The sequence below is a fragment of the Cervus canadensis genome, chromosome 30 (genome assembly GCF_019320065.1).
Source record: "Cervus canadensis isolate Bull #8, Minnesota chromosome 30, ASM1932006v1, whole genome shotgun sequence".
NCBI classification, from domain to species: Eukaryota; Metazoa; Chordata; class Mammalia; order Artiodactyla; family Cervidae; genus Cervus; species Cervus canadensis.
The window spans coordinates 33,991,707-34,271,997 of record NC_057415.1 but is presented as its reverse complement, the minus strand read 5'-3'; the positions used below and the strand labels follow the sequence as shown (position 1 = coordinate 34,271,997).

Sequence of the window (280,291 nt, the reverse complement as noted above, 5' to 3'; positions counted from 1 at the left end):
ATACTTTCTATGGTGAAACAGATCACCAGCCCAGGTGGGATGCATGAGACAAGTGCTCGGGCCTGGTGCACTGGGAAGACCCAGAGGAATCGGGTGGAGAGGGAGGTGGGAGGGGGGATCGGGAGGGGGAATAAGTGTAAATCTATGGCTGATTCATATCAATGTATGACAAAACCCACTGAAATGTTGTGAAGTAATTAGCCTCCAACTAATAAAAAAATTAAAAAAAAAATTGTAAAAATATATGAAAATGAAAATTAAGAGTAAGTAGTAGGGAATTTTAAAAGAAAAAAAATTTTTAAGAAGAAAAGAAAAAAAATTTTTTTAATTAAAAAAATAGTAAAAATATATCTAGGAATTTCTCTGGAGCTGTTGTGGGCAGTGTGGATTCGGTTCAGTTTCAGATAGCTCCTTGTTCCAGCTTAGACTTCTCGATATCTATAGGCCCCTTCTGGTGTAGTCGGTGTTAACTACAGGGATTTTAATCTGTTGCAGCAGTCACTTCTGAGGCGGTTCCCTTTGTTTATTTGGCTTCTGTTTTCAGGTCTCTTCAGCATCTAATTTCCACCCTGACACAGGCGGGCGGAGGTGGTCTCTTTGTTAGGTTCACTTGTTCAGTCAGCCGTGGGGAGGGAGGGGCGCTGCAGACAAATGTCACCGGCCTGTGTGGGGAGCACGCGCAGTGTTCTGGCCACACTGGGTTTGCCCCTGCTCGCGGGCGTGTGTGCTTTCCCTGTCTACACTGCTCAGGCTCCCAGCTGCTCTATAGGGAGCAGGCCCTGCGTTGCGTGCGGTTCCAGTTTTCAGGTCCTCCACAAAAGCGCGGACTCGGTTGGGCCTGCGTTTTGTGCCTTCCCCGCCCGAGCAGCTCAGGCAGCCAGGAGCTTGACGGGCGCACTCTCCCCGGTGCGGTGCGCCTTCTCCCGCCGCGGTCCCAGCCTCAGTTTCCGCAAGCGCTAGTCGCGTTTGCCTTGTGTCTCTGGTGGGGAGCTGGTCTCTAGCCGCAACCCTCCCGGCGGATGTCGACCATCCAGAATCTCAGGAAGTCTGTGGTTAGAAACTGGGAGCCTGTTTGCAGTTTGGTAGGGGGTGCCATCTCTGGGCCCGAGTTTGCCCCTTCCCCCTCCCCACTGCCTCCAGCCTCCAGCGGGGATGGGCCGGTCAGCTGCCAGCTAGCTCTTCTCTGGAATTGCTCCCTCTTGCTTTTGTTCTCCTTTCAAAGGCAATGGGCTGCTTTTCTGGGCGCCTGATGTCCTCTGCTAGCGATCAGAAGTTGTTTTGTGCAGTTTGCTCAGCGTTCAGATGTTCTTTCCATGAATTTGTAGGGGAGAAAGTGGTCTCCCTGTCCTATTCCTCCGCCATCTTAGCTCCTCCCCTCCACACAGTGCTTCTTAATACATGCATAGGAACCACTTGCAGATCTTGTTAAACATTAGCAGGCTCTCATTTAGTGGGTCTGGGGAGGGGCTTGAGACCACTAAATCAGTGTCTGCTACTGTTAAACAAGCTCCCAGAGACGCCAGTGCTACGCCATCTTTGGTGACCAGAGACACAGGTAAAGTGAAACCATTCTTCCTTTCTTCAGTTATTTTGCTCAATTTGGATGCTGGAACCTCTCTGTTGTACTTCTGAACTCTCATAAAGGCATTTTTGTCCATCAGTGGTTGTTAAAATAGGTGTATCTGTGGGGTTATGTGGGCTGGCACTTCCTATTCTATCATCTTGCTAATAAACCCAAATCAGTTGTGTATCATTTCACCCAAAAGACACACAGAGAGAAAGACACTGAGGTGTTTTTTGTTGTGGTGGTGGTGTGTTCTTCAAAAAAGATTTCTTTCTTCAGCTGTGCCGGTTCTTAGCTGTGGCATATGAACTCTTAGTTGCAGCACGTGGGTCTAGTTCCCTGACTGGGGGATCCAACCTGGGCCCCCCGCATTGGGAGCATGGAGTCCCACCAGGGATGTCTCAAAACATTGAGTTTACAAAACTAGTTTTTATTTTTCTAGAATATCTACTGAAATCAGGGATCAAATGAAAATTATGGTGGAATTGTTACTGGTTTTGGTTCTTGGACTCTTATTCAATAGAAATTTATAAGACGCCCCCACAAGGAATTCTGGCAAGGCTTTCTGGGGACTCACGCTGTGGGAGGGAGTGAAAGCAAGCCGCAGGTGCCCTAGTTCACTCCTGGAGGGAGGGTGAACTGGTTCCTCACACAGGATTACAGCAGGGGTGGGGCCAGGGCTTGAGCAAGAGGGGTGGCTTAGATGGTTTGCTTACCCCCTCTGTGGCTCTATGTACCCTGCTTTTGCTCTTAGCACTTCAGAAGCAGCAGGCTTTTGTGGCCTTTTGTATCTTACTGTTTATAATCACCCTGACTGTGCATGCGTGCAGCTATGTTTTCAGTTTCATATAGTTTCTTTGTATTCTGTTACTGGAGGAGGCGTTTGTCCAGGTGCAAACACGCAGCAAAGGGTCCCAGGTCCCAGCCCAAATCAGAGTCAGCTGTCGGTGGGAACTGTATTGCTTCCTTGTCCATTTTGCTCGGGGATGGAGGCCAACCACGCAGCCAAGTTCCATCAAGGATTTTCCATCATGACATTTAAATCCTAAACTGCGTTTTCATTTGTTCAGTATCACCCTTCTGCCACCTCAGTGCGCGTGAACTTGTAACAAATTGCGTTGATTTAAGGAAGGGCAGTGGACTTCCCTGGCGGCTCAAACGATAAAGCGTCTGCCTACAATGCGGGAGACCCGGGTTCGATCCCTGGGTCAGGAAGATCTCCTGTAGAAGGAAATGGCAACCCACTCCAGCATTCTTGCCTGGAAAATCCCATGGACGGAGGAACCTGGTAGGCTACAGTCCATGGGGTCATAAAGAGTCTGACACGACTGAGCAACTTCACTTCACTTCACTTCAAGGAAGGGCAGTGAGTCTACTGCAAAGAGCAGCACATAATAATATTCCAAATGCTGGTAGCATGAGGCAGGATTGCACAGTAGATCATATCTGCCACTTCCTTCCAAGGGTTAAAATAAACATTTATGTTAGGAAAACTAATAGTTAGGAAACTTTGCTGCTATATCAAAGATACAATTAGGAAGCTCTATTCTTGGCATGCAGCTGGACAGGAGATATGGGTCCTACATTAGGTTCCTGTTTCTGTGGCAACAAATAACCACAAAATTAGTGGCTTCAAACAGCAAAAGTTTATTTTCTTACCGCTTTGGAGGTCTGAAGTCTGACATGGGGATCCATGGGCCAAAACCAAGTAAGCCTGGTGTCTATAAATTTATTCAGATCATCTTTCAAGTCTTGTCTTAGAGTTTCAGAGTTCCCTCCTTAGTGATTGTCTGGTGTATTCTTGGTCATTAATTCCTATATATTGATATTTCACAGTTTTTTAAATGTTTTGTTTTTTTCAACCATTAGTTATTGTCATGAGTTTTTGCTGGTATAGAGAGATGTTACTGATTTTTGTAAGTTGATCTCTCTAGCAACCTTGATGAAATTTTTCATTAGGTATAATAAAATTAGTCCTAACACTGTGGATTCTGTTGGTTTTACAGGTACTTATATATGATTATATTATCTGCATGCCAATGCATCTCTTCCAATCCTTACACCTCTCTCTCTTTTCTTACTCCTCATTCTTTATCCAGAATCCCCAGGAATATTTTAACCATTGATATCATTTTTTCTATCCAGAGTTTGGCAAACTATGGCCCATTGGCCAAATTCAGTTCAGTGCCCATTTGTATGTAACCCATGAGCCAAGACATTTGCAATTGATGTAATATTATAAACACTCATTTTTAAGCCCACTTAAGCAAAATGTTATTCAAAACAGAATTTCATTCTTCTTATTAATAGATACATGTTTTTTCAAAACTGTACTAATATATTTTTAATTATATCAGAAAATGTGGAAATATGTTTTCTCTATTACTATATTAGTATCTATAATACATAATATCTTCAATTTTGACTCTTGGCCTATAAAGTCTAAAGTATTTACTATCTGGCTATTTTAGGAAATGTCTGCTGACTCCCTTTTCTACATCATGGCCTTTCCCCTGACTATTATTTACTACAGTTATTTGCACTGCATTTTCTCCTGAATAAACAAGTTTGTCAAATGGAACCCCTCAGAAGGCTTTCAATAAAATAGGCTTGAAATTATCGGATTGTGGATTAAAGAGATATTTTAAGTGGTCCTGTTACCACAGTCCTTCAAATATTATGAACAACTTCAACCTGAACAGAGGAAATTTAGATAAATGTCAAATTAACTCCCAGAGTAAATATCAAACCAGGACATCCTGAGGTTATTTTGGAGTTTCAGGGACAGTGATGAAGACTATAAATCTCTATTCTTGGCTTAGAAGACTTTGTCACTTGATTCTCTTGTCCCAGGACAGAACGTGAATTGAAATGGTCTGCTCCTGGAGGCAAGCCAATCAGGATACTATCTGCTGTTTTTCAAAATTAGCATTTCAGAAGTATTGTTTTGTTGGTTTCAAAATGTGTCAGTTCAGTTCAGTTGCTCAGTCATGTCTGACTCTTTGTGACCCGTGGACTGCAGTATGCCAGGCCTCTCTGTCCATCATCAACTCCCGGAGTTTACTCAACTCATGTCCATTGAGTTGGTGATGCCATCCAACCATCTCATCCTCTGTCATCTTCTCCTCCTACCTTCAATCTTTCTCATCATCAGGGTCTTTTCCAATGAGTCAGTTCTTTGCATCAGGTGGCCAAAGTATTGGAGTTTCAGCTTCAACATCAGTCCTTCCAGTGAATATTCAGGACTGATTTGCTTATGGATGGACTGGTTGGATCTACTTGCAGTCCAAGGGTCTTCTCCAACACCACAGTTCAAAAGCATCAATTCTTCGGTACTCAGCTTTCTTTACAGTCCAACTCTCACGCCCATACATGACTACTGGAAAAGCCAAAGCCTTGACTAAACAGACCTCTGTGGACAAAGTAATGTCTCTGCTTTTTAATATGCTGTCTAGATTGGTTATAACTTTCCTTCCAAGGAGTAATGTCTTTTAATTTCATGGCTGCAATCACCATCTGCAGTGATTCTGGAGCCCCCCAAAATAAAGTCTGCCACTGTTTCCATTGTTTCCCCACCTATTTGCCATGAAGTGATGGGATTGGATGCCATGATCTTAGTTTTCTGAATGTTGAGCTTTAAGCCAACTTTTTCACTCTCCTCTTTCACTTTCATCAAGAGGCTCTTTACTTCTTTTTCACTTTCTGCCATAAGGGTGGTGTCATCTGCATATCCAAGGTTATTGATATTTCTCCCCGCAATCTTGATTCTGGCTTGTGCTTCCTCCAACCCAGCGTTTCTCATGATGTACTCTGCATAGAAGTTAAATAAAGCAGGGTGACAATATACACACTTTACATACTCCTTTTCCTGTTTGGAACCAGTCTGTTGTTTCATGTCCAGTTCTAACTTTAGCTTCCTGACCTGCATACAGATTTCTCAAGAGGCAGTTCAGGTGATTTGGTATTCCCATCTCTTTCAGAACTTTCCAGTTTGTTATGATCCACACAGCCAAAGGCTTTGGCATAGTCAATAAAGCAGAAATAGATGTTTTTCCTGGACTCTCTTGCTTTTTCAGTGATCCAGTGGATGTTGGCAATTTGATCTCTGGTTCCTCTGCCTTTTCTAAATCCAGTTTGAACATCTGGAAGTTCACTGTTCACATATTGTTGAAGCCTGGACTTGGAGAATTTTGAGCATTACTTTACTAGCGTGTGAGATGAGTGCAATTGTATGGTAGTGAGAGCATTCTTTGGCATTGCCTATATTTGGGACTAGAATGAAAACTGACCTTTTCCAGTCCTGTGGCCACTGCTGATTTTTTCAAATTTGCTGGCATATTGAGTGCAGCACTTTCACAGCATCATGTTTTAGGATTTGAAATAGCTCAAGTGGAATTCCATCACCCCCACTAGCTTTGTTTGTAGCGATGCTTCCTAAGGCCCACTTGACTTCACAATCCAGGATGTCTGGCTTTAGGGTAGTGAACACAACATCGTGATTATCTGGGTCATGAAGATATTTTCTGTACAGTTCTTCTGTGTATTCTTGCCACCTCTTCTTAATATCTTCTGCTTCTGTGAGGTCCATACCACTTCTGTCCTTTATTGTGCCCGTCTTTGCATGAAATGTTGCCTTGGTATCTCTAATTTTCTTGAAGAGATCTCTAGTCTTTCCCATTCTATTGTTCTCCTCTATTTCTTTGCACTGATCACTGTGGATTTATTTCTCCTTGCTAGTCTTTGGAACTCTTCATTCAAATGAGTATATCTTTCCTTTTCTCCTTTGCTCTTCACTTCTCTTCTTTTCACAGCTATTTGTAAGGCCTCTTCAGACAGCCATTTTGCTTTTTTGCATTTCTTTTTCTTGGGGATGGTCTTGATCCCTGTCTCCTGTATAATGTCACGAACCTCCATCCATAGATCATCAGGCACTCTGTCTATCAGATCTAGTCCCTTAAATCTATTTCACACTTCCACTGTATAATCGTAAGGGATTTGGTTTAGGTCATACCTGGTCTAGTGGTTTTCCCTACTTTCTCGATTTAAGTCTCAATTTGGTAGTAAGGAGTTCGTGATCTGAGCCACAGTCATCTCCCGGTCTTGTTTTTGCTGACTGTATACAGCTTCTCCATCTTTGGCTGCAAACAATATAATCAGTCTGATTTCAGTGTTGACCATCTGGTGATGTCCATGTGTACAGTCTTCTCTTGTGTGATATCAAAATGTGTGATAACTCTATTTTGGTAATAGTGGTCTCAGCAAGGCAACAGTGAGTGGAGGCATGAAGGGAGATCTTAATTCCTTGCCCAGGAACTGAACCTGGATAGCCTGGATGGGAACCAGGGATCCTAGCTCCCAGACCAGCAAGGGCTAGAGGCTAGAAGCTATTTCCCCCTGACCTTTGCCCTCAGCGAAAAATGCATTTATCACTGCAGCAGTGAGTGGAGGCGTGAAGCAAGATTTTAATTTCCTGCCCAGGAACTGTTCCCTGCCCAACAAATTGAATTTGTTTTAGATGAGACAGAAGCAAGGCACAGATGCACACCCGGAGACAAGGGGTGTGGGCATCGCCCTAGTGAGGAGGAGCGCAGTGAAGAGGTGGTTAAGTCATTTATATAGCTCAGTTCTTCCGTGTCTTTGTCTTCCTTCAGGCCAATTATCTGATTTCTTTTTCCACACCTGACCTGCACTAGAACCCTCCCCTGGGTACGCCTGCACCCCTCAACCAAGATGGATGTTGAAGTGAAGGCTTCTGGGAGGAGCAAGACTCGTTACGGCCTGGAGTCATTCCTTGACTTTGACCCACAGGGAGCCTTTCTGTCCCTGTGTAGTGTCTTCCTTGTCCTGAAAGAGGTGGGGGCAGAGATCCCTTAATCCTCTACTCAAACAGGGTTTTACCTCTATGTCCCTGCCGTGACTCTTACCTTGATTATTGCCATGAGTGTTCCCTTAAGGTGTTTACAAGAGACAAACATGGGCTATTTACCCTGTAACTGTTGTTGCTTCCTTTTTGGAGGGCAAAGAGGGGACTGACTGTCAATGTCCTAACTGCAGCCCTACCATCTCTTGTCTCAGGAAATGTGAATAGTGACCAGTCTCCAGCCTGAAGCCCACATCTTCATGCCCCATGAAATGTAAACAGGAGGCCAGTTCAAAATGTCTAACCTGGAGCCCACCTATCTCCTGCATAAATAATAGACAATTACTGGCATCACCGACTCAACGGACATGAGTTTGAGCAAACTCCGTGAGATGGTGAAGTTCACAGAAGCCTGGTGTGCTGCAGTCCATGGGGTCGCAAAGAGTTGGACATGACTCAGCAACTGAACAACAATTGGCTCACCACTTGATAAGAAAGAAACCGGAGTGCCAGTTTTTTCAGAAGAGCCTGGCCTGGGAAACAAGGTCTGGTTAGTAGTGCTCTCAGGGATTATCCAGCCGTCAGAATTCCCACAACCTAACACAACTACCTTCCTTTCCCCATGTTTGTATTAAACCTGAACTAGTTCCTCACACAGTTTTCCTCAGACACCCCCTGAGCAAGCCCATCTCTGAACCCTAGTCCTTGCTGCTTCCTTTGTGTGAAACACTCATCTCCCAGATACCTGCATGACCCACTGTCTCACGGCCCTCTGGCACCTGGGTGACAGCTCTAAACTCCAAGTCTAAGTAGCACTCTTTCCCCACCTTTCCTGGTGGGCCTTCCATATGTATTTGTTTATTGCCTATACCCACTCCCTCTAGAATGTGAACATGATGAAGTTGAGGCGTTTCTTTTATTCCCTGCGGTACCAACAGGTGAAACAGTGCTCACAGTGACACCAGCAGGCACACCAGGCTTGTTGTCTCCATGAGCGGCCTTCCTGACCTGCACCGGAAAGATTAGAGAGCCCATCTTCTTTCTCCCTTGTCTGGTGGTAATACTTTCATGAGTGTGTTTCAGATCAGACCAAAGAATGTGGGGTCTTTAGTATTTTTCCCATTGGTAAAATTGGAGAGATGGGAACTCTAAGGCGATTGGTTCAGAAAATCTCTTCACAAAACACTAGGCTCTGAATATATGGGGGCCTAGTTGTCACACACACACACACACACACACACACACACACACACAGGTTTAGCAGTCAGCCTTGAGAGAAGAGCAGAAAGTCCATGACCCTTCCTCCCCACCTCCTACAACCTGGCCACAGTGCTATTCCCATTCCATGTCTGTCCAGTCTGCTAGGGGTCTTAAAAAAAAGTTAAGATTCAAGAAGCTACTGACATAGTAGGTACAAGACTTGGCCAGATGGAGGGAGATGGATGTTTCTGGAATGTGATCCAGTCTTCTGAGCTGACTCTGGGTTAGCTGAAGGCACTAGGGTTACTTGCTCAGTTGTGTCTAACTCTTTGCAACTCCATGGACTGTAGCTCACCAGGCTCCTCTTTCCATGGGATTCTCCAGGCAAGAACACTGGAGTGGGTTGCCATTTCCTTCTCCAGGAGATCTTCCTGACCCAGGGATTGAACCCAGGTCTCTCGCATTGCAGGCAGATTCTTTACCATCTCAGCCACCAGGGAAGCCTTTGAAAGACTATTAGAAGGCACTAGAGGTCTCTGTGTATACTGGTTAAAATGGAAGAGCAGATTTGCAGGATTCAGAAGTAAAGCAGGGACTGTATGAGGGGAGCTCAGGTGATAGCCTGTGCCTGGGCTTTACTGTTTTCAGTTTCCTCAAGTTGGTTTGACTGATTTGATTCACACCTTTTTAAGATATTTCCTATGTGGACCATTTTTACAGTCTTTCTGGACTTTGTTGCAATATTGCTTCTATTTTTATGTTTGGTTTTTTGGCTGTGAGGCATGGTGCATCTTAGCTCCCTGACCACTGGACCAGCAGGTAAGGTCCTGACCCATAGATTCTTGTAGACAAATATGAGTCTTGATTCAACAAAAACAAAGAAATTCCTACATTTGTCATCATCTTATATGATACATATATTGCTATACCTCATCCCCAAACTGTCAGCTATGCCCACATCTCCCCATTGCTTTAAGGCCAGGAAAAGATTTGTAAAAAGCTTCCCCCTACCCCTGAGTTGTTGCTCTCAAATCTCTTCCACTGTACTTTTTCATCTCAGCTCTAAGGCAAGAAATATAGTAAGAATTCATTTATGTCTTCTCTATCTTTAAAAGTGGAATAACAACAATGCATGTTCAGTCAGTGGTTGGGGACCAGGTACTTAACTTGTTGCCACAAATGGAAGCACATAGTGTCTGCTTTTCTGGTATGAAAGCACCCCCTGAATCCTTCTAGAAGTGCCTGCATTCATGATCTGTCACTCAGTGGTGTCTGACTCTTTGCAATGTGTGGACTGTAACCCACCAGGCTCCTCTATCCATGGAAATTATCTGGGCAAGAATACTGGAGTGGGTTGCTATTTCCGCCTCCAAGGATCTACCCGACCCAGGGGTCGAACTCACATCTCCTGCGTTGGCAGGAGGATTCTTCACAACGGAGCCACCTAGGAAGCCCCATTAGATAAGCCGTCAAATTATCCATTCACCCATCAAATACTTGTTGACCCAAAGGGTTGCTCCTTGCCCTTCACTTGATCAGACTCTCAACTATGTCCCTAGTGTCACGTTTTGGGGAAATCTACATGCAGCTCCTTCAGTAGTAACTACCAGGCAGACACCCCTGAGGGTCTAAAGCATTGCTTACTCCTGTTCCATCTGTCCTCCGAGTCAGAAACATCAAGCCTCGATCTGGGTCGTGGAGTCAGTCAGCGTAGGAGCTCTGGGATCAGACAGTCTTGGGTTCCAATATGGGTTCTCCCACTTGCTCGCTGTGTGATCTTGGTAAGTTTACTTAACCTCTCTGAGTCTTAGTTTATACCTTTATAAACAGGATAATAATACTTATCATACTGATCTATTATGAAGATTCTATGAAATAATATTTATAAAGCACTTGTCTGATACTCATTGATATTTACTCTTAGACAGCAAAATATTATTTTTTAACTTCTGTCCCCAGTACAGATCGTTCTTCTACTGCTGCAAAATATATCCCCATTGTAACTACCTGCCTTAGTAAGTGGATTATGGCACAATTCCATGCTTGAACAAATATGTCTTTAACAGTCCTCCTTTATTTGATTGCCAGTTGTTTCTAACTTTGCTTAAGTCTAATCATCTTAAATATAAAAATAACAGATGCAAGTTGACTGTAATAAAGTAGTTTGGATTCAGGTGTCAGTGCCATGTTTGAACTGAGGGAATGTGATTAAATATTACCTCTGTTTCTAAAAGATTACCTCTAAATGTTTGAGGCATGGGCAGCTGACCCCTGTAATGACTGGTTCATGTGTGCTCATGGGCTCAGTTGTATTTGCCTCTTTGAGACCCCATGGACTGTGGCTCATGAGGCTCCTCTATCCATGGAATTTTCCAGGCAAGAATACTGGAGCGGGTTGCCGTTTCCTACTCCAGGGATCTTCCCAACCCAGGGATCGAACCTTCAATTCTTGGGCCTCCTGCATTGGCAGGCAGATTCTTTACTACTGCACCACCTGGGAAGCCCTAACAAAAATGAGGATCATATTCAGTTGATCCCATAAAGGGAGCAATTCAGAGGCTAGCTCTCCAGGTGGCAACAGAAGACAGGGTGTACATTGTTCTGTCTGAGACTCTCATTAGCCTCACTCATCTCCCTCCACAAAATCTTTGCTTCTTAGGGAGCCTCCTGTTCCCTCTCCACTGGGCCAGGAGAGGACTGTGGTCTGTTGAAGCTGGGTTCTGTAGATAAAACTCTGCTAATCTGAAGGGGAAACATTCTTCTGGTTCTGTTCCTGGAGTGAGGTGGTCGGTCAGTCTATGATTAGACAAAATCATGGTTTCTTTTTCTCATTTTTATTCCTCTTGTACATTACAATTGGATTCTCTATTTCCCTATATAATTTTTTCCCCTTTCCCCTTATATTTAGATTGTTTTCAGATTATCCTCACACTGGCTGGGACTCTCTTGAAGACACAGCCCTTATCTTGTTTATCTCTTCAGGCCCCCAAAGTGCCTAGTATAGTATAAGCCCAGTGTGTGGCGCAGGTGTTTGGTAATGGTAGTTAAGTTGAATCATTATTTTTTGTGTGTCTTCTGGTCAATTTCTGCTTTTAATTATTTTCCCTTTATTTATTAATTGCAGTATAGTTGAGAATCCCATGGACAGAGGAGCCTGGTAGGCTATAGTGCATAGGGTAGCAAAGAGTCTGACAAAATTGAAGTGACTTAGCATGCATGCACATAGTTGATTTACAATGTTGTGTTGCTTCAGATATATAGCAAAGTAATTCAGCTACATATGTATATATACATCTATTTTCAGATTCTGAATCATTATTTTTCAAAAATCCTTTAGTAGCGATGTCTACTAAAGCAGCTTGCTACACCACAAACAAAGTTGCTCAACATCAAATACCCTGTGTGTCTTGCATTCTATGACAGATGTATTCACCATTCATGGTGAACAAGTGCACTTTTGTAAAATGAATCCTTACACCGTGTGCTTACATCATCATCTGAGAGATGCTAGCATCAGTGGTTGTTACTCTTCTATTTTCTTTTTTTGGTCATCTTTCCCCATCTCTCTACCCCTTCTTCTCTTTCACAGTATAAAGGTTGACGACTCATTCAACTGTGATATTTATTGGTCATCTACAAGTTGTGAGAGTGTTTCATATCATTAATTTACAACTCCTACCACAAATATTTAAGCACAATCCAGGAATATTATGAAGAAAGCTGAGCACCAAAAAATTGATGCTTTTGAACTGTGGTGTTGGAGAAGACTCTTGAGAGTACCTTGGACTTCAAGGAGATCCAACCAGTCCATCCTAAAGGAGATCAGTCCTGGGTGTTCACTGGAAGGACTGATGCTGAAGCTGAAACTCCAATAATTTGGGCACCTCATGTGAAGAATTGACTCAGTGGAAAAGACCCTGATACTGTGAGGGATTGGGGGCAGGAGGAGAAGGGGATGACAGGGGATGAGATGGCTGAATGGCATCACTGACTCAATGGACATGAGTTTGAGTAAACTCCGGGAGTTGGTGATGGACAGGGAGGCCTGGAGTGCTGTGATTCATGGGGTCGCAAAGAGTCGGACATGACTGAGCGACTGAACTGAACTGATTGTAAAGCTAAGCATCACTCCTGATTGATTTAATATTAGTTCAGCTTTGGTTTTGACTGGATCTTCTTTCACCAAGCCGCCAGGTGAATTGCATCATACCTTTGGGATTTTTGAAGCCTTGACCTTACTCTCTCAGTTAATACAGGCTGTCCTGGCAGTGCTTGAGCTTTCCACCTAAAATGTGGTAGATCTGAAATGGAAGTAAATAACCAGAGTGGGGAACAGTCAACTCAGATCTTAGTATCAAAAGATAAGATCACCTACAACATAGGCTTCTGATCATAGATTTCAATCCTATGCCCTCTCTCCACTCCTGTGGGCCAGAAGCTAACAATGAAGTCACTGCCCCAAAGTAATATTCTCATTTACAAAAGGATTTTCTACAAGGTTATTTCTCAAAACTAGAATCCTTGGTCCTTTTTAAGCTTCCCAGGTGGCACCAGTGCTAAAGAATCCTCCTGCCAAAGCAGGAGACACAAGAGACACAGGTTCGATCCTTGAGCCAGGAGATTCCCCAGAGTAGGGAATGGCACCCCACTCCAGTATTATTTCCTGGAAATCCCATGGGAAGAGCAGCCTGTCAGGCTACATTCCATGGGGTTGCAAAGAGTCAGACACAACTGAGTGACTGAGCACATTCTAGTGCTTTTAAGAGAGGATTTAAGGTTCAGCCATTCCAGAGGTGATTCTAGGTATCAGGTCCTGTGGTAGGTACAAAGCAGAAGGAGAAAGACATCTCCCCCAGCAGCAGAAAGTTACAGTGTGGAGCTCTAAGGGTTGGGAGTAGTGGTGGAACGGGACTGTAATCCTGTGTGAAGCAGTGGTAGCTCACTCGCCCTTCGCACCACAGTCCAGGGAAAGTTGTGCAAACCTGGTTGCTTATAGGCTGCCCCCCATTCTCGGAAAGAATCAAATGGGGGGAATAAAGTCCAGAGCCTTTGCTACCATTTATCAAATTCAGTTTTTCCATCCCAGGGGCTTGGAAACCCACAACCCACCTATGATGACAAAATAGCAGTGACTGGATATCAGTTAAGCATGAGCTAGTAATGGTCACACAAGGACCTGGGATGAATTTTTTAAAAATATGGACCATTTTTATAAAAATCTGTAGCTGTATTTCTTCTGTTTTATGTTTTGACTTTTTGGCCACAAGGCATGTGGCATCTTAGCTCCCAGACCAGGAGAACAATGTCCCCTGCATTGGAAGGCAAAGTCTTAACCACTGGACCACCAGGGAAGTCCCTGGGAAAACTTTTAAAGCAAGCATAGATAGAATGCCACAATTCCTAGGTCCACTGCCTGTGCCTGCTCCTCTCGTGACACCAGTCACTCTCTCTTTTAGGGGCACAGAAGGGGACCATTGGGATTCCCTGGTGGTTCAGCGGTAAAGAATCCTCCTGCCAATGCAGGAGACTTGGGTTCAGTTCCCTGGTTGTAAAGATCACCTGGAGAAGGAAATGGCAAACCACTCCAGGATTCTTGCTTAGGGAATTCTGTGGACAGAGGAGCCAGGTGGGGGTACAGTCCGTGCGTCACCCAGAGTCAGACCCGCTGAGCAAGGCAGAATGTGCTGTAGCTTTTAACAAGCTCCAGTTGAGGGTCAAGGACCCTAACACAACATTGTCCTCTCACCTGCCAGGTTCTTCCCACATGCTCTGCACTTCTGCAGTCGTCCCTCCCTAGCTTGCAAGACCCACCCCAAGTCCTGCTGTCTCCAGGAATAAGTCTCTGACCCACCAGCCCAAGATGTGCTGGACATTCTGTTGAGGGTTCCACACAAAAAGTCTTACTGAATCCCTTCAGTGACCCACTGGCAGGTATAATTATCCCCTTTGATGAGGAATCTGAGGCTCAGAGGTCTTAAATCTGTTCTCATGGCTTCAAAATGGCAGAGATAGGAAGGAAGCTCAGGTCTCCATGACTCCAAAACCTGTGTTCTTAGGCATTTTCCGTTTTAAAAACTATGTGTTTATTTTTGGCTGTATTGGGTCTTACTTGTGGCATGTGGGCCCTGTAGTTCAGACACATGGACTCAGTAGTTGTCACTCATGAGCTTTGTTGCTCTGTGGCATATGGGATCTTAATTCCCCGAACAGGGATGGAACCACATCCCTCTATTGGATGGCAGATTAACCAGTGGACCACCAGGGAAGTCCACTTAGGCACTTTCTGCATGATATTGCCGCCTACCATCACCCCTTTGCTAATCAATGATGGTCTGGACTTGGTCACACTCACTGGAGTTATTTTCATGCTTGTAAGATTAAGTTCTTCTGGAGTATATGAAGCAATTCCCCACCTTCCTTGAAGGAAGGATGACATCTTGTACTTCTCTGTCTTATGGGACCTATGAATGGTGAGGTATAAATGGTGATTAAACACTTGCTCAGTCATTTTGTAGAAAGGAAAAAGTACAGGGGTTGAGTTCAGAGAATAAGGAAAAGGAATTTAAATGTACAGAATATCAGACACCATACTTTAAAGACGTTGTTAAGATTTTATTCAACCCTGTTTTAACCAACTCTGTGTTAATGCTTTGTGGTAGTTACCCTCACCTTTGGCAGAGACAGTTTCTTTGTTTCTGAGGCTATCAAAATGGAGTGACTCTCCAAATTCCACTGAGACACAGGGTCTCCAAACAGCCCACTTCCTGGTTAGACTCCCTTTCTGTCACATGTAGCTGGATTTTGGATTCTAAGCCAGATCCACAGTTAAATCTGGTTCCACAAGGCAGCCCTTTCAAGCCTCCACTATTTTTCTTGAGTTTTTGTTTTGAGAAATTTAAGGTCACTAAATAGATCTAAAAGAGATGATGTTGCCAACTTCAAAAGGTCAGGAACAGTCCTTGGCCTCACCTAAGTGAATGACAGCCCATTTCACATTGGGGGAGGAGCAGAGGTGGTGCCTTGAGGACAGTAAACTGGACCTGGAGTGGATATAAAAAAAGGGGCCCTGGGGAGCCAAGCCACCATCAGGAAGAGACTCACTCCCAGTGACAGTAGAGAAGACAGCGCTGTCTCCTGCCAAGATGAAGCTGCTGCTGCTGCTGTGTCTGGGGCTGACCCTAGTCTGTGCCCAGGAGGGAAACTCTGATGTTGTGAGAAGCAACTTTGATATTCCAAAGGTAAGGGCAGGGAAGCATAGTGACTTTGAATTTTGCAGCATAGTTTGGAAGATTCTGAAGCAGGGTGGCGATCTGTGAGGGCAGGAGTTCCTTGACATAGTAGAGGAAATGGGAGGTTTCAAACCTTGGTCTAAGGGCAGTGGTGCCATGTTAAAAGGTGACAACACTTGGGGAAGCTTCAACTTACAGGAGGAACAGTGAGCAGTGGCAAGTGTCCTTGATATGGCACCAGTTGACCCGAGTCTAATTTCATCTTCACATCACTATGTTGAGTCCTGGCCCAGAGGTCAGGGTACAAGGAGACAAGGGTTCATGTTGTATTCCTTTCCTCTTTTCTCACACAATCATTTTATTGATTTATTTTAGATTGCAGGGGAGTGGTATTCCATTCTCTTGGCCTCAGACCTCAGGGAAAAGATAGAAGAAAACGGTAGCATGAGAGTTTTTGTGGAACACATCGATGTCTTGGAAAATTCTTCATTGTCATTTAAATTTCATACAAAGTAAGTATGGGTTTTTTTTGCTTGGGAAAGGAAACATAGAAGTCTGAATATGGTCCTGGACCTTTACACACAAACACGCAGACACATACGTATGCATACGTTCTGCATCTGTACCTAAAATTGGGACCCATCATTGGGGTCCACCAAGGCTTGATGAACCTAAACCTGTGACTTTTCTAGATTTGGAGATAAGAACTGGGACAGGGATACAAGTAAATGGGAGTTCAGGTCAGTTCAGTCACTCAGTCGTTTCCGACTCTTTGCGACCCCATGGACTGCAGGATGCCAGGCTACCCTGTCCACACCAAATCCCAGAGCTTACTCAAACTCATGTCCATCAAGTCAGTGATGCCATCCAACCATCTCATCTTATGTCATCCCCTTCTCCTCCTGCCATCAATCTTTCTTGAAGATTGAGTTCTTGATCTGAACTCAAGGAGTTCATGATCTGAGACACAGTCAGTCCCGGTCTTGTTTTTGACGACTGTACTTCTCCATCTTTGGCTGCAAAGAATATATTCATCTCCATCTTTGGCTGCAAAGAATATATTCAGTCTGATTTCAGTATTGACCATCTGGTGATGTCCATGTGTAGAGTCTTCTCTTGTGTTGTTGTAAGAGGGTGTTTGCTATGACCAGTGTGTTGTCTTGACAAAACTCTGTAAGCCTTTGACCTGCTTCGTTTTGTACTCCAAGGCCAAACTTGCCTGTTACTCCAGGTATCTCTTGACTTCCTACTTTTGCATTCCAGTCCCCTATAATGAAAAGAACATCTTTTCTTGGGTGTTAGTTCTTGAAGGTCTTCTAGGTCTTCATAGAACCATTCAACTTCAGCTTCTTCATCATTACTGGTCAGGGCATAGACTTGGATTACTGTGGGAGTTGAGGAGGTAATGGGTAGAGGGGTGTCAGATCATTAGTAGTATGGAAAGACATCACAGGTTAAGAGCACCAGATTCAGAATCAATAGCCGATCCAGTTCTTGAATCTCCGAGTTACCAAGAAAATTCATCTGTTTCTTCTTCAGTCTTCTCTGGAGTAAAAGACAATGACATAATTCTCTCTGTGTATTTTTCTGAGGATCAAGTGAGATGATGTTTGTAAGTCACTATCTGAGAAGTTGGCACTGGGTCAAAACCCAGATAATTCTCTAGGCAAGTGGCTGTCATAATAGTAATAGTGGGAAGTGGTGATAGAGACATAGGGAAAGAAGTCGTGGACTCATTCTAAAGTACCAAATGAAATGAAATAATGTAAATAAAAGTGCTTTGGACACCATACCCAGAATGTTCAACAGCTAATCAGTGGAATGGGAAACTCAGGTAGAATGTGAGGGAGCCAATCCCATCAGGATCTCTTGGGCATCAGCTCATTCTGTTTTACAGGGTAAACGGAGTGTGTACTGAGCTTTCTTTGGTTTCTGACAGCACAGGAGAGGATGGCGTATACACTGTTAGCTGTGAGTATGTTTTTTTTAAAAAAATCTTTCTAAATTCTACTCCCAAGTGCAAGGAATTTGCTAAAGTCCAGGATCTTGATCAGTTCCTGATATGCATAATAATAATCTAATGTGGCCATCTAATAGCCAATATCCTAAATTTGGCAGAAATGTGTGTGTGTCAAAGCCAGTGCCTGGCATGCAATACCATCAGACAGAGAAAGCAGCTTGGTCATATGTACTTCCCGCAACAAAAGGAAGTTGGCAAAATAAAAAGCAAATTGGAAGGACAGCTTCTCATTCTTTGCCTACTTAAAAAAATAGATTTATTTATTTTTGCTACACCGAGTCTTTGCTGTTTTCAGGCTTTCTCTAGTTTCAGCAAGCAGGGGCGACTCTCTAGTCGCAACGCCCAGGCTTCTCATTGCGGTGGCTTATCTCTTGTTGTGGATCATGGGCTTCATGGCTTTAGCACTCTCAGGCTCAGCACTTGCACCTCATGGGCTTAGTAGTTGGGACTGTGGGCTCTAGAGTATACAGTCTTAGTTTCTGCGAGGTATGTGGAGTCTTCTTGGACCATGGATCAAATCTGTGTCCACTGCATTGGCAGATGGATTCTCAGCCGCTGGATCAGCAGGGTAGTTCCCTGCCCCACTTTCCGACGTCAAAAGATCATTGCCACAGTGTATCATTCAGGATATAGCACTGGGTATATAAGGCCAATGGGGCTTGTAGAGAACACAGAGGCACGTAGTTGGCAGAGATGGTTGAAGGAGGTAGGTAAGTCTCAGGTGTCAGGATAGAGGGGAAGTTACTTCTGTGACTGAATTTTTCTACCCCTAGTGGTCATTGCCTCAAGATGCCTAGAGAGATGCAGATGGAAGGCAGTAGACATCACTATTTCTTTCAGGATTTGTTTTGTGGGAGAGAACAGGTAAAAGGGTTTCACGTCTTTCCCACAGACCGAAGAACTTCTGAGCTGTGTTCTGTTTTCTCCACAGATGATGGAAAAAATATATTTCGCATACTTGAAGTGAACTATAGTCACCATATTATTTTTTATCTTGAGAACTTCAGCGACTCGTACAAACTGCTAGAGCTCTACGGTAGAGTATTTTCACGCTGGCGCTCATCTTGGGGTGGGGAGACCAGGGAAGGAAGGAAGCCTGGAGACAGAGTGGACCTCCCAATGGTACCCTGGGACCTCTCTCCTCATTAAAGACAGATGCTCCCCTTTGGTAAAATCTCTCAGGCTCAGTGATGGGAAGATGATGATTCTCTCATTGTGCCAGAAAGATATCCTAAAGGTGTCACATTCAAGAAAGACTTTTTTCCATCCCTGAGACTTGTGCCTAAGCACGCAATCAGTTCCATTCCCTTTCCCACTCGGCCGGAGACCCACCCCTCTCATGAGCCTCAGTCACCAGGAAACAGGACAAAGCTCTCCTTGTTACTCTTCCCACAGCCCGAGAACCAGATACGAGCCCAGAACTCAAGAACAAGTTTGTGGAAATTTGCCAGAAGTATGGAGTTGTTAAGGAAAACGTGATTGACCTGACCCAAGAGGGTAAGTTGAGCTATCTCTGGCTTTCTCTGCCTAAAGTCCCATGTTGCTGAGTAGGAATGTTACTGAAGGGAGAAATCCAAGAGGAGTTAATACCCCCATTCAGTCCCCTTTGTCCTAACCTGGAAAACCATCTGGTTTCGTTCTGGGAAATAAACTGGGGTTGGAGTTTGAATGTGCTCTTCTCTGCCTCTACAGATCGCTGCTTCCAGGCGCGAGGGAATGGAGTGGCCTAGGGCTGCAGTTTGGTGAGCTCTGCTGGAGACACGGCGGCCCAGGGTTCAGTACCTTCCAGAAGCATTAGGGGTTTACAGTAGAAGATTTAAAAAATCACAGTAAAGATAATTTGGTAGGAAGAGCTTGAAATTTGGAATTACAGGACCTGGGTTCAGGATCTACTCCTGCCATGAGCTTTTTAGCAAATGACACACCAATTAAAAGGGGAACAATGATGTCTACCTTACAGAATTAGTGTGGATATAATGCTGAAGAAAAGGGCTCAGTAATTGATAATGTGGGAAAAATCAGTATTCGACTTACAGTTTTAAACGGGAAAAGGATGTGAATATGAAACTCAAATACATTCTGTGTTTGTAGTCCATCTTCTAATCCTGAAAGCCCATGTCACCCTTCAATATATGGAAAAGATTTCTCCCTCCAATCTCTGCACATCCTTAACTTGTAATCTGGAAACAGAGCTGTCTGAGCTCCCAGTTGTCCTCCAACCTAGAAAATAGACTCTTGAGTTTCCTCCTCTGTTTCCTGTCTCAGACTTATTGTGTGGCTTCATTCAGATAATGTAAGTGAAAGTCTTAGCAACTATGGCTTACGTAAAGTCAGCATTTAATAAAAGATTGCTATGGCTTTTGTCAATTTGTCAAAGACACTTTAAAACTATCAGTGCTGAGGATGGCAGAAAGAAGCCTAGCATCCTTCATTGCTTCCACTCTTCTTTTCATAGGCTCAGTTGGGGCAGGTTAAGATGGGATCAAAAATAGAAAAAAACAGGAAAAGAATCACTAACACCCTCCCTTTCCCTATTCTGGCAAATAGCATGGGTTAGAATGCAGGTTGGTGACTATTTCTTCAATGTATTTTTGGAAATAGAAATTCTCTTTATCCTCAGTTCAATCTGAGAAGCACTTAATATGCTTTTGTGTTCTCATTCTCATTTGCTTATTTAGTGCCACCTGATTTGGGCTCCAGAATCTTCTCTTCCATGGTTCCCATCTTATGACAAGTGCTGGGACCTGACTTCCATCACTGTTGCATGTGAAGGCACCGTCTCTGCATCTTCAGGATATTCCCTAATTATCTAGGAACACTTAGCAGCTCACTGAGAATCAAAGTTTCCTCCAGATTTCCGATTCCCTTTGCCCCATTCAGGACAACAGTGCCATGAATAAAACCTTCCTCAACCTGTTCAGTAAATGATTTGCCTTGCAATCAATCATGTGGTTTTTCTTCGTTTGTGTAAGAGACATGGGGGTGGCAGGAAGAAAATGAGGCCTCGTGACCATACTCTTCCCCTAGCCTCTCAGAACCTTCCCTGAGTTTCAGGCTTTTCCCTCGTCTGCAGTCATTCTCTGTCCCAGCGAGTGCTACTTGTCTTCTGAGTTGCCCATTTCTTAGTGACCTGATAAACTGTAAGACTTGCCCTAGAAATTGCTGCATCCTAGAATTCTCTTTTTCAGTGGGGGTACTGAAAGAGAGTTGCTGCTGGGGCTGACACCAGCTCAACATGTTTTAGGATACGCCTTTACACCCCAGCTTCTCTAACTCATCCATCCTCTGAGATGGTCAGTGTCCTTTCTTTCTTTTTCTGGTATGGCAAATGCTTTTATTTTGCAGAAACACATCTATGATGTCTAAGTTGAAAATATTATTATAAGCTGTTATTAATTTCAAAGTCTTCATTTACAAAATTTTATTTTTAATTTTATTACTTTAAAAAAGTATAGTTGATTTACAATATTTCTGCTGTACAGACAAGTGATTCTGTTATATATATATATATACATCCTAGCATCCTTCATTGCTTCCACTCTTCTTTTCATAGGCTCAGTTGGGGCAGGCTAAGATGGGATTAACAATAGAAAAAAACAGGAAAAGAATCACTAACACCCTCCCTTTCCCTATTCTGTATATATATACACACACACACACACACATTCTTTTTCATATTTCTTTCCGTTATGGTTTATCACAGGATATTCAATATAGTTCCCTGTGTTAAACAGAACCTTATTATTTACACATTCTGTATATGGTAGCTTACATTTGCTAATCCCAAATCCCATTCTATCCCCCCCACCACCTATTCCCCCTTGGCAACCACAGGTCTGCTTTCTATGTTTATGATTCTGTTTTATTTAGAATGTGCAATATTTTAGATTGCACACATAAGTGGTATCATATGCCATTTATTTTTCTCTTGGTCAGAGTCTTTTCATACTCTTGGAAAACCTTCAACCACTGCTTTTATTTACTGTGAACATGTTAAGGGAGATTCCATGAAATGTGATCAATACTTATCTTCAGCATTCTATACCTAGTACGGTCAGGAGGCATCAAGGAGGCTAAATGTTATTACTGGTCTCTTCTTTGGGGAGCTTACAGGCTTTGGAGAAAGGGAAATTAAACTTCCCTTTCATTTGTAATCCTTTGCCAACATCAGCTGATAAGGAAAATGGTGTAAGAATTACACATGAGTGTTGTGGCAAAGCAAGACATTGAAAGCAGTTGTCATGTGAAAAAAAATGACTCATTAGGGACACACAAGGTTCACAAGGTTCTCTTTATATGAACAAGAGAAGACTTTCTAGGCATCTGACTCTCCCCGTATCTTCGTTTTTATTGTTCAGTTGCTCAATTGTGTCTGACTATTTGTTACCCCGTGGACTGCAGCATACCAGGCTTCCCTGTCCTTCACCTTCTCCCAGAGTTTGCTCAAACTCATGTCCATTAAATCAGTGATGCCATCCAACGATCTCATCCTCTGTCATTGCCTTCTCCTCCTGCCTTCAATCTTCCCCAGCTTCAGCGTTTTTTTCCCTAATAAAATGGCTCTTCACATTAGATGGCCAAAGTGTTGGAGCTTCAGATTCAGCATCAGTCCTTCCAATGAATATTCAGAGTTGATTTCCTTTAGTTTGATCTCCTCACACCACAAGGGACTCTCAGAAGTCTTCTCCAGCACCACAGTTCGAAAGCATCCGTTCTTTGATGCTCAGCCTTCTTTATGGTCCAGCTCTCACATCGATACATGACTACTGAAGAAAACCATAGCTTTGACTATATGGACCTTCGTTGGCAAAGTGATGTCTCTGCTTGTCAGTATGCTGTCTAGATGTGTCATAGCTTTTCTTCCAAAGGCAAATGTCTTTTAATTTTCTGGCAGCAGGTACCATCTACAATGATTTTGGAGCCCAAGAAAATAAAGTCTGTCACTCTTTCCATTGTTTCCCCATTTATTTACCATGAAGTGATGGGACCAGATGCCATGATCTTAGTTTTCTGAATGTTGGGTTTCAAGCCAGCTTTTTCACTCTCCTCTTTCACTTTCATCAAAAGACTCCTCTTTGCTTTCCTCCATAAGGGTGGTGTCACCTGTATATCTGAGATTATTGATATTTCTCTTGGCCATCTTGATTCCAGCTTTTGCTTCATCCAGCCTGGCATTTCTCATGAGTTACTCTGCATATACGTTAAATAAACAGGGTGGCAAGATCCAGCCTTGATGTACTCCTTTCCCAATTTTGAACCAGACCATTGTTCCATGTCTGGTTCTAACTGTTGCTTCTTGACCTGCATACAGGTTTTGCAGGAGGCAGGAAAGGTGGCCTGGTATTACCATCTCTCTAACAATTTTCGAGTTTGAGTGTAGTCAGTGAAGCAGAAGTAGATGTTTTTCTGTAATTCTCTTGCTTTTTCTATGATCCAGATGCTGGCAATTTGATCTCTGGTTCCTCTGCCTTTTCTAAATTCAGCTTGAGCATCTGGTTCTCGGTTCATGCACTATTGGAGCCTAGCTTGGAGAATTTAAAGTATTTCTTCGTTAGCATGTGAAATGAGTGAAATTGTGTGGTAGTTTGGACATTCTTGGGCATTGCTCTTCTTTGGGATTGGAATGAAAACACCTTTTCCAGTCCTGTGGCCACTGCTGTGTTTCCCAAATTTGCTGGCATACTGGGTGTAGCACTTTAACAGCATCATCTTTTAGAATTTGAACTAGCTCAGCTGGGATTCTACCACCTCCACTAGCTTCATTCGTAGTGATGCTTCCTAAGGGCCACTTGATTTCACACTCTAGGATGTCTGGCTCTAGGTGAGTGATCATACCATCATGGTTATCAGGGAAAGAGTTGGACATGACTTAACTAAACCAAACCACCTTTACGTAGGTACGGCTAACACACAGGATGTCCCCAAGGCTTTTGGCCTGAACAATTGAGAGAATGTAATTGCCCTTAACTCCAGTTAATTAGAGGAGCCTATTGAGTGGGGAAGGATGAAATGTTTCAGACATTTAATTCATTTATCTAGCTCGTGTGTGTGTGCTCAGTCACTTCAGTCGTGTCTGACTCTTTGTGACTCTATGCACTGTAGCCTGCCATGCTCCTCTGTCCATGCGATTCTCCAGGCAAGAATACTGGAATGGTTTGCGGTGCCCTCCTTCAGGGGATCTTCCTAATATAGGCTCTGAACCCACATCTGGGTCTCCTGAGTTGCAGGCAGATTCTTTACCCATTGAGCCACCTGGGAAACACTTATCAGCTCAGCTGCTATTTAATAAAAGAGACCCAATTATAATTTAGTATTTTACTGAAAGATGGGTCCGGGTATTCACCACTCAAAACCCAATGAGGCCAGGTTGGTGGAAAGGAAAGTTTGCTTTATTTCATATTCTGGCAACTGTGGGGGAAGAGGGAGGGTGGACATCTGTCCAAAAGCTGACTATCCCCCCTCGCCGCCCCCGCAAGTGACAATTAGTGGGACAAGAGCTCTTCTAGGATGAGGGAGAGGGCTGCATGCAGAGACAGCACCGTCAGCTCTGACAGTCATCTTCAGATTGGTCATCAGTGGTTTGACCACTGTCATGTTGATTGTTTTATTTTTATTTTTTGATTGTTTTAATACAGTTTGGTTTGTTTCCATTTCTTTGAGGCCAATTCTTGGAACTGTGGGAGCTTGTGTCACAGCTACAGTCTGGTCATCATGTTTTAACTTCTTCCACTTCGTGGGGGTTTCAGTATCTATGAGACAGGATATGGCTCTGAATTATATCTATAGCTTTTGAGAAGGAACTGAAGGTCTTTGACTATGCTTAATTGCCAAGATCCGCTGGATCATCGGAAAAGCAAGAGAGTTCCAGAAAAGCATCTATTTCTGCTTTACTGACTACGCCAAAGCCTTCGACTGTGTGGATCACAATAAACTGTGGAAAATTCTGAAGGAGATGGGAATACCAGACCACCTGACCTGCCTCTTGAGAAACCTGTATGCAGGTCAGGAAGCAACAGTTAGAACTGGACATGGAACAACAGACTGGTTCCAAATAGGGAAAGGAGTACCTCAAGGCTGTATGTTGTCACCCTGCTTATTTAACTTCTATGCAGAGTACATCATGAGAAACCCCTGGGCTGGAGCCAGCACAAGCTGGAATCAAGATTGCTGGGAGAAATATCAATAACCTCAGATATGCAGATGACACCACCCTTATGGCAGAGAGTGAAGAGGAACTAAAAAGCCTCTTGATGAAAGTGAAAGAGGAGAGTGAAAAAGTTGGCTTAAAGCTCAACATTCAGAAAACTAAGATCATGGCATCTGGTCCCATCACTTCATGGGAAATAGATAGGAAAGCAGTGGAAACAGTGACAGACTTTATTTTGGGGGGCTCCAAAATCACTGCAGATGGTGATTGCAGCCATGAAATTAAAAGACGCTTACTCCTTGGAAGGAAAGTTATGACCAACTTAGAAAGCGAATTAAAAAGCAGAGACATTACTTTGCCAACAAAGGTCCATCTGGTCAAGGCTATGGTTTTTCTAGTGGTCATGTATGGATGTGAGAGTTGGACTGTGAAGAAAGCTGAGCACTGAAGAATTCATGCTTTTGAACTGTGGTGTTGGAGAAGACTCTTGAGACTCCCTTGGACTGCAAGGAGATCCAACCAGTCCATCCTGAAGGAGATAAGTTGAGTGTTCATTGGAAGGACTGATGCTGAAGCTGAAACTCCAATACTTTGGCCACCTCATGTGAAGAGATGACTCATTGGAAAAGACCCTGATGCTGGGAGGGATTGGGGGCAGGAGGAGAAGGGGATGACAGAGGAGAAGATGGCTGGATGGCATCACCGATTCGATGGGCATGAGTTTGAGTAAACTCCGGGAGTTGGTGATGGACAGGGAGGCCTGGCGTGCTGTGATTCATGGGGTCGCAAAGAGTCGGACATGACTGAGCGACTGAACTGAACTGAACTGAATGTCTACACTATTATTATTTGGTCTCATTTGACTGTTTTCCTTTGTTTCTGCATGCTCTCATTTCTCTGATTAAACTTATTCTTTGACTAAAGCTTTCCAAAGACAAAAGGCAGGCAGAGGACATGGGGCGCTGGGCAGGGACCATAGGATCCTGCTTCGTTTCAGTATGAATTAGTAAATGAGAGTTAGTTTCATAACTTAGTGATAGATTTCATTATCAGCAACATAAATGTAAACATTCTTCAACACATTAAAAGGGAATGTACTAGATCTATATAAGCATTGTTAGATCTCAAAAGTAAATTGTAAGGTGAAAAAAGCCAGTTGCTCAATGATATGTGCAGTATGACACCATTTATATAAATTTAAATAACACAGAACAATACAATACATTATTTACGGATTCCTATAAGTATGATCACACAGTGTTTCTTATCACATGCATATGAATCACCTGCGGATCTTGTTAAACATTAGCAGGCTCTGATTTAGCCGGTCGGGGACTGAGTTTAAGATTGTGCCTTCTAACAAGCTCCCAGAGACGCTGCTCCGCCATCAAGGGAGACAGAAGACTCAGGTAAAGTGAAGCTTTCTTACTTTCTTCAGTTATCTTGCTCTATGTGGATGCTGGAACCTCTCTGTTGCACTTCTGAACTCTCATAAAGGTATTCTTGCCCATGAGTGGTTGTTAAAATAAGTGTATCTGTGGGGTTATGTGGGCTGGCACTTCCTATTCTACCATCTTGCTAATGAACCCAAATCAGTTGTGCATCATTTCACCCAAAAGACACACAGAGAGAAAGACATTGAGGTTGTTGTTGTTATTGTGTATTTTAAAAAAATATTTATTTAGCTGTACCAGTTTTTAGTCAAGGCATAAGAACTCTCAGTTGCAGTATGTGGATCTAGTTCCCCGACCAGGGATCCAACCTGGGCTCTCTGCTCCACTGGGAGCATGGAGTCTCATCCGAAAAGTCCCAAAACATTGAGACTATTTTTTATTTTTCAGAACTATTTTTATTTTATTTTATAACTATTTTATTTTTATTTATCAGAACTATTTTTTTTTTAATTTTTCTAGAATATCTACTGAAATCGGGGATCAAATGAAAATTATGGTGGAATTATTACCCGTGTGGATCCTTGCCCCACGAGGAATTCAGGCCAGGCTTCATTGGGATTTGTGCCACAGGAGGGCTTGAAAACAAGAAACAGGCGCCCTTTCTTCACTCCTAGAGGGAAGGTGAGCTGGTTCCTTACATGGGATAACAACAGGGGTGGGTCAGGGGCTTTGGAGCAGGAGTGCCTTAGGGGGTCTGCCTGTTCAGTCGGTGGGTCTGTGTACCCTGCTTGTTCTTAGCACTTCAGAAGCGGCAGGCATTTGTGGCCTTTTGTATCTTACTGTTCATAAGAACCCAAACTGCGCATGTCTGAAGCTATTTTTCAGTTCCATATAGTTTCTTTGTATTCTGTTACTGGAGGAGGCATCTGTCCAGGCTCAAGCACTGCAGCAAAGGGTCCCAGTTCCCAGACCATCTCGGAATCGGCTGTCAGTGGGAGCTACCCTGCTTCCTTGTCCATTTTTCCTCAGGGATGCAGGCCACGCTCACAGCCAAATCCATTCGAGGATTTTCCATCATGATATTTAAATCCTAAATTGTATTTTCATTTCTTCCTTGTCACCCTATTGTCACTTCACGTCCCATGAACATGTTCCTAGGTTCTGAAAACAAGTTGATTAAAGAAAGGGAAATAAGTCTACTGTAAAGAGCCCCACAGAATAACATTCTAATTACCGGCAAGTGTGAGCTAGGGTTGCACAGCAGATGATATGTGCCACACTTCCTTCCAAGAGTTAAACATTTATATGTTAGGAGACTCTGCTGCTGCGTCAAAGACACAGTTGCATGCATGGATGTGAAGTCACTTCAGTTGTGTCCAGCTCTTTATGACCCCATGGACTGTAGCCCACCAGGCTCCTCTGACCATGGGATTCTCCAGGCAAGAATACTGGAGTGAGTTGCCATTCCCTTCTCCAGCGGATCATCCCGACCCAGGGACTGAACCCACATCTTTTAAGTCTCCTATATTGGCAGATGGGTTCTTTACCACTAGCGCCACCTGGGCAGCAGTTAAGAAGCTCTATCCTTGGCATTCAGCTGGACAGGAGAAATGGGTCCTACATTAGTTTCCTGTTTCTGCTGCAAATAACCACAAATTTAGTGGCTTTAAACAGCACAAGTTTGTTTTACTATAGTTTTGGAGGTCAGAAATGTGACATAGGGCTCCCTGGGCCAAAACCAAGAGAGCCCGGTGTCTATAAATTTATTCAGATCATCTTTCTCGTTTTTTTTTTTTTTTTTTTCATTTTTTAAAGATTTGTTTATTTTTTAGCCTCGCCGAAATAGCTTAGTTGGGAGAGCGTTAGACTGAAGATTTGTTTATTTTTTAATTGAAGGATAATTGCTTTACAGAATTTTGTTGTTTTCTGTCATTTTGTGTCTTTTCTTAGAGGTTTAAATTTCCCTTTTTAGCAATCCTCTGGTGTATTCTTGTTTGTTAATTCCTGTATATTGATATTTCAGTTTTTATGTTTATCTGTATTGTTTTTTCTATATATTCTGGTGAAAATAGCTCTGGCCTAGGAGACAGAGAGGAGAAGGCAATGGCACCCCACTCCAGTACTCTTGCCTGGAGGGTCCCATTGACGGAGGAGCCTGGTAGGCTGCAGTCCATGGGGTTGCTGAGAGTCAGACACGACTGAGCAACTTCACTTTCATTTTTCACTTTCATGCATCGGAGAAGGAAATGGCAACCCACTCCAGTATTCTTGCCTGGAGAATCCCAGGGACGGGGGAGCCTGGTGGGCTGCCGTCTATGGGGTCGCACAGAGTCGGATACGACTGAAGTGACTTAGCAGTATTGTTTTTTCACCCTTTAGTTATTATCAGAGTTTTTGCTGGCATAGAGAGATGTTATTGATTTTTTTAAGTTGATCTTTCTAGCAACCTTGATGAAATTTTTCATTAGTTATAATAAAATTAGTCTTAATACCTTGTGGATTCAGTTGGTTTTACAGGTATCTATATATGATCATATTATCTGCAAGTAATGTCAATGTATCTCTTCCAACCTTTACACCTCTCTCTTTTCTTTCCTACTCATACTCTAGGCAGAACCTCCAGGAATACTTTAGCCATTGATACCATATTTTCTATACCAAGGGTTGGCAAACTATGGCACATAGGCCAAATTCAGCTAAGTGCTTGTTCGTGTATAACCCATGATCCAAGAACATTTGCAATTGATGTAATCTTAGAAACATTCACTTTAACCTCACTTAAGCAAAATTTTATTCCAAAACATAATTTCATTCTTTTTTTTAATAGATGTGTGTTTTTTCAAAACTGTACTCAATATTATATTTCAGATTGTATCAGAAAATGATGAAATGTGTTTTCTGTATTACTATGAAATGAAAGTTGTGAAAGTTACTGTGAGTGAAAGTTGTGTCCAACTCTTTGCAACGCCATGGACTATACAGTCCATGGAATTCTCCAGGCCAGAATACAGGAGTAGGTCAGTCATCAGTTCAGTCCTGTCTGACTCTTTGTGACCCCATGGACTGCAGCACGCTAGGCCTCCCTGTCCATCACCAACTCCAAGAGTTTACTCAAACTCATGTCCATTGAGACGGTGATGCCATCCAACCATCTCATCCTCTGTTGGCCCCTTCTCCTCCTGCCTTCAATCTTTCCCAGCATCAGGGTCTTTTTAAAGGAGTCAGTTCTTCGCATCAGGTGGCCAAAGTATTGGAGTTTCAACTTCAACATCAGTCCCTCCAATGAACAACCAGGACTGATCTCCTTAAGGATGGACTGGTTGGATCTCCTTGCAGTCCAAGGGATTCTCAAGGGTTTTCTCCAACACCACAGTTCAAAAGCATCAATTCTTCAGTGCTCAGCTTTCTTTACAGTCCAACTCTCACGTCCATACATGACTACTGGAAAAACCATAGCCTTGACTAGATGGACTTTTGTTGGCAAAGTAATGTCTCTGTAGTGGGTAGCCTATCCCTTCTCCAGTAGATCTTCCCGACCCAGGAATTGAACCAGAGTCTCCTGCATTGCAGGCAGCAGGAGACCAACTAAGCTATCAGGGAAGCCTCTCTATTACTATTGCTATATTAGTATCTATAATACATAATCACTTTTGACTCTTGGCCTATAAAATCTAAAGTATTTACTATCTGACTCTTTTAGGAAATGTCTTCTGACTCCCTTTTCTACATCATGGCCTTTCCCCAACTATTATTTACTATAGTTATTTGTACCACAATTTCTCCCAAATAAACAAGTTTCTTGAAAGGAACCCCTCAGAATGCTTTCAATAAAGTAGGCTTGAAATTATAGGACTGTGGATTAAGGAGATATTTTAAGTTGTTCTGTTACCACAACCCTTCAAATATTATGAACAACTTCAACCTGAATGGAGGAAATTTAGATAAATGCCAAATTAACTTCCAGAGTAAACATCAAACCAGGACACCCTGAGGTTACTTTGAAGTTTCAGGGACAATTATTGAAGACTATAAATCTCTATTCTTGGCTTAGAAGACTTTGTCACTTGATTCTCTTGTCCCAGGACAGAACTTGAGTAGAAACTGTCTGCTCCCAGAGGTGGGCCAATCAGGATACTAGATGCTGTCCTTAAAAATTAACACTTCAGAAGCATTGTTTCGTTGGTTTCAAAATGTGTGATAACTCTATTTTGGTAATAATGATCTCAGAGAGGCAGCAGGGAGTGGAGGCATAAAGGGAGATCTGAATTCCCTTGCCCAGGGATTGAACCTGGGTAGCTTGGATGGGAACCAGGGATCCTAGCCCCCAGACAAGCAAGGGCTAGAGGCTAGAAGCTATTTCCCCCTGGATCTTTGCCCTCAGTGAGAATGCATTTATCACAGAGGTAGAAACTATAAATGCAGGTACAAAGTTTATTGCGAGACATAGCAGAGCAACAAGTGGGACAGCACACAGAGAAACAGTTTGTTTAGATGAGCCAGAAGCAAGGCAGAGATGCACACCCGGAGAGAAGGGGTGTGGACATCGGCCTAGTGTGGAGAACAGTGAAGAGGTAGTTAAGTCATTTATAAAGGGCAGTTCTTCCATGTCTTTGTCTTCCTTCAGGCCAATTATCTGCTTTCTTTTTCCACACCTGACCTATGCTAGGACCCTTCCCTGAATATGCAAACACCCCTCAGCCAAGATGGATCTTGAAGTGAAGGCTTCTGGGTAAAGCAAGACTCATTATGGCCTGGCAACATTCTTTGACTTTTGACCCACGGGGAGACTTTCTGTGCGTGTGTAGTGTCTTCCTTGTTCTGAAAGAGGTGGGAGCTGAGATCCCTTAAAGGAAGGAAAGTGAAGTCGCTCAGTAGTGTCCGACATGGACTGTAGCCTACCGGGCTCCTCCGTCCATGAGATTTTCCAGGCAAGAGTACTGGAGTGGGTTGCCATTTCCTTCTCCAGGAGATCTTCCCAACCCAGGGATTGAACCTGGGTCTCCCACATTGTAGGCAAATGATTTACTTTGGTCTGAGCCACCAAGGAAGTCCGAGATCCCTTAATCCTTAACTCAAATAGGATTTTGCCTCTCTGTCCTTGATATGACTATTCCCTTAAGGTGTTTATAAGAGATAAACACTGGCTATTTACCCTGTTGCTGTAGTTAGTTCCATTTCGGAGGGTAAACAAGAGGCTGACTGGAAATGGCTTAACTGGAGCCCATCCATCTCTTGTCTCAGGAAATGTTAACACTTTCCTGCTAAAAAATATTCAGCCTGAAGCCCACATCTTCGTGCCCCATGATGTGGGGCAGTTGTAATTGGAGGCTGGTTGTAAATGTCTAACCTGAAGTCCATCTATCTCCTCACCAATAATAGACAATTACTGGCTAACAACTTGGTAAGAAGACAGAGAATGGAGGGCCAGTTTGTTGAGGAGAGCCTGGCCTGGGAAACAAGGTCTAGTTAGTAGCGCTCTCAGGGATTATCCAGCCGCCAGAATTCCCACAACCTAACACAGCTACCTTCCTTTCCCCATGTTTCTATTAAACCTGAACTAGTTCCTCACACAGCTTTCCTCAGACACCCCCTGAGCAAGCCCATCTCTGGATCCCAGTCCTTGCTGCTTCCTTTGTGTGAAATGCTCATCTCCCAGATACCTGCATGACCCACTGTCTCACGGCCTCCTGGCCCCTGCGTGACTCCTCCACACCCCAAGTCTAAATAGCACTCTTTTCCCCACCTTTCCTGATGGGCCTCTCATATTTATCTGTTTATTGCCTGTACCCACTGCCTCTAGAATGTAAACGTGTTGAAGTCAAGGAGTTTCGTTTATTCTCTGCGGTACCAACAGGTGAAAGAGTGCTCAGCATGACACAAGCAGGCACGCCATGTTTGTTTCCTCCATAAGTGGGGGAATAATAATAATCTCCATAATCTTTCCTGCACCAGAAAGACTGGGGAACCCATCTTCTTTCTCCCTTGTCTGTTGGTAATATTTGCATGAGTTTTAGCTCAGACCAAAGAATGTGGGGCCTTTAGCACATTCTAAAGATGGGGACTCTAAGGCAATTGGTTCAGAAAATCTCTTCACAAAACACTAGGCCCTGAATATATGGGGGTCTAGTTGTCTAGGCCCCACACACACACACAGGTTTAGCTGTCAGACTTAGAGAAGAGCAGAGAATCCATGACCCTTCCTCCCCACCTCTTACAACCTGGTCAGAGGGCTAGTCCCTCTCCATTTTTGTCCAGCCTTCTGGGGGTCTTGAAAAAAGATTCAAGAAGCTGCTGACATGGCTGGTACAAGACTTGGCCAGATGGAGGGAGAAGGATGTTTCTGGAATGTGACCCAATCTTCTGAGTTGACTCTGAGTGAGCTGAAGGCACTGCTGCTGCTGCTGCTAAGTCGCTTCAGTCATGTCTGACTCTGCGACCCCATAGACGGGAGCCCACCAGGCTCCCCGGTCCCTGGGATTCTCCAGACAAGAACACTGGAGTGGGTTGCCATTTCCTTCTACAGTGCTTGAAAGTGAAAAGTGAAAGTGAAGTCACTCAGTCGTGTCCGACTCTGTGCGACCGCATGGACTGCAGCCTGCCAGGCTCCTCCGTCCATGGGATTTTCCAGGCAAGAGTACTGAAGGCACTAGAGGTCTCTAAATATACAGGTAAAAATGGAAGAGCAGATTTGCAGGATTCAGAAGAAAAGGAGGGACTGTGTGAGGGGAGCTCAGGAGACACCTGTGCCTGGGCTTTACTGTTTTCTGTTTCCTCAAATCAGTTTGCCTAATTTGACTCACGCTTTTTTTTAAGATTTTTTTTTTTTTTTTGACTTGGACCATTTTTAAAGTCTTCATTGACTTCATTACAATATTGCTTCTGTTTTTATGTTTTGGTTTTTTGGCTCAGAGGCATCTTGGATCTTAGCTCCCTGACCACTGGACTGGCAGGTAAGTTCCTGACTCATAGATTCTTGTAAACATATATGAGTCTTAAGTCAAAAGAAACAAAGAAATTCCTACATTCATGGTCATCTTGTATAATACATATATTACTATAGTTCAGTTCAGTTCAGTCGCTCAGTCGTGTCTGACTCTTTGTGACCCCATAAACCGCAGCACACCAGGCCTCCCTGTCCATCACCAACCCCCGGAGTCCACCCAAACCCATGTCCATTGAGTCGGTGATGCCATCCAACCATCTCATCCTCTGTCATCCCCTTCTCCTCCTGCCCTCAATCTTTCCCAGCCTCAGAGTCTTTTCAAATGAGTCGCCTCTTCACAACAGGTGGCCAAAGTATTGAAGTTTCAGCTTCAGCATCAGTCCCTCCAATGAACACCTAGGACTGATCTCCTTGCAGTCCAAGGGACTCTCAAGAGGCTTCTCTAACACCATGGTTCAAAAGCATCAATTCTTCAGCATTCAGCCTTCTTTATAGTCCAACTCTCACATCCATACATGACCACTGGAAAAACCATAGCCTTGACTAGACAGACTTTGTTGGCAAAGTAATGTCTCTGCTTTTTAATGTGCTGTCTAGGTTGGTCATAACTTTCCTTCCAAGGACTAAGTGTCTTTTAATTTCATGGCTGCAATCACCATCTGCAGTGATTTCAGAGCCCAGAAAAATAAAGTTAGCCACTGTGTCCACTGTTTCCCCATCTAATTGCCATGAAGTGATGGGACCAGATGCCATGATCTTAGTTTTCTGAATGTTGAGCTTTAAGCCAACTTTTTCACTCTCCTCTTTCATTTTCATCAAGAGGCTTTTTAGTTCTTCTTCACTTTCTGCCATAAGGGTGGTGTCATCTGCATATCTGAGGTTATTGATATTTCTCCCAGCAATCTTGATTCCAGCTTGTGCTTCCTCCAGCCCAGCGTTTCTCATGATGTACTCTGCATATAAGTTAAATAAGCAGGGTGACAATATGCAGCCTTGACGTACTCCTTTTCCTATTTGGAACCAGTCTATTGTTCCATGTCCAGTTCTAACTGTTGCTTCCTGACCTGCATACAGATTTCTCAAGAGGCAGGTCAGGAGGTCTGGTATTCCCATCTCTTTCAGAATTTTCCACAGTTTGTTGGGATCCACACAGCCAAAGGCTTTGGCATAGTCAATGAAGCAGAAATAGATGTTTTTCCTGGACTCTCTTGCTTTTTCAGTGATCCAGTGGATGTTGGCAATTTGATCTCTGGTTCCTCTGCCTTTTCTAAAACCAGCTTGAACATCTGGAAGTTCACGGTTCACATATTGCTGAAGCGTGGCTTGGAGAATTTTAAGCATTACTTTACTGTTGGGGTCCTTTAATGGCCCGGAACCTGGTGGTCCAGAGTCAATGATAAAGTAAAATAGAAAGAGGCTGATATTTCCTGGTTTACTCAGAAAACCAATAAAGCCCTTGACACAGGACTTGCATCACTCGTGAAGGCATCAGGCACCCTCTCGAGGGGGTGAAGGCACAGAATGCCTTCTTGAGAGGGTCTTAGAAGCCCAGGAAGGAAAGTGAGCATGACGGGTCTCCACACTCCAGGGAATCAGCTGGAGAAAGAGAGAGAGAAAAGACACGGGGAGCTAAGCTGTGATGGAGCAGAGGTGCTTTAATGATTTTTCTGTGAGTATATATAGGCTGTGGTACAAGAAATTTCTTTCGACAATGATAGAGATCAGAAAACCAAACCTACAGCAACCGTTACCAAGGGATAATAATGGTCACGAGGTCAGGAGACAATCCATATCTCAAGAAAGGGGAGCGAAACTAAGCAGTTTTGTCATGAAGAGAATGTTTACTAAAGGAGACCCAAGCCTGTCTCACACAGTGACCTCAGTTCCTGGGAGTAGCATGTTGCTCTGCTGAAGAGGGACAAAGGCCTCATGAGAGACAGCATGTAGGAATCCTCCTGTTAAACACTCCCAGGCAACTTTACCAGGGTGTGAGATGAGTGCAATTGTGCAGTAGTTTGAGCATTCTTTGGCATTGCCTTTCTTTGGGATTGGAATGGAAACTGACCTTTGCTATACCTCTTCCCCAAACTGACAGCTATGCCCACATCTCCCCACTGCTTTAAGGCCAGGAAAAGATTTGTAAAAAGCTTCCCCTGGCCACTGTGTTGTTGCTCTCATTTCTCTTTCACTGCACTTTTTCATCTCAGCTGTAAGGCAAGGAATAGAATAAGAATCCGTTTATATCTTCTCTGTTTGTAAAAGGGGAATAATAATAATGCAGGCTCAGTCAGTGGTTGGTGACCAGGTACCTGTGGCCACAAATGGAAGTGCATAGTTTTTCCTATTTTTGGTATGGAAGCATCCCCTAATTCTTTATTAGAAGTGCTTGTGTTCAAGCTCAGTTGCTCAGTAATGTCTGACTCTTTGCATCCCCACGGACTGTAGCCTGCCAGGCTCCTCTGTCTATGGAATTCTCCAGGTAGGAGTACTGGAGTGGGTTGCCATTTCCTCCTCCCAGGATCTTCCTGACCCAGAAATGGAACCTGGCTCTCATGCACAGGCAGGCAGATTCTTTACCACTGTGCCACCTGGCAAGTCCAGTAATTACCAAATAATAGATTGTTGTGAAGATTATATTAGTAAATATTGCAAAGCATTTTGAACAGTGCCTCATACCCAGTAAGTACTATCTGAAGTGTTTGCTGTTATTATGCTTTTAATACATTTCTTGATTCATTTTGCTAATAATTATAATTTTTTATCTATCTCCATCATTGAAATTCATCCACAGTGTATTTTTATTGAACAATTCTTATCAGATTTTTATTTAAGATAATACTAACTTCATAAAATATATAAGGGAGTTTTCTACCTGAAAATGATTCAAATAGCTTTGGGAGGCTCTCTTCTTTAGAGACTATCATTTAAATTATAGACAATGTATCTGTAAAACAATTGGGCCATCATCTTTGGTCATTGCTTTCTTCTAATTTTCTATTCCTCTAGGGCTGTGATATTTGTGTTGTCCACCAAAAATTTACATTTCTCCTGAGCACATTGAAATTAGATGTGCCCTGCTTTAATCAGTGAAAGTGAATGGAAGTTCCATAGGTCCTGTGTATCAAGAATTTTTAAAGTTCCCTGGTTATTCTAAAGTATAGCAAAAGCTGAAAAAAAAAATGCTTATGTAAAGATGGAATGAGTTAGTTCCCCCACACATCTGTGAACTAGAATTCTAGAATGCAGGAGACCCAGGTTCGATCCCTGGGTCAGGAAGATCCCCTGGAAGGGGGAATGGCTACCCGCTCCAGTATTCTTGACTGGAGAATCCCAAGGACAGAGGAGCCTGGTGGGCTACAATCCATGGGGTTGCAAAGATTCTGGCATAACTGAGCGACTGACACTATCCAGTGCCCAAGTGGCCAGGGCTGAGTGAAGTACAAAGAGGTCACATGGGCCACTTTGGAAGGCCTCTTCCTGAAAGTCTGGGGCCTGGGGACTTCTGCTGGGGTTCCTAAGACTCTCTGCGAGCCAGAGAAACTAAGTCAATGCAGAGCATGTAGGGGAAGGCACCCCAAGAGGGCTGTGGGTTGATCGGGACGTATGAGGCTGGCACAGATGTTTTTAGAACCTGGGTGTCTAGAATTCCCCAGACCTCTCCACGCAGGAGTTGCAAAGCTTAGAATTAGAGCCTGCAGGAGCCCTGTGTTGGCAAAACCTGGAGCCAGCAAGTGGTTGGTTGATCTCTGCTGCTTGCTGATTAGAGGCAGCCCTCAATGTGTTTGGGAACTGGGAACTTCACCTACCAGGGCCCAGGACCCCTCCTAGGTATGTTCAGAATTTGGACCTCAGAATTAGGGCCTGGTGGGGAAGAAGCATCTGGCTGAAAGTGAGTGAATTTGGGGTCTTCGCTTACCCAGCAACTCCAGTACCTTTAGGATCTAAGGAAGCACCGTCCACCCACAATAGCCCAGGGCTCCTCCAGCCTGCTCTCTGAGGCAGTGAGTCAGTGCAATGTGGGGAAGTCACGCATTCTAACCTCCAAATATAGGCATTTCCCACTGACCATTAAAAATGAAAATCAGGTTTATGAAAATCAGAGATTCTGTGTGAAAATGCTAACCAGAAAATTATTTGCTATTTTTTAATGATAGCTTTCTTGAGGTATAATTGACAATCAACTGCACATCTTTAAATCTGATGTTTTTACATAGATGCCTCCATGAAACCATCACCACAGTCAGGATAGGGGATATCTTCGTGATCCCCCAAAATATCCTCTGTCGCTTGGTAATCCTTTCCCCCCACATTGCCACCCAAGCCCCAGGTAACCATGTTTCCATTTTCTGTCTCTAGAGTTTGCATCTTCTAGAGATTTATTTAAATGCAGCTGTCAGTATGTACTATTTTGTTGTTCTGCTTTCACTTGGCTTAATTATTCTGAGATTCATTCGTGTCGTGTTTATCAACATTCTTTTCTTTTTTGTTGCTGAATAGTGGTCCACTGATGGAGAAGGAAATGGCAACCCACCCCAGTATTCTTTCCTGGAAGATTCCATGGACAGAGTAACCTGGCAGGCTACAGTCCATTAGGTGGCAGAGAGGTGGACACGACTGAGCAACTAACACACACAGTGCTTCATTGCATGAACACACAACAATTTGTTCACCTATTCCTCTTGATGCTGATGGACATTTAGGTTGTTTCCTAGTTCTTGGCTGTTACAAATAACTACTATAAATATGCATTTACAAACACTGTTATGAACATATGTTTACATTTCTCTTGGTTTATACCAAGGAATGGAATGGCTAGGTCATATAGTAAGTGTATATTTAATTTTTGAAAGGAGCTGACAATTTTTTCTAGAGTGGTTGTGCCATTTTACATATTCATCAACAGTGTATGAGAGTTCCTATTCCTGCAGATCCTCACAAACACTTGGAATTTTAAGTAGAAAAAACTGTGATGTGTTACACAGAACCCAAAACTTCCCAATAGTTTCCAAAAATCTGAGTAAGACACATTCAGTTCAGTTCAGTCGCTCAGTTGTGTCTGACTCTTTGCAATGCCATGGACCGCAGCACAACAGGTCTCCCTATCCATCACCAACTCCCAGAGTTTACCCAAACTCATGTCCATCGAGTCAGTGATGCCATCCAACCATCTCATCCTCTGTCATCCCCTTCCCCTCCTGCCCTCAATCTTTCCCAGCATCTTTTCCAATGAGTCAGCTCTTCACATCAGGTGGCCAAAGTATTGGAGTTTCAGCTTCAGCATCAGTCCTTCCAATGAAGACTCAGGACTGATCTCCTTTAGGATGGACTGGTTGGATCTCCTTGCAGTCCACATTCAGTTCAGTTCAGTTCAGTTGCTCAGTCGTGTCCAACTCTTTGCGACCCCATGAATCGCAGCATGCCATACCTCCCTGTCCTTCACCAACTCCTGGAGTTTACTCAAACTCATGTCCATCGAGTCAGTGATGCCATCCAGCCATCTCATCCTCTGTCGTCCTCTTCTCCTCCTGCCCCCAATCCCTCCCAGCATCAGGGTCTTTTCCAATGAGTCAGCTCTTCTCATGAGGTGGCCAAAGTATTTGAGTTTCAGCTTCAGCATCAGTCCTTCCAATGAACACCCAGGACTGATCTCCTTTAGGATGGACTGGTTGGATCTCCTTGCAGTCCAAGGTACTCTCAAGAGCCTTCTCCAACACCACAGTTTAAAAGCATCAATTTTTCAGTGCTCACCTTTCTTCACAGTCCAACTCTCACATCCATACATGACCACTGGAAAAACCATAGCCTTGACTAGACAGACCTTTGTTCGCAAAGTAATGTCTCTGCTTTTTAATGTGCTGTCTAGGTTGGTCATAACTTTCCTTCCAAGGACTAAGTGTCTTTTAATTTCATGGCTGCAATCACCATCTGCAGTGATTTTGGAGCCCAAAAAAATAGTCTGTCACTGTTTCCACTGCTTTCCCATCTATTTCCCATGAAGTGATGGGATCAGATGCCATGATCTTAGTTTTCTGAATGTTGAGCTTTAAGCCAACTTTTTCACTCTCCTCTTTCACTTTCATCAAGAGGCTTTTTAGTTCTTCTTCACTTTCTGCCATAAGGGTGGTGTCAATCTGCATATCTGAGGTTATTGATATTTCTCCCAGCAATCTTGATTCCAGCTTGTGCTTCCTCCAGCCCAGCATTTCTCATGATGTACTCTGCATATAAGTTAAATAAGCAGGTGACAATATTGCAGCCTTGAGTACTCCTTTTCTTATTTTGGAACTAGTCTGTTGTTCCATGTCCAGTTCTAACTGTTGCTTCCTGACCTGCATACAGGTTTCTCAAGAGGCAGGTCAGGTGGTCTGGTATGCCCATCTCTTTCAGAATTTTCCACAGTTTATTGTGATCCACACAGTCACATTAAGTACTTATAATTGAATAAACAGTAAATTGTAATGTTGGGACACAAAAAGCTTAACGCATTATTTCATTACCAAAAACTAACAGGACTGCTTTGTGTTCACCTAAGCCTGGGATGCTTTTCTTAGACCATCAGAGATGCACACCACTTTTGGTGATAATTCTGAGGTTCTCTCAGTTGTATGTGAGTTCAGTCGCTCAGTAGTGTCTGACTCTTTGCAACCCCATGGACTGCAGCTTGCCAGGCCTCCCTGTCCATCACCAACTCCCGGAGTTTACTCAAACTCATGTCCATTGAGTCGGTGATGCCATCCAACCATCTTATCCTCTTTCGTCCCCTTTTCCTCCTCCCCTCTATCTTTCCCAGCCTCAGGGTCTTTTCCAACGAGTCAGTTCTTCGCATCAGGTGCCCAAAGTATCGGACTATAATCCAATTGTATGTGAATTATAATCCAAACTTTCCCCAGACTGTTAAAAATGTTGCACAATATTTTTTAATGTAAACTGAAAATTTCCCCCAAAGAGCTGCCAAAAGAACCCCCCATTGTACTGAGAGATACAAGTATTCCATGAAGATTTGGGTATGAAAAACTAAAAGACTGGGAAAATCTTCTATAACATATGCCTTTATTTCTGCTTTTCCCTTGGGGCACACAATAGGTGCTGTGCTTACTCTGTTCCTTTGACTGACTGGTCTTATCACGCTTTTCCTTTATCCCCTCTTCCTGTTCAAATCGAAATTATGCAACCTTTAGATTCAAACAATAAATTTGCTCTTTACACCCAACCACCCACACCCCTACCTTGGCGTTGGTTGTGATCATGTGACTTGCTTGGCCAGTAGCATGTTGGTAGAAGCAATGGCATGTCATTCCTTGGCAATTCTGAGAGCCAATATGCAATTTATCCATCTATCCCTTTGTCAGCACTCAATGACTACTTCTTCCACCTGGTCCCAGAGAATGATGATCCAGAGTCTAGAGTCCTCAGGCAATTTGTGATGGGCAGTTTGGTTTGAGAAAGAAATCATTATGGTGGTAAGCCACTGAAATTTGAAGGTCGTTACCACAATATAACATTACTATTATGCTAAATCTTGTTGTTCAGTTGCTCAGTCGTGTCTGACTCTTTGTAACCCCATAGATTGCAGCATGCCAGACTTCCCTTTCCTTCATGGTCTCCCAGAGTTTGCTCAAAGTCATGTCCATTGAGTCAGTGATGCCATCCAGCCATCTTGTCCTCTGTCGTCCCCTTCTCCTCCAGCCTTCAATCTTTCCCAGCATCAGGGACTTTTCTAATAAGTCAGCTCCTCAAATCAGGTGGTCAAAGTATTGGAGCTTCAGCTGCAGCACAGTCCTTCCAATGAATATTCAGGGTTGATTTCCTTTCGGATTAACTGGTTTGATCTTGCAGAATATATAAAGTCAATTTTGGACACCAGGTAAAATTCCTCTAGGTTTTCAAGTTTATTGCCACAGTTATACCTAATATTCTCATGTGTATTTCTCATCTCTTCTAATTAAGTTGTGAAGGACATTGCTTTTCTCATTATCAATCATATTTTTACTGAATATCTGAATTTCCCTTACATACTTCACTACTCCAGTTTTAGGTTTTATTTGTTCAATTGTTTTTCCTAGTTCATTAATTTAACTTTTATATGAAGGGAAGAGTCTATCATGGTAGTCAACATCATAAAATCAAATTCAGACTCTCTAGGCATGAATCAAAGCTTTATCAGAGTCTAGGTATGTGATCTTAAGCACACTTCTTATTCCCTGTGCTTGCTTCCTCATCAGTAAATTAAGATAATGAAATTACCTACCTCATTTGGTTTTTGTAAGGATTAAAACATGCAAAACAGTGCCTAGCAATTATGCAGGTTCAATGGTGTTACTATTTCTCTTTGTTTTGTTCTCCTCAAATTACTGAGATTAACATTTGGTTCATTTCCTTTCAATCTTGAAAATATTAAAGCATTTAAAGCTGACAGATGGTCTCAGATTTCAGCTTTAATTGTGTCACTTTGGGGAAATATTCCCTTTTCATTACAGATTAATTTCATAATTAAGTAAAAATACCTGAATCAAATAAATAAAAATTTCTCAATTCAAATTAAGAATCTGTCATTTTTATTTCTAATTTTATTGATTAGAAAAGAACCTTCAAATTTTTTAAATGGCCAAATATGTATACTGTTTTATATGTTCCACATAATGTGTGTTCTCTATACAGTAGTTCACTTAGAGCTATTATATTACTGCATATGTATTATTCATCTGTTTTTTGCCTACTAAATAGCTGTTAAAAATTACTAGACTATTTAACAATTCCACTAAAATTTTTCTTATCAAGTTTCCATTGTGTTTTGGGAAATTTTTGCTTCTACATTTGGCTAAATGTAGGCCAAGCTTGACTACCACATTTCCGACTTATACAGCAATTAATTATATAAAATCCCTGTTTGTCCTGCTACTGCTTTAATAGTCTCAACCTTCCATTTTGAAGAGATTAACTATTTCACATTTGCACACACTGAACTTGATTAAAGTGGACTTTTGGAGGGAGGAAAAAACCTATAATTTTGTTCATGTAACTCCAGTGTATCATATACTGTAGGGAGCCAGAGAACACCAAGAACATAATACACATTGAAATTTGTAGGCAAGCCATAGCTAGGAACTAGATACAGAGAAAAGAGTGCAAGCTTAGGGATAGAGTTCTATATCCAGGTGATTTTTTTTTTTTTTTTAATTTTTGGTTGTTCTGGGTCTTCATTGCTGTATGTTGGCTTTCTTTAGTTGTGGCAAATGAAGTTCCTCTCTAGTTACAGCATGCAGACTTCTCATTGCAATGATGTCTCTTGTTGTGGAGGGCAGATTCTAGACAGATGGGCTTCAGCAGTTGCAGCACGTGGACTCAGTAGTTGTAGAGCACAGGCTGGCATGTGGGATCTTCCCAGACTAGGGATCAAACCCATGCCCCCTGCATTGGCAGGCAGACTTCCATCCCATCCACTGTATAACCAGGGAAATCCCAGGTGATTCTTAGATATTATCTGCATTAACACATTAGCTTCATTTTCAACATACTTCAACCTTCCCAGGTCAGTCTCTAGATATACTTAACATTAGTTTTAAGCTTAATGTTCTAGAAATGTCCTTACTGCTTCAAGGCATGGTTCATTAATATATCTACTGTATATAAAGTGTTTGGAGAATGGTTAAGGAAATGGCACAGTTGGTTGCGTGGTTTGTGAGGCTGCTTACATTGAGGCAATTGATGCTGGGACTCCAAGTGGAACATGGTATACTGGCTGTATGATTGTCTGTGATTCCTCCTGAAACCTGCTAAAATTAAGTCTTCGGGAGAAAAAAAGGAGGAGGGTGGCGGAATCCCTCAAGGCAAAAAAAATATATATATATTAAAGAGGAAGAAACAGCAGTGGAGGAAGGACGTGGATTTGGGAGTTACCTAACCAGAGAAAGCATCTGCAGGGAGCGGAAAAGCCAAGAAGAGCACAGTCTCTCAGTGTAACACTCAGGAAAGGCTCCAGCCCAGGAGACAGGGAGGCAGAAGGAACATCTTGGGAGATGGACCAGAGATGCCCTTTGACACCACCTCTGCCGCCAGACGTCCAGACTGCTTCCGTGGTGGGGGTAGTGGAGGCAGTGACATGTGGCTAGTGTCTGGATATCCATTTTTTGGTTCGGTGGGTTGTCTGTGCTGTGCCGTTTTATTTAAAGGACTTGAGCAAATGCGGGGGAACCTGGAACTAATTCCCCCTTGAGATAACGCTTTTTAAAATTTATTTTATTGAAATACAATACAGTTGATTTACAATATTGTGTTAATTCCTACTGTATATCAAAGTAATTCAGTTATATATCTATATATACATTCTTTTCCTATTCTTTTCCACTATGGTTTATCACAAGATATTGAATATAGTTCCCTATGCTTTACAGTAGGACCTTTTTAATCTATTCTATATATACCAGTTTGCATCTGCTAATCCCAGACTCCCAATCCATCCCCCCCCCCCGGCTCCATCTCCCTTCCCCTTGGCAACAAGAAGTCTCTTTCTCTGTGTCTGTGAACATATTTCTGTTTCCTAGATAGGTTCATTTGTGTCATATTTTAGATTCCACATGTAAGTGATGAAGTATTTGTCTTTGTCCTTCTCTTTCTGACTTCCTTCACTTAGTATGATAATCTCTAGGTCTGTCCATGTTGCTGCAAATAGCGTTACTTCATTCTTTTTTATGGCTGAAGAGTAGTATTCCATTGTATATGTGTATCACATCTTTATCCATTCATCTGTCAATAGACATTTAGGTTGTTTTCATGTTTTGGCTTTTGTAAATAGTGCTGCTATGGACGTTGGGGTGCATGTATCTTTTCAAATTACAGTTTTCTCCAGATATGTGCCCAGGAGTGGGATTGCAGGATCATATAGCAACTCTATTTTTTGTTTTTTGAAGAAACTCCATACTGTTTTCCATAGTGGAAGCACCAGTTTACATTCCCACCAACTGTATAGGAGGATTCCCATTTCTCCATACTCTCTCCAGCATTATTTGGTATTGCAGACTTTTTTTTAATTTATTTTTTTATTCAAGGATAATTGTTTTACAGAATTTTGTTGTTTTCTGTCAAACATGAATCAGCCACAGGTATACAGATATCCCCTCCCTTTTGAACCTCCCTCCCATCTCCCTCCCCACCTCACCCCTCTAGGTTGACAGAGCCCCTGTTTGAGTTTCCTGAACCATACAGCAAATTCCCTTTGGCTATCTATTTTACACATAGCAATGTAATTTTCTTGTTACTCTTTCCATACATCTCACCCTCTCCTCCCCTTTTCCAATGTCTATAAGTCTAACTTCTATGCCTATTTCTCCATTCAGTTCAGTTCAGTCACTCAGTCATGTCCTACTCTTTGCAACACCATGGACTACAGCACGCAAGGCCTCCCTGTCCGTCACCAACTCCCAGAGTTTACTCAAACCCACGTCCATTGAGTTGGTGATGCCATCCAACCATCTCATCCTCTCTTGCCCCTTCTCCTTCTGCCTTCAATCTTTCCCAGCATCAGGTTCTTTTCTAATGAGTCAGTTCTTCATATCAGGTGGCCACAGTATTGGAGTTTCAGCTTCAACATCAGTCCTTCCAATGAACACCCAGGACTGATCTCCTTTAGGATGGACTGGTTGGATCTCCTTGCAGTCCAAGGGACTCTCAAGAGTCTTCTCCAACACCTCAGTTAAAAAGCATCAGTTCTTTGGCACTCAGCTTTCTTTATAGTCCAACTCTCACATCCATACATGACTGCTGGAAAACCATAGCTTAGACTAGACAGACCTTTGTTGGCAAAGTGATGTCTCTGCTTTTTAATAGGCTGTATAGGTTGGTCAAAACTTTTCTTCCAAGGAGCAAGTGTCTTTTAATTTCATGGCTGCAGTAACCATCTGCAGTGATTTTGGAGCCCCCCAAAATAAAGTCTGTCACTATTTCCACTGTTTCCCCATCTATTTGCCCTGAAGTGATGGGACCAGATGCCATGATCTTAGTTTTCTGAATGTTGGGTTTCAAGCCAGCTTTTTCACTCCCTCTTAAACTTTCATCAAGAGACTCCTCTTTGCATTCTGCCATAAGGGTGGTGTCATCTGCATATCTGAAATTATTGATATTTCCCCTGGCCTTCTTGATTCCAGCTTGTGCTTCATCCAGACTGGCATTTTTCATGATTTACTCTGCATATAAGTTAAATAAGCAGAGTGACAATATACAGCCTTGATGTACTCCTTTCTCTATTTGGAACCAGTCTGTTGTTCCATGTCCAGTTCTAACTGTTGCTTCCTGACCTGCATACAGATTTCTCAAGAGGCAGGTCAGGTGGTCTGGTATTCCCATTGCTTGAAGAATTTTCCACAGTTTGTTGTGATCCACACAGTCAAAGATTTTGGCATAGTCAATAAAAACATAAGTAGATGTTTTTCTGGAACTCTCTCACTTTTTCGATGATCTAACAGATGTTGGCAATTTGATCTCTGGTTCCTCTGCCTTTTCTAAATCCAGCTTGAGCATCTGGAAGTTCACAGTTCATGTACCGTTGAAGCCTGGTTTGGAGAAGTTGAGCATTACTTTGCTACATATGAGATGAGTGCAATTGTGTGGTAGTTAGAGCATTCTTTGACATTGCCTTTCTTTGGGATTGGAATGAAAACTGACCTTTTCCAGTCCTGGGCCAGTGCTGAGTTTTCCAAATTTGCTGGCATGTTGAGTGCAACACTTTCACAGCATCATCTTTTAGGATTTGAAATAGCTAAACTGGAATTCCACCACCTCCACTAGCTTTGTTTGTAGTGATGCTTCCTAAGACCCACTTGACATCTCATTCCAGGATGTCTGGCTCTAGGTGAGTGATCACACTGTTGTGATTATATGTATTGTGAAGATCTTTTTTGTATAGTTCTTCTGTGTATTCTTGCCACCTCTTCTTAATATCTTCTGCTTCTGTTAGGTCCATACCATTTCTGTCCTTTATTGTGCCCATCGTTGAATGAAATATTCTCTTGGTATCTCTAATGGTCTCTGCATTGCTGCTCTGTAAATAAATTCTTCAGTATCATTTTTCTAGATTCCATATATGTGCATTAGAATATTATATTTATCTTTCTCTTTCTGACTTACTTCACTCTGTATAATAGGTTCTAGGTTCATCCACTTCATCAGAACTGACTCAAATGTGTTCTTTTTTATGGCTGAGTAATATTCCATTGTGTATATGCACCACAACTTCTTTATCCATTCATCTTTCAATGGACATCTAGGTTGCTTCCATGTCCTAGTTATTGTAAATAGAGCTGCAATGAACAATGGGATACATGTGTCTTTTTCAATTTTAATTTCCTCAGGGTATATGCCCAGGGGTGGGATTGCTGGGTCATATGGTGGTTTTATTCCTAATTTTTTAAGGAATCTCCATACTGTCTTCCACAGTGGCTGTATCAATTTACATTCCCACCAACAGTTCAAGAGCATTCCCTTTTCTCCACACCCTCTCCAGCATTTATTGTTTGTAGACTTTTTGAGGATGGCCATTCTGACCAGTATGAGGTGATATCTCATTGTGGTTTTGATTTGCATTTCTCTAATAATGAGTGATGTTGAGCATCTTTTCATGTGTTTGTTAGCCATCTGTATGTCTTCTTTGTAGAAATGTCTGTTAGGTCTTTTTCCCACTTTTTGATTGGGTGGTTTGTTTTTCAAGCATTGAGTTGTATGAGCTGCTTGTATATTTTGGAAATTAATCTTTTGTCAGTTGTTTCATTTGCTATTATTTTCCAACCCCATTTTGAGGGTTGTCTTTTCACCTTGCTTGTAGTTTCCTTTGCTGTGCAAAAGCTTTTAAGTTTAATCAGGTCCCACTTGTTTCCTTTTGTTTTTATTTCCATTACTCTAGGAGGTAGGTCACAGAGGATCTTGCTTTGATTTATGTCGAATGTTCTGCTTATGTTTTTCTCTAAGAGTTTTATAGTTTCTGGTCTCACATTTAGGTCTTTAATCCATTTTGAGTTTATCTTTGTGTATGGTATTAGAAAGTGTTCTAATTTCATTCTTTTACATGTAGCTGTCCAGTTTTCCCAGCACAATTTATTGAAGAGGCTGTCTTTCCCCCATTGTATATTTTTGCCTCCTTTGTCAAAAATAAGGTACCCATAGGTGCATGGGTTTATTTTCTGGCTTTCTATCTGGTTCCATTGGTCAATATTTCTGTTTTTGTGCCAGTACCATACTCTCTTGATGACTATAGCTTTTTAGTATAATCTGAAGCCAGGAAGGTTGATTCCTCCAGCTCCATTCTTCTTTCTCAAGACTGCTTTGGCTTTTTGGGGTCTTTTGTGTTTCCATATGAATTGTGAAATATTTTGTTCTAGTTCTGTGAAAAATGCCATTGATAATTTGATAGAGATTGCATAGAATCTGTAGATTGCATTTGGTAGTATAGTCATTTTCACAATATTGACTCTTCCTACCCAGGAAGATTAATTGACCATAGATGTGTGGGTTTACTTCTGGGCTCTCTATTCTGTTCGATTGATCTATATGTCTCTTTTTGTGTCAATACCACACTTAAAAAAAAATTAATGTAGCTTTGTCACATTGTCTGAAATTCTGGGAGGGTCATGCCTCCTGCTTTGTTCTTTTTCCTCAGGATTGCTTTGGCAACTGTGGGTCTTTTGTGTTCCCCCATAAATTTCAGGGTTATTTATTCTAGTTCTGTGAAAAGTGAGGGGATGACTATGTTTAGTTGTATGAGCTGTCTGTATATTTTGGAAATTAAACCCTTGTCAGTCAAAATAGCTCTCTCTATTTTGAAATAGAGCCAACAGGGTTTTATGATGGTTGGGACATGTGGTGTGAGAGAAAGAATATGTTAGATTTTCAACTCAAGCAACAGGAAAAGTTGAGTTGACATTAGTTGAAAACAACCAGAGTTACAGGCTTAGGAGAGAAGATCTGTTCAGATTTAGATAGATTTGAGATGTCTATTGGACATTCAGTTGCAGTGATGAGCCATTATCTTTGCAATCCTGGTCAACAAACAAAATTTCCTCTACCCTAGAGAGGGGCATTATCTGTCCTCCCAAGCTGTTTGCCACATGAACATGTGTGAAAAGATAGTCCAGAATATAAGCTGTCACAAGATATATAGATATGCTATTGAAGACTACCTTCCCAACAATATCCACCCCTCATTTCTATATTGTCTGACTTCTGGCAAATTTTCCTATGAATGTATCATTGAGTCAGCCATATGATTAATTAAGCCACCAGGAGCTTAAGACCAGATCCATTTAATTTGTATTCTATGCAGAATTAGACCTGTTGGTCACCCTACAATACTGACCTCAGCTATGCCCCTCAGGGTTCCAGCTGAACAAAGTTCAACTATCAGTGTCTACCTTAGAAAGCCAAATGACTTTCTTCCCAAGGTTCTGTATTACCCCAAAGCATTACTCCAAATGGGGCAGGATGTGTTAGCAATTGCAGTGTCCTTGGAAAGTTTCCAGTTTGGGCCAGGGGATGGCTCTGAAGTAGGATCTATATCAGTTGGAAAGCACAGGTTGATAGTCAACTAGTATGCCCTTAGGATCCCAGTTATATCCATGTGGAGGGTATGCCTGAGGACAGTCAGTCCAGCCAGTTCCCATCACCAGCTGGGTTGTATCTGTTCACCTCACAGTAGTCAGAACCATCTGGCTGAGGATGGCAGAGTCAGCCTGTTTAAATTTCTTGCAACAGTTTAGGAGAGAAATATCCTGGGTTTCCTCCTGTAGGAAGGCTCCAGACAGGTTCACCTCCCAGGTGCTGCTTTTGTTACCAAGTAAATTGGGTGACTTGGGTTCCACTACTCGCCACTTACAAATCAATTACATACTCACAAATGGTAGGAAGAAAGGTGCCTTTAATCAGAATGCTGGCAATCTGGGGAGATGGTGGTCTCAACGTCCCCCCAAAACCATACCTGAAGATTCTGCTCAGCCATGAGGTTTTTAAAAGAGAAATAGAGAAGTAATCTCAGTTAATCACTGAGACAGAGGTCAGGGTCATAGCCACCTCCCCACTGTGTGCAGGCTTGTCAGCTCCTTGTGATCTTCATGGTGACACAGGGTGCCAAATTCACAGAGTGGAAGATGTCAACAGGGATCTATAGCATCTCTTTGCTGACAATTTTAATTGCCCATTTATTTATATGGGCAGAATAAGCTACAGATATTTTGATGCCCACAAAAATACCAATTATTATGAGCAATAACGTTAACCCCATTTCAATTCTTGGAATTGAGCAGTACTGAAATCTATGGCTAGCACAAGTTAGAGCACCTTATATCATGGCTACAGTTTAGACATCAGGTATTTAGTTTTTTCCCTCTGGGGGCAGTTATAGTATTTATAAAACAACTCAGGAATGTCCATCAGACCCTGAGTCTGAGATGCTACTGTGCTAACCATTATTTGCTTGGCTTTGTACTTGGTACGAGAAGCGGGGACTGTAGGGTTCTGCTTGTTTCCACTATTGTTGCTCTTCCTTCACCTCCACAAAATCTTGTATCTTACTGCAGTAGCTATGATTTTACTTTTCATCCAATCATCTCCTACTCAGATCCAGACCTCCCATCTGGAAGAGTCAGGTGAGAGACAAGGGCATTTTTGTAAAACTGAAGAATTAACATGGGGATCCTCTGGGCCTCCTTTGCAGTGTAGTCAGAGTAAGCTGAGAAGTAATGTGAAGTAGCGTCAGTGATGACACAGCCCCAACAGCCTCAGAGGGAATCGAAGGGCTGAGAGTTGATCTGCTAGCAGATGAAGGGGAAGCACCCCTCAGGATGTGTCCTTGCTCACCATGGGACAAGCAGATCAACTTTCGGCATCAAAAATAGATTTAGATCAGCAGCTTGACTTCAGTTGATCTCAGAACCATCCATCTCATCTCACCAAAAACTTAACTGTAGAGGGTCTCCAATTTTACCCTTCTTGCAGCTGACAAGTTAGTCTGCAGACCACTGTTTTTTGGATACCAGGCAAGAAGACATGAAAGCCCTGTGTCAAAGACAGAAAGACTTATTACATGACAGGCAGCATCAGCCCATGTTTACTTGGGTTCCCTTTGCCACTAAGTCCAAGGGGAGCAAAGTAGAGCAGGCTTACGTTGATGCTACACATGGAGCCACTCTGTCATAGCTAAGAAAATCTAGTGTTAGGAAACTCCACTTATTTAAAGGGTCAGCTAACAAAATGTCCAATTTTAACCACTTATCAAAATGTCTAGAGTACTCAGGAGTACTCAGGGAGAAACCCACTAAGTTTTAAGTGACTTAGAAATTAAGAGTTCTGGCAAGATGAGTAGTCCCTGCAACATAAAGACCATTGTTTACCAGTTCATACTGGGCTTACCTCCTACCTCTGTGTTTTCTCAGATACCAACCCTCAGGCTGGTCTGGCTAAAGTCTAGATCCCTACTTGCTCTCAAATAGCTTCATCGTGTGATTCTGTGGACTTTCTTCTTGTGTAGAGAATTCCATTTTCTGATGGCTTGGACTTCTGGCTTGCTCAGTGCTGTAGGTGGAGCGTGTGGAAGCAAGTGTCCATAGCAAGTAGAGATGACATTCCTTCCCCTTTCCTAGGAGGTGTTCTCCCTCCCCAGCTTCCAATGGGAAGAACCCAGGGACCTACCTTGTCAAGCCATGATTTTCCCCATCCCTTCCATGTGAAGGTTTCGTTTTAGTTGTCTTCATGGTCCTAGTCCCCTTAGGTAGTAATTTCCTCAAAATCCAGGTTTGAAGCCTTTGGAGTCTGGGGTTTGTCAGGAAAGCATTCTGGTTTGGTGAGAATGGAAGAAACAAGAACCCAGTATTTTGGTTCACAGAATTGAATTTGGGAATAAAGAAAGGGAATCTCTTTGGTTTCATCATGGTCCAGACTCAGGCCTGTGTTTCACTCATCGTGTTTGAAAAGTTCTAAGATTGAGGTAATGGCAGGAAACAGGAATTTGAAGACAACTGGAAGGGTTAAGGGAAAAAGTAGATTATCACTAGTATAAATTCCACAGTATAACTTAAGGTCTGGTGAGTCACTCCAAGATGATTTTCCCTGGGCAGAACGAAACTTGTATAAGGTATTGAATGACTGAAGTTCAATTTACATCCATGGAAGAACAGACCCACTATAAAGTGGCTTCAAGTCTCCGACCCCAGATTCCAAGCTCAGTATGTGTAAACCCCACCCCAGAAGTGAGCAGGTGAAACTTAACTGCCAGGCATTAGTGTACCGTCATACCTAATATCCTGACTAACTTTTCAAGATCTCCTTCATCAGTTGTCTTTTTTTTTGGCCACACCCCACAGCTTGAGAGATCTTAGTTCCCCAACCAATGATGGTACCTGGGTCCTTGGCAGTGAAAGCACAGAATTTTAACCAAAGGATCAGCAGGGAATTTCCCATTCTTTTTTTTTTTAATGTGAGCATCTTTTAAAAAAAGATGTATTTGGCTGCTCTGGGTCTTAGTTGCACCTTGCAGGATCTAGTTCCCTGACCAGGGATCAAACCTGGGCCCCCTGCATTGGGAGCACGGAATCCTAGCTACTGGACCACCAGGGAAGTCCCCCCATTGTATTTTTTTAATTAATTTTTTTTATTGAAGCATAATTGCTTTACAGAATTTTGATGTTTTCTGTCAAACCTTAACATGAATCAGCCATAGGTATACATATATCCTCTCCCTTTTGAACCGCTTCCCATCTGCCTCCCCATCCCACCCCTCTATCTTGGTATCAGTCAGTCAGTTCAGTCGCTCAGTCATGTCCGACTCTTTGTGACCCCATGGACTGCAGCATACCAGGCTTCCCTATCCATCATTAACTCCCAGAGCCTACTCAAACTCATGACCATCGTGTCGGTGATGCCATCCAACCATCTCATCCTCTGTCGTCCCCTTCTCCTCCTGCCTTCAATCTTTCCCAGCATCAGTGTCTTTTCCAATGAGTCAGTTCTTTGCATTAGGTGGCCAAAGTATTGGAGTTTCAGCTTCAGCATCAGTCCTTCCAATGAACACCCAGGACTGATCTCCTTTAGGATGGACTGGTTGGATCTCCTTGCAGTTCAAGGGACTCTCAAGAGTCTTCTCCAACATCACAGGTCAAAAGCATCAATTCTTTGGCGCTCAGCTTTTTTTATAGTCCAACTCTCACACCCATAGGTTGGTATAGAGCCCCTGTTTGAGTTTCCTGAGCCAAACAGCAAATTCCCACTGGCTATCTATTTTACATATGGTAATAAAGTCCTCCCCATCCCCATTGTGTTTTTAAAGCTGCTGGTCAACCAGACTTCTTGGTTCCCTCCAGCCATTTTTCTCTGGGTTGGAGGCAAAGCTGAGTTATACCTCGTCAAGTCTCCTCTCCTGGAGTCTTTCTGAACTTGATGGAATCAGAAGCACCCAGACTTGTGTATTAGCAATGCCTTGGTGGTCAGCTCTGTGTTTTATTTTATGTTCGAGGGTCCTACAAGTGGGAGAGGAAAAAGCTTGCTTTAACACAGTGAATTCTTAGTCATGTATGAGTTTTGCCCCCGAGAGGACATTCGGCAACATCTGAAGACATTTTCTGTTGACACAGCTGAGAGAGGGTGCTACAGGGATCTGGTGGGTAGAGGCCAAACATGCTGCCAAACTTCCTAAATGCATACGATACCCCCACAACAGAGTTATCCAGCCCCAAATGTCACTAGTGCAAAGAAGGAGAGACCCTGCAAGGGACACATATAACACTGTCCTCAGAGGAGTTCGGTGGGTGTTTAAAGCACAGCATGGCTGTGGAAACAGCCCTCATTCACACGCTCAGTACAGGTGCACCAGGTTTAGGTGGCATTACTTTAAGTTTGGAGGATAACTGTTTTCAGTAATTCTCTGAAGCTCCAATTTTTGCCTCCAACAGAAAACAGTCTTTCTGATTCAAGAGAGACCTTATTGATAGGGCCCACATGGGGTCTCATTGATAAGGTGGCTCGTTATGTCGACCTCGCAAACAAAGAATAAAATCACAGTGATCTGTGAGACTGACCAAATTGCCTGAATGGCATCCTGTTATCTCACTGGCGCCTATCTTCTCAAAGCTTCAAGACCACCAGATTCCAGGCCTCCAGCTACATGACCATCCCTTCAGAGAATTTGTCATTGGTGGGGTATGAGAAGAACTCCGTCAGAAAGGGAGAATGCTGGTTCTCCTTAAGGACCAGTCACCCTCTCTTTTCCCTCTAATAAATTTCCCTTTTCTTGCCTGACTGCCCGGCTTGCTCTCTTTTTCTCTGCACTCACCTTACACTTATCCCTTCCAGTTTGGGAGTCTCCCTTTTGGGTTAATACTCAGTGACTTCAGAATTTCTCCCTTGTTTTTTTTCCCACTCCCTGGCTAGATTCCTAGGTGGGGTTAGTGTTGCTCTGGCTTTGGGGAGGAGGCACTTGGGTGCCTATCATCAGTACCCACTTTCAGAAACATCCTGCCTGTTCCGGTCTTGGTTCATCTGCACCCATCCTTCTTGCTTTACTTGCTTGCATTTACTTACTTGAAGCATTGTCAGCCCACCTCCTCTCCCCCTTCACTGGTCTCTATTCAATCTCTCTTCCTCACAGCAGGATCATCCATGCGTGAGGAAGACTCTCCTACAACACTCAGGAGCCCTGAGACTCCGCAGGGTGTGCTGGGGGGTAGGGAGGTGGAACCACATCAGGCCCTTCTCCTGGCCTTCATGAGCCCTGCTCTGCTACAGGTGCCCTAGCTCGTGAGGCTCTTTCCTAGCCTAGGATCATGCACAGAAGCTACATACAAGTTCACCTTTAGAAGCTTGTCTGGTGCTTGTTTTTTTTTTGTTTGTTTGCCATAGTATGCAGCAGGCAGGATCTTAGTTCCCCCACAAAGAGGAACATAGTCCCCACCCTGCAGTGGAAGCATGAAGTCCTGACCACTGGACCACTGGGGAAGTCCCCTGGGGCTTCTACTGTGACGCCACTCCTCAGCAAGGGGAAGTGCCTCAGGAAGGAGAGACAGGCAGGGGTGGGATGAGCCGGGAGACTAGGATTGACATATATACACAGCTACATGTAAAATGATAACTAATGAGAACCTCCTGATAGCACAGGGAAGTCTGCTCAATGCTCTCTGCTGCCCTAAATGGGAAGGGAATCCAAACAAGAGGGGCTAAATGGATGTGCATAGCTGATTCACTTTTGCTGTAGATAGAAACTAGCACAACATTGTAAAGCAACTATAATCCAATAACAATTAACTTAAACAATTTAAAAATTAAAATCAGGAAATAGCTCAGGGTCACTCAGGAACACTCACCAACAGAATTCTCTTAATATTTTCTTCCGTGGTTGGAAACCTCTTTCTTCCAGGCCCTTTGTTGTTAGTCAAGGCGTGCCTTCTAGACAGGGGCACCTATGAGTACAGAATCCAAGCCATGGGGCCCTGCTTTGGGTCTACTTGTGGTATCCGTAACTGGAGGCTCTGAGGGAAGACGCCTCTTAGGCATTAAGTCATGTTGTGGTGGTAAGTGGACAGAGGAAGGATGAGGTCACAAAGGCAGCGGAAAGCCTGCTTCATTGTTGCAGCTGACTGCCTATCGAGGGGAAGCCAGCTGCTGCTGGGGTTCTGGGGTGACCCCTGAGAGCTACTGCTATGAACCCCGCCAGAGCTTCCTGCTTTTCTAAGAAAAGGCAGGAACCTGGGGATGTACGTGCACTGTCCAGGTTTTAAGGAACGCCAAGGTTGTGTGCACCAAGTGAGATTGGTTTGTAGGCCTGTGGGCTTCAGGTCGGTTTGACGCTGCCCCCTCGGTCCAGCACCATGGCTGCAGGGCGTGGTGAGTGCAGAGAGAGGCAGCAGGGCTGCCAGGGGGCCAGCATGGTGCTTACCCACCCACAGTCTCTCTCGCAGCCAGGAATCCCACTGCTGGTGGCCCAGAGTCCACACTCCTTATTCCTTCAGCTGCTAAGGCCAGGAGTTCTGATGTCCTGGCATGGTAGGGCTCCTGTGCTTAAATACTTTCCTCCTCTGACCAGCTCTCAGTTGCAGGGTAGGCCGGGTTTCGGACTGCAGGTGAGTCTAATGACCCAGCCGTGTGGAAGCAGAAACAGCAGCTTCTAATCTGCAGACTGAAAGGGCTGAATGGTCTGGAGACTTTAAGGAGCCAACCTTTGAGGGAAGATGTTTCTGTTGTTGCTCAATTGCCAAGTCCTATAGGACTCTTTGCAACGCCATGGACTGTAGCACACCAGGCTTCCTGTCCTTCACCATCTCCGGGAGTTTGTTCAAACCCATGTCCTTGGAGCCATCTCATCCTCTGCTGCCCCATTCTCCTCTTGCCCTCAATTTTTCCCAACATCAGGGTTTTTTCCGATGATCTTCACATCAGGCGGCCAAAGTATTGGAGCTTCAGCTTCAACATCATTCTTCCAATGAACATTCAGGGTTAATTTCCTTTAGGATTGACTGGTTTGATCTCCTTGCAGTCCAAGGGACTCTCAAGATGATTCTCTAGAAAGTACTGGTGCCCTTGGGATTAATTGTTAAATACCTTGGACTTGAAAACTGGTTTTTGCCCTTCTCCTTGCCCCATGCATATGGTAAGCCTTTTGCTGCATATACATGACTTCTTGAAAAATATGTAGAGTAATTGGCATGAATTGAAACTTCATACCAGTAGCATCATACCATACTCTTCCTTCTCCAGCTGCTTTTTCCCACTCAGATCCTGACTGTAAGATTTAGATAAACAGAAATGGGTAAAATCAGAATTATAATGAAAATGTTTTACAGTTGTGGTAAAATACACAAAAAATTTAATGTAAAATAAAATAACATTAAATTTACCATCTTAAGCACTTTAAAACATACAGTTTAGTGGTATTAAATACATTCATAATGTTGTTTAACCCTTACCACATCCATCTCCAAAACTCTTTTCATCTTATAATACCCAAAGTCTATACCTACCATCATAGACTATTTTAACCTAGAAAATGACAGATCAAATAAATAAAAAATAAGAGTATAGAATTTTAAAACAACCATTATTAATAACACAAATATAGTAAATATATAGAGATGACTGTGAAAAGAATATATATTCACTATTTGGAGGGTACAAATACCTTTGGTCATTTTTTAGACTGCAAGGAAATTCTTCATTAATTCTGTGGATATAGAGAATATAAAACTAAAACTTGATTTAATCTTTTACAAAGGCTTTTTAGACTATAGGTGTTAAATCACACTGGTATTAAATGGGGAGCCTTGAAAAATTGCATCCTTGTTCAAATAAGTACTTTGAGAATTAAGAATTTAAGTGAAACTTCCTGGTGCTAACCATGCCCTATCTATATAACTCATGCTTTGAGATGATCATCCTCAAATAATCAGGGTTTGAGAGGGAGGTGTTGAAAGCCTGCCTATCCAAATGCCTGTAAGCTAAAACCAACCTAAAATTTCCTGCTTATCATAGGATGTGACCTTTCTGTTTATAAGTGAAATTGTTTAAAAGGATTCAGTCCATTCAGTTGAGTTAATCAAGCATCAGCCAAAGAACATACGAATGACTAGGAAGTCTAATGGAAAAACAAAACATGAAAAAATCCAGTTATATTAACCAAGTGCATGTGGAAATTTAACATAAATTAAGACGGCATAGTTGTGTAACTTACAACACTGTGTAAGCTTAAGGTATATAGCATAATGATTGACTTACATGGTGTCGTGAAATGATGACAACAGTAAGTTTAGTGACCAGCCATCATCTCATATGGATGTAAAATTAAACAAAAGAAAAAAGGATTGCTTCCTTATGATGAGAACACTTAGAAGTTACTCTTTTTATCTTTCTGGCTTACTTCACTCTGTATAATGGGCTCCAGTTTCATCCATCTCATTAGAACTGGTTCAAATGAATTCTTTTTAACGGCTGAGTAATATTCCATTGTGTATATGTACCACAGCTTCCTTATCCATTCATCTGCTGATGGGCATCTAGGTTGCTTCCATGTCCTGGCTATTATAAACAGTGCTGCGGATGAACATTGGGGTGCACGTGTCTCTTTCAGATCTGGTTTCCTCAGTGTGTATGCCCAGAAGTGGGATTGCTGGGTCATATGGCAGTTCTATTTCCAGTTTTTTAAGAAATCTCCACACTGTTTTCCATAGCGGCTGTACTAGTTTGCATTCCCACCAACAGTGTAAGAGGGTTCCCTTTTCTCCACACCCTCTCCAGCATTTATTGCTTGTAGACTTTTGGATAGCAGCCATCCTGACTGGCGTGTAATGGTACCTCATTGTGGTTTTGATTTGCATTTCTCTGATAATGAGTGATGTTGAGCATCTTTTCATGTGTTTGTTAGCCATCTGTATGTCTTCTTTGGAGAAATGTCTGTTTAGTTCTTTGGCCCATTTTTTGATTGGGTCATTTATTTTTCTGGAATTGAGCTTCAGGAGTTGCTTGTATATTTTTGAGATTAATCCTTTGTCTGTTGCTTCATGCTATTATTTTCTCCCAATCTGACGCTGTCTTTTCACCTACTTATAGTTTCCTTTGTTGTGCAAAAGCTTTTAAGTTTCATTAGGTCCCATTTGTTTAGTTTTGCTTTTATTTCCAATATTCTGGGAGGTGGGTCATAGAGGATCTTGCTGTGATTTATGTCGGAGAGTGTTTTGCCTATGTTCTCCTCTAGGAGTTTTATAGTTTCTGGTCTTACATTTAGATCTTTAATCCATTTTGAGTTTATTTTTGTGTATGGTGTTAGAAAGTGTTCTAGTTTCATTCTTTTGCAAGTGGTTGACCAGTTTTCCCAGCACCACTTGTTAAAGAGGTTGTCTTTTTTCCATTGTATATCCTTGCCTCCTTTGTCAAAGATAAGGTGTCCATAGGTTCGTGGATTTATCTCTGGGCTTTCTATTCTGTTCCATTGATCTATATTTCTGTCTTTGTGCCAGTACCATACTGTCTTGATGACTGTGGCTTTGTAGTAGAGCCTGAAGTCAGGCAGGTTGTTCCTCCAGTTCCATTCTTCTTTCTCAAGATTACTTTGGCTATTCGAGGTTTTTTGTATTTCCATACAAATTGTGAAATTCTTTGGTCTAGTTCTGTGAAAAATACCGTTGGTAGCTTGATAGGGATTGCATTGAATCTATAGATTGCTTTGGGTAGAATAGCCATTTTGACAATATTGATTCTTCCAATCCATGAGCATGGTATGTTTCTCCATCTGTTTGTGTCCTCTTTGATTTCTTTCATCAGTGTTTTATAGTTTTCTATGTATAGGTCTTTTGTTTCTTTGGGTAGATATACTCCTAAGTATCTTATTCTTTTTGTTGCAGTGGTGAATGGTATTGTTTCCTTAATTTCTCTTTCTGTTTTCTCATTGTTAGTATATAGGAATGCAAGGGATTTTTGTGTGTTAATTTTATATCCTGCAACTTTACTATATTCGTTGGTTAGCTCTAGTAATTTTACTAACACATATATATGGAATTTAGAAAGATGGTAACGACAACCCTATATGCAAAACAGAAAAAGAGACACAGAAGTACAGAACAGACTTTTGAACTCTGTGGGAGAAGGTGAGGGTGGGATGTCTCGAAAGAACAGCATGTATATTATCTATGGTGAAACAGATCACCAGCCCAGGTGGGATGCATGAGACAAGTGTTTGGGCCTGGTGCACTGGGAAGACCCAGAGGAATCGGGTGGAGAGGGAGGTGGGAGGGGGGATCGGGATGTGGAATACGTGTAAATCTATGGCTGATTCATATCAATGTATGACAAAACCCACGGAAAAATAAATAAATAAATAAAGGAAAAAAAAAACTGCCAAAAAAAAAGAAGTTACTCTTTTAATGACTTTCATTTATAACATACTGCAGTGTTAATTATATTAACAATGTTGTACATTATATCCCTAGTACATATTTGTCTTATTTAATTAGAAGCTTGTACTTTTTTACCACCTTCATCCAATTCTCCCTTCCCTTATACCTCCAGGGTAGACTTTTTTTTTTTCATTTATTTTTATTAGTTGGAGGCTAATTACTTTACAATATTGTAGTGGCTTTTGCCATACATTAGACTTTTAATAAGTGGTGTTGTCACAACTAATTAGAGAAAGATAACACTAGTATAAACCTCAGCTAGATCAGACAGCTGCATGTAAAGGAAACAAATAGGAGAAAATCTGGGTGGATTTCTTTACACTCAGCAATAAGGAAAACTTTCCTAATTATTCAAAATATAGCCATGAAAGTATATGTTGATAAAATTGACTACACAATAACCAGAAAATTTTTGCATGCAAAAAATACTATATGGAAAATCAAAGGATAAATGACAAATTGGGCAAACAATTTACTACCATGTCACAAAGTGTTATTGTCACTAATATAAAAAGCTTTTTTAAAATTTTTAATTGAAGTTTAGTTGATTTACATTCTTGTGTTAATTTAAGGTGTAAAATACAGTGATTCAGTTATATATATTTTTTCAGATAGTCTTTTATAGGTTATTATAAGATATTATATATAAATTTTTGTCCTGTATAGTAAATCCTTGTTTCTTGTCTATTTTATGTATAGCAGTTTGTATTTGTTAATCCCATATTCCTAATTTATCCCTCTTGCTTTCCTTTGGTAATCCTAAGTTTATTTTCTATGTCTGTGAGTCTGTTTCTGTTTTACATATAGATATATTGTATTATTTTCTAGATTCCAATAATCTTTTTTTAACAGTTGCTTAAGAGCACCAAAAGGAATGATGATTGTGATGGATTGAATATATAAATATAAGAAATCCACCAGTGAGATATCTAACATCTTGCTGTACCTCTTGTCTACGTTTTTGCCATTTAAAGATGATTTACAGAGCACCATATCAAGATGACAAAGTGAGCCCCAAGTCCACTAAAGTATGGGGGTGTTTTAAAGCCCTAAGTAAGAGTATTTGTCAATGAGCATATTTTTCAGGCACCTCCACTTTATAGGCTTCTCTGGTGGCTCAGAGAGTAAAGAATCTGCTTGCAATCCAGGAGACCCAGGTTCAATCCCCTGAAGAAGGGAATGGCTACCCACTCCAGTATTCTTGCCTGGAGAATTCCATGGAGGAGCCCGTGAACTACAGTTCAAGGGGTCGCAGAGTTGGACACGACTGAGGGACTAACATACACAGCGCTTTATAATTGCAGAACACAAACCATACTTTACAATGGCGACATCTAGTGGCCACCATCTTAACCAAATGACTAAAGCATCACCAGGAGTGAGACAATATGAGGTAATGTGGCTCTTTGTGTTACAAAATGAAATATATCGCATCACCTATGACCAATTCTTGCCAAAAATGTTTAACACGAAGTTAATCAAGCCTTTAGTTCTTGTTTCTACTTTACAGGAAACCCAGGGGATACAAGAACAGGTTAAACAGCACTATGAAAAAAAGACAAATCCAGAAGATAGGGCATTAAAAAAAAAAAAGCACTGGTCTATTCTTTTCAAAAAGTCCATACCATGGCAGTGATGGTACATCAAAAAGCAATGATGTAGAGAAAAGCAGGAGAATTGTTCCCAGGGAACTACTGATCATTGATCTGTTACTTGAAGTTTCTAATAAAGGTTCACTGTGACCAATTGGGTTTTGATAGATGAAGTAAAGAACTATGTCGTGCCTTTTCTTTCATTGCTTCCCCTAGTTAGGCCAGCTAGAAAGAAGCCTTTCCGAGGTTTAAAAAAGTTAAGTTCTATTTGACTTAATATCTTCATCAACAAGATAACTACGTTAGTCCCGTAGTTTGGAAAAGATTGCAAAGAGCCAAGTGTAACAGTATCAGAGTGCTCCTGATAGAACAGCACTGGATGGTTACTCTCCCCTCCCTTCACCCCAGTCAACCTCAAAGGCACCGGTGAGCCCCAGAAGCATGAAATCAGATCGAGCTCCAGGGTCCGTCACCTCACAAGCTCAAAACAGCTTTCTCCTTTCCGCTCTAAGATCATCACACTGTTTGTTTGAAGCCCTCAAAACACAGAGTCAGATTGTTATCCCCTTTTCCCAGACAATGAGGCTACTCACCTACCTCCGCCAAAGGGAGGCTACAATTAGGAACTCCAGGCAAACCCATCTCTACCCTCCTAAGGAATACTTCTAAGGAAACTACTTCTAAGTTCTGGGAAGCTACCTTTAATGAATCCAAGGGGTGGAATTGTTAGTCCCTTTTTATAACTGAAAGTTGGTTGGGAAGGAGAACCCACAAATTTGATCTCTGGTAACACATAACCTCTGGCAAGATATACCACGACATCTTATTTTGAAAGAAGGCTTTTTAACCTAAAGAATAATGTAGACATCATACCCACTAGGATGGTTATAATAAAAATACATTTTTAAAAGAAAACACAAGTGTTGGGGATATGGTGACAGCCTCAGAAATTTCAGGGATTCAATTGATCTAAATCCAAACAACTGATTTTAAGTATTCATATCCGGTTAGGTCTCAAAAGCTCCTTTGAATTAAGTTTTCAGAGATTAGGTCCCAGTTCCTCTTTAATATCTCCTAAACAATAAGTCTGTGAAGAACTGACTCATTGGAAGAGACCCTGATGCTGGGAAAGATTGAAGGTGGGAGGAGAAGGGATGACAGAAGATGAGATGGTTGGATGGCATCACCAACTCAGTGGACATGAGTTTGAGTAAACTCCAGGAGTTGGTGATGGACAGAGAGGCCTGGCATGCTGCAGTCCATGGGGTCGCAAAGAGTAGGACATGAATGAGCAACTGAACTGAAACAGTAAGTCAAGAATTGAAGAGTAGATACTTCCAACCATTAGTGGAATAAGGAAGGAAGATCTGAAATTTTTAGTGAAGTATAGTTGATTTGTAATGTTATGTTAATTTATGCTGCATAGCAAAGTGATTCAGTTTTATATATATATATATATATATATATATATATATATATATATGTATGTATGTATACAAATGTAATTATACATTCTTCTTTTATATATATATATATTCTTTTCCAGTATGGTTTATTGTAGGATATTGAATATAATTCTCTGTGCTGTACAGTAGGACCTTCTTGCTTATCCATTATGTATATTTATATATAAAAGCTTACACCTACTAACCCAAACCTCCCATTCTGTCCCTCCCCCTGGAAACCACATGTCTGTTCTCTATGTCCATGATTCTGTTTACTTCACAGTTTCATTTGCGTCATATTTTAGATTCCACATGTTAGTGACATCATATGGCTTTTATCTTTCCCTTTCTGACTTACTTCACTTAGTATGATAATCTCTAGTTGCATCCACGTTGCTGTAAATGGCATTATTTCATTCTTTTTATGGCTGAGTTGTATTCCATCATATATATGCATCTTCTTTATCCATTCATCAGTCAATGGACATTTAGGTTGTTTTCATATCTTGGTTATTATGAGTAGTGCCGCTGTGAACATAGGGGTCCTTGTATCTTTTTGAATTATACTTTTGTCTGGATATATGTCCAGGAGTGGGGTTGCTAGAGAAGATTTAAAAATTTAAGAAACCGTGCCAGATAACTACTATCCAGAGAAAACTGTCCACACATACACTAAGATAACAATAACTCCTTCGTTCAATACAGTCTTCCTTTGAAAAATACACAATAGGGACTTCCCTGGTGGTCCAGTGGTTAAGAATCCACTTTGAAATCCAGGGTACATGGGTTCAATCCCTGGTCTGGGAACTAAGATCCCACATGCCGCGGGTCAACTAAGCCCATGTGCCACAACTAAGACCATTGCAGCCAAATAAATAAATTTTACAAAAGAAAAATACACCATAGATGTATATGAATAGTCCCTTTATATCAGGTTTGGGTGTAAGAGATTTCCTACCAAGGTGACTCAGGACCAACATTCAAACCTTCCACCTTCAGATTATCAAGCACTATAGTCTTTCTTTCCTGAAGTCCATCTTCTCTGCAGTCCATCACTAGGGGGGCTGCTAGTCACAGAGTCCATAGACTTGACTGCCAAGTCAGTTCTACCTGTTAAAAAAAAACCTGATATACCTACTCAATTCTCCTAAAGCCCTGCTTTCCCCAATTTCCCACAAATTTAATATGGAGTCTGCAGGGTACAGTGAAACCATCTGAACAAGGCTTCCAGGCCTCCTCTTCCCTAGGAAGCACTGTGGATCGAGGTTGAGTGATGTGACAGCAAGATTGAAAGCAAAAGATTCAGTTCTCAGTAATACCTAGTCAAACAAGAAAATCTGTGGAATAATACAGACCAATTATAAATGTATTATGAATAGGTTATTATATTACTTCGTAAGCCAATGAATAAGAAAGACTGGATTACAGGAACATATAGGAAAAAGATGTTAACGTCTTAATGACTTGACATGAAATAGTGACATCAACAAAGACAACATAACACCTAAGATAGTAAGAACATCATCCGTAAATAGGTTCACATGCCATTAATTCAAAGATTGTGTAATATTAGTTACTGCCCAATAAAAAATGAATTGCCCTGAAATCTCACAGCTCATATTTGAAAGAACTTGTCAAAGTCTCCATATGTGACAAAAAATCCCAGAAAGTTGCCTTACTAATGAGGTGAAAAGTTGAGAGAAACTTCTCTAAGCTATCGACTAAAAAATTATTGTCATGTCAAAAGGTGACCAAAGAGTATGAAAAAGACCTGAAGGGGGAAAAGAGTATTACAGAAAGGTGTCAGACAGCTAATTAATAGAAGCATTAAGTAAAATTCAGAAAAATTAATTCTGAATTTTGTGATATTTGGGATGTATTTTAGCTTTGTGGAATTTGTGATTTGTTGCGATTTATTTTCTCATTCTCTTTCTTCAATGTTTAATTTTATTTGGGTAATGTAGAATTTGGTTAAGGAGGTTTCCCAAATTACATAAGCTTCAGGCCCCATAAGACTTTGATTTCAGGAAATTCCCTGGCGGTCCAGTGGTTAGAATTCTGACACTTTCACTTCCAGGGCCTGAGTTTCATCCCTGATTGGGGAACTAAGATCCCACCAGACGCGCAGGGTGGCCAAAAAAGAAAAAAACTGATTCCAAAGTGATGTCCAATACGTTGCTTTCTCTCTGAGCTAAGAAAGTAAAGAGGGTCTGTGGGGACATGGCAGTGATGAAGTTGGAAACGGGAATTGAGGCTGAAGCACAGAGGGTCTTGCTGCTAAAGGACTTGAGGGCTTCTCTCCCGCAGAAAGCAGGGACAGAGCGAGCGTTCTAGGCAAGGGAGCAGTGTGATCAGAACTTCTGTGAACGCTGTGGAGGAGGCTGTGGAGTCAAGGAGCCCACCAGCAGCCCAATGCCAGAGCCCGGGTGAGAAAGCAAAAGGATCAGCTTACGCCTTTCAACAGCGGTGATCCAGCCGTGAACTCACCCAAGCTTCGGGAGACCTGGGGCAAGAAGACTGTGCTTCCCCTTTAAAGTGTTTCTTTAACCATCTACTTGCATTTTATACTCCCTTTAGATATCTCTGTAGAAACAGTTTAGTACATGATTCTACAACTGAATCAGATTGCTCACATAGTTTTTCGACTGAGTGTTCACACAGGGAGTTTACTTCATTTCACTTAAAAGCTATTATAAAGGTTCTGTAGCTCAAGCATCAGACCACCCGTCAGCCCAACATGTAGCATAGAGCTGTTAAAAAAATTTCACAGTATCTATCGCTCGTCTAAATCAAATTAGATCCCAATATGCAAATATGTTTCACATGACGGACAGGTGTTGCTACCACCACAGTCAACCTGGGCCAACTTTCTATTTTATAAAACAAAAGCTATCTAGCTGTGTTGACCTGGAATGCCTCTTTGTTTGCAGATTTCCCCAAGTGGCCCTTGCTTTTGAGAGAAACAACTCATTTAGTAGTTTCTCAAAGAGAATCAGATATGTTCAACAGTCATCTTTCCAAATACCAAATGCATCTGTGCTGGCAGAAACAGTCTGAGGGTAATGCAGATTATAAAATAGTGGCCTTAAGAGGATTATTCATTACACAGAAGTGTTATACTTTAATTTGATTCAATAGCTAAACTAATATGTCTCTGGCCTTTATTTACTGAGTAATAATCCAGAATCCATAAAGCCAGAATCCATAAAGATTTTGATTAGGTGTAAGCAAATGAGAAAGATAAGGAACTCATGCATACAGATGCTGAACTTGAGTACTTTCTGTTGAGTCTCAGATCATGTTTTTAAACTAAAAACCTTTTATACTAATTAACCTGTCAAAGCATGAATACAAAAATTGTTCTTTTTCAAATAACTGGAAAATCAGTACTTACAGGTAACAGAATTTGTGATGGATAGTAGTAACACACTGTGAGGTGCTCAATTGTATGCCATTTTAACTATTAATATGTAGACAGCATCTAGACTCATCAAAACACCAAGAAATTTTCTATGACCTTGTATGAGGAGAGCTTAAATGATAGATATAAACACGTATTTTCTACTTTACGTACATTGGGAAATACTGAGCTGAAAACAGGTAAGGCTTGTGGGGTACTCATGGCTGATCAGGATGAGCCCTCTGCTCTAAGATCTCAAAAACATGCGAGGGGCAGGGGAGGCTGCAGGGCAGGGAGAACGTGGTCAAACTGTTGCCACGAGGAGGAGAATGAGGACAATCTCTCTGCCTCTTCTGCCTGCACAGTGTCCTCATCAACAGAGGGTCATCTAATCAAGCACCCCTTTATATGCCAGGGGTTCCTTCAAGTTCCAGAGTCTTAATATTGCAATTTATTGATGTTTCTATGTTTATTTCAAAGATAGGCCTTCCCCCCTCTCCCAGGGCCAAGTCTGCTGCAGGCTACAAGAGAATGTGTTCTGCTTTCCCCTCTTCTCCTCTCTCCAGATTCCTCAGGGCACTTTCTGGCCTCTCTGAGGAGCACAGGGAGGGAAGGAACAGGCAGGAGTGGAAAAGTCCACACTTGGCTGACACTATCCTAAGGTGACTTTGTGCTCTCTGGACTTGACGTCTGTTTAAAGCAGATCCTTTCTCATGGTGATCCCCCTGAGTGTCCACTGATTACCAGCCACATGCTGGGAACAGTGCTCCTTTGACTGGTTTCTTCCTATCTGTACTCCACACCCCCACTTAGCATCTTCCTGTAGCACATCACAGAATCTCCCCTGGAAGGTCATCCGCTTGGGCAGGATTCTTGATAGTCCTGGCCAACACTTTCTGCAACCATTTCTGAGAATGTGTGAGCTTTGCCCTGCCTTTTGGAGAGAAGGTGGTTATTTTCCAAATGCTGACTCTGTTCCAAGGCAGCTTTGGCTTTCTTAGCCCAAACTGGCTTCTGCACCCTTCTGAATCCCCAACAGCAGAGAGCGGGTGTTCAGACCCATCGGAAGATGTACTGGATCTCTGAAGGAGGCCGAACTGGGATGATGGAGCAACCACAGATAGAGAAGCCCGGCAGAACAGACTAGGTGAGCGCAACAAGCCTAGAGTTTGGAATGAGCAGTCATTTCAAGCACAGAAGATGATTTTCAGGGTTTGATGATGAAAAGGAGCAAGCTCAAGTACCAAACGAACTAGAAACCCAACTGACAGGTGTTCTGTAAGAAAAACATCTCTCCTCTACTTCTTTTCCCAGGATTCCAAGAGGACAAGGGATTCTAATATAAGTGGGCTACATTTGCAAGGATCCCTGAAAATGTCTGGGACTATTCAGGGAGCTGTTTCTGGGAAAATAATGTGCTTCAGACTAGTAAACCGGTAGGGGCTTGGAGCATGCAACTGTGGGCAGTCTTCTAAACGTGATCATGAAATCCAGGAGGGTAGAGACTTGATGATTTTTTGTTTGTTTCTGTTTTTTTATAAATTGCAGTATAAATGCTTAACAATCTTGTGTTGGTTTCTGCTGTACAACAACATGAATGAGTCATAATTTTATATATATAACCCTCTGGAGCCTCCCTCCCCCTTCCCATCCCACCCCTCCTGGCTAGGCTTCCTCTCTTACACAGCAGCTTCCCACTAGTCACCTATTTTACACATGGTAGTGTACATATGTCAATGCTACTCTCAATTTGACCTACCCTCTCCTTCCCCCGCTGCATCCACAAGTCCATTCTCTACATCTGCATCTCCATCCCTACCCCACACACAGGTTCATTGGTACCATTCTTCTAGATTCCATATGTATGCATTAATATACAGTATTTGTTTCTCTCTTTCTGACTTACTTCACTCCGTATAACAGGGTCTAGATTCAGCCACTTCAAGGACCACTGACTGTTTTCATTGCTGCTATATCCTCAGAGCCTAGAGCACTCTTGTGTTAGTAAAGAATTAACCTTGCCCAAAGAGAATTCTGGCCTTTGCCCTTAGTTACTGGAAGGTGATCTCCAGGTGATCTCGTTTATAATATCCTACCAGAGAAGAGTGTCTTTGTTTACTGTGAGGTGAGTGCAGAGAAAAAGAGAGTGAGTCGGGCAGTCAGGCAAGAAAAGGAAATTTATTAGAGGGAAAAGAGAGGGTGACTGGCCCTTAAGGAGAAGCAGCGTTCTCCCTTTCTGACAGAATCCTTCTTATATCCCACCAATGAAAAATTCTCTGAAGGGATGGTCACGCAGCTGGAGGTCTGGAATTTGGTAGTCTTGCAGCTTTGAGAAGATAGGCGCCAGTGAGATAACAGGATGCCATTTGGGCAGCTTGGTCAGTCTCACAGATCACTGTGATTTATTCTTTGTTTGCGAGGCCGACATAAAGAGCCACCTTATCAGTGAGACCCCATGTGGGCCCTATCATTTACCTGGAGGCCTTGGGCCACACAAGGTTGTCGGACAGTGTGGTGTATGATGGGGGTTTGGGGCTATGCAGTATTAGCCTTCAGAGGGGCTAGAAATTATAGGTCAGCCACACGTGCTGTCAACCATGTCTGCACGGTTGCTCCAATAAAATCTCTGGATACCAAGTCCCAGATCCTCTCCAGGGGGCCCTACTCCAAGCACGCTGCCACACATTTTTGCCAGGAGAGTAGTGCTACCCACGACTCCACTGGGAGAGGACTACTGCAGGTTCCACTCTTGGAAACTTCCCGGACTCTGCCCTGTGCTTCTCTTCTTTGGGCTAATTTTTATTTGTGTACTTTCGCTGTAACAAAGCATATTTGTGAGTGTTACAGCCTTCAGTGAATTCTGCAAGTCTTTTGAGTGAATTATCAAACCCGAGGGTGGACTTGAGAACCCCCGCCCCCGAACTTTCCATTACTGTCAAAAGTGAGGATGGTCTGGCAGACAGCCTCCCTGACACTGCAAGTGCCCTGCCCAAGCAGATGTTCAGTAAGTGTTCACTGAAGGGAGGAAAGGATGAAGGTATTTGTATACCAACTGAGGCAGCCATGCCAGTTACCTAAGGGGAGTGTCTTCTTAAATATAGCATCATCATAAAGTTTTGTGTTTACACAGTTTGCATGACAAAATTAGACTTTTTAATCCTGTGGTGTTCTTCCCAAGTATACTTGGACTTTGCTCATCATTTCGTAAACCTATTTCAATTACCATGTTATTTCAAAAACCAAACACCAAGCAGATTTCTGCTTGAAGAGTGAGAATAACAGCAATGTCATAAACATCTTCACAGAGCATAGGCAGGGTGGAGGCTGGCCTGGAAGGAAGATGCCACTGCAGGTCTTCCTCTGGAGCTACTCCAGTGTGAACACGTGGAGGGCAGCTGGCCACGGGAGAGATGAACCTTCCATCCAAGGTTGGCTGAAGCTTCGCACAAGAGCTCCTCACAGGCATAGCACACTCTCTAGAGTGCTATGGACATGGTGGGGTCTCTCCTCAGTGTGTGAGACCATGTTATTTATGATCCCAGAGCAGAAGAAAGCCTAAAGATGTAACTTTGAGGGCTTCTCCCTGCTCTCCCTTCTTTGGTGACCCAGAAAAGTTCTCCTCTGTCTCCTCTGGCGGCTTTAACTTCAGAGTCCAATACATTCCCATTAGCAGGTTACTCTCCAGGGACATTTCAGAGCTGCGACTTCCTCCCACACGGTTCTCAGCAGTGAATAGTTGGGAGGCAGTTGCTCTCAAATCATTAGCAGAGAACAGAGTGTTTGTATGATAATGAAGCATAGCCTTGGAGGGAAAAGAACTTCTTATTCCTGATTCCTATCAGCTTTTTGATGGTTTGGTATTTGAGTTTTCTCCCAGGATGTAATTCTGGCCTCAGAAATCACCAAAGAAATACTGGCTCCCTTACTCAGACCTGGGGTCACCGACCTTTCAACCTTTAGATCCCCGGTTTTGATCTGATATCCTCAGGTGATGCAAAATTTTGCCATAGATATCCATCAGTCCCTATCCAAGAATTCCTACTTCAATTCCAGAAATGTATTAAGAAATCCAAATTCTATTTTTAAACTTCACTAATGGGTCAGTTCTGCATGAATGTAACCCAGATCTTATTAGGTGGTGCATCTAGCCCTTTAAGTTCCAGAGAACAGTGGCTTGAACCCCCCTCTTCTAGAGTCTATGTTGAGTGTGCGCTAAGCCGCTTCAGTGATGTCCGACTCTTAGCAACCCCATGAACTACAGCCCGCCAGGCTCCTCTGTCCATGGGATTCTCCAGGCAGAAATGCTAAAGGGGGTTGTCATTTCCTCCTCCAGGAGATCTTCCCACCCAGGAATTGAACCTGAGTCTCTTACGTCTCCTGCACTGGCAGGCAAGTTCTTTACCGCTAGCGCTGTTGCAGGAAAGGGGACCCCTTCCAGGGCCCGAAACTGGGCTCTTACCTAACACTCAGAAATGAATTGTCCAAGGAGACACATCTGCTGACAAAGCAAGAGATTTTATTGGGAAAGGGCACCCAGGTGGAGAGCAGGAGGGTAAGGGAACGCAGGAGAACAGCTCTGCCACGTGGCTCGAAGTCTCGGTTTTATGGTGATGGGATTAGCTTCCGGTTGTCTTTAGCCAATCATTCTGACTCAGAGTCCTTCCTGGTGGTGCGCCTTGTTCAGCCAAAATGGATGCCAGAGAGGAGGATTCTGGGAGGTGGTCAGACCTGTGGTGTCTCCTTTTGACCTTTCCCGAACTCTTCCGGTTTGTGGAGGCTTTTTCCTTCCGTGTTCCTTACCAGGACCTCCTGTCATAAAACAACTTATGCAAGTGTTTGCTATGGTGCCTGGCCGGGGTGGGCGGTTTCAATCAGTGTCCTTCCCCTAACAGTGCCACCTGGGAAGTCCACGGAGTCCATGGAGTCCAAAGCTTTTCAACATTTCCTACAAGTTCCCAGAGGGCATATTCTCATGTTCACTCAGCTTCCATGCTCCAGCCTCCCATGGGCTACCTTTCTCTGTTCAGCTCCTTCTACAGTTATCACAGAATTCCCATTGACATAAACAGATGAAGGGTTTTATATTTTCTTCAAAATGTGGAGTAAGTCGGTAATGGAAGCAACCTCACTTGACATCTCAGTTGAACTTGAGATCTCTCTCCCTTCTTAAAAATATCCTAACTACCATCTACAGAGAACACCCCATCTGATCAAATACCTCTCCCTATCCCTTCTTTTCCAACTTCTCCAAACATATTTCATTCTTTATTGCAGCAGAGCAATTTATTATTTTTTTAAATATTATTATTTGGCTGCTTCAGGTCTTGGTTGTGGCATGCAGGATCTTCATTGCAGTGCATGTATTCTCTATTTGTGGTGCACAGACTCAGTAGTTGCAGCACTCAGGATTAGTTTCTCCGGGGCACATGGGGTCTAGGTTCCCTAACCAAGAATCAAACCCATGTTCCCTGCATTGCAAGGCGAATTCTTAACCACTGGACCACTTGGGAAACCTCTGCAACAGAGCAATTTAATTATTCCACTTTGTGGCCGTGGTTCTTGCTATTGAGTCCCACTCTTTACCAATCAATTTATCAAGACATTTTCCTAAACGAAAGACAGTTCTCTGCCTAGAAAGAATCCTGGTGTAATCAATTCAAGTGTTTTTCTTCATTTCATAAAGAACTACAGTTTACACTTGAACAACACAGGGGTTAGGGACACCGCCCTCTGTGCAATGGAAAACCTGTGCAGTTGGCTTTCTGTATCTACATTTCCCCTGTATACTTGGTTTCTGCATAAACGTGGTTGATTCAACCAACTCCGGATTGTATAGTACTGTAGAATATACTATTGAACAAGTCTTGGTATAAATGAACCCATGCAGTTCGAATCCATGTTATTCAAGGGTCAACTGTATTTTGGCACTATTGGGTTCAATCAACCAATGATCACTCCTGATCATTGCACATTCATTGAGATGGACACTGTTTTATATTGTGTCCCCTGGAGACAGACTCTGACACAGAGAACTGCTTGCAGAAGGTTTATCGAGGAGTGTTCTTGGAGGTATCCTTGTAAGGAAATCAGGAAGGCAGTGCTGGGCAGAGGGAGCCGCTGACCTGCAGTGAGGCTGCAATCGACACCCGCTCTGTGAAGCTTGAACAGCTCTGGTAAGGACTTTTGGAGTTTTCCCAAACTGAAGCAAAGGAATCGCTTTCAGTTGCCAGTTGTTCGTTGAGGAGATGATCCCCGGGAAGGGTGTAGAAGCTTCGGCAAAGCAGCCCATTGTGTGAGCGGAATTACCAGCGAGGGACACAGCTGTGGTCGGGCAGTATTTGATACTCCCAACAGCTGGCGATTAGGTGCATTGGCCCTGAAGAGGGGATTTAAGTAAACACTACAATATTTGCTGCAGCTCACCTCTCACACCTCTCAGATCCAGCTGGGAATGACTTTTCCACAACTCTGGCTGACCTAGTTTACTAGGAAACTGATAAGAGATGGATTAGTGTGATAAACTACGAAGCCCACGGCCACAGCTAAACTGAGGCCATGAGTGACACCCTCTCCTCCCCCTCCCACTATGTATTCCTCTCACCACCCCTGCGGGTCTAACCGGCTGGTGAGGAGACCCGGATCATCGTCCCTAAGATGTTTGTGCCTAAATCTACTGTCTTACTCGGTCTGGCCACTGCACTTGTCCATTTACTACCATTAACACGGGGCATGGGAACTCTGAGAGACACCCCGTGGAACTCCTGAGCACCAAATATTCTTTCCTGTCCCAGTGAGTAGCCGCGGCCCTAATTACCCCTACCTTTCCTTTTTTGCCTGCTGTTCTCTTGTCACATGGGCCTGAGCAACAGCCATAGCTTAAAGTTTGATGGGATTCTGTGTCCCCTGATGGTAGTGGCCCCTTCTAGACCTGCAGAGCTAAAGCTGCAAGGTTGGGAAACACAAATTCCCCAAGAGGGTCACTGGGAGTGATGGTAAGAGGCGTCACACTTACTTCCACCCTTTAGTTTCCAGGCCCATGTAATCCATATTTTAAGGGTCAGAAAACAGCATCATGGGCCTCCTAGGCGGCACTAGTGTTAAAGAACCGGCCTGCCATTTCAGGAGACGTAAGATACACTGAATCCCTTCCTGGGTCAGGAAGATCCCCTGGAGGAGAGCATGGCAACCCACCCCAGTATTCTTGCCTGGAGAATCCCATGGACAGAGGAGCCTGGTGGGTGACAGTTCATGAGGCAGTGGAGAGTCGGACACAACTGGTTGACTTAGCAGGAAGCGGCATCAGAACAGCATTATACAATGGTCACTGATTTAGAGTAACCTGGATGATAACAGCTCATCCTTAAAGGGTGTTACCTCGAACCTAAGATCTTGGTTGGTCTTTAAATGACTTATTTATGGATGTATTTGTTTTTGGCTGCACTGGGTCTTTGTTATGGCTCATTGGCTCTCCATTGTTGCACAGGGCGAGTGGTGGCTACACTCTAGTTGCAGTGCACAGGCTTCTTGTTGCAGTGGCTTCTCTTGTTGCAGCGCACAAGCGGCACACAGATTCTCTAGTTGTGGTGTGGGCTCTAGAGCGCAGGCTCAGTAACTGGTACTTGAGTTTAGTTGCCCTGTGGCAAGTGGAATCTTAGTTCCTTGACCAGGGATTGAGCCTGTGTCTCTTGTATTGGCAGGCAGATTCTTATCCACTGTGCCACCAGGGAAGTCTGTTGGTTAGTCTTACAAAGACCTTTGTACTGCTCTACCGTGCTGGTGGCTTCTAGGTGATGAAGTATGTATAGAATTAGTGGATCCCATGGCCATGTGCCCACTACTGTACCTCTTTTGTTCTAAAGTAGGACCCTTAGCTTTGACCTCTTGCTGATAACCAAACCCTCTATATGGTCTCAGATAGTGGTGCTGGCTGAGGCCCCACATCAGGAAAAATAAACCTATATACAGAATGTGTATTGAATTCGGTCAACATGATAGCTGCCCATCCTAGCGTGCTAGGGATACAAGGTAGTCAAGGTGCTGCCGAGTGACTGGTGAGTTTCCTTAGGGCATGATGCTATATTGGGGCTCAGTGGTGGTCTCTGCTGCTGACAAGTGGGACTTTCAAAGAAGCAATATTCATACCTTGGGGGACTTACGGAACTAGGTACACACCCCAGAAACTTTCCCATTAGGGGGGCTTTCCTCACTGCTCTCTCTCAGCAGCACAGCTGAGTGGGGTTCTGACGCAGCAGCAGTCCTTCGGCTTATTAAGTTCACTGACGTATTCAGTTGGCACTGACTATTTGTGAACCAAGCTCAATCTTTTTTTCCCCATTCCTTGGCTGTTATAAGAGATTCCTCATGCAGCTGGTGTTGAGTGGAAGGTACCAGGGGATGGGATCTGGGCCACCTGTTCACGCCCCTTGTTTGCGCCCTCTGGCCCTGCCCCAGTGTAAAAGCTCAAAACTGTCCAGAGAATGAGATATTCTCCTGTATGGTGTCTTCTACACACATATTATCTCATCTACATCTGGCCCATCTTATCTTCCTCCCTGTGACCTTCTCCAGTTCAAGAGAGACTAGCCCCTCCATCCTTTCCTTTCACCGTAAAATCGTGATCCATTTCTTATTCTCTCTCCAAGCTAACTCTGCCACCAGTTTCTTTTCACTGGCTCTTTCCCATTAGTCTAAAATCCTTCTCAATAACCACACTTTGGACAGGGATGCCGTGTTGCACAGCTCCACAAGGCACCATTGACATCATCATCTATGTAATTGGAGGCCCCTGGAGTTGAGCAGAGCACATAATAAAATGAATGAACAATGATGAGTGGGAAACTCACTAAGTGGTTCTCTGAAGATCCCTGGAGGAGGGCATGGCAACCCACAAATATTCTTGTCCGGTGAGTCCCGTGGACAGAGGTCCCTGGCAGGCTACAGTGCATAGGGTCACAGGCAGACACGACTGAAGTGACTTGGCATGTGTATACGCATGGGGGGGCGCTCTACCAATTTTCAACTACCCACGGTGGCAGTGGTTGAGCGGTTCCATCCAGTGAGCTCACTGCCATTTTCTTAAGGGTAAATCTTTTAAACACAAGGGTCCTGGGATTAGAGACAGATTCTAAAAGAAACTTTGAGTTTTGCATTGCCTCAGCTTAGAAAAATCTTCCAATGGAAGGAGTACAATTCCCACTTAGCTAGCCAGCTGTTCAGTCATTTCTTTGTCCAGTTAGTCAAGAAGGCTTGACTGAGCCCTATATATCAGACACTGTGCTCCATGCTAAAGATTCAGGTGAGGATAAAAAGAAAAAAGCATGCACCTTTCAGATATTAATGAAAAATTCATACAAGCACCATTAAATTACAACAGTGGATACAATTACAGATTAAAAGTACATGATGTTATGAAGACATCTAATAGACCAAAACAAGAAATTCAAGGAAGACTTCCTTGAGAGCAGGATCGCTGAGTTAAACTTTGAAGGGAGAGTAAGTGTTGTTCATTAGATAAAATGGAATTGAAATATCCTAAGCAGAGAAAAAAGCTTGTTCTAGGGGCCCTGTGGGGAGTTCAAAGAAGTGAATGATGAAAACCAATGTGGCTGGACCACTGTGAGCAAGGAGGAGGGTCAAGTGAAATGAGACTGGACCAGGCCTGGTAAACAAGTTGGGAGATTATTGAAATGGATCACAGGAGAGAAACCAGTGACTTGTATGGAGGTGGCTTTGAAAAGCTCTATTAGAAATTCATTCCTTATATCAAACATGTGTAGTGGCCCCCAGATCTTTCTCTGGAACCACAAAGAACAAGTCAACTCCACATCAATATGGCAGACTTTTAAGTAGATGAAGGAATGCATTGTACTCTTTCTTCTTCTTCTTTTTTTGTTTTTTTGGTTGCACGGAGTCTTCATTGCTTTGCACGGACTTTCTCTAGTTGTGCCGACTGGGAGTTACTCTCTGCTGGTGGTGTGCAGGCGTCTCACTGCAGTGGCTTCTCTTGCGGAGCTCAGGTTCCAGGCGCACAGGCTTCAGCAGTTGCTGCTCATGGGCTCAGTAGTTGTGGCACACAGGCTTGGTTGCCCGGCAGCATGTGGAATCTTCCCAGACCAGGGATCGAACTTGTATCCCCTGCCTTGGCAGGTGGGTTCTTATCCACTGGACCACCAAGAAAGTCCTCCTTTCTTCTTATTTAAAAAGCACGATTCTTTTAACAGGTCCACAAATGGCCTGAAAATGAATTCCCTTTGCCATCCTCACTGCCCTTCCCAGAACAGTCTCAGTTGGTTAATAAAAACTAAATCTCATGACGAGACAAATCTTCTAGAAGTTAAAATTAATATAAAAGAGGCTTGATATGTTGAACTTTAACTACAGTATGAAAATAAGGAAGTGTTAAACCTACAGCCTGAAGATAGAAAAATCATAAATTAACTTCTGACTTCTCCATCAGGGTATTACTAATAGAAGTCAACATTTATTGAGACATTTAAAAATATATTATGTGCATTGACTCATTTAGTCCTCACAACAACCCTTGAGGTAGGTCCTAATATTATTCTTATTTTACAGATGGAAAAATAAGGTATGAGAGACTAAGGTTATGCAATCAGTAATCATGAAAGCCTAGACTCAAGCACTAATCCGATTTCAGGGACCATGCTCTTACCACGACACTACACTGCCTTCCAAGGTGAGAAAAACTATCTTCAAACTTTTAGAAGGGAAAAATATAAACATGATTAAAAGGAATTAAAGCCCAAAGTTAGAGAAGAAGATAATCAGAGAGCTTATAATTATTTGACTTTAATCTAAAGCCCAGTTGAAGAATATTTTAAGACACTGAAAGAACAGTCAGATACAAACCCCACATAATAATTGGTTATCTTTTAGATAGAGGGCTTCTCTGGTGGCTCAGTGGTAAAGAATCCACCTGCAATGTAGGAGACGCAAGAGACGCAGATTCGATCACTGGATCAGGAAGATCTCTGGGTTGGGAAGATCCCCTGGAGAAGGAAATGGCAACCCACTCCAATATTCTTGCCTAGGAAATCTCATGGACAGAGGAGCGTGGCCAGCTACAGTCCATGGGTTCACAAAGAGTCGGACACAACTTAGCTACTAAAAAACAACAACAAATATTGGAAGATGTCCTGTATATTGTCAGGCCATTCAAAATGGCTGTTTTCTTGCTCTTTGTACATCCCCTGACCCTCAGCCCCTGTTTGGCCTGCCCCTACTCACATGAGGGCTGTCCCGGTGCCTCAGCGGGTGAAGAATCCACCAGCAATGCAGGAGACATAAGAAATGCAGGTTCCATCTCTGGGCCAGGAAGATCCCCTGGAGGAGGAAATGGCAACCCACTCCAGGATTCTTGCCTGAAAAAACCCATAGAGAAGCCTGGCAGGCCACAGCATAAAAGGTGGCAGAGAGTCCTAAGAGCTTGTTCACATGAAGGTGCTTTGCCACTTACCCCAGCCAGTGCTTATTCGAATCCTTAAGCCAGAATGGCTCCACATGCTAGTACATTGAAGGAAAGTTCTGAGCTTGTGATGATTGTTAATCCAAGGGCCCATGAGGGACGTGCCCTAACTGCTGGTTTCCCTGGTAACTGAAGAGCCAACCCGATGTCAATTCCCCCTATAAATGGTAGCCACACCCCCAGTAGCGAAGTTTGCTGCCATTGCCTTCCTGCCTGCCTCATCTGGGTGTTGCTCCTGGACCTTTTCCTTCAGGCATGTGAGATTCCCCCTGTCCAACAAACCACGGGTTGTCTCTTTCACTATCTCTGGGTTCTTTCTTTGGTCTTGAGGCTGGGCAGCTACGAGGCTTGCAGGCCTTTGGGATGCAGCCCAACAATGGCAAACCAGCTGGGAGGCCGAGGAAACTCAGATGAGCGCCAAGATGTTAGGAAATAAGAACGGGGAAGGGAAAGTGGTGGGGTAATCCTGAAGCGGCCACCCACTAGCATGTGGAACCCTGTGGCAGCTGACCACCACGAGAGGTGTCTTTCTCTTATGTTGATGGTGCATTGTTAGCCTCAGTCTCTTTCAAGTTTAAAAGTAGCAGCCCTGTGCTCATGGCTCATCTGATTGCACAGGGGGTGGCTGGTGAATACAGACAAAACATAAGGACCTGGAATATCTACAAAATACAAGCATACTGCCTACTCACCACACCTAAACAACTACAGGCATGGGTGTTGGGAATATTAACTCAGGGACAGGTTTATGAATTGGACGTGGCCAGTTACCTGGAAGGGTTTGGAGGGGACCTGTGGCAACAGAAAAATAATAAAAGTACCCTTGGGCTTTTAGTGCTAGCTATGGGAAGGGACAGAGCAAAGATGTATGTGATGGAAAATAGCCACATGCTGAATATGATGTGTTACAACAGGTGGAAGACATCATGAAAGGCCTACCTGAGTTGTCAAGCAATGCATGAAAGCATTATTTGGGGTCTAGAATGGCTGTATGTAATAATACTGGGCCCCCGTGAACATGGATCGCAACCACCTCACCGGCCAGCTATTGGCCAGGTCAATAACTTTTGCCTTTGCCACAGGATCTAACCCCAGGGAACACATTATAAAGTGGCCCTGGGACTGGCAGGTAAGTTCCAGGTGGTCTAGGTTTGCCACTCAGTGGGAAATAGGGCTGGAAAGGGGTTTACAGATCTCATCAGCCCCACCTGAGATTACTAAAGTTTGTATGGGCCTCCTCATGGAGAAAGGCACCATTGTATTAACTGGTGGTCTGTTGTCACACAGCCTAACCAGGATTTGGCCCCAGCTGTGGGGACTGGGGGTGGACAGGTGGTATGGTCCTGCAGGCCGAGACAAAAATCGCAGGCAGGGGTGGTACTTTCTCAGAATATTGTTACTTCTTGCACTTGGCTTAATGGTCATGATCTTCCCTGTAATACACTTATTAAACATCTTTCCACTCTAGTCTGAGCGGAGGCAATCTGTTTGCAAACTGGGTAACAGTGTTGGCCTTACTGTGAAATGAGTCTGGTTGCTGGGTCTACAGTGAGATGTGGTTGTTGTCCTCCTCTGGCCATGAAAAACTGACCCGATAAGCACCTGGCTTCCTCTTGCTACTTGTTAGCTGCTGGTAATCTGTATTGCATTTGTGGTATTCCGTTGCAATGCGTCTCTACAGACTGACCCCAAGGATTTAGCAGAAGAGGGGTGGACCAAGGGTCCACCATTGCAAGGGTCATGCAGAGCATGTAGGGACAGAGTGTATGGTCAGGCCACTCAAGATGGCTGTTCTCTTGCTCTTTGGACATCCCCTGCTTGACCAGTCCCCACTTTGCCTGCTCACAAATCATATGAAAGTGCTTTGCCCCCTTCCCCAGCTAGTGATTGTTGGAATCCTTGGGCTAGACTGGCTCTACCTGCTAGCTTATTGAAGGGAAGCAATAAGTTAAACAATAAGCTAAACGAGAGCAGAAACATCTGCTCTCCTGGTGGTCCTTAATCTGCAAGGTCTCCGAGGGACTTTCCCCTCCTGGTGGTTTCCGTGGTAATTGATGAGTCAACCTGACATCAATTACCCCTATAAATGGTAGCCACACCCCCGGGTAGTGAAGTTTGCTTCCACTGCCTGCCTGCCTCATCCGGGTGTTGCTTCAGACCTATAAGATCCCCCTGTCCAATACAGATGGCTAACAAACACATGAAAAGATGCTCAACATCACTCATTATCAGAGAAATGCAAATCAAAACCACCATGAGGTACCATTACATGCCAGTCAGGATGGCTGCTATCCAAAAGTCTGTAAGCAATAAATGCTGGAGAGGGTGTGGAGAAAAGGGAACCCTCTTACCCTGTTGGTGGGAATGCAAACTAGTACAGCCACTATGGAGAACAGTGCGGAGATTTCTTAAAAAAACTGGAACTAGAACTGCCATATGACCCAGTAATCCCACTTCTGGGCATACACACCGAGGAAACCAGATATGAAAGAGACACGTGTACCCCAATGTTCATCACAGCACTGTTTATAATAGCCAGGACATGGAAGCAACCTAGATGCCCGTCAGCAGATGAATGGATAAGGAAGCTGTGGTACATATACACCATGGAATATTACTCGGCCATTAAAAAGGATTCATTTGAATCAGTTCTAATGAGATGGATGAAACTGGAGCCCATTATACAGAGTGAAGTAAGCCAGAAAGATAAAGACCAATACAGTATACTAACGCATATATATGGAATTTAGAAAGATGGTAATGATAACCCTATATGCAAAACAGAAAAAGAGACACAGATGTACAGAACAGACCTTTGGACTCTGTGGGAGAAGGTGAGGGTGGGATGTTTCGAGAGAACAGCATCGAAACATGTATATTATCGAGGGTGAAACAGATCACCAGCCCAGGTTGGATGCATGAGACAAGTGCTTGGGCCTGGTGCACTGGGAAGACCCAGAGGGAGTGGGTAGAGAGGGAGGTGGGAGGGGGGATCAGGATGGGGAATACATGTAAATCTATTGCTGATTCATGTCAATGTATGGCAAAAACCACTACAATATTGTAAAGTAATTAGCCTCCAACTAATAAAAATAAATGGAAAAAAATTTTTAAAAATTTAAAAAAAGGTCCCCCTGTCCAATAAACTACTGATGTCTCTGCTGTCACTGTCTTCAGGCTCTTTTTTTGGTCTCGAGGCTGGGCAACTACAAAGCTTGCAGGCCTGCAGGGTGCAGACCAACATCCAACAAATTAAAAAGAACATGCTTTCAAAACATAGTATCAATTTTAGAAAATTGACCTTATCGTCATCATTTACCTTTCATCTGTATTAGTAGCTTATATTATTGACCAGGAAGTGCTAAATGGCTTTGGAAAAAACTTTGGAATTGTAACTCTTAACTAATCATCCACTGATTTATTCACAAATACTTACTGAATATCTGCTGAATGTCAGAGATTGCTAGGTGCTGGAGAGTTAAAACAGGGTTTTTCCTCATGGAAATCTCTTGTGAGGAATATCATTATTGATATAACAATAACATAAATGTGGGCATAATGACATACTAAATTATATGCTACAATTTAAAATTGTGTCCAGAGCAATTTCTAATTTTAAGTGGCAAGCAAGAATGTAAATGACTATTATGCATTTTTAACGAAATTTATACAATGAAAAAATCTTTATAATCTTTTGGTGATTTAAAAGTTTGGTCATACACAAAGAGTAAGACAGTGTCTAAAATTAGAAAAATAGTAGTGAGTATCTATGGGGTCACAAAGAGTCAGACACACTGAGCAACTAAACTGACTGAACTGATGGGCACCCTTGTCTTCCCGATTTTAGAGAAAATGCTTTTGGTTTTTTGCTGTTGAGGATAATGTTTGCTCTGGGTTTGTCATTATTATGTTTATTATGTTTAAGTTTATGTTATTTTGTTAAGTTATGTTCCCTCTATGCCTACTTTCTGGAGAGTTTTTATCATAAATGGGTATTGAATTTTGTCAAAAGCTTTTTCTGCATCTGTTGAAATGATCATATGGTTTTATCTTTCAATTTGTTAATATGATGTATCACATTGATTGATTTGCATACAGTGAAGAATCCTTGTATCCCTGGGATAAAGCCCACTGGATAATGATGTATGGTTATTTTAATGTGTTGTTGGATTCTGTTCACTAGAATTTTGTTGAGGATTTTTGCATCTATGTTCATCAGTGATACTGGCTTGTAATTTTCTGAATGAAATTGAAGAATCTGCTTAGAGTCCACCTTTAAAAATTGAGATAATTTATATACCATAAAATTTATCCTTTTAAAGTATATAATGCAGATGTGATATATTTAGCAATGGAATATTACTCATCCATTCAAAAAATGAAATAATGCCATTTACAGCAACATGAATGAACCTATGGATAATCATACCAAGTGAAGCAACACAGACAAGAGACAAATATCATATTGCTTATATGTGGAATTTAAAAAAGATAAAATGAACTTATATTCAAGACAGAAATAGACTCACAGATATAGAAAAGAGACTTACGGTCCCAAGGGAAAAAGCAAGGGGAAGGATAAATTAGCAGTTTGGAAAAAAAAAAATTAGGAGTTTGGGATTAATATATACACACTACTATATATAAAATAAATAACCAATAAGGACCTACTGTATAGCACAGGTAACCACACTCAATATTGTATAATAACCTACAAGGGAAAAGAATAAGAAAAAAATAGGTATGTATAACCAACTCTCTGCTGTATATCTGAAACTAACACAATATGTAAATCAACCATACTTCAGTAAAGGTATACAATGCAGTGGTTTTTAAATATTAACAAGGTTGTATATCCATCACCACCATATAATTCCAGAACACTTATCACCCCAAAAAAAATCTGCTACCCATTAATGGGCTTTCCATTTCCCTCCTTGCAGTCCCTGGCAAACAACAGTCTCTTTTCTCTCCCTATGAATTTGCCAATCTACATATAAGTGAAATCATAGAATACTGGGCCTTTAGTGCCTGATCTTCACTTTAGCATGTTTTCAAGATTTATCCACGTTTTAGTGTGAATCAGCACTTCATTCCTTTTTATGATAAAGTATTCCATTGCCTGGAGAATCCCAGGGACAGGGGAGCCTGGTGGGCTGCCATCTATGGGGTCAAACAGAGTCAGACACAACTGAAGTGACTTAGCAGCAGCAGCAGCACATTTTTTTATCTGGTCATCAGTTGATGGATTTTGGGGTTGCTTCACTTTTTGGCTATTATGAATACTACTATGGACATTCATGTTCAAGTTTTTGTAGGGGCATATGTTTTCAGTATTCTTATATAAACATCTAGGACTAGAATTGCTGGATCATATAGTAACTCTGGGTGTAACCTTTTGAGGAATTGCTGGAATGTTTTCCAAAGTGGCTGCACAACTTAACATTCGACCACCAAGTGAAGTGAAGTGAAATGGTAGCCACACAGTCGTGTCCGACTCTTTGCAACCCCATGGACTGTAGCCTGCCAGGCTCCTCTGTCCATGGGATTTTCCAGGCAGGAATACTGGAGTGGGTTGCCATTTCTTTCTCCAGGGTCTTCCCAACCCAGGGATTGAACTCGGGTCTCCCACACTGCAGGCAGATTCTTTACCACTGATACACCAGGGAAGCGCTATATCTAGTTTTTTAAGTTACCTTCATACTGTTCTCCATAATGGTTGTACCAATTTACATTCCCACAAACAGTGTAGTAGGATTTCCTTTTCTCCACACCCTCCCTAGCATTTATTGCTTGCAGAGTTTTTGATGATGACCATTCTGGCTTGTGTGAGGTGATACCTCATTGTAGGTGTCACTTGCATTTCTGTAATAATTAGTGATGCTGAGCATTTTTACATATGCTATTTTGGCCATCTGTATGTCTTCTTTGGAGAAAAGTATATTTAGATCTTCCACCTATTTGTTGATTGGGTTGGTTTTGTTGTTGTTGTTATTGAGCTGCATGAGTTTGTATATTTTGGAGATTAAATCCTTTGTAGGTCATTTCATTTCTCCGATTCTGTGGGTTGTTTTTTCATTTTGTTTATGGTTTCCTTTGTTGTGCAAAAACTTTTAAGTTTAATTAAGTTCCACTTGTTTACTTTTGTTATTACTTTCATCACTCTAGGAGGTAGATAAAAAATGATACTCCTGAGATTTATGTCAGGGTGTTTTGCCTCCATTTTCCTCTAAGAGTTTTATAGTATCCAACCTTACCTGTATGTCTTTGATCCATTTTGAGTTTATTTTTGTATATGGTGTTAGTGTTTTAATTTCATTCTTTTACATGTAACAGTCTGGTTTTCCCAGCATTGAAGAAACTGTCTTTTCTCCATCATATATTTTTGCCTCCTTTGTCACAGATTAGGTAACCACAAGTGCATGGGTTTATCTCTGGACTTCTAGCCTGTTCCACTGATTTACATTTCTGTTTTTGTGCCAGTACTATACTGTTTTAATAACCATAGCTTTGTAGTATAGTCTGAAGTTAGAGAGCCTGATTCCTCCAGCTCTAGTTTTCTTTCTTAAGATTACTTAGGCTATTTGGGGTCTTTTTTGTTTCCATACAAATTGTAGAATACTTTGTTTTAGTTCTGTGGAAAATGCCATTGTTAATTTTATAGCATTGCATTGAATCTGTAGATTATTTGGGGTTATATAATCATTTTCATGATATTGATTCTTCCAATCCAAGGGTGTGGTATATCTCTTCTTCTGTTTGTGCCATCTTTGATTTCTTTCATCAGTATCTTGTATCAGTATCTGAGTAGAGATTTTTGCCTCCTCAGGTTTATTCCTAGGTGCTTTATTCTTTTTGATGTGATGGAAAATGGGATTGTTTCCTTAATTTCTCATTTTAATCTTTTGTTAGTATATAGAAATATAAGAGATTTCTTTGTATTTTATATCCTGCAAAATTCCAAATTTATCGATGAGTTCTAGTAGTTTTCTGGTAGCATCTTAGGATTTTCTATGTATAGTATCACATCATCTGCAGACAGTGACAGTTTTGGATTCTTTTTCTTTATCTTCTCTGATTGCTATGGCTAAGACAAGGGAATCCCATAAGGCTCTCAACTGACTTCAGCAGAAACTGCAGGGCAGAAGAGAGTGGCATGATGTTCTGATATATTTAAAGTGATAAAAGGGGAAAAACCTACAACCAAGAATACTCTACCCAGCAAGGCTCCCAGTCAGATTTGGTGGAGAGATCAAAAGATTTGTAGACACGCAAAAGCTAAAAGAGTTTGGTACCACCAAACCAGCTTTACAGCACATGTTAAAGGAACTTGCCTAAGTGAAAAAGGAAAGGCCACAACTAGAAACAAGAAAATTATGAAATAGCTCAATAGTAAAGGCAAACATACAGTAAAGGTAGGAAATCATCCACACACACAGTTAGCGGGGGGTTAAAAGACAAGTACTAAATCAACTATATCCACAGTAAGCAGTTAATGGAGATGTAAAATGATATTAAGAACAGTAATCATAAGAGGAGAAGAGTACAAATGTAGGGCTGTTAAAATGCATTTAAAATTAAGAAGTCAGAAACTTTATCATATATATAGACTGCTTTATTAAAAACCTTATGATAACCACAAACCAAAAATATATAGTAAATACACCCAGAGAAAGAAAAAAGGAATCCAAATATAACACTAAAGAAAGTCATTAAATCACAGGAGAAAACAACAACCAAAAAAAAAAAAAAACAACACTATGAAAACAACCCCAAAACAGTTAAAATGGCAATAAGAACATACATATCAATAATTACTCTAAATGAACTAAATGAACTAAATGAACTCTAAATGAACTAAAAGTTTCAACCAAATGAACTAAATGAACTTTAAATGAACTAAAAGTTTCAACCAAAAGACAGCTTTTATATTATCTTACCATCTAACAAAGGTCATAAAAAATCATGACAAAAATTTTTACCATAATCAATAATACATTTTGTATAATATTTTTAGTGATTAACCAAAAGGACACAATTTTACATGCAGTAAGTATCAGTGCAAATGTTGTTATTATTGTTCAGCTGCTAAGTCATAGCCAACTCTTTGTGACCCCATGGACTACAGCACGCCAGGCTCCTTGGTCCTGCACTATCTCTGAGTTTGAGCAAATTCATGTCCATTGAGTTAGTGATGCTATCAAACCATCTCATCCTCTGCCACTCCCTCCTTCTTTTGCCTTCATTCTTTCTCAGCATCAGGGCCTTTTCCAATGAGTCAGCTGTTTGCACCAGGTAGCCAAAGTATTGGAGCTTCAGCATCAGTACTTCCAGTGAGTATTCAGGGTTGATTTCCCTTAGGAATTGACTGGTCTGATTGGACTGCAAGGGACTCTCAAGAGTCTTCTCCAGCACCACAGTTTGAAAGCATCTATTCTTTGGCACTCAGCCTTCTTTATGGTCCCACTCTCACATTGGCACATGACTACTAGAAAAACCATAGCTTTAACTATATGGACCTTTGTTGGCAAAGTGATGTCTCTGCTTTTTAACACACTATCTAGGTTTGTCATAGCTTTCCTTCCAAGGAGAAACCATCTTACAATTCCATGGCTGCAGTCACCATCTGTAGTGATTTTGGAGCCCCTCCCTCATTAAAGGGAAGTGATATGGAATAAACTAACCCAGATCTATTATGACTCAGCCTAAATCTTGAAAACATTAAATTGATTTCCGAAAGGGGAAGCAGATGGTCTTTTCTCTTCAGCCCTACTGAGATTCTGTAAGTTTGGCAATATCTACACGTGGGAAAATGCCCTCGACAGTTTCTTTCTTCCTCTGGACTAGTTTCAGCCTTTTCATAGTGTTTGTGTTTCCCTGACACTTTTACTCTCTGAAATCAGAAAATGATCATGTCCTAAGTTGATTTACCTCACTACAGAGGTGTTCCCAGGCCTATGCCCTTCATGTCTCTCTAAGATCTACTTTTTCTGTTTCACACACACAAGAAAATTTGACTCGTAAAAATGATAGTGGAAACAAAAAAAAAATAGTGCGTCAGGATGACTCATATATGAGTATACTTCAGTTTTAAAATAGTAGTAATGCTGCTTCCCCCTTTTTCCTTGCCTTCTTCCTAAATTATGAAAGATGGTTTTTGAAACAAAACTCCTTTAACTAGGAACAGACACTGTATTTTAATTTCTTAAATTTTGGGGGTAACATTGTGGAGATTTTTTCACTCAGAGGTGGCCCAGCATGTGTTGGATAAGGAGTATAATTTAGAACCCCACTCCTAAATTAGGGAACTTCAAGTTTCTGTCAGCTCCTGAAATATAGGGATCTTTTCCCCTAGAGAATCGATATGGTGAAGTACCTGAGTGGAGGGAATGGTGGCATTAGCTCTTTTTATTTTTTTAATTGGAGGATGATTGTTTTGCAATATTATGTTGGTTTCTGCTGTACAACAATGCAAATCAGTCATAATTATATATATATAGCCCCATACATGTATATATATATATATATATATATCCCCTCTCTCTTAGCCTCCTTCCCCCCTCCCATCCCTCCCCTCTAGGTCATCACAGAGTGCCAGACTGGGCTCCCTGCGTCACAGAGAAGCTTCCCACTAGTTATTTATTTTATACACGGTAGTGTATATATGTCAATGCTACTTTCTCAATTCATCCCATCCTCTCCTTCCCCTGCTGTGTCCACAAGTCCATTATCCATCTGTGACTCCATTCCTTCCCTGCAAATAAGTTCATCAGTACTATTTTTTCTAGATTCATATATATGCATTAATATGATATTTGTTTTTCTCTTTCTGACTTGCTTTAAACAGGCTCTAGCTTCATCCACTTCACTACCACTGACTCAAATTTGTTCCTTTCTATGGCTGAGTAATATTCCACTGTATGTATGTACCACATCATCTTTATCCATTCATCTGTCGATGGACATCTAGGTTGCTTCCATGTCCTGGCTATTGTAAATAGTGCTGCAGTGAACATTGGGGTACATGTGTCTTCCTGAATTGTGGTTTTTCTCTGGGTATACACCCAGTAGTGGGCTTGCTGGGTCATATGGTAGTTTTATTCCTAGTTTTTAAGGAATCTCCATACTGTTCTCCAAAATGGCTATATCAATTTACATTCATTAGCTTTTGACTGAGACAAGAAGCAAGGTAGGTGTGTGTGTGTGTATTTTAAGAGTTGCTATATCCTGACCTAGGAGAACCAGCAAGGGCTGATTTGATAAGATTAATGCGCTCCCTAAGGCCCCTTTGCCAAAGAAGTTTCTTGGTTTATTAGGAGCTACCAGAAGGTGATGAGACAGGAAATATGGGCTGTAGCCCCCACCTCTACATCCAGCCCCACTGACTGCAAAGCTTTCAGTAAATCAGGGCTTGCAAGAATAGTAGAATTATGAATTCATGTTTGTCACCACTCAATAAAGTTTACTATGCGTCCAAAGTGTAGTGCTAATGAGGCTAAGCATCTCATCCCAAAGGTACCAGTGAGTCAGACTTAGCCCCATGGTCACATGCTACTCTGCTGCAAACATACACTATGTCAGAGGGTTTAGTGTAAGTTCAACCCACCACCACAGCCTGATGGGAGGGAGAGTGATACAATGGAAGATGTGGGTCACATAGTTAGACTAGGGCTAACATAGCTGTGGATAGGGGGCCTAAATTTCCTTATAATGACTAATATTTAATTTCCCTGTCTCTAAAAGTCTAAACCCACGGGTTCCTCAGACAGTTTATTCACTTACTTAACAAATATTGATCACGTGCCTTCTAGGTGCCAGACAATATATTAGGCTCTGGGGTGTTGGCAATGAAAACATGGTCTCAGCCCTCATTGATTTTTTTTTTTTTTTAACAATCTGATGGCATCAAAAGACATGAAACAAATTTACCACCAAAAGTGAAAATTACAACTTTGACAAAAGGGATTATGAGGTGCTGAGACCCTCTAATGGGGATGGGGTGCAATGACAGCCTGGAAAGTCAGGGAATGCTTTCCTGAGGAAGTGGTACTTGAGCTGAGACCCAAAGGATAAGTCAATGTGAACCAGTCAAAAATAGGACTTTAGTAGCTTCTAGAGAGAAGGAATTAAATGCATGTGCAAAAGCCTATGATAGGAGGAGTGCAAAGAATATTTGAGAAATAGAAAGCCAATATGGCTGGAGTAGAGATAGCAAGGAATGCGGTACATGAAGGTGGAAAGGAAGGCAACAACCAGACTGTGCAAGGCTGGCAGACCATGGTAAGATGATTTGGCATTCAAATAGGATATGTATCTTGAAAAGAGAAATCTGATTTCATTCCTGAAGAAGAATGAAAATAAGTTAAGATCAATTAGTAGTTGATTGTGTGGGTTAAACAAGAGATAATGATACTTTGAACTAGGGTGCTAAATATCAAAAGGGAAAGAGCTCAATGGATCCTGGAGATATTTAAGAGATTAAGAAAAGATGATTTGGTAAAGAATTGCATAAATAAGGCAAGAGAGAAAGATATCAAGGATACTTTTATAACATGTATCTGGACGGATGGATGGTAGTATTGTCCACAATAACAGGGAATGCTGTAATGGGGCTGGGGAAAGGAAACTATGAGTATGGACTTGTACACATTAGACAGATATCAAGTAGGGAGTTGATATGTGGGTCTGGAGTTCAGAAGGGTCTGGATTGGAGACAGAGCAATGAGTCATCTATATATGAAAGTGAAAGTGTTAGTTGATTAGTCCTGTCCATCTCTTTGTGACCCTATGGACTGTAGCCTGCCAGGCTCCTCTGTCTGTCCATGGGCTTCTCCAGGCACAAATACTGAAATGGATTGCTGTGCCTTTCTTCAGGGGATCTTCCCAACCCAGGGATTGAACTTGGGTCTCCTGCATTGCAGGCAGATATATATAAATGGTACTTAAAGATATATGTGTAGGTGAAACGACCCAATCAAAAAATGGGCCAAAGAACTAACCAGACATTTCTCCAAAGAAGACATACAGATGTCTAACAAACATGTGAAAAGATGTCCAACTTCACTCATTATCACAGAAATGCAAGTCAAAACCACAATGAGGTACCATCTCATGCCAGTCAGAATGGCTGTTATCAAAAAGTCTACAAACAATAAATGCTGGAGAGGATGTGGAGAAAAGGGAACCCTCTTCACTGTTGGTGGGAATGCAAACTAGTACAGCCACTATGGAGAACAGTGTGGTGATTCCTTAAAAAACTGGAAATAGAACCGGTATACGACCTAGCAATCCTACTGCTGGACATACATACCAAGGAAACCAGAATTGAAAGAAACACATGTACCCTAATGTTCATCGCAGCACTGTTTATAATAGCTAGGACATGGAAGCAACCTTGATGTCCATCAGCAGACGAATGGATAAGAAAGCTGTGGTACATATACACAATGGGATATTACTCAGCTATTAAAAAAGAATGCATTTGAATCAGTTCTAATGAGGTGGATGAAACTGGAGCCTATTACACAGAGTGAAGTGAGTCAGAAAGAAAAACACCAATAACAGTATATTAATGCATATATTTCTTTGAGCCCCTTTTTGGGGGGCTGGCAAGAATACTGGAGTGGGTTGCCATTCCCTTCTCCAGGAGAAGCTGGCTACAATGCAGGGGATCTGGGTTCAATCCCTGGGTTGGGAAGATCTCCTGGAGAAGGGAATGGCAACCCACTCCAGTATTCTTGCCTGGAAAATCCCATGGATGTAGGAGCCTGGTAGGCTACAGTCCATGGGGTTGCAAAGAGTCTGACATGACTGAGCTACTTCACTTTCACTTCACAATGCACATATATGGAATTTAGAAAGATGGTAATGACAACCCTATACGTAAGACAGTAAGAGAGACACAGATATAAAGAACAGACTTTTGAACTCTGTGGGAGAAGGTGAGGGTGGGATGATTTGAGAGCATTGCATTGAAACATGTATATTATCATATGTGAAATAGATGACCAGTCCAAGTTTGAAGCATGAAACAGGGCACTCAAAGCCTGTGCACTGGGACAACCCAGAGGGATGGGATGGGGAGGGAGGTGGGAGGGAGGTTCGGGATAGGGGACCATGTACACCTGTGGCTGATTCATGTCAATGTATGCTATATGTGTAGGTGAGATTGTTTAGAGAAGAGACTGGCCTGTGACTGAGCCAATAAAGAATTTTAACTTTATATTCATTTGTACATTCTTTTCCATTATGGTTCATCATAGGATACTATATATAGTTCTCTGTGTAAAAAGCTAGACCTTGTTGTTTAATCCATTCTATATATAAAAGTTTACATGTGCTAACCCCAACATCCCACTCCATCCCTTCTCCAACCTCCTCCATTTTGGCAATCACCAGTCTATTCTCTGTGATTCTGTTTCTATTTCATAGATTAGATTCATTTGTGTCATAGTTTAGATTCCACATATATGTGATATCCTGTGGTATGTGTCTTTCTCTGACTGACTTCACTTATTATGATAGTCCCTAGGTCCATGCTGCAAATGGCATTATTTCATGTTTTTGATATGCAATATCCCATTGCATATATGTACATCTTCTTTATCCATTCATCCATCAGTGGATGTTTAGATTGTTTCCATGCCTTGGCTATTGTGAATAATGTTATGGACATAGAGGTGCATGTATTTTTTTAATTATAGTCCTGTCTGGATATATGCCCATGAGCGGGATTAGTGGATCATATCGTAATTCTATGTTTAGTTTTCTATACTATAGAAGCTAGTTTCTATATAGTTTGTGAGGCGTCTCTATACTGTTTTCTACAGCGGCTGCACCAACTTACAAGGAATTTTAACTTTTAAAGACTAGCTAGGGTTTGAGTCTTCAAAGGTGAAAGAAAAGAGTGGTTATAGAGAAAGGAGATAAACCAGGAAGTGTGGTATAGGCGAAGCAAGAGTATAAACTCTCAAAGGTTTAAAAGAGAGGCCAAAACTCTCCAAGGCTGCTCAGTAAAGTAGGCTGAGGACAGAAAATGTCCATTAGATTTAATGACATGGAATCAATGACTTCAGAAAATCCATTTTGTGACAGAGCTGAAGATACAAAATTGTAGAGTTGAAAAGTTTGAATGGACTGGCTAGAAGTAAAATGAAAAATAACGTTTGAAAGTATGAAGCGAATGGCAAAGTTCTGAACTTGTAACTTTGGAGGATGAAACAGTGAGAGTTGACTGGAGGAAAATCACAGGACAGCTGAGTAGCTTAGAGGGCTCATTTGAGATTGGAGGCAATACATTTATAGTTCAAATCTGCCTTATTGTGAAACTTACAACAGTCCTCAGCTACTTGAATGCCAGCAGATAACCAGGTTCATCCAAGGTTGACATGCAAAGGTAGAAGAACCAGAGTTTGATATATGGAAAAGGGTATTGCTAAAATGATATGCCATAAAATCTAAGATGGGAAAGAAGGAAAAATCATACATTGATTTGGAATGATTTGGGAAGTCATACATTAATGTAGGAGTGAGCAGGTCCTGATAAAGGAAACACTGAAGTAGAAATAGCTGAACAAGCAACACAGAAAAGGAGACTGTAGTCAGAATTTTGTTTCTCAGTTGCTCAGTCATGTCCGACTCTTTGTGACCCTGTGAACGGCAGCATGCCTGTCCTTTACTATCTCCCAGAGTTTGCTCAGACTCATGGCCATTGAGTCAGTGATGTCATCAAACCATCTCATCCTCTGTCATCCCCTTCTTCTCCAGCCTTCTATCTTTACCAGCATCGGGATCTTTTCTAAAGAGTCAGTTTGCATCAGGTGGCCAAAGTATTGGAGTTTCAGCTTCAGCATCAGTCCTTCCAATGAATATTCAGGGTTGATTTCCTTTAGGCTTGACTGGTTTGATCTCCTTGCCGTCTAAGGGACTCTCAAGAGTCTTCTCCAACACCACAGTTTGAAAGCATCAATTCTTCAGCATTCAGCCTTCTTTATGGTTCAAACTCGCACATCCATACATGACTACTGGAAAAACCGTAACTTTGATGATGTGGACTTTTGTTGGCAAAGTGATGTCTCTGCTTTTTAATACACCATCTAGGTTTGTCAAAGCTTTCCTTCCAAGGAGTAAGTGTCTTTTAATTTCATGGCTGCAGGAACCGTCCATGGTGATTTTGGAACCCAAGAAAATAAAGTCTAACACTTTCCATTTTTCCCCCCATCTATTTGCCATGACGTGATGGGACCAGATGCCATGATCTTAATTTTTTGAATGTTGAGTTTTAAGTCAGCTTTTTTACTCTTCTCTTTCACCTTCATCAAGAAACTCTTTAGTTCCTCTTTGCTTTCTGCCATTAGGGTGGTGTCATTTGCATGTCTAAAGTTATTGATATGTCTCCCAGAAATCTTGTTTCCAGCTTGTGCTTCATCTAGCCTGGCATTTTGCATGATATACTCTGCATATAAGTTAAATAAGCAGGGTGACAGTATACAGCCTTGACATATTCCTTTCCCAATTTTGAACCAGTTCATTGTTCCATGTCCAGTTCTGCTGATTCTTGGCCTGCATACAGGTTTCTCAGGAGACTGATAAGGTGATTTGGTATTCCCATATCTTTAAGAATTTTCCAGTTTGTTGTGATCCACACAGTCAAAGGCTTTGGCTTAGTCAATGAGGCAGAAGTAGATGTTTTTCTGGAATTCCCTTGCTTTCTCTATAATCCAATGGATGCTGGCAATTTGATCTCTGGTTCCTCTGCCTTTTCTAAATCCAGCTTGTACATCTGGAAGTTCTAAGTTCACATACTATTGAAGCCTAGCTTGAAGGACTTTGAATATTACCTTGCTAGCATGTGAAGTGAGTCCAATTGTGGGGTAGTCTGAACATTCTTTGGCATTGTCCTTCTTTGGGATTGGAATGAAAATTGACCTTTTATAGTCCTGTGGCCACTACTGAGTTTTCCAAATTTGCTGGCATATTGAGTGCAGCATTTTCACAGCATCATCATTTAGGATTTGAACGATCTCAGCTAGAATTCTATCGCCTCCACTAACTTTGTTTGTAGTGATGCTTCCTAAGGCCCACTTGACTTCACACTCCAGGATGTCTTGCTTTAGGTGAATGGTCACACCATTGTGGTTATCTGGGTCCTTAAGACCTTTTTTGTATAGTTCTTCTGTGTATTCTTGCCACCACTTCTTAATATCTTCTGCTTCTATTAGGTCCATACTGTTTCTGTCCTTTATTGTGCCCATCTGTCCATGAAATGTTCCCTTGGTATCTCTAGTTTTCTTGAAGAGATCACTAGTTTTTCCCATTCTATTGTTTTCCTCTATTTCTTTGCATTGTGCACTTAAGGCTTTCTTATCTCTCCTTGTTATTCTTTGAAAATCTGCATTTAGATGGGTATATCTTTCCTTTTCTCCTTTTCCTTTCACTTCTCTTGTTTTCTCAGCTATTTGTAAGGCCTCCTCAGACACCCATTTTTGCCTTCTTGAACTTCTTTTTCTTGGGGATGGTTTTGGCCACCACCTCCTGTACAATGTCATGAACCTCCAATCATAGTTCTTCAGGCGCTCTGTCTACCAGACCTAATCCCTTGAATCTATTTATCACTTCCACTGTATAACTGTAAGGAATTTGATTTAGGTCATACCTGAATGGCCTAGTGGTTTTCCCTACTTTCTTCAATTTAAGTCTGAATTTTGCAATAAGGAGCTCATGATCTGAGTCATGGTCAGCTCCCGGTTTTATTTTTGCTGACTGTATAGAACTCATCCATCTTTGGCTGCAAAGAATATAATCAATCTGGTTTCGGTATTGACCATCTGGTGATGTCCACATGTAGAGTCCTCTTGTGTTGTTGGAAGAGGGTGTTTGCTATGACTAATGTGTACTCTTGGCCAAACTCTGTTACCCTTTGCCCTGCGTCATTTTGTACTCCAAGGCCAAACTTGCCTGTTACTCCAGGCAAGATACTCCAGGTATCTCTTGACAGTCCCCTTTGATGAAAAGGGCATTTTTTTTTTTTTTTGTCTTGTAGAAGGTCTTGTAGGTCTTCACAGAACCATTCAACTTCAGCTTCTTTGGCATTAGTGGTTGGGGCATAGACTTGGATTATTGTGATTTTGAATGGCTTGCCTTGGAAATGAACCAAGATCATCCTGTCATTTTTGAGACTGTACCCAAGTACTGCATTTCAGACTCTTTGTTGACTATGAGGGCTACTCCATTTCTTCTAATGGGTTCTTGCCCACAGTAGTAGATATAAAGGTCATCTGAATTAAATTCACCCATTCCTGTCCATTTTAGTTCACTGATTCCTAAAATATTGATGTTCACTCTTGCCATCTCTGTGTTTGACCACTTCCAATTTACCTTGATTCATGGACCTAATATTTCAGGTTCCTATGCAATATTGTTCTTTACGGCATTGGACTTTACTTTCACCAGCAGACACATCCACAACTCGGCGTCCTTTCTTTGGCTCAGCCTTTTTCATTCCTTCTAGAGCTATTTCTCCGCTTCTTCTCCAGAAGCACACTGGACACCTACTGACCTGGCAGGGGGTTTATCTTTCAGTGTCGTATCTTTTTGCCTTCTCTTACTCTTAGGGGTTCTCAAGGCAAGAATGGTGAGTGGCTTGCCATTACCTTTTCCATGACTTTAGAGGTACTACAGGTACACTTGATGATCAGACTCAGGATCCAAGAGAGTTTGTGGCTGAAGAAGGGTAGACGTCACAAGAGATGATAGGCCATGTGCTTGGCTCCATCAAATCTCTTTCATTTGCAGCTGGTGGAAAACCCAAATCAAACTGGGACTGGGAAAGAAGAATACAGAAACTTCTGTTATCAAAAAGTGAAGAGGTAGTTTAGCTTAGGCACAGCTCATAGGATGCCATTAGGATCTAACTGTCCATCTTTCAGCTCTGCTGTCCTTGATAAGGGCTTCAATCCCAGGCAAGCTCTGCCTTAGTGGGAGCAAAATAGCTGCCAGAAACTCCAAGCTTTCATCCTTACTAGTCTAAGATGAGCAGAGATGAATAAATGTCTCTTCCCTAACTATTTAAGCCAGTGTCCTGGGCCAATTCTTACTGGTCCAAATTTGAGTCATATTTCCATCTATGAGCCAGTCACTATGATCACAAGCACTCAGTGGCTGTGATTGGCCAGAACTGAGTCTCATCTACCCTTGGAATGGTTCATCAGAGGGAAAATGGGGTGTGATATCAGAAGAAGAATCAGTGTGTCCTGGCTAGTAAAAACAGATGTCTTACTTCTACAGTAATGAGCAGGTTTTTCATCAGGCCATTCAGTTTGGAAGCTGAACTTGGGGTAGAAAGGAACCCCATTAAGCCAGAATCTTTGAAAGAGGAGTTATGGGCTGGCCTCAGTGACTTCATGTGTAAAATAGAATTTGGAGTGTTAGTACAGTGCCTGTTGATAACTCTTCAGACTGAAAGATCCTTGAGGGCAAAAGATTTTGTCTTCCTGGTACCAAAGAGTGGTCCTTATCCTCAAAAAATGCTGTAAATGATGGATGATGAATTAATTAATTAATCACTGAGTTTGAAAATACCTTAGATAGAAACAGGCTCACAGTACTTGACAAAGTGTTCAACAAATACATGGCTTTTCAAAATGTATCCTATTCAATTCTGTCAGAAATGGAGCATTGTGAAAATAGCATAGACTCTGAAGTTACACAAATCAAGATTTGAATTCTAGCTCTGTGTGATCGTGTGCAAATGACTTAACTACCCTAGATATCAGTTTTCTCATCTGTAAAATTGGGCAGGGTCACCAACTGGTTAGAGTGCCATGCAGAGGGGGAATGGCCAATGAAACAATTTCCCAAGGGGATCCATAGATTGCATTCACTATTTTGATAACTTATTATAGAAGAGGCCTAACTCTCGGCCTGACAGAGTAAAAAACTTCATTTCATCAGCACGTAGAGAGGGAAGTCATTTCCCAAAAAGAGGCCCACATTGACCAAATTAGAAAGGCAGAGAATTCAGAATACCAGTGTATTAACTTACTATGAGAAATTATTTATTCACATAACTAGCTTATCTTCTCCCTTTGTGCAGCTATATAAGATTGTTTGTGCTCAGGCACAGGTACTTGGGCTGCCTCCTGCATGCAGAGATAGCCCAGCCATTGGGAAACCCTAGAAAGAAAGTTCTTGGATGGTCAGTTGATAAGATTTACCTCTGTATCTTAGGATGAGTTTGTGCATCTTTGTTCATTATATAGTTAAGTCTTGAAGGGCACCTTCTTTATTTCACTTGCAGTGTCTTGGGAAAAGGCTCATCTCAGCCCCTAAAACATCAGCAATAAAGAACACCTTTCCCATCAATGCAGGCTGCATCAGCCGCCAGGGTCTCCTTGGCCATCAAGGTCAGACAGCTTAGCTCCCGCAGTCCACAGCCTGTGACAAGCCCATCCCAGATTACAGCCAGTCCTTGGGAGACTGCTGTTCCTATGGTCTCTTTCTGCTCCTGTGATTTCTGCCCAGAGTTACGTTAATCCAGACTTGAATCACAGCTCCTTAACCAGTTTCCACCAAAGTAAAAAATCCTACTCAGACAATACATTCACGAGTAGACTTTTCTGTAGAACCAAGGGGGCGCGGGTGAGGTCTCAGGAAGCATTCACACACACACAGGAGAGACTGTAAGCTCTTTAAACCCCTGTTAGATCTTCCTATTCTTTTCAAGTTCCTCTGACCGCCCGGACAGGGGAGTTCCTGATCTCAACAGACAGGACTCTCACTTCCCCACACCTCCTGTCTACCTCCCGACCTCCGCTCCCCACCCCCTCCCCACCACACCCCCTGCCCACCACGCCCCCTCCCCACCACACCCCCTCCCCACTCCCCCCCCCACCACGCCCCCTCCCCACTCCCCCCACCCCCTCCCTCCCTCTGGAGCAGCCGCCTTGCTCTCCTGACTCAGGCACAGAGGCTCCACCCCTTCTCTGATGCCTCCTCCACAGCTGAAACCCAGGCCTGGGGATTTCACCTTCTAAACAACCCAAGGCATTTTCCAAACAAAGACTGACTGTTCCTTTCTTTGGGGGCCGTCTGTTGAGAAAACAGATGTCCTGTTTGGTTGAGAAGTGCCTGGGATACACATTCAATCAATACATTTCATCCACTCCTCTGAGTCCTCTCCATTTGTGCAATATATTGTTGATCAAGAAAGGTTTCCTCATGACTTAAGTGTTCCTGCTCCTCTCCACATTCCTGCGCTGGTTGGGAGGATGCCTCAAATAACATTCCCTGTCACCATATTTTCCCCATAGCTACAGGCTTTCAAAGACAAGTGCTAAATGCTGGCTCCCCAACTTCCTAGCTGTGTGATCTTGTGTGAATAACTTCACCTCTCTGGCTTCAGTTTCTCCACCAATAAGATGAGGTGATAAACTAGTTTATAGACATTTGGTGGGGGGTGGGGGATGAAATTTATTCGTGTAGATTGCTTTGGATGTGCTCAGTCACTTTAGTCTGACTCTGCGACCCCATGGACTGTAGCCCGCCAGGCTCCTCTGTCCATGGGATTTCCCAGGCAAGTATACTGGAGTGGGTTGCTATTTCCTACTCCAGGCGATCTTCCCAACCCAGGGATCGAACTCACATCTCTTTTGTCTCTTGCATTGGCAGATGGATTCTTTGCTGCTGAGCCACTGGGGAAGCCCCTGTAAATTGCTTAGTACATAATACAGGCTCAGTAAATGTTGCTGCTCCTTTTTACATGTCCCTTTCTCCTCAAACAGTGTGACTTTATCAATGCAAAAAAGTGAGAATTTAACCTTTGCAGTTGAATAAAGCCAGACTTGTGCTAGAGACTAAAGTGGCAGGGTCAGGCCTCAACTTGGCTTAAGGGCTATACTTGCTGGTAGCCTAGACTACACAGGACAGCCAGGCATTCACTTAGCTAGAGCCTGCTTCAGAGATGGAGAGAGGAGTGGGATATCATGAAAAATACAATGCAAACCTCAGTAGCCTAAACTGGGAGAGGTGCCAATTGCCCTGATAATAGTTCATTTCTGGGCCAGAGAATTCAGGTCCCAGGTCTGGCTAGCACCATGATGACACAGCTACCACTAAATGTGTCCTGGACTGGGCATGAATCTCTCAGAGGCCCCTCAAATTTCCCTGGTTTCACAAAGTATGGGAAAAAGTGAGACCCTATGGACCCTCCCAGACCTCTAGGGCTGTCTTCTAGGCACTGTGGCCCCAAGAAAAGACAGACCTCTTGATTAAATCGCTAAAGTGATCCATCTGGTCCAAGCTGTTGTTCTGGCGGCCATATCTGATGGGTGAATACCATCTTCCTCCACAAGCTATCCATCCCCTGGAGCCTCTGCCCATTACAGGTACAGGCTGCTCGGACTGCTTTGTTTGTTGTGGCCTCTGGAAGAACAGGGTTAAGAATGGAGTGGGAGAGCCAGGCATGGGTTGGGTGAAACCAGCACCTCCCAAGGTGGGCCTCCGTGATGGAGTGCAAGAGGGCAGTGTGGGCGTTTTGAGGGACTGCCCGGCTTGTTAGGGAGATGAGGCGGGACGTTCTCTTTGTAGAAGGCAGAGCTGACTAGACCTGCACACAGGGCCCTGAGCACAGGGAGGGGTAGAGAAGATTATAGCTCATCTAAAAACTGTCTGAAGGGTGCACATCTACATGAGATCATTTAGAGTTTAGTCCCTACTCCCACAGGCACGCTATCCTTTTGACTTTATAAACTCTCCGTGCAGATCTGATTGTCCCTTGTATGACTTCAGGTTCCTGCTTGCCCGCGCTGGGTCAGGGTTAAGCAGACAGGGAGAAAGCTGGAGTGTTTTGACTTTCTACCCCTGGGGATGATCCCGAAGAAGAAGCGTTGCTGTCTGTGGGGCACCTTTGCCCCTGCACCACCCACCACCCTGGTCCACTTTGCAGGAGTGGTACAGGCAGCAAGGCGGACAGGGAGACCCATCTCCACTTAGCCCAAGGCAGTGAGCCCATGAAATGGAAGAAGAACTGCAAAGAAAAGAGAAAGGGTCCCGGGGACTTTACTCAGAAGCAAATAATCCTGGTGACTCTGTTTTTGTGGAATCTGCCCCTGCCAGAGTCCAGTTTTAGCATTTGTAGGGACATGCCGGGCTGACAGGACCTCCCCCTCTGTCAGTCCTGTGATTTGAGGCCAAAGCCTCCAGGCTGGGATCTATGCTGGCCTGGGTCCTGTCCTGGCTCCGGGCCCATTAATTCAGGTGCTCAAAGCAGGACTCTTCTCTGAGAGGTCTTTGGTATGAAGGAAGGGCTAAGCATAGCTTCTCCCGAGGTGTTTTGTTTTTTTTTTTTAATTATGGTAAGAATACTTAACATGAGCGCTCCTCTCTTAACAAACCTTTACGTGTGTAATGTTACTGACTATAAATACAACATTGTTCAGCAGATCTCTGGAGCTTCTGTATTTAGCTTAACTGAAACTTTATGCTTGTTGATTAGTAATTCCCCATTTCTTCTTCCCTCCACCCCCATCCCTGGCAACCACCATTCCACTCTGACGATTTTAGGTACCTCATATGGGAAATCATGCAGTATTTGTCTTCCTACAACTGGCTTATTTCACTTAGCATAATGTCTTCAGGTTTGATCCATGTTGAATCCACAAATCTCAGGATTTCTTTCTTTTTAAAAAAATATTTATTGGCTGCATTGGATTTTAGTTGCGGCATGCAGGTTCTTCACTGGGTCATGCAGGATCTTTGTTGCGGCGCCCAGACTCTCTTTTTGCCGCACACACAGGCTCAGTTGCTCCTCAGTAGGTGGGATCTTGGTTCTCTGACCAGGGATTGAACCTTCGTCCCCTGCATTGCAAAGCAGATTCTTAACCACTGGACCACCTTCTTCTTAAAGGCCAAAAAACATTCAGCTATATTTATATACCACATGTTCTTTTCCCACTCATCCATTAATACACATTTAGGTCACTTCTATATCTTAGCTATTGTGAATAGTGCTACAGGAGTGCTAATCTCTCTTCAAGAACCTAAAAATAAACAAGTGGGACGACATCAAGCGAAACAGCTTCTGCACAGCAAAAGAAAAAATCAACAGAGTCAAAAGGCAATCTACAGAGTGGGAGAAAAATAGTGCACACCACATATCTGAAAGGAAGACAATCTCCAAAATGTGTAAGAATTCCTACAATTCAGTCGTAAAACAAAAGTGTGCTAATGACTTAGACCAAAAAAAAAAAAGTCTTTGGACAGAGATTTCTCCAAAGAAGAGATACAAACGGCCAACATGCATGTGAAAAGACACGCTAATAGTCGGGGCAATGCAAATCAAAACCACAATGAGGTATCACCTGATTCCTCTCCGGATGGCTCTACCAGAATAGATATAGGGGTGCTGGTGAGGCCGGGAGACCCTGGAGCCCTTGCGCATTGGTGCTGTGAAAGGAAAGTGGGGCAGGTTCAACGGAAAACGAAGTTTCCTCAAAAAAATGAAAGCAGAACTACCCTATGACCCAGCAATCCCGCGGCTAGGTATTTATCTACAAGATTGAAATCAAAGAGAGATTAGCGCTCCTGAGGGTTTGTTTGTTTCTCTCGAAGTCTGGCGCTACGCATGTAGGTCCCCGTTACTTTTAAACCCCTTAAATAAAACCTCACTGCCCTCCCCCTCCACTGATGCCAGGCGGATTCCTAGGCACCCCACTGCTTACTCCAAACTGCCTTCCAGAATTTTGCTTCCTGCCCGGGGGACTCAAGCCAGGTCTGGGCAAGTCCCAGGGGAGCGAGCGCCCAGCGACCTGCGCGCGGATCGGAGCAGCGTGACGCGGCCGGGACTCGCTGTGCGCTCCCCGGACGCGTGGCTTCCCTGGGCGGCTGCCAGGCCCGCTGCCCCCGCGGGGGCGGAGCGTGGCCTTTTTTGGTCCGGGGAGGTGTGGCCGCGGTCCGGGAGGTCACTGGACCGCAGGGCTGGCTGCTGTCACTTCTGCCCTGTGCTCGGTTCAGCTCAGCTCACCCCGTTTCCCGCGCGTACCCGGAGCCCCAGCCCTCGGGAATAGCAGCCGCAGCGCCAGCCGACCAGCCCCTCCATCCCGCTATCAGAGACCCTATCATGGGCCAGGGGTGCATCTGCCCGTGGAGCGGCCCCCTGCCTCGCCTCCAGGTGTGGACCTGGATCGAGCCCGTGGTGGCCTCCACGCAGGTGGCCGCCTCCCTCTACGACGCGGGGCTGCTCCTCGTGGTGAAAGCGTCCTTCGGAGTCGGGACCTTCTCCAATCACAGCTCCAGCCCGTCGCCCCGGGGGGCTCTCGAGGACCAACAGCAGAGGGCCATCTCCAATTTCTACATCATCTACAACCTGGTGATGGGCCTGACGCCCCTGCTGTCGGCCTACGGGCTGGGCTGGCTCAGCGACCGCTACCACCGCAAGGTCTCCATCTGCGTGCCCCTGCTGGGCTTCCTGCTCTCCCGCCTCGCGCTGCTGCTCAAAGTGCTGCTGGACTGGCCCGTGGAGATGCTGTACGCAGCGGCCGCGCTGAAGGGGCTGTGCGGCGGCTTCTCCGCCTTCTGGTCGGGGGTCATGGCCCTGGGATCCCTCGGCTCCTCCGAGGGCCGCCGCTCCCTGCGCCTCATTGTGATCGACCTGATCCTGGGCTTGGCGGGGTTCTGCGGGAGCATGGTTTCGGGACATCTCTTCAAGCAGATGGTGGGGCACTCCAAGCAGGGCCTGGTGCTGACCGCCTGCAGTGTAGGCTGTGCCACCTGCGCCCTTCTGTACAGCCTGTTCGTGCTGAAGGTCCCCGAGTCCGAGCCCCGCAAGGCCGTGGATATAGTGCCCGGCACCGTCGGCCGGTATAACACCCTGGACCCTGATCAGACAGACAAGCAGAGTGTGGTGGGGCCCCCTTCACCTCCTGCAATGGCTAAGCCCAGACAGATCATCCTTGCCCTGCTCTTTGTGGGCGCCATCATCTATGACCTGGCCGTGGTGGGCACAGTGGACGTGATGCCGCTTTTTGTGCTGAGGGAGCCTCTGAGTTGGAACCAAGTGCAGGTGGGCTATGGTATGGCTTCCGGCTACACCATCTTCATCACCAGCTTCCTGGGCGTGCTGGTCTTCTCCCGCTGCTTCCAGGACACCACCATGATCATGATCGGAATGGTCTCCTTTGCGTCAGGAGCGCTCCTCTTGGCTTTTGTGAAAGAGACATACATGTTCTACATTGGTGAGTCTGGCACTCTTGGGGAGGCAGGACGAGGACACTGCTGATCCGCCAAGTAATGGGACATACACCCGAGGTGCTGTGGTCTGTCAGCTCAGCACCAGAGATTATGTCTGCTACCTAGGAGGCACAGGGGACAGAGGATTGTGTGCACTGGAGTCTGTCTATATTGTGTTATCTGTGTTGCCCATTGAGATGTAATCAGAGTGGGGGCCGTAGCTCTAGGAAGTCAAGGGAGGGATGGTCAGTGGTGCCGGGAGTCAGGAGAGGCTTCAGGATGGCCCTGAGTGGAAGAGATGGGGTTGAGTTTCTTCTCCACGATTTTAAAGGGATAAAACATTTTCAAGTAATCCAGCTGAAAAGGTCCTTTAATTAAAATCATTTCAGGTCAAGCACTGGCTTTTCAAAGAGAGAGAAAAATTCTCCATAAATGCCTTCCACAACCAATATACATTCCCTCAAGGAAGCAGAATGAAGTTGTCTGAGGACACAGACAACCGCAAGCAGAGCACTCTGGACCAGTGCTCCAATAGAACTTTCTAGACTGATAGCAATGTTCTGTAATGTTTCCACCTAATACAATCAGCCATTAGCCATGTGTGGCTATCAAGCCCTTGAAATGTGGCTAGTGCACCTAAAACAGAAATTTTTATTTTATTTCGTTTAAGTAGTCATGTGACTGGCTAGTGGCTAATGGAACAACTCTAGACTGTTCCTTTGAGGTCACACGGCTCAGAAAAACATCTCAGAAAATGGTTAGATTACTTTTAGCCAGCTCCCAGTTAAACAGGCCAGGTGCAAGGGCTTGAGTAACTTCTCCCTCTGCACCACTTCTAGCCTCTCCCACCCCACCCCACCCCCGCACCCCTGCCACACACACACACACACACACACCCCACATCAGGATGGTGAGCAGGGGTAGAGGGAAAGAGGCGGTGAGGCAGCTGTGTTAGGGACTCACGTTTCTGGATGCAGTTTGCCAAAGGTACTGGGACTATGTCCCAGAGATGATGATGAAGGGTGAGGGCAGACACCTCTCTCCTGGGAGGCAAGGAGCTGTAAGTCACTTGAGTGACATCAGCTCCATTTCCCTAGAAACCACTTAACTCTGCCAACAAAGACGCCCTTCACCTCCTGTCACCATGTCCCCGGTGCCTTGCCACCTTCAAGATGGGTCTGCAGCATCTACAGCTCCATCCGAGAGCTCAGGGAGTCAGTCTGCCCTGGGAAAGGACTGTGGGAGGGGGCTTCTAAGGGAGGTTTTTCTGTTATTCTGATTTACTCTTTGGCCAGGGCTGGGCTCCAGTGAGGAGTCTTCTCATGTGCTTCTTTTCCAGCTCGGGCCATCATGCTCTTCGCTCTCATCCCCATCACAACCATCCGATCAGCAATGTCCAAACTCATCAAGGGTTCCTCTTACGGTGAGTGAAAGGAATCTGAGAGGTTTCAGAGCCACTTGGTTTGAGGCACAGGGTTTGGACTGGCAGAAGGCACAGGAGAGAGCTCCAGCAGCTCCTTGCAGACACGGCACACACTAGTGTCCATCCAGGGCGGAAGGAGTGAGAGCAGGAGCAGGGGAGAGACCGGGAGGGTCTGCCACGGAAAAGCCAGTCAAAGGAAAATACTGCTACCCCCGGGCTATGGGAAGAGCCAAATGGATGGAGGCCAGAATCCTGGTAACACGAGCTGTGAACACAGAGGGAGTCAGGGAAGGGGAGGGGGCTGCGGAGAGCCTCCCAGAGACTCAGCTATCAGGGAACACGGAGGGACAGCACAGTAACCTTGGTAACCTCAGTCCCTTCCACAGGAAAGGTGTTCGTCATCCTGCAGCTGTCCCTGACGCTGACTGGGGTGGTGACATCCACCCTGTACAACAAGATCTATCAGCTCACCATGGAGAAGTTCATCGGCACCTGCTTTGCACTCTCCTCTTTTCTCTCCTTCCTGGCCATCCTCCCGATTGGGTAAGACAGGAGCAGTTCCTGCTCTCTGGGCTGGGGCTGAGGTCAAGGACTGTTGGAGCATTTCCAGCCTATTATCGTAAAGTATTTACTTTTCACATTTACACAACGGGTTCTGAGTAGCCTCTCCCACTAAGAAAAACTTCTGTTCTTCCAAACTAGCAATCTGGTCATTTGGGAATTCCCTTAAGTCATAAACAGAGGGCCTCAACGCGCTGGCTCACTTCCTGGCAGTTTTGTAATAGGAGCCTCATATACGTTCTTGTAATCAGAGGCTGGGATAAGAAGCCCTCTTGAATCACTCAGACCTCGTTGAGTCTCCTTTAGGTGACAGTCATCCAGCCTCACTTTCAAGTATTCTTTGTCTCTTTATCTTGGGAAGGCTTTGAGCACCTCTGCAGGACAAGGGTAACGCCTCTGACCTCTCTGGGGAAATTATCTCATTTGTAAAACAAGAGTGCTTAGGTTCTGGGAGATAACAGGCAGGAGGAAGGTTGGAGATACAAAGGCCCATGGGGAAAGTTGCCAGCTGAGGTTATCATCAATATGGACCACATGAAATAGACTGGTCTTCAACCAGCCCCATTCAAAAGAAATGCAAAAACACAAGCACAAGCCATATTATATGATTTTAAATTTTCTAGTAGCCACATTTAAAAACAACATGAGTAACAAGTGAAATAATTTTAATAATATATTTGATTTGGCCCAACAGCTCCAAAATATCTTTGTAATCAACCTACAAAATCAATGAGTTCTTTTGAAATAAGTCTCTGAAATCTGGTATGTGTTTTATACTGACAGCACATCTCAACTTGGACTCCATTTGAATGCAAGAGTTCAGAAACCAATGTAACTAGTGGCTACATATTAGACAGCTGAGCTTTGGTCTGTTTAGGCCCTTTTCTCACGCTTGTATCAATCCCACTAGAGGAGAAAGGAACGCAATAAAGATATTCGCAGTAAGATACAAGGGACATGATATAGATTTGCGTTTAAAGGGACCTGCTTAGTAGCACACTGGAGCCCTCCATATCATTAATGGTGGTGTTACAGGCTGCAGAGTAGAAGAGTTGAAGGCAGGTTGGAAAAAGCTGAAGGGAGGTTGGAAAAAGTGGGAAGTAGATGGTGAAAAGGGCCGCTTTTGAATTTTCACATCACATTGTATAGGTTGATGTGCTTGCATAGAAAGTTGAGCCTCCTAAGACAGAAGCCATCAATCATGAGGGTTCTTTGATTTCATAGTTGAGAAAATAAGATCAAACAGCTGAGAGAATTTGTGCAAAACAGCAGACTTGATTACCAGTGCTGTCTCTGGCCAGTTTTCATTTTCAAACTGCCCAGCCCTTAGGCCTTTTCATGTTTCCCTGTTTTCATGAGTGTCTTGGCTGAATGGGTTGGACTTAGCTAGATCTGACCCACAATTCTCTGGAGTGCCAGCTGTTTGTCCAAGTGAGTAATGGATTAATAACTGTGCCACTTGGAAGTTATCCAGTCCTATTTGATTGGCAGTTGTTTGAAATAGTCTCTCTGACCTAAACAGATCAACAAAAAACAACAAAAGAAAACAAGACTGACTAGACTAGTTAATATCTCATAGCTAGAGATATAAACAGACAAACAAAAGCAATGAGAATATGCAATAAATGGTCCCTTTCTACAGTTTCATTGCTTTCCCTTTTTAAAGAGACTTTGGGGTATGTGAAGCAGGTGGGGACACCTCACCCCAATGGACTTGGGCCCAGTCCTACATTGTGTGCATGGAATTTTAAGATATACAGGATTTTCATCATCTTATACCAAGGAAGTCGGGTCAGTATCTTGAACCAATCGTAAGTAGTAATGCTTACGTGAACTGAGGCACTCAGGTAGATGCCTCTGTTGGAGACATTTAGCAGTAGAGGGACTCATGTGCTAACAAAGCCTCCTTTGCCTGCTGTACATTGGAATCACTTGGAGAGATTTAAAAAACTACTATCGTATGGATCCTACCCATGGAGATTCTAACTCAGTTGATCTGGGATACAGCCTGGGCATAGGAATTTTTTAAAGCTCTCCAGTTTATTCGGATGTATAACCAAGGCTGAGAACCTGTGGTAGAAAGGGAGTGTTTCTAGTACTTTTCCCTCTGCAAAGTCACTAAATGAACAAAATCCTGAAAAATTCTTTCAAGCGGCCGAGGCTGCACCACCAATCATTAAGCACGATCAACAGGAAAGACCAGTAGAACTCTTGAACTGCAGAAAGAAGAGCTACATTCCAATGACAGAAAAGCCCAGGAAGACATGTCACAGCAGGGAGTGGAGACAGCTGTGGAGGGCAGAAGGTGGAGAGGAGAGGTTCCTGGGCCCAGCTGCCAACAGCTCATTTGCAGTAAGTGACTGTGGCCCCAGCCCGTCCTAGTACCGAAGTGAGCCAACTCCATGGCACTGTGAGAACCTGCCCTCTCCTCCTCACTCTTCTTTATGTGCAGCAGGGAGATGCTGAGGGAATGTCTGTCTGGTTCTGCCCATCCGCAAGCCCCCAACCCCTCATCACACAGGCACTCAGCTGCTGCGTTGTGGTTCATGGAGGCCATCAGAAGTGAATAGGCTCATCTTCTTCAAAGCAGACCTCTAAGCCTGTGTTCTTTCGCACCCATCCTGTTCCTCTCCCTCAATCTCTCAAAGATAATAATAGCAAACATGTAAACAGCCTTGATCATGTGCCAGGCACTACTTTGAATGTTTCATATGTTTTAACCTTCTCAAACAATCCTCTGAAGCAATTACTATTTTATCCCCATTTTGTAGATGAAGAAACAAAATCTAAGGTGTTATGTAACTTGCCAAAGGTTACAGAGTTAATAAGGGGCAGTGACAGGATGTGAACCCAGGCAGTTGGTTCTTTTTGACATTACTATAGTGTCTTTGAGACACTATTTGACGTTGTGTCTCAGAAAAGCCCCTGGGTATCTGGGACCCCTCTCTCCCCTTAGAGTTTACTTGTGTGTTTTAGTGGCTAAGTCATGTCTGACTCTTGCGACCCCATGGACTGTAGCCTGCCAGGCTTCTCTGTCCATAGGATTCTCCAGGCGAGAATACTGGAGTGGGTTGCCATTTCCTTCTCCACGGGATCTTCCCAACCCAGGAATTGAACCTGGGTCTCCTGCATTGCAGGCAGATTCTTTTCTGACTGAGCTACAAGGGAAGCTACTTGAGTTTACTTGTACTACTTAGCAACTCCGTCTCCTGAGTTCTTCCTATCAGAACTGACACGTGGTCTGCCACCCTCTCGCCTCCTCCTCCCCCCAGCCATGTTCTCCCGCGTAGGTCTGCACTTGCTTACTTCCCGTTCACTTTCGACCCACTCCAGACTGACTTCCTGTTCAATGCCTCCAGGGCTGCGCTGAGATCTGACTTCCTCACAGCTGAGTACACTGGACTCCCTGCCATCCTCTCCCCATCGGTTCTCACTGGCCCCCAACACTGTGGGTCACTCCTTCCTTGGAAGGCATTTGTCACTTGGCTTTCTTAACACCTCCTCTCCCTACCTCTACCTCCTTCTCCTACCTCTCTGACTTCTCTACAAATCTCTACATGGAAGAATTCTTTGGGGCTCAGATCTGGGTTGTCTTCTCACTTCATAATCTCAAAGCAATCTAAATTATTTTCAAAATTTCAAATTACCATCTCAGTTTCCAAAATTGCATCCTTGACGCCCTCCTAACATCTGCTCCCCTCCAGTCTTGCCCATCCCATTAAATGGCATCACACTCAGCCAGGGAAGAAATCTGAGAGTCACCAAAGTCCTCCTGCTTCTTCACCTTCCCGTACCTCCCATCCATCAAGCCTCATTGATTCTACCTCCAATATATGCCTCAAACTGATTATTTTTTACCCCCACTGCTGCTACCCCCTAGTCCAAAGCACTTGGGGGATCAACTTCACCCCTGAGCCAGTCTCCCCACATCCATCCACCCTCCTTTTACCAGGTGGCCAGAGAAATTTCTTTAGAGTGGACCTCAGTTCACATCATCTCCTACTCAAAGCTCTGTACTTGGTTTCACAGTTCTTAGGCTGAGAGCCACTGTGGCGGCCCCACAGGTCCTGCATATGGTGGACCACATATGGTGGACCTCTTATGGTGGACCACAGGTCCTGCATAATCCAGCCTCACTGTCTTCTCCAGCCTCCTATTCCTCCCATTCACCACCCTCCCTGCTCTATGCTTCAGCCCCAGGAGCCTCCCCCTCAAAAGACAACATGTCTTTTTTTTTTTTTTGGCTGGGCTGGATCTTCATTCCTACAGGGGCTTCTCACTGCGGTGGCTTCTCTCGTCACAGGGTACAGGTTCTAGGTCATGCGGGCCTCAGTAGTTGTGGCATATGGGCTCAGTAGTTGTGGCTCATGGGCTTAGTTGCTCCGTGGCATGTGGGATCTTCCCGGGACCAGGGATCAAACCTGTGTCTCCTGCACTGGCAGGCGGATTCTTTACCACTGACAAGCCTGACACCCTACACCTCTTTCTTAATATCACTAGATGTGGTCTTAACTTGAACACCATTTTCTCAAAGAGGATTTGAGAAAATTCCCTTCCCAATCTAAGTTAGATCCTTCTATGATATGCTCCCCAAGCTTCCTATACTTTTCCTTCAGAGCCTGAGAGTTGATGATTACTTAGTGATGATCTGTTTTACACGCTTGATCACTAGACCATGGGCTCCCTGAGGGCAGGGACCACGCCTGTCTGAGTGACCTTGTACCCTGTGTCCAGCAGAGAGGCTTAGTGCATAAGAATTACTCAGAGTCTTTCATGAATGAACAATCTGTCAGGGGGTGTGACGCCAGCACTTACTGACCGCCCAGGAGCTGCTTGTTGAGCTGGAAGGATGTCAGGGGTTGGCCACCACCATAATCAACAAAAGTTGATCAACAGTCAACCTAAGGAAGAAATAGAAAATTTTAGTCCTGCTAATCCAAGGATTATAACCCAGAGGGAGACAATTTCAGGAAACTCCGAGGAGTGTTCTACCTATAAGATGCCAAGGCGCAGTCAGAGTTATATGTTTGTGAGACAACGTAGTGTGGACAGGGTGGGGGATAAATTAAGAGTTTGGGATTAACATATACACACTGCTGCTGCTACTGCTAAGTCGCTTCAGTCATGCCCGACTGTGTGACCCTATGGACAGCAGCCCACCAGGCTCCTCTGTCCACAGGATTCTCCAGGCAAGAATACTGGAGTGGGTTGCCATCTCCTTCTCCTATATACACACTACTATATATAAAATAGGTAAACAAGGACCTACTGTATAGCACAGGGAACTCAATATCTATTAACCTATAATGGAAGAGAATCCAATCACTTTGCTTTTCACTTGAAAAAACACATTATAAATTAACATACTTCAATTTTTAAACATTTCCCAATATGGACCAGGGTGGGGGACAAACCAAAGTAACATATTGACAGTTTATGTAGTCCAACAAGGTGAGCAGTGGGTTGTGACCTATTACAAGGTTGAGAAAGGAATGTTATCTCCCGGGAAGTTATCTTACTGGCACCAGGAAGAAATTCTTTCTTTTTTTTTCCCAGCGAGTAGGAATTCCTGCATCTTCTAAGGGGATCAAGTTAACACAATATAGGCACGCAATACACACTAAAGCGGAGGAGATAGTTACTCACATGGGCAGAGAATCTTCATGTTGAAAAGCCTTCTTGTCCTGCCTTAAAATAATTCACCAACCACGTGGCTGTGCTGTCATGGTCCCACAGCTAGGGTGAGCTGTGGAGTCGGCCTGGAACAGTTCATGGGGTCCTGGGCTGCCTGCCTCTACTTGCCTCTTGCCAGCTCTGTCATATAGTGAGCTTTAAGAATAGTGAGTGCTCCTCCCTGGAGAGCCCTGGGGTCACAGAAGGTGGGGAATCTGTGTTTGGAAGTTTCTACAAAGCTTTTCCTTAGAAGGATTTGGATTTCTGCCCACCCCCCACCCAGTAGCTCCAGATGTGGTCCATCCATTAGGAAGAACTGTGTTCCAGCTTAGAACCTGGGGTTCCTAGAGCTCAAACAGTTGGGAAAAGGAGAACACCAGAGGCTGAAGGACACGCCAAAGGTCACACAGATTCAAGACTTCAACTTCAGCTCTTCAGTCCTAGGCCTCCATTTTATCTCCCAATATTTTTAAACAACCTAATGATTTATGGAAGAGAGAAAAGGGCAATGGAAAGGCAGAAGAGGATGCAATTAATTCTGCTTGGGATGAGTGAAGCCTGAGCTTCGGGTCCACATGGGAGTGTATCATCAGACGGAAGTGAGATGGGAAGAGGCTCCGAGAAAGGGAAAATGTAGATGCAAAGGGCCCTCCGTATTATGGACAGAGTCTCTGAGAGATGGCTAGAGACCCTCCCTCCCCATTCCAGCTGTTCTCCTGTAATTCTCTGTTATAAATTCTTACAGCATCGTGGCCTATAAGCAAGCCTCGTGGTTGCAGCCTGGAGACATCACAGAGAAATGAAGGTGCTGATCTGCGGGAGCCAGAAACACCAGCAACAGCCAGACTCCCTCTGAAGACCAAGGACAGGACCAGGAACTGGTGTTCACAGCAATCCATTGCTCAAGGAACCCAAGTTCCAGCCAGAGTCGGCCTCAGAATGACTTGCTGGGGCTCAGGGGTCCTGGGTGGGTGGGGGAAAGCACGTAACTGGTGATGGAGATACTTTCTCAGCTTTCAGACGTTGCTATTAAGCAGAGGTGGGTTCTGCAGACAGTAGAGTGAGAACTTTCAAGGGAGATACACAGGCCACAGGCACAGCCTTACCCAACATGGAAGCCAGTTTTTTTCCAGAAATGTTCTGGGGGCTCCAACCACGGTAACTAGTCACCCAGGAGTCCTGTGTGAGAACGCAAAGGCAGTCATCCACCTGAGGGGGGTGAGGAAGGGAATTTTCAAAAGAACTGCCAACAGTGAACATCATTCAGTATTTTAAAAATTAAAACAGAACCTTGAAAACAAAGTTTAGCTTTCTTCCCTCAGGCCTTGTTAGCCATGAATAACTTGGGAGTGATCTAGGACTCAGGCATTTGAAGTCAGCATAGTTTTGTTGGTACTGTTGTTTTTAAGCAGGCAATTATCAAAAAGGCTTTCGTCAAAGGAATACTTTCCGTCAACAGTACTTCCCAAAGTGAGAGGTGTGAAAGGAGAGGGGAGATATGCTAACATATCTCAAAACATTATTTTGAGGTACTTATTTTTTTAATTATGTGAATAAAAGACTCACCTCCTAATAAATCAACATTCATAGCATGAGTATGTGACTCACTGTCTCTTTGGTCAGCTTCCCTCTAGAACTCAGACATGGCATTCTCAGACTGGGGTAAAACTTAAAGCTAGAGAATGCACTTAAATCTCAGAGCATTTGGGCTCAGAGTCTGTTATCATCACTGATGCCCTGCACAGACTGGTCCAAAACTTCAAGGCACATCTGCTTGGATCCTAGCACCATGCTAGGTGCTGAGGTAGAGCAAACCTGTGACGGCTCCTACCCCACCAGTGTCTGACTTAGTGGGTGGAGCAGACAGAACAACAGGTAGTCGTGTATCCTATAATGAACACTAACATAAGGGCTCATATAACCCAAATCCAAGAGTGCAGAGAAAACTTCTCAGGAGAAGTGGCATAAAACTGGAAAGATGAGTTACCAAGGCTGGATGTTGAGTGAGATTCCAGGCAGAAGGAACATGCTGGAAGACGTGAAGGTGAAAATATCCCCAAATACAGAAAATCAATGTGAAGGGAGAAAAAAGGGATGGAGGGAGAGGTATCCAGGGGGCTGGAATCAAGAGGTGAGCTGGGACAGTGAGGAGGAACATCAAAAACAGAGCCTCTAAAAAGTTTCTCTTTAGGGACTTCCCTGGTGGTACAGTGGATAAGCATCTGCCTGCCAATGTAGGGGACACAGGTTCGAGCCCTGGTCCGGGAAGATTTCACATGTCATGGGGCAACTAGGCCCATGTGCCACAACTTCTGAGGCTGTGCCTTACAGCCCAAACATTGCAACTACTGAAGCCCATATGCCTAGAGCCTGTGCTTCAAAATAAGAGGAACAGCCACAATGAGAAGCCCTCACGCAGCAACAAAGACACAGCGCAACCCAAAGTGAATACATGAGTTTTTTTTAAAAAGTTTCTCTTTAGAAATGCAAATCAAAACTACAATGAGGTACCTACCACCTCACACCAGTCAGAATGACCGCCATTAAAAAGTCTACAAATAACATATGCTGGAGAGGATATGGAAACCCTCTTACACTGTTTCTGGGAATGTACATCGGTACAGCCACTACAGAGAACAGTATGGAGATTCCTCAAAAACTAGACTTGCCATATGATCCTGTAATCCCACTCCTGGGCATATACCCAGACAAAACTATAACTCAAAAAGATTCATGCACCCCTATGTTCATAGCACTATTTACAGTAGCCAAGACAAGGAAAAGCCTAAAATGTCCATTGACAGATGAATGGATGAAGAAGATGTGGTACATATATACAGTGGGATGCTCGTCAGCCATAAAAAAGCATGAAATAATGCCATTTGCAGCAACATGGATAGACCCAGAGATTATCATTCTAAGCAAAGTCAATCAGAAAGAGAAAGACAAATATGATATCACTTATAAAGTGGAATCTAAAATACAATACAAATCAACATATCTATGAAACAAAAACAGACCCATAGATACATAGAACAGACTGGAGGCTGCCAAGGCAGGGCTGAGGGGTGGTGTAAAAGAGGGAAGGAATGGGAGTTTGGGTTTAGCAAACTATTATATATAGGATGGATAAACAAGGTCCTACTGTATAACACAAGGAACTATATTCAATATCCTGTGACAAATCATAATGGAAAAGGATATGAAAAAATATATATGTGTGTGTATGTGTGTATAATTGAGTCACTTTGCTGTACAGAAGAAATTAACATTGTAAATCAACTATACTTCAATAAAAATTTTTTTAAAAAGGAAAAATCAGTTTTTCTTTAGAGTAATAGGATAGCTGTTGAATGGTTTTAGGCAAGAATGTCAAATGCTTACATCTGTACATTAGAAAGAGGACTTTGGCAGCACTGAGAAGGAACTGGCTTTGGAAGGGGTGAGCAAGACTTGCAGAAAAGCGACAAGCGGAGAGGCTGTTGAGGAATCCAGGTGAAGGTGATGGTGGACTGACACTAGGTAAGAGGCTATGAGGATGGAGAAAGGTTAGGCAGACTTGGGGGAATATTTGGAAGCTAGAGGTCAGCAGGAGTGGGTAGTGGATGAATTGCAGAAAGTGAGGCAGATGGAGGCAAGAATGATTCAGATTTAGGATTCAGGCAACTAGAAAGGAGGCAGAGGTCCTTGCCGAGACAGGCAACAGGAGCACAGAACATGGGATGGGGAAGATGAGTTCAAGGCCATGCTCTAGGCAAACTCTCATCAATTTGGTCATTCCTCTTGACTCCTTGCCTTCCACCCCAGCCCCTGACCAGTACCCCCACCTAAATGAATCTAATCACTAGCTTCTCCATTCAAGCTTGCTCTCAACATCTAGAAAAATTTCCTTACTTGTCCATACTGACCCTGCCATAAACTTGTGGGTGTTCACCTAAGCTGGGCTCACACCACCATAGTATTGACTCTTTTTCAACCCCACCTGTCACCAGGGTAGTAGTTTCAAACCTTTTCAGCTTTCTCCAGGTCTTCCAGCAGATGTTCTAAACCATTAGTTCTCAGAGTGTGGTTCTTGGATCAGCTTTATCAACATCCAATGGGAACCTGTTTGAAAAGCAAATTCTCTAATTTGATCTGAGACCTAGAGCTTACCATACTAAGCAAAGTCAATCAGAAAGACAAATACCATCAGACTCTAGGGGTGGGGCCTCCAAACTGGTGTTTTCACAAGTTCTCAAGCTTAGGAACCACTATTCTAATCTACGGAGATCTTTTTCTCTTTCGAACTTTCCCAGAGCCCCCCTCCACCTCTCCCAGGATCCCTAATTCCTGCCCTCGGTTCTCCTCCCAGGTAATCTAGTCTACCAGAACTCTCTCTCCAACAATCTAGTCAGCACCTCCCGCTGGGTCTCCTCAAAAGTAAGTCCAAACCAAATTCTTCTCCTACCCCACCATCTAAGCCTCCATCTTTTATGTTTTTCTGATGATTGATTTCATATTTCCGTAAATGGCATCACCTCCCAGCTCCCAGGCTGGAAATCACCAAGTCATCTCTGACCTCTTTGCCTCACCACTGAAATCCATCTCCTTTTCTATCACTTCTAGTTGATCATCCACTCCCTTCTATTTCCCCAGACCTTTAGCCTGACTACAGTCCTCCAGCACACTATTTTTTTTCATAATCTTCTTAAAAGGAAAACAGTTTTAAAAAACTATATACCCCCCTTTAAAATTTTCAATTGGCAACAAATAAATTTTCAGTAAAGCACACAGGAAAGATTCTTACAGGAACATCTCTGATATTTAAATTGGCTGTATTTGAACAAGTAATAGGATAAGTCTTCCCATAAGGGTTATGACATAAGGAGGGCCCAGCACACTTAGGTGCTTTGTAGACATTATTGCTAGTCCTATCAGCCACCCTTCAGGAAAGGCATTTCTTCATTTCAAAGATAATAACGCTGAATTTCAGAGAGATGGCACTTGCCCAAAACTACACAGCTAGTAAGTGGAGAAGCTAAGACTTGATCTGAAATCTTTCGCCCCACACCTCACTGCCTCACTTTGTGTGACTGAAGTCTTATATTAATGATGTCTACTATCAAAACGCCAAGGTTAGCACCAGTAGAAGTCTATTTCCAGTGCATGGCCATCATTAGGTAAGCTTAACTGAGCGTTGTGGTCTCTGATTTACAACACACTCAGATGCGCTAGAGAACCACAGATATTTCCTCTTTCTTTACAGATTTTTTAAAAATAGCAATCAAAAAAAAAAAAATAGGCAATGACTGGCTCTGACTCAGAATATGACACTGTGCTTTGCTATGAGATTAAGTGGGAAGAAATCCTTCATGTAGTTACCTAGGCCAGCTGCCAGCCTTCCTGCCAATCACAGTTACAGATGGACAGTAGGTGGTTTCTTCATCTTCTCAGATCAATGCCATCTTGTAAGATGTAGGAGAGGGTAAATTGAGGATAGAAATGAAGAATAAAACAGTTCAAAGGTATTTTTTCCTGTTGCTTTGCATATCCTGATTCGTGCCTATAAATGGATACCTCCTTAGAGAAAATAAGAAAATAGGATTAAGAGTCATGCATGTTCTGTACTATAAAGCCGTACAAATGGAACATGACTCAAGGTAAAGAAAGCATCTTTTATAGGTTTATTGGTCCATTACTTTAAGTTAATTGAGGTAAAGAAACCTTTTTAAAATTTACAAGCTAATAGTTTTTATCAAGCAATACAAATTCGTTTTACCTTGAAATGTAATACTAATCCCATAATAAACAATGGACAGAATTTTTTTTTACACAGATATGAAAAAAAGTGGACAAAAACCTCATGCCAGCATCAAAAATGCAACAAGAATTTTTTTTCTTTTTATAATCTCTGGGTTCCGTAATAAACAAACAAAAAAAGGTGACATTCTTTTTAAAGTTTGGTAGTTTCATGAAACAAAGACTTTGATCTGTAAATCACTTTCTCATCTACAACACACATTCTCAAGCACATTTTTTTTCTTCACAGCTTTTGATTTGGCTTAATGGCAGCATGGATAGAAGAGAACAACACATTTACACGGAGGACTTCATCAATACCTCAAGGATTTTCTTTTAAAATTTTAAATGTAAAGAATGATTTCTCAAATAATAAACAGTCGATAATTTGGACATGACCTAAGCAAAAAGGTTTGGTTTTTTTCCTCCCCCGCCCCCCAACAGCTAAAAGTTAGAAAGTTTGCTGGCAGTTTATTTCATGGGAATATATCAGATGTACCCTATGTCTGAACACATCCCCGACACACAGACATCCAGGGGACAGGCACACGGGGACAGAGGACGGGGCGGTACAAGGCAGGACCGAATCCCCGGGGTGCCCAGGGCATGGCGCTGACTGTTCCAAGATGCTGGTTTGTCACTTGACACAGGCCTCCCTTCGTCCCACTGGGTCACATTTTTTGTTTGCAGTGTACTATCTCCTCCTCACTTCCCCACTGGGGAAAAAGTGATCCCCCTTCCCTCCTTCCAGCATCATCTGTGACTGGAGGGATGGTCTGAGACTGTGAGCCAGCCTGTCACACAGCGGTGTTGGCGGGGGTTACCTGCTCACACCCGGCCTACAGGGGGCCCAGAATCACCCGGTGAGAGGGCCACACTGCCTGGAGAGGTGCATTGTGTGACACCCAATCGCTGGCTTTTATTAATAGTAAAAGCTCTACGACAAAGGACTAAATTATGTGAGTCAACACCATGTGTTCGTTGTTTTTTTGGCATTTCAACCTGTGGAGAATTTCTATGTAAAATACGCTACTCGGAGGCCCCCACGGTATCTTTTAAAATAGCTGTTCTACAGAATCGGGGTAAACCTTTAATATTGTCATCATCTATAGAGTTCTTTGTATCTGTGATTTGTCGATGCTGATACCATAATATCCTCTACAATAAAAAATGTGCCAAAAGGCACTAAATGCATCTTTCACACTTGAAAACAACAACAACAAAAAAGGTTTTGTGGTCCCTGTATTTCCTGACATTATAATAAAATATCATTTGGCAATAGCAATACTTAGTTTTCTCTTCCCAAAAGGCAGCCCTAATTATGAACCTCACTTTCTGGCTTGTTTCTTTAAGAGGAATGAAGACTGGCTAGGTTAGGCCTCAAGTGTTTAAACTGAACAACTGATTACATCTCTAAAAACTCTTTTCTATCCAGAATCTAAAAAACAGTAGTTGAAGAATAAGGCATATTAGTAGGTGTTGACAAATTCTCAAAAAGTACAGTTAGGCTTTTAACAGTCTGTGGCATGTCCAAAAGTCTGGATTTGTTGATTTTCAAGTGCTAAATACACAATGTTTATGAATGAGACAAATATCTTACTGGTTTGTTAGAGTTATTTTTTCTAAGCACTTATTTACAGGCTATCTATGGTAGTAAAAACTACCTGGATAACATTTTTTTTTTTTTTGCCACACAGAAAGGGTTAGACAGTCATACCCAGAGAACATTTCAAACATGTATGATTGAGAGAACAGTCACACCCCCGTAACACCCCTCCCCCAAAGCTTTTCTAACGTAGACAACCCTGCGCCGATCTGTGCAACGTGGGGAGACCAAGTACCCTCAACCTAAAAAGCTGGCTACCTACTGGGTGGGCTGATGAAAAATCAGGTTCCTTAAATTCACTGAATTCAAAACCGTAAGGAGGTGAATAGCTCCAACACACCCAGCTCCATCTGTAGGTCTGGCCCAGAGGGTGGCAGGCAAATTTGAGAGAAAATGCCGTCGGAAGAGACCAGAGTCAGTGAGCGGGTAAGCGGGTATGTTCCACCTGGTGGCCCCTTTAGGATCTGGAAAGGGAGAAGGTAGACCCAAATCCCCAACATAATTTTGTGTTACCCCAGCCTGATGATGAGATCACCTTGTTTCCACAGACCTTGAAAGTAGCCCATGAGTGAGAAGGCGGGGACCAGGACCGGTGTGCCCTACCCTGACCACACACAGACCTACACTGGCCTCATCTGTTTGGGTCTCGGGATGGGTTGAAACTGGGCTTCACCCTGGCTGCTCTAAAGGGCTGTTTCGGCTCAGAAGACAGGCTAGTCTGGACTTTGCTCTCCCTTCACTCTCGCCAGCTCAGGACACAGAGCAAAGAAGGAGTCTCATGAGACTCAGTGAATGGCGTCAAAACAGAATCAAGTGCCCGCGACTTCAATGCTGTCAACGGCAGGGCCAAGTCATACAAACTCCGAGTGCCTCTTGGGCTGATACCGTCCCAAGAGCAAGTCCACATGCAGACAGCCACATGGCGGGTGCCTTTCTCTGGACTGAACTGCCCGGTGTTCCAACACAAACGGCAGCCTCGCAAGCAATGAGGGCCCCGTGTGCCTTTTATTCTGCCCCTTGTGGATGGCGACTGAGAAAACACATTCAACTCAACAACACGTAAGACACCCTCTGGGTGTGGCTGAAATTTGGCATGAAGACACACTTAGGTTACATTCACCACCATCCCCAGAGGTGTGCTGGTTTTTGTTATTTCAGCTCAAGAAAGGTGTGTGGCGGGTTCAATGAGCAGCACAGAGAAATACGAGCCAGTCACGTCCATAATCGCACTCATCTGAGGAATCATCGTTAAGTCTTAATAAAGGATAAAACCCAACCCCGAACCTGGCCTGAGCAGGAGCAGAGGTTCCTTGCTTTAAGCACAGTAGCTGACAGCCTTCTTGGCAATCCAGCACGGGCTAAGGAAGAGCAGTGTCCTGAAAATGCTATAAATCACCACTGCTCTATTCAGCCTCACCTGCATCTCTAAGATTGCTCAGTTTCTACGAGTCCTCTCTTCTGCCCTAGCCTGGACTTCTAACGCAGGTGAATGGAAACTTCCACTTCCCCAGCCCAGGGACAGTCAACAGGGATGACTTTCCACTCCACTGCTATGTACTCAAGTTTCAACCTGTCCACATGTGTCTAAGGTTAAGACACATCCTCAAGCAAACATCTCCTGGAAAATAAACACAAGACAGGAGTTGGTGATTCACGACTTTGTGGAGCCATGAAGGATAGGGTGACGAACCCTCTAGGAGGCAGTCTTTGGCACAGAGGTCTCTGGGTTATGCTTCTCATGGGGAATCACCTTTGTGATGATGGAGATAAAGAGGTGAATGCTTGGGGCTGCGGACCTTCAGTGGTGGGACCCATGGGGATGCGAAGGGCTGGAGAGCCTCCACCACTGCCTACTGTCCCTTGCCTTCTGGGCCAGCCTCCTCACCTCATCAGATGCCAGCCAGAAGTAAGGGACAAAGGTTCATTTTCTGGAATGACCACTCCTCCAAGGAAGGCTGCAAGGTGCCCTGGTCCTCCAAGCTCTGCTAACAGCGGCACGCTGGAGGTTGGTTTGCCTCATTCCAGCTCTCCCTGGAGGCTTAAAGCACAGGCACTTCACTGAGGGACCAAACAGAGAAAGACAAAAGCCCAAGGCGCCTAGAATGCTTCAGAACCCGTCTTCTGCCTCCAATCATGAAAGAGGATGCCTGTGCACCCCACCCATCTCCATACGTCCCAGCAAGGAGCCTGATGGGTTTCTTCTGAAGGGCTGCCTTCTTGCCCAACTGACCTCCCACAGGAACGTCCGTGGGCTCTGGCCAGTAGCAGCAGACTAGAGTCTAGTCTTCCTGTAATTCCTTCCACGGTTCTTCCCAAGCATTCATCATGCTGGGCATTTTTAAAGCATACATTCCACCAGGCAAGACTTCGCATGTTTGCCAAGATGAGTGTTCACCTCTGGGACAGTCTAGTGTCTTCTGCCAAATATCCATAGAAGGCCATCAACAACCCACGATCAGATACACACCCTGACTCTACCAGCAAGCTGTCAGGCTGGACCCACTCAACTACAGCCACACCAATTGGATGGTTTAGAGGTAGAATGAAACACTGAATCACCCCTCGGGGTCAATGAACTGTTCTTACCCTTTTTCTCCACTGAATCATCTCTAATTGTACCAAAAGGAAGATTCATATCAGAGGATTTTAGAATGGCACGAACGGGGTCTAACAGCGCAAGAAAGTACCAACTGACACACACATTATCACTTCAACCATGACTTTTTCAGACATGATGAACACAGAACCAAGCTCTTCTGGGCTGTCCAACGGCTGCCCCAAGATCAACTCTGCAGCTGGAAGCAGGATGCAGTGACCTCAGGAGGCTGCATGCTGACCAGCATTTGCAGGTTCACTTGAAAACACAGCAGTGTCTCAGCACAGCTATTTCATTAAAAACAACCAAACAAACAAAAATAATACTACCACTTATTTGAGGCTCAGATTTGTAATTTTATAGAGATGAGCCACAGACAAAAGAACACAAACATGACATAGGTAGTTTCACTTCAAGAGGGGAAAGATAATAAGCTGGAGGAAGAGATCCTTTTTGTCTATTTTGTGTTGACACATTTGTAAAGGAAACCTGCTATGAATCTGAAATGAAGGCTTCAAATGGAGCCAGGAGGAGATGTGAGCTTAACTAGAAGCAAAGGATTTGCTGTCACACACGTCATCTTCGAGGCCCATCTGGATGCAGGCTCTTCTGACTAGGAAACAGTAAAGTTAAAGCACTTCATGTAGAGCATTCATTCACACTAGAGTTTACAAACCTTGACTATATCCTAAGAACACGCCAGCCTCTCCCCCACAGGTTGCCCAAACGTTCAGTGGACACAGGAGGAAACATTAAAACTAGCAATTTTTGGTGAGGTAAAGGCAAATTGCACAAAGCGGACATGGGAGGTGGGGCTTGGTATACGCCCGCTGACCTCAGCAACTCTCAACAACTCAGTTATTCTAACTTCAAGACAACAGATGACCCCTATCAGGCCTGTCTCTCTACCCTGATGACATTTAACAAGCAAAAGAACGGTGAAGAACATCACAGAGAAAAATGCACCCTTTTTTTTCATTTTACACAAAATAGCTCCCAATCTACTACATTTTAGTGTCAGAAAACGAGTCTGGGGAACACTGCTCCCTCCACTCCCCAAGGCATTGGCATGAGGACAAGGACACTGGCTGGCTGGCTCGAGCGTGGATGCACCAAGCCACCGATTTAAACGGTCCTACATGAACCAGAAACCGTAACATAGGTGTCACTCATGACGGGCAGGCAGCTGGCCACACTCAGAGCCACACAGGCCACTGTATGTACATTAGGGACTTCTCCTGGAGGCGCCAACACCACCTTCCAGGCCGAGACGAGTCAAGGCCCACGGAGGCCAATGTCAGAGCGGCCGGGCTTCCACAGAAAGCAAGAGCTGCCTCCTGTTCATGCCTTCCTCATGGCCTGGCGAAGCAGGACCCGGCTGTCTTCCTCGGCAGGCAACTCTGCTGGCCCCACAGAGGGGACTGTAATGAGACGTCAGAATGTCAGCTGAGGGCTGACGTGTGCCTCAGTTTCAAATCTTCGGAGTGTCCCGCCGAGCAGGTTCCTACACAACACGGAGGCGCGCTTCTTCCGCCGAGAGATGACGACAGCCCTTTATGGACTCCACCAAGGAATAAATACTCATGGGAAACAACTGTCGGACAAAGGGGTGGGGGGAGGAATACACCGAGGGGAGATGCTGCTGTGGTTGTCGTCTCGGTGCTGCGTGTCCGGCACCGCAGGGACATTCCGGGGTGGGTGCCAGGCCCTGCGTAGGTAGGAGAGTCTCGGTCCCGAGAAGGGGCTTACTTGGCCTCTTGCTTCTCCTGCAGTAGCGGGATGATCGACTCCCACGCCATGAGGCACTGGAATGACAACACACACACTGCGCATCAGCGTGGAGGTGCAGATTTCAGGGTCAGCTTTGAGCTACCCTCCCACAGTCAATCCTGCTGGGTCACCTTTGTCTAATGACGCCCTACACGGGTTATTCAGAGCTAGTAGAAAGAAGGGAGGCAACAGATGTTTGTTTTGCCTACATCCCCCTCCCCCATCTCTATGAAAGGCAGCAATGTCTCTATGAAGCCTAAATGAACTATCTGTAAAGCTCATCCCAGTGAGTGGAAAGGTGTTCACTGAAAGAAATCCCCTTCGTTCCAAAAGCAGAAGAGAGAGGCAGGCTGCAAACTCTTGGTGAGGCCCCAGGTTCCCATCTGGGGTGGAGACACGGCTCCACGTGTGGGTGGCAGGATAGAAACCATCTTGGAACGGGCCAGACGTGTGACTCAGGGCGCTCTCGTTCAGCCACCTCGGTTTAAGGTGGGGAACTACACGAGGCCTTCCTGAGAGGCCGCACCAGGGTGAAGCAGGACTCTGTGCTGAGTCATTGTGGAGGAGGAGACACGAGCAGAGGGGAGGAGACACACATCCCCAAGTCAAGCTGGGGGAAGGGGGTGGTGAACGGCTCACCGCTTCCTTCCTTGGTGACTCCGAAGTTGGAGAAGAAGCTGGACTCAGACCCTGCCCTACAGAAGGAAGCCTGGGGAGCCTTGAGGAACTTGCTGTCAGAGAGAGACCCAGTGTGGGGTTGGTGACATCCTGGGTCCCGCTCTCTACCTCTGCCATCATCTCTCATCTGGAAGGTTCTATGTCGGTGATGGGGACCAAGGCCATACCAGCTTGCCTGCTTGCTAGCTTCCTTTTTTATCATTTTAAAGACATATTTTATTATACAACTATTACATGGAAACATTTTCACTGTAAAAAAAAATTCAAACAATACAAATGAACCAACTAAATACCAGCTTTCTTTACCAAGTGACCTACTGGCCAAATGCTCAAGCTTTTTCCCACCCCAGGACCCTTACATATGTTGTCCCCTTTGCCTGGAATATTTGTTCCTTGTCTCTGCAACTCAGGTTAAAAGTTATGTCCTCAGACTTTCCTGCCCAGTCTGCTTGCCTCTTCCATCCCGATCTGAATGATGCCTCCCTCGACTTTCCTCCCAGCTTCCTGTTCTTTTCCTGGAGGGCCTGCCTCTCTCTGAAGAGGTGGGATTCTTGGCTTAACGTGTCTCCTCCACTAGACAGGGGCTTCCCTGGTAGCTCAATTGGTAAAGAATCTCCTGCAATGCAGGAGACCCTGGTTCAATTCTTGGGTCAGGAAGATCCGCTGGAGAAGGGATAGACTACCCACTCGAGTATTCTTGGGCTTCCCTTGTGGCTCAGCTGGTGAGCTGAGAATGGTGTGAGAATCTGGCTGCAATGCAGGAGACCTGGGTTTGATTCCTGGGTTGGGACGGTCCCCTGGAGAAGGGAAAGGCTACCCACTCCAGTATTCTTGCCTAGAGAATTCCATGGACTGTATGGTCCATGGGGTCGAAAAGAATAGGACACGACTGAGTGACTTTCACCTTCACTTTCCACTGGACAAAGGGGCCCTTAATGGCAGGAGCCCTGCTGCTCTATCGATGTGTACAAGGTACACAGATAGTACACAAAAAGCATCTGCCAAGACGAGGCCCCAGGACAGGGGCCCTGTTTGTGGTATAGTGGGAGGACACAGATGAAGGTCCTGGGTTTGAGATCTGGGCGCTGGGAACACTGGAATTAATCACCAAGAAGAGGAGGGGACATTAGCTGAGTCGGCCCTGGTGCAGTGGGAAGGTGGGGGACAGTGATGGCGGGAGGGAGGGATGGAAGCCCCATTCACTGCATATCAACCACATGCCAGGCATATTCCAGGTGCTCAGGCATCATTTCATTGTTTCTTCACCATCATTCAGATGAAGAAACAAAGGCAGAGACAGGCACCCTGCCTAACAGCCCAGTCAGCAGAGGAATGAAGCCTTGGCTGCACCTGGAATGATCTTTCCACCTGTAGGCAGGCAGGACTGTCTCCCTCACTGACAGTGTGTGGGAATCCTCAGACATGTGGACCCAGTGGAGCCAAGTCTGACCCTAGTTCAGTCATTCACAAGCTCTGTGCCCTTGGGCAGAGTTTTAAAACCTGGCTGAGCTTCCATGTCTTCAGCTTTAAATTGAGAGCCTCTAAAGCCCACTTCACAGTGTTATGGTGAAGGTTAAGTTTAAATTTAACAAGCTGACATATGCAAAGCATCCAGCCCAATGTAACTCAGACACACAGCAAGTGCCCGGGAGAGAGGTACCGAGAAAAGGAGAATGGCCCCTCCCCTTTTCCCCTGAAACAGTCCATCCTCAGACTTGGCAGGTAAGGGCCATTCCATGACTCTTTCCCTTAACCCTCCTCCAAATTAAGACACAGACACACTACCTCTGAGCAGGCCAGAGCATCAGTGTTTTTGAAGGAGATGGATTCCTCCAGTTTGGGCGGAGGACATATTTCTAGAATTGTGGTGGGAGTAGCTGAGTTAATGCTTATCCAACTTGATTTCCAAGTCTACAGGTTACTTGTTGAATTATGACTGGGCCATTCTTCATCTTCATTAAGCTTTTAAGAAATACTAGGATTCATTAGCAACCACGCTCTAGAATTGGATGTGCTAGGGGCAAACTTTGAGGATATTCGGCTGCAGCTTGATGACAGTCGAGTGTGTGTGCGTGTGTGCGTGTGTGTGTGTGTGTGTTGGGGGTGCTTAATTCGAAGTCCACAGGTCAAGGGATTCATTAAAAAAACCTGTTTTTTAGTGTTAATAGTTTTCCTTTGTAATCCTATATCCTTTTGTATTAGGTATTTAAAAACAGTATTTTAAAGTCTATTTTAAAAAACAAACAGTATTCTAGCAAGGAGGCTCAAGGCTTCACCAGATGACCAAAGGGATCCATAGCAGAATAAATGCAAAGAACCCTTGGGTGCAGAACCACAGAACAGCCTGAAGGGCCCCAAAGCCTCCATCAACTGGGGACATCCATGCGCTACAGGCCTGACTGGGGAAGCAGCTGCTAGAAGAACTAGAGGACTTGGAGGGTAAAACCAGTTTCATCAGCAGGGTGAAACCCCTGTGGGCACGTGAGGGGGGCCCCCAGTTCCAAACCAGCATCTAGCAGAGCGGGGCGAGGACACACGGGGCTCACTAAGACTAAACCCATAATTAAGGGAAGGAGGTGGGCCTGGCGGCATCCTGGCAGGCCTGACCAGAGGCTCTGGCTCTCAGGGGAGGACTGTCGTCCCCTCACCGGCTCTTTACCTTCTCGTAATACTGGATGTTCTTGTCGGCCATCCCCATGAGCAGCTGCCGGAAGTCCTGCCTCTTGTTGTTCTGCCACCTCTCCATGTCGGCTTTCAGATCAGCATTGAAACACTCCATCCGATCCTGACATTTCTCCACATCTGCTGGGACCTGGGAGGGGGATGCGTACACGAGAGCTCTGTATGTACAAGGACCTCATGCCGCTGGGCTCGCATGTTTGTGAGAGGCCAGAATACTGCCTTAAAATGCCACGAACATTCCCTCCTTTGGAGGTGCAGGCATAGCCTTGCGTTTCCAAGTGAAGGAAGGAATTTTGAAAGGTGCCATCCCTGACCCAAATTTTCAAACCCATCCAAGCTAAACGGTGACTCATGGGGGAAACACCTGTCTGTTTACAAACAGGAAGAAGAAACACTGTGATTCAGAGTCATCGGTCTTTGGTTCCTTTTAGGAGTTACCCATCTGTAAGTGAAAGTGTATGTAGGTTTCGTAAGCGTACAGCAGTGCTTGGTACTGCCCTGCTATGCTCCGATGCCCCATACTGAAAGCAGAAGATCAGTGTTTTCACATCACATGAGCTGTCCCATTACCCATGACGTTTCTCATTAACCAGAGAATTCACTGCAATAAGAAGACAATTGACCCGCTTTACAAATCAGCTGGAGACTTATCCACGCACTCTCAGATAGCAGATAATCAAAAATAGAGAGTTAAAACTGGGTACTTCTGGGGAAATGGAAGGCAAGTTGTTCATGCATGCCATAAACCATGAAATTCAAAGAAGGAATATACAGCAGGCTAGTTCTAGTTTTTCTTAAGGAAGTTTAGAAGACTTTCTCAAAATAGAACTAGGTTGCCTGAATTTCACAACTTTCACTTTGCTTTGGTGAGTTTCATCCACTCAAACACCCAATCTTAAAAGAAGGTAATGGGAAATGGTAACCCTGGTACCCCAAACACAAAGCTGGCTTCTCTCCTAACTCAAGAGGCTCCACTGGACTTTGATGGTGGCCGGGGGTTTGGGGGCAGGGAGTCAACCTGCCCAAAGCTGGGTCACACAGTCACCTACCAAATGCTTTCCCAAAACAAGTGAGGCCTTGTACATTTTGTGTGCTGGGGCCTCTGATCCCGAATGTAAACCATCAAGGTCAATCTCTACCAACCAGGGAAGTTTTATACCCAGACATTATGGGAAAGGAGCCCAGAAACAAGGCCAAGCCTGGGGGAGTTGACTCTTTCAGGGTTTCCAAAGTGCTGAGGGCACTTGGCCGTCTGCCAGCCAGACCGCTGGGCCATGGCTGCGTACGCAAGAGCAGGGGAAGGGGAGCCGCCCAGGCGAAGGAATTCAAGTGTTGCCTGGCGTAGAGACTATCCTGGGAGAGACGAGGATGAGTGAGAGAAGGAGATATAGTCAGATATCCTGGGCAACTGAAAAGAAAAGAGATTTGGGGAACTCCCTGATGGCCCAGTGACTAGGACATTGATGGTAAGTGCTTTCGCTACTGTGGACTCAGATTCAATTCCTGATTGGGGAACTAACATCCTGCAAGTTACTTGCAAAACAACACAAGCAAGAACTTTTAAGGGCTGGGGTAAGTGTCCTCTAAAGCACTTAAATTCCTGGAGGAAATTTTAAAAAGGACTCAATTTTTATCTTCTGATGCCAGAACCGAAGTCACTTTTGCCTTTCCCTGCTGATTCACCTGTTACTCTTGGCCACCTTGGGGGAAACTGAAGTAAAAACAACACTGCCTTGACTGTGCATCTGCAAAGTCTGCAGGGCATCCCTGGCAAACATCCTGGGAACCAGCCTCAGCAGGCACCCAGGGAACCAGGCTCCAGACGCCTCCCCACCCTCCCAGCAGGCACAGTCCACTTCCCTTATTCCTCTTGCAACCAATGCTAATTTTAGCATCTGGGGAAAAGTGTCCAGAAACAACATCCTGTATGCTTAACAAAACTGCTGCGGCAAAGAGGAAAGCCAGGCTCTGAAAGGAAGACTTCCTGGACAGGTGAGAAGAGGCGGGTAGGCTCTCTGATTCCAGGGAGTGCTCGCCTAGGAAAGATGCCTGGGTCTGGTCTGGGGATGGAAACTATGGATTGTATGGTTGCCTGAGCCTCAATGTGGGAAATGCTTTTAGCTTATCATTTTCCCAACATATTCCACATGGGGCACCAGGGGGACATGAAAGTGCTGAGGTCTCAGCAGGCAGATCTTGTCTCAAGTCACCCAGAGTCTAGGTGGGAAGAAAACAAACATGGCTGGACACGGAGGCGAGATGGTTCAAGGGCTTTCACTTCACTTGGAGCCTGTGACACGCACACTGTGAGGAGGCGCTGGAGAGTGAGGACAACGTGGACGGGGGAGATGGGAGGAATACCACGTAGGCGACACTTAACAGATGACGGACGCACTCCCCCAGTGTTACAGTGGTTAAGAATGCACCTTGCTATGCAGGACGTGGGTTCAACCCCTGGTCCAGGAACTAAGACCCTACACGCCGAGGAGGCACTGAGCCTGCACCCCACAGCTAGAGAGCCCATGTACTGCGACAAAACATCCCACATGACCCGGCAGAGATCCCACGTGCTACAACTAAGACCCAGTCAAACAAATAAATATTAAAAAAAAAAAAAGAAAAAGATGGTGGAAGTGGGGACCTGTGGCTCCAGAGGGACAGACAAGTGACAAGAGGTGAGACAACCCTGGACCCACCTCAGGAACAGCTCACAGGCCACAGACCCCCAAAGACAGACAGAGAGAGAGGGAACCCCAGCAGGCAGAGAACAAAGAGTAGAACCCATGGAAGGGCCTACACGTACAGGGTTACTAAAGGAGTCGGCAAGTTATTAAGAAACCTGGACACAGAAGCAGGAAATAAGTCAGAGCGAGCAGAGCCACAGAAGCACAAGGATGGAGGAGGTGGGGGGAATGGGAGTTAAAAAGAAGAGAATAACAGGAATCCCGTGTTAAGAGGTGAGCTGTACTCTGAAGTAACCAGCTACTGAACTGCCCAACTTTATGGAGAGAAGGGCCACTGGGGCTTGCGTTCCTCTCGTTTTTGTTTCTTTCTGGATGGTGTCTCAATCTACCCACGAGCAACCACCAGCATTCCTTCCTATCTCAGTGTTTCGATTTTTTGACTGAGATACTCTTAGAGGTATTGTCTGGAGGGGTTAGAGATGGAAATATCCAATGTTAATGGCTGGTGCTGCTGCTCCCCACACACCAAGAAGGACAAAAAAGTCTCCAGATAAGACTTCGCTGTTATTTAGTCGCTAAGTCATGTACAACTCTTTTATGACCCCGTGGATTGTATTCCTCCAGGTTCCTCTCTTCATGGGATTATCCTGGCAAGAATACTGGAGTGGGTTGCCATTTCCTTCTCTAGGGGAATCGTCCCAACCCAGGGATCAAACCTGCATCTCTCATGGCTCCTGCATTGGCAGGAGCTCATCATCACGGAGCCACCTGGGAAGCCCCAGAGAAGACCTCATGAGACCAGAATTTCTGAAGAGAGGACAAGGCTGCATTCTTCATATTGGTTCCCCTCTCTCTCACGAGAAGTTCCATTACAGGATATGAGTTATGGAGTGAATGGAGAAGGGTAACACGGGAGGAGATAAAACATATATCTGCGTTAGAGAGCAGGGCGGGAATGTGAATTCACTCAGCATTCACTGAGAAATGCATCACTGAGCTCTTTCCATGAAACCGGTATTGCTCGGCCCTACATATAAATCTCTAAGTTTCCTTCTTGGAGGTAGGCTGGAGACGTCATATTATCTGTTCCCATGATGACAGTAGGTTAATAAAGTCTGCAAAGATTACATAAGGCAGACATGACCCCAGTACCAGGGGAAAGAGGGGACTCATGGCTGCTGGGGGACAGGGACTGGGACCAAGGACAGAGTCAATTCAAGACAGTCGTCTTATCAGTCACATGCTGCTAACTGAAAAACAGGCAGAGCTACCTAACTGGTGCCGTGTCAACAACAGCAATACTGGTTTCCCCACCCCCCCCGCCCCAGCCCCCTAGGAAGTCAGAGCTGGCCACCTCCAGTTTCAAGCAATCTGGTCTTCAAACCCAATGTTCCATACAAATATTTTCATTTTCTATGTGACCTGTGAGATGGAAGAGAAGTTGAGAAAACATTGAGGCAGGGTAAAGTTTGAGAAGAGGCTACTGAATTTGGCAAATATTCAGTAAGAATGTTTTAAAAAAAATAGATAAAAAGAAGCAAACTTCAGAGAATGGCTGGTGAGGAGGGAAAAGTGAGCGCCCGAGACCTGTGGAGAGCAGACACGCTGAGGAGAGAGAAGCCCTGAGCTCACACGCACGATGGCTGAATGGACGGGCAGACACAGACTAAGAGCCCAGGCAGGCCCAGGTTCTCCCCCCAGTCCCTCCGCCATCAGCCACACGTCTTCCAAAAGCAGGAAGCGCCCCCCTCAATGAAGCAAAGGTTGCTGGGAGCCCTCGCAGTGGGGTTAAAGGGCTCCAGCTTGGAAACCAGACAAATCGGGGGTCCAATTCCAGCCCCACCATGTGTGAGCTTCTGTGGGTGGGTCACACAAGTCCCCTGAGCCCTGGCTGCTCATCTGTAAGGTGGGAACCGCATTGAAGAGGCTGTTGTAGGAATTAAACGATGGAGGCGACAGAGCCCTGCCCTGCTGTGGCGGATTACTCTGGCTTCCTACACCAGGCTGAGGTCAAGGCTCCTGCGGAGAGAACTGGGAGAACTCTCCTCACTCAGCAGAGGTATCTGGAAACCACAGACACTCCTGCAGAACTCTCAGGCCTGTGGAAGCTCCATATTCAGAAGTCCCCCTGTTTCTATCTGCTATTTCAGAACCGGAGTTCTTGCTACCCACTGCCACATCCCCCTCATTCCAGAATGTTCACCATTCTGGTGGTTCTAAGAATTTGTAAAGGCCCACCACCTTTGAGAGGCTCGTCCAAGTGACCTCCAGCGCTCCTTCCCCTCCTCACCCGCGCTCACCCTGAGAAGCGGTACATCTCGTCTTCTGTTCCATCCACACCCACACCACGCGCCTCCGCCCGCGATGATGCTGCCCACTTCCAACAGCCTCTGGGAGGATCCAGTACCAGGCACCGGATCTGGTACCAGGCTTCAGTGGGTCGGGGTCTGAAACAGCCCCTCTCTCTTCTAACTTTTCATAAAACATTCTCTCTTGGCATCTCTTTTTTATTTTTTTGAATCAACATGTGACTATATAAGCATTTGAAAAGAGTCAAACGCAGAATACAATGTCCCCCGTGGTTTACCCTCACAGGAGTCCACATTAGAGTATGCATGCTTCCCGTCCAGTTTAAATGCAATTCCTTGGGCCCCCTCTGTTTCCACTAATAGCTTTGATAGCTTCTAAGGAAGGGCAAATTCTCAGATTTCCCGAAGTCCGTGGTCCCGACAGAGGCAGCAAAAAGCAGCCAGCTCCCTCCCTGCTCAGTGCATTTCATTTCTCCAAATTAAAATCAGAATTAAAATAAGGAAGCCGATTCTGCACAATCAAAGCTCCACTTGCCTGAGAATAAACCACCTCAGGATCTGCGGACCTTCCTCCACCTAAAACCAGAGCAATCTTTAAATTCTACGATACAAACATTTTCCCTCTGTTCCAGAGGCCTCATCACTGCCTGCCCCCAGCACGGCACACGCCAAGAAGCCGCAGCCACTGGGCTCCCTATCCACCCAGCCAACAGCCGGAGTCACAGGGCTCAGTCCTCTGTCCAAAGACATCCACTCCCCTGTGAAATCCCAGGGAGGGACACTGAGACCCAAGAGGCCAACTCTTTCTCCTGGGTTACTGAGAAGTGGTCAGTTTTCAATACCTCTCCATGGCTTCACATAAAATCAACTCTGCCTCACTCTTCAGAGCAACCTTTTAAGACTTCACCTCAAAAGGAAGTCAGCCCCCAGACTCCCTCAGATCTTCTCTTTTCCAGCCCAGACCCCAGCCTCCCCATGAGGACTCCCCATCCTCGGGTGGGAGTCCTTTCCTTGTCTGCAGCCCTGGGATGGACCTGTGAGCAGTCTTGCTCCCACGACAGTTACCAACAGTAGAAGCTGTTGAGTCCTGGGGAAGCATCAGCCCTGACCCGTGTCCTGAAAGCCTGGCTCTCTTCTCACCACCAGCAGCTCTGGACACTGAAGCTCAAACATAAGACATTAAACACAACACAGCCAACCCTTAAGCTGCTCACTTCCCACAGCAGCTGTCTCTCTGCTGCCACAGACGTCTGGGAGGCCTGGGGACGCAAGGGACACTTTGGGACACAAGCAAACAATGCCCCCACCAGTACACTCAGAAAGAAAATTTTTAATTAAAAAAAAAAAAAGGTGGCACCAAACCTAGAAAACGAAACTCTCATTCAGCATTCCTACTAGAGGCAATGGGAGCCAGTCTGGACAACAGAGGACCCACCAGCAGAGCATCTGTTATTGCATCAGGTACTTGACTGATTCTCCCATCTTCACGGCAATCACATGGATGAAACCCACAGAGGCCGGTGAGCAAAACCAGCAAAACTCTGAGCTGGGGGACAGAGTGGGGATTCAAACCCAGGGCCATCTGATTTCAATCCTGTGCTCCATCTACCAAATGGTGGTGGATTGGACAGGCCGCCAACCAAGCCCTCCACGGTCCAGCAAAGCAGCGGCTGCCCCAGACCCCAGACTGGAGACACAATTTCAGCTGCCCCCACTGTTGATGACACTTAGTGCTGAATCATGGTGGTGGCCCCTGCTTTGTTAGGTATCACCATGGCTACCTGAGCAGCAAGGTCACTTTGGAGTGATTCAGAATCCCATGAGAGAGAGGGAAGACAGACACTGTGCCCCCACCCCCACGCTGTGCTAAGGGTACAGGAATCTTTGGAACTTCCAGATTGGAAAGAAACCCTTCCCCCTCTTGGGAGAACTCTGCTGGCGGAGAGAATGAGTCGGATGTGTGAGCGAGTTGATGCTCCAGGGAGGTGAGAGCAACGGCAGCAGGAAGGTTGCAACACCCATTGGGAGGAGAGGAGAAGTCACCCAGGCCGGCACAAAGGGAACAGCGTGAGGCCCGAGCCCCGCAGCTTGGCTGGGTGGAACTCGGGAGCCAGAAACAGCAGCTTCCTCTGCTCCCGGGTGGGTGTGGCCCGCAGGCAGCCAGCAGTCCAGGGCCCAGTCAGCATTTAATTCGGCCTATTACTCATACCCTTCAGTTCCTGTCTCTGGTAAGGCGCCGTCCCAAACTGGGCTGAACATCTACCAAAAGACAAAACTGGCCTCTGGGAAAGAGCTTACAGTGGGTGCTGAGTAGGGAGGACGGCTGATAGAACTATTTAAGTGACATCTTTGAAACACAGGATTTTCAGCTTCCAAGCTGGGCTAGTGGCAGAACTTGTTGTCTCTCCTTCCATCCCTCGCCAGGAAAAGGGACTTCTGTGCTTATATTTAGAAGCCAAAATTGTTAACAGTGAGATTTTTAAATACAGTGTCCCCTGTCATTCTTTTAAATGAGACGTTGCTGTGGGCTCAGCAGGCTGCACCATGTTTCAGAAAATCAGAGGAGCGGCTTGGAGCCAGTCAGCGGGACGGGCAGCTGCAGGCAGAGGGCGGCTGGGCACACAGCACTTAACAGTGGACCTCTCGGCTTCTCTGCCTTTGGCTGGGCTACAGTTTGTGGACCATTCCACAAACTACACTTCTGAGAACACTGATCTAGACTGTTCTCCTTTCTCCTCAGTCCCATTTCATAGACAGGAACTGCCTCTGAATTGCAGAGCTGGAAACCTCAAAAAAAAGAAAAAACAAAATCCCAGGAAACAGTAATAAAAAGCTCAACCCCCAGTGTACATCGGACATAAAAGGGAGCAAAGAGAGGAAAAGAACAGCATCAACCCCCCCAGCCGGCACTGGGCGCTTTGGTCATACCGATCAGGGGACATGAATCCACCCGGCACACCCGTGGGGCGTCACAGCCCGCCCGCCCCCGGGGGGTCCCCTGACCTTGGGCCGCTCCTCCTTCCGCAGAGCCACAGCTTCCAGTTTGGCTTCGTACTCGGCTTGTACGTGGTCCCTCTTCTTCAGCACGCTCTGCGGGCGGGAGAAATGGAAGCGTGAGCACAGCCATTGCTTCTGCGCCCCGTACCTGCCCAAGCCTCTGCCACATGCTCCTAGGACAGTCTGGCCACGGCTGACACAGGCTCTGTGTTCCTAGGACAGCCTGGTCGTGGCTGACATCGGCTCCGGAGAGAGCCGGGGGGGGGGGGAGGGAGAGGAGAACCGTGCTCAGAGGTGGAGCTTTCCAGCGCAGTAACTCAGCCTGATGCTCAAAGTCAGAGAATCCCAGGGAAGGATGGGTGGGGGGAGCGGTGCCCACTCCACAGGTATGCAGATGAGGGGACCCTCAGTGCCCCGGTGCATAGAGACCTCAGCTGTGCTGGGACAAGGAGCCTGGCAGGTGCCAAGGTGGGACGTTGTCTGAACTGTTACTGGAAAAGTCTAAGTCATGAGAGTTCTTGTCTCTTTAATTCATCAAGTTGACCCCTGATGGACTGAGCTGCTCATTGGTCCACTATTAGCCAAGTATCTGTCCTCCACTCTGGGCCGGGTACTTGAAGAGCAAAGATTCACAGCTCGGACCTGAGGGTTCCGGCCACGGGAGACGTGTGGACACAGCATGAGGCTGCCAGTGCTCAAAGAGCCACGGACGAGCCCAGAAGCCCTGTGACCACATAGGGAGACCGCCAGACCCAGCGTTGCACGGCCGCAGGGGCCAGCTGGGGCAGGATTGGGGGAGGCAAGCCAGGTGCCCAGGATGCAAGCTGTAAGGAGACACTCAGTCCTGGTCCGTGCAAGGCTGGCACCTGAGTGTGAGTCCCTAAACTTATGCCCTGGGTGCCTCCCTCTGTCTCTGCTGCTCAGACCCCAGCAGGTAGAACAGAAAAGCTTACGGTCAACCTTCTAGAAAAGCACGTTTCCTCCAAGGGTTTCTTTTTCTTCTTTTAGTAGAACCACAAGTGGCAAACCAAGAGTAATAAGAATTTTCTTTGCTACTGACTCAGAAGACGCAAAGTGCTCAGAATTTCTAATCTCACGTTCTCCAGCAGAGCACAGAGTCCGGTGGCAGGGGGCCATTCCTCAACCACCGCAGTGGACACCTTCAGTCCGTACAACGTGCTGAAATGTGATGAGTGACTGAGTCATTGACAACGCTCTGGAGACAACCTTCTCATGGAAGGCGTCAACATGGGGAACTGTGAGGCTGCCAGAGTTAATACCGTGACGGGCGGCCTGGACCTAAGTTTTAGCTTCCCCCGAAATGGTAAGATTCCCTACCCCCATCAGGTAACCTGGAGCCAGCCAATCAATATGCGCCCAGTAAGAACAAAGGGAGAGCTGAAAAGCCCGCGAAAGTCTGTACCGATAGAATTACTTTGCAAACATGTAACCAATCCGCTTAAGCCAGCTACTAACCGCTTTTGCATATCTTATAAATTTGTGTACCAAGCTTGAGCTCGGCGCTTTCTGACCCTGCACCACTGTGATGTTTGTGGCAGAAAGCCCTGGCTCGAGACAGTAATAAACTTCCCTTTTTTGCGAGTTGCATTGTCTTGGAAGCCTTCTCTCTTCCCGCTCGGGGATTCGGACATCGGGCATAACATTTGGGGGCTCGTCCGGGATCCCTTGACAGGGAGAAGAGAACGCTTACAGGACAAAGGGGAAGGATAAATAATAACACCGGTGCTCAGGAAGCAGGGGGAGCAAGCCGGCGTAAGGCCAAGGCCAGCGGACGCGCTGGGGGGCAGCCGACTCCGCGAGAAGGCTTTTTTATAAAGGGGGAGCAAGCCGGCGTAAGGCCAAGGCCAGCGGACGCGCTGGGGGGCAGCCGACTCCGCGAGAAGGCTTTTTATAAAGGGGGAGCAAGCCGGCGTAAGGCCGGGGCCAGCGGACGCGCTGGGCGGCAGCCGACTCCGCGAGAAGGTTTTTTTTTATAAAGGGGGAGCAAGCCGGCGTAAGGCCAAGGCCAGCGGACGCGCTGGGGGGCAGCCGACTCCGCGGGAAGGAAAGTTCCTCTCCCGACCCCGAGCCTGGTGAACAGCGGACGTCATTCGGTAAGGTGAATCTGCTACCGGGAGGCAAGAAAATTCAGGGGGCCCGAAAACCCAGCGCTGTGTCGTCGGCCGACGTTTGTTTGTCCGTGTGTTTGTCTTTGGCTCTCCGTGTTTTTGTGTGTGTGTGCCGGCATTGTCTCTAGTCTCGTTCTCTTCTGGTGCATCGTTCTTTCTCACTTCTGACTTATTCTCTCTCTTCCTTACCGTTTATTCTTTGACCATGGGGCAGGGAGAATCTACCCCACTTTCTCTCATGACTGACCATTTTTCGGATGTCAGGGCCAGGGCCCATGACTTGTCTTTGCTAGTCAAAAAAGGTAAATTAATAACTCTTTGTTCTGCAGAGTGGCCCGCCTTTCAGGTTGGATGGCCTCCGGAAGGCACCTTTCAACCGTCCATCATACAGGCTGTGAAGGAGAAGATTATGGCTCCTGATCCCTGGGGCCATCCAAGTCAAGTCCCCTATGTCATGGTCTGGCAGGATCTAGTAGAAAATCCGCCTAAATGGTTAAAACCTTTTGTTTACAAACTTCCTAGTTCCTCCAGTTCACAGGTCCTGGTGATGGAGATCCCCCCGGAGGAAACCAAAAAGAAAGAGGACCCAAAACCAGTCCTTCAGGAATCATCTTATCCAAACCTGATAGATCTAGAAACGGAGATAAGGCCTCCGCCATATGTGCCCTCCTTGCAATCCCCTCCGAGGAGAGAAGCTCCCACAGGTAAACCGAGAGGATTAAGAGGGCCAACGGGAACCGACCGTGAGGGGGGACCGGCATTGGGGACCCGGGGGAAAACTAAGGGAGATAGGGGTAAGCAAGACCCTGGGGACCCAGAGTTACCTTCATCCACTGTTCAGGCGCTCCCCGTCCGAGTGGGACCAACTAACCCGGACGGAGAGCGAACCTATCAGTACTGGCCCTTTTCCACGAGTGACCTGTACAATTGGAAGACCCAAAACCCTCCTTTCTCAGAGAAGCCCCAAGGCCTCATTGACCTCTTAGATTCCATTTTGTTTACTCATAATCCCACCTGGGATGATTGTCAGCAGCTGTTGCAGGTGCTCTTCACCACGGAAGAACGGGAGCGAATTCTGGCAGAGGCGCGGAAACGGGTACCAGGGGTCGACGGGAGGCCAACCGCCCAGCCTCATCTTGTGGACGAGGGGTTTCCTCTGTTGCGGCCTAACTGGGATTTTGAGCGGGTGGAAGGTAGGGAGCGTCTCCGAGTGTACCGCCAGACTCTAATGGCTGGCCTGCGGGCTGCAGCAAGAAAGCCGACAAATCTGGCAAAGGTAAATTTAGTAAGGCAAGAGCCCACTGAAAGCCCGGCAGCCTTCCTAGAGAGGCTGATGGAAGCTTTCAGGCAATATACACCTATGGACCCCCAGGCTGAGGAGTCACGCGCTGCAGTTTTGTTAGCGTTTGTGAATCAGGCAGCCCCAGATATTAGGAAGAAATTACAAAAGGTAGAGGGATTGGGAGAACAGACAATACAGGATTTACTGAAAGTAGCTGAAAAGGTATTCAATAATAGGGAGACCCCAGAAGAAAGGGAAGAGCGAATTCGGCGGGAGGAAAGGGAATTAGCGGAAAAGATCAGGAAAGAAGAGAGGGAACATAGGGCGAGGGAAAACCGGAAGAACCAGAAGGAGCTAGCCCAGATTCTTTTTGCGGGGTTAAAGGCCGGAACAGAATTGAGGGAACCTCGAGACCCCGGACGGGAGAAAAAGAAAAACCAAAAAGGCAGGCCCTAAAGAAGGATCAGTGCGCCTACTGCAAAGAACAGGGGCACTGGAAAAACGAGTGCCCTAAGAGGGACTCAAGGAGAGGAATGACCCAGAGAGAGAAAACCCCCCCCGGAACTCGAGTTCTATATGCGGGGGAAGACAGTGACTAGGGGAGTCGAGACTCGGCACCCCTCCCCGAGTCCTGGGTAACCATACATGTGGAGGGGAAACCCGTTGGCTTCATGGTGGATACTGGCGCCCAACACTCTGTTTTAAATCAAAAACTGGGACCAATGTCTAAGAAAGCCAGCTTAGTGCAAGGAGCCACGGGGACAAAAAGATATTGTTGGACCACAGAACGGAAAGTAAATCTAGGGACCCACCAGGTGTCCCATTCGTTTTTGGTGATACCAGAATGCCCAGCCCCTCTACTTGGAAGAGACTTGTTGACTAAAGTTAATGCTCAGATCCATTTTGACCCAGGGGGAATGTCAGTCACGGATGGACTTGGACAACCGATACATGTCTTGTCCCTAGCCTTAAGGGATGAATACAGACTTTTTGCGCCTAAGCCCTCAGAGACCATAGCACTAGATGTACAACCGTGGGTCCATAAATATCCATTGGCCTGGGCAGAAACAGCAGGAATGGGACTAGCTAAACAGAGACATCCGGTCGTCATCGAGCTAAAGGCCGAGGCAGTTCCTGTGAGGGTGAGACAGTACCCTATGAGCCAAGAAGCTCGGCGGGGGATCACTCCCCACATTCGACGGCTCATGGAGGCCGGAATTCTCAGGCGATGCCGATCCCCTTGGAACACCCCCTTACTGCCGGTGAAGAAGCTAGGGGGGACAGATTACAGACCTGTCCAAGACCTGCGAGAAGTCAACAAACGGGTGAGTGACATACACCCAACTGTCCCTAACCCGTATACCCTCCTGAGCAGTTTACTGCCTGAGTACACTTGGTACACTGTGCTGGACTTGAAGGATGCCTTTTTCAGCCTACCCCTGGCAGTCCAGAGCCAAGAGATATTTGCCTTTGAGTGGACTGAGGAGGAGGGCCAACCAGTAGTACAATTAACTTGGACCCGCCTCCCACAGGGGTTCAAGAACTCCCCTACCTTGTTTAATGAGGCTCTGAGTGAGGACCTCTACGAATATCGGGCTTGCCACCCAGAGGTCATTCTGCTACAATATGTAGATGACCTTATGTTGGCTGGAACCACAGAGGAAGCTTGCAGCCGTGCCACTGGGGACCTATTACAGACCCTAGGCATCTTGGGGTATCGCGCTAGCGCAAAGAAGGCACAAATAGCCCGGCAAGAGGTCACCTATTTGGGGTATAAGATCAGGCAGGGGCAAAGGTGGCTAACCCAGGCCATGAAAGAAACAATATTGCAGATACCAGAGCCCAAAAACCCCCGCCAGGTGAGAGAGTTTCTGGGGACTGTTGGATATTGTAGACTGTGGATTATGGGGTTTGCTGAGAAGGCCCGGCCCTTATATGAGGGAAGTAAAGAGACCCCAAAGTGGACTTGGACTGAGCCAATGAAACAGGCTTTCCAGACACTCAGACGGGCCCTACTAGAAGCCCCAGCCCTTGCCCTGCCTAACCCAAATAAGCCATTCCAGCTGTTTATAGATGAAAAGCAAGGAATAGGAAAGGGGGTCTTGACTCAACAATGGGGACCATGGAAGCGGCCGGTAGCATACCTTTCGAAGCGATTAGACCCGGTGGCCGCTGGGTGGCCCCCTTGCCTTCGCATCATTGCAGCTACAGCCCTCCTCGTCCGCGACGCTGACAAGCTGACGTATGGACAGCAACTCTCGGTTTACACCCCCCACGCCGTGGAAGGGGTTTTAAAGCAGCCGCCGGGTAAGTGGATCTCCAATGCCCGCTTGACACACTACCAGGCCTTGCTGCTCGATGCCCCACGGGTGCGTTTTCAGACCCCTTGCTTCCTAAATCCGGCCACGCTCCTACCCAACCCAGAGAAGGACAGCCCTCTCCATGATTGCAGTGAGATACTGGCTGAGGCCCTGGCGGCACGAAAAGACTTAACTGATGTACCCCTAAGCAACAGTGAGCTAGTATGGTTCACCGATGGGAGCAGTTATGTGAAAGATGGGCAAAGGAAGGCGGGAGCAGCCATAGTTGATGATTCAGGGCAGACGATATGGGCTGAGACACTACCCCCAAACACTTCTGCACAAAAAGCAGAATTGATTGCCCTAATACAGGCTCTGGAGCAAGCCAAAGGGAAGAGAGTCACCATTTTTACTGACAGCCGATATGCTTTCAGCACTGCCCATATTCAAGGTCCCATATACCAAGAAAGGGGATTTCGGACAGCTGAGGGAAAAGAGGTCAAAAATCTGCCTGAGATTCGCAGGCTCTTGGAAGCTGTCCAACTACCCCGGGCAGTAGCTATAGTACATGTCCCCGGTCACCAGAAGGGAGAAGACCCTAAGGCGCTGGGCAATCGTGCTGCTGATGCGGCCGCTCGAGAAGCGGCTAGCCGGGACTATGCCGCCCCCATATTAGCCGTGGGACTTCCACCCCCTGGTATGGGGACCTTGCCACCAGTTCCCGAATATTCCCTCCCCGATCTCGCCTGGATCAACAAGGATACCACCCTCCAGAAAGATGACCAAGATGGATGGTACCGAGACCAAAACAACAACCTGATCTTGCCTGCCTCCCTGGGTCGTCACCTGTGTGAACACCTGCACACAACTACACACTTGGGAGAAAAAAAGACCCTAACACTTCTCCAGATGGCCTGCCTGAGGTTCCCTCGTCAAAATGTAACTGTACGAGAGATAATTCAAGCCTGCAAAGCGTGCCAGCTGATGAGGGCAGAGAAGAAGCAGCACTCGGGAACGAGGTACCGAGGGGAAAAGCCAGGGCAACATTGGGAGATAGATTTCACCGAGGTAAGGCCAGGCAAGTATGGGTACCGCTATCTGTTGGTACTGGTAGATACCTTCTCGGGGTGGGTGGAAGCTTTCCCCACTAAGGGAGAGACAGCAATAGTGGTTGCTAAAAAGATCTTAGAGGAGATAGTGCCTAGGTATGGGCTGCCAGTGACTATGGGCTCTGATAATGGACCTGCCTTTGTGAGCCAGATTGTACAAGGGCTGGCCCAAGCTCTGGGGACGAAATGGAAGTTACATTGCGAATATAATCCCCAGAGCTCAGGACAGGTTGAGAGAATGAATCGGACCCTAAAAGAAACTTTGACAAAGTTGGCAATAGAGACTGGCGGGGACTGGGTGACCCTCCTCCCCTTTGCACTCTTTCGGGCACGTAACACCCCTTATAAGCTGAATCTTACTCCTTTTGAGATTCTGTATGGAAGACCCCCTCCTGTGTATCCTATTTTCGAAGGAAAATATCTGCCACCCCCTACTTTGGGACAATTCCAGCAAACTCTGATAGCATTAAGTAAGGTGCATAACCATGTTTGGAAATTGATTCGAGAGATACATGAGGGCCAAAACAAGAGGGCCCTCCCCTCACATAATATTGGCCCAGGTGATTGGGTTTGGGTAAAACGACACCAATCTAAAGTATTAGAACCTAGATGGAAAGGCCCTTATGTTGTTCTCCTTACCACTCCTACCGCTGTCAAGGTCGACGGGATTGGACCCTGGGTTCATTGCAATCACGTGCGGCAAGCCACATCGGAAGAACAGGAAAAAGCGCGAGCAGAATGGAAGGCGAGTCCTCACCCGTCAAATCCTTTGAAACTGAAACTTGTCCGCTGGGAGACCTCCTAATTCTCCTGCTGATGGCAGCTCTCATCGACCCAGGAGCGACCAGTCATAACCCCCATCAACCTGCTAAGATCACATGGAAACTCAACGACGGGCAAACTCATGAGCTGCTCAATGAGACCTCAGGAATCCACCCTCCAAACACCTGGTGGCCGGACCTGAACTTCGACCTCTCAAGCCTCTTCGCAAAGCAGGACGGTCTCCATGATAAGTACTATAGGGATGGGATAAAAAACCATAGGTTGGGGTTTTGGGCTTGCCCGGGCTATGTAAAAAATAACTGGAAAACCTGTGGTGGCATAGAAAGCTATTATTGCAGGAGCTGGAGTTGTGTGACCTCTTGTGATGGACCCCAGAGGTGGGATGTCGGAAACAGAGATCTAGTTAGCTTCACCTTCAAGGACCGTAGACACCAGGGGCCTCAGGTACGAGTACGATTTAACCAGGAACGGGCGAAGAAAGAAAACCGCTGGACCTCAGGACTGACTTGGGGTTTTCAGCTCCACGTAAATTGGCCCGGCCCCTACCCAGGCGAGCTTTTAATCATTAAACAGGTTATTGAGCCGGTGCAGGTACATAGTTTAGGTCCCAATCTGGTCAAAGCATTACAGGGGCACAAGGCGACCCCCAAGCCAACCCCCTTCAGACCAAGCTTGCCAGGAACATTTAACATCTCCTCTACCCCTAGCCTCAGAGGCAAACTGACAGAAACCCCTGGCCCTCTGGCTGTTACCATTAGCTCAGCAATTCAGGACCCCCTATGGGCCTTAGTGAATGCAGCCTTTACGGTCTTAAACCATACCAACCCTAATGCAACCCAGTCCTGTTGGCTTTGTTATAATCTTCACCCCCCCTTCTATGAGGCCATAGGCCTCAATGTCTCTTACTACTTATCTTCAGGCCAGAACCCACCCCCATGCCGATGGGAAGAACGCAAGGTTGGTCTCACAATGAATGAAGTTTGGGGACAGGGACTCTGTTTGGGCACAGTGCCACGTGATAAAACTTCCCTCTGTGCCCGGACTATTAGTAACCTACGCTTATATGGCAAAAATTGGATTGTGCCAGAGGTTGGGGGCTGGTGGATTTGTTCACATACTGGGCTAACCCCATGTTTAAATGTGAAGGTTTTTAACCAGAGTCAAGAATTCTGTGTTCTGGTTGCTGTAATGCCAAAAATCTTATACCACTCTGAAGAGGTTATGTACTCACATTGGGACCGAGAATTGCCAAGACAAAAGAGAGAGCCAATCAGTGCGATCACCATGGCAGCCTTGTTCAGTCTTGGGCTGGCAGGAGCAGGGACAGGAATAGCTTCACTATCTCTGCAAGGCCAAGGGTTTTCTTCCCTACGAGCCGCCATAGATGAAGATATAACTCGCATAGAAGAATCAATCAGCCACTTAGAGAAGTCTCTGACTTCCTTGTCTGAGGTGGTCTTGCAGAATAGGAGAGGATTGGACTTGATTTTTCTCCAACAGGGTGGGGTCTGCGCGGCTCTGGGAGAAGAATGTTGTTTCTATGCAGACCATACAGGAGTGGTAAGAGAATCTATGGCAAAAGTAAGAGAAGGGCTGGCGCAACGAAAGAGGGAACGGGAGGCCCAGCAGGGATGGTTTGAGTCTTGGTTTCAACGCTCCCCCTGGCTGACCACCTTAGTTTCCACCCTCCTGGGCCCGCTTATAGTGCTATTATTAACACTCACATTTGGCCCTTGTATTTTAAACCGGCTAATGTCATTTATTAAAGAACGTCTAAATACCATTCAGATTATGGTATTGAGGCAGCAATATCAGATGGTAGCTCAGGATGAAGAGAAGGATTCCTCTACAGGAACAAGAAGACAGGGGGGAATGTGAGGCTGCCAGAGTTAATACCGTGACGGGCGGCCTGGACCTAAGTTTTAGCTTCCCCCGAAATGGTAAGATTCCCTACCCCCATCAGGTAACCTGGAGCCAGCCAATCAATATGCGCCCAGTAAGAACAAAGGGAGAGCTGAAAAGCCCGCGAAAGTCTGTACCGATAGAATTACTTTGCAAACATGTAACCAATCCGCTTAAGCCAGCTACTAACCGCTTTTGCATATCTTATAAATTTGTGTACCAAGCTTGAGCCAGGGCTTTTCTGACCCTGCACCACTGTGATGTTTGTGGCAGAAAGCCCTGGCTCGAGACAGTAATAAACTTCCCTTTTTTTGCGAGTTGCATTGTCTTGGAAGCCTTCTCTCTTCCCGCTCGGGGATTCGGACATCGGGCATAACAGGAACCTCAACTCTCCCTTAAGTATTTACTTGGAAAAGTGTTTCACCACAAGAAGAACATGCGATGAAACCTGAAACAGCTTCGCTTTTCATTGTTTTCCTCTCAGCTTTCTCGTAGGTGCTCTGAGGTCTCTTCCCCACAGTCATCAGCCTCTGGGCCTAGAACCTTCTGCTGTGATGGAGAGGTTCCACGACCTGCATGGATCAGCACAGCGGCCGCTAGGCCCACATGCCGACTGAGCTCTTGAAATGTGGCTGGTGTGGCTGAGGAACTGGATTTAAATCTTTATTTAATTTTCCCTAATTTGAGTTTAAACTGAAATAGCCACCGATGGCAAGCGGCTGTCCTACTGGACGGAACAAATCTATAAAGTAAACACAAAAGAACAAAAAAGCCAGGGCTCCTTTCTAGATTTCACAGAGCCGAAAGCATTCAAAATCTACTGGTCTGGTATTAGGAGTAGCTGCTCTCCGTGGGGACACAAACGTGGTTCCCTGGGGCACCGGGAGGACAGGGATGGGGGGGTGTTGTTGAGGAATCTGGTTCTGTCTCGTACGCCCTTCACAGGACGCCTCACGTGGTTTGGGGGAAAGCACGTGTATCCAGGCTAGGAACAGGACTCCACAATGAGTTGTCCCAATGACACACCCCTGTCAGTGTGGCAAGATACTCCCAGCCAAAGCTAGAAATGCTCTTAAAATGCCTTCAAAACACAGTAAGCACAGTGTGGGACGCTTCCTCTCCTCAGTTCTGCTGAGAGCGTCTCAAGTCTCTCTGATGAGGTTGCCCAGGCCCTCAGGCAGGGAGGGATGGTGAGAGGAGTCCTGTCAGCTCCACTCAGCTCAGCGCGTAGCCTCTCCCTCCCCTCAAGGCAGACGAGGGGGCCTAAGACTCAGCCACACTCCCTCCCTTCCTCAGGCCTGCCTGGGCCAGGAGAGGTAAGGGCTCTGTCTCCTCAGGCTCTGCAAGCCCGGAGCAACCAGAACACGGCCTTCTCCTGAAGCCTGAAGAGGGGATCTGGGCGAGCACCCCTACCTCACTGGACTGCAGAAAAAACTCACGACAACCACAAAAGCTCACCACAGCCCTGCGGAAGTGAAAGGGTGCTATCCCTGCTCTATAGGCAAGAACACTGAGGCACCAGGAAGCGACCTGGCTGAGGTCACACCACTGGCTAAGAGCACAGAGGTGACTCACTCGGGCTTCGCAGCTGAATTCCAGAGCGCGTGGTTCCCCAGCCTGGCTGCCAGCCAGCCAGGGCAACCTGTCCGAAATAAGATAAACTGCTGAAGACTACCGTCCTTGCTGGGAGCACCTTCGCACACCACGGGCAGTGGTCTGAAGGGACTGGCCTCCCTCCCGAAACAGCACAGGATCTGCCGATGGACCTGGCCACACTGGCCTCTGGTTGACGGGGCCTCAGCCTTCAGTGGAGTGAAAGGGCCTTCGAGGTGCTGGGTCGGCATCTGCAGAGAAGTTCCTCCAGCACCGAGTGATGGGCAGAAGACCTTTACCCTCTGAGCTTCTCACAGAGATTGACAGAGCTCTCTGATGCTAGTGGATACGGGGATACATGCATCCCACCCTGTGGCCTTCCGCCCCTGGTCTGCACGGCCATTCCCACCCCATTTCTCTCTTGCCTTAACATTTCTTCATTTACCCAAGTGCTGGAGATACAGCAGAGAGCAAAACACACAGAACCCTTGCCTTCGTGGAGCTGACATTCCAGGGAGGAGGCAGATAATACACAGATCAAATATAATCAACATAAGACCCTGGAAGGTAATGCTAGGTGTTCAGGAGGAAAAACGAAAACAGGAAAGAAAGATGTGGAGCACTGAGGGTTTGGAAGATGGCAAATTGCGCACTGGGTGGCCAGGGAGGACCTCAGTGAAAGGAGACTTTTAATTAGAGACATTGAGTAAAGTTCTCTCAATGCTATACATATTTTTAATGTTGAGCATTTCATCATGATTTCAAAATGGTCCCAGTAGCCTGGAACTTCACTACTTCTCTTTTCAAACGCAGAGGAGGAAAAAATAACTCCTTTCTTTAATAAATAAATTGCAAAGAAAAATAAATAGAGGGGGAGGGATTCTTAAAATACTTAAGAACTATATCAAGCAAGTATGAATTTTATTTATATCCCACTTTGGAAAAAGCCTAAAAACAGTGTCTGAGACGACTGGGGAAACTGAACACTAACTGGATATTTGAGGAAATATTAAGGAAAAAAAAAATCTATTTAGGTGTGACACTACGAACAAAGCTAGTGGAAGTGATGGAATTCCAGTTGAGCTATTTCAAATCCTGAAAGATGATGCTGTGAAAGTGCTGCACTCAATATGCCAGCAAATTTGGAAAACTCAGCAGTGGCCACAGGACTGGAAAAGGTCAGTTTCATTCCAATCCCTAAGAAAGGCAATCCCAAAGAATGCTCAAACTACACACACAATTGCACTCATCTCACAGCTAGTTAATGCTTTAAAATTCTCCAAGCCAGGCTTCAGCAACATGAATTGTGAACTTCCAGATGTTCAAGCTGGTTTTAGAAAAGGCAGAGGAAAGAGATCAAATTGCCAACATCTGCTGGATCATAGAAAAGCAAGAGTTCCAGAAAAACATCTACTTCAGCTTTATTGACTATGCCAAAGCCTTTGACTGTGTGGATCACAATAAACTGTGGAAAATTCTGAAAGAGATGGGAATACCAGACCACCTGACCTGCCTCTTGAGAAACCTGTATGCAGGTCAGGAAGCAACAGTTAGAACTGGACATGGAACAACAGACTGGTTCCAAATAGGAAAAGGAGTACATCAAGGCTGTATATTGTCACCCTGCTTATTTAACTTATATGCAGAGTAATCATGAGAAATGCTGGGCTGGAAAGAAGCACAAGCTGGAATCAAGATTGCTGGAGAAATATCAATAACCTCAGATATGCAGATGACACCACCCTTATGGCAGAAAGTGAAGAAGAACTAAAAGAGCCTCTTGATGAAAGTCAAAGAGGAGAGTGAAAAGTTGGCTTAAAGCTCAACATTCAGAAAACTAACATCATGGCATCCGGTCCCATCACTTCATGGCAAATAGATGGGGAAACAGTGCAAACAGTGACTGACTTTTTTTTGGGGGGCTCCAAAATCACTGCAGATGGTGATTGCAGCCATGAAATTAAAAGACGCTTTACTACTTGGAAGGAAAGTTATGACCAACCTAGACAGCATATTAAAAAGCAGAGACATTACTTTGTCCACAAAGGTCCATCTAGTCAAGGTTATGGTTTTTCCAGTAGTCATGTATGGATGTGAGAGTTGGACTATAATGAAAGCTGAGCGCTGAAGAATTGATGCTTTTGAACTGTGGTGTTGGAGAAGACTGTTCAGAGTCCCTTGGACTGCAAGGAGATCCAACCAGTCTATCCTAAAGGAGATCCGTCCTGGGTGTTCATTGGAAGGACTGATGCTGAAGCTGAAACACCAATACTTTGGCCACCTGATGCAAAGAGCTGACTCATTTGAAAAGACCCGGATGCTGGGAAAGATTGAGGGTAGGAGGAGAAGGGGATGACAGAGGATGGGATGGTTGGATGGCATCACCAACTCAATAGACATGAGTTTGGGTAGACTCCGGGAACTGGTGATGGATAGGGAGGCCTAGCGTGCTGTGGTTCATGGGGTCGCAAAGAGTTGGACACGACTAAACTGAATAATGTGGTCCTTTTTCTTCCTTAAAAGAATGTTTGGGGACTTCCCTGGTGGTCCAGTGGTTAAGACTTCACCTTCCAAAGCAGGATGTATGGTTTCCATCCCTGGTTGGGGAGCTGAGACCCCACATGCTACATGGTCAAAAAACCCCAAAACATAAAACAGAAGTGATATTGTAACAAATTCAATAAAGACTTTTAAAAATGATCCACATTAAAAAAATTTTTTTAAAGAATGTCTGTATTTTAGAGATATGTATTTTTGTATGAAATGATGTAATGCCTGGGATTTGCTTTAAAATAAGCCAGGGGGTGGGGGCTGGGAGCAGGTGGGAGGAGAGCTAGAATAAGATGGAACGTGAGTGGGCGAGTGTTGGAGCAGACTAATGGGTACATGGAAGTACACCTCCACTTAACTTTTAGATATGTTTGAACTTTTTTATAATAAAAAAAATTAAGCAATGGAAACATAATACCTGTCATCCAAAATGTTTACAGAGCAAACTAGTAACAGCCATTAAACAAAAGCATCTGGAAATTAGATCACAGATACTAGGTAGGCCAACAAGTTTGTTCAGGTTTTTCCACACCATATTACAGAAAACCCAAATTTACGGAAAACCCGAATGAACTTCTTTGGCTGACCCAGTACATTCTGTGGTTTGGCTCTTGAAATCTGCACTGAATTTTTTCCAAAGTGCCACGGTGGTCAGGATCAACTGAAAAGCCCGACACCCAGGAAACAGGAACGCCTCCCCTTAAGGAGGCTGTGGGTTCACAGACGTGGGGGCGGAGGAAAATGCAGTCCAAAGACAGCCCCAGTGCAAATGGTCAGCAGCTATCTCAAAGGCTCCTGGGGTCCGGAAGGTTTGTAAGCGTCAAATCCCTTTGTAGGAGGTGAAATGGGATTGACAGAGTGAATGGGAGCAGGAGGAACAGCTCAGCCACAGGGAGAGAATTACAGAACAGAGTGGCCTATGGTCTGGTATGCCGAGGGCTGACAGCCCAAAAGACCCAGGGGGGATTTGTGTATAATGCTGAGTGTTCTGTAACAAAGAAGCTCAAATGAGAGTAAAACTCAAACACACAAAACCAAACCAAGTCCAGACTCACAAAGAACAGGTCACTGGTTGTCAGAGGGAAGAAGGGTTATTAGGAGGGTTACGAAATGGCTAAAGGGGATCCAGAGGTACAAAATTCCAGGCATAAAATAAATAAGTCATGAGGGTGTCCTGTGTGGCATGGAGAACACGGTTAGTAACACTGCACTAACTTTGTTAGGTGACAGAAGGTAACTAAACTTATTTTGGTGATCATTTTACAATGTATGCAAATGTGGAATCATTAGGGTGCACACATGAATCTAATATGTCAAATACACTTCAATTTTGAACATTTATAATAATTAAAAAACATCTGACACCCAACATAGCCCTGTGGCCTGTCTCTGGGTGCCCCTCTGTGACAGCATTTCCCTGGAGGCAAGAAAATTAGTCTGAGCTTGATCCTGGTGACACAATGTGTGATTAAATGACCAAACTTAGGTCTTCCTTTCCAACATCTCTTTTTTACACATTCGTTCTTTGATGACAGACAACCTGTGAGCTAAATTTTCCAGGACAATGTTGCTAATACGAGAACCACACACTGTGCCTTCATTTTAAACAACATCTGTTACAAGAAATTTGAAAAATAAAGAAAAATGCAGAGGAATGGGGAAAGCATCAACCGTCTCATCTTTCAGGCATGGCCTGGAACATGTTTTGTCTTCACTTCCAGGCTTTTCTCTTGAACAACTCTGATGCTTCCCCATTTCTCTGTTTTCTCTTCCTGTTTTTCAGATATTGGATTTCTGAAATATTAGATATCTGGTCTGGCCTGGTCCTCTCATTTTTATATATTTTTTCTCTCCAATCCTCCATCTGTCTTTCTGTTTCATTTTATAGTCATTTCCTTAACCTGTTCTTCTAACTCTCCTGTTTGTGTGGTTTTTTTTTTCTTTTCATTTCCATCTTGATCGTCATTCCATGAGCTCTTCGCTTATTCTCTGGAATTTTAAAAATGCTTGTGACTTCTCTTCTCTTTCTGAAGATATTAATGAATTTTTTTTCCTGGAAAAGTTCTTCTCCCTCAGTGATGGTTTATTTTTCCTTCTTTGTATTTACTTGTATTCACATTAGAACCTTCCCTTAAATATTTGGTGAGCCTTTTCTGCACACTTGCCCAAGAGGGAAACACTAAAAACTGGTTGAAAGTTCCCTGATGTTGAGGGCTTCCTGACAGTTCTCTACAGGGACTCTGATGGGTCCTTTCATTGAGGACTCCCCCCTCCCACTAAATATCAGTATATTCTAGTCTCTTCTCCCAGCCTGTTTAGATTTTTTCTAAAAGGCCCTCAAACTCTTTCAGGAAAAGGTATAACACTGAGAACCAAGCAGAGGAAGACAAGAGTTTCAACATTTAGTAACCCTTTGCTCTTGATTTTAGGATTTCAGGCCACACCCTCCACTGAGCCTGCTGTCTCTTGGAGCAGAGACCCTCTATGGGGACTTCCCCAACGGTCAATGGGTAAAAAATCCACCTACAGTGCAGAGGATACAGGAGACGTGGGTTCGATCCCTGGGTTGGGAAGATCCCCTGGAGGAGGAAAATGGCTACACACTCCAGTACTCTTGCCTGGAGAATCCCATGGACAGAGGAGCCTGGTGGGCTACAGTCCGTGGGGTCGCAAAGAGTCGGACACGACTGAGCGGCCGAGCAGGTGCAGCAGCAGAGAATACATCTCCAGTTCTGCCCGAGTGAGGAAGGGACAGCGGCCCCGGTGCCTGGAAGGAGGACAGAATCAGAAGCTCCAGCTGCTTCTTAAACAGACTCCTGATCAACCCCTCTCCTCAGCTCCATCTTTCCCTCCGTCCCAGGTACCCAGTGCTGTCAATTCTTAACCTTTCTGAAGGAGTCCGCAGTGCAAGCTAGGCGGCTTCTCAGTTTTCCCCACAGCCAGCTTAAGCAGCTTTGAGTCACCTGAGTCTCTATCACCTCTCAATTCGCTTCTGGTTCCTAATTGTACTGCTGTTGTTTCCCTTCCTGCTGCTCTTTCCACCCCCTCCCCCGACACCGCCCCCCCCAACCTGGACTTAAGCCTTAAAAAAAAAAAAAATCATTCTGGAGTCATTCTGATTTTATGAAAAGAGGAAGTTTCAATATGTATCCAATTCAGCCCTAACTGGGAATCTCAGAGTTTTGATTTTTATATTTTCTAATTTTAAAAATATTTGAGATCATTATGTACATTGCTACATCCCTAATTCTTCACATTTTCAAGAAATTAGGCCCTCAGTCTATAGTCACTTTTGTTTAGGAAGGAGGACTTTTTTCCCCTCAAATCAGCATTCTAGAAAATCTTAAGTTTTCAAAGGCAGCCTAAGTGGGCAACCTAAAAGCATAGACTAGTCACTTGACTCATTAGCTCCACCTTGTGGTCTCTGGGGGGAGAAGGCGCGTAGGCCAAAGAAATCATTAGACAGGACCTGGACGTCATCATAGTGTGTGAAGTTTAAGTCAGACAGAGAAAGATAAATATCATATGATACCACTCACATGTAGAATCCAATTTTTAAAAGATGATACACATGAACTTACAAGACAGAACTAGGCATATATATCAAAAAACAAACATGGTTAACAAAAGGGAAATGTGTTGGGGGAGGGATAGATCAGGAGCTCGGGATTAACATGCATACACTGCCATATATAAAATAGATGACCAAGAAGGACCTACTGTATAGCACAGGGAATCTACTCAGTATTCTGTAATAACTTATATGGGGAAAGGTCTGAAACAGGATGAACATATGTATAACCGAATCACTCTGTTGTACACCTGAAACAAACACAGCATTGTAAAATCAACTATACGCCAAAAAAATTTTTTTTAAGAAAAATTAAAAATGAAGTCAAGAAATCATATGGCAATGAAATAGTCAGAATTTTTAAAACAAGCTGTCTTCTAACCCAAACTTCGTAGCTACATCTTAACACCTCGAATCACGACCAGCAGTGACTTCCACATTATTAAGTCTGATGGTCACTGCTTATCATGCTCTTTCTAACAGTTGTTTCTCTCGACTTCACTAAGGTCCTCCTCTACTCCTCCTCCTACTACACTGACCATTCCTTCTCAGGCTCCTTTCTCCTACTTGTCCATCCCCCTAATTAGGTGCTAGACCGCTAAATACTGGAAGATACAGGAAGAGTCCTGGACTGTTTGCCTCAGTCTCATCTCCCCAGATGATTGCCCCAACTCTCATAGATTTAAATGCCATCTATAAACAAATGACTCCCAAATTTCTACTCCTTCTGAACTCATAAGCAGCTGCCATGACAGCTCTACTTTAATGTCTAATAGGCACTTTTTTTAAAACTTAGTATGGCCAAAACAACTTGATTCCCAACTGTTCTCCTCCAAACTTCCCCACCTCACTAAATAGGACCACTATCAACACAGTTGCTGAAGCCCAAAACCTAGGAGTCATCCTCAATTCCCTCATTTCTCACTTTCCATTAACATAGCAGCAAGTCTAGTTGGTCCTTCACACAAAATATACCCCAAGTTTGCTCATTTCTCCAAGCTCTACCACTTAATTATCTGCTACTAGGCTCCCTGCAACAGTTTCCTAATGGTCTCCGGACCTTTATCTCTCTCTCTCCCTCTCCCTGACCCTTTCTCTCCACAATCCATTCTTCATTATCATAGCACTAGCTGTCTTCTTAAAGTACAAACCCTATCCTGTCATTTCCCTGCATGAAACCAAATGGCTTCTCTTTTATCCCTAAGAACAAAATCCAGGCTTACCAGCTGTGACCTTTAAGATGCTACCGTATATCTCGTCATATCTCATCCTTTACTTATTTGACCTCCCCACCTCCCACCCACTCCCTTGCTCAACTGGCTGCACTTGCATTGGCCTTTACCTTATCACTCTCTCCTCTGACTCTCATCTCACTAGTCATCACCAGCACCTCTGAGATAGGCATGCTCTTTGACTTGTAGATAAACCTACTACAAGTTATTAGAAATAACAAGATACATGTCATACAATAGTTATATATCTGTAAACATTCTAAACGCACCACACTGTCAGCTTCAATTAAATATTCGCTGACTACCTTCCATGAATAAGGCAGTGTGAGATATGAAGTATAGGGCCCTTCCCTAACTATTAAATAAAGCTTCTCCAACTCCTGGCCTGGTCATGACATCAGTGCTCAAAAAACACTGCTAGAACTTTGCTATGGACTCTAACGTGTTCTCTCTCCCAGCCCATCACTATCATAATCATATTTTATATACACGCTGTGTATAGAATGTGAGCCCATATAAGGACTCATCTGCAGATGTCTATAGCGTGTTTGAGTCCCGAGCCTGAGGGTAACTTTGGTACCCTTCTCTCTTAAGCACTGCTCACTCCACAGTATTCTTGGAAACACACATCTTCAACCACCAATCCAGCACAAGCTGTCTTCATTGTCCACTGAACATTATTCATCAGTTCCACATGGCCTCACGGTGCCTTTTTTCTGTGCTTTTTCCCTGCCTCTGAAGGGAACAGAATGCACCGTGCCACAACTACACTTAAAGACAACGTGAGCCTCAGCCTTGAAAAGCAGGAACTGATCCAGTTTCTCTCGCCAACAGTAAAGACACAAATATAAGGTGGCTGCTCATTAGACCTGGAACAGAGAAAAGATCTACCCATGAGCCTCTGCTTCTTCATCTATAAAAATGAGCAAGTTAGCCAAGATGAACCTTGCCCACCATCATAGGCGTCCCCCACAGCTACACTCTCCAACCCATCTAAGTGCAGGCTGGGGCAGTTTCTAATGCGGACATTAAAGCATTTGATCCTGTGCCTGAATCTTATCACTCCTGTCCTAAAATTTTACAATGATATGCTTTGGGTTGGTTTTTGGTCCAGTCCTTTTGCTGGGTAATCAACCTGTCCTTTTAATCTAAAGACTTATGCCCTTTGGTTTAGGGAAACTTTCTTGTATTGCTTCTTTCATAATTTCCTTTTCTCAGTTTCTCTGTTCTTTCAATCAAGAACTCTTATCAATCAGATGCTTGAACCTTTGAGATTAATCCTCTACATCTTTTATCATTCTTTCACATTTTCAGTATTTTTGCATATTTGTTCTACTTTCCAACTACATTTTTAATTTGTTTTACAATACTTTCCAAGATTTCCTCAGCCTCGTTTTCCAACTGTGCTCTTCAATTTTATTTTAGCAATCACACTTTAACTTCAAAGAGCTCTAATTATTATTCAATTGTTCTTTTCCCACAACATACTGTTCTTAATCAAATGCTATATCTCAAACTCTCAGAGAACTCTAGCTAGCTCCCCCTCTAAAATTCTAGTAAGAATCTCTTCCAAACTTTCTTCTTTTTTTTTCATTTAATTCACATACTTGTATTCACCATGTATTCTTTTTACATGTTCAAGAAAGAAGTCAGTCCACATGTCTGATCCTGCCCATCTAGAAAGAAGGAAACCTAAGTGAAGTGAAGTGAAGGTCACTCAGTCGTGTCCAACTCTTTGCGACTCTGTGGACTATACAGTCCATGGAATTCTCCAGGCCAGAATATTGGAGTGGGTAGCTGTTCCCTTCTCCGGGGGATCTTTCCAACCCAGGGATCGAACCCAGGTCTATCACATTTCAGGCAGATTCTTTACCAGCTGAGCCACCAGGGAATCCCGATACCACATGCAAATAGGCAATAACCAATCCGTTTTTGGCTACTGACAATAAAGAAAGTACCTAGGTGCACAAGCAGGGAGCCAGCTTACCTTCATGGAGTCAGAGTATAAAATGTATTCCCTGAGCACGGGTAGAAAGTCTTCTGTCATGTCGTCGGTCAGCTCCTCCAAGGCCGTAGAGCAGTTGCCGATGCAGGCAGACACACCCTCCAGGGGCTCCGCTAGCTCCCCCTCTAGCGCGCTCCACGTGGAGTACACGGGCCCGTATTCCCGCAGCTCCACAAGGTACTCTAAGGGGGGCAGGGAAACCAGCTGAGGTCTGGCTGGGCAGCAATCACCGGTACTCCTGACTCAATAACTACTGCAGCAAAGAGCTCTCTGAGCATGCTTGCCTTTAAACACAGCACTGATTGCAACAGAATATTTTTTACAATCTCTGTAAGCTGATGTTACAGCTAACATCATAACATCAATCAACTCCACTCCATAATGGGAATGTCAATGGGAATGTCATGCCTCTGGATAATGGGAGCCCATGCCTTCGGGGGGGAAAGTGCTGGGAGCGACATCCACTAAATATCTTCCAAAAAACCTACTCACCTACCCCTACAGTGAAGCAATATTTGACAGGCCATGGAAGCTGAGTTTCATATAGGTTTAGGGGGATGTTTTCAAAAGGAAAAAAAAAAAGAAAATCAGTCATGGTGGAAAAACAATGGAATTTTAGGAAATACTTGATATAAGAAAATGTGGTCTTACGTAGGCAGACTCGCTTTCTCACTCAGGGGTCACCCCAACACCTTGGGCCCATCAGAATTTACCCCATATGATCTTTAGGTGTGGGTGGTACCTAAAGCCATCTCTAAAACCTGCAGGCCTACATGAGACCAGCAGCAGGTACCGGAGAATTAAAACACAAAGAACAGGGCAATATGTTGTTTTATTTCTCTTCACAAAGAAAATCTGGCCATCAATTGTCACCAGGATTCTTGCCATTACAATAAAAAACTGCTGCCGTTTTTTAGTAACCAATGTACTGCAGCTACCAGGAAATCCTTTCCTACGTTTCACGTCACATGCCAGCATGATCACTAATACTGTTCAGGTGTGTTTGGCCTACACGTGTGTAAGACAAAAGGCCCCCACATTCTGGGAAACAGAAAAGCAAGTGGCCAAGAGAGGGGTGGGGATGAAGCAGTGGCAGCAACCAGGAAGGTTAAAGAAAGGCCTCGTAACTCCTCCGGTCAGGAAGAGTGGGCTTGAAATGAAGCCAAGGCGTGGCAGGTGAGTCAATTTCAAGTCTGAAACCTCCTTAGAATCAGAACTTTGGCAAACACAGGCTGTCCTTTTGAACCGCCTTTCTGCCAGAAAAGATACTTAAGTTTAATTTTTAAATGATCGGTCCCTATGGATGAGAGAGAGGATGGCATCCAACCATCTTATCCTCTGGCAATGGAAGAAGGAAAGTTGAGAGAGAGATAAAATTAGGAAAGCCTAGCGGCTCAAGAGTGGCTTTTTGCTGTGGTGAAATCAAACAGGATGAAATGCAGGGCCAGGGATGGAGTACAAAATTACCCTCTGGTTTTAACTACCTCCCCTGCTCCTTGTATATACGTGTGTGTGTTGGTTTTATGAGCATAGTGTGGCCTGGTTCTGCCACTCCAGCATTTCAGCAGTTTGATTCTGCCTGGCACACATGAGTGCCATTTTTGCAAACGTGGTCCATGGGCCTGACCCAGACCTTGACAGAGAGCTCACCTATTTCTTCCTTGATGATCCGCTGGGCTATTCGATCGATGGTTCCCAGCTTGAGCGCAAACGTGTCTAAGTACTCGCCGATGGCTGCGAATTCGAGAGGCCGACTTCTCAGCTTGTAGCCGCCAGCGACATGCTTGACCGACTCGCCCACCCGAGTCAGCAATGCCATCCCTTGCTTCTTGTGGGCGTTCAGGTCCTAAGGATAACACACGGACAAGACAGAACTCAAAGGGCTCACCCGCTCACACGGCCAGGATTCAGTAAACCCATTCCTTTAGGAAATGGAGGACTCAGGAAATAAGGGACTGGGGACTCCCTGGTGGACCCGTGGTTAAAAATCCACCTGGTGATGCAGGAGAGGTGGGGGGCTTCAGTCCCGTTGGGGAACTAAGCTCCTGAATGTTGCGGTACAACGAAGATGCGACACAGCCAAATAAAGAAATATTTTAATTATTAAAAAAGAAAAAGAAAAGTAGCTGAGTTAGGTAAGGGACTAACCACACACACACAGACACACACGCGTCTCCTCGCCTTTGTCACTGTGGCCACCACGCTCACACCCCTGCACCTGTACGCCAGGTCTCCTTCTCCAGAGCTGGACTCCCACCTTTCCAATAAGGAACACTGACCCCGCACACTTCCCTTTAATCACAACTGTTTAAATACAACTTTTTAGAGAGTCCCTTTCTCCTGTACAAAATATCCTAAACTGTCTTTAGGAGCAAAATTCAAGAGCTGAGATTCATTCATTTATATCCAACCGAAGCCACGTAAGGGAAGTGGAGGGTGGCAGGCAGGACGCGGTGACAGGAAAGGCCGTGCGACAAAACCCAGTGAGCGCTCCCTGACGTCAGAAATCAGGGCAGTGTCTATTCTAGGGAGGAGGGGGGTGGGAGTGACTGGGAGCAGGGGCTTCCAGGGCGCTGGAGATTTTCTATCTTGATACAGGTAGCGATCACAAAGGTATGTTCATTTTCTGATCATTTATTGAGCTATGATTGGCATACTTTTCTGTACGTGAGTTCTCCTTCAATAACAAAGCTGAAGACATTTAAAACATCAGTTCATCTTGCTTGGCCCACAAATAAAAAACACGCATACCAAAAAAAAAAAAAAAAAAAACCCTTCCTATTTATTTTTCACACAAATTCCTAGTGACCAAGCTTTCTCCTGCTTTGTCCTTTTATTCAATAAAAATGATGAAACTTGAGGGCTTGCCTGGTGAAGAACCTGTAATCTGGTTGAAACGGTGTGTTGTACTTCTGGAGAACAGGGGAGACTTTACTTTGGGTTCACTCTGGAAGAACTGTGCCGGAGGAGCAGTTCACCAGGAAATATTTATTTTTTAAAAAGAACACAAGTTTGAACTGTGGAGGGAGGGCTTCCAGGGAAAAGAGGAGATGAATAAGAATGTCATCCAGGAGGCTGAGTGCCAACTGAGGTTTGGGAAAACAAACCAACCAACCAACCAACCATGACACTGGCGGACTTTGGCATGTGGTCCTCGCTGTCTGGAGAATGGCATTCCCTCTAAGGTCTTTATGTCAGGTGATGCTGTTTGTAAATATTTCTCAATTTGGGATTTTGAAAAAGAAAACTGGAAAGTACCTGGACCTCAATATCCTTGCCAATGTGGGATGAATTACTACGGCCTGAACATGAGACTAGGAGGCATGAGAATAAGCGGATGGCGGGCGGAAGAGCGCGGGCCTGAGAGCCTGAACACGGCTCTCCCTTCTGCAGACAGTCAGAGCTGAGCACCTCAGGTTCTGGACCAGTTCTGCCAAGAGGGAAGTCCAGAGAACAGTCAGGGGATGGCCACCTTGAGTCTGCTGCATCCCGTAGGTTTTGGGCTGTCATATTTTTGTTGTCATTTGTTTCTAGGAATTTTTTTTATTTCCCTTTTTATTTCTTTAGTAACCTTTTCGTTATTTAAAAATGTATTGTTTAATCTCCATGTGTTTGTGTTTTTTACAGCTTTTTGTCCCTGTAATTGATATCTAGTCTCATAGTATTGTGGCCAGAAAAGATGCCTGATAGGATTTCAATGATGCCTGATAATGATTTCAATTTTCTTAAATTTACTGAGGGGGGAGATGGTCAACTTGAGCCTGACTATGTAGAATCCAGCACCTGTGTTCATCCTAACTGTTTCCCTGGCAAGTGCCTGGAAAATGACCACCTACTAGGAACTTGGCTGCAGGTAAGTAATGCTATATTCATTGGAAGGACTGATGCTGAAGCTGAAACTCCAATACTTTGGCCACCTGATGCGAAGAGCTGACTCATTTGAAAAGACCCTGATGCTGGGAAAGATTGGGGGCACGAGGAGAAGGGGACCACAGAGGATGAGATGGTTGGATGGCATCACCGACTCGATGGACATGGGTTTGGGTGGACTCCGGGAATTGGTGATGGACAGGGAGGCCTGGCATGCTGCGGTTCATGGGGTCGCAAAAGGTCGGACACGACTGAGCGACTGAACTGAAGTAATGCTAAACTCCTCTTGGTCAGGTGGTCCGATACCCAGGAAAACTGTGGCCTCAGGAGCCACAAAGACCCAGTTTACATCCCAGTGATGCCAGCTGAACTCATATGCACACCCTGACTTCAGCCTCCTCACCCGTGAAATGAGACTCTGAGCCAACCCTCATGATGTTCCTGTGAAAAACGTCCTTACCAAACACTCAATGAACATTCTTGCCCTTTCATGCCCATTGTTGATCAGAATGGCCTTGCCCAGTAATATTGCTGGTAAGTGTTCAGGAAAACATCTCTGCTTTTGGCAAGTGAAAATAGTCTAACTTCCTCAGCTGCTGCAGGGGGAGAGTTCTCCTGAATTCTAACACGGAAACCATGCCAGGCAGATGAGCACCAAGAAAAAACACGAAAGACACAAACCCAGAGCAATTCTGTCATCCACTTACTACAGGTGTGCCTTGGATAGATCAGCACAGCTTTTAAGGGAGAGTAGAAAGAATGCTAATTTGGGGGAGGACTATGAAAGAGTCTGCCTTACCTTGGCAGTAAGGAAAACATTAAAGTGTTCATTGAAGGAGAGTACAGGGTGATCTGTAATTCTTTTCAGGAATTTATCCAAAGCTTTTCTTCTGGTCTCCACAAACTCTTCTGAAAATCGATCCACGACACCTTTCACCACAAACTTCTCAGGAAGTGGCTACAATGACATGAAGAAAAATATTCAGAGTAATTGATAGGAAGGTGCAAAGAAACACTAGGCTAACAAATAAGTCCTGGGACCCATCCGTCAAGAATAGTCTTTCTTAAATCAGTTAGATCTTTATGTAGTCATCAGTATAAACAAGACTGAAAAAATGCCAATAGGGTAAAATTACAACTACACTGTCCATTTCATAACAATAATAAAAAATGAAACTGTAGAGCATGGTCTCTGGAATACCAAAATTAGTCAGGTAACATCTATCAGCAAATCCAGTTGTTATCTTTATGTCGCTTGATGCACAGGTGACAAAGTGGGAAGTTAGGGCAAAATAAGAAAGACAGGAAAGGAGCCAGACACAAGCCATATTATTTAAACATCTTAAGATTCTACTTCTAGTTAAAGGAATAAAAGAATTTGGTAAATGAAAAAATAAGCATATTAGGGAAACCCCTGTGTCTATAAAATACCCTCTTTTCCAAAGCCTTTTTTTTTCTATTCAGGTTTATGTTTAAAAGTTCTTAATAATATAACTTACTTTACTCCTTACTCTAATTTCTTCATTGTCTTTACTTCGAGCCAATATTGTGGGCAATTTAATACTACCTGACCGCCAAGGGATCTTTGAGCTTTAACCTATTTCCGTAGCAGCTTCATTAAAAGGTCTTCCTCATCACTGCCACCACAGGGAAAGAGAGTATCCACTAATGCACAATTTGCAAGTGTTTTGATCATGAAATATTAAAAGAACATTTACATTTTAAAAAGGTTAAGTGACCCAGTAGACATCCGTCCAAAGAAAACATGCAAATAGCCAAAATGCACATGAAAACATGCTCGACATTATTAGTCATTAGGGAAATACAAACCAAAGTCACAGTGAGATCACATTTCACACCCATTAGGATGACCATAATAGAGACGGAGAAAGACAGGAAAGGAGAAGAAACAAGTGTTGATGAGGAGACCAAAAAACTGGAACAAGCATTTAAGTCTGCAACCTCCTTAAATTCTGTAATATGTCTATAAAGATTTTTTTTTTTAAGTTATAAACCCTTAAGGGCATGAGTGCGTGCACAAGCATACACAAATGTTGAAATAAGATACATGACCAAGAACTTAGCCCCCAAAGTAGAACCCTAAGCACTTAAGAGTGGGGAAAGCCAGGAGGCGACCCAGATTTTATAACACAGGACGTCTGAAATGTCTAGGAAATGGCAATCCCAGCACTCCTGGGAAAGCAGCACTTGGGTATGAGAGAATTCAACAGCCTCAACCTGAAGAGCTTTGGAAAGACCATTTGTTTTTGATCTCAGGAGTCAAGACTCTACTGGGTACCAGCTTTGCCTCTGTGCCTCAGCTTGCTACAGAGAACATCCCCATGCCCAGAGCTAACTGTTTCATCTGCGCCCATCAGTTCACTGCCTTGCACCTGTCGTCAGCAGTTAGTTACTCCTCCTCTGCTGTTCGTCTTCAACATCCCATCTAGCTCTATTCCGAGTCTACAAAAACATGGTTGGTTCTCTTGCTACTGACCATGAAAAAAAAAAAATCTATCTCTTAACCTTATATCTTCTCCACTCTCCTTCCTGTCTCATTCAACGTTTTTGAAAAGAATCATTTACCTTTACTTTCACTCTTTCCCCTTGATTTCTCCACCCCTAAAGAGTTGGTGATGGACAGGGAGGCCTGGCGTGCTGCGACTCATGGGGTCACAAAGAGCCGGACACGACTGAGCGACTGAACTGAACTGAACCGAACCTTTCTTTACCCCAAAATGAAGCCATCTGTGATACTGCCTTCAAGGCTGCATTTCTCTGCCCCATCCCTGCCTAATGCAGAAACCACTCTTCTCAAGATTATCAAAACTTTCTAATCACCAAATCCAGTGATATTTCTATCTCATGAGTCCTGCTGAGCATACTCCCATCTGCTTATGCTGAAGAATAATTAGGGAAAAGGTCTAACGAGCAAATAAGTAGTCAGGTGTGCCTCATTTCACATAACAGACAACTTTCTGAAAATAGTTATCCATTCTTCAGATTTAGTACCTTGAACATGGTTTAATGAACCAAAGAAGCTTGCTAGTTAAAGGAACCTGGGAGTGAATGCTTCTGCAGACAGAATTTCCCTCTGTAATAAGCAATCTTATCGTCAAATGTCTGTGGCTTCATAAACACGTTTCTTCCCATTTCAAGCTTCCTTAAAAGAATACACCTACTCTCTTCCTCACCCTTATAATTACCTACTGGGTTGTTTATGCGTAGGAATCTGAAGTAAAAGTCACTCAGTTGTGTCCTACTCTTTGTGACCCCATGAACTATATAGGCCATGGAATTCTCTAGGCCTGAATACTGGAGTGGGTAGCCTATCCCTTCTCCAGCGGATCTTCTGGACCCAGGAATTGAATCCAGGTCTCCTGCATTGCAGGTGGATTCTTTACCAACTGAGCTATCAGGGAAGCCCACATATGAATCTGGATTGGGGGTCAAGTCGAGGGCGACTATACCCCGTAAATGAAATAATACAAGTGAAGAGCTCAACACTGCTCCCAGCACATGGTGGATGTCAAATGAATGCCACCTATCTGTATTAACTTGTAAATTCTGAGGACGGAAAGCAAAAAAGGAAGTGGACTAAACAGCAGAACTTCCATATATGTTTTAAGCCAAAGTTTTTTTTTTTTTTAATATCACCTGGGATAACATTTCAAATCCACTAGGACTGCCATAAAAGGCGGGAAAGAAAGGAAAATCACGAGTGTTGGCACATACACAGAGAAATGGAAATTCTCACACATTGCTGGCAGGAACGTAAAACGGTACAGCCACTGGCGCAACAGCTCAGCGGTTTCTCAGAAACTTAAACTTAGAATTACCATATGATCGAGCAATTCTATTCCGTGGTATATAGCCAAAATCACCAAAAGCAAGTTTTCACACAAAAACTTGTATAGCAAATGTTCAAGCAGCGTTATTCATAATATTTGGGTTGGGGAAAAAGAAGGGATTGGAAGTGATCACTTAATGGGTATGGGACTTCTTTCTGGGGTGATGAAAATATTTTGAAATTAGATAGTGATGGTGATTGCAAAACACTGTGAATATAATAAAAGCCACTGAATTATATACACTTTGGTGAATTTTATGTTATGTGAGTTTTATCTTAATTAAAAAAAAAAAATTGAAGGATGGAACCAGATGTCAGAGAGGAGAGGAGATGTAATGCCACTGGCTCTGAAGATGGAGGAATGGGCCTGAGTCAAGCAATGCAGGCAGCCTCCAGAAGATGGAAAGGGGAAGAACAAACTCCCCCCTAGAAACTTCAGAAGAGATACCAGCCCCATATATATTAATATACCAACTATTCCGCTAAGCCGCCTGCAGTGCAGGAGACCAGGGTTCACTTCCTGGGTCCAGAAGATCCGCTGGAGAAGGAATAGGCTACACACTCCAGTATTCTTGATATTAGTCCATGGAGACTGATTTTGCACTCTTGACTTCCAGAACTATTAGATTAAAAAAATGTTGTTTAAGTCACTTTTTTGGGGAAAAAAAAAATCACCTCGTGTGGGGATGAGGGCGTGGGTAGGGACAGAGATGAAACAAGACTGGTCATGAGTTGATACGTGCTAAAACTAGGTGATGAGTACATGAGGGGTCACTGCACTGAACAGACTTTGACATTTTCCATAGTGAAGTTTTTTAAAAACTGTATATGCATATATATGTTGGAGCTTTCAAAAATCCTATTTGCAAAATGCTACAATAATCTATTAAATATACCAAGGCTTAATCTTAAAACATTTACATTTTAGAGCACTGAAGACTCTGGTAAAGCACTTTCATATATACCATACTTCATGTTAGTTTATAAGAAAGCATTTTATAATCTATGAAACAAAAGTATGGTAGATTGTTGCAGAAAAGCTACTGTTTCTGGGTAGGAAATCTGGACGAAGATTTCAACTGCTCAGTCTTTATGTGTCCAAAGTCCTCTTGTCATTTTTTAAATTGCTTCTTCTATGCACTTTGACAAATATTTACTGCATAGCCGCTACATGACAGAAAACTATTTTTCCTATTCATATCAAACTAACAGAAAATATTGCTCCTAACCTAAAATAAGTAATGAACAAATAAAAGAGCATCAAGATTAAAAGGAAATCTTAACTATCTGAAACAACATAGATGGACTTGGAGGGTATTATACTGAGTGAAGTAAGTCATACAGAGAAAGACAAACACTGTATGATGTCACTTATAACCCCGTGGTCACATACGGGTGTGAGAGCTGGACCGTAAAGAAGGCTGAGTGCTGAAGAACTGATGCCTTCGAACTGTGGCGCTGGAAAAGACTCCTGAGACTCCCCTGCACAGCAAAGAGATCAAACCAGTCAATCTTAAGGGAAATCAACCCTGAATACTCGTTGGAAGGACTGATGCTGAAGCTGAAACTCTAGTGTTTCGGTCATCTGATGCGAACAGCTGACTCACCAGAAAAGTCCCTGATGCTGGGAACGACTGAGGGCAGAAGGAGAAGACGGCATCAGAGGACGAGATGGCTGGATCACTGATGCAATGGACATGAACTTGGGCAAACTTCAAGAGACAGTGAGGGGGGAAAAAAAAAGAGAGAGAGAGAGACAGTAAGGGAGAGAGAGGCCTGGCATGCTGCAGTCCCTGGGGTCATAAAGAGTCAAGACTGGGCGACTGAACATCATCACCACCTACACGCGGAATCTAAAAGATACAACAAACTAGTGACTGTAACCAAAACAGAAACAGACTCACAGATACAGAAAGCAAGCTAGCAGTTACCAGTGGGGAGAGGGGAGAGGCAATTACAGAAGTAGGAGAATAAGAGGTACAAACTATTAGGTGTAAAATAAGCTACAAGAATATACTGTACAACAGTGGAAATATAGCCAATATTCCATGGTAACTATAAGTGGAGCATAACCTTTAAAAACTGTGAATCACTACACTGTACACCTGTCATTTATATAATATTGTACCTCAACTATACTTCAATAAAATTAAAAAAAAATTTCTTCCTATAAAGAACAGTCATTGATTTAATTCAAGGTCCAACCAGTGAATTCACTGCTTATTAACTTACGTGCCTGATAAGCTAAAAGCACATATATTGAACAGTACAAAAAGAGGAACCAACTAGAGAGTGAAGTTAGACATTTTACTGATTATTTCATATTAAGAAAAACAAACACTGCATTACAAATTTCTCCTTATTAATTCCTATGAGTTTACCGCCACCCAAAACATAAATGGGTCCATAATACACATAAATGCAGCCTTCTAGAAAAGCTCCCATCATAAAAATTGAAGCAAGCATTAAATTTCCAAGTGAAATTAAAAACTAAAGATTTTAATAAATGTATTTGCTTCATTTCCAAAATCTGTGTCCATCAAGTTATGAAATCTCTCTGCTGTGTAATGAGTTGTGCCCTAGTTAATGAAGCAGTGTTAAAGCCAACTTCTAAGACAAAATGTAAATTAAAAAGCAAAAACCACATCACAGTGAAGACTCTGGCGGCTCCCACTGTCAGATTACAAAGAAAAACAAAGTGAACTGCCACTACGCGACGACAAACATACACATCCAGCACACCTCTAGCTTTGGGATGCCACTTGAAAACCATCTGATTCTTTCTGCTTTTCAAATTCCAGACAAGCAAAGCAATATAAAAAGAGAAATTTTTTTTTTGCAGCACCAGAGAATATAATGATACTGTTAATAGGACAGAATTTTTTAAAGACACAAAGCAGAAGAGAGCGGGTTGAGAGAAAAACCCATCACTATTAACCATCTTGTGATACTATTCAGGGAAAGCAACAGTTGACTTAGGAAGTAAGGGATTGAGTTTCCCTGGTAGAGACCCAGAAGCTACCAAGTTCAGAGCCACCGGGGCTGAAAATAGGGCAAGCGTCAGGGCAGCCAATGGGAAGAAGCGAATGAAAGAAGTTGGGGGCCTCCCCAGAACCACAGTCTGGCTGGCTGTGTATCTACCATTTCACGTGGCTCCAGGGAAGCCCTCCAAAAAGTGGGGACTTTATCTCCGTGCTCCTAACGTAAGCAGCCGGCTCTGAAAGCTCAGGAACTCTCACAAAATTTTAACCACAGCTGACTAAATTGGCAAAAAAAAAAAAAAAACACACCACATCAAAAAATTCATTTCTCCACCATCATTCCCAATTTTCCAGCTGATTCACTAAAGGTCTAAAATTCACTTGAAAAATAAAGCATGTGCAAATAGCCAGAAAAACTCAGAAAACAAAGAATACTGTGAGGAGAGGTAAGGACCTATCCCACCAGATGCTGATACATTCTGTAAACTTATAATAATTCAATAGTGTAGCAGGGATACCACACTGAAGAGCTCGATGAACCAGAAGGTTCAGAAACAGCCCAAGACTATACAAATCTAATGCATGACAGAGTCTAATACATGAGCTATGATATAGGTGACTGGCTACTCCTAAGTGGTTGTGGGACAACTCACCATCCGAAAAAAATAAGATCTTCCCATCTCCCATCAAAATACACTCGAGCTTTAAGCACTAAACATGAGGACATAAAAGTAACAGAAGAAAATATATAACCTTTTTTTTTTTAAACATCCTAGGTTAGAAACAAGCTTCAAAGCCAGAAACTGTATGGGAAAAATTACCTTGGCTGGGAGGGAAGGGATATTATCTATTACAGAGTCAAGTTGAAGACAAAAGGTAACTAAGAAAAAACAGACATTCTCAACTGGGTTAATGTTCTTTGCAGATATACAGAGTATTCACAAAACAATGAGGAAAAACATTTAAAAATGAAGAGGCAATTCGTAAAAGAAATGCCAGCCTCCAGTAAAGTCACAGGAAGATATCCAGCTTCACTCACTGGATAATGAAAACTAACTGTACAAAAACAAACTCAAATTATAAAAATTTTAGAGAGCAACATAGATGTAAATCTCTATGACCTGGGATAAGGCAATGGTTTCTTAGCTAAAACACCAAAAGCACACACAAAGTAAAATAGGTAAACCGGACTTCATTAAAAAATTTAAAACGTTGTACTTCACAGGATACCATCAAGAAAATAAAGAGACAAGTCATTAAATGGGAGAAAACTTTTGCAAATCATATATCTGAGAAGGGACTAGTATCCTGATTATATAAAGAACCATTTTAATGCAATAATAAAAAGACAACTTGATGCTAGAGAGGACTCTTGAGAGTCACTTGGACTGCAAGGAGCAAACCAGTCAATCCTGAAGGAAATCAACCCTGAATATTCACTGGGAGCACTCATGCTGAAGCTCCAAAACTATGGCCTCCTGATGCAAAGAGACAACTCGCTGGGAGAAGACTGGGGAATGTTGGAAACTGGGAAATGCTGGGAAAGACTGAAGTAGAAGAAGAAGGGAGCGAACGAGGATGAGACGGTTGGATGTTAGCTGTCAGGGAAATGCAAATCAAAACCAGAGAGAGATACCAATCCATCCCCACTAGGGTGGCTGTTATCAAAAAGAAAGGTTATAACCAGGGTTGATGCAGATGTGGAGGAAACAGAACCCTCACACACGGCTGGCATGAACGTAAAATGATGCAGCCACTTTGGAAAACAGTCTGGCAGTTCCTCAAAAGGTTAAATACACAGTTAAACATGATTCAGCAATTACAGTCTTAGGTATACACCCGAGAAAAATGAAAACATGTGTCCACACAATAACTCACACATGGACGTTCATTGCAGCATTACTCACAGCAGCCAAAAAGTGAAAACAACCCAACTGTCCATCAAAGGGAGCGAACAGAGAAAATGTGATAAATCCATAGAAGGGACGCTCATCTGACGATAAAAACAAAGTACTGACTGACACGTGCTAGAACATAAATGAACCCTGAAAACACTATGCTATGAAAAAAAAACTGTCACAAAAGACCACTGTGTATGATTCTCCTTATATGAAATGTCCAGAAATAGGCACAACTATAGAGACAGCATGTAAAGTAGTGGTCGCCAGGCGCTGGGGAAGACAGGGTTTGGAATTAACAGGCAAGGAGTAAGAGGTTTCTTTTAGGGGTGATGAAAAGGTTCTAAAACTGATCTGCTGATGGCTCTATGAATACACTAAAAGCTCTTGACTTGTATTTTCAAATGGGTGAATTGTATGGTATATGAATCAGATCTCAATAAAGCTTTTCCAAAAAAAAAAACCAGAAATGAAAATTTAAACAATAATTATGTTATATGTTTACTGGGTCTCCCTCTGATAATAAACTCTCCTGGATAGGAGTCTTTGTCCATCTTATAACCCCCTCACCTTCCCAAGGGTGGTAAAAGGACCAACACAAAGTAGATTATTAATAACAGACAATCACCTCCTAGTAAAGCTGCTGTAAAATGAACTTCTGGGGGGAAAAAAAATAGTTTGTTTCCAGTCTGACTTTCATGTTTAAGTCAGAGATGCTCTCCTACACTGAATCTATCTCCTCCCCAGATATGCTCTAAGAATTTATGAAGAAATTTATATTTTAACATGCTTCAAAAGTACCTTCTACTGGTTAAAGATACAGACTTAAAAATTCACCTTGGGCATTCTGGCTTCAGTGTCTATACATGAGGCGACTATGTTTTGCCAGCAGGTGTCGCTGTCTAACTTTTGATCTTTAAGTGCGGAACTTCAAATTCACCTAGTTGCCAGGAGGTGGCGCATTAACTCCCCTTATGCATAGTATGAACTACACATAAAGAGCAACTTTGTTCCAATACAGTCCAGAGGAGAGAAAAAAAGAGTAACTGCACAGCGGAAAACCTGACAAGATTACCTCCAATGATGTGAACAAGATTAACATCAACAGTGATAAATACCGTTAATGATACTCATGTACCCTTGACATGATGTAATGAGGATTGTACTTAACCTCTGTGCTTTTCCTCCACAAGACACTTCACGCCTGGCTAACTGCGAGGAAAACACCAGACAAATCTCAACTGAGGGACATTCCACAAAATGCCTGACCAGTACTCCTCGAAGCTATCCAGGTCATCCCAAACCAGGAAAGCCTGAGAAACCGTCACAACCAAGAATGGCCTGGGACTAAGGAAACACGATAACTAAATGTAACGTGGTACTGGTTCGTTATTTGTGACCAACGTGCCATGCTAACAGGAAATGTTAATAATGAGCAAAACTGGCTGTGAAGCCTATGAGAGCTCACTGTACTGTCTTCTCAATAATTCTGTAAATCTGAAACTTTTCTAAAAGTCTATTTAAAAAAATTCACTAGCTGCCAATTTTGCCAAATTAATATTTTTAAGGAATAGTTCCAACTGCTTACAAACTATAGGCTTTTTTTTTTTTCTTTTGGCATGTCTTTAAGTGATCAGAAGAAGGAAAAGGAAAACTTTAGACTTCAAGAGCAGAGGGAATGGGAGTGGGGAATGAGGGGTGGGGTTTCTTCTCATCACAGCACTAGCAACATGGCCACTTCTGCTTGAAAATTAAGAAAACTGCCAGTGTTCACAGCATAATCAGCCTCTTCCAACCATGAGGGGATGACTGGAAGATGCAGTAGGCAGTGCTGAGAAGTCACCCAGCCAAGGTTTTTACTGAAAGATAAAGCCCTGCTGAAGTGTTTCATGACCCAAATTTCCCTAAAGCCCCAAAGCTCAAGAAACATCTAGGATCTAAATAGTTATTTATACTTCAAAAAGAAAGTAGTCAGAGAAGTACTCCACATGTATGCTGATTTTAAGTAGTCTTTTAAATTTTATTTGCTCTAGTTTTTTTTTTTTAATGTGCAATTGAACTGAACTGAAAGTAACGGATGAGTAGTGTGCTTCTTCAATAAATAGAGTTAGATGGCTTTGGGTTTGTTGTTTTAAAGGAAAAGCTATGGTTGATGGATTCTGTGCTAGATTCCTGCTCCCTGAACTACCCACGTCTAAAGAAAGCCCGGCCAGCTGTAATCTGAGGCATCTTTCTCCACCTGGTGGCAGCTCTCCAAACCTCAGAACTGTATCTAGGAAGGGTGAAACAGCCAGCCTTTGAGGCGGCAGCAAATGAGAACTAGGACTCTCCATACCTAAAAAAAAAATCTCCTTGTCACATGGAATACGAAAATCTACCCCACTCCACCCAAGAAACCAGCATACTGCATAGCAGATCAGAAGTCAAAACCCAAAATGTGAACTAATTATACAGCATCCACAAAATGAACAGTTGATGAGTGGATTTGGTATAAAATGTAAGGCAGTGTTGGCCCATAATTTGAGGGGTGAGAGTTGAGTGGACAGGAAAGAGAAAGAAGGAAAAGTGAGTAACAAGCTGTACTGACTTAGTACCTACGGGAATGAGATGAGTGGGCTGGGATTCTTCCAGTTTGTTCCTCAACCAGTCAAAATCCTGGTATCTTCGACGGACAGAATATTCTGGCAGGTCAAACTCCACCCGAGTACTCTGCAGATGAGAAGAGCAGAAGACAATCAGGGTAAGGAAAAAGCAGCTGTCTTGGCAGAAGGGAAGGAAAAAAGCTCTTTCTGGATAACCTAACTGGGCTGTTAGAACACACTTTCTTCCACCTAACACGCTAGCCACACGGCAGGGCTTACCAGGATGGAATGACGAGTCTAGGCGTGGGGTCCAGTTAAACATTTCAGGGATCTATACGGAAAACGTCGAGGTTTCATTCCCCTCCCTCAGGAAATGGAACTATCCCCCAGAATTGTGTTTAGAAAACATTTGATTCATCTTCTCCAAGCTTAACTTTGAAAATTTCTTTTAGTAGATCCCTGGAGAAGAAAATGGCAACCCACTCCAGTATTCTTGCCTGGAGAATTCCATGGACAGAGGAGCCTGGCGGGCTACAGTCCATGGGGTCAAAAGGAGTCGGACACGACTGAGTGACTCACACACACACACACAGCGTAATTCCACTTAGAATCTTGCTTACTGAATCCAAATCTGTGACTCTGTTAAAAAAATATATATGTTTCCACCTTCTGCTAAATATGCTGACAAGTTTTGCCAAAGGCAGAGGAAAAACAAAAAGTAGAGATAACAGATCACCTGCTCATTTAGGAACCAGATTAGATGAAAACAGAAAAGGTTTCGCCTACTCTGCCATATCCTACCAGGACCATAAGCCTGAAACTATACTGCATTTTAGATGATTTTTTTTAATCTAGAAGGAAACAATACTAAAATATCATTGTATGGCAGAAAAAATATTAATCACATCCCCTTCCCTGAACTTAAGGTTTCTGAAATGTGATTCCAACACTTAACAACAAAAACCAATACTAAATAAAATGAATTTATATCAAAGCAAGATTGTTATACATTAATTAGTCCAAACCAAAATTATGTCTCAGATACATCACTTTTCCCTATGAGGGTACCGACTATATGACAGTCATAGTTCTCAGAATTTAAAGCACAAAATAAAAATGGCTCGAGCTATCTTTTTCAAATTTATTGAAATCTTTCACATCAAAAGTCTGTTTTAATCCATGGCACCAAAAAATCTCCAAAACAAATAAACAAGAGTCATCCATCACAGAAGCAGCCAGTGAACAGTTCTGGCATCAAAAATTATGATTTCATCCTCCCCAGAAGCCAGGCTCACAGACTGAGCAAAACTGTGAAGCCAAAGGACTCGATTTTGGATTAAACCCCAACCTACTTTTTCTGCCTCTTTTCCCCTTTTCAAAGTTCTGCACACCAGCGATGCCCATGAAACACAACCTTCCCCTGTGAAGCAGAGGTAAGGGCGGCAAACATGGGCACATTTGTTTAACTTAGGCATTTATGGTTTATCAGAAGATTCCCGGAAGGAATTAGTGTTGTAGAACTAGAGAGAGAGAGAGGAGAAAGAAAAAACTTAAATCTAAATCACTATTTATGAATCTTTAGGCACAAGGGTGACAGAAACATGGCCAGTAGCCTGGCACTTTGATGTGAAGAGCCAACTCATTGGAAAAGACCCTGATGCTGGGAAAGATTGAAGGCAAAAGGAGAAGGGGGCGGCAGAGATCAAGATGGTTGGATGGCATCACTGACTCAAAGGACATGAGTTTGAACAAACTCGGAGAGATAGTGGAGGATAGAGGAGCCTGGTGTGCTTCAGTCCAGGGGTCACAAGGAGCTGGACACGACTGAACAACAACAAGAAGAATGGCAACAAGGCCCGGGGCAGGAGCAGTCCCGGCGGCTCTGGGACAGCACCAAGGCTCCCAGAGCTTCGGCTCCCTCAACGGGAGGGAAGCAGTTGGAATGGAAGTTCTTCAAGACCCTGCAGAGCACCCCCAACAGCCTCTGTCTGGGGACTTGCCAATGATTATGGGCTCATGAGAAGTAGCTTTTGAAAGATGACAAATTAATGCAACTCATTTTCATTGTAAACAGAACTGGTAAGAGGGCTCTGCTTTCTGCCCTCCTAAGTGGTACATGGTATCAACTGGTTGCTCCTCTTTATTATAGTTTGCAAAACCATTTCACTGAATTACAGTCTATGTAACATTTCTACTCTAACTTTGAAATCAATCTTTGATAACCGCAAAAAGCAGTATGTATGATGAAATACAAGTTTTATTTCTGCTGTAACCAATTTTACTTTCAGGCAATTGCTTTTGGGTTTTTTTTTTGTTTGTTTGTTTTTCCTTCTTATTTAGACTAGACACATTTATTTTAAAACTTCAGGAAAATTAAAGAATAAAATAAAAATAAATAAAATTAAATTAAATTAAAGAATAAAATAAAAACCATAACCCCTCTAAACAGAGAAAAATGCAATTATATTATGGTTTCCATGTTTTTTTCTATGCATAGTCACTTATATTTTCTCTATCTCTTTAATACATCGTGGATATCTTTCTATACCAATAAGTTCAGATCTACATAATCATCTTTAATCCACATGGATATATCATAATTAAACCAAATAACCATTTCGGTTATTTCCAATTTTTCAATCAATAGATCATTACAGTAAACATCACTGAGCAACTGTTTGATAATTCTCTTGAAATTATGAAACAGTAAATATGAAAGAGCATACTAATTTTTAATCAACAAACTATTTCCAGATATAGACCAATTTATTTTCTAACCATATATTCTCAATAGTGGTTATCTTTGATGGAATTATAACTGAAAATAGTATATCTGTTTTGTTTATTTAATGACTGTTTCAATTGAATATCCTTTAGAATACTTGTTGGCTGTACATTTTTCTTCTTTTCCTAGAAAAGTTTATTTTTAATTTGTGAGTCTAGTCTTTTCCATTTGTGAAAATGCTTTAGAGCCACTTAACCTATCATAATTGCCAAATGGCTTTTACTACACGGAATTTTTTAAATTGTTAAATAGTCAAATTTATCCATTTTTTCCCCTTTAGGGTTGCTACTTTTAGTGTCACTGGTAAGAAGGCTATCCTCATTGTAAGCTTTAAAAAATATCTGCCTGAATTATCTCCTTTATTTGTGGCTTGTGTGTGTGTTTGTGTTCAGTCAGTCAGTCATGTCCGAGCCTTTGCAAACCCATGGACTGTATAACCCACCAGGCTCCTCTGTCCATGGAATTTTCCAGGCAAGAATACTGGAGCAGGTTGCCATTTCCTACTCCAGGCGATCTTCCTCACCCAGGAACTGAACTCACATCTCCTGCGTCTCCCGTATTGGCAGGCAAATTCTTTACCACTGTGCCACCTGGGAAGCTCCTTTATATATTTGTCTTTAATTGCTACTATTCTATGTCTAGGACTCTATCATTAGAAAATACTTTTTAAAATTGTGGGAAAGATATTTGTATAATGATGTTCACTGCAATATTATTTAAAATAAACTCAAAGAACCTAAATATCCAACAATAAAAAAAAATGGTCAAGGAAATTATGGTATAATTATTCTACAGTTATCAGTAATCATGCCTACAAGACATTTTTAACAACAAAAATATAGTTTCAATATAGTTTTAAGAAAAAAGCAAGATACGAAATTGTATATGATTTCTTTGGTATTAAAATTTTGGACATAAAAAGTTAGAAGACAAATCTAGAACTGATAATGACAATTATCTATTTTACATTCAACTTTATTTCCAAATTTTCTAATATTCTTGTATAATACTTTAATAGTCACAAACAAACCTGCTCATTTTAAATAATAACTCACTTAAGAACAGAGGACTTAAGAAATCAGTAAAACTTGTTCAATGCTTTGGAAAGCAGTAACACAAAAAAAAATAATAATAATCATAAAACAGAAAGGATGCTCACACTTGCTGACCCAATATTTATTTTACTTATCTTTACCACTTCTTGTTCTAGAAAAGATATAGTGATACTTGGAATATGATCAAGTGACATAAATTAGAAGTAGGTGAGCAAGATAAAGGAAAAATAAGGACAGAAAGAAAAAGTAGAGCTGAGAACGAGGCTAGCAACACGCCCTCACCTTGGAATTCTGCATGCTTGTTAAAACTGGGCCACAGACATCACTGTGAATTTCTGGAGGGAAATCTAGTCTGTTATAAGACACTCAGTGCTCGTAAAATGTGCAGGTCAATAAAACCCCAACTCTGAGTCTGTAGTAAAATTTTCCTCTGTGAAATTCAGGGTCTAACTTAGAAAGAAGGATAAAGTACTAATAAATGTTTATCTCTATTTTCTAGTATCTGTAGTCAACAAAACAATGAAAAAGGAAGTGTACACCCACAATTCCATGAGAGGCGACCACTTCATACCTTACTGTGTTCCACAGTCTAGAATGTTCCACAAAGATCACAAGATCATGTGTACACACCTAAAGTCAGATCTACAAACAGGCAACCGAGCACAAACATGGCAATGAAGAATATCCAGTTTCACCATTGCACCCTACGAATATCTCCTTGGTCATTCTTAAGCATCTCCACCCCATTTTGTTAACTCTGGAAGACCAAGCACAGAGCCACAGTAAAATCATCACCCGGGAGCTCACCCAGTCCCTGGGCCTCACCTTCCCACTAAAGAATGCCTCTTTATTCCCTAGGGGCTGATGGGCCCAATGACTGTGGACTGAAGCCTCTCCCAAGAATTTTCATTAAATTCAAAATTTACAGTCCTTTCACTCTAGAGAGATGCAGTCTTTTGTAATAAATGCCATCCATCTAGGCCACAGCTGGATCCTAAGAAGCCTGAGCGACTCCCTCCCGGTAGAAAGGACCTCTTCCCTTATCAAATGGTAGCCAGCTCATCTCATTCTCGGAGAAGACAATGGCAACCCACTCCAGTCCTCTTGCCTGGAAAAGCCCACGGACGGAGGAGCCTGGTGGGCTGCAGTCCATGGGGTCGCTGGGAGTCGGACATGACTGAGCAACTTCACTTTCATGCATTGGAGAAGGAAATGGAAACCCACTCCGGTGTTCTTGCCTGGAGAATCCCAGGGACGGGGGAGCCTGGTGGGCTGCCGTCTATGGGGTCGCACAGAGTCGGACATGATTGAAGCGACTTAGCAGCAGCAGCAGCAGCATCTCATTCTGCTTCAAAGCCCCGCGGCGCTCAGCACACCTGAAACACCTGAAGAGGCTTCTGGCCGCCTCCCTCTGACCTGAGCTTCCATTTACCTCCTCCTCAGACCTTTCCACCTAGTTCCCTGGGACTCCTGTTCCGTAAGTCATAACGTTCTGCAGTTCCCTGACCTGCTCAGATCCTGAGCCGGCTCTCCCCCGAGAACACACCCCACCCTCCACCTTGCTGTGCCATCGGGTGGAAGGCTGCAGGCGTCCTCACATCTCACAGGCCTCTGAGAGCAAAGACCGAGAGCCGCTGGTGACAGGCGGCTCACGCCTCCCACAGTCCTCCACGGCCGCCGGAAGTCCTTGAGAGGCTCACGCCGTCAGGACACAGCCCTCTCTGCCTCTCCTCACGCTGTCACCCGCGGACACTCCGGCCCTTCTCCTGACTCCCTGACGGTACAGCTTCTCGGGCTTCACAACTGGGCTGCCCTCAAGACCCAGCTGCAGCCACACACAACACTCACCTCTAAGCCAACAGCACCTCACCCCGTGCCCACGGCCTCTCCACAGATGTTGCCGTCACGCTGAAGTTCAGACATCTCCCTTGCTAACTGGCACCTCCAGACTCTTCCATTTGCCAGTACCCCTGCTTACTCAGCCTCGGGATCTGCAGTTCCTGACAATCCATCCACTCCTGTCTTGACTTTCTTCCTCATTCAGCCGTCAGTTCCACGATGAATCACTTCAACCTCTCACCTGCCAATAGCCTGAATGCCCCTTCTAAGCTGCCATTCATGTGTGCATGCCAAGTCGCTTCAGTCCTGTCTGACTCTTTGCGACCCTATGGACTGTGGCCCTCCAGGGTCCTCTATTCACGGGATTCTCCAGCAAGAATACTGGAGTGGGTTGCCATGCCCTCCTCCAGGGGATCTTCCCAACCCAGGGATTGAACATGTGTCTCTTATGTCTCCTGCACTGGCAAGCAGGTTCTTTACCACTAGCGCCATCTGGGAAGCCCATCATTCATACAGCTCTGGCAAAAATGCAACCACCTACTGCCTGCTTTTCCAGACTTAGCCACTGTCTGGAGGAAAAACAAAACCAGGGAAACACACTGAAACCATAAATTCTACAATTGGACCCGCAACACTGCCAAGCAATCTCTGGATACTTGCTTAGTCAATTCTCTTCCCCATTTCTCATGAGTGAATGCAAAGTTTTGAAAGCTTCTAAGTCCCACTTCAAAACCTCCCCCTTCATTCTTTGTAAAGACTTGGTCATCTCTTCATGGGAAAACTGCAGATATAAGCAAAGCATCCCTCAACTTCCTGCCACAAAAAACTCCTACTTCCGTTTTTCCTCCAGAAACAATGGGAAAAGTAGGCCTCCCTCATCGGAGGCTGTTCCCTCCCCCAATTCTGCTCAGGACTCTTTCCTCCCTCCTCCTCAGTGGCTTCCATCCTTACCTCCAACCTCTGACCCAGTTCTTCTCTACCAACACTGGCCACGCGGCACTTGTACAAGTCTCTTCCATCCTAACAAAATGCCTCTCCCCTCAAAGCCACAAGCCCACTGCAGCCACCGGTCTTTCTCTCGTTGACTTTCATCGCAAACGGGGTGCTGTACCACCGCAGCGAGACTGCTCTCACCCTAGTCATCTACAGCCTTCTCATCATCAAATCTAACACTCACTTTGTAATCCTTATATATAACTTGACCTCGGCAGCATTTAGCCTCTGTTGACCACTGAGGCATTTGAAGATAGGAATTAATTGGGGCATAAGCCTTGGGCTCCAAAATCACTGCAGACTGTGACTATAGCCATGAAATTAAAAGATGCTTGAAAGGAAAGTTATAACAAACCTAGACAGCATATTAAAAAGCAGAGACAACACTTCACTGACAAAGGTCCGTATAATCAAAGTTATGGCTTTTCCAGTAGTCATGTACGGATGTGAGAGTTGGACCATAAAGAAGGTTGAGTGCCAAAGAACTGAAGCTTTTGAACTGTGGTGCTGGAGAAGACTCTTGAGAGTCCCCTGGACTGCAAAGAGATCAAACCAGTCCATCCTAAAGGAAATCAGTCCTGAATATTCATTGAAAGGACTGATGATGCTGAAGCTCCAATACTTTGGCCCACCTGATGGGAAGAGCCAATTCATCAGAAAAGACCCTGATGCTGGGAAAGACTGAAGGCAAAAGGAAAAGCGGGTGAGAGAGGATGAAAGGTTGGAGAGCATCACCGACTCAACGGACATGAATTTGAGCAAACTCTGGGAGACAGTGAAGGACAAGGAGACTGGCCTGCTGGCAGTCCATGGAGTCGCAAAGAGTAGGCCACGACTTAGCAACTGAACAACAAAAAAGTTTAGTGATGACTATCTGGTGATGGGATAACAGTCAAGAAGAGGATGGCTTCTAAAGGGAGCAGCAGGCACCTCTCTATTTCTAACACCCAATGTACCTGCACTTCATCATCAATTTCAAACAGTCAGGCCATGGTAGCAGACACCACAGTGCTGGCGGGGTGGGGGTGGAACTTTCTGGAAAAGCATGTCTTTTTGAAAGCACGGACTTCCCTGGTGGCTCAGACGGTAAAGCGTCTGCCTACAATTCGGGAGACCCAGGTTCAATCCCTGGCTTTGGAAGATCTCCTGGAGAAGGAAATGGCAACCCACTCCAGTATTCTTGCCTGGAAAATCCCATGGACGGAGGAGTCTGGTAGGCCACGGTCCATAGGGCCACAAAGAGTCGGACACGACTGAGCGACTTCACTTTTGAAAGCACAGCACAAGACAGATCTGGGTTTAAGTTTTAACACGTTAGTTGCACGTCTTTGAGCAATTTTCTCAATATCACTGTGTCTTAGGTTCCTCATTTGCAGAAGTAAGAATACTATCAGTACCTACTTCCTTGAGGATTAACTGATGATATATTTAAGGCACTTAGCGCAAAATAAATGACAGCTCATCCACAGAATGGAATACTGCTGCACTCTTAGAAATGACAGCATAAAAGTGTGCTCACTGGCATTTACTAGCAGAGAAAGACATTTGCAACATATTAAGTGAATTGGCCACTTGAAAAATACTCATTTTTGTGAATGGATAGAGACAAATAGTTCGGAAATTCCAAATTATTATTTCTGGCTGCTAAGCTTCTGCTTTTTTATTTTATTGTTTTAACTTACTTGAGTTTTTTAATTTCTCTGTAATGAGCACATATTAGTTATATAAAATTTGAAGGGTTCCAACTGAAAAAAAAAAAAGTACAGCATGTGGGAAATGCTCAGTAATTCTCTATCATGATGATGTTATCTTCTAGAGACTGCCGAGAAAACTGCTAGGATCTGCCGGCCCTGAGAAGGCTACTCTCCACAAATGGAGAGATAAGATACCCATGACTTAAACCTGGGTGGGGAACACTTTGCCTGCTTTGGCTCCCAGCCCTAGGTTCATCTGAGCTCAGGAAAAGCAACTCTGTACTTTGGCCAGTTTTTGTCATCAGAAATCTGAACTAGGCCTGGGAGTCAAAGCAATAAAGTATTTCTACAACCTCATCCTCGGACCATTAACTCTGCTTGATAATCTCAGCAGGAATGGGGGTCCCGGACAAAAGCAGGTGTTTGGGAACCTGTGTTGACATCTGTCCCCTCTCTCAGCCCCAAACATCCCTCAATTCATGCAGTTCAGTCACTCAGTCGTGTCCGACTCTTTGCAACCCCATGAACCGCAGCATGCCAGGCCTCCCTGTCCATCACCAACACCGGGAGCTTGCCCAAACTCATGTCCATCGAGTCGGTGATGCCATCCAACCATCTCATCCTCTGTCGTCCCCTTCTCCTCCTGCCTTCAATCTTTCCCAGCATCAGTCTTTTCCAATAAGTTAGTTCTTCACATCAGGTAGCCAAAGTACTGGAGTTTCAGCTTTAGCATCAGTCCTTCCAACGAATATTCAGGACTGATTTCCTTAAGGATTGACTGATTTGATGATCTCTTTGCAGTCTAAGGGACTCTCAAGTCTTCTCCAACACTACGGTTCAAAAGCATCAATTCTTCAGCGCTCAGCCTTCTTTATGGGCCAACTCTCACATCCATACATGACTACTGGAAAAACCATAGCTTTGACTAGATGGACCTTTGTCGACAAAGTAATGTCTCTGCTTTTTGAAATGCTGTCTAGGTTAGTCAAAGCTTTTCTTCCAAGGAGCAAGCGTCTTTGAATTTCATGGCTGCAGTCACCAACTGCAGTGATTTTGAAGCCCAAGAAAATAAAATCTGTCACTGGCATTGTTTCCCCATCTATTTGCCATAAAGTGATGGGACCAGATGCCATGATCTGAGCATGATCTTTTTAAACATGGAGTTTTAAGCCAGTTTTTTCACCCTCCTCTTTCACTTTCATCAAGAGGCTCTTTAGTTCCTCTTCACTTTCTGCCATACGGGTGGTGTCATTTGCATATCTGAGGTTATTGGTATTTCTCCCAGCAATTTTGAATCCAGCTTGTACTTCATCCAGCCCAGCATTTTGCATGATGTACTCTGCATAAATAAGCCGGGTGACAATATACAGCCTTGATGTACTCCCTTCCCAATTTGGAACCAGTCGGTTGTTTCATGTCCAGTTCTATCTGTTGCTACTTGACCTGCATACAGGTTTCTCAGGAGGCAGGTACGGTGGTCTGGTTTTCCATCTCTAAGAATTTTCCACAGATTGTTGTAATCCACACAGTTAAAGGCTTTAGCATAGTCAACAAAGCAGAAGTAGATGGGTTTTTTTTTGGAATTCTCCTGCTTTTCCTATGATTCAATGGATGTTGGCAATTTGATCTCTGGTTCCTCTGCCTTTTCTAAATCCAGCTTGAACAACTGGAAGTTATCAGTTCACGGACTGCTGAAGCCTGGTTTGGAGGATTTTGAGCATCACTTTGCCAGCATGTGGGCTCCCCTGGTGATTCAGACGGTAAAGCGTCTGTCTACAATGCGGGAGACCCGGGTTCAATCCCTGGGTTGAGAAGATCCCCTGGAGAAGGAAATGGCAACCCACTCCAGTACTCTTGCCTGGAGAATCTCATGGACAGAGGCACCTGGTAGGCTACAGTCCATGGGGTTGCAAAGCATTGGACACAACTGAGCGACTTCACTTTCTTTTTTTTTCTTTCTTTCCTTCCTTCCCTTCCCTCTTTCTTTCTTTCTTGCCAGCATGTGAGATGAGTGCAATTGTGCAGTAGTTTGAGCATTCTTTGGCATTGCCTTTCTTTGGGATTGGAATGAAAACTGGAATTTTCCAGTCCTGTGGCCACTGCTGAGTTTTCCAAATTTGCTGACATATTGAGTGCAGCACTTTCACAGCATCATCTTTTAGGATTTGAAATAGCTCAGCTGGAATTCCATCACCTCCACTAGCTTTGTTTGCAGTGATGCTTCCTAAGGCCCACTTGACTTCATACTCCAGAATATCTGGCTCTGGGTGAGTGATCACACCATCATGATTTTCTGAGTTATAAAGATCTTTTTTATATAGTTCTTCTGTGTATTCTTGCACCTCTTCTTAATATCTTCTGCTGTTGGGACCATACCGTTCCTGTCCTTTATTGTGCCCATCTTCCCTTGCATGAAATGTTCCCTTGGTATCTCTAATTTTCTTGAAGAGACCTCTAGTCTTTCTCATTCTATTGTTTTCCTCTATTTCTTTGCATTGATCACTGAGGAAGGCTATCTTATCTCTCCTTGCTATTCTTTGCAACTCTGCATTCAGATGGATATAGCATTCCTTTTCTCCTTTTCACATATCCCTAAGCATCCCCACTCCAGTACTCTTGCCTGGAAAATCTCACGGACGGAGGAGCCTGGTGGGCTGCAGTCCATGGGGTTGCAAAGAGTCGGACATGACTGAGCGACTTCACTTCACTTACTTCAAGCATCCTTTCTATACAACACTCAGAAAGAAGGCTCCAGATAAATCACCAAGATATTAAACCTGGTGTCACTATTTGAAACAGGAGAAGAACAGGACTCTGGTTTGAGGTCAGAAGTGGAATTCATAGTAAGAAGCAAGAACTGATCCTCACAACAAGCTCAGCCTTGAGGTGTTGTCCTTGAAGCCCAGGGAAAACGTGGGACTGGAACTTGGAAGAGATTATCCTGAGATAATCTTGACTTAAGAGAAAATAAATAACCCCAGGAAAACAGAAGTAAGAGAACAACAGAGAAAGGGGCCACGGGAGGGCAGAGAGGAGGCAGAGGAGAGCGTGGTGAGCTGCAGGACCGCGTCAGCCCGAGAACCGACGACGGGGAGGCACACGGCAGGCGGGAGACAGGGGGGCGGGGAAGCGTCGGGACAGGGAGACAGGGGGGCGGGGAAGCGTCGGGACAGGCGAGCACTGCTGTGCCAGCAAGGTGGGCCCCTTGTCATTCAGCCGTTTAGAGCACAAATTCAAGAAAACCAGGTTTTGCATTTCACTGACTACAGGCTAAAAAATAAGTTGACCCCAGGGTGAAAAATGCCGACAGAGGTACATATAGTCAAAGTTCTGGTTTTTCCAGGGCTTCCCTGGTGGCTCAGTGGTAAAGAACCCACCTGCAATGTAGGAGACGCAGGTTCGATCCCTGGGTGGGGAAGATCCCCTGGAGAAGGAAATGGCAACCCACTCCAGTATTCTTGCCTGGGAAATCCCATGGACAGAGGAGCCTGGCTGGCTACAGATCATGGGGTCTCGAAGAGTCAGACATGACTTGGCGATTGAACAACAACAAGGGGAAAAAAATAAGTAACTAGAAATGATTCATGGGAATACACGTATCAACCTAGGACCTCCAAGGACATAATACACATCGAAGCACCTAGCGACGCTGAGGAATATTACCTAGTGGCAGAAGAGATGGGGGAAAACTGTGTTAGCACACGTGCATGTACACACACACAAATTTTCAGATGTCAACCAGTGCAGAAAAGCCCAGGCACATGTAACACAGTGGCACATGGCAGAAAGTCAGTAAATATTAGTTCCCATCCTTTTTTGACATCAAGTCTAATGACACCAGATTGAAATCATGGTCTCATCACAGAGCTTCAGGTTGATACAATGACTCATAAATTTAAGGAGATTATGGGACTTCCCTGGCAGCCCAGGGGGCTCAGGTTCAATCCCTGTTTGGGGAACTAAGATCCTACATGTTACACAGTGCAGCCAAAAAAAAAAGAGAGAGAGAGAGAGAGAAAGTAATGAGATATCAACATGTTAAACACTATCACCATAGAAAGTAAGTGTCTTACTTTCTATGACTAAATTTGAAAGACGGGAGTCACAGTTTCTCGTGCATTTTAAGATAAAAGAAAAAACTCACATATAACCCTTTTAAATCTGAATATACCCACTCTCCGAAAGAGCTATACCCACAACTGTGATAAAGGTGAACAGAGTTGTGCAGAGGGAGGGAAAAGGAGAAGGCAGGAATCACGGCGGGAGGACCACGTCTCCAAGACAGAGCACCCCAGATGGGAGAGAACAAAGGGACCTACTTTGGTGGTGATCCTGTACGTGATGTAGGTCTCCATCGTACAGACGTGCTTCTTAGGATCATCAACCGTGACAAAGAGGTCTCTGGTCTCACCATCCATGTCATCATCAAGCTGCAGTCTGTTGAGCAGGGACGACGAAGAAGCTGGGCTCGCAGTGCCTGCTGGAGTCCCGCCGTTGGGCAAGATGAGATCCTGGGGGAAGAGAAGGATCCCCTTACACATGAGCTGAAACGCTCTCCTAGAGAACAGCAGCACAGGTGGCTGGTGCAGCCAAACCAAGAAACACCTCCAAACACAAAAATAACTTCCAAAGAATCTGATCCTCTCCTTTCTTAACATTTCTTAAGTGAACAGAGTCTTTTATGACCACAAGAAACACACGACAGGCAGTGCTCTCCACCAAATCCTGTTGACTCATCTCCCAGCGCTGCAGGAACCAATGGTTCGGGGACGGAGAACCTTTAAGAGCCACCTGCATCGTCAGACTTGGACAGAGAAGGAACTCCTGAACACACCACATTCTTTCATTTCCCCACTTTCTCAAGACCTTCACTTGGGCCCAGGTGAACATTAAAGGGCCAGAACCCTCTTAAATACCTAACACATTTGAAAACTCAACCAACCATCATGAAGAGATAATTAAACATTATATACCTGGAATAAGTTCACACCACTACCTATTAAGCATGCTTCCCAGAAAACTCAATCTATATCCTGAACAAAGCTCTAGATTCAGCACCAATTTACAGGAAACAGAGGAGTGAGGAACATGCTAAAACAATCTCTAAGGATGTGATAAGCAGAATCTACACTATGTGAAACTAAAGAGACCTAAAGATCCAGTTTCTTCCATAAATAAACTGCAAGGAAAAAAAAGAGGAAGAGATAGAAAGAACACCCATAGATGTAAAGAAATGTAAGAGCTCTATCAACAATTGCAATGGGTCCTGATTAAAACACAGGGTTAAAATATTTTTGGATATTCAGGAAAATTTTAATATCAAATAATTATTTGATGACATGAAGGAATTATTAGGTGTGGTAATGAAAGTATGAGGATTTTACAAAGTCTTCATCTTTTAGTAACATGTAACTATGGTATTCATAGATTAAATGATAGAATGTGTGGTGTTAACATCTGTTTTAAAATAATTAAGGACAGATAGTTGGGTAATGGGCTTCCCTGGGGGCTCAGACAGTAAACAAACTGCCTGCAAAGCAGGAGACCCGGGTTCAATCCCTGGGTCAGGAAGATCCCCTGGAGAAGGGACTAGCCACCCACTCCAGTATTCTTTCTTGCCTGGAGAATTCCACAGTCAGAGGAGTCTGTGGGCTACAGTCCATGGGGTCACTTACAAAGAGTCAAGATGCACCAAAGTTGATCATTATTGAAGCTGGTACTTGCAGATTCATTATAAATTCTCTCCTCTTCCATATTTGTTTAAAATTTTCCACAATAGAAAAGCTTAAAGGAGGTGGGGAGAGCAAGTACCAGAAAAGAAAGGGAAGGAAAGGTTAAAAACCTAGGGACTTCTTTCTTCTTAGGTCTCAGCAGGAAGCCACTTGAATCAATTATGTCCCTTTAATATCAAAAAATATGCAGTCTTCCAGTTACCTTTTCTGCTTTTCTTCCAGTTGCCTTATGCTGCTGCTGCTTTTCTGGTTTTAAGATTTGACAAGAGAACAAAACCCTGTCCTAGCAGATGTGAAAGCCTCTGAATGTCACTTTGGAATAATTAGAAGGCAAAGACTAAGGAATATGGCAAGAAAATGACATGATACTAAGCAAAGGGCCTTGGTCAGGAATGCAGAAAACAGATCACAGGCTGTGGGGCAGTCAGATCACAGGCTGCGGGTGGAGAGGTGCTTTCCCCTGAATGATGTCTTCTTGTGTGCAGGCTGGATATGACTTCGCCCCCAGAGAACAGAACATATAGGAAATGAAAAGTCAACCAAGCCATCATATCCACGTGCTTCAGCTGAACATGGCTCATCTGGGAACAGGGTCTGGGACAAGGCAGAGAGAAGCACAGTCTGGGGTCAAGGGCAATGTCACCCAACTAAACGGGTGACGGAAAGTAAACAAAAAAAGGACCGTCCTTTGTCTCCCTGACCACAGATAATGTAATCACATTCTTAACATACGCCATCAAAAATAGTTTTGTAATTACCGAAAGGGTACCATTTCACAGAAGGTACTCAATGGGAATGGACCCACTCCTCCACTTCTCAGCCGAGCGGCTTGTTAGCTGGGAAGGCAGGCCCCTCGGCAGCTGCTCTAGTGTGGACCACAGAACCTTGATACAGCAGATCCTGCAAACTGCTTCCTCAGCACACTGATGCCAAGGGGCATGCAATGTCCCTACCCCAGGGTCTAGGGACCCATGAGAGGACATCTCTGGAGCTCTGAGACAACTATCACATCTTCATCTCCTCAGTAAATATTTAAACGCTGACCTCAGGCAAGACACTCAACCAGGCATTGAGGGGCCCCCTCTGATTTTTTTTTTTTAATCAACTCTAGCTCACTGGGCCTCAGAAAAGCCTCATCACCTATGGCTAAACATTGCACAAAAGAATTAAAGAATTCAAAACCTTTAGTCAGATAAGCCAACATCAGCTCAGACAGCAGTTTTCCACAGTCTGGCCTGAATTGATACTGGAACTCACTATGCTGTTTCATATTCCTCATCACGGCTTGCACAGCATATTCACACCCCTCTTTCTATGCAGGGGGCTCCAAGGATCTCACAGGAATCTGCCCAAATGACCCCCTCTTGGAATCCTTCCTGGATCCACGCCTAGGCAGAACAGCCACTTCCTTCTCGATACCTTAAAGATACCTCCATGGAAGCAATTTTCATAGTTTTAATCATTTATTTACATATACAGCTTACCCACAAGCACTGTGCATCCCCAACAACTGTAACTGTGCCTTGTTTGTGTGTGTGTGATTATCTGCTTGTTTGCAGGTACCCCCCATGACTCCAGCCACCTCCCCTAACCTTTGCTCTGGGGACCTCAGTCAGTAACCCTCCGGGAACAGCCCACAAGAAGGTCTGAAAAGTCTTGGCCGGAGAGTGGGAACTTCAGTTCTCAAGCCAGTTAGTGGGGTTTGGGGAGGACAAGAGCACGTCAACCAGACCTTGTCACATAGCAGATTCTTTCCTTTAGACTACACGACCAGGAAAAACACCCGTACCTATCCTACGAGGTGTTCCCTGGGGTGTTATTTGAGCATATATGCACAGTCAAAGAGCGATATGCCTGGAATCTCCTAAAAACGGAAGCTACGGTCTTCGAGTTCCACGGCACATCTATGCACAGGGCCTCCACATTCCTATTTCACTGGCCCCTGCGTCAGCCTTGTGAGGTTAGCAGCCAAACACTCTACCAAGGAGGAAGCAGACTCGAAAAAGTTGAGGACTGTGTTCAAACGTATGGAAGCCAGTCATCACTCTGCTGAGTTGAGCCCAGGCTTCTGGGGTCAAGGGTGTGATCAAGCTGAATCCCCTTTGTGCAGCATCTCCCAACCCAACACTGTCCTCTGTCTCCATTCTCAGGGCATAAATCCTTTTGGGTAAACACAAAGTGTCTGTTTTTAAAGCAAGTCCAGGAACGCAAACATTTTCCCTGAGGGTCTGAATACACGTTATTCCCCAGATAACCCCTCTCAAGATACTGTCCCCATGAGGAACAAAGGTAAACAGAATATATGAAAATCTTCGGAGGAAGGGCAGGGGGTCAGGTGGACGCAGTGACCTGACTCCTCTGCCCCTGGAGTCCTCTGGCAGCGTGTCTGTTTCACCGAGACCTGAGCGAGTGCTGTGGGAGAGCCGTGCCTTCGCAACTAATGTGAATTACAGGACGGGAGAAGGGAGACAGCCGCTTGGCTCAACGCAAAAGCCTCCTGTCTCCTTGCTGCTACCTTATGGTCAGTCCTCCTTACTGCAGCCAGAATGTGCTCTGAAAAATGTCAATCAAAACACATCACACACACACATACACACACTGGCTCAAAACTCTCCAAGACTTCCATCCACTTACGTTCAGAATAAAATCCAGATTCCCTCCCATAACCCACCAGGGCCAGCATGATCTTGTCACTGTCTCTGACCTCCTCCCAGACATCCTCCCCTTCCGCCCAGCTCATCCTGCTCTACATACTCTGGCCTTGGCTTATCCTGACCTCGGGGCCTTCATCCTTGCGGCTCATTCTGCCTAGACACAGCTCTCCCCACTCTGATCGCCACTGGGCTGGCTTTTCTCCTCGAACTGGTTTTTGCTCAAATGACACCCACTCGGAGAGGCATTCTCAGCCCACAAAAATCTAAAAATAGCCCTGCACCCCTCCAGCATCTTCCAGTCCCTTCCCTGGCTTTATTTTCATCGCAGGACTCACCTCTCTCTGAAAATGCATTGCATATTAATTAATTATGTCTGACTCTCCACCAGTCCGTAAGTTCCACAGAAGCAGAGACGTTGTCTTGTCCACCCCTCAGTTCTTTGACACATAGTAGGTACTCAGTAAGAATTTGCTGAATGAATCAGTTTCGGAAGTGATCCAACTCAATCTCTTGTCAATATAACGTCCTCAATAAATGCCAGTTGAAGGAGAATGAAACAGGCCAACCTTGCCAGACTGCCTAGTTTTGAACCCCGGTTCCACCATTTACAAGCAGCATGACTTCAGCAAACTCCTAATCTCTCTATGCCCCAATTTCCTCACTTATAAAATGGTCATAATGAGATTGAGTTAACACATGGAGCAATTAGAACAGTACCTGGAACATGGCAGGCTCTACATCACTATTAAAATACTTACACACACACACAGAAGTCAACTTGTCTGCACATATTCATGCATACCTTTATAGACTATGGGGCTGGGTTCACAGTAGACAATAGATGCTGCTGAAAATTAAAATTACACCTAGAGTCACAGGCCCTGCCCTAACCATATCTTTGTCAGTATTTCACTGTAACAATAAGTCTATCTACAGCAGCCCTTGTGAGAGTTACAGCTACAGAGGTGACAAATAAATGAAAACGTCTCATTGCTCCAAATGATCAATTCTTACTATGCAATTTCAGTTATAAAAGAATTTCTTCTCCCAGCTTCCCCTTTTTACTTAGGAAGAGAAATACATAACTAGGCCACTCTGGAAACTACCCTTATCCAAAGAATTTCAGTTAAAAGATCCAACATCATGGTCAGCCAACCGCAAGACAGGTTATTAAACTAACAGAAGTCACCAGTAAAATTCTATTGCTATATTAAACACAGGGTTTAGGAAAAGAAAGTGGTATGCATTAGGAGCCAACATGGACATAATGAAAACAAGTCATGCTAAAATACTGCAATTTCTCTTTTTGATACTGTTAGAGAAATGTGGTCACCATGATGATCTAGTTTCAGAAAGTTAAGTAGCTCAGTTGTGTCCGACTCTTTGAGACCCTGTGGACTGTAGCCCACCAGGCTCCTCTGTCCATGGGATTCTCCAGGCAAGAATAGTGGAGTGGGTTGCCATTTCCTTCTCCAGGGGATCTTCTCCACCCAGGGATCAAACCCAGGTCTCCCGCATTGCAGGCAGACGCTTTAACCTCTGAGCCACCAGGAAGAGCCTGCCAAAGCCTCTCAAGGCATCCTGAACAAGAGAAAGGTCAGAGCAACAAGAAGGTGCCTGCTTGCACTTTCATGAAGTCAGCTGCCCTGGGTGGGTCCACCAAGCACAGAGGAGGCAAGATCGCAGATTCTGAAAAGGCTGGACTCTAAGAGATGAGGGGACCACCTAAAACGAGGAGGAGGCCAGGCTACACTGGACCCAAACAACAAGAGGAACCAAGCCAAGTCTTCCTCACCGACTGTCCCTGACCCTGGCTTTCTTTCTTCTAGGGCTTTTTCCCACAGCGAGACCATTCAACTGACCTGTCAACTGGTCACTCAACTCAACCTACAGTTCAAGAAGACAAATGTAACATCAAGTGCAAACTGGGTATCCAGTTACTCACTTGTTCTGGTTAGAGGCAACTAGCAGGACTGTTTTACCTCACTAGACCAAAAAAAAAAAACGAAAAATCTATCCAGCCTATACTAACTCATCATTCAGACCCAAGAAAGCTGAAACATGAGGAAAGCAACAGTCCTTAAGAGCAGAAAAATGTACACATTTGAAAAAGATTTATCCCATGAAACAGTACACTTTAGTCCACATTTACTCTGTACTCTCATTTAAAAAGAAAAGTTAACAGAAAGTAGAAGAGGGAATAAAAAAATTAAAGCATAAATTGAAAATAAACAGGGGACTTCCCTGGCAGTCCAGTGGTTAGGACTCTGCGCTTCCAAGGCAGAGGGCACAGGTTCAATCCCTGGTCAGGGAACTAAGGTCCTACATGCTGCTTGGTCAAAAAATGTTTTGCTTTTTTTTAAGTTTCAAAGTTATAAATGAAACAAAAATTTAATTCTTCTAAAAGATGAATTACATAAGCTAAAACTTAGGAAGCCCGATCAATATAGAAAGAGTAAGGGGGAAAATGAGCAGGCAACAACGGTTTAGATCTTACTTCTATGTATGATTATAAACTACAAGGATGTGCCATGAATAGCTATGTTAATACACCTGTAAGTCTCTATGAATTTCATGACTTTGCAGGAAAATGTATGGCCAAGGACAAATTAAATTGAGGTAGAAAATCTAAACAAATAAATAACCTCAGAACTGTGGTCAGAGAACCTTTACTGAAAGGTGAGCTAAGTCCCAATGGCTTTATAGCTGAGCTCTAATGAGACTCAAGGAAAAAAGCTCTGTTTTGTTCAAATGCTCCAAAACACTTCAAAAAATGAAGATGGTTTCAAATCAGTTTATTATAGGAGTCACCTATGAAAAATTGAAAGCGTTAGTCACTTAGTCGAGGCCAATTCTGCAACACCATGGACAGTAGCCTGCCAGGCTCTTCTATCCATGGAATTCTCCAGGCAAGAACACTGGAGTGGGTAGCCATTCCTTTCTGCAGGGGATCTTCCCAACCCAGGGATCAAACAGGATCTCCTGCATTGCAGACACATTCTTTACTGTCTGAGCCATCAGGGAATATCTGATATCAAAATAGTAGGACCAAAAAAAAAAAAAATAGTAGGACAAAAAAAGGATTTTTTTATTAGATTAAGTGTAAACTTTGTCAATAAAATTATAGCAAATGGTACAGTAAAACAGTTGTTTTTTAAAAGAAAGAAAGAAAAATAATATATCAGGGTTGATTCAAACATTCTCTAGGAAATAAAACATTATTTAACATTAAAAAAGTTATAATGCTATATATTATATTAACTGATCATTGTCAAATATAATCATGCCCACATCTGCCAAAATGTTTGCTGGCATCATTCACTGGTAAATATCACTCATTCCATTAAAATCTCTATTAAGAAAAAAAAAGGTCCCTAAATATGTTAAAGAGTATATATCAGAAAACATCAGCTATGAACCTTGAAAACACTGCTCTAAGTGAAAGAAGCCAGACATGAAAGCCCACATGTATAATTCCATTTATCTGAAGAAGCCAGACAGGCAAATGAGAGACAGAAAGCAGACTTTTGGTTGCCAGGGGCTGGAGGCAAGAGGAAATGGGAGTGAACACAATAAATATGAGGTTTCTTTTCCCGGTGACAAAATAATCTGGAATTCAACATTAATGATGGTTGCACAGTGCTCTGTGTACACTAAAAACCACTCAGTTGTACAGTTTGAAATGATGAATTTTATAGTATGTGAATTAGATCTCAGTAATATAGTTTTAAAGAAGGAAGTAATATGAAACCCTGAAGGCATGTCTATTAAATTCAGAAACAAGACTCTGATACCTAATATCACCCCTTTATTCATATTGCTCCGGAGACTTGAGCTAAAGCAACAATGTACGACAGGGCTCCACGCACTGCAATCATTCAAGCCAAACATGCAGTGATCTACCACATCACTTTCTGGCAAAAGGTTGGTTTCTTCAAAAATTAATCTAAAACTGCGATACCCATAACAGGGAGAAAATGCATGTAAAGCATTTTAAAATGGTAAGTCTAAACCGAGATAAGGCATTTACTACGTGGTTCACCGACAAAAGGAGAGGACAGAAACCAAACCGTATGGTAGACTATTATCGTTTGCAACTGTTCACTCCGTACCTTTAAGAGGATTATATACCCTCACTATGGCCAAGTGACTGCCGCCAGGAAGGCTCATCCCCACTTCCTAAGTAACCTGCATCGGCCAATGGTGCGTGAGCAAATGTGACCTACGCCATATGGGAGCAGACACGTTAACAGCCCCGCATGTTTCCATCAGCTCTCATGGTCTCTTCCCTCCTCTGCTCTGAAACTAGCACGTGCCAAACAGGCTGAGCTTTCAGAACGGAGACTTGTGGAAAAGAGCCATAGCAACGGACTCATAGCCACCAACACAAAACTTGACCTAGAAATGAATGCTTGCTGCAAACCTCTGTATTTTGGGAGCTGTTCACTACCACAGCAAGGCTAATACATATAATTATAAAAATGTCTATGCAATCTATTCTGTGGCTGAGCTGTGCAACACGAAGGACCTTAGTTACCCAACCAGGGATCAAACCCCCCTGCATTGGGAGTTCAGAATCTTAATCACGGGACCACCATGGAAGTCCCAAAAATGTCTGTGTAATTTTTTTTAAAATCTGGGTAGGAAATAGTGTATAAAGAACATGGAATTTTAAGAGGCACAGTTTTTTTTTTTTTCTGCAGAGTTACATAAAATTCATCTTAACCATGTGACCTAAGTCCTAGGACTCTTACTTGCTCCTCAGCAGTTCAGTCTTCCTTCCTTTCCACCCCTGCCCTAGAACCGCATCTCCAATATTCTCCAAAACCTCCAAGGTTGCTTGCACAAGCGTCCCCAACTTCCCACAGCCCAGCAGTCTGTGATGTCTAGGTTAGCATCTTCCCTGAATAGACTTACATTTTCCCACTTAGGATTCTGGAGCATTACTTATAAGGGAAAGACTCTTCTTTAGACATGGGTTAAGAGATCACTTTTAATTATTTGTAGGTTAATAAAGTCATTTCAAATGAAATGGTTTCCCCAACTTTTCTGTTAGAAAAATTCCCTTCAAGTAAACTCCTCTACTGGCCTGACCCAAAAGATGACCTCCGACAAGATTACAAATGAAGAGCAAGAGCCCACATCCACATTCTCCAGCTCAGCTTCCAATGTTTACTACCAGCTTTTTCTAAGACTCTCCAGACATTCCTGCGATTTTGGGGAGGAAAGGTTTATCTCCTACCCTCAGATGAATTTAAACATGATCTCTTTCCATCCTTCTAAAGATGTATAGTGAACCATCAACCACATAGTGAAACGTCTAACACACATTAGTCAAAGTGCTGACACAGAGCCACGAGGATGCGACACCTGTGTTTAGATGACTCAATCTGGCTGGGCAAGTGGCCACAAAAACCTCTACCTGTGATGCAAAACAATATGGGATACTATCGAGGTCCATGCAAAATGAAGGAGGCTCGCAAAGGCTGCTGCAGCAACTCGGGAGGAACAAGAAAATTTGCTGAACAGAAAAACAAGATAGTGGGAGAGCTTAGTCTGGACACTCCAGGCTAAGAAATCGCTACCTCTGAAGGAGGAGAGGTATTTCTGAAAAGTGAAGTCGCTAAGTCGTGTCTGACTCTTGCGATCCCATGGACTATAGCCTACCAGGTTCCTCCATCCATGGGGTTTTCCAGGCCAGAATACTGGAGTGGGTTGCCATTTCCTTCTCCAAGCTTGTCCCTAACTGATTGATTCCTAGGACCCACATGACAAAGGTTCTAACGCTGTTGCTGGTCAAGCACGTGTGTGATGTGGAGGAATGAAAACATCAAGCCATTTCTGAACACAAGAATTAAACCTCAGCCAAAGTATCCAACGAAAAGAACATGACTCTCAAAATCTCTCTGAAAACCTCCTTCCTTCCCACCTTGATGCATTCTGCCAACTGAAAGCTCAGCAGCAAAGGCGTTCTCTCCCTGACATTTCTACATCAAAATCGTGCAGGGGTCTGGGGCAGAGAACCCCTCAGATCATCCAAGTTGTTTGTGTCACTTACAAGAAAAGACTCAGAAGCTGTATGTAAGAGGTCATGCAGGCGGTCATGTGAGGACGTCAGGTCTCTGCTCTCTCACCTGGCTCTGTGGTACGCCACATAACCCAGACACTCCATAGAAGGACAGTGATGCACACGGCACATGAAGAGCTCCAGAAGACCAACTGAGAAAAACTTCATGATGGGTGGGAATCAACAGAGGAGGAGAAACAGCGTTTCATAAAGACCTACCGGGGGTACTTCCCTGGTGGTCCAGAGGCTAAGACTCCAAGCTTGGGCCTGGGATCGCCCCCTGGTCAGGAGAACTGGATCCCACAAGCTGCAACTAAGACCCAGTGCGGCCAAATAAAATTTTAAAATAAAAAAGGACCCACTGGGGATATTCAGTCTAAGGGTCTCATTTCTACACTCTCCCAACCCTAAAGCATCCCATCTACCTCTGGTCTTTTAACAGAAGAGGCTAGGCAGGAAGGAAGACCTGGGCTTAGAGTCCAAATGACTGGGCCTGAATTCTGGCTTTGCTCCTCACCAGGCCTGGAGTAAGGTGCTCAATCTCTCTGAGTCCCAGTTTCGCCATCTACGACACAGAGGAAGTAAGGATTCAAGAAAACACGCAAGTAATGTGCTACCACAATCCCTTCAATGTGTTAGTTCTTCCCCACCCTTCACACAACACTCCTTACTGTGCCGTTTGTTCACCTCACAAACTGGTCCTAACTGACGTGTTTTTGCTATCATCTGACACGGCACCGCACACATGGAATGCACTCAAGTGTCTGAGGTAACGAGTCAGATGCCTACGGAGAGATAAGGGAAGCATCTTGGTTTTCAGAACAAGGACTAAGACAAAACAATATACTTACATGGCTGAATATCTACTAGGTGATCAAACACTTGTTGATTAATCATCACCTCAGACCAAACTCCTTTTCAAGGACAAAAACCATTCAAGTGAGGAACAGACCAGGGCAAGACTCCACCACCAATTCAGCTGAAGTGGCTACTCTTAAAGCCACGCTTACACCACTCAGCTGTGCTTAAAATAGCCTGGTGCACTGGGCAACACTAAAAGTGTCTCGTCCTCAAAAATGACCTGAGGCTCACCATTCCTCCATAATCGGGACTCTTTCTCTGGAATCCAAAGACACTCCATGCCAAAAATAATGTGCAAGATTTTGCACATGCCCTTGTAAGTCTGAATCTTCCTTTGGAGAGAACCTAGCATTTTTTAGAGTCCCAAAAGTATCCATGGGGGACGAAGTTAAGCCCCACTGCTTCTAAGCTGTCTCTCTCAATTAAAAAAGGAAGCAGAAGTATATCTGAACTTACATGAGCTCCCCAAATTCAAATCGCTTCTTAGTTGAGTACTGTCACACTCCACGATCTGTGACACACAGACCCTGCCTTTAGGGGTAGGGATGCCCTTGAACTTCCATCCGAGCCTAAAACTAACCTGAGGTGAGCATTTGTCAAATTAGAAGGAAATATGTGATTGTACTCAAATAGGTCACAGTTGCTTGATCTATTAGGATTCTTTCCCTAATAGGATTCTCTCAATATTAGTCTTGTGGCATTAAAACACTGTGATGTTGATTCAGGAATCTGCATCTAACCACAGAGGAGCTAAGAGAGATGCTTTTCTGAGAAATTCTTCAAAGCCTGAGATACGGAACCCCCATGGCATCCTTTCTAGAAACCTGAAGCATGCCCACCTCCCACCCAAGAGGACAAATGCATTTCCAGGCTTGAGACCTACCTGGCTACCTGGCTGCTCCAGATCTAATCCCCACACTCCTACTGACAAGACTCGGACTGGACCGGGACGTGGGGGATCTCTCTTTATTTCCATGGTGAATGGATTTACTGCAAAATAAGAAGGCACTCAACATCCAGCTGATCACAGTCTAAACAACCAGGAGAGAAAGAAAAAGCAAGAATAGGACATTCTACACCAAAACAGCTCCAGAGAGTTTCACAACTAAGTAACCAGACAAGGAAAGTGGGGGAAAGGCAGGAACGAAGGACGTGCCAGAAAAGGGCCCCGTGCTTCATGCTGGTTGGTCTGGCCCTCTTATGTGGGTGTTCTGAGCTCAGAGGCAGAAATGAGCCCTGTAAATATTAATATAAGGATGAGTGGAAGTATTTCAGACCGGGTACAAACGTAAAGGGCAGAAACAGATAAAAGAAGTCAAGGAATGAATGACAGGAAAAAAAAAAAAATACTGCGACCTTATCTGCCTATGAACTATGAGGATAATAAAACAAAGTCAGGGACTTCCCTGGTGGTCCAGGGGTTACGAATCCACATGCCAATGCAGGGGACACAGGTTCGATCCCTGATCCAGGAAGATCCCACATGCGGAGGAGCATCTAAGACTCTGCATTGTAACTCCTGAAGCCCGTGTGCCTAAAGCCCACACTCAAAAAATAAGAGAAGCCACTGCAACAAGAAGCCTGAGCTTGGCAACTAAAAGAGTAGCCCCCGCTCATCGCAACTAGAGAGGCCTGCACAGCAACCAAGACCCAGCACAGCCAAAAATAAATAAATTAAATAATACATAAATCAAAACAAAGTCAGCAAGGGGGCAGCTTCCATGTGGTGGTGTAGCAGAGGCTGAAGGGTATGCATCCCCGCGGGGAGGTGTGGAGGTCTGTCTTGAAGCCAGTATACAAGGGAGCAACAGACACAAGGATTTCTCAAGATGCTTTCATTTACACTTCACACACAACAGAGAAAGATGTCACCTGTCCACAGTGAAGATGCTTATTATTACTCTTCAGTTAAGGTGGTTGTTGTGGGGAGGCGGGGACTGATAGATCAAGGGAGAGTTAACTTTCTTCAAAGCCACTTTTAGGTATAGCTGTTGTTTGACAAAATTTAGCTGAAAGACTACCTTCTTACAATATATGTAATTAAATACGTTTTCAGCATCTAACTTCAAGGAATCTCTGTGAGACGGCAGAGGGAGTGGGACAAAATAATGACCACTTTCTATTTCTTCTGTAGGCCAAAAGAGATGTTTTCCTACACGCAGGCGTTTTAAGTAGCCTAATTACCAGGGTACCATCTTCCCTCAAACCACAAATTACAGGATATGGAAAGAAAAAAATCTACTCATTCATGTCTCCATCCAAACAAACATTTATCGAGTTCCCACTGAGTGCCAGGTACTATTCTAGAAGCAGGGGAATTTGAGGAATCAAGTTTTGGGGTGGAGTGCGGGTGTGGCATGGACCCAGGACAAACAGCAACATGATATAGTGAGACAAATACACGGATAAGGGGACACCGCTGTGCTGGGGTCCGGAGAAAGCGAGAGTAACTGCACTTCAAGGCCGGCTCCAGAGAGGCACCCTGCCCTCCCAGCCCTCCTACCAGCTCTGCGGCAGCAAGAAAACCACTTGAATTCACCAACGCTCACTGGAAAATGGCAAGGCCAACCCATCCAGATGGCCAGGCAGCATGGAGGGTACAGAGAAGTCTGTGAAAGCCCGTGTACACAGTGAAGAGCCACGCAAGGTGGGGCCAAGGCATCCCCAGCGTGGAGCGCGGCCTCAGCAGGACAGACACAGGGAAAGAGGCAAAGGACACAGCTGGGGACTGGCCTTGTGGGCTGAACCAGGGGCAGTGGCTGGGAGGCCGATGAGCTCCAAACTCTGCAGGATCTCAAATACCAGGCTTAAGAATCTGCGGTGCACCCTACAGGCAGTGGCTAAGCTTTCAGGCAAGAAAGTGGCAATCATATGTAAGGTTTCCAAAAAGACTTCAGAAAGGAAAAAAAAGAAACAAACACAGATCAAACAGAGAGGGGAAGAAATAGGAGACGAGAGAGGGATCATTTAGGGAGCCCTTGTAATTGTCCAGGCACACCTCCCCTGCCCTGCCCCCAGTGGTACCTGAGCCAGGTGGGAGATGCCACAGAAAAGGACAGGTGAGAAGGTCGGGTGGCCTGGGAGACGCTGATGATTGTCTCCTCGGCAGGAAAAAAAAAAACCAACAAAAACAGAGTCTGGCCACACCAGAGGGATCATGTTTCAAACAGGTAAATTACAGAGGATTGGAAATTCCTGAAGTTCCAGCAGAACTGAGTAAACGGTAGGTCAACAGCCCTGTGTGCTGTGCTTAAATCCACGAAGCCCATCCCTGGGACGAGAGGGCAAGTCCTGCCAAAACGACTGTGCTCAGGAAAGCTTACCCCAAGGTGGCCGGGGACTTGCCACTCTTACTTGGGGGGAGCGGCCTCCATCAAGCAGACTCCACCCACTCACCTTCCATCACGTGCGTCCGGGATGGATACCTGTCTCAGGCCATTTTTCCCCTGTCACAGCCAGCACGCTCACTCAGGAACTCACGGGGGGAGTCTCACAGCAGCGTCCACTTAAGGCCACAAGAGCAAACAGCCCGCAGACCGTCAGCACCGCCTGGCTCCAGCACCTGGCCGAAGGGTCTGACTGTCACCTGAACCCACCTACGGCAGGGAGCCAGCTGAGCGCCCTGGGAGCCTGGGCTATGAAGTGACTCAAAACAAAACAAAATGCCAAAACCGAAAGCAAACTCTTGGGACTGAGAAAGATCACAGGACTTGGAGACAAAAACCCATACACACACACACACCTCTAAGTCAAGGAAAAACAAAGAAATCAAATATTTTAAGCTCATACTCTCTGCTGAGCACTGTGCAAGCTTGACGTGGTAGGTCTCAACCCTCAAAATGATACAGGGGTGGGATGGGGGGTGAGCTTGATTATACATGTTCCTACTAAGAGAACAGGTCTGGGGGGGTTAAAGGATGGGCCTAAGGTCACTCTGCCAGTACAAAGCAGAATGCACAATTGGAGCCCAGCCCTGAGAGTCCAGAGCAGAGGCACCAGCTCCTGGTCACGGGAGATCTCTCGGAACAAGGACCTACCCAAGAAGAGACCCACCACCACCGCGCTCGCCTCAGAACCTGCAGCACAGCCTGGTCATGAGCAATCCTTCACATGTGTTCCTTCAAATCAGTAAATTCCCAATCCACCAGTGCCAGAGACTTTGCCTCTCAAAGGATTTTTTAAGAGCCAGCCAGCTCCAGAGAAGATTCAACATAAAGGACCAGAAACCATTAACCAACAGCTCCATGTGGCCATCCGCAATCCCCCACGGGCTCCAGAAAAATCAAGCCAGAGCCATCACAGGGTCTGCACACAGAAATAAACCCGAGGTCAGTCACCACTGTGCACGGGTACATCTGGCTTGAACACTTAGTGTTAATGCAGGGGGCGAGGGCTTCTCATCCCCAGAGAAATCCTGGGTAGTATATATTCTGCCCAAATAGCCTAATGATTAATCCTGTCAATATCTAAATTGATGGAACAGATCTGAATTTTTAGTATATGATAACTACGGAATTTCAAATAGTGAGGAGAGAACCGATTAGTCAATAAATGCTGATGAAGAACTTGGTTAACCAACTGGGAAACAATTAAATCATATCCTTACAACAAGTACAAAAATAAATATCATGTCATATACCAAATTAAATGCAATACATTGACTATACCTTAAATTGTTTAAAAAAGAACGAAATGCAAGATTAAAAAAATAACCAGATGACGTTTTATATCAGAGGCTGGCAAGCTTTTCTGGTAAAGGACCAGACAGTAAATATTTCCAGCTTTTTGGGTCACAGAGTCTCCAGTGCACCAAGCCGAGTCTCTGTTGTGGTACAGAGGTAGTCTTACACAGTAGGTGGACAAATAGGTGTGGCTACATTCCACTAAAACTTCAGTTACAGACACAGAAGTCTGAATTTCACTAATTTTCTTATGTTATGAAATATAAATTGTTTCCAGTCATTTAAAAATGCCATTAAAAATCTCCTGGGACTGAAGGTGTCATGGAGGACGGGGTGGGCGCGGTTATTAAGGGGCAGCAGGGCGCCCTGCCGTGGGGGGAGAGCCGGCCTGTTGACTGTGGTGGTCCTGGTTACAGAAGTCTACGCACGTGACAGAACTGCACAGAGCAGGCAACGGGCATGCGTGTACACACAAATGAGCGCTTGTGAAACAGGTGAAATCTGGGCGAGTTCTGTGTGTACACACAAAGGAGCGTTTGTGAAACGGGTGAAATCTGGATGCACTCTTTGGATCGTACCAACATCAATTTGCTGGTATTGTTAAGCAAGATGTTCGATGTGGAGGAAACTGGATAAAGAGCACCTGGAATCTTCTTACACACACTTTTGGTGAATCTATAATTGACTGTGAATTATAATTATTTCAAAATAGAAAGTTAACAACAATTCTTTACTCATGAGTTATATATATTTAAAACAAAACAAGGTAGCTGGCCAAAGTTAGCCTCTTGGACTTCATTTGCTGGTTCCTAATTTAGAGGAACAGTATATAAAATCCTCTGCTTGGGAAAAACTTTCCAGAGTTTTCCCAAAACCAAAAGTAGAATCCATAAAGGAAGAGCAACAGATTTAACAATTTTTCCTCCATGTCAACAAAACAATGAAAGTAAAAGTATAAACAGCAAACTGGGAAAAGGATTTGAACATGTATGACCACAGATTGTTTAACATATTAAGGGTTCTGAAAATCAATATTACAGACAGAGCCTGATATAAAAATGGACAATACAGTAAATATGGCCAATAAATAATGATTGTTCTGGGATATTATGCAGCCATAAAAAAGAATGAAATAATGCCATTTGCAGCAACATGGATGGACCTAGAGATTATCATATTAAGTGAAGTAAGTCAGACAGAAAAAGACAAATATCATATGATATCACTAGAAATCCCAAGGACAAAGGAGGCTCATGGGCTACAGTCCATGGGGTTGCAAAGAGCTGGACATGACTGAGCAACTAACACATATGCACATATGTGGAATCTTAAAAAATTATACAAATGAACTTCTATACCAAACAGAAATATACTGACAGACATAGAAAGCCAACTTATGGTTACCAAAGGGAAAAGGTGGCAGGGAGGGATAAATTAGGAGTTTGGGATTAACACATACACATTACTATGGATAAGACAGATAACCAAAAAGACCTACTGAATCACTCTGTTGTACACGTGAAGCTAACACAACATTGTAAATCAACTATATTTCAAAGAAAAAATAATAATTATTCAACTTCAACAGTAAACAACAAAATGAAAATTAAAACAAGATATAATTTCTCTTGTCAAATTAGTACAGGTTAAAAAGATTACTTCTGGTTCTAAAGTCATGCTGTTTCTACTATACCATACTAAAATAGAAGACTCTTGAGAGTCCTTTGGACAGCAAGGAGATCAAACCAGTCAATCCTAAAGGAAATCAACCCTGAATGTTCATTGGAGGGACTGATGCTGAAGCTGAAGCTCCAATACTTAGGCCACCTGATGCAAAGAGCTGACTCCTTGGAAAAGACCTTGATGCTGAGGAAAACTGAGGGCAGGAGGAGAAGGGGAAGACAGAGGATGAGATGGTTGGATGGCATCACCGACCCAATGAACACAAGTTTGAGCAAACTCAGGTAGATAGTGAAGGACAGGGATGCCTAGCATGCTGCAGTCCATGGGATCACAGAGTCAGACACAGCTTAGCGACTGAACAACAACACTAAAAAAATATCCAGGACAACAACAAAATAAAATGGCTTTCAAAGCTCTGTTCAGAGCCAGAAAGAGCAAGGAAAGAAAAGAAAGTGAAGTCGCTCAGTCGTGTCCAACTCTTCGCGACCCCGTGGACTGTAGCCTGCCAGGGTCCTCTGCCCATGGAATTTTCCAGGCAAGAATACTGGGGTGGGTTGCCATTTTCTTCTCCAGGAGATCTTCCTGACCCAGGGAGCGAACCCGGGTCTCTTGCATTGTAGGCAGACTCTTTACCATCTGAGCCACCAGGAAAGCCCAAGAGCTTCCAGGGAAGAGCAAGGAAGGACCCTGTAAGTAAGAAGAGAGACTGTGGGCCGGGTGACAACACAGAATGCAGGGAGTCTGTGACGGGCGGAACTACCTTCATCAGCCATGAGAAAATGCTGGTGATAAGAACTAGTGTCCCCCTTCAATCTTCAGCCATGCCAAGGTGTCATCAATACTTCTATCAGGAACAAAGATGCAGGAGACATGGCCCACATGTATTTGTCTTCAATGACCCATGTGCTTTTCCTCTGTCAGCTGAGACTAACAGCAGATGGTAATATTTATACCCAGTGGGTTTCATCTTCCTATGAGATTCAAGCCCAGGGAAGCAGACAGTCCTCAAAATCACCCAAGGAAGCAAAGGACACAAACGCCAGTCAGCCAAACGGTGCACCAAAACTCAGAGTAAGGAGCAAGTGTCTACGCACTGTGGTGTCACTACACCAAGGGAGGAGTCTCTGTAAAGCAGGCAGGAAATCCATTCTTTTGGTGTAAAGATAACAGCTTCCAAAAGTGCAAGTAAAAGGCCCAGAGACCTCCTTCCAGCTGCTTTCAGCAAATCCACACATCAAGTGTTCAGGACTCTAGAGTGATTTCCTTTTCCTGAGGCTGTGCCAAACAGGTCCCATGTTTGCTTTCTTTTTTAACTGTGGCAAAATACATAAAACATGAAACCTAACCATCTTAGTCATCTTTAAGGGTACAGTTCAACAGTGTTAAATACATTCAAACTGTTGTGCAATCGATCTCTAGAACTCTTCGGAACCTTTACCTACCTAATGTGTGTCCCCGTGTGCTTTAAGACTCAGCTCCAGAGATATTCCTGCTAAGATGCCTCCTTTCTTAACAGATCTCCCCATCCACACCAGCACTTGCCCAGTTTGGGTCAGATATCCCCTACACTACTCTCATCATGCCTGTGCCTACCCTTCTCAAAACACGTTATCACCTGTGCTGTGACTGTCTGTCTATCCACCTGCGTCTGTCCCAGAAGGTCTGAGGATCAGTTATCTTTGTGTCTGGGTCAACTTCATGTATTTTAAAGGACAGACATAATGGTATCTCTCATCCCACATGTTTATCTGCAATGTGCCCTTGCCACTTCCCCATCAAGAGATGGAGGCTATCAACCCACCCTACTGAATCCACATAGACCCTTTGTATGCTTTGAACAAAAGAATATGGTGGAAGTGATGCTGTGCCGATTCTAGGCACAGCCCTCACATGGCCCAGGAGCTTCCATTTCCGATCGCTGGGGATGCTCGTTTTGGGGACATGTCCTCCAGGAACCCAGCCAGCCTGCCTTGAGCAGCCCAAGCCAAATGAAAATGTCACTCAAGTTAACTGCCAGCCACAAGCCAACGTAGGCACCCAGCTCAAGTGAGCCTTCAGATGACCACAGGACAGACACCAACCAAGAACCACGTAGCTGAGTCCAGGGAACCCACAGAGCCACAAGGCATAAGAATAAACGTGTCTTGGGACTTCCCTGGTGGTCCAGTGGCTAAGACTCTCCTCGTCTCCAATGCAGGAGGGCCGGGTTCGAGCCCTGGTCAGAGACATAGATCCTGCATGCTTCAACAAAGATCTTGCATGTTGCAGTGAAAAGCGAAGATCCCACATGCTACAACGAGGACCCGGTGCAGCCAAATAAACACATAATTTTTTTTTAATGTGTCTTTTAACCTACCTCATTTTGGGGCAGTCTGCTAAGCGCAGTGCATAACCAAAACACCGTCCACCTGGTACACAGCGGGCACAAAGTGAAAGAACAATTAAATCAGCTCTGACATAACATGCAGCCCACAGCCCTCAATTTAACAGCTGCTGCTGCTGCTGCTACTCAAATTATGTGGAAGGGGAACAAACAAAGAGAAACTGGTGAAAGAGGCAGGTACATTCCTGCCAGTGAAAAATAACGAAATCCACTACGTCCACAGTGGGTATGCGCTGAGCCCTGGGCTTGACTCTTGCATTCCATCAAATTCCACAGAAATGACAAATGAAATATAAAATTAAGAATAAATCTGTTTTCAAAATCTGGAAAGTGGAGATGGATGCCATCATTCAAAAAAAATTTTTGTTTTGCTTATTTCTGGAAAAGATGTGATAAGACAGGATCAAATTTACATAGAAATCAAATTTAGCCAGAGTTGAGAGACCAAAACCTAACTGGACCACAGTGGGAAATGCTGGATATGGGAAGGGTCTGAGAAAACCCCAAATTCAGAAGTGAGTAACTAAGAACAGAAGCAGGCACAGAATTGGCAGGTGGGGTAAGGGAAGGGCAGTGAAGTGCTGAGTTTCTAATGCAACTTGAAGAAAGAGAAGAGGAACGGGGACGTCCCTGGCGGCTCAGCCGTAAAGAGTCTGCCTGCCGATGCAGGAGACAGGGGTTTGATCCCTGGTCTGGGAAAATCCCTTATGCCGCAGAGCAACTGAGCCCATGCACCACAACTGTAAGCCTGTGCTCTAGAGCCTGGGAACCACAGCTACCGAAGACCTCTCGCCCCAGCGCCCAGGCTCCCCAACAAGGGAAGCCACCGCAATGAGAAGCCAGTGCACCTCAGCGAGAGAGTAGTCCCTGACTGCTGCAACGAGAGAAAAGTCTGCACATCACTGAAGACCCAGCAAAGTTAAAAAAAGAAAAAAACAAAAGAAAGAAAAGAGGAAGGGTATTTTTGGATCAACTGTGAAGCTCTCCATCTGCAGGGCAACTCTCTCCCCACTTCCTCAATTAAGAAGGGTCCACCCAGACTATTGTCCTGTTATCTGCCACCCACCCCGACAGGAAGCTTGCCCAAGAGCAATGCCACAGATCTCTTCTCCATCCTCTTCTTACCGCATGGCATCCCAGCCCAGCCCAACCACTGCAGTCAGGCAGAGGCTGCTGCTGCTGCTAAGTCGCTTCAGTCGTGTCCCGACTCTGTGCGACCCCATGGACAGCAGCCCCCCAGGCTCCTCTGTCCATAGGTTTCTCCAGGCAAGAATACTGGAGTGGGTTGCCATTTCCTTCTCCAGCTTATGGCCATATATGCACGTTTGTATGCAAACATAGGTATAACATGGCCAAACAAATGCACGCCCTAGAGGAGGCCCAAGAGCAAATCTCATTACTTGGGACAACAGCATGTGCCTCTCCAAGAAGGCAGAAGCAGCCAAACCCGATGTGCAGACCAGAAAGGTCCATGCATCTCCGTCTAAAGGTGGTCAGCTCTTGCCCGACACCAGGATCATCATCGGGGACAATCACGTTGTGAGAGTACGTCCAGAAACATAATTGCTGAAACAAACACAAGTCAGATTTAATTTAAACAGAAAAGCAGAAACAGTGGCGTAGAATGAAATTAAAAATAAATCCATCATTCAGAAGATCAAATCAATGAATCCTCCCAACATAAAGAATGAAAATATAACCTGATAAAATCAGCCCAGAAAAAGTGGAGCCTCGAAAAGGACAGACTAAAAGAGAATGAAGAATAAAAAGGATGCATACAAAGCAGTAAAATGGAAAGGCTTTACAGTAGAAATCTCTAAGAAAAATATACACCTAAATACAAGCAGGCTGCTACACTTCTTAACTTAAGAAGAAAATCCCAGGTATATGTGGAAGATCAGGTAAAGAAGAAAAAGAATCACTGGCACAGAGTTCTCGTCTGGGACTGTAAGTTCTGAACTGAGACCAAGGAATACTATACACAGTCATTAACAAAAAAGGAAGGGAGTGGAGGGGAGGGAGGAACAGACTTCTGTACCATATGGAATGGTCTCTAAGGTCTGTAACTGGTGTACAGAAAGGCACAAGACTCTGTGTACAAGATGCTGCCATTTGACTTTCAAAAGGATTACACGCGTGTACTTTCATATTCGTGCATAACATCTACCTCTAGAGAGTTTCCCCAGAAACTGGTAAAACTGGTTGCTTCTGGGGAGGGAAACCTGCTGCCAGAGGAAGGGAAATGATGGGGCCTGGGCAAAGGGGAGACTTTTCATTGGATAAAATCTTGCATCTTCTGAATTTTGTGCCACGGCAGTGCACTGGCTATACCACACACCAAAAATTTTCAATCGCACTCCCTCCCTCCTTCCTCCCCTTCTCACACACACACTCAAATTTGAAGTAAAAAAGGCAAGCTATAGAATGGGAGAGAATACAATACACATATCTGATGAGCACTTGTATCGAGAATATATCAAAAACTCTTAAAAAGAATATATGTGAGATATATATATATACACACACACAATGAAATGTTATTCAGCCTTAAAATAGAATATTCTGCCATTTGCAATGACATTAATGAACATGGAGAATATTATTATTATTATGCAAAGTGAAATAAGTGGGTCACACAAGGACAAACTCTGCGTGATCCCACTGATCTGAGGAATCTAAAATAGTCCATTTCATAGATGCAAAGAGTAGAATGGTGACTACCAGGAGCTGGGGAAGGGGAAGACGGGGCGGATTAGTCCAAGGGTACAAAGTTTCCATTATGCAAGACAGAAAGTACTGGAGATCTAACGTACAGCAAGGCATCCACAGTTAACAGAAGTGAGTCTTCCCTGGTTAACACTCTGCGCTTCCACTACAGGCGGTGTGGGGTCGATCCTTGGTCAGGGAAATTCTGCATGCAGTGAGGTGTGGTCAAAGAAAAAAATTAAAAAGAAAAAAAAACAATACTGTATTGTACACTTTAAAATTTGCTAAGAAGGTAGATCTTATTACAAATAACAATATTAGTAATAGCAATATAAAGAGGGTAGGAGGATACTTTTGGATATGATGGACATGTTTATGGCATAGACTGTGGTGACAAATTCAGCAGATACATACTTATCTCCAAACTCAAATTATATAAACATATACAGCTTTCTGTATGTCAATCAATCTCAATAAAGTGATTTTTAAAAGAAGAATATGTAACTAGTTCAGTATATATATTATATTCAATATATAGATACAGTATATATATTACATTCAGTATATAGACAGACATGTACATATCTCAATAAGAAAAACAGCCCAACAAATATAGGCAAAAGACTTGAAGATACTTCACAAAACATATACAAATGACCAATTAGCACGTGCAAATAGGTCTAACACCATTAGTAACCACAGAGAAAAAACTAAAGGGGCAATGAGGCACTAGTATGCATCCACGAGCCTTGATCAAACAACACCGAGTCTCCGCAGAGACATGGAGCTGCCGGGGCTCCACTCTGAGGTGCGTGCCCAGGAGAAATGAAAACCTGCCAACTGAAGACAGGAACGTGAATGTTCGCAGCAGCTGTATTTGTGTCTGAGAACGCGTCCATTCCATCTAATTCATACAATTCACTGACACAGAACTGTTCACACCATTACTCTATAATCCTTTATTATTTCTGTAAGGTCAGGAATGTCTACTCTTTCATTTATGATTTTAGTACTTTGAAGCGTCTCTTTTTCTTGGTCAATTCCAGCTAAACGCTGCCAATTCTGTTGATTGTTTTCAAAGAATGAAATTTTGGTCCTATTAATTTTCTCTATTGCTTCCCTATCCTCTATTCCATTAATTCCCACTCTAATCTTTATTTCCTTCCTTCTGTTTGCTTTGAAGGTTAGTTTGCTCTCCTTTCTTCAGTGTAGTAGCTTAATCTGTAACAGCCCAAAGCTCAAAACAACCTACATATTCATTAATGAGTGAACGGACAAACAGATAGCGATTATTCATTCAATGAATGAATGCAGTCAATAATTTCTTTAAAAAAGAACTATAGATAGAGCAACAATATAAAGTCATCATGTTGAAAGAAACTAGACAAAAAGAGTATATATTTTATGATTTCAATTACACAAAATTCTAGAAAGTACAAACTAACATAGTGACAGAAAGCAGATCACTGGTTAACCAGGGGAGGGAAAATATGAATGCAAAAGGGCATGAAAACCTTTGTAGGTGATGCTCTGTATCTGGATTGTGATAGTAGCTCCACAAGTATATATGCAAGAGTCAAAATTAATTGAATCACACACTTAAATGACACAGTTATTTTATATAAATTATACCCCAAGAAGTTATTTCTCAACAATGCTTTAAATTTATGTTTTTAAAGTGGAAAAGAAGGCAGTGGGGGCAATCTCTGTATATGTCTCAAGAGGAAATACTCAGCCAAATTACCTTTCAGACAAGAAAAGAATAATATATACCACTCAGCTGTTGTTATATAATATATACCATCCAGGATGGTTGTGTTTTTTTCGGTAAGTTACTCTCAGACATAAAATATAGTATACTGAAAAATAAATCAGATAAAGATTTGTTTGAAAAAGAAAACATTCGTTTAAGGGAGAGCTGATGCTACTGTGAAATTTGACTCAACTGTTAAAAAGGATTCATAAAATAGAAGAGGCATTAATCTTTAAAAAAAAAATTGATCACAATTAGGAACTCAGTAATTTCACTAAAACCTAAAAGAGGAAGTAAAAACTAACCCAAGGTCTCTCCTTGTTCTGGAGAAAGTTACAGATACTAATTAAACCTTGATTATGATAGAAGAATATAATTATAGACATTAGTCAAATAGAAACAGGAAACAGAACTTGGAAAAAAAGAAAATTGAACAAAAGCACACTTGATCAATGTATCCAGAGTTAGTAAAAGGAGAAAGAAAACAAAAAGATAGCATAATAAATAGAAAATAAAGAATAAAAGTAAAATTCTACATAAAATGTTAGCAAACTGAATCCAAGACTAAGTAGGACTCATCCTAAGTATAAATAAGTATTAGGAAACTAATTACATTAAAATATTGATGCAGAAAAAATAATTTTCATAGATGCTAATGAGGCATTTTATTAAACCCAATTCCATTCCTAATTTTTTTAAGTTGGTAAGCAATGAACACACAAAAACACTTTAACTTGATAAGAAAACAATAGCAAACATATCTAATGAGAAAATACTCTACCCATCCCCTTCAACAAGAAACAAGATAAAAATGCCCTCACTATTTTAAGAATTTCCATAGGTCTTGGTCAGTGCAATAAAATGAAAAATATATATTTTAGGAAAGAAACATTCAGTTGCAATGTATATGATTCTCTTGGATTTCCAAGTAGAAAATAAATGAAAAATGATTCAAAACATGTTAGGAATTCAATAAGGTGGCTAAGTGCATGATAAAATTTCAAAAACAAATAGCTTCTCTATATACAGGCAATAAGAAACTGCAATTAACATTAATTTTTATTTTAGAACTTTATCTTTTGATCTTGGGGCAGAGGAAGATAAACTGGAACCTGAAAAGCCCAGAAATGCAATGGTCTGTCCAAAGGGGATTTGGCTAGAAGCACCTAGAACAGTGCCGGGCACTGGATAAATATTTTATGAATAAATGAATGGAATATGAGCTTCCTGATTAGGTCTGGTTCCTCTCATCTATTTCCTCTAGGAGGGAGTTCTGTTTTCTTGCCAGTTGAAACAGACCTTTCTTCTCAAGGTATACAGCTCACATATCAGAAAGATTTCTCTTTTCCTTTTTAGAATCATGTTGAATGAGCCAAGAGTAATTTACTCTCATTCAAACAAAATGAAAATCAAATAAAGGAGAGGAAGTGAAAATATCTGCCGTAATCAAGTCATGGCAATACTCAGATCATGGGTAATGTAAATATGACATGATTGTGAATGTTTATTGTGAGCTGTTTATTGGTTAAAGCTATCTATAATCTGGCCTTGAAGTGCAGAAAATAAAGTCTACAGCTGACTCAAGGTTTTCTTTCCCACAATTTATGCATTCTTTCTGTAGAACTGGGTCTGTTTCCTCTTCCTTCTGTGAAGTCTTATAAAAATTCTTAACTATACAACCTTGCTATAGTCTAGGAAGCATTTTTCTTTTCTTTCACCTATGTTGTTATGTTCTGGATGTTAGCATACCACATGATGCACGTATGCCTACCACTGGTACCTATCAAAACAAGCAAGGTATCTTTGCAGTCATCTAAAACTTGTTGCTCGTATCAATTACAAGGATCAGTTACGGGGCTTTCCTGGTGACTCAGTGGTGAAGAATCCATCTGCCAATGCCAGGGACATGGGTTCGATCCCTGATCCAGGAGATCCCACATGCCACAAAGCAACTAAGCCCATACACCACACTACTGAAGCCCGCACGCCCTAGAGCTCACGCTTCACAAGAGAAGCCACCACAAGGAGAAGCCTGCACGCCTCGACGAGGAAGTAGCCCTCGCTCTCTGCAGCTAGAGAAAAGCCCACCCAGCAACGAGGACCCAGCACAGCCAAAAATAACAACTAAGTAAATAAAGTTATGAGAACAGCTTCTGGGGCCTGCTATGCATGTCATTAACTATCAGAACCACCTCGCTAGGCTTCCCTGGTAGCTCAGACGGTAGAGAATCTGCCTGCAATGCAGGCGACCCAGGTTCAATCCCTGGGTTGGGACGATCTCCTGGCTGAGGAAATGGCAACTCACTCCAGTATTCTTCTTGCCTGGAGAATCCCACGGACAGAGGAGCGTGGCGGGTTACAGTCCATGGATCCCAAAGAGTCGGACATAACTGTGCAACTAAGCAGGTATGCACGCACTATAATTCCCATTTTATTGACAGGATAACAGAGCCTCAGGCAGTTAAGTGACTTCCCAGCCAGTAAGTGATTGTATTAGGACTCCCTTGGCTAACTCTCAAGGTTCCATTTTTTTTTTTTCCTACTCAGCTACACCTGCTTCAAACCTATATTACTCTAATTTCTCTAATGTAACAGTTCAAAATTACTTTGATTTGGAACCAGAGAAGCAAAAAAAAAACTTTATTCCTCCTGCTGTTGGCAACATTGTTTCTCATGATGGACAGATTCTCTCTATCCATTTCCTGCAACATCATAGACCTACAGAGAAATGAAGTTTCCCTGATTCATGAATAAGTCAACAGCAAGACTCTTCTGTCAGTTTCACCACACTTTAACCTCCAAGAGAGTTTAAAATGGCCAGTCTTGTGATTTTGTTTTAAATAAGCAGCCAACCTGTCAAGGTCAACACCTGAAAACATATTCAGCTATGTGATGCCAGAACTGTTTTATATAAAATGCAAACACTGCTTCTACAACTTATAATCTTGGGACACTGTGGTGTGTCTTTAATGAATGCTATCCTCTTCCACTCACATGTCCAAGAGAAGAATGATTTGAGAGAAACAAAAAACAGTGGCTACCTTCTTCAGAGTCAGGTTGGAAGTGAAGATGTGACCATTTTGCTCAAACCACAGCACTTGAGACATGCTTAGTAATCTGTGGGGACTTTCCTGGTGGTTCAGTGGCTAAGACTCCACACTCCCAATGCAGGGTGCCCAGATTTGACCCCTGGTCACAAAACTAGATCCCACATACCACAGCTAAAAGGATCTCATATGCCGGGACTAAGACCGAGCCAAATAAATAAATAAAAATAAAGATTAAAGAAAAAAAGAAATCTGTAGATGCACGTTAGCCCCAAATTTGGATCTCAGTCTAAAAATCTAAACAGTCCAGTCTAAAATACTATATAAAATACTACCTAGGTTACTCAAAAAGCTCCATAGATACCTACAATAATGTGCCAAGCCTCCCAGAAGACCTGGGAAGGAGAATTTGGTTACACTGAAAAAGTCAAGGCCACTGCACTGTTTCAGACAGATGTCGGCCTATCCCTAACATATGCATGCATGCACGCTAAGTCACCTCAGTTGTGTCCGACTCTGTGTGACCCCACGGACAGCAGCCCACCAGGCTCCCGTGTCCATGGGATTCTCCAGGCAGGAAGACTGGAGTGGGTTGCCGTTTCCTCCTCCATCACTAACATAACCACCCCCTGTACCACGTCTTCCATCTACACTTGTTTGTAAGTTGATCACCCCTCTCTCTAAGAAGCTGCAATGAAGCCCAGAACCCCTCAGCAGGATAAGGACTGCTATGAGGAAAACTGGGAGGGAGAAGAGTTGACATCACTGGCCGAAAACACTCCTCTTTCACGGAGACAGGTAAGGTCCACGGCAGCCCTGTGGTCAGGGAGGGTGGAGGCAAGGCAAGAAACAAGGGTCTGACAAGGTGCGGACAGCTGGTGAAACAAAACAAGGTCCTGCTCCTCCTCGGTGACTTGAAGCAGGAAAGAAAAAATGTCTTAACCGTGGGGGGAAAAAAAAAGATAGTTCAGAAAACTGAATGATCATTGGGAGAAAAGGGTAAAAGCTCACTCTGAGCCAGTATTCACCCGTATTTGATGCGAGCAGATTAAAGTCTACAGGAAAGGGCTTCCCTGGTGGTCCAGTGGTTAAGAATCCACCTTGTGATGCAAGGGGCACTGGTTCGATTCCTGGTCCGGGAAGATTCCACATGCCTCAGAGCAGCTAAGCCTGTCGGTCGTAACTACCGAAGCCCGCGTGCCCTAGAACCTGTGCTCCACGACAAGAGAAGCCACCGCAATGAGAAGTCTGTGCGCCAAAACCAGAGAGGAGCCTCCACTCTCCACAACAAAGGCAGAGCCCGCACGGCAAGGAACACCCAGCCAAGCCAAAAACAGATAAATATTACCAAGAAACCACAGAAAAGCATCGTCTCTTCTCTCCCCTCAGTTCACAGCTGAGCTGTGTCCTCTTTAGGTCCGCGCTGTTTTAATTGTTTTCAGGCAGGAACAACGCACACGTCCCACCCCACATGACTGCGAGTAAAAAGCCCCATGTCTCTTTTTTTAATAGTTTTTATTGGAGTCTAGTTGCTTTACAATATGGTGTTTCCACTGTACAGCAAAGTGAATCAGCCACATATATCCGTATACGCCCTCTTTTTTGATTTCCTTCCCATCTAGGTCACCAGAGAGCACCAGAGCTCCCTGTGCTATACGTAGGTTCTCACTATTTCTCCTCCTTATACACAGCATCAGTGGCGTATACACTGTCTATCTGAAACACAGTTACACAAGGGTTAGTCAAGTTTTCCCTTTTCCATCAAAACCAACTATTACTAACCAAATTAGGAAGAGAGAAGGAGGGCTCTTTCTCTCTGATTTGGTCAGAGAGCCTCCAAGGAAGGAAGACTACAGTCTCAAAGGGTCAGAGAATGACCTTCTGAAGAGCATCAGCGCACCCTTCCGAGGCGAGTGTACACATTCACACCTGCACGACTCTTACACACGCACACAGGCGACGGCAGGCCTCTTGTGGTTTGTAACGTTTCTTTTTTCACTTACTGTATCTTGCCATTACGGCATATGAGTGTGTGTGTGTATACTCTTTTTAATACATTTTAAAGATTATCATGGTTTACACAACTAACTTCCTACTGGTGGATATTTAGGCTCCTCATCTTTTGCCATTAAAAATAATATTGCAATAAATACATTTGCGCATGTGTCTATTTATTGAGTCAGCACGTACTTGGGTACTTACCCCATCCGAGGCTTTGTTCACGCACTGCCATTACGACATCAAGCAATCAGAGCCTCTGCCCTCACGGAGTTTACAGTACAGTCTAGGAGATACACATGTCTGAGGGTGCATTCCCTCCAACCGACTCAGAGGATCCTTTGAAAGCAACTGATCTCAACCTTAGTTACATGTTATAATTCTCTAGAAAACCCTTTTTAAGAAATACTGGTCTCTGGACCATCCTAGATTCATTGGATCCAAATTTCTTGAGATAGGGCCCAGGCAACAGCATTGTCTAAAAAGTCCTCGGATGATGAGTGTTTAGCTACATACATCCCGATGAGGATATTCACAATGACAATGGAAATGAAGAAGGACATTTAAAGAATAGTGATGTCAGCTGTTCTCGCCTTCTGAGATGGCCTACACACTCTGTCTGTGGAGTGTGTTTCTTTCTAAATAAATCCACTTCTTACCTATCACTTTGTCTCTTACTGAATTCTTTCTGCAATGAGACATCGAGAACCTGAGCTTCACTGAGTCCTGAGACCAGTTAGAGGGGATCACACCTCGGTTGCATCAGGCTGGAGTAAAGAAGACCTGGAGAGACAACCTGGGCAACAGACCTCCTTGACTGCTTGCACGAACTTCTCTCTGACCTGAAGCTTCTCTTCTGAAAACAGAGCAAAAGTGAGGCCAGGGATATGCAGGCCACAGTAGTGAGCGTCCGCATCAGGGCACACAGCTGCCTACAGCAAAAGACCTAGGTGCCTGCATTTTTAGGAAAAATCTGCTCTTGCTAATACTTGGGCCCTGAACCTTTAAAAAAAAAAAAAAAGATGTTATATACAAAAACAGGTTGTTTAAAAAAAGAGGCAAAGAAAGATGTGGTTTCAAATCCTTTCACCATAGGGAGATTATAACGTGCTAAAAACACCTGGATCACCTTGAATCACAAAAATGCCTGGAAAGATGTGTTTAAAGCTAGAAATGAAGCTGTGGGAGTCCTACGCTCGGCTGCAGTAGTGAAGTCCATCCAGAGATGAACCTGAGGAACCAGCAAAGGGCGGGAAGCACGGCTGGAGGGGCTCACCGCTGGAGCTTAGAAGGAAAGAGAGGAGGGCCCAGAGAAGCAGGGGCAGAGCAGGGGAAGGAAGGCCGAGAGAGGAGAGAATTAATTCACCCAGTGAATGAAGCATCCACTATGTGCCAGGCACTGGGCCGTGAACAGAGTTTAAGACACTGAGAAAAAAAAGGCAGAGAAAAAAAGCATTGAGGGGAAGCTAGTTAATGATATCACTCAAGGAAAATGAGCCCTGAACCAAGGGTCTAGAAACCTGGGTCCTAACCTCAACTCTGCCACAAACCAGCTGGGGGACCCTATCTGATAAACCACTCCTCTCTCCGAGTTACAGTTTCCCCCCCTGAAAAGAGATGGTCTTGGAGGGAGAGACCACGGAGTCCTCTGCGGCTCTAAAGGCCTGGGTTGTTAGTGGCACAGAAACAGCCACCGCGGTTCTCCCTGGGCTGTGAGTGGTCGAGGCAGGACCTGGCCCGTGGGGCTGGATGCTGAGGCAAGAGGCGGCAGATGGCGAGGCAGATGGAAGCAGGGCAGAGACTGCTCATCCAAGGAGCCTGCCGGTGACGGGAGAGAGAGCGGGCAGGAGGCAGCGAGCCTTGGGAGAGTTCTCTAACAAGGGAGGCTGCTAGGGGATGAGGAAGAGGCTGGAAAAAACAGAAACTGAGATGAGGGAAGAGACAAGAGTAAGACACACAGGGGCTGGTTTCATTTCCCTTGGCCTGAAACTGTGTTTTGTGTAAGAAACACAGTGCCTAATGCAAATAAATGCTCAAAACAGTGGGGAGCGGGTTTGGAAAATGATGCCAGTTTGCAGCAGTTGTGGTGGTGAAGAGAGTGGGCTCTAAGGCTGGACAGACCCAAGTTCAAATCCCAGCCCCACTCTCTTCTAGCTCTGTGACCTTGAATATGTAAATGCAACTTCACCTTTCAAAGCCTGTGTTTCCCCAGCTGTCAAGGAAAAAGGAGACAGTAAATGCATGCTAGGGGAGTGCTCCAGGAGGATGCAGTATGGCTCCCAACCAAAAGAAGTGCTCCCTAAAGGTTTGGAATGATCACAGACACACGTTACTATCATCTCTGGGTAAAGGTGATAACTGAGGGGACACCCTCGATGGGGAAGACATCAGAACAAAAGGAAAAGAGAAGAGAAGCAACAGTCAGGGACATGACAACAGTCCCAAGCAGACGTTAAACATGACAGTCTGGGCATACAGGAGACCATGTTAAGTTAGTCTAGATGTTGACTGGGGGGTGGAGTGTTCCGGGCAAGCCCTACAGTCAACCCAGAATGGAGAAGCCAGCCTGGGGAACCCCAACTCACTGCAAGCATACCCCCAGAATGGCAACAGTCCTGACCCAGAAGACTGAGATGGGCAAGAGGTGATTTTAACAGGACCTGGAAACCAGGACGTCCAAAGGATACACTCAGGGCCAGCTTCACAGGGACCCCACGCTCCGAAGGATTTCACACTAGGTTTAATGCTCTGCTATTACTCTCTTGAAATTCTTAATAATTTTTTTAACACGGGGGTAAGAATTTTCATTTTGCACTGGGCCCCACAAATTATATGGCCAATCTTGGATATACATACACTGGTAAAGAACAGTCACTGCATTAACATGCATATAATAAAAGCTAAAGGACAAAAAAACTTACTATTAACTCAGGCCAAAAAACAATTATTCAGATCATTGAAATCCCAACACTGACTAATTCAGAACGCAAAATGCAGTTGTTATCTTTAATAGCTAACCCAAGACTTTCTTCCAACGTGCTTCACTCAAAAATTTCTTTAATAAATTACTCTGACTACCCCCTGGCATTCAGCACGTACCCCTGTCATCATGTTAAACAGCGATGACTCACTTGTACTTCCCTATCTCCCTTCCTGGACCTTGAGTGGCTAGAAGGTAAGGTCATCTGTTCATCTTTGCATTCCCCAAGCGTGGCACACGAGAGGCCCATGTAAATCTCTGAGGAATGAACAAAAAGTCCAAGCGTCCTTCACTAGTCCTGACGCAAGTCATGAAATAAACAAGATTTACCGGACCGGATAGCGCAGAGAAAAGGCTGCTATACTGCATTTCTGCAGCACAGATGCTGACACAGCAAGATGATAAGCCTAATTCCTTAGAACGTCGTTGTTTAGTCGCTAGTCATATTCGACTCTTGTGACACCATGGACTATAGCCTGCTGGGTTCCTGTGTCCATGGGATTTTCCAGGCAAGAGTACCGGAGAGGGCTGCCATTTTTCCTTCTCCAGGGGATCTTCCTGCATTCGTATGTGGATTCTTTACCACTGACCACCAAGGAAGCCTCCTGAGAACATACCTCTTGCCTAATTAGCCTGAAAAGAAGGTCTAGGTTTCCATTTTCACAATAAAACAATTATTCTACAACCATTTTTATTCTATATATCCAGTAAGACATTTTCACCTGGAATGTCTGAGCCCTGACCTGTCCCAAGTAATTGTTATTTCCAAAATGTAGGTATCTTAACTCCCAAGGAACATAATGCCTCCCACAGCACATAATACAGAGGAGCCATTCAAACACATGTACAAAAATTCACGTTAGCACTTCAAGTATTAAAATGGTCTATTGATTCTAGTAAGAAATTATATTTAAAAGTATACACACCCTCAAAGGGGAAAGAATAATTTTTTCAGCAAGTGATACTGAGAAACTGGATATTCACATGCAAAAAATGAAATTGGACCCTCTTCTTAACACCATATACAAAAACTAACTCAAAATGGATTAAAGGCCTAAACCTAAGACCCAAAACTACAAAACTTCTACAAGAAAACATAGTGGGGGGAAGCTTCGTGCCACTGAAATTGGCAGTGATTTCTTGGCTATGACACTAAAAACGCAGAACAAAAGCAAAAATAGACAAATGAGACTACGTCAAACTTAAAAAAAATTTGTGCAAAGCATGAAATCAAAAGAGTTAACAGACAAACTATGAAATGGGACAAAACATCTGTATATCATGTATCTGATAAGGGGTTAATATCCAGGATATAAAAAGAACTCCTACAACTCAACAATAAAAAAATCAAATAATCTGATTTTGAATAGACATTTCTCCAAAGATGATAATACAAACAGCCAACAAGAATATGAAAAGATGCCCAGCATCCTCAGTCAGAGAAGTGCAAATCAAAACCACAAGATACAACCTCATAGTCATTAGGATGGCCACTACCAAAAAAATAGAAAAAAATAAGCGCTGGTGAGGATGCAAGGGAATTGGAATCCTTTAGCACAGTCGGTGTGACTGTAAAATGGTGCAAACACTATAGAAAACAGTACAGAAGCTTCTCAAAACTTTAAAAATAGAATCAGCATATGATCCAGTTTTTATATATCAACTTTTGGGTTTATACATCCAAAAAAAAAAAAAATGAAGACAGGATCTTGGAGAGAGAGCTGCATATCCACTGCAGCACTGGCAAGAGGCAGAAGTAACCTAAATGCCCATCAATGGATAACTGATTTTTTTAATGTAGTATATACATACAATGGAATATTTTTCAGTCTTAAAAAAAAATATCCTGTTACATGCTACAACATGGATGAACCTTGAAAACATTATTCTAAGCCAGTCACAAAAACCACAAATACTGTATGGTTCTATTTATATGAAGAATCTAAAGTAGAGGCTTCAAATTCATAAAGACAGTGGAATGGTGATTACCAGGGCCTGGGGGGAGGGAGATAATGGGAGCTGTTATATTTAATGAGTACAGTGCTTCAGTTTTGCAAGATGAAGAACTTTGGAGATCAGTTTCACGACAATATGAATATACTTAACACTACCAAACTATATCCAATACTTTGGCCACCTGATGTAAAGAGCCGATTCACTGCAACAGACCCTGATGCTGGGAAAGACTGAAGGCAGAAGGGAACGACAGAGGATAAGATGGTTGGATGGCATCACCAACTCAATGGACATGAGTTTGAGCAACACTCTGGGAGACAGTGAAAGACAAGGAAGCCTGGCATGCTACAGTCCATGGGTCGCGAAGAGTCAGGCATGACTGAACTAAATACCTAAAAATGGCTGAGATGATTAAAAAAAAAAAATCAAGGTATTTACAACCATCTAATTGTACATTCATGTCTAAAACTACTACTAACTTCAAATGTCAAAATTATTGTTGAAAATTAAATAAATTGTATTTCCTATCTTTTTTTTTTTTTTGGCCTCACTGCAGGGCAGCTGGAATCCGAGTTTCCCAAACAGGAATCAAACCCAAGTCTCCTGCATTGGAAGCATGGAGTCTTAATCACTGGACCACCAGGAAGTCTAGTGTCTTTTTTTTTTTTAAGTATACAGTGAACCCTTGAACAACATGTGGGTCCTCCTATTATTGGATTTTTCTCACTACAAAATCCAAGGTTGATTGAAACTGTGGATGTAGAACTGTGCTGACTATAAAGTTAAAATATGGATTTTCAACTGTGTTGGAGTCAGCACCCTAATCTCCAAAGTGTTTAAGGGTCAACCATATATACATGTATCTAAGAAACAACCCAAATGCTCATTAACTGCTGAATGGATAAACAGAAAGTAGTCTATCCACACAATGGAATATTATTCACCCATAAAAAGGAATCAGTACTGATACACACAACATGGATAAACCTTAAGAACATTAGACTGAAGGCCACATGTTCTATAATTCCATTTTTATGAAATAGCCAGAATAAAAAAATTCATAGAGAACAAAAGCAGATTAGTGATTGCCGGGGGTTGGGAGTGGGGGAAATGGAGCATCTACTAATGAGAATGAAGAGTTTTCTGGGGTCCAGAGAGTCACAAAAACCCTCTGGAATTAGATAATGGTGTCAGCTGTAGAACCTTGTGAATATACTAAAACTCACCACACTGTTTGTCTCTAAAAGGCGGCTTTAATGGTCTGTGCAGATGGTATTGCTTTAAGTAGTGAGTTGGGTTTCTATTGTTTGCAACCGAAACTCCTGACCAGTACACCCCCTGAATCCAGTGAGTCAATGCCCTCCTGAAACTGCCTCCCCTCCACCCACCACTCCTGCAAAAAGACACTGCCAAGGTTCGGCACAGACTGGTTCTTCTGCTCCAGTTAGCCCTCCTTTCTGCCCATTTGGGAAACATCTACTTCACTCTCCAGCTTAAACAGCATCTCCTTTGGAAAAGTCACCACGCTCCTGAGCACGGTCACTCCTTACCCCGCCCCCTACATGTTATTTCCACAGTGACCGCGTCGATGCCGTGGGTGCCCATCTGTCTCCTCTCGCTTGCCAGTTCAGTGCCCACTGGCCTGGCGTCCAACCACTAGCACCCACACTTCTTGGCCCACACTGCTTCCCCCGTTGCTGAACCTGCTTTGCCCATCCACGGGGCAGGCTGGAAAAGTGCTCAGAGACTGACGCTCCAGTACCACATCCATGCAGTGGTCAACCAGTAACTGACGAGGGCTGCTGTCTGAAAACACAGCTCCTTCCCAGGGTGGAGATAACGGAGTTGCATGTTCTATACAGGCTCCCTGGACCCCCAGTTATTGCTTCTAAGGCAGTAACAACACCTAGCATTTTCATAGTACTCACTATGTGCCAGAAACTATTCTAAACTTCAGAACACTACTTTGAAATAATCCAAAATTTAACTAGGAAGACACTAAGGAACTTCCTAGTTCCTTAACTAGGAAGGTTAAGGAGCCTGCCCAAGGCCACAGCGCCAGTGACTCTAGGGTTTTCACATTCCATTGCAAACCATCTGGGTATATGTCTCCTCTCCTCGGCACTGGACCAGGGCTCTCTCAGAGACAGACCTTTTTTTTTTTTTGGTTGAACCATGCAGCATGTAGAATCTTAGTTCCCCACCCAGAGATTGAACCCGTTGCCCCCTGCAGTGAAATGGCAGAGTCCTAACAACTGGACCCCCAAGGAAGTCCCCAGAGATCTTTTTTTTTTTTTTAATCTTTCTCAATGTCCCCAGCATCCAGCACAGAGCCAGGCATGTAACAGACACTGAAGAGGTTCAGGTTTTGAGAAGTGCCCGAACTTTGACACTCAAAGATGCCATACGCTTTTCCTGCCTCTGTGCCTTGTCTCAAATGAGAGTCCTCAAACACCTTTTCTGCATGTCACTCGTGCCCTTGTCCCCTCCTGCCCCAACACACACACACACACACACACACACATTCTTGATCTCTGCTCTGTGGCAGCCAAAATGAGTAATTCTGTGGGCAAGGCAAAAGTGAGATAGCCTATGACTCCCCCGCCCCAGGATCTAGTAAACAAACCCAATTGTTCACATATGAGTTACTGCACCTTCGCCAAGCTGTTACTTATGTACTTATTCTGAGAGACTCATTTACCAAGGAACATCTGCCTTCCTCCCTGTAACCTCTATTAATCCCTGATCCCCCATCCTGAAGACCTTCCCTCAACCCTGTTTTGCCCTCAAGCTACCACCTTTCTTCCTACAAACTGCTAGGACCTCCTGCCTTCCATTGGGATTGCTAATATCCACTATGTTTAAATTCTGACCTCAACCACCCTCATCTCTCTTTGGATCTCTTGGGGCTACACATTTGTATAATAAAGAAGAGCTACCCGCAGGCAGCACGTGTGCTAAACCTTGAAGTCTGAGTGGGCTTTTAGCAGCAGGGTTCAGACAAACTGTCCCAACTTGACTTCCTGCTGCATTCCCTCCATCTTTACACCTGCTCACATATGCTTCCCCAGCTGTGTTCTCCCTCAGTGAGGGCGCCAGTCTCTCTTAGACTAGAAAACCAGCCATCCCCACTGCACCAAAACTAGTCATCTTTTCATTTTCTCGTCTTTCTTCTCTCAGGCCACAACGGCAACCTAAACCAAACTTACACCGTCCCAACTTAGCTCTCTCATGCCAGGCTCTCCCCACCCCAAGCACTGATCACACACTCCCCTGCTCAAACATTCTCACAGACTGGCTACTGCCTAAGAAATACAACTTCCACATCAGAGCATCCAAAGCAGTCTCAGCCTCCTCCTGCTCTGTCTTCCAACCTCCTCTCTCCCTGATCCCCATCCTGACTCTCCAAACCCACTCCCAACACATGACCTGACCCAAGGCAAGTCTCTTCCATCTCAGGAGCTTTGCTCAAGCTGCTCCCTGGGCCCATGATGCCTTCCCCACCCCGCACCTGAAAGCCTCCTCAAACTTCAAGGACCTGGTAAAAACACACCTCTGCCACCAAAGCTGATCTGCTGATAACACACTCTGTACTTATAATATATCCAGCAGTGCGGCTGACCAAGAGGAACTAAGCATCCTCCACTCCATGTCCCCAAAGTAAAATTTAATTTTCACTTCATGTTTTAAAGTAGCTGTATTGGTCATTTTTTTTTAAAGTTTCAAGGAACAAATCAAATTGAAAACAGTATAAACAAAAAGGCAATCATGGGACTTCCCTGGTAGTCCGGTGGTTAAGAATCTGCCTGCCAGTGGAGGAGACACGGGTTCTGTCCCCGGTCCTGGAAGATCCCACATGATGCGGAAACTAAGCCTCTGCACCCAACTACTGAGCCTGCGTTCTAGAGCCGATGAGCCATGGCAAGAGAGGTCACCACAATGAGAAGCCCACGCACCGCACCTAGAGAGCAGCCCTCACGCACCGCACCTAGAGAGCAGCCCTCACGCACACCTAGAGAGCAGCCCTCACTCACAACTAGATAGCGGCCCTCACTCCCCACAACTAGAGAAAGCCCGCATGCAGCAACGACGACAGAGCACAACCAAAAATAAAAACTAACTTTTTAAAAGCGCATCACGGCCTCCTGTAACCAGGATGCCTGGGCAGATGTGCTGGCTTCAGTCATAGCCGGCACAGGAGGATCCAGGCTTCAAGTGATCTTCAGGGATCATCCCCCTCTTCCTCTCCAACTCGACATTCCTCTCTGGCTCCACTCTCCACATCACAGGGAACAATGGCTCACGATCTAACAAAAAGAGAGATTCTTTCCCCCCAGCAGCCATCTGAGCAAATCTCTGTTTGGTTACTTGGTTCTGCTAGGATCACGTGTCCCCCAAAGATGCTACTGGGGCCAATGGATGCTACAGATGAAAGACCTTAAGCAGGAGGAGGAGACAAGCCAGAATGTGTTTCTCCCTGACCCTAACCCCTCCTCTCTGGTTCACAGAGCATCCCTGGCCGCAGCTGCTTCCTCTCAGAGCTCCCTCCCTCCTGTGGTCTCTGCACTGGCTCAGCTGTCCAGCCATGGTCTAGTTCCCCGCAGAAGCTCCTGGATTCTGCTGACCTCACCGCCTCCCGCCCCCCCACCCCCGCCCCTTGGGTGACTGCAGCTTCCTGCTATTCCTAGGCTCTGGGTTACCTCCTTGTCCTCGGCGTGACTTCAGCACGTCTTCCCAGCACCAATGTAATTAACTCCCTGCATTATAGTCTCTCAGTTTGAAAAAACCTGCTGTAGTTTTTAACTCCCTGACCAGACCACAACCAATACTCCAGCTGACAAAGAACAGACAGAAATGTACCAAGAAAACGTGAAGAGGTCAGTAACAGGGAATAACAAATACCACTCCACCACCTCACAGCTCTTCAAGGCTCACTATGCATCAGGCGCCACTCTGAGTATGAACTCACTGCATCTTCGTATCAACCCTGTGATGGAGGTACTCAGTTCTGTTACCCCCTTTTCAGAGGAGGAAACTGAGGCTCAGAGAGGTGAGATAACTTACTGTCACAAAGACTACACATGGTGGAGCTGGGATTCAAACCCAGACAGCCTGGCTGCAGAGCGTACACTCTAAAACACAAATCCCAGCGAGGAGAGAGTTTCAAGCAGGGGGTTACTCAGCAGGATCAAGTGCTGTTCAACCTATCAAGAGATGAGGGAAGACAAAGATATGAGGTGCCTACTGAATTTGGCAATAAGGAAGTCACAAGGGACCTGTGGTAAAGCCAGAAGCCAGACAGCACTAGGCTGAGTAAGCCAGAGGTTAGGAACTAGAGACAAAAGGGGCAAACCTTTCTTTCAAAAGGTTTGGCTCTCAAGAGGAGTCACAAAATAGGGCATGAGATGGATGAAGGAAGCATCATAAGAGTTCCCTTTGCTCTTTGTTTTAGAAGCGAGAACAACTTGAGGACGTTTAAACACTGATGGGAATGCAGACACAGACCCGCAGACATGGAAAACAACATTATGGTTACCAAAGGGGAAAAGGGTGGGGGAGGGATAAATTCAGAGCTTGGGATCAACGTACACACTAGTATATTTAAAACAGAAAACCAACAAGGACCTGCAGTATAGCACAGGGAACTACATTCAATATTTTTTAATAACCTATATGGGAAAAGAATCTGAAAGATACGTATGGATATAGGTACAGAAACTGAATCACTGTGCTTGTATGCCTGAAATTAACACACTGCTAATCAAACATACTTCAATTTAAAAAATAATTTTAATTAAAAAATTTTTTTTCTTTAAATTTTTAAAAGATCGATGAGAATGAGCCTGTTGACAGGGAGTGTGAAGACACAGGAGTGAGGGCAGGCCAACAAAAAGCAGGGTCTCGGAGAGACCAGAGCGGCAGGCCATACCTATAGTCCAGGGTAGGCCTCAGAATCTCTTCTGCTGCAACCCGGGTCGGGGGTACAGAAGGAGCAGCCACGGATTCTGATCATCCTGCGTTTGGTGAAAGGAAGTTCTTTTACAGCAGCTTCTAACTTCTCTAAGGCAGAAAGTGAGGCCAACAGAATGAGCAGGTGGAGTGAAGGCGGGGTGCAAGGTGTGAGGAGCAAAGCTTCCGTCAGCCACGGTGCAGAATGGAAGGAAAGAAAGGGGGGCCCAGCCCAACATCTCCTAGGGAAGGAAATGGCAACCCACTCCAGTATTCTTGCCTGGAAAATCCCAAGGGCAGAGGAGCCTGGTGGGGTCCTTACAGTCCATGGGGTCGCGAAGAGTCAGACATGACTGAGCAACTAACAACAACAAGCCCAACATCACCAAAGCCCCGACTGTGCTTGGAAGCTGTGAGGCTGCGCTGGCGGCAGCTCTCAAGGTACCTCCATGCCCAAGGCTCGGGCAAAAGGCAGGAACAAATGGAAGGACCCAGACTGGATGGAGGAGGAGGAGGGTGAGGGGACTGCGTCAAGGACAGCGGCAGAAGAAACTGACAAGCTGAGCCGTGGAATCTAAAGGAGACCGGTGAGCAGAGGGCTTCCGGGAACAGGTGCAGGCGGCTCCCACTGACTGGCAGGAGGACAGGCGAGATAAGAGCTCTCTGATGGCACTCTTTCAGAGCGGGCACCGCTGCAGGTGTTACAGGGCGAGGGGGTGGCCACAAGGGAGGACAAGTGAACTGGGAAAAAGGATGAAGGTGAAAGATACGAGGTCAAGCAACTGACAGTTTTAGAGATTTGGACAGAGTTCTTGCAGTGAAGATATAACTGAAGATAGCTGGGGGTGTAAAGATTTTAACGAATAAGAGAAACAGGGAAGTTACGAAGAAGCAGGGAAGAAGGCAGCAGTGGAAGGTCTGTAATGGACATTTGTGAAACAACAGATGCTTGTTCAACATTCATTCATTCCTCCTCCTCCTAGTAGCATCCTGACCCTGCTTCGGAAACCACCCTCTTCTTCCCAGGCACAAAGAGGGCTTCCAAAATACGAGTAAGTCTATGCCTTAACTCTATGTCCGGGGGGTGGGGGTAGGAACATAAGTACTCATTTTATTATTCTTTAAACTGTATAGGTACATTTTATTAATACAGATAACATTTATATACTTCATCTATATTTATACTCACAGTTAAAACATACACACAAAAACCTCCCTTCTCCACCCTCCAAAGATAAGGACCTGGCCCAGCCCTTGGGCAATCAAAGAGTCAACACCTGACCCAATTCAGGCCCAGAAGACTCAAGCCCAGAGCTTTGGCTGGAATTATTAATATCAGGAAAGAGGTGCTCTCTTTCAGCTGGAGTTGCAAACCTTGTCTGTAGACTGTATCCCTTCACCGGCTTGAGAACATCACTAGTTAACACAGAGAGAAGGAAGCAGAGCCAAGAGTCAGGAAGTGACAGACTCCCAGCATCGTTTGAATACCTTGTTCCAGCCATTCCGGAAACCAAAATACCTGGGGCTTTTCAACAGGAGCCAAGAGATATTTTTTTCTTTTCTTTCCTTCAGCCAGTTTGCACTCAGTTTACGTCCTTTTGACTAAAAGGAAACTAAATTCAGTGGAGCAGTCAAATAAAGGATTCTCAATTCAACAGCCTGTGTGATCCTTCAATACTTAATTCAAGTATTCTTGCCCTCCTTCTGTTCAAGTCCCTGTAAAGGTACTCAAAGTCAAGGTAAAAGTTGAGACTGGCATACCAGCCTAGATCATCTGGCCCCCTTCCCCTTCGATCCATGGTCAAGGCCTCCCCACTAGCCCTCCGCCCCAACCACACAGGCTTCTAGGGTAGCCCCTGACATGCTGAGCAGGTGCCGTCAGGACTTTGCTCTGGCTGTTTCTCCCACCTGGACACTCCTCCAGACATCCACTCGCTAACTCCCTCACCTCCTTCAAATTCTCTGCTCAAATCTCAGGTTCTCAATAAGGTCTACCCAAACCTACCTCTGTACAGCCAGTGATCCTGAACATTCCCCCCGCCCCTCCAGTCTGACTTCCTTTCACAGCATTACATAAAATCACTAAAAATATACCCAACCAGGACAGGGGTTTTCAGCTGGTTGACTTGAGTTCCTAGAACAGTGCCTGGCTTGTAGGAGGCCCTCAAACATGTCCTGAGTGAGCAAATACGACATGAGCCTCAAAGGAGCAGCACTTGGTCTTTAAAAGGCAGTGGAGAGAAAGGACACCGACCACCATCTCCTGAACTTGAAATAAGTAGAGTGGAGAAGGAAGGACCGTGACCCTCATCGCCTGAACTTGAAATAAGTGGAGTGGAGGAGGAAAAGATACCTCCGTGTTGGAGACTTCAGGAGAAGCAGTGACCTAAGGGGGAAGGAAGTAGGTGGAAGAGTTCAGTGAAGAGGTTGAGGATGTGGGTAGAGATGTTAACCACAGGTGGGGCTTGAGAGGACTTGGTGTTACATTTTGGGAGGAACACAAGCGCTGGAGGCTGAGTTAAGGGAGAAGCAAGCCCACAGTGGTTTGCAGGTGAAAGTAAAAAAGAGAAATGGGCTGAGTGGTTTATTTATATTTCAGGAGGCGATAAAAGATACAGTGCTAGAAGACCTGGTGAGTTTAGCTAGCATCAAAAGAATTCCTAGCAACCCTTGGTCGATAGAATGGATTCTGCCCTTCACACCAAGGTTTGAATGATTTTAGACTTTGTGGGTGAAAAGGCCATCACATTTGGTGTTTCCTTCCTTCCCAAAACTCCAGAGGCCACTGAGGATTGTCTGCTGGACTGAGACGCAAGGCTTTCCTGTTCATAGCACTACAGAAAGCAATTCCCCTCTGCATAATATAATAACCCTCCACTATGAGCAGCCTGTCAAACACTCATTCTCCAGGTCCAGAACTGACTATGAGTCAGGCATCCAGGGTCACAACCCCAAGGCCCCAAAAGGCAAGAAGACATAGGCTTCTTTTCAAAGACAGACCATAGCACTCAATGCTCCTACCTGCCCTCCAATGACCCCAATATTTCCTGGGCAAGAGAAACCGGGGCAAAGGGAAGGCTTCCTTCCACGGGTCCTAATTTACCTCTGTTGCTTGATAAGCTTCTCTCTGCAGAAATTTCTCCAGAGCTACGAGAACATATGTGTATGCCAAGACTCAAGGAAAATGTTCCTCCCAGTCAGAGAAAGAAATTCTATTGCTCTATAAGCCTCTAAGGAAAAGTGGCTCACTATAAATCCGGCCCTTGGGAGTGAGGTCATTTTGATGCTCCACATAGCTCTAATGAGACTTATTAAATATTTCAATAATTAATAATAAATAATGCCTTCAAGATTGTCTTTCTGAGGGAACTGTCCCTGTAAAGGAAGCCAGGGGTAATTAGACTTAAGCTTGACTTCGGGGCCACCAACTAGATCCTGGGGGTACAGGGCATCTGTCCTTCCAGTACTTAGCAAAAATGCCCACACTTCTGAGTCCAACAGTGGCTCATTAAGCAATCAGCTTCCAAGATGGCCCCAACAATTCTCATTTCCTGGGATTCATACCTTCTTCCCAGACTGTACCAGTGATGACCAGTGTGACCAACGGAATATGGTTCAGCTATGTCACTTCTGAGATTATGCATCTTGGGATCTCTCCATCTCTTGGACTCCTTGCTCTGGAGGAAACCAGTTGTCACCTCAAGCAGCCTTATGGAAAGGAACTAAGGCCTGACAACAGCCAAGTGAGTGAGCTTGGAAGCTGGAATCCAACCCCTGATCCAGTCTTCAGTGACTGCAGCCCTTGTCAAAGCTTGAAGGGAAGCTCATGAAAGACCTGAGTCAGAACCACTGAGATTTAAGTTGCTCCCAGATTTCTGACCCAGACACTATTTTCAGACGCTAAACGTTGGAGTAATTGGTTACACAGCCATAGATAATTAATTCACTATCCTATATAGACCTGAAAAAGAAATCAGAAGCTTAACCTCAATTCCTATCCTACATGCACACACAGGACCAAGTTCTCTGTCCATAAGAAAGCAACAAATTATCATCATTCAACAATTACTTATTAAATAGCAAATATAGGCAAGGTATTTCCGAGCGACTGAAGCCTTCATATAGTTTATAATGTTCTATAAAATAAAGAGAAATATTTACAAAGAGACACACACATACCTCCAGTTGCTCAACCCATTGGTTTCATTAGCTTTGTAAGTTTCCTTGCTCCTACTGCTGTCTCTCCCCCTGCTCCCCGGACTCTACTCTTTGCTTTCACAAAGCTCTTGGGAAGGTTCATCAAGTCCCACTCCCTGGCTATTTTGACGGCTCAGTGCTCTCACACTCATTTTACTCACCACCACACGTCCTCCCATCTAAGGGGGAAAGAAAGTTGGGTCTCCTGATTTCATTTAATACTGGGACAAAGAGGCATTCACATAGCATTTTAATAGGAGAGAACATCCTGATCACAGGTGTTGAGAACAACTCTAATTTCTGCAATTAGTGACTAAGTCACAACAGCAGCTGATACAATCACTGCTGAGTCCTGATCACAGCTGAAATGCCTGTGGGGGGAAGGGAGACGCCGTTCCTAACCCCTCACTGGACTCTCCGGTCCCTCAAAGCAGCAGGAGGGTCATGCTGCTCTAAGAGAATCAGGAACCTCCCTCTACACAAAGGAGGTCAAAGGGCGACCTTTCTTCCCATCAGCCACAAAACCAGCCTCTGTCGAGCCTAAACAGCGTGGGAGATCGTCAGAGGTAAATGGAGCCCCAGACAGAAAACCACAGGGGCACTCACTCTCCTCCCGCAGCCGGCGGGGATCTGGGTCAGGTGACTCTCGCCGGCACTCAGCAAACCTAAACAAAGATCACTCCCCACGTGACAGACGAGGGTTAAGAAGCCTCTGGCAGTTAAGACCACGGAAAACCATTAACTCTTTTTTCCTTGCAGTCCCAGCAAACTGGCGGAGCTACAAGTGACTGCATCTGGAGGAACCGGAACCCCATCCCCGGACACCCGCGCCGAGCACTGCACCCACGCCTCCAGCCTCAACGAGCAGGCGGGACCCCTCCCCACCAGCTGTCATTGGCGCTCGAGACCAGCCAAGCCGGGCCAGCCCCTCGGCTCTGGCCGCTCCCCCTGCGCGGCTGCGACCCCACGGGGGCGGGAGAGAGGAGACGCTTCTTCCCAAGGCTCCGGGGCGAGGGCACGCCGGCCCCCGGGAAACGGGCGCCAGGGTGGGCGCGGCCCGGTGCCCAGCGGGGCTCTAGATCCTTCATCCCCCTCGGGAGCCCAACCAGTCTCCCAACCCGCAGCCCCGCGCGTCCCACCTTGTCGCCGAAGCTGCGGGCAGTCAGCAGGTCCGGGCTGGGCGTGCTATCGCCGCCCACGGCCTCCTCGCTGCTGGAGCCGGCCAGCGGGTGCGGCATGTCGCGCAGAGACTGGGGCCCCGTGGACGGCAGGGCCTTGGGGGGCCCACCAGACATGGCGCGCTCGGCTCGGGACGCGCCCGCAGCCGCCGCTTCCTCCTACAGCCCGCCGCCGCGGGATCCCCCAGCGCCCCGACCGAGGCCGCGCTCGATCGAAGGCCCAGCACCAGCGGGGTCGGGAACCGCCGCCGCCGCCACCGCCACCCGCCGGCTGCGTCTGCCCGCGCCGCGCTGGGCTGGGCCGGGCTGCTCCGCTCCGAGACGCGCCGCGCGCCCCCGCTCGGCACCCGAGCCTGCGGCGGGCCCGCTCGCACCTCAGCCCGGGCGCCCGGCCCGCACCGCCACGCCGCCCAGCCAGCTCGCGGCCCCGCCCCCGCGGCGCCCGGCGGTCCCGCGAGGGGGAGGGGGAGGGGGCGGGGAGAGCGCGGGAGGGGCGGGGAAGGGGAGGCGGTCAGCTCCGTCCCCGCCCGCCGTCCCGCAGGAAGTGCGCCCCCTGCCCTCTGCGGAGGTCGGGCGAGTGTCCAAGCTCGTCTCCCGGAGGCCGGCCCCTTGGGGTCTGCGCGCAGATCCTGGAGCTAATGTTTAACGGAAATCAGAGGTGGAAACGGACGTTGGAGGACCCTGTTCCATTCCAGCCGCGTTTACTGCGGCGCCTAGGGGCAGCCACGCTTGGGGCTTGGGCGGGGGCTTTAGGGACACGCACGTGAGTTGGGATTTTCTGGCCTCTCAAACCCAAGATAGAAGGAACTACGAAGCATTTTATAAGAATGGCATAAAAGGTTATGAGGCTCCCTGGGCACAGAACATCGGGCGGGGAAACCTACAAGGGAATTCGAGGAGGCATTGTGGATTTCATCAGATGCACGCTGAGATCCCCATGCCTTGTTGCTTCTGCAGTTCACCGGGTTTATGTAACGTAGAACCTCAGAAGAGAGAGCATCAGTAAATAAAAAGCGAGTGGTACACTTTAAACGCACACCCTGACCGAACTGCCGTTTGAAAGCATCGTGAGGTTCCCTGACGTTGTTTTTCATGCTTCTGTGCTTCCTTTCCAGGCTTTTGGCTGGGCTGGACTCTGACCTTTGTTAGCAGGATGAAGATAGTCAAGGCGTTACTTGGCTGTTTGAGGATGGAAGTTCACCACCTTTCTCCACTTTACCTGGCTTCACCGCTTCTGTGTCCAGGGCCTAGTCAGTAGAGGTCATCAAGCCCATCTTAGAAGAGATTGATACTACAGTAACAGGGAGGGGTGCCCTTGTAAGGGACCACATTTCCTGATCCATTTCCCAAACTCTTTAGGTCTATCCAGTTTCACCTGACTAATCTTTTTTTTTTTTTTTGGCTCCCCTGGGTCTTAGTTGCAACGGGTGGGATCTTAAGTTGCCCCCTATGGAATCCAGTTCCCTGAGCAGGGGACTGGGAATTAAACCCAGTCCCCTGCGTTAGGAGCACAGTCTTAGCCACTGGACCACCAGGGAAGTTCCATCACCTGATTAATCTTGAAGCTGGGATTCACTGTGGTCTCCATCACAGGATTTTTTCCAAAGAAACAAATGATACTTTAGCAGGAGGAGAATGCCAAGAGCTAAAGCTGACCCAAAACATCTCCCAGGGATTCATTGAGACCTTCCCTTATTTCCCCTGGTCTAAATCATCCCACCTTAGTCCTCAAGTTACCATCTATTCCCTTCCCCCCACCCCCAATGTGGGTCTACCTTGGTGGAGGAGAATAGGACTCAGAGGATACTGAGAACAATTTTAAATACTAAATCTACCTCACAGGAATGCCAATGTCCAGTTCTCTTGGAGTTGAATAAAATTAATACTTCTATATTCAAGGGATGCTAACAACTATGACAGACCCTGTTGTCTGTTCGTTCAATTAAAGCCAATAGTATGAATATAACTAGACATGAGAGATCTATAGATGTACAACAGATTTTTTTATTGAATGGTTTGTTTTTTTTTTTTAACACCCAGGCCACCTTCCCATAATCAAGATCTTATTTTATTCAGACTCCACACAGCTTTCTCTTCAGAATGCCAGGTAACAGTGAAAAGGGACCAATATTTGAATTCCTGATTGCAAACTCTAAGTGGGTGACCATGAGCAAGTTACCTAACCTAAATGAACCCACTTCCTAAACCAAAAAGGACAGGGAGCAGGTAGTAAAACTTACTTTACTTGGTGGTTGTGAGAACAAAATAGCATTTGCTATGTAACATTCCCAGCAAAATGCTGGCATGGATAGATGTTCCCTAAATTTTAATCCCCTTTCTTTTCCTCTGTGCCTTCTCTGCTGTTCTTCTGAAATGATAATCATAAAGCTTTCATAAACATGCTACTTTCCAAACTCCTCTATTTGCTCATTTGGGGTCAGTGTATCATTTTTCTATGCTCCTACCATTTTAAAAAACCAAAAACAAAACAGAGTCTCTGAAAGCCCATATGAAACAGTTTATTTTCCAGTTTCCTGGCTGGTCAATGGCTTGTGGCCACAATGATCCAGTGGGTAGTCATCAAAACTAAAGAAAGTGAACTTCTATGGAAAACATTTTGGAATACAGTTTCCACCATTCAAATTTAGCCTAGGACTGCCTATTCATATTCACCATTTCCTGTTGTATTTCAGGGTTCTTTGTGGTGGAAAACTGTCACTGAAATAGAGCAAGTGTCCTGGACTATGTGCCTCTGCTTCTACTAAAAGTTTTTCAAAGCAACATGGTGGCAAGGAGGAAATGGGAAGTGTCTGTATCGGAGCAAAAGGTTGTACTGTTGACTGGAATTTATGGAGGGAAGCTTGGGTTTCTAGGGCTCAGCTCTGAGGAAAATGCACTGGATGTGTGTGCATGGGGGAGGTGCCAGCAGAACCCAAGAACACAGCATGGGGCCTTCCCCCACCTCCCCCTCCCTGTCCCCTCATCCCTGTCCATAAGGAATCTTGGGCACTTAGACTGAAACCTTTCAGAAGACAGGGCCTTGGGCCCCAGAATTCGGTAAGTGCGCCTGAATCCTGAAACCTCATAGCAAGTCTATCAGGGCTTTCCATGAGCACCCAGACCTCAGAGACAAAGCAGAGTCACAGCGAAGCATTCTCTCTCTCCCTCCCCTGGTACGGCATGCGCTTAGGCCTTATTCATGTTTGTGTTAGCTGCTTATCCTCTTCTGGTTTTTCATACAATCATGGCTTTATTTTATATGACATCCCAAACCCTGCCTCAAAATAACACCACCACTTCTGAAGTGGACGGCTGATGAGGACAAAGGAGGTTTTCAGACGGCATTCAAAGTGACATGTAGAAAGCCACAGTGGGCCGCCTCCAACAAGAGGGGCAACTGAGAAGGCACTATCACCAACAGAGGCAAAATTGTGTGCACAGTTGAATTCAGCCAGTGATGTCCCAGGAAAAAGCAAAAGCCAGAAGGTCCAACTGGAGGCCTTTTGTAAATAAGAAATTAGAATTTACCCCAGAAATAGCAGAGAGGCTTGTGGGTAAGTGATAGGATCGTTTCATCTTTCCATGTAGAAGCTCCTAGCTTGAAAGCCTGGAGACCCTCTGCAGCAGGGAATGTAATACAGATGGTGGAGTTGGTGCCTAAGAACAACCAGTGAGTTTGTTAAGATGCAACTTTCTAGACCCACCTAAGAGAGTCTGATTTAGGAATGATGGGGTCTGGAATCTGGGGTCTTAAGACAACATCCTAGCAGATGCTGATGCTGATTCTGGTCTATACAGACTATACTTTAAGAAATACTGTTTCTCATAGCTCCACCCATTTCTCTAAATCAAATATTGATGTGCCTCTTTTTGTCAATAGCACTTTTAAACTTGTTACTTTGGAAAATTTTCCTGTTTGAAGAAAAGTTGCTTAGAAAGGCAATTTTCTCTTATAAAATTCTAATTATTTGGTCCTTTTGCCCTAAATTTTACGATTTTTATTGACCATTTACCAGGTGCTTAAAATATGGGCGAAAAGCCTAGATGAACTAAACTATCTGCTGACAGATTCATATCATAGCTCTGGCTGTAAAGACCCTCACAATGAAGTAGATGTTTTCCAGAGCGCCACCCGGCGCTCAGACTTCTCTAGCTAACCCTGCAAGCTTCCGGGAGCTTCACCTGGCCACGGAAATGTGATTCATTGCCAGTACAGAGGGCTGCCTGTTACCTGACTGTCTTTACAAGATGGCTCTGGAGTGCGTAGGTGTACATATACTTCTTTGTAGTGTCTACCCATTTGAGGTTGGGCTGGAGAAGGGTTTTAAGCTGACGAGTACTGGAAGCCTTAGTATTGAGTCTTATTAGTGAATCTTTGGACAGAATGAAAAGCCTGTTTATTAGCTGTGTGACCCGTGATAGTGTTTGGTTCCATCACGAGGAATGATCTTTAAAAAGCATCTAGAAAATGAACACTCAGACATCATATGACCCAACAGTTCTACTCCTAAAACATACAAATAATGCATATGTATATTCATCAAAAGATGGATTCAAGAGGGACTTCCCTATAGTCCAGTGATTAAGACTCCTTGCTCCCACTGCAGGGGGCATGGATTCCATCCCTGGTCAAGGAGCTAGATCGATCCCACAAGCTGCACAGCATGGCCCCCCTCCCCCAAAAAAGAGAAGATGATTCAAAAATCTCCATAGAAGCAGATATTTATAGTAACCAAAACTAGAAAAAACCCACATGACTGTCAACAGCATAGTGACACAAATATAATGTTACACCGCAAGAAGAATGAAGAAACAAAGTGGTGGGGAGATCCCTGGCGGTCCAGTGGTTAGGATTCTAGGCTTTCGCTGTGTGCAATGGTCTGACTTCAGTCACTGGTATGGGAAACTGAGATCCTGCAAGCTACACAGCATGGCCCCCCCCAAAAAAAAAAAAAAGATGCAACATGGTGAATGAATTTCACAAACATAGTGTTGAGTGAAAAAAGCCAGATATGAAAGAATGTCTCCAGCTGATTCTATTTGTATAAAGTTCAAAGACAGACAAAACTGATATACTGAGGTAAAAGTGGAATAATGTTACCTTTGTGGGGATTTCTGGGGTAATGATATTGGGGGCTAGTCCTTTGTAAAAATTCATCAAGCAGTACCTTTCTGATAGGTGAGCATTTATGTGATACTTCAGTAAAAAGCTTACCTACATAAGGCATCTAGTCTATGACCCTCACTTCGTAAGTGTGGAAGATGAGGTTCGGTGGTAAATAACCTGCCCGAGGTTGACCAGTTAGTTCTACTGCTCATGCCCCTCCTACCTAGATGCATCCCGATGTGTTGTGGGTTGGCAGAATGCTACTTCAGGTAAAGCCAAAAGGCAAAGGAGGGAGGAAGTAAGCAAGAAGGAGAGAAAGAACTGTGAGCAGCTGTGAGTTGCCTGCCCCTCCTTTGCCCCTCATGACTGCTTGTGGTCCTGTCTATCTGCCTCTCCCTTCAAATGCAGCCTTGTGAGGCCCTGATGTCTGGAGCTGCTACCGCCATCTTGTGGCCACTAGCGAAACGTTCCCAACACCCCGAGGATCACTGAGCGCATAAATGCAGTGTGTCTTTGATGGTATCACTGAGCCACTACACTTAACTCTGGACCTCTTAAATGGAAAATGCACATCCCAGGACTTCCCTGGTGGTCCAGTGGCTAAGACTCTGCACTCCCAATGCAGGGGGACCGCCTTCAATCTCGGGTCAGGGAACTAGATCCTACATGCTACAACTAAGTTTGAATGCTGCAACTAAAGATTCTGCATGCCTTGTCAAAAGACCGAAGATCCTTGTGAGCAGCAAACAAGTTAAGACCCAGCACAGCCAAAAAAATAAATATTTTTAAACACACACACACATCCCTAAAGTCTCAGGCAGTTTAATGGGGATCCCCGTAACGTGCAGCTGAACTCATCCTTAGGGATTCAGAAGATGAGGAATACAAGCAGGCAGGGGAAAGTCTAAGAAGAGAGCATCCCTTGGTGGCAAGCAACGTTCCCAGCAGCAGCAGCAGCAGCATCCTTCAATAATGTGCATTCCCAAAGAGACTAGGTGAAAACCAGTTCTTGGGTGGCGGTGAGGGGAGCAAATAAACTTAGACATTACAATGGCTGTGGCCTGGCAAAGCTCAGCCCCACCCAACAAAATCTGATTCTTTAGTATTTAGTTAGTTATTTTTGCTTGGGAAATCTGAAACCTCATTAACCGTTCTCCTCTAGAGGTAATGACAATGAAAAAGAAAAAAGGTGGAAAGGAAAAAAACACTACTCTCTAAAGATGCAGGAAAAGCTCTAAAATAGAAGAGGAGCAGAGTTCCTGCTTCCCTAACGCAGAGGTCCCGCGCCCTCCCAAAGCTGTTGAACGCCACCAGCTCTTCCCGGATCCTTACCACCCTGGTGGCTCAGGGCAGGCCTGCTCTGCCCAGCCCCTTCTGTGCTTTATACACAGGGTGATAAGCGATCATGCAGGCCCACAGACTCATCTTCATCATACAGAGGTAGTGAAACTGCAGGCATGAGGCCTTGTCGGTTACACTCAGGACCCAGATTTATGGGCTTCCCTGGTGGCTTAGATGGTAACAAGTCCGCCTGGGATACAGGAGACCTGGGTCCAATCCCTGGGTTGGGAAGATCCTCTGGAGAAGGGAATGGCAACCCACTCCAGTATTCTTGCCTGGAGAATTCCATGCACAGAGGAGCCTGGCAGGCTACAGTCCACGGGATTGCAAAGAATACAACATGACTGAGTGACTAACACATACACACAGCCAGATTATAGATCCAGATGACTGTGTGCGTGTGTGCTCAGTTGTGAACACAACTTTGCAGCCCTTTGCAACCCCATGGACTGTAACTCGCTCCTCTGTCCATGGAAATTTTCCAGGCAAGAATACTGCAGTAGGTTGCCATTTCCTTCTCCAGGGGATCTTTCTGACCCAGGGATAGAACCTGTGTCTCTGCATTGGCAGGCAGATTCTTTACCACAGTGCCACCTGGTAAGCCCCCAGATGACCGAAAGCTGGCTAAATATCAAGGACAACAAACTTTATTTTTCATGTCTGGGGGTCTGTTGATATTTAATATGAGTAGCAAAATAAATATATAAGCATTTTATAAAATTAATTTCTCTTGCCTTTAGAGCAGCAAAATATTTACATTATAAGATGATAAGATTTTTCACATAAATGGTGTGTTCAAAAATAAACCGAGGTGACTGGGAGATTGGGATTGGCACATAAAACTACAATGTATAAGATGGATGACTACAGAGAATAACTGGATAACACAGGGAACTCTACTCATTACTCTGGTGACCTGAATGGTAAGGAAATGCAAAGAGGAGGGGATATGTGTGTACATACAGCTGATTCACTTCGCTGCTCAGCAGGAACTAACACAACATTGAAAAGAACTATGCTCCAATTTAAAAAAAAGATAAACTGAGGTGTATTAAAAGTTCTAAGAGTATTTTATTAAAATTGTAAGAGTTTATTCAGGCAAAAATCAATTTGAATCAGGCAGCGCCAAACCGGAAGTGGTTAGGAGTGCTCCATGGATAGAGGCTGGGGAGAGACTTTTATAGAGAAAGGGCAGAAATAAAGAAATGATGGATTGTCTATAACTTAAAGACTACTTGGCTGTTAGTGATTGGTTGTTCAATTTCATAACCTTGAGTCGTTTACAGGCTTACATTTGGGTTTGCCACAGCTTTAGAGCCGCCTCAGCCTAATGGCCTCCTTGTTTAATTTAATGAAAGTCATGTCAAGCTGGACAAAGTCTCTTAAGTGATTGTACTTCTCAAGAGAGCTTTAAAAATTAATTTCAATTTGAAGAAAACATGTTCTCTGGTAAGTAAACAACTGAAGTTGCTGATTAAATTCTTAATATTTAGATTCGAAAATGAATCAAATTTTACATATCATATTAAAACACTGAAATGGGGATACATATGGTAAATGATTATCATAGTATATTAAAATATATTTTATTTTATCATAAATTATCACTTATATTGCAACTTTTACCATCTCTTAAAGCAATAACTAGGGCTTCTAGGCTCTAGGTTGTGTTGGGCCAGTGCCAAGTGCCAGAGATTCTCATCTGTTCCTTAAAGAACGTGCGTGTGAATGGAATATCACTCAGTTATTAAAAAGTATGCATTTGAATCGGTTCTAATGAGGTGGATGAAACTGGAGCCTATTACACAGAGTGAAGTAAGTCAGAAAGAAAAACACCAATACAGTATATTAACGCATATATATGGAATTTAGAAAGATGGTAATGATGACCCTATATGTGAGACAGCAAAAGAGATACAAATATAAAGAACAGACTTTTGGACTCTGTGGGAGAAGGTGAGGATGGGATGATTGGAGAGAACAGCACTGAAACATGTATATTGCCATATGTGAAATAGATCACCAGTCCAAGTTTGATGCATGAAACAGGGCACTCAAAGCTGGTGCACTGGGACAGCCCTGAGGGATGGGGTGGGGGGGAGGTGAGAGGGGGGCTCAGGATGGGGGACACATGTACACCCATGGCTGATTCATATCGAGGTATGGCAAAAACCACCACAATATTGTAAAGTAATTAGCCCCCAATTAAAAAAAAACCAAATGTGTATGTGTACACGTGTGTATTATGCAAGACCGTCTAAAACATGGAGGCAGGAGCCTCTTTTGCTTGGGCCTATTGGTAGTACTGGGCCAAATGAAAGCCAAATGACTTCACATTGTGCCATGCAGATGAAAGTTTACAATCTTGAATAGAGAAACTGGTGGAAGAGGCAAGCAAACCCAAAGATGCATGCAACTGCTAAAGGCACCCTCTTCCCACTGTGAATAGTGACCAAGTTTGCCAAAACATCAGTGTCACATAAATTTAATGTATTGATCTGAATGTATCAATTTTGTGAGGTTTTTTTCTGTGATTAAGTTGTAAACAATTCTTAATTTTGAGAAGTATCGTCATATTTACCTTGAAAATCTTGTAAATATAAGTGGGAGTTCTATTGCCTTACAGGTGTTAGGAGTAAAGTATAGAAAATGATCATACCTGGTGTTGCCAATGAAAAGATTCCTCAAAATGATAAAATGATGTTTGCTCTGGGAGAATCACATGCTTTAAACTGCATCGGTGTAACAAGAGAGATAGGCATATTATTAACTCAAAGTTATAGTCACATATTTAGATTTTAGATGGTAGATACTGTGCAAGAAAAATAAAAATGGAGTCAGTATTGCTAAGAGGTCTCTTTAGGTGTAGGCAGGGTAATTCCCTGGCAGCCAAGTGGTTAAGACTCTGCGCTTTTACTACTGGGGGGTTGGGTTTGATCCCTTGTGAGGGGACTAAGATCCTTTCAGCTGTGTGGTGGGATCTAAAAAAGTTTTCTTTAAATAAAACACAGCTGGGAGGCCACTGAGGAAGTATGCCTTATGTACATCTCAGCCCAGATGGAAATCTGACCTTTGACCACTTACTGTCTTAACACAGGCATCCAGAGCATCTGCCCAAAGTTCCAGAAATTCAAGATATTTAATGGACCCTCACCTTAAAGCAACTTGTGACAGCCACCCCTTCAGGATAAATATTATCTCCTTTCTTCTGTCAGAGCACATGGCTCTGTACTTTGTATTCTTCTGTCATGGCTTTTGTTTTCAAAGCCCCTGACACTTTCTCTTCCCCAGAACATTCTTCTGGTTTTACCCAAGTCTGTCTCCAGAACTGCAATTCTTAAACGCCCCAATAAACTCTTATTTGGAGCTTTCTGCATTTTGTTGGATTGACCTTACTGAGTAGGAGCCTTCCTTTAAAACCATGGGGAAATACTGTGATAGCTCTTTTAACAGGATAATGTTGGTGCAAAAATTTCCTGTCTGATTTGTCTAGTATCATCCACATTGCCCAATATGCTACTTTGCATGTAGAAAGTATTCAAGGAAATAGTTCAGATAATTACCAAAAAAAGTAAATTGCAAAACAATATATATACACATATACATATGTATATCATATAGATAGCAAGATAGAATGTTCACATTTTTATAAAGTTTTAAACAGTTGAATATATTTTAGAAATATAATGTAGCAAAAATTTAAAGATATGTATTGGAGCAATGACAACCAAATTCAGGAGACTGACTTACCTCAGAGATGGATCGAGAGGAACATAGTGGAGGAAGGGTGTCTGGAAGAATTCAAATGTATTTGAAATGTTTTGTTTTTAGGCCAGTAAAGTAAATTCCACAGTGTCTATTACCTTATTATATATTTTTGTAAGTCTGAGCATTTCATGAAAATGGAACCCAGACAAAAAAGTCTTTCCAGCATTTGTTTCTCAGGTACTCTCACACATGCTCTGAGTGAAAAGCAATGTATCACTTTCCTGTTGAAGCTATAAAAGATGACCACAGACTCGGGGCCTGTAAACAAGAGAAATTTATCCTCTCCTGGTTTTGGAGATGAGAAGGCCAAAATCAGTTCGTGCAAAAGCTAAGGGAGGGGAGAATGTTCTTGCTTCTTCTGGTTCCTGGGAGCTGTCAGGAATTAGCTGGTTTGTGGCTTCATCACCACAGTCTCTGCCTCCGTGATCACACATCTTCTCTTCTGTGTCAACTCTCCCTCCCTCTCTCTCTTATAAGGACATTTGTGATTGTGTTCAGGGCTCACCTGGGTAATCCAGGATACTCTCCCCACCTCAGTACCCTTAATCAATCACATCTGCAGAGACCCTTTTCCCATGTGGCAACATTTAATTCATAGGTTCCAGAATTCAGGATTACATGCTGACCACAAGACCTTGGGGGGCTTCCCAGGTGGTGCCAGGGGTAAAGAATCTGCCTGCTAATGCAGGAGACACAAGAGACGTGGGTCCTATCCTTAGGTCAGGAACATCCTCTGGAAGAGGAAATGGTAACCCACTCCAGTATTCTTGCCTGGAGGGCTACAGTCCATGGGGCCTGAAAGACTGAGAGCGTATGCGCGCGCGTGCACACACACACACACACACACACACACACACGCTGCTGCTGCTGCTAAGTCGCTTCAGTCGTGTCCGACTCTGTGCGACCCCATAGACAGCAGCCCACCAGGCTCCCCCGTCCCTGGGATTCTCCAGACAAGAACGCTGGAGTGGGTTGCCATTTCTTTGTTCAATGCATGAAAGTGAAAAGTGAAAGTGAAGTCGCTCAGTCGTGTCTGACTCTTAGCCACCCCATGGACTGCTGCCTACCAGGCTCCTCCGTCCATGGGATTTTCCAGGCAAGAGTACTGGAGTGGGGTGCCATTGCCTTCTCTCTCTCTCACACACACACACAAATGCCTCTGTCTCAATAGAAATGCAATCCTTTCCTAAAGTCATCCTTTCCTAAAGAATAAAACTGGCCAAGGGTTGTAAGTAAAAAGTAAAATTAAGAAGAAAATTCAAGAATACTAGAGGATTTTGGACTTCCCTGGTGATCCAGTGGTTAAGACTCTGCACTGCCAATGCATGGGGCACAGGTTTGAACCCCGGTCAGGGAACTGAGATCCCACGTGACATGGCCAAAAGATTAAAAAAAAAAAAAGCAGCAGCAGCAGCTAGGGAATTTGGAGAAGCACCAGTTCAGCTCAGTCACTCAGTCGTGTCCGACTCTTCGCGACCCCATGAACCGCAGCACGCCAAGCCTCCCTGTCCATCACCAACTCCCGGAGTTTACTCAAACTCATGTCCATCGAGTCAGTGATGCCATCCAGCCATCTCATCCTCTGTCGTCCCCTTCTCCTCCTGCCCCCAATCCCTCATCATAGGGCTGGCATTTTATCATTAACAATCTAAAATGAGTCTTTCAGCAAAATTTGTTAAATTTATAGATGGAACCAAATTTGGGGAGTAATTAATAGTGCTAGTTCAATAGTTTAAGAAGAATAAAGGCCTTGAATTTTGACAGAACCATACTGCTGAAAAGCATACTAGCAACACACAGTCAGAGTCCATGAAGCATTATTTGACGAAAGGATTAGATCAGCTTTTCAAGCAAAAGTGAGATTCTGGCCTACACACTTGAGAGCATCCTATAGAAAAGGACACATCATTCAGCCTGTATTTTTATTAAACTTCTATTGAATAAATGAAATGGAAGGGCACATTTCCGCTTCATTATGTTTAAAGATCCATCAGCGGGTGTACCTGCTTAGCACTCGTCTGGGGATTTTGAGGACACTGGCATGTACTGGAAACCTGGTCCCTTAGAGGTGACCACATTAGAGGAGATGAGAGCACTACATTGCACTCAAGCTGCCAGGCCCAAGAGGGGCTTAATGAAGTGTCGTGAATCCTCTACGGAGCCCACTGAAAACAGTAGGGTTCAATCTATTTAATTAAAGAGACAGAACAGTGGCAAAAGAAAAGTTTCTATTTAAAGTCAGTCAATCTGGACTTCCCTGGTGGTCCAGCTCTTAAGAATTCTGCCAATGCAGGAGACGCGGGTTTGATCCCTGAGTCAGGAAGATGGAGAAGGAAATGGCAACCCACCCCAATATTCTTGCCTGGGAAATTCCATGGACAGAGGAGAATGGTGGGCTATAGTCCGTGAGGTCACAAAAGAGTTGGACACAACTTAGTGACTAAACAACAAGTTATCATACTGGCTTCAGGAGGAAGCACCTCACAGACTGTTACCTGGAATTTCCTTATCAGTTAACAGAGCCCCAGGTCTATCACACGCATTCCTTTTGTCTTGGACTTTCCACTAGTAGATATGTAGGATTTACATATTTATCAAACCAGTCAATCCTAAAGGAAACTAACCCTGAATACTCATTGGAAGGACTGATGCTGAAACTGAAGCTCTAATACTTTGGCCACCTGATGCAAAGAGCCAATTCATTGAAAGAACTTGATGCTGGGAACGATTGAGGGGAGGAGCAGAAGGGGGTGACAGAGGACAAGATGGTTGGATGGCATCATCAATTCAATGGACATGAGTATGAGCAATCTCCAGGATATAGTGAAGGACAGGGAAGCCTGGCATGCTGCAGTCCATGAGTTTGCAAAGAATTGGACACAACTGTGAGACTACAACAACAATATACTTACCTGAACTATTGACTAGATAGATGGGTGACACAGTGATAAAGAATCTGCTTGCCAACTCAGGAGATTCAGGAGATGCAGATTCGATCACTGGGTTGAGAAGATCACCTGGAGGAGGAAATGGCAACCCACTCCAGTATTCTTGCTTGGAAAATTCCATGGATAGAGGAGCCTGGTGGGCCATATATAGTCCATGGGGTCGCAAAGAGTCGGACATGACTGAGCAGGCACATTGACCAAGATATCCAGTGAAACACAGATCTTTTTTTCTTTTCTTTTTTAAGAGTTTACATTTTGCAAACTTTATTCAACATTTTCCTTTTTCAAACTGTGGTTTCAGATCTGACTATCCAACGTGTTGATAGACATGTAGCTCTACTGTGCTGGCATTAGGCAATCCCACAAGGAGTGACTTCTTGATCTGAGATGTGGTACATCCACTTCTTAAATACACACTATTGCAATTGCACAGCAGTAAAAAATTTCTACAAGTTTCAGTTCAGTCGCTCAGTCGTGTCAGACTCTGCGACCCAATGAACCGCAGCACGCCAGGCCTCCCTGCCCATCACCAACGCCCGGAGTCCACCAAAACCCCTGTCCATTGAGTCAGTGATGCCATCCAACCATCTCATCCTCTGTCGTCCCCTTCTCCTCCTGCCCCAAATCCCTCCCAGCATCAGGGTCTTTTCAGATGAGTCAGCTCTTTGCATCAGGTGGCCAAAGTATTGGAGTTTCAGCTTTAACATCAGTCCTACCAATGAACACCCAGGACTGATTTCCTTTAGGATGGACTGGTTGGATCTCCTTGCAGTCCAAGGGACTCTCAAGAGTCTTCTCCAACACCACAGTTCAAAAGCATCAGTTGTTTGGCACTCAGCTTTCTTTATAGTCCAACTCTCACATCCACACATGACCACTGGAAAAACCACAGCCTTGACTAGACCGACCTTTGTTGACAAAGTAATGTCTCTGCTTTTTAATATGCTGTCTAGGTTGGTCATAGCTTTCCTTCCAAGGAGTAAGTGTCTTTTAATTTCATGGCTGTAATCACCATCTGCAGTGATTTTGAAGCCCCTAAAAATAAAGTCAGCCACTGTTTCCACTGTTTCCCCATTTATTTGCCATGAAGTGATGGGACCAGATGCCATGATCTTAGTTTTCTGAATGTTGAGCCTTAAGCCAACTATTTCACTCTCCTCTTTCACTTTCATCAAGAGGCTCTTTATTTCTTCTTCACTTTCTGCTGTAAGGGTGGTGTCATCTGCATATCCGAGGTTATTGTTATTTCTCCCAGCAATCTTGATTCCAGCTTGTGCTTCCTCCAGCCCAGGGTTTCTCATGATGTACTCTGCATATAAGTTAAATAAGCAGGGTGACAATATACAGAGGGACTCCTTTTCCTATTTGGAACCAGTCTGTTGTTCCATGTCCAGTTCTAACTGTTGCTTCCTGACCTGCATACAGGTTTCTCAACAGGCAGGTCAGGTGATCTGGTATTCCCATCTCTGTAAGAATTTTCCAGAGCTTGATGTGGTCCACACAGTCAAATGCTTTGGCAGAGTCAATAAAGCAGAAGTAGATGTTTTTCTGGAACTCTCTTGCTTTCTCAATGACCCAACGGATGTTGGCAATTTGATCTCTGGTTCCTCTGCCTTTTCTAAAACCAGATTGAACATCTGGAAGTTCACGGTTCACGTATTGCTGAAGCCTGGCTTGGAGAATCTACAAGTTTAGTGCTTATCTTATGTTTAATTAAAGTAGAAAAGTATCCCCGGGATTTGTGTACATTAAGATGCGCAACCCCAAGAGGGTTGTTAAAGCTCGCTCTCCGAGTGCCAACCGCAGCTCTGCCTCAGTCCCAACCTAAGTGGACTCACACTTGCTGGGATGGTGGCTTTTCTCCCCCCAGCGGTCTGGACGGAATAGTTACTTGCGGTGCTAGGGACCCATTCTGTCTCTGCCCCGCCCCTACGTCCCTGCGCGCCCCGCCCCTTTCTGGCCCTGCCCCCGGCCTGCAAGTTCCATGAGCCTCTCTGGCTGCCACTCTTTGGAAAGGAAGTGGCGTATCATGAGGTTGGCAGTTAAAGTACGAATCACCGTGAGGAGCGGCCGTTGGGTCCAGGCGGGAGGCGGGACTTCCGCCCCATCGTGGGTAGGTCCCTGGGAGGCGGAAGCGCAGCGGGGGCTGGAAGGTTGTGGAGTTGCATGTTGAGCTCGAGTTGCGGGTGTTTAAGTGGTCGCGCCCCCTTTGGAGAACGCGACCCGACGGCTGGGCGGCCCTGGGCTCTTCCGCCTCGCGGTAAGTAGGATCGCCTGGCGGCACCGGTTATGGAGGTGTGTGGCCCCGGTGCTGACCTGCCGCCACCCCTTGCCGTAGGACAGTGGCTTCCCCGTCAGCTTTGCCTCCCGCATTCACTCCCCGCGTTGTCCTGGGTCGCAGCCGCAGCCGCTGCGCCAGCCCTCCACGCACGCTCCAGGCACCCTTCTGAGACGCTGGTCCAACCTTGTCCCGTCCCTGCTTGGCGTCCCCACACAAGATGGCCCTCTTGTTCCTCCCTTCCTAACCCAGTTTCGCCTGCTCTGTACTTAAGCCGCAGGAGACACCTAACATTATTTTGTTCAAAGCTGACATTTGTTTACTAGCTCTTTCCCTTTCGTGCGCACATTAGAAGGCATACCTCGTCACGCCAGTAGAATCAGTTCGTCTCGGCTTAAAGAGCGTTGTTTACGCCTTGTAAAAAGCGCGCATTAAACTTTTTTTAGTATGGTTGCTTGAATGAGACTGTGTTTTCCCACTGGATTGTACATTTCATGAGAGCATTTGGGATCTACCCAAGGCCTAGTTCAAAAGCACGAAGTTTAAAACTAATCTTATTCGCACTAGCTTCATCACCGTGGGCACAATCTCCCCATTTATAAAGTGGTGATAAATAAAATAACTAATTTCAGTCATCTTACATAGTGTAGAGTACAGAGTATATACTGGCTAAATATTCGGCTTGTTTCCCTTTTTAGCCTTGAGCAGTATACACAGTAGTTGTTAGGTAGGTATCTTAAATGAATCCAAAGGCACTATAGTTGAGTGATTTTTGCTTCCTAGCCCTGTAATCGCATTGATAGCATCAATTAGTTGATACATTTGGTAGTATTTGGTAAACATAACCTAATGATGTAATTAAAGACAGTAATGCTAACTGTTGGTATCAACATCTGCAAGAATAAACATTTGACTTTCACTCTCTAATTAAGTGGGCTTCCCAGGTGGTGCTAGAGGTAAAGAACCCATCTGACAATGACGGAGACATAAAAGACGATGGTTCCATCCCTGGGTCAGGAAGATCTCCTGGAGTAGGAAATGGCAACCCACTCCAGTATTCTTGTCTGGAAAATCCCATGGACACAGGAGCCTGGCAGGCTTTAAGGTCACAGAGTCAAACATGACTGAAGCAACTGAGCCCTCTAAATAACTTGAGGTGTTTGCTTTAAGTTGTGTGCCTTTCAGACATATATTTCTGAAGAGATGAAGATAAGTGTGTACACATTATTTTTTACAGGTGTTTGTAAGGTGCTGCCCAATTACCCCTGAACATAGTTGAAACAGAAAATAGGAAGATGGCAGCAAACCCTTCAGGACAAGGTAAGTGCATCCTGGGATTTCTTTTATTACTAGGAACTTTTCCCCTCAAAGTATTTTGATAGAAAATTTAGCATAGGGCAGTTACTGTAGCCAGAATTAAAAATGAATAGCAAAAAGAAAAGACTAGCAAAGTAAAATCTCGTATTTGAAGCAATTCCAGCATTTTGTCTATATGTCAGTCAGTTCAGTCGCTCAGTCGTGTCTCACTCTGCGACCCCATGAACCACAACACGCCAGGCCTCCCTGTCCATCACCAACTCCCGGAGTTTACTCAAACTCATGTCCATCGAGTCGGTGATGCCATCCAACCATCTCATCCTCTGTCCCCTTCTCCTCCCGCCTTCACTCTTTGCCAGCATCAGGGTCTTTTCAAATGAGTCAGTTCTTCACATTAGGTGGCCAAAGTATTGGAGCTTCAGCATCAGTCCTTCCAATGACTATTCAGGACTGATTTCCTTTAGGATGGACTGGTTGGATCTCCTTGCTGTCCAAGGGACTCTCAAGAGTCTTCTCCAACACCACAGTTTAAAAGCATCAGTTCTTTGGCGCTCAGCTTTCTTTATAGTCCAGTTCTCACATCTGTACATGACTACTGGAAAAACCATAGCTTTGACTAGATGGACCTTTATTGGCAAAGTAATGTCTCTACTTTTTAATATGCTGTCTAGGTTGGTCATAACTTTTCTTCCAAGGAACAAACAAACGTCTTTTCAGTTCATGGCTGCAGTTACCATCTGTAGTGATTTTGGGGCCCCCAAAAATGAAGTCTATCACAGTTTCCACTGTTTCCCCATCTATTTGCCATGAAGTGATGGGACCAGATGCCATGATCTTAGTTTTCTGAATGTTGAGTTTTAAACCAAATTTTCACTCTCCTGTTTCACTTTCATCAAGAGGCTCTTTATTTCTTCACTTTCTGCCATAAGGGTGGTGTCATCTGCATATCTGAGGTTATTGATATTTCTCCCAGCAATCTTGATTCCAGCTTGTGCTTCATCCAGTCCAGCATTTCTCATGCTGTACTCTGCATATAAGTTAAATAAACAGAGTGACAATATAAAGCCTTGAACATACTCCTTTCCCAGTTTGGAACCAGCCTGTTGTTCCAAGTCCAATTCTAACTGTTGGCTTTTTGACCTGCGTATCGATTTCTCCAGTTAGGTGGTCTGGTATTCCCATCTCTGTAAGAATTTTCCAGAGTTTGATGTGGTCCACACAGTCAAAGGCTTTGGCATAGTCAATGAAGCAGAAGTAGATGTTTTTATGGAACTCTCTTGCTTTTTAAATGATCCAGCAGATGTTGGCAATTTGATCTCTGGTTTCTCTGTCTTTCCTAAATCCAGGTTGAACATCTGGAACATCTAAATCCTATAATTTAATCTGTGTTAATATTGCTCACATTGTAAACTTCAGGTCCTCCTCTGACATTTGTTCTCTTACTTTCTTACTTGAGATCAGCACCACTTTTGAAGAAGTTAATATTGTCATTGGGCCATATCCATGCCTTTATTTTCATTTGCTTGAAAAACTTTCCATACACATTTCATCTGTATTAAGAGCTCCTTAAAGCAAATCAAGTTAGATACATCCCAAGGAAGGAGTTTTTGTTTAGTTTAAAAGTAAGTTTTCAAAAGCAAAGTTTAATCTCCAGAAAGTATTCAGTTCCACCTTGTAAGTGAAAATTACAGACTTACAGACCTACTTGAAAAATTGAAACAAACTTCTGTTTTCCTCTCCATATCAAAATTAAGCATCCATTTGACAGATCTTATTTTTAAATTAATCTTTGTCATGTTTCATTTTAAACGTCATATAAACATGTTTGTGTCCAGCTCACACTCACTATGCTGTCTGTGAGAATCATCCATGTTGTGGCATGTATCAATTGTTCATTCTTTTTTATTGCAGACTAGTATTCCATTGCATGAATTTACCACAGTTTCCTTATTCATTTTCCTTTTTGGAGACTTTGGGGTTCTATCAGTTTGGGTCATTGTGAATAAAGCTGCTTTGAATATTTGTCAGTCTTTTTGCAGATATTTGGATAAATAGCTACGAGTGGAGCAGTGGAGTGTACTTTACATTCCCTCTACTAAAGTGTGATAATTCTGGTTGCTCCATATAGAGCACTGTTGGTCTTTTCAATTTTAGCCATTTTAGAGGGTGTAAAGTGACATCTCATTGTGGTATTAACTTTCATTTCCCTGATGACAAATGTTGGGCACTTTGTAATGTGCTTATTGGCCATTGCAAATCTTTGTTAAGTGTTTGGTCAGACTTCCTTTTGCTCATTTTTTTAAAAATTGGGTTATTTTTATTATCAGTTTTTTTTTTAAGAGTCTAGATACAGGTTCTGTGTCACTGCTAATTACATCACCTAAATCAATCATTTTGGAGTTGGTTTCTGTTCACTGCATTTTTTTTTTTTTTGAGTATGGGTCACATTTTTCTTTTTCTTACTGTAAGTCCAAGTCGCTCAGTCATGTCTGACTTTTTGTGACCCCATAGACTGTACAGTCCATGGAATTCTCTAGGCCAGAATACTGGAATGGGTAGCTTTTCCCATTTCCAGGGGACCTTCCCAACCCAGGAATCGAACCCAGGTCTCCCACATTGCAGGCGGATACTTTACCAGCTGAGCCACAAGGGAAGCCCAAGTTTCTTACTAAGTGATTTGTTATGAAATCCTGGGTTCTACGACTAATACACTATAGAGTTCCTGGATTCTGTTATATTCCTCTGAAATGTGATTTTTGTTCTAGCAGGTGGCTTGGCTCAACTCATACTCCAAACAAACTCTTGTCTCCTTTATGTTGGGCTAGAGCAGCTGAAATCTTGCTCACTTTTTTTTTTAATCTTAAACAATAGTCTTTATTTTTACACAAGGCAGTAAAATGGTACAGTTCCTCAAAGGGTACTTGGAATTAGAAAATACATCCTGGGTGTGAAAGTTTTAGTTGCTAAGTTGCGTCCAACACTTTGTGACCCCATGGACTGCAGCCTGCCAGGCTCCTCTGTTCATGGGGTTTTCTAGGCAAGAATACTGGAGTGAGTTCCCATTTCCTTCTCCAGGGAATGCTTCCCAGGATTGAATCTGAGTCTTCTGCCTTGGCAGGCAGGTTCTTTACCACCAAGCCACCTGGGAAGCCCTTTACAGAAGTGTGGTATTGTAAAAAACTAGCTGTGGTGACAGCTTTACTGGGTGTAACCAGCTAATCCAGTTCTGTTCTCTCAAATGTCTAAGAGTGACTTGTGTGTTCTGTGGACTAATTACAGGTCAGCATTCCCCTGTGGTCTCTGACTTCTTCTTTTCAACAGGTTATAGGGATTCAGATTAAAATTTGAACCAAAATGAAACTAAGAGAAATCCATTTTGGAGAGAAAATATGCTTCTCAGAGTCACACCATGAAGTCCAAATGAAAACAAAATAAATATTTTTATCCTTCTGTTGTAATAGCACAGATATTCAAGGTTTATAATTTTTTTAAGCAGTTGGAATAAAGCACAATCATTTTTACTGTTGCCTTTGATTGATCCGTAGTCAAATCCACTATGAAACATCCCCTAAACAGAAGCAAATTTAGATTAGTCCTTTGACTTTGTTGCTCTTTTGTCAGTGATTTTTTGGTGTCATGAGCTGTTGCTATTAGACACCAGCAGAGGGAGTCCATTTCATATTCTGTAGACTCTGAGACTCTCAGGGAAAATAAACTATTTATTTGGAGCTACTGCATTTTACTCTCTATGTTAAATTACTTCTGTACTGTTTATGTGTATTGGAACTACTTATTATAAAGATTGAAGACAAAGTTCCATAATTATCTTACAATAATAACCAAAAGAACAATGACTTTTACAAAAATCTTCATCTGTGTGGTGTAATGGATTAATGTCTCTACTGTAGGGGACAGGCGATCTTTTAGATCTAGCAGTCTATCATACTAGAGTAGCAATCTGAACTGCTAAATTTCACAAGCTCTTGGCAGACAGTTACTGAAGTCTCTCTCTCATTTCTCCTTAGCATTCATCATAGTGTGAAACATTTCATGGGTTCATAATAATTATTTGATTGATAAGTAACATTTTGAGAATTTAATATGTAGAGGCAGATTGTCAAACTGGAATTTGGCCAAGGTACCATTCCTATGGAAAGAGGCTCTGATGACTGGTAAATATCAGAGTCCTGTGATCATGTGTTGGCAGTTGGGAGATTGGTCTAACCTGATTTCAGCTACATAGAGAAACCTGGTGAAAAACTAAGTAACATCCTAATTCTTTTAATTCTTTTATAGTTATCTCATAATTCTTCGAGTAATAACTGTAATTGCTGCAATCCAGTGATGGGAACTATTGATTTGGGGCCTCTTTGGATGTTCTTAGCTGTGATTTCAGGATGCTATGTGGGATTGGAGTAGCATAGCTCCTGGGAGGTGTCTTGGTGACCTCAGACCCATGTACCTAAACCATCTATGGTCCAGAAGGAAAGCAAATTTACCCTTCAGGCTTGTAGTAAGGTATGCTACCTCTCAATTAAGAATTTTTCCTAGTGATGCATAAAAATCACCTTAAAATTCTTGTATTTATACCTTTCTTAAAGATGAGTGTGGGGATGCAAAGACACAATTTTTTTTTTTAATAACAGATATGTTTATTATTACATGTCTGCAAAGACACAATTTGGAGTTGGTTTTTTAAAGCTAGATTTCGAAGTAAATAAAGCTAGATTTCTTTCTGTCTCATTTTTTACTGCCAAGGCAAAGGCACTACAGTAGTTTTCTGATGCTGGAATTGATCTATAGGCCCAGGTTCAAATAGGAATGAAACTGAATTGAGACAGAGTGTTATGTAAACTAGAATGAGATTGTTTGTATAGTAAAAGAGAGCTTATGATCCCCAGGTCCATTCAGACTGACCTGGGAGGCCAGTCATGTGAGTGTAACCTAGAAAGTTATGCTAATCAGTTGTACCCTTTGTAATAGAAACCTGTTTACTGAAAGAGAATTGTCAGAATGGGGCTGACAAGAATCTAGTGAGGAGACTTTCCTGGTAGTCCAGTGGCTAAAACTCTGGGCTCCCAATGCAGGGGGCCCAGGTTCGACCCCTGGTCAGGGAACTAGATCCCACATGCCTCAACTAAGACTTAGCACAACCAAATAAATAAATACTTTTTTTTTTTTTTTTAAAGAATCTAGTGAGGTTAACAATCTAAATGATAGAGAACACTAAGTGATAATAAAAGTAATAGCTAGTATCTAGTAAGCATTAGAAGGACTGATGTTGAAACTGAAACTCCAATACGTTGGCCACCTGATGTGAAGAGCTGACTCATTTGAAAAGACCCTGATGCTGGGAAAGATTGAGGACAGGAGGAGAAGGGGACAACAGAGGATGAGATGGTTGGATGGCATCACCGACTCAATGGACATGGGTTTGGGTGGACTCCAGGAGTTGGTGATGGACAGGGAGGCCTGGCGTGCTGCGGTTCATGGGGTCGCAAAGAGTCGGACATGACTGAGTGAACTGAACTGAACCACGTGGCAGGCAGTATGTTAGGTATTTTATTTATATTTACTATATTTCCTATAACCATCCTTCAAAGTTGTCATTGTTATGCCCATCGGTCCTGCATAGTGAGGTAATTTTCCCAATATTAAATAGTAACTGGTAGTACTGAGATGAGAACCCAAATTGAATCTGTGCCCAAGTTCCCTGTTGATTGTTTCTCAGACTGCACTTTTGCTGTGGGTTAGAACATTCTAATTATAGCATCCAAGAAAAATTGGGAGCTCTAGACTAGGGGCAAAAGATCTCATTTTTATTTTTGTGTCTCTTATGCATCTGTCATTAAGCAGAAAATCCTTACTATGAACTCTAAAATAAAATATAAAATGTAAAAATACTAAAACTATTTACTATAAATAAGCTCAGGGAAATGAGTTTATCTGTAAGAGGAAAAGGAAAATGAATGAGGAGGAAAGGGTGATTCAAGCAGAAGAGATTTCATCATCTTATTTAGCCACTGATGAAGACAAGGAACCTCAATGGATAGAAGAAGAGGCAGTAGCTTAAAGGGGTAAGTCCTTGGGGTCTAAGAGAGAAAGAACTTGAACACAGGGAGATCACCTGAGCAGACATCAGGGCTTATTCTTTTCCTTGATCTCTGTTTTCAGTAAATTCTAAAAGGTGGCTAAAAGTTGAATAATTTTTTTTAAAGTGTTGAATAATTTTTTAATCTTGCAAGTTATAGGAAGTGTTTGCCATTAACTAGCTATCTAGAAGACCAGATACTGCTATTAACTAATTCATGTTAATAATGTTATATTTTTTATTCTGCCAAGACCTAGACTCAGGCAATCTCTCCTGAATTAATATAAGCTTGAACCACTGGATACATTTTATGAATCATTAAGGAGGCAGAATAATATTCTGCCTGCCTACCCTCCAAAAAATTGGCAACCTGCTCCAATATTCTTGCCTGGAAAATTCCATGGACAGAGGAGCCTGGCGGGCTACAGTCCATGGGGTCGCAAAGAGTTGGACATGACTGAACACACACACACACACACACACCAAAAAACACCCACATCACACCCACACCCACACCCACACACACCAGAAAACACCCACATCACACCCCCCCCACACACACACACATACACCAGAAAACACCCACATCACACCCACACCCACCCACCCACACACCAAAAAACACCCACATCACACCCACACACACACACACACACACACCAGAAAACACCCACATCATAATCCCCGGGACCTGTGACTATTGTTACCTTACATGGCAGACGGAATTTTGCACACGTGGTTAATTAAGGTTAAGGGCCTTGAAATGGGAAGGTTATCCTAGATTATCCAGGTGGGTCTATTTTAGTCACTTGAGTCTTTAAAAGCAGGGAGCTTTTCCCTGGCTATGTCAGAGAGAAATGACCACAGAAGACGGGTTAGCGGGTGCAACAATGTTGACTTTGCAGCAGGAGAAAGGGGACCACAAGCCAGGGAACTCAGGCAGGTCTGAGTTCTGATGGAACTCATCATGTCTGATGGAAAAAGGCAGGGAAACCGATTCTCTCTTAGAGCCTCCAGAAAGGAATTGCAGCTCTTGATTTTAGCCCAGTGAGATTACTGACCTGTAGAACTGAAAGATAATAGATTCTTGTTGTTTTAAGCCATTGAGTTTGTGGTCATTTTTTTTTTTTTAACAGCAGCAATAATGTACCATTTAACTACATGAGCCAGAAACCTCAGAATTATCCATGACACCTTATTCCTTATTCCTCATATTGATTCTCTCATTGTCCCGTGGATTTAACCGCCTAAAAAGCTCTTGGGTTTGTCATGTCTGTTCACTTCTCTGGTCATAAACAACCTCTCATCTCTAGCTTGTTCTACTGGCTCTTTTCCTCTTATCTAGTCTGTTCTCAACCTTGTACCTTCCGTGATCTTTCTACCAGGGGCGGGGTTATTTTGTCCCTCCACCCCTAAGTAAATGAATTAATCTCACATTTCAGCTCCAGCGTTCCTTCTGGGGAGACTGCTGTGACACTGCCCCCCTCCCAGTCTCAGTCAGGCTGACTCAACGTTGAGTCCTACAGTGATTGTTGTACATGCTGGTAGAACTTCATTTCTTTATTTCAGACTGCTCATCTGAGACTCCAATCATACACTCATCTGTGTCGTTATTTGATAATCTCTATCTTCACTGGAATGTTTTAAGAACCATGAGAGCTAGAATGAAGTCAAGTTGTGACACATCATTACATTCTTAGCATCTGCCTTAGTGCCTGTCTGTATGTCATTTATACACAATAAATGACTTAAAACATGTTAAACTAATGGTTTATTAGTAAACCAATAAACTAAGTGGAGGAATGGACTCCTCCAGGACTAAACAGCTGGTTGGTTTTTGAGGCCGGGACACTGAGCAGCTTGCAGGGTCCCAGTTACCCGATCAGGGGTCGGGCCTCGGCCAGGGCGGCCAGAGCACGCAGTGCTGACAGTGGGCCACCAGGGGACCTCCCCTGGACAGCTCTCTCAGGATGATGGAGTCTGATTTACTGTAGAGTTGTGAAGAGTATATAGCTTGTAAGATAACTACTTGAAAGGATTTGAATTTTATAAATATCCTTAAAAATAATCATTGTTATGAAAGCAGTATAATTGGAAAGTAGATTATCCATAACCCCACTTATCAAACAGTAATTTTCATTCTTTAGTTTTAGATTTTTTTCAATAAAAAGATTTCCTATTAGTCTTTGTTTAAGTGTCATAGAACTATTCACACAAAGTGAATTATTAGCTGTTAGGGTTTAAGTGCAATTTGATGTAATGCTAGTTACTCCAGAATATTTTTAGTGACACAGAAATGTGTGGTATTGAAATGTTTCTATAAATGAATGTGGAAATGAAAGTACATATGATTGTGAATGGAGACAGAGTTATAGTTCTAAAAGTAGAACTTTTAGAGTGTGCTGCATTATTATAAAATCATTTTACTAGGAAAAAGTTTAGTTATAAAGAAATAGTACTTCCTACTATACATGAGATAATATGTTTTATTACCCTCATGCTTCTAAGAATGTAAAAGTTACCTTTAAGATACATATAAAATAACATAAAAGTAAAATGCTGAATTATGGCAAGAGATAGTTTGTGTTAAAAAACAGTTCATGTGGTGATTGTAATAGAAGTTAACTTTTATATATCTATGCCTTTGAGTTAAGTTTGTGCAAACCTTGACAATGGGAGAATCTTGCTTTAGAAAGTTATACTTAACTACTTCACATAACACACCTTCCCTGGTGGCTCAGTGGTAAAGAATCTGCCTGCCAATGTAGGAGACTCAGGTTCAATCCCTGGATTGGGAAGATCCCCTGGAGGAGGAAATGGCAACCTGCTCCAGTAATCCTGCCTGAAAAATCCCACGGACAGAAGAGCCTGGAGGGCTATAGTTCATATGGTTGCAAAGAGCCAGACATAACTGAGCGACTAAGCATAACAGACTTCACGTAACAAATAGACTACCTAGTTTTTTGCCTTAAGTTTCAAATTTGAAATAAGCTATTATTGTTACTTAAGTTCTGTTGACTATATATGTCTATAATATAGTAAATGTTTTGTGCAAAAACTGACATATAAATTATTTTTGAAAACTCAAGAAGGAAGTACAATTTTGGGACATCAGACAAGATCAGAAAATAAGAGCCTAAAAGACCTGACCATAGCCTTTCCCTTTCAGTTATGTTCTATTTCTCTCTCAGAACTGTTTGCTAGTCAGTTGCAATTCTTTGACTTGTTCCTTGAAAGACTGTGTGTCATTTCTGAATGAAAGCAGTTGAAAAAAAGAAATACTGTTTTGACCTGAGTATATCTAGTACTTTTCATGCTTTCCACTTCCATGAAAGAGGCATTCATAAAGACTCCTAAAACTGAGAACTAAGAAAATCTCCACTTCAGAGATTGACTGAGCAAGATAGAGACTGATCCCTGCAGGATCTGGGGCCACAGAGATTTAAGAAACAGATGCTGTTACCCACCTTTGGGGATTAAAATTCTGTAGAACTAAGTCTTAAAAGTCCTCAGTCAGTGTTATACTTTGCTTTTATCTGCATATAATGCTGTTACAGTTGGTTGAAAATAGGCAATAGAGAGACAGGGAAAACTGCTTACTAGTAGTTCATTATCATGTTAGAGAATAAAATTTTGCTTTCTGGATTTCTAGGTAACCTAGGCTTATAAAATAGCTCTAATCTGTTTTCTTTCTTTCTCATTCTCCACCCCCTCTCTTATTTTAGGTTTTCAAAACAAAAATAGAGTTGCAATCTTGGCAGAACTGGACAAAGAAAAAAGAAAGTTACTAATGCAGAACCAATCTTCAACAAATCATCCTGGAGCTAGGTATAGAAGAATAATCTGGTTTTTATATTTAGTGATATAAAAACTATCTTGGACAGAACTAAAATTGGTTGGCAGTGATTTGTTTCTTTAACATTGGAATTTAACATGTGAAGTTTTATTTCCTAGTTGGATTTGAAAAAATTAGATTTTTAAAAATTGATTAGGTTTTAAATATTTTAATTCTAATCAGAATATTTAATTTTCTTTACAGCCTACTTTCAAAAAAAGAAAAGAATTTTGTGTTTTTTGGTTGTTGTTATTCATGAAATTATTGTTAATGTCCCACTTTTTAAGCATTATGCCAAGTAGGTAAAATGGAGGTAGCTTAATGATCTTTATTTCATTTCTGCCATCTTAAATCTCTTCCCTGATACCCATTATTCCATTCAGCCACCACCTTAACTTCCCCTTCTCTCTTTCAGGCAGATCTCTGAAAGGAGTTGTCTGTACCTACTCATCTTTGCTCTCTCACTTATTGACTCCTTAGCCCACTACAGTCTGACTTCCAGGCCTCGCCACCCTAGCCCCAAAGAACAGATTGGAGCCTAGGTCACTTGCAACTTCCTTGTAGCTAAATCTGGTGAACCAAAGCCCTTTTCTTGTTAGACTGCTTAGCATTATTTGAAACCACTGATTTCTTCCTTTTTAAAAAATTTAAATGTAGTTACTGTACAATATTATGTTAGCTTCAGGTTTACTGCATAGTGATTTGACATCTGCATGCATTGTGGTCTGATCACTACAATAAGTAACCATCTGTCACTACACAAAGTTATTACAATATTGTTGATCATATTTCTTATGCTGCACATTACATTCCTGTGACCTCTTTGTTTTCTAACGGGTTCGTGCCTCTTAATCCCCTTTACTTGTTTATCCCACCTCACACCCCTCCCCCTCTGTTAACCACCTGTTTATCTGTGAGTCTGTTTTATTTTTTTATTATTATTGGTTAATTTTTTGTTTTAATTTTTATTGGTGTATACTTGATACACAATATTGTGTCAGATTCAGGTATACAGAAGTCTGTTTTCATTTTGTTTTTTAGATTCCACATTATAAGTGAGCTCATATGGTATCTGCCATCACAAATGACAAGCTTTTTATTTTTTTTATTCCATTGTATACAGCTCCCTCCCTCCTTAAAATACTCTTCTTGGCTTCCATTCATTCACTGTTATACCGTCTTGGTGTCTGTTTTAGACATTTCTCCACTGCCTGTCTCCTGAATGTTGGCATTCCTCCGAGTTCTGTTCTAGACCCAGTTGCCCAGTGTGCGTCTTTTCACTGGACAGTTGCATCCACTTTCACAGCCTGTTCTTTATGTGCCGATAACTTTGACACACTCACATCTCTAGCCCATTCCTCTCTCAAGTACCAGACTGCCTCCTGGACATCTGCACTTTGATGTCCTACAGGCATTTCACACTTGGGGTGTGTTCCACACTGACCGTATTCTCGGCTTACTTGTTACCATGAGTGGTACAGATCTACTAGTAATCAGTCAGAAATGTGAACTTTATTATTCCCTCTCACTTCGGTCTCCAAGCATTCATCATTCTCTCATGTTTAATTTCCTGGCCTAGGAATTGGATTTCTTGATTTCTTTCACAAGGCTTACATGTCCTGGTACCTACCTTCCTTCCTAGACTCATTTTTTGACAACCCACTTCTCCCCTCTCCAGCCCGGACCTCCAGTCCTGCTGAACCATAAATTTCTTCAAATGTGTCAGGTTTGAACCCTGCCTTCATATGCCCTACCATCTGCTTGAAATAGTCAGCTGTTTAGTTTTCATCATAAATGTAACTTTATGATAGACCAGAGTACCTCAAATCAGTTTGAAAGCAGAAGACCAAAAATCATTGATAAAAAGGAGATAATCTGAAGCTCTAGTAAATAATACGGGCTTTTCCATATAAATTAATGTAAACAGTGGAAGAAGGAAAAAAGACTTATTCAGGAAGTTTGTGGGTTTTTTTTTTTTGTAAATAATTCCTATATAGAATATCTAATGAAAAATGTGATTCAGAAGTAAAGGAGTCTCTAAATAGTCAAGTAACTAAGATTCCCATTTTAGCATTGCGCTCTCGAGACCCGCTCTCAACAAGGACTTCCGGGACCACGCTGAGCAGCAGCATATTGCAGCCCAGCAGAAGGCAGCTTTGCAGGTGAGAAAAGTGTGACTGACATTCTCGTCTCACCGGAGATTTCCCGGGGCTTGGAAACCAGCACAGTTCTTATTTTGTATTTCAGTGGAGCAATATCAATAAAAATGGTCCATACATAATTGCAGTGGTTTGCTGACATTAGATCATGCCCAGAAGGACCAATGAAAGTGTTACAGGAGTAATGAAGTATCTTTTATGGTATTGACGTCGTCATGATTGATTCTTTGCTGCACCTGGCAAGAGACTGCTTGCTTGTGCACAAAAGGATATTTGGATGGCCTGAATGAGCTCAAGAAGCTGAATTGGCTGGCTAGTTTAATAGTACATATATATTTTTCAAATTGGTCATGCTGCTGCGTCCTTTGATAGTCTTACTGATTTATTGTTGCTTGGATTCTTTTTCTAATGGTCAGCATATCTGTTTTGGGTGGTGCTAGTGGTCAAGAACCCACCTGCCAATGCAGGAGACATAAGAGACAAAGGTTCGATCCCTGAGTTGGGAAGATCCTCTGGAGGAGGGCATGGCAACCCATTCCAGCATTCTTGCCTGGAGAATCCCATAGACAGAGGAGCCTGGTAGGCTGTAGTCTGTAGGGTTGCAAAGAGTTGGACATGACTGAGTAAGACTTAACTCTTAATATGGAAATCTGACAACCCATCATCTTAAAAAAATTGACTGTGATGAACAGTTTTAGTATTTCGTTGATCTTGGATAATTTAAGATTCTCAGAGATCTTGGACAAGACATCGTTACTGATGCTTTCAAGCCTTAGAATCTCAGAATTGCAAGGGACATTACATTAAAGATCATCTCCCTTTAGACCACCTATAAACAGTCCTTTGTTTAGTGACAAAGGACATCACTGGTGGTTTTGTTGTTTATATTCCAGCATTCTCTACAAAACATTGGCATCTTAATCACCAGTAATCAGCTGCCTTCCCCCTTCACCTTCCAACTTCTGCCCTTTCTCACTCTCCTGCTTTATTGACCAAGAGCAGAGCACTCTGGGACCTTGTTGCTAGTTTTCCTCCCCACTTCCAGGAACAAAGTAATTCACGTCTTTGACTCAATTATTGACTAATGAGAACCACAAGGAAGAGAGTAGGGAGGATAAATTAGTACCTGGTGCAACTTGTTAATGTGAATTCTTTATTATTGTAGATCTTCTGTGTATTTAAACAAAATTAGCAGCAGCAGAACTGGCTTTTAAAACAAATTTGGTCTTAAGCACTCAGAAAGGGTAAGTAATTTTAATGCCTTGGTTGAAGAACTGTGACTCTTAATAACTAAATTGCCTTTTTTTCTTTTTTTTTTTAAACTTTCTTAGCATGCACATGCACATTCATCAGGATACTTCATAACTCAAGATTCTGCATTTGGGAATCTCATTCTTCCTGTTTTACCTCGCCTTGACCCAGAATGAAGAAAATATTTGTAACGGAAGTGACTTGGTAACATCAGATGCCTTCTACAAACCTTCAGTGCTGTACAAACCGTGACTTTCAGAAGTTTGGTGGACTTTTTTATATATTTTGTTTCTTTAAAAGAAAGATAAGTGAAAGCAAAAAAAGGAGAGTGACCAGGATGATGAAAGCTCTGGAAGCTGTATTATCTGGGAACTGATGCTGCTGCTCAGGACTATGATCTGTGTGTAAGGCAGTTTGATTTTTAATTCTGAATCAGACCCCAAAGTGGATGTGGTCACACAACCCACCTCCCAAACTAGTTGGACTGAATATATCATGTCTACAGTAGACTTTCAAGAACCATTTAAAGTACTTTATGAACAAATGAGGGTGCTTTTAAAAAATGTGAACCAGTAGGCTTAAGTTACATTCACATTTGCTGTTTATAGAATTGATATCAGTGTACCTTTTGTGTTTATAGTCATCATATCCTAAAATATCCTTTAACTGGTAACTAGTTTGCCTATTCTCAATTTTAAAAGAAAACCCAAGATGCGAGTAAATTACCCGCCAGTCGTAAATACCTTTTATAAATCTATGCCGCTGTAAATTATGTGACTAAATGCTATTAAAAACAATAAGAAGTACAGTTGTAAATTTTGTACATGCTCTTATTTAGTGTTCCTACATAAATGGTGCGCCTGAACAGTTTTATTGCCCATTTTTGCTCTAACTGGAAACAAAATTGAGACCCTTTTTCGTTCAAGAGGAAAGAATTAGGTCAAGCAAGTTTCTCAACATGATGCATCTTTAAACAGAACCCAGGATGCTTACTTAAATATGCAGTCCCCACAACTGACCTTAGTCCTACGGAATTAGTGTCTCTGTAATTCAAAATAAAGTCTGAAAATCATGGGCTAGAGAATTAAGTGTTCTTGATATCTAAAAATCCATACATATGTAGGTCCCTGAACCTGACAGGTCATTTAGCTAATGGTATATTTTTTTTTTTTTTTACTTTTAATAGGATTGAAATTATGTTTTATACTGTATCACAGATATAGTATTTTTTATAACTGACCTCATCTTTGGCCTTGTGGTGGTAGGATGAGATTTTAAGCTGAAAGTTACAGTTTGAGTCAAGAATTAGAAAAAGTTCATGTCCCTTTTCGAACAGATTCTCCTTCCTTCCCTTAGGCATTTGTTCCATGCACTCAGCCCCATCTCACCTAAACTGTACGAAGCAGGAGTGGACAGTCGTAGATACGGCTGTGCCATTTAGATTCTCTCTGTGGAGAACGGGGGCTGGTTGCCTCATCCGGGTGAGCTGGCAGCTGTCCGCACTGTAATGGCCCCCGTTGCGGCAGAGGCGCCCTTTCTCCCGCCGCTGGCGAGCGCCCGGCCTCTGCCTCCGCCCGTCCCCGGCTCACGCAGCCGGCGCGGCCCTCCTTGTCCCCGTTTTCTTGAGTTGATGTAAGTTACTCTTCTGTGCAGGCCCTGAGCCACTGGCGTCATTCTAAAGCTACTGATGCTGGGGAGATAACATTTCTGGATTGAATAGTTTTTATACTATTGATGCTTCTACCAAACATGTAACTTTTATAACCTGGGTGAAAAGATCTTTTCCCCAGTGGTATCTTTTCTGGTCTCAGCCCTTTAAATAGATACTGCCTTTTTAAACATCTGACTCTTGCAGTCCTGACTAGTAAGCACTTCCTCCTCCCCCTTCCTTACAACCTCAGTTCAGTTCCGTGTGTATTCACTAATGCCTGCTCGTAAAGCACCATGCTTTAAGGGGAAGGGGTGAGTTGAGACCTGCTCTTAAAGAAGCCGCAGTGCGGCGGAGCCCACTCTGGTACAGCAGCGAGGAAGCAGCGTCCAGCGCGTGGCCCGGGAGCAGCAAACCTGAGCATGCGCAGTCTAGTCAGGCCTAGAGGTGACTAATGCGATCTGCCCTGGCAGGGCGAGGAGGTCAGCTCCAGGCAGAGCTCAGGATTTCATCATCAAAGTAGGGGCTGCAACAGCTGTGAGGACCGCAGCGGATAATGGGGAGGGCGGTAGTGGGCTCCCGTGGTGCTTCCTCGGCTTGCAGGTGAGTGTGGCTGACCAACTTAACCTTAAGACTGTCACGCTGTCTCCTCTGTAAAAGGGGAAGAATAAACACACTGCCTAATTCATAAATTACCTAGACCAGGATTTTTCAGAGTGCAGGTCTCAATAGGTTACCGAATTGAGAGGCCAACTAAATGGCTGAATGGGGTGTGACCCGCTTTTTTTTAATTTTAATAGAAAACATCAGAGTATATGGCATGTACATAGGAGGTTTTGGTTCATGAATTTCATTTTCTGTGCATTTGTGAGTTTACTTACTTTATCATATGCTCCACCTGCAGGTAAGGTCTTTGAGAGCAAGGGCTTTTGTTCTTACTTCCTGCCTGTTTACTACTGTAGTCTGCTGAGAATAGTATTTGGCATATAGTAGGTGGTCAGTACTTACTGAAGGAATGAATGAATATGACCTGGATTGTGATGTAAAGGGTATTTTTTTTTTTATACTATGAGTCATGGCAAAAATGTTTTGAAAGCCACTTCTAAATAATACAGATGATAGTGCTTTGTATGACTCTGGAATAAAAACTGAAATGACTCAATAATTTCAAAGGCTGATTTTTTTCCTGAACAATTTATAAGCTTGTCTCATTAAGTTGTCTCAGTTCTTTGCTTTACTTTGGCAATAAAAACTCAAACTTACTATGCATTTAAGGCCTGTTGAGGCAAAGGTTTTGGCATATCAACAGCGAGGACATCAGTTCATTAGTGCAGTTGGTCCCCCAGTTGGAATCCCATCAGCTCTCCAGTAGCATTAAGCCCAACCAGTGTTTACTCAGGACTCCCTCACCTCTGAGTGCACAGTGGCTAGTGTGCAATAGACACCCACATCTTCTTAAGTGAGCAAATAAAGAATGAACTGTGGTGCTGGAGAAGACTTGAGAGTCCCTTGGACAGCAAGGAGATCAAACCAGTCAGTCCTAAAGGAAATCAACCCTGAATATTCACTGTAAGGACTGATGCTGAAGCTGAAACTCCAATACTTTGGCCACCTGATGTGAAGAACTGACTCACTAGAAAAGACCCTGATGCTGGGAAAAACTGAGGGCAGGAGAAGAAGAGGGCATCAGAGGATGAGATGGTGGGATGGCATTACCGACTCAATGGACATGAGTTTGAGCAAACTCAAGAGAGAGGGAAGGACAGGGAAGCCTGGCGTGGTGCAGTCCATGGGGTTGCAGAGAGTCAGATATGACTTAGGAACTGAACAACAACAAAAGAATGAACATGGATGGAGGAGGAGAGCTTCGCTGTCCTCAAGAATCTGACAGTTTAGAGCAGGCGACACTAGTAGCAAAGGCTAATAGCACACCAGTAGTGAGGAAGGAATGAGTACATAAGCGTGAAGGACTAGTGAAGGTTCCTTCAGAGAACAATCGTTTGAATTTGGCTTTCAAGATGAGAGATTCAGCCAGGAATGGTGGTAGACCAACATTCACAGCATAGGAAAAACCAGCACAAAGGCAGGAGAGCTGGTGTAGGGGGCATTGTGAAGCAACCTAAAGTCCAGTTTGGTTGGATTTGTATGGACAGATTTGGATAAATTGGAATACGGCAATAATTAGAAATGAGGCCAAACAGAGGCTGTACTCAGAGTGAAATTCCAGGGTGAGGCAAATGTCTCTAGCCTGACATAACAGCTGGGAGCAACTGAACATTTTTGAACACAGACAGGTACAGAGATGAACCAATTAGGCCCTAATCAGCTCTGGGGAAAGGGGAACTTGGAAGGCACCAGAGGAATATTTACTCTCAATTTCTATTGAGAATTCGGACAGGCGTGCTCGTTACATACATGCCTCAGCTCTAGTCCCATCTAGCTCTTCTCTCCTCCTATAGTTCTTGGATCCTTAACCCAAATTTTTTGTTTCCTCACCTCCCTCCACCCCCATCTGCCTTTCTTCTCTCCCACAGCTCTTCTAGAGCTCTACCTCCAAGAACCTTTTAAGGAAGAAAAAGCAAGGCATCCTCGCACAGTATTCATTCAATCTGCATGACGGCTCCGTGCATGAGTAGACACTCTTAGTAATCAGCTCGTTCCCCCTTCCTAATAGTGTGTGCATGCTCAGTCGCTCAGTTGTGTCCAACTCTGCTACCCTATGGACCGTAGCCTGCCAGGCTCCTCTGTCCGTGGGATTCTCCAAGCAAGAATACTGGAGTGGGTTGCCATTTCCTACCTCAGGGTATCTTTCTAACCCAGGAATTGAACCTGTGTCCCCTGTGTCTCCTACATTGGCAGGCGGATTCTTTACCACCAAGTCACCTGGAAATCCCATCTTCCCAACAATACTCAGATTTTATTCAGCATGACCCTTCCCCATTACAGCCAATATGCTGACTGTCTCAGCAACAGGTAGGCCTTACATGCTCCAAACTGATCAGGACAACTCCCTTTTGCCATAGCCAGCTGACACATGGCATTTCACAGACCATGAGAACTGGTTCAAGAGTGGACATGTTACCTAAATTCAACCCCAGTGAGACTGCTGGAGAGGTTTGCTGGGTATATGGAGATGTAAACACATTTTTGTGTGTGTGTGTAAATACATTTTTCTGAGATTGCTACTAAAAGAGAGTCATTCTAGATGTGTAAAAGGAAATTATGTATTTTTTTCCTGAGTATTCTTGGCAGCCATCATGTGACCATGAGGTGGAGCCAGTCTTAGAATGAAGCCACCACCATAAAAGGTGCAACAGAGAAATATAAAGAAACTGGGTCCTTGAGGACATAACCGCACAGCTGAGTCAGTTCCTAAAGTGCTGCCCTTCCTCTTTGGAAGGGCAGGTATGGGGGTAATAAGCTCTCATTATTGGTTAAGCTAGATTAAAGTAGCTATCTAAACACAAGATGTGGAGAATTCTTCGAGATGGGAATACCAGACCACCTGATCTGCCTCTTGAGAAACCTATATGCAGGTCAAGAAGCAACAGTTAGAACTGGACACGGAACAACAGACTGGTTCCAAACAGGAAAAGGAGTCCGTCTGTATATTGTCACCCTGCTTATTTAACTTATATGCAGAGTACATCATGAGAAACCCTGGGCTGGAGGAAGCACAAGCTGAAATCAAGATTGCCAGGAGAAATATCAATAACCTCAGATGTGCAGATCACACCACCCTTATGGCAGAAAGTGAAGAAGAACTAAAGAGCCTCGATGAAAGTGAAAGAGGAGAGTGAAAAAGTTGGCTTAAAGCTCAACATTCAGAAAACTAAGATCATGGCATCCAGTCCCATCACTTCATGGCAAATAGATGGGGAAACAGTGGAAACAGTGGCTGACTTTATTTTGTGGGGGGGCTCCAAAATCATTGCAGATGGTGACTGCAGCCATGAAATTAAAAGATTCTTGCTCCTTGGAAGAAAAGTTATGACCAACCTAGACAGCATATTAAAAAGCAGAGACATTACTTTGCTAACAAAGGTCTAGTCTAGTCAAAGCTATGGTTTTTCCAGTAGTCATGTATGGATGTGAGAGTTGGACCATAAGAAAGCCAAGCACTGAAGAACTGATGTTTTGAACTGTGGTGTTGGAGAAGACTCTTGAGAGTCCTTTGGACTGCAAGGAGATCCAACCAGTCCATCCTAAAGGAAATCAGTCCTGAATATTCATTGGAAGGACTGATGCTGAAGCTGAAACTCCAATACTTTGGCCACCTGATGTGAAGAGCTGACTCATCTGAAAAGAGCCTGACGCTGGGAATGATTGAAGGCAGGAGGAGAAGGAGGAGAAGGGGACGACAGAGAATGAGATGGTTGGATGGCATCACCGACTCTATGGACATGAGTTTGAGTAAACTCCAGGAGTTGGTGATGAACAGGGAGGCCTGACATGCTGCAGTCCATGGGGTCGCAAAGAGTCAGACATGACTGAGCGACTGAACTGAACTGAAACACAAGATGTATGAACTTGCTAAGTGATATCTTAGGCACACAGTTAGGGGGTGAGAGAGCAGAACTCCTCCCACCTCACCTTGGGTGCTGCCTCCACTCCCAGCCTTCTGCTCTCAGTCAACACCAGAGTGAGCTACCAGGGCTTCCCTTCCTTGCAGTTCAGCCTCCGGCCATGCACCTGTGGCCCCCAAGCCTCCCACAATGATGTGTCCTTTCCTGTTGATACCCTGCTGTGATCTCTGGAATCCCTTGGGTTCAGTCACCAAAATACATCTAATATGTGGGAGCTCTTCCTAGTTCCTGCCTTCCTCTCAAGGTCTACAGGTCTCTGGTGTCTCTCAGCGGGGCAGATCAGGGGTTCGCATCCTGGCTGCAGGTTCACCTAGTGTCTGGCTCCCTGACCACTGCGACTTTATTTTCTTTCAAAATTCACTTCTTAAAAATGCATGCCCCCTCTTCCCCTTAAAGACTCCAACATCGCCATCGCCAAGTATTCTGCCTGGGTGCTCCCTTACCGTCCATAAGGTCTCATGTCCCACCCCAGAGCTGTCTTCTCCCCTGCGTTATCCCTGCTACTGTCCTGGGGATATAGGCAAACACTTGTGTGTGAACGAATATCCTAGTCTCCCAGGGTTCCAGAGGACATCCTGGGTTCCAGAGACTGCCCTCCCCCTCTTCTAGTCACCACTTGGGCCATCCTCCTTACCTGGAGACAGATATCCCTCTTCCTCTCCAAGTTCCACTGCTATCTTCTTGATCCAAGCCACCAACCCATATACGGAGACTACTGTGTGTATGTGTGCTAAGTCGCTTCGGTTGTGTCTGACTCTGACCCTATAGACTGTAGCCCGCCAGGCTCCTCTGTCCATGGGATTCTCCAGGCAAGAATATTGGAGTGGATTGCCATTCCCTTCTCCAGGGGGTCTTCCCGAACCAGGGATTGAACCAGTATTTTACGTCTCCTGCACTGGCAGGCGGGTTCTTTACCTAGCATCACCTGGGAAGCCCCTCTGACTGGCCTTCATCTCACCTCACGGTTGAGAATTTCAACACAGCAGCCAGACTGATATTCGGCTGGCCAAAGAGTTCCTTTGAACTTTTTGGCTAACTTGATACTTTAAAAATGTAAGTAAGGCCTCTGAAAAGATTACCAGCATCTCTAATCATTAAGGAAATGCAAATAAAAAACCACAACGAGACCACTTCACACCCTGGATGGCTATTGTCAAAAAAAACAGAAAACAAATTGTTGGTGAGAATGTGGAGACACTGGACCCCTGATGCAAGGTTGGTGGGAATGTAAAACGGTGCAACTGTTGTGGAAAACAGTAGGATGGTTCCTCAAAAAATTAAACAGAGTTATCATTTGATCCAGTGATTCCACTTCAGAAGATCTGAAAGCAGGGACTCAAACAGATATGTGTGCACCCATGTTCATAGAAGCATTATTCACAAGAGCCAAAAGGTGGAAATAACCCAAATGACCATCATCGGATGAAGGAACATCGTATAGTATATATACACAACAGGATATTCAGCCTTAAAAAGGAATGAAATTCTGATACATACTACAACATAGATGAACCCTGAAGCCATATGCTAACTGAAATAAGCCAGATGCAGAAGGACAAATATTATATGAGTCCACTTATATGAGGTGCCTACAACAGTCAAATTCACCAGGAACAGGAAGTAGAACAGTGGTTACCCAGGGGCTGGGAGAAGGGGGAAATGAGTTATTGTTTAATGGGTACTGAGTTAGACTCTTGGGTGGTGAAAAAATTTTGGAAATGGATAGTTGTGATGGTTACATAATAATGTGAATGTACATAATGCCACTAAATTGTAACATTTAAAAATGGTTAAGATGGTAAATTTTATGTATATTTTACCATAATTTTAATGTAAAATCATGTCTTTTAATAAGTTTCCATCTCACTAAGAGTAAAGCCAAAATCTTTATAATGGATTACAAATCTACAAAATATTGTCAAATGAGTCTATTTGTTGGAACAAAGAGAATTTAGCTGAAGACAGGCAATCAAAGTTAAAATTTTCTCCCCCTTGAATCTTAATATACTCTCTGTCCCCCTTACAGTTAGTAAGCTTTTCTACAGAGAGGCTGTTGATCTCCTGAACATGGCCAGTGACCAAAATGATGATTGGAAATTTTAGCCAAAAGTATATGTGCTTTCACCTCGTGCTAGAACTAACAGGTTTGATTGATAATGAATGTTGGTCCCTGGTCCAGAGTGATATTCTTTGCCGCTTTCGTTAGACAAACTAGCACGGTCCATGCAACAGAAAATGGTTTGACCTGAGATGCTCAGCGGTTCCACTCTGCTGGAAGGTGGTAATGTTTTCTCAGAGCCTGCTGTCTGCCTTAATGTCAAGCAAAAGTAACCGAAGAGATTGGGGTGTCCCCCGCTCTTCGCTGATCCCTCTGCTTGGCGCGGTCTTCTTCCCTTTCCCTGCCTTTAACCATGTAGCTTGCTCTCAATGGTCTCAAGTCTTTACTGAATGTTAGCCTTTCAATAATGCCTTCTTGGACCACTGTATTCCAAACTTCATCCATCTCAAAACAGCCTTGCTTACTTTTTCTCTGTGGTACTTGGCACCCTCTAACATAGAATGTAATTAACTTTTTAATTATCTGCCTTCTCCCACTAGAATATAAGGGCTGTAAGTGCAGACACTTTCGTGTGTGTGTGTGTGTTTTACTGATGTATGCCCCCAGTGCTTAGGATGCCTGCTTGCTCAGTTGCCTCAGTTGTGTCCTCCTCTTTGTAACCCTATGGACTGCAGCCCGCCAGGCTCCTCTGTCCATGGGATTCTTCAGGCAAGAATACTGGAGCGGGTTGCTGTGCCCTCCTAAGGGATTGTCCCGATCCAGGGATCCAACCCAGGCCTCCTGCATCGCAGGCAGACTCTACTGCTGAGCCATCGGGGAAGCTGTGCTTAGGATAGTGCCTGGCAAATTATAACAAGTGTTCAAACATTTTAATGAATAAATGAAATGTCTAATCATTCAAAGGGAAAACTGACATCTTGGTCCTCAGCATGGACCCTCCCCCCAAGCAAATGTACACACAGACATACAAACTACACCTATAATCTTAGCGGGTTCCTAGACTCCTTGAAACCCAGCCATGGGTGCTGGTTGAAACCCATTGGTCAAAAGGAACATAGCTGTACCTCTTTGGATGATTCTTCAGTGCAATCTTTTGGAAACCAGCTCCATGCCACAGATGTTATAACTACTGGGAGTCTCCCAGGAGATTCCAGAGCCTTGCAATATTGTAGCAAACACAGTGAAGCTGGCAGCCATAATTCTGTTAAGAAAACAGGAGTGTGTGCCAGCGCCTCATTATTCATTACTGAGCTATTAATTCAAGTTCTCTTAGAAAAACATCCAACAGTGAAAAGACAGGCTCTGAGCAGCCACAAGCTGAAGCACAGCCGCTTGCCTGGTCTCCCAGGTTAGCCAATTCGTGGGGCAAAGGCTGAGCTGCTCCCTTTGAACACACCTGGCTCTTTGGGGATGGGAGGGGCCCCGCTGGGTGACAGTGACCAGCTAGTAGGTCCAGTTCAATGTTGCTAACTCCTGAGGCTGCAGATCCAAGAGGATTGGCTGCTCCTTAGAGGAGGAGTTCACACATCCAGCATGCTGGACAAGAACTGAAGATCAAGACTTTCACAAAAGAAAGGGGTGACGGTAGAGGAGTGGGTAGAAGGAAAGGGTATCCCAGGCAGAGGTGAAGGAAGCGCTGGCCCAATGCAGAGAGCAGGGAACAGGGTGACGGCACGAGCCGGCATCCACATGGAGGATATGGAGCTTTATCAGAAGGGCTTTGGAGAGCCATGGGTGGGAAAATGACATAATAAGATGTGCATTTACTGAGATTTTCCAAGGAAGCAGTGGAGGATAGAATAGTAGAGGCAAGACCACCACTCAGGTTGACATATGTCATCCTGGGGCAAATGGTATGGGCTGACCAAGCTGGTGGCAGAAAGGAGAATGGGAAGGGAAGAAATTCAAGGATTATTCCCTGTAGCCCAGATGGGAAAGAATCTGCCTGCAATGCAGGAGACCCGGGTTTGAGGCCCAGGTTGGGAAAATCCTCTGGAGAAGAAATTGGCAATCCAATCCAGTATTCTTGCCAGGATAATTCCATGGGCAGAGGAGCCTGACGGGCTACAGTCCTTGGGGTCACAAAGAGTTGGACATGACTGAGCAACTAACGCTACTAACACTAAGGTGGGTGGAATTATCCAGAGACGGAAACACAATGGAGGATGGGAGGGGAATAGGGGAAGAGGGAAGATGGAGGTCATAGAGTAATTGTTAGGTTTCTGTCTTGGGCAACACAGTGGACACAGGTGCCATTTCCCTAGGAAGAAGTGCTGGTGGGCCAGGGGGTTGAGGAGCCTTTCTCAGCTGGGCTTCCACTAGAGCAGTAAGTGCTAAGGCCTCCACCATCTGGAAGGAACGAACATCTCTCCCCTGACCTAGAAAGACGCTAGCTCTCCTCGGGAGAACTGAGCAAACAGGCAGTTGAGTCAAGTTCTGCATTCTGCGGTTCGGATGAAGAGCCCCAGTTGAGAAAGGTTTCGATAACACAGATCTGCTAATGCTCGGGCCATGGGAGTGGATGAAATCAGCCTGACCAAGTGTATAAAACTGAGTCAGTATGAATGACAGTCAATGGATGACGTGCCTGAAAAAGAATCTAGAGACGCAGCAAAAAAATTGGGAGGCAGTGAGGCCTTAAATCGTGGAAGCCAAGGAGAATAGCACTTGAGAAAGGAGAGGCTGGCCAAGATGCTTCCCACAGGGTGGCTATTGTGTTATGCTAGAGAGGATTCTTGGGGTGTATATGGGTGAACATTTTTAACTTCAGTACTTATGTATTTAAAAAAATTTTTTTTAATTTTAGTACTTATGTATTTTTATCTCAATGTACTACAAGTAATACAGCATTTATGTAGCAATATAAATAAATAGGCATGGGTGCACACCAAGTCGCTTCAGTCGTGTCCAACTCTTTACGATCCCATGGACTGCAGCCCGCCAGGCTCCTCTGTCCATGGGATTCTCCAGGCAAGAATACCAGAGTGGACTGCCAAGCCCTCCTCCAGGGGATCTTCCCAACCCAGGGATCGAACCCACGTCTCTTACATCTCCTGCATTGGCAGGCAGGTTCTATCACTAGTGCCATCTGGGAAGCCCATAAACAACCACAGCTAATGGTTGTTATTTTTTGACAGTTACTAGGTACTAGCCGTTGTACTAAGTGCTTTACATATGTTAAAATCCTTACTTAATCCTCACCACAACCCTACAAGGTAGATATTATTATTATATCCATTTTACAGATGAAGAAATTGAGGCAAAGAGAGGTCAAATATCTTGCCCATGATCACAGAACTAGTAAGAGGCAGAGCTGGAATCTGAACCTGAGAGGTTTGACTCCAGGAACTCTGATTTTTAAAGACGTATTTATTTCTAGCTTTAAAATAAATTCAAGTTAAAAAAAATGGATCATTTTTAAAAAAAAGATAGTAAATAACAGAACAAGTGCACTCAGCTATCACAAAATTGTGGAGGAGGGACATGAACGGCTGACACTTGGGCAACAGTGCCCTGTCTGGGCTGTTATACCAAGGGAGAAATCATGAGAGTGGACTGTACGTTGTCTGCACACATCCTGAGACTACAGGACAAAAGGAGCCATCCAGATCATGCTGTCCCCTGCCTAGGGGGAGACTCAATTGTATCCTTTCAATTCTGGGCCATTATCCTAGGGACCCACAACAGCAAACCACAAATACAGTATTAACTATTAACTGTCAAAAATGTTATTTGCTATTGGTGGGCGTTAGATTCTTTAATAATGTCCTGAAAGATTCACGGGGTTCTTTAAATGTGACCAAACTCTTACACATTATTACCATACTTAAGTGTATTAGAAATGTGCTAAATTACTTCTTTGATTGCATTTGGAACATTTCAACAGCTGAGTACACTGTAAATACTCCGGCAGGAATTTTTATTTCTCATCCTTATTTCTTTGGCATCCCATGAGAAATACAAGAAGCTTGTTTATTGCTGAAATAGATCTTGTTTAATGTCTTTCGTGTCTGTCCCTGGTGTGTTCCCAGCAAAAATGGTAGTGAGAATGGTCCTAAGCAGAGCAGGAAATAAAATGGAAACCGAGAAGAAACAGAAAAGGAAGTGTCGTGGGGAAGGCACACAGGCTGCACACCGGCTGGGGCTCCAGGTTCTGATCTGGGAGAGAGTGAGAAAAAGGAGACGGCACGGACTGAAAGAAGCCAAAAGGTACGGTCCTGAGAGATGCCCGCAGGCACTGAGAGATGTCCTGACACCCGGGGGAGAGTGGGCAGCACCAGGCCATGGCCATCTCTACATCTGTCTACCCTACACTTGCGTCCTTGCTGGCCCTTGTCTGCAGGTTCTCTCTTCTTTCAAGATTTTGGCAGCATGTAGTTTCCAGAGCAACACCATGAGGAGTATTTGTCCTCAAGGCCTAGAAAGCCACGTGCTATCCCAGGCCCTTGGGGCCCCAGCTCAGGGTGGCCATCTTCCCAGTACTTTCAGTGTGGTGGATCACATCTCCATCCTTAGAGACATTCTGTACCTATCTCCACGTCATACCTAAGACTAGGGGAATCATGAGTTCCCCAGATCTTCTTTCTCCATTAAACGGAGAGACAAAAATGTGTTCCCATCTGGTAGAAATTTCACATGTTTTTGCCCTTACTGCTGCAACTCCGCATTCTTGCCTGAAAATTTCCTCAGGTATTATCTAGAGGATCTTTCTTATCAGTATCATTACTCTCGACTTTCCTCAGGTCCTTCCTTTCAGCTTGAAAATTCTGTGATTCTCTACAATGGGTGAGGAGGGTTGGGGAATCTCTATTAAAAGAATTTTTTGTGTGTTTGTTTTAAACTCTGCCTTAGAGAAAATTTCAAATATCTACAAAAAAACAGAAGAGTATAATGAATTCTTCTGTACCCAATGATCTGCTTTCATAATGATCTACTCTGAGGCCAGTTTATGTACTATCTACACCTCCACCTTCTCTACCCCTCTGGATTATTTTGAAGAAGATTCTTAAATATTTTAGCATAAATCTCAAAAAGATAACTTTTAAAAATCTAGCGCAGGAGTTTTTAAATGTGGGTTTATATGTGTAATGTTGCATGCAAATATGGATCTTCTTGGTAAGATGAACTATAGCATTCATCAAATTTTTTAACTGGTTCAGGAGTCTTTTTAAAAATTATAAGCAAAACAATGAGCAGAGATGAAATTTGCCTTAGGGTCAATAACTGTGAAGGAAACTTCTCATCTTTTCACTTTTACCACATTATACTTAAGTATTTTTCAGAAACTTGTTTCTTAGGAATGATTTTAACTCTTGTATATATAGAGAGCAGTAAATTTTGACTTTAAAAGGCTTTAGGATTAAATGCACTCCCTTAAAATCATAAATGCCACCTGATGCAAAGAGCCGACTCACTGGAAAAGACCCTGATGCTGGGAAAGACTGAGGGCAGGAGAACGGGGCAAGAGAGGCTGAGATGGCTGGATGCATCACCGACTCAGTGGACACGAGTCTGAGCAAACTCAGGGAGGTAGTGAAGGACAGGGGAGCCTGGGCATGCTGCAGTCCATGGGGTCGCAGAGTCGGACACGACTTAGTGAAGTCATAAATACTAATTTAAAGAGCAGGAAAACATTAGAGACATATATACAATGGTCAACATACAGTCACTGAAATTTGCTGCTCTCTCTATATACAACAGTTAAGATCATTCCTAAGAAACAAGTTCCTGAAAAATACTTAAAGATTTGAGAGTTTCCCAAATGGGCTCTCAGCCTGCCTAGTGAAGAAACCCAAGTCAGAGAACCAGAGGGAGAGTCAGCCAGGACTATTTCACCCAGAGCAGTAGCCAGGAAACACAGAATACAGGTACAAGGCTGCTCAAAATATCCTAACATTTTGCAAAATACAAAGGAAAACATATTTCCAGAAACATGATACTAAAATAAAAAAATCCAGAAACCATACATACTGCTGATTAAGTTAAAATGACTCAGTTATTTTAATAAAACAGACATAAAATATACATTAACATTTTATTTTCAAAAATCTGGTTAAACAGTCAAGCTGCATGTACATAAGCCAAACCAAACAATACACCAACAGCTTAAAAAAAAACCCAGAACCTTGCAAATTGTTACGACTCCACCAGACTATCAATCAGAGAGCTGGGCTAAATGAACAAGAAACCCTGACACTCTATGATAGAAACTCAAGGTTATGCACGCTTTCCCACTCAGGAGGTCGCATGTGCACAAAAATAGGACTATGTGTGCAGGCCACACTGGAGGAAGAAAGAAAAAGTTGAAAATGGTACAATGAAATAATTCAAGTTACTGACCATTTCTCTGTCATTCAGAAGATGTTCCCAGTGTTAAGAAATTATGGACAGCCTCTCTGCATTAAAAAAAAGATCCAGGACAACAAAAACCTCAGGACCCAGTTCTGTTGCCATCTTTTGGAACATACAACTACAGAGAAAGCATTAAAAGTTTAAACAAAAGCATCTTGTTTCTTGTCCAAGTAGTTAAAGTGAACAGACTTTTGTCAGTTACAGCCAAGCAAGAGGAGACCCTGGGAAAGGTTACACTTGGAATTTATCCATAAGAGACTCCTTCCATCTGGAAGAGGTTTTGCTGTGCTTCAGAAGAAAAACTAAACAAATGCAAAGCAACCCACTCACTTTTCTATCACTAAATTTAAAGCAAACGTGCTAAGGTTGTTGAAAATGTAAATTCCATTGTCAATTGTCATGACCACTTGGGGGCACAGACAAAACCTTCATACCACCAGGAAGGACCTGAGCAAGGTCAACGATGCTCAGTATTACTATGTGTTTTCAAGTCTGTCCAGTGCAACCAAATGAAAACCAAAACGAAGCAACGCAGGTTTAAGTTCTAACACTGACACTGTAGACCCTGGAAGTAACTTAGTGAGCTTTTTTGTCTTTGTTTTTACTGCTTTTATTCTCTTACTATCTGAATTTAAACACAATTCTGTAAAACCTCAAGTACAGCTGAGGAAAGCCCCTCACCTGCCTCTAGCCAGTTTCCTGTTGTTGAAACTGAAACATGATACTAGCATGTATCATGTTTTCCTGGCATTTGTACTCTAAACAAGTTTTATTTCTCCTGGTCTCTTGTTACAACACACATTTATCTTCTGTAATTTTCTACTTTTGCACCTGCTGTTAGAGTTTGGGAATAGTGGAGAAGCACACAAGCCGGCCTCCACAAGCTCTCAGACCCCAAGACAAACGGGGGACCCCCTCCCTGTTCTCACATGGAAGCAAGGGACTATCAAGATAGTGTTTTAAACACTAGTGAGGAAAACAGAGCAATTACACTTGTAAAAAGATATCTAAATTTTCTATTTACACTATGAAAGTGAAAAAGTGAAAATGAAAGTCGCTCAGTCATGTCCAAATCTGCGACCGAATTCTCCAGGCCAGAATACTGGAGTGGGTAGCCTTTCCCTTCTCCAGGGGATCTTCCCAACCCAAGGATTGAATTCATGTCTTCTGCATTGCAGGCAGATTCTGTACCAGCTGAGCACAAGGGAAGCCCAAGAATACTGGAACGGGTAGCCTATCCCTTTCACCAGAGGATCTTCCTGACCCAGGAATTGAACCAGGGTCTGCTGTGTTGCAGGCAGATTCTTAACCAGCTGAACTATTTGGGATCAAGTATTACTTCAGTAATTAAAAAATGAAGAAACATGATGCTGTAAGGTGGCAACTGTTTTTCATTTTCTGTATTAGTTCAGTCCATTTAGTAAGTGAAGACTTTGGGCATTTTGGGATATGTGGCTTCTGGCCATATTATCTATTTAAAAGCATACGTATTTTTCTTCTAGTGTGTAATAATGATCTGATACTCCAGAGTCCCCTGAAATTATATTAAGTAAAAATAAATTTTTTAACCAAGCTTTGTAAGTTCCAGTATATCTTTATAAGAATAGTACATAGATGGTTTATTTCTTGAATGTCATAACTAAGAATATGTCCCATATCTTTACACATAAAATGTGTGCAACACATAAAATGTTATCATATACCAAAGTCACAACTTTTCCCCTCGGAATTCCCTATTGTTTCCTGGCACTTGGTGCAACAGAGAAGTCTGGAGTCAGAATGTTGTTTTGTTTTCTGATAGGTAACTTATTACTGTCTGACTGAATGAAAGTCTGAAGGATTTTTCATTCTCTCTCCTTGGTAGTTTAAAATTTGCCAGGAGGTGATTAGGAGCAAGTTTCTTTCACTTTTGGCCTGGGATGCAGTGAGACCTTTCAATCTAAACATACAGATTTTCTTTTTGTTCAGGGAAGATTTCATTTTTATAGTCTAATGATATTTTTGTCAATCTGGTCTTTCCATTAGGAAAGCAAATGTCAGTAATATTAGCTAATGTTCTGTCTTTCAAATCCATTATCTTTCCCATATTTTCATCTCCTGTTTCTTTTGAAAGGACATTAGGAAGAAAATATCGTTTGTCCTTCACGTTTTTTTTTTTTTTCAAAGCATCTGTATTGTCTTCTATTTTCAATGTGGATTTTAATCTGTTACTGTGTTTTTAGCTTCCTTGAAATCCTTCTTTCTTGTCTTTTTCATTTTATTCCACTGTCTTTTTCGCTTAATCCATCCCTATCTTAAGGTAACATATTACTGCCACACAGAAGCAATTCTTTGGTTCCTTCAAATATGACAGAGAATTCTAAAATTTTGTTCCCTGAAGTAGATCCCTTTCAAGTGTTCTGGAAGCTATTCATTTTGCTTGATTCAGTCACATTTTTTTTAATGCCCCATTTTTTTCTCTATATTCATCCTTAAATGCTGTCCTCATTCCTCAAACTCCGTATTTGCCTTTGGTTATGCTATCTGTCCACTTAAGAGTTTGTCAAATCCCTTCTTTTGGACGTACAGGTTGAGGGTAAACAGATGTGCATATTTCCAAGCCCAGTTTCTACTTTCACACTTTTCTATTGAAATGGCATCCTCTTCCTTTTTATTGCTTGGTTTTCTGGATCTCTGATCCTACACTGTAAGTGAAAAATCACAATATTTGCATATTCTGCTACTTGCTTATCTACTGTTTTTGTGTTTTTCTCAAAATGCATGATGCCACTAATAGACCCTCTCTGCTTTCTGCTCACGTGTTAGCCCTAGGACTTGGAGTTGGACTGAATGAAGAGGAGGTGGGTGGGGAGATGGAAGAGAGGGTGGGGAAGAGAACATTTCCACTTTAAGTGTGGCATCTGGTTAAGAGAAAGGATAAGCCAGTTACTTCTCTGGCGCCAGGGCTTTGAGTAAGGAGACAGACATGGTTAATGAGAACAAGTATTAAATACCTTTCCGATTTTCTATTTCACAGAACCTCTGTTTCATGAGTCAAAACAAAAGAAAGCAGTGAGCTACAACCTGAAACGTTTTTTTCTCAGTCTGCCTGCAAATGCCTTGTAAATTGTAAGATTTCTCCTAGATTCTAGAATTGAGAGGCAGCCTTCTTCTGGGTCTTTATGAGTGTTTTTCTGGGAAGGCTGGAACTCACCAGAGGCTTCTGCTAGCCAGATGTTCTGCCAGACACAGTCCCATTAATGAATTTTTAAAAATCCAAATCTTCCCAGCTATGGTATAGAGGGAAGATTCTGGATTAGCTTTCAAGTCTTCACTCCACTACTTATTGTCATGCTGACCCTGGATGGGCTCTTTAGTATCTCTGGGTTTCCACTTCTTAGTGCTAAAATAGGGGAATTTGACTAGGCTATCTCAGAGTTAACAACCAAAACAACCAGAGTCTTTTGTTTTTTTAAGTCTCAAAACAGAAAAACATGTACTCATAAAGGAAAGAACAGAAAACAAATGACTAAATAAGTATATTTTGTTATGAGCATGCTTTAGCCTAAAGATTATAAAAATTCTCTGATGTCAAAATTAAAAAGCAAAAGTTAAAACCCTGAGCATATAATTGTGACATAGGTTAGGAGGTCCTTTACATTTTAGCAGTAATACCCATGTCAAAACAGGTACAGTTTGTAAACGACTTGACTTTTATTAGACTAAACTGGCATGATCATCTCCCTTTAAGGTGGAAAACAGATAACACAAGTAATTTATTGGATAAACACAGAAGGTTCTCAGTAGGCAGAAAATGTCATACTCATTCATAGAAAACAATCAGGCTTTCCAGGAATTATTGACTTATATAAAAATATTAAATTAGTAAGTAAGCACATACAAGGTATGACACAATATGGTTTGAGAAAGAAAATATTCCCCAAACAAGCAGAAACTGTTTAATTTTTCAAAAGCTCTGTGATAGGGAGTTCACTGGTGGTCCAGTGGTTAAGACTTGGGCTTCCATTCCAGGGTGCATAGGTTGATCCCTGGTTGGGAAACTAATATCCCACATACTGGACAGTGTGGCCAAAAAATAAACATGTATTTAAAAAAAAAAAAAAGCTCTGTGATAAATTGACCTCTTTGGGCTGAAGAAGGTAGTTTAGGTTTGGAATTTGTGTGTGTGTGTTTGTTTTTTTGGCTACCCATGTGAGATCTTAGTTCTTGGCCAGGGATCGGGGTCGGAGTCCATGTCTCCTGCCCTGGGAGCATGGAGTCTTAACCACTGGACCATCAATGCCTTGAACACCACATCTGGAGTGAGAAGACTTGGGCTCAAACTTAAGTTCTCCAATTTATTAGCTCTGTGAGACTTAGGGAGATTTACTTAACTTCTCTGAGCCTTGGTTTCTCAGTTAATGAGAATAATTAGACCTAGCTTGCAGGGCTGTTGTGAGAATTAAATGAGAATACAAGGCAACCGCAAGAAGCACTTAACATAGTCAAATCTGAATCTTTCAGAAACTTATTGGAGTAAATCAGTAACAATAACTATGGCTAAATGTAAATTAATCAAATCTGTTATACTGACCATAAAGTGTTTAGGAGCCCATTCTCATCTCAATGTCAGGGAGGGATCTACCTAATTGCTTTTAATATGAATGGAAGCAATATGCATCTACATATAATCCAGTGATCTTTTTCTGGGTCTTAATAACTATTTCCTGAAATGATTAACTTCCAAGTGAGCCACATTAGATAAATAATAAAGTATTTTAATTGAGCATAAAAATCTGATTCTGATCAACAATTAAAACATAAGGAACTTCTCTGGATTTCTTGGGCTGTGAAGAACTAGAAGTGCTCAAAACCGTCATCATCATAATTGATGAACTTGGCCAGGACAGGAGACCTCCCCCAGACGAGTTTTAGGAAACCTGATGTTGGGATACATGGGTACAGAACAGAGGAATTTCCAGATAACCTAGTTCTTCATCTCCCCAAAGCCTCCTCTTCTCTTAGAAAGGGAGTTAGGCTTTAGGTCATCACCAGTCTCCCCCTCATGTTTTTGCTCAGATAATAATTTATATGGGAAAATACAACAAAGATTCTTACCTAAGAACTCTGCCTAAACAAGTCTGATTTCTCTTAAAATAGAGCATTGAAAGATAACCCCCAAAGTAAAAGCATTTAAAGATGTAAATGAATTTGAAACTTTTAATGTTATGACCAACCTAGACAGCATATTAAAAAGCAGAGATATTACTTTGCCAACAAAGGTCCATCTAGTCAAGGCTATGGTTTCTCCAGTGGTCGTGTATGGATGTGAAAGTTGGACTATAAAGAAAGCTGAGCACTGAAGAATTGATGCTTTTGAACTGTGGTGTTGGAGAAGACTCTTGAGAGTCCCTTGGACTGCAAGGATATCCAACCAGTCCATCCTAAAGGAGATCAATCCTGAATATTCATTGGAAGGACTGATGCTGAAGCTGAAACTCTAATACTTTGGTCACCTGATGTGAAGAGCTGACTCATTGGAAAAGACCCTGATGCTGGGAAAGATTGAGGGCATGAGGAGAAGGGGATGACAGAGGATGAGATGGTTGGATGGCATCATCAACTCGATGGACATGGGTTTGGGTGGACTCCAGGAGTCGGTGATGGACAGGGAGGCCTGGCATGCTGTGGTTCATGGGGTCGCGAAGAGTCAGACGAGACTGAACTGAACTGAACTGAATGTATTCTTCAGCTCAGGGCTGTTGGTTAACAGTTACTCAGTATGTATGGGCTTTAACTTAAGACTAAATTGGAGCTCCTTAGAGAAAATGAGGTAACTCTTCTTTGAGGTCTTCATTGTTTGTATTCCTGGATGGCTAAAGGTAACCGGTTACTAGCTCAAAAATGGTGAGCAGCCAGATTTCAATAAAGGCAACAAAGGGATGTATTATCTGATAAGCGTAATATTTAAACATTTTGTTTAAGTGGTAACAATGTGTGTTAATTACCAATGGTAATTAGGTGTTAGCCTAATCTAAGAAAAATAATCAACATTCTGCTGCCTAATATTTTAATTAAAATATTAATTTTAAGGAGTTGTGAAACTTGAAGGAAATTACTATTCCTAAAGAAAGCATTCCAATATACTGAGAAGCACTCATTGAGGAGATTCAGTGTATGATCTCGAGGAATTAGGCATTCTGCCTCCTGGTTTTGCCACTTCCTGACTAGATGGCCTTAAGGAACTGTAGAGATGTTAACACTGATCACTCTGGAGATGATCAATTCCAATCATCTCCCTGCACAGCTGAGGAACAGAGACCAGCCCTGACCACCCGAGGAGAGAAGGTGCTGCCAGCCTGGCCATCTTTCCTCTACAGCCAGAGGCTTCTGCTTCTATGGGAGGGCTATTTTGTCTAGATTTTCTCTGCGGCTGTCTATGAACATGCTGATAGAAGTAGGCATAGTGCTTGATGTTTTAATAAGGCTGAACTGAGATTGAGATTGAGATAAAAATCAAAGTAACAAGAGTTTCACATTTCTACAAATACCATGTATCAGTCAGGGCAGGTTAATACAGCACATAAGCCAAGGAAAGCTGGGAAATGCCACATCGCTGAGACCAATCCTTTCACAACTTTGGTTAGGTTTTCCCATAACACTCCTCTTTGCAAACACAGTAAACAATGGAAACCTTTCTCATAAAGCCTCTCAGGGCTTCTCTGAAATTCTTTAATCGTTTTTGCTTGTATCTGAGGTATCCGGGCATCGAGGTGTAGGAGGTAGAATTTGATGTGTTGGGTATAAATGTGACCAGATTATAAGGTTTGGTTTCCTCTTCAAGTTTAACAGTTTTAAGGAGACTTTCCGTCATGGAAGGAATAAACGGTATAAAGCAGATTAGCTGAATATCATTATTGCTTTTACCAAAGACTGTAACTAAAACAGGGAAGACTTGTTGCATAATTACAGTGTGTCCAGTGCTGTGCTAAAGCCTTTACATTTCAATGAATCACACCCTTCAAGCTGGTGCCCCAAGTGTCTCTGGCAGGATAAACTTCCCAGGGGAGACCAGGGAGATTCTGGGGAGGAGGTATCAAGCAAGCAGATGCAGAAAGTACTGCAGGCAAGAGCTCGCCCACAGGACTCACTGGGTCCTCCCGTAGTACCTTCAGCCCCACCATTCCTGACAGGAGCCATGGCAACTTCTGCCTCTGTGAACATGTGAATTCCCCCTATTCAATTCCACTTATGAATAAAAAACAAAACAAAACAAACTACAGGTAAGTGGAGAAAGTACTCCTAACCTCCCCCTTTCTTCTCCTGGGATTCTCCCTTCTGCTGGCTTATTAGGCCAAGAGGAGAAAATCCCCGAGAACCCAGTGGGTATGGTTTAGAGCTGGCTGAAAAGATAGAACACGGCCTGAACTTCAAAGGCTAGCGAGCTAGCTATGCAGCCCCCTTAGATCGTCGGACCATGGACGCAGCCATGTAGCAGGTCAGGTGTTTGCCGGGTGTTCCTACATATAAACTTAAAGTGTGTGTATGCACACACACGTACACCTCTACACACAAATACACAGTGCATGGCGCAGAGCAGCACCTGATAAATGTGCTGTCTCACTAACTCCCCCAGGAGGCGTGTGATGAAGGGCAGTGAGGACGCTGAGATGATGATTCTTTCCTTCCATCAGCTATCACTGGAGATTCGACCTCCCGACTAATTACAATCATCCCCTTCAGAACTCTGAGGGTTGAAAGCTCATCACATGGGTGATGAACAACAAAGTTGAGGCAGAGATTGTTATTCAGCTGATGAAAAGCCACTATCGACAGAAAGATTATAGCCTCTGGGTCAGTTATTACTACTTTTGGAAACATTAAAATCTGAAAAGATCCCAGCGACACCTAATGGCTATTTTTTCTTGAATCTATTCAAAATAAAAATGGAAGTCTTAATTAGGCTGCACACTCTGCCCAACAGTTTCACATAGGTTGTGTTTCTGTTTAAGAGCAGTACTGACAAGAACAATGACCATTTGCTTTCTTCAAGTGAAATTCCTTTGGGTGTTTAGCAAGTGAAGGAAACTACCTCAGGTTCTGTCTCTTTCTAATCAAAACCCTAAAATCCCTATAGGAAACCACAACAGAACAGTAGTCAATAGCTTATAATACTGCTTATTAAATATTACCTGTTATTTACATACAGATGGAGACATACCAAAGTTAATCTATATTCTGGAAAGATCAACTAATAAAATAAGTGTTGCAGGAACTAAAAAGGGAATAACATGAATCCTTAAGGCAGCATCGGTGGAGTCTTCTCCAGTAAAGGAAGTATTACATATTTCAAGGGCCAGTGAATGATTTTTTAAAAACAATTAATTAAATACTAAAACAAAATTTTGAAAAAGACACATGACTAATTTTAGGACTCCTGCAAAATGAATGTATACTGGAATTTTAATTGTGGGTTTCTAGCACACACAGGAACAGAATGGTGTAAGGTTGTGGCAGTCTTTCCTCAGATACAAAATAAAGATTCCCTAGAAGTTATTTTTATTAATTAGTACTCTT

General features: G+C 43.9%; 4 protein-coding genes, 1 long non-coding RNA gene and 1 other non-coding gene across 7 annotated transcripts; 4 read left to right on the top strand and 2 right to left on the bottom strand.

Annotated features, from left to right (window-relative positions):
- Positions 1-15,604: 15,604 nt before the first annotated feature.
- Positions 15,605-20,817, top strand: LOC122431884 (salivary lipocalin-like). The gene is made up of 7 exons (XM_043453509.1): positions 15,605-15,862; positions 16,229-16,365; positions 17,751-17,824; positions 18,805-18,909; positions 19,269-19,370; positions 19,566-19,615; positions 20,552-20,817. Exons 1-6 carry the CDS (start codon positions 15,767-15,769, stop codon positions 19,601-19,603), a joined length of 552 nt encoding a protein of 183 aa, XP_043309444.1. The 5' UTR covers positions 15,605-15,766; the 3' UTR covers positions 19,604-19,615; positions 20,552-20,817.
- A 76,970-nt stretch (positions 20,818-97,787) lies between these two features.
- Positions 97,788-110,854, bottom strand: LOC122432078. Its single transcript, XR_006266718.1, has 3 exons — positions 110,041-110,854; positions 109,210-109,295; positions 97,788-100,628 (listed from the first exon to the last, which is right to left on the bottom strand). It is a non-coding gene; the product is annotated as an uncharacterized LOC122432078 (long non-coding RNA).
- On the top strand, positions 101,167-111,662 carry SLC46A2 (solute carrier family 46 member 2). The gene is made up of 4 exons (XM_043453816.1): positions 101,167-102,415; positions 103,750-103,833; positions 104,220-104,376; positions 110,813-111,662. Exons 1-4 carry the CDS (start codon positions 101,302-101,304, stop codon positions 110,868-110,870), a joined length of 1,413 nt encoding a protein of 470 aa, XP_043309751.1. The 5' UTR covers positions 101,167-101,301; the 3' UTR covers positions 110,871-111,662.
- A 4,045-nt stretch (positions 111,663-115,707) lies between these two features.
- Positions 115,708-227,125, bottom strand: SNX30 (sorting nexin family member 30). 2 transcript variants are annotated; one of them, XM_043453817.1, is made up of 9 exons: positions 226,958-227,125; positions 181,490-181,681; positions 168,821-168,931; positions 158,293-158,451; positions 155,274-155,469; positions 153,606-153,805; positions 133,174-133,260; positions 125,155-125,307; positions 115,708-121,852 (listed from the first exon to the last, which is right to left on the bottom strand). In XM_043453817.1, exons 1-9 carry the CDS (start codon positions 227,111-227,113, stop codon positions 121,793-121,795), a joined length of 1,314 nt encoding a protein of 437 aa, XP_043309752.1. In that variant the 5' UTR covers positions 227,114-227,125; the 3' UTR covers positions 115,708-121,792. The 2 variants fall into 2 exon arrangements, with proteins under 2 accessions (XP_043309752.1, XP_043309753.1); XM_043453818.1 differs by lacking the exon at positions 226,958-227,125 and adding an exon at positions 193,368-194,023.
- Positions 187,798-187,870, top strand: TRNAG-UCC. Its single transcript has one exon. It is a non-coding gene; the product is annotated as a tRNA-Gly (tRNA).
- A 15,129-nt stretch (positions 227,126-242,254) lies between the features above and the next one.
- On the top strand, positions 242,255-259,904 carry LOC122431932 (INTS3 and NABP interacting protein). Its single transcript, XM_043453593.1, has 5 exons — positions 242,255-242,420; positions 243,676-243,758; positions 253,572-253,674; positions 255,753-255,843; positions 257,172-259,904. Exons 2-5 carry the CDS (start codon positions 243,734-243,736, stop codon positions 257,265-257,267), a joined length of 315 nt encoding a protein of 104 aa, XP_043309528.1. The 5' UTR covers positions 242,255-242,420; positions 243,676-243,733; the 3' UTR covers positions 257,268-259,904.
- Positions 259,905-280,291: the final 20,387 nt, after the last annotated feature.

Coding starts and splice junctions, on each gene's coding strand:
- LOC122431884 (XM_043453509.1), top strand. CDS start 15,767: ATGAAGCTGCTGCTGCTGCTGTGTCTGGGGCTGACCCTAGTCTGTGCC. Junction 17,825..18,804: donor TGGCGTATACACTGTTAGCT/GTGAGTATGTTT, acceptor TTTTCTCCACAG/ATGATGGAAAAAATATATTT. Junction 18,910..19,268: donor CAAACTGCTAGAGCTCTACG/GTAGAGTATTTT, acceptor CTCTTCCCACAG/CCCGAGAACCAGATACGAGC.
- LOC122431932 (XM_043453593.1), top strand. CDS start 243,734: ATGGCAGCAAACCCTTCAGGACAAG. Junction 243,759..253,571: donor AGCAAACCCTTCAGGACAAG/GTAAGTGCATCC, acceptor CTCTTATTTTAG/GTTTTCAAAACAAAAATAGA. Junction 255,844..257,171: donor AGCAGAAGGCAGCTTTGCAG/GTGAGAAAAGTG, acceptor AAACTTTCTTAG/CATGCACATGCACATTCATC.
- SLC46A2 (XM_043453816.1), top strand. CDS start 101,302: ATGGGCCAGGGGTGCATCTGCCCGTGGAGCGGCCCCCTGCCTCGCCTC. Junction 102,416..103,749: donor GACATACATGTTCTACATTG/GTGAGTCTGGCA, acceptor CTTCTTTTCCAG/CTCGGGCCATCATGCTCTTC. Junction 104,377..110,812: donor CTGGCCATCCTCCCGATTGG/GTAAGACAGGAG, acceptor AAATTCTTACAG/CATCGTGGCCTATAAGCAAG.
- SNX30 (XM_043453817.1), bottom strand. CDS start 227,113: ATGTCTGGTGGGCCCCCCAAGGCCCTGCCGTCCACGGGGCCCCAGTCT. Junction 153,806..155,273: donor GATCATCAAGGAAGAAATAG/GTGAGCTCTCTG, acceptor TGCCCCCCTTAG/AGTACCTTGTGGAGCTGCGG. Junction 125,308..133,173: donor GGAAGGAGGAGCGGCCCAAG/GTCAGGGGACCC, acceptor TCCCCCTCCCAG/GTCCCAGCAGATGTGGAGAA.